General features: G+C 52.1%; 8 protein-coding genes and 1 non-coding gene across 29 annotated transcripts in view; 5 read left to right on the top strand and 4 right to left on the bottom strand.

The window, feature by feature from the left end:
* Positions 1-628, top strand: part of LOC105495634 (galectin 4) — an 11,077-nt gene extending 10,449 nt beyond the window's left edge. The window contains exons 9-10 of the mRNA XM_071086625.1: positions 145-310; positions 392-628. Coding sequence (XP_070942726.1) covers positions 145-310; positions 392-538 — 313 coding nt within the window. The 3' untranslated portion in view covers positions 539-628. The remainder of the gene's footprint in view (positions 1-144; positions 311-391) is intronic.
* A 2,826-nt stretch (positions 629-3,454) lies between these two features.
* On the top strand, positions 3,455-3,562 carry LOC139360561 (U6 spliceosomal RNA). Its single transcript, XR_011618040.1, has one exon. It is a non-coding gene; the product is annotated as a U6 spliceosomal RNA (small nuclear RNA).
* A 10,907-nt stretch (positions 3,563-14,469) lies between these two features.
* LOC105495396 (galectin 7B) lies at positions 14,470-16,552 on the bottom strand. The gene is made up of 4 exons (XM_011764867.3): positions 16,511-16,552; positions 16,043-16,131; positions 15,378-15,579; positions 14,470-14,700 (listed from the first exon to the last, which is right to left on the bottom strand). The coding sequence occupies exons 1-4, from the start codon at positions 16,514-16,516 to the stop codon at positions 14,587-14,589; spliced, it is 411 nt and encodes a 136-aa protein (XP_011763169.1). The 5' UTR covers positions 16,517-16,552; the 3' UTR covers positions 14,470-14,586.
* A 22,422-nt stretch (positions 16,553-38,974) lies between these two features.
* Positions 38,975-41,058, top strand: LOC105495397 (galectin 7). Its single transcript, XM_071086617.1, has 4 exons — positions 38,975-39,077; positions 39,457-39,545; positions 40,009-40,210; positions 40,890-41,058. Exons 1-4 carry the CDS (start codon positions 39,072-39,074, stop codon positions 41,001-41,003), a joined length of 411 nt encoding a protein of 136 aa, XP_070942718.1. The 5' UTR covers positions 38,975-39,071; the 3' UTR covers positions 41,004-41,058.
* Positions 41,059-41,341: 283 nt separating this feature from the next.
* LOC105495400 (calpain 12) lies at positions 41,342-74,107 on the top strand. 8 transcript variants are annotated; one of them, XM_071086612.1, is made up of 23 exons: positions 42,063-42,201; positions 52,816-52,937; positions 57,356-57,486; positions 61,842-61,911; positions 62,840-62,958; positions 63,767-63,900; positions 64,701-64,869; positions 66,278-66,352; positions 66,423-66,508; positions 66,579-66,653; positions 67,277-67,440; positions 67,528-67,760; positions 68,328-68,339; positions 68,534-68,742; positions 68,962-69,004; positions 69,076-69,135; positions 69,641-69,698; positions 70,120-70,190; positions 70,303-70,365; positions 71,038-71,116; positions 73,341-73,457; positions 73,541-73,599; positions 73,687-74,107. In XM_071086612.1, exons 4-23 carry the CDS (start codon positions 61,878-61,880, stop codon positions 73,711-73,713), a joined length of 1,887 nt encoding a protein of 628 aa, XP_070942713.1. In that variant the 5' UTR covers positions 42,063-42,201; positions 52,816-52,937; positions 57,356-57,486; positions 61,842-61,877; the 3' UTR covers positions 73,714-74,107. The 8 variants fall into 8 exon arrangements, with proteins under 8 accessions (XP_070942711.1, XP_070942713.1, XP_070942712.1 ...); XM_011764874.2 differs by lacking the exons at positions 42,063-42,201; positions 57,356-57,486 and adding exons at positions 48,506-48,803; positions 59,898-60,416; XM_071086611.1 differs by lacking the exon at positions 57,356-57,486.
* LOC105495398 (actinin alpha 4) lies at positions 73,999-161,215 on the bottom strand. Of its 6 annotated transcripts, XM_011764873.2 has the most exons (22): positions 160,988-161,214; positions 104,359-104,473; positions 103,957-104,076; positions 99,760-99,846; positions 98,647-98,734; positions 96,589-96,667; positions 95,307-95,388; positions 94,480-94,565; positions 90,279-90,371; positions 87,513-87,743; positions 86,756-86,903; positions 82,788-82,938; positions 80,767-80,875; positions 80,414-80,554; positions 80,152-80,334; positions 79,925-80,059; positions 78,556-78,735; positions 77,416-77,562; positions 76,477-76,557; positions 76,112-76,177; positions 75,362-75,520; positions 73,999-75,243 (listed from the first exon to the last, which is right to left on the bottom strand). In XM_011764873.2, the coding sequence occupies exons 1-22, from the start codon at positions 161,147-161,149 to the stop codon at positions 75,085-75,087; spliced, it is 2,802 nt and encodes a 933-aa protein (XP_011763175.1). In that variant the 5' UTR covers positions 161,150-161,214; the 3' UTR covers positions 73,999-75,084. The 6 variants fall into 6 exon arrangements, with proteins under 6 accessions (XP_011763175.1, XP_011763174.1, XP_011763173.1 ...); XM_011764872.3 differs by lacking the exons at positions 76,477-76,557; positions 94,480-94,565 and adding an exon at positions 93,453-93,538 and having other exon boundaries at positions 160,988-161,215; XM_011764871.2 differs by lacking the exon at positions 76,477-76,557.
* Positions 161,216-174,170: 12,955 nt separating this feature from the next.
* LOC105495401 (eukaryotic translation initiation factor 3 subunit K) lies at positions 174,171-191,496 on the bottom strand. Its single transcript, XM_011764875.2, has 8 exons — positions 191,340-191,496; positions 190,232-190,330; positions 187,337-187,457; positions 185,123-185,197; positions 179,712-179,778; positions 179,530-179,607; positions 176,633-176,758; positions 174,171-174,236 (listed from the first exon to the last, which is right to left on the bottom strand). The coding sequence occupies exons 1-8, from the start codon at positions 191,396-191,398 to the stop codon at positions 174,205-174,207; spliced, it is 657 nt and encodes a 218-aa protein (XP_011763177.1). The 5' UTR covers positions 191,399-191,496; the 3' UTR covers positions 174,171-174,204.
* Positions 191,497-192,472: 976 nt separating this feature from the next.
* On the top strand, positions 192,473-221,433 carry LOC105495635 (mitogen-activated protein kinase kinase kinase kinase 1). 3 transcript variants are annotated; one of them, XM_071086598.1, is made up of 31 exons: positions 192,475-192,882; positions 193,054-193,111; positions 193,232-193,322; positions 194,432-194,496; positions 196,272-196,327; positions 196,426-196,473; positions 196,613-196,655; positions 196,746-196,818; positions 198,557-198,688; positions 199,987-200,049; positions 200,160-200,241; positions 201,233-201,349; positions 201,582-201,660; positions 203,379-203,437; positions 203,515-203,558; positions 203,637-203,684; positions 204,417-204,459; positions 204,895-205,057; positions 205,134-205,216; positions 209,190-209,274; positions 210,423-210,499; positions 210,585-210,645; positions 212,621-212,729; positions 212,831-212,889; positions 213,088-213,191; positions 213,737-213,911; positions 214,237-214,299; positions 214,509-214,598; positions 214,683-214,753; positions 216,133-216,188; positions 221,256-221,433. In XM_071086598.1, exons 1-31 carry the CDS (start codon positions 192,784-192,786, stop codon positions 221,323-221,325), a joined length of 2,466 nt encoding a protein of 821 aa, XP_070942699.1. In that variant the 5' UTR covers positions 192,475-192,783; the 3' UTR covers positions 221,326-221,433. The 3 variants fall into 3 exon arrangements, with proteins under 3 accessions (XP_070942700.1, XP_070942699.1, XP_070942701.1); XM_071086600.1 differs by having other exon boundaries at positions 192,627-192,882; positions 204,895-204,931; XM_071086599.1 differs by lacking the exon at positions 214,509-214,598 and having other exon boundaries at positions 192,473-192,882.
* A 76-nt stretch (positions 221,434-221,509) lies between these two features.
* Positions 221,510-279,076, bottom strand: part of LOC105495636 (ryanodine receptor 1) — a 156,342-nt gene continuing 98,775 nt past the window's right edge. For 4 of the 7 annotated variants that reach the window (XM_071086594.1, XM_071086596.1, XM_071086591.1 and 1 more), the window contains 30 exons: positions 276,172-276,223; positions 275,977-276,042; positions 274,001-274,100; positions 273,601-273,680; positions 273,429-273,505; positions 272,752-272,825; positions 272,057-272,074; positions 270,870-270,950; positions 266,649-266,737; positions 266,422-266,550; positions 266,207-266,311; positions 263,214-263,295; positions 260,819-261,006; positions 245,928-246,269; positions 241,606-242,412; positions 240,448-240,518; positions 239,278-239,422; positions 236,480-236,566; positions 234,911-235,162; positions 233,918-234,048; positions 231,766-231,808; positions 231,009-231,139; positions 230,851-230,911; positions 228,922-229,068; positions 228,529-228,663; positions 224,044-224,200; positions 223,076-223,140; positions 222,887-222,987; positions 222,499-222,550; positions 221,510-221,747 (listed from right to left, as the gene is read on the bottom strand). In XM_071086594.1, coding sequence (XP_070942695.1) covers positions 221,652-221,747; positions 222,499-222,550; positions 222,887-222,987; positions 223,076-223,140; positions 224,044-224,200; positions 228,529-228,663; positions 228,922-229,068; positions 230,851-230,911; positions 231,009-231,139; positions 231,766-231,808; positions 233,918-234,048; positions 234,911-235,162; positions 236,480-236,566; positions 239,278-239,422; positions 240,448-240,518; positions 241,606-242,412; positions 245,928-246,269; positions 260,819-261,006; positions 263,214-263,295; positions 266,207-266,311; positions 266,422-266,550; positions 266,649-266,737; positions 270,870-270,950; positions 272,057-272,074; positions 272,752-272,825; positions 273,429-273,505; positions 273,601-273,680; positions 274,001-274,100; positions 275,977-276,042; positions 276,172-276,223 — 3,964 coding nt within the window. In that variant the 3' untranslated portion in view covers positions 221,510-221,651. Of the gene's footprint in view, positions 221,748-222,498; positions 222,551-222,886; positions 222,988-223,075; positions 223,141-224,043; positions 224,201-228,528; positions 228,664-228,921; positions 229,069-230,850; positions 230,912-231,008; positions 231,140-231,765; positions 231,809-233,917; positions 234,049-234,910; positions 235,163-236,479; positions 236,567-239,277; positions 239,423-240,447; positions 240,519-241,605; positions 242,413-245,927; positions 246,270-260,818; positions 261,007-263,213; positions 263,296-265,095; positions 265,796-266,206; positions 266,312-266,421; positions 266,551-266,648; positions 266,738-270,869; positions 270,951-272,056; positions 272,075-272,751; positions 272,826-273,428; positions 273,506-273,600; positions 273,681-274,000; positions 274,101-275,976; positions 276,043-276,171; positions 276,224-279,076 lie in introns of those variants that run through there. The other 3 variants (XM_071086593.1, XM_071086595.1, XM_071086597.1) reach the window with 2 other exon arrangements.

The following is a 279,076-nucleotide window of genomic DNA, read 5'->3' as shown; positions in this document are numbered from 1 at the left end:
TGGGAACCCCCAGCCCCCTCCTCCCTCCTCAGACCCAACAGTCTAGACCCTCTGTCCCTTCCTCCTTTAGGGACTCAGAGGTCCAGCCCACAGGCCCCTCCCCATTGGACTCCATCTGACTCCCTGCTCCCTCTCTGTCCCCAGCTTTGCCATCAACTTCAAGGTGGGCTCCACTGGGGACATAGCTTTGCACATTAATCCCCGCATGGGCGACGGTACCGTGGTCCGGAACAGCCTTCTGAAAGGCTCGTGGGGATCCGAGGAGAGGAAGATCACGCATAACCCATTTGGTCCCGGACAGTTCTTTGATGTGAGTCTGGGTTCTCTTTTCCCACTTCCTTCCAGGGCCTTGGTCCTGGCCCTGGCCTCACGCCCCCCACTCTCCCTGCAGCTGTCCATTCGCTGTGGCTTGGATCGCTTCAAGGTTTTCGCCAATGGCCAGCACCTCTTTGACTTCGCCCATCGCTTCTTGGCCTTTCAGAGGGTAGACACGGTGGAAATCCAGGGTGATGTTACCTTGTCCTATGTCCAGATCTAATCTATTCCTGGGGCCATAACTCATGGGAAAATAGAATGATCCCCTAGGACTCCTTTCTAAGCCCCTAATAAAATGTCTGAGGGTGTCTCATGAGTGTGTGTCTCCATCTGCTCCCCCACTACTCTTCCCTTCCTTCATTCAGTCATGCACTTCATCTATCCTTCATCCAGTCATCTGACCATCCATCCTCCCATCATCATAAACCTGATTATGCCCCAAGCACTGATTTAGGGCTCATTCATTTCTCACAGCAACCCCAAGAGGTAGAAACAATTATTATCATCCCTCTGTAACAGATGAGGAAACAAAGGAAAATGAAACAAATTGCCCAAATTACACAGTGCATAAATGGCAGAAGGAGGATTTAAATCCAGCTGGTCTGGCTCCCAAGGATCTGCACACTTAACCACTATACAGCCTCTCGTTCCATACATCCATGCATCCATCTCTCCATTCATGTATCCCAACATCTATTAATCTTTCCATGTATCCAACCAAAAGTCCATCCAACCATCCATCAATCAAACATCCAACATCTAGACCTCATCAATCCATCCATTGATCAGATGGTTCAACCATCTTTCATCCAACCTTTTATCCACCTACCCATCCACCCATCCATTTACCTCTGCACTCATCATCTCATGGTCAATCTCTCCAAACATCCAATCAACCATATGTTCACCCACTCATCCAAACATCCAACCATTCTTTCATTCGACACTTTATCCATCACCCATGCATCTAACCATCCATCATCCTCTCCATCCATCCAAACATCTAACCATCTACCAGTCCATCTGTCTATTCATTCAGCCATCCTTACATCTAACTTTCGTCCATCGATTCATTTCTTCATCCCTCTATTTGTCCATGTAATTCTCTGCTTTCATCACACTCATCCATTTGTCCTCCATATGCCCATTCATCCCTCCATTCAGCCATTCATCACTTTTCCATCTCTTTCTATCCAATTATCCATTCATCTCTTCATTGTCTATTTTTTTACCCTTTTCCAACTCAAGCTGGAAAGTTATCCACTCATCTATCTTTTCATCTCTCCATCTATCCACCCAACCATGCATTCATCAAATCACTCTTCTGCTGATTTCATCATTCATTGATTTCTTGTTTTGTTTTTATTTTTGTTTATTTTTTGAGACAGAGTTTTGCTCTTGTCGCCCAGGCTGGAGTGCAATGGTGCGGTCTCAGGTCACTGCAACCTCCACCTCCCTGGTTCAAGCAATTCTCCTGCTTCAGCCTCTCAAGTAGCTGGAATTACAGGCACCTGCCACCACACCCGGCTAATTTTTGTATTTTTAGTAGAGACAAGGTTTTGCCATATTGGCCAGGCTGGTCTTGAACTCCTGACCTCAGGTGGTGCACCCGCCTTGGCCTCCCAAAGTGCTGGGATTACAGGCATGAGCCACTGTGCCTGGCCCATTCATTGATTTTTTTTTTTTTTTTTTTAGAAGGCGTCTCGCGCTGTTTCCTAGGCTGGAGGCAGTAGTGTGATAGCTCACTGCAACCTCTGTCTCCTGAGTTCAAGCGATTCTTCTGCCTCAGCCTCCTGAGTAGCTGGGGCTACAGGCGTGTGCCACCATGCCCAACTAATGTTTGTATTTTTAGTAGAAACAGGGTTTCACCATGTTGGCCAGGATGGTCTCAATCTCTTGACCTCGTGATCTGCCCACTTCGGCCTCCCAAAGTATTGGGATTACAGGCGTGAGCCACTGCATCCAGCTGATTTCTTTACATTTTCATTCATCCCTCTATTCTTTATTCACTCTTGTGTTTACTTATTCACCATTCACTGACTCACCCACTTTCAAATTAGCTGGGTTGGCTTTCTGCTGTAATGGGTTAGCAAGCTTCAGGACAAACCACAAAGTGATGAATTAAACCCTCTATATTATTAATTGGATAAAATGCTGTAAAACCGGTTATAAGCATGACTCAAACTAAGTTTAAATGTTCGCATGTCTAAAGCAACTTTCTGGAGTGATGGATATGTTCCATACCTTAGGTCACACAGCTCTGTGCATTTGTTAGAACTCCTTGGCTCATATATTTTGTTTTGTTTTATTACATTTAAATTTATTTATTTTATTAAATTCTCTTTTTATTTTTGTTTTTATTGAGACAGGATCTCACTCTATTGTCCAGGCTGGAGTGCAGTGGTGTGATCACAGTTCATTGCAGGCTCAACCTCTGGGACTCAAGTGATCCTCCCACCGCAGCCTCCCAGGGTGGGCACCACCATGCCCAGCTAATTAAAAATATATATATTTGTAAAGACGGGGGTCTCCTTATGTTGCTCAGGCTGGTCTCGAATCCCTGGGCTCAAGCAATGCTCCTGCCCTAGCCGCCCAAAGTGTCGGGATTACAGGTGTGAGCCGCTGTGCCCAGCCAACTGTACATTTTAGATTTGTGCATTTCACCAATATAAACAAAGAATCTTTCCACAACGCTTACCACAAAGAAAGAATCATAAACAAATATTGTACTCTACCTAATGATATACTTGCTGAAATGTTTAGGGGTGACAAATACTGATGTTTACAATTTACTTCAAATGGATAAGCAAATAAAATGATGGCTGGGTGCAATGGCATGAGCCTGTAATCCTAGCACTTTAAGGGACGAGGTGGGAAGACTGCTTGAGCCCAGGAGTTCAAGACCAGCCTGGGCAACATGGCAAGACCCTGTCTCTACAAAAAATTTAAAAAGTAAGCCAGATGTGGTAGCAAATATCTGTAGGCCCAGCTGCTAGGGAGGCTGAGGCAGGAGGTTGGCTGGTACCCAGGAGTTCAACACGCCGTGAACCATAATCACGCCACTGCACTGTAGCCTGGACAACAGAGCAAAACTCTGTTTCTTAAAAAATACAAAATATTAAAATAAGATAAAGAAATAGTGCTCGCTTCAGCAGCACATGTATTAAAAATTGGAATGATACAGAGAAGATTAGCATGGCCCCTGTGCAAGGATGACACGCAAATTCATGAAGCATTCCATATTTTTTGGCTGGGCATGGTGACCACGCCTGTAATCCCAACACTTTGGGAGGCTGAGGCAGGAGAATCATGAGGTCAGGAGTTGTTTTTTTTTTTTTTTTTTTTTTTTTTTGAGATGGAGTCTTGCTGTCTCCCATCAGCTCACTGCAAACTCCGCCTCCTGGGTTCATGCCTTTCTCCTGCCTCAGCCTCCCAAGTGGCTGGGACTACAGGCACCTGCCAACACGCCTGGCTAATTTTTTGTATTTTTAGTAGAGACAGGGTTTCACCGTGTTAGCCAGGATGGTCTCGATCTCCTGACCTCGTGATCCGCCCGCCTCGGCCTCCCAAAGTGCTGGGATTACAGGTGTGAGCCACCACGCCCGGCCCAAGGTCAGGAGTTTTTTACATCAGCCTGGCCAACACGGTGAAACCCAGTCTCTACCAAAAATACAAAAAATTAGCTGGGCATAGTGGCGGGCGCCTGTAACCCCAGCTACTTGGAAGACTGGGGCAGGAGAATCACTTGAACCCGGGAGGCAGAGGTTGCAGTGAGCCGAGATCGCGCCACTGCACTCCAGCCTGGGCCACAGAGCGAGACTCCATCTCAAAAAATAATAATAAAAAAATAAAAAATAAAAAACAGACTTCCAGATGACCCATGTGTCAAAGAAAAACTCAAAAGGGAATTTAGGAAAGATTTTGAGATAAAAATAAAAAATAAAAACACAGGATCTAAGGATATACAAGATCCAGCTAACCATAGTATTTAGAGGGAAATTTATAGCTTCATGTATTAGAAAGGAAGAAAGGCCAGGCACGGTGGCTTGAGCACTTTGGGAGGTCAAGGCGGGGAGGATTGCTTGAGGCTAGGATTTCAAGGCTGCAGTAAGCCATGATTGCGTTACTGTACTCCAGCTCTCCAGCCTGGGTGACAGAGCAAGTTCCTGTCACTAAAAAAAAAAAAAAAAAAAGAAAAAAAATGAAAAGAAAGTCCTCAAATGGGCTGGGCGCAGTGGCTCATGCCTATAATGCCTGCACTTTGAGACGCTGGGGCAGGCGGATTGCCTGAGGTCAGGAGTTCAAGACCAGCCTGACCAACATGGTGAAACACCATCTCTACTAAAAATACAAAAATTAGCCAGATGTGATCGCTGGTGCCTGTAGTCCCAACTACTAGGGAGGCTAGACAGGATCGTCTCTTGAACACAAGAGGTAGAGGTCCCAGTGAGTCGAGATTATACCACTGCACTCCAGCCTGGGCGATGGAGCAAGACTCTATCTCAAAAAACAAACGAACAACAACAACAAAAAAAAAACAAAAGGAAGGAACTCAAATAAATAAGTGAAAATCAATGAAATAGAAAATATAAAAACAATTGGGAAATAAATATAACAAATTTGCCCATCAACAAGTGACTGGATAAGCGAACCATGGTCATACAATGGATTATGTAGAAGGCCAAGGTTCTTCACCCCCTAAAGGTTTGTTGAAGAATTATTGACATGAGGTTGGTTAACAGAAGAAAAGGCATATACATATATCTATATTTCTATACTCTCATATATAACGTGTATATGAGAGTCTTTAGAATGATGACCCAGAGATACAGAGGAAATCGTCTACTTCTATGTTTAGTTTAATAAAGTTTTGGGTTTTTTTTGTTTGTTTGTTTGTTTTGTTTTGTTTTTTTTTGAGACGGAGTCTCGCTCTGTCGCCCAGGCTGGAGTGCAGTGGCCAGATCTCAGCTCACTGCAAGCTCCGCCTCCCGGGTTCGGGCCATTCTCCTGTCTCAGCCTCCTGAGTAGCTGGGACTACAGGCGCCCGCCACCTCGCCCGGCTAGTTTTTTGTATTTTTTAGTAGAGACAGGGTTTCACCGTGTTAGCCAGGATGGTCTCGATCTCCTGACCTAGTGATCCACCCGTCTCGGCCTCCCAAAGTGCTGGGATTACAGGCTTGAGCCACCGCGCCCGGCCAATAAAGTTTTGTTGTTGTTGTTGTTGTTTTGAGACGGAGTCTCACTCCATCATCCAGACCAGAGTGCAGTGGCGCCATCTTGGCTCACTGCAACCACTGTCTCGCTGGTTCAAGTGATTCTCCTGCCTCAGCCTCCCGAGTAGCTGGGATTATAGGCGCCCGCCACAATGCCCAGCTAATTTTTGTATTTTCAGTAGAGACGGGGTTTCACCATGTTGCCCAGGCTGGTCTTGAACTCCTGACCTCAAGTAATCCACCCGCCTTGGCCTCCCAAAGTGCTGGGATTACAGGCATGAGCCCCCACACCTGGCCTAGCTTAATAAAGTATGGACAGCCCTACAGAAATATGACTGGAGGGGCCGGGCACGGTTGCTCACGCCTGTAATCCCAGGACTTTGGGAGGCCGAGGCAGGTGGATCATGAGGTCAGGAGATCGAGACCATCCTGGCCAACACGGTAAAACCCTGTCTTTACTAAAAATACCAAAAACTTAGCCGGGCAGGGTGGCGGGTGCCTGTAGTCCCATCTACTCGGGAGGCTGAGGCAGGAAAATGGCGTGAACCCGGAAGGCGGAGCTTGCAGTGAGCTGAGATCGCACCACTGCACTCCAGCCTGGGCGACAGAGCAAGACTCTTTCTCAAAAAAAAAAAAAAAGAAAAAAGAAAGATGACTGATGAAAAAGGGTATGATCTAATGTGAGTACACTGAGTGGGGAGAACCAACAAGGCCTTTCTGTCTAGGTTTTTTTGTTTGTTTGTTTGCTTTTGTTTTTTTGTTTTTGGCTCTTTGAGTGTGTATTTTTTTGGTGGAGGTACGGGGCAGGATCCTCTCTGGAATGGGAGTTTTATGACTCACAGTCAAGTAAGGTAGGTCAGATTATTATTATTATTTTGAGACATGGTCTCCCTTTGTCCCCCAGGTTGGAGTGCAGTGGCGTGATCACTGCTCCCTGCAGCCTCAACATCCCCCACTCAACGATCCTCCCATTTCAGCCTCCTAAGTAGCTGGGACTATAGATGTGCACCACCACACCCAGCTAATTTTTTTATTTTTTTATTTTTTTTTTTTGAGACAGAGTTTCGCTCTTGTTGCCCAGGCTGGAGTGCAACGGCGAAATCTCAGCTCACTGCAACCTCTGCCTCCCGGGTTCAAGCCATTCTCCTGCCTCAGCTTCCTGAGTAGCTGGGATTATAGGCATATGCTACCACACCCGGCTAATTTCCTGGATAATTTTGTATTTTCAGTAGAGACAGGGTTTCACTATGTTGGTCAGGCTGGTCTCAAACTCCTGACCTCAGGTGATCCGGCCGCCTCGGCCTCCCAAAGTGCTGGGATTACAGGCGTGAGCCACCACGCTGGCCTATGGTCAGCTTTTATACAGATAGGGTGGAAGAAAAGTTAAAGTAATATTTTTAGGTTTTATGGCTGGCTTTGGGCAAAAGGGTTTTGGTTTTTATGACCTGCCTTTGGGGAAGAGAAATTCTAGTTTTCATAGCTAGCCTTGGGGACAATGGGACTGAGCGACAGGAGGGCAGGAAAAGGTCCAAGGAAAACTTTTGCTACTGAAGCTGCTGCTGAGGCCTTCATTTTGGAGTATTATTTTCATTTTCTTTTTTTTTTTTTTTTTTTTTAGACGGAGTCTCGCTGTGTCTCCCAGGCTGGAATGCAGTGGCGTGATCTCGGCTCACTGCAAGCTCCGCCTCCCGGGTTCACGCCATTCTCCCGCCTCAGCCTCCCAAGTAGCTGAGACTACAGGCGCCCGCCACCACGCCCGGCTAGTTTTTTGTATTTTTAGTAGAGACGGGGTTTCACCATGTTAGCCAGGATAGTCTCCATCTCCTGACCTCGTGATCCACCCGCCTCGGCCTCCCAAAGTGCTGGGATTACAGGCTTGAGCCACCGCGCCCGGCCTATTTTCATTTTCTTTTCTTTTTTTCCTTTCTTTTTTTTTTTTTTTTTTTTTTGAGACGGAGTCTTGCTCTGTCACCCAGGCTGGAGTGCAGTGGCCGGATCTCAGCTCACTGCAAGCTCCGCCTCCCGGGTTCACGCCATTCTCCGGCCTCAGCCTCCCGAGTAGCTGGGACTACAGGCACCCGCCACTTCGCCCGGCTAGTTTTTTGTATTTTTTAGTAGAGACGGGGTTTCACCGTATTAGCCAGGATGGTCTCGATCTCCTGACCTCATGATCCGCCCGTCTCGGCCTCCCAAAGTGCTGGGATTACAGGCTTGAGCCACCGCGCCCGGCCTCTTTTTTTTTTTTTTGAGATGGAGTCTTACTCTGACCCCCAGGCTGGAATGCAGTGGTGCGATCTCGGCTGACTGTAACCTCTGCCTCCTGGATTCAAGCGATTCTCCTGCCTCAGCTTCCCAAGTGGGGACTAAGGCATGCGCCACTAGGCCCAGCTAATTTTTTGTATTTTTAGTAGATATGGGATTTCGCCATGTTGGCTGAGCTGGTCTTGACCTCCTGACCTCAGGTAATCCACCTGCCTTAGCCTCCCAAATTACCGGAATTACAGGCATGAGTCACCGTGCCCAGCCACCTGGCCCTCTTATTTATTTATTTATTTATTTATTTATTTATTTATTTATTTATTTTCTTTCTTTCTTTCTTTCTTTAAGAGACAGGTGCCAGGTGCAGTGTATCACGCCTGTAATCCCAGCACTTTGGGAGGCTAAGGCAGGCAGATCATAAGGTCAGGAGACTGAGACCATCCTGGCCAACATGGTGAAACCCCGTCTCTACTAAAAATACAAAAAATTAGCCAGGCATGGTGGCACACGCCTGTAATCCCAGCTACTCAGGTGGCTGAGGCAGGAGAATCGCTTGAACCCGGGAGACGGAGGTAGTGAGCCAAGATCCCGCCACTGCACTCCAGCCTGGGCAACAGATCGAGACTCCGTCTCAAAAAAAAAAAAAAAAAAAAAAAAAAAAAAACATGTGGTCTCACCTTGATGCCCAGGCTGCTGCTCTGGAACACCTGTCTTCAAAGGCTCCCGCCTCGGCCTCCCAAAGTGCTGGGATTATAAACATGAGCTACTGTGCTCAGCCCATTTGGGGGTACTGTTTTCTGAGGCCCAGAAGTTGCAACTCAGACAAAAAGAAATGCAAACACACAAATAAACCTCAAAAACATTACACTAAGCAACAGTTGTCAGATGTTTATTTAGAAAAAAAAAAAAAAAACGAGGCCGGGCGCGGTGGCTCAAGTCTGTAATCCCAGCACTTTGGGAGGCTGAGACGGGCAGATCACGAGGTCAGGAGATCGAGACCATTCTGGCTAACACGTTGAAACCCTGTCTCTACTAAAAAAATACAAAAAACTAGTCGGGCGAGGTGGCGGACGCCTATAGTCCCAGCTACTCGGGAGGCTGAGGCAGGAGAATGGCGTAAACCCGCGAGGCGGAGCTTGCAGTGAGCTGAGATCCGGCCACTGCACTCCAGCCTGGGTGACAGAGCGAGACTCCGTCTCAAAAAAAAAAAAAAAAAAGAGTAATGCACTTTTATGCCAAGTTTTATAGCAGGAAAAACTAATTTATGAAGCTGGAGAGCAGATCAGTGGCTGCCACCCAGGTGACAAGGGTGTGGTTGGGACAGGTATGGAAATGTCCTGTACCTTGACCGGATGACCACACAACCGGATGTATTCACGGAACTGTAACCTAAAAAGGAGGAATTTTATTGTGTGTAAATTACACCTCAATTAAGTTGATATTGAAAAACAAAACAGGCCAAAACAGGTGCGGTGGCTCACGCCTGTAATCCCAGCACTTTGGGAGGCCCAGGCAGGTGGATCACCTGAGGTCAGGAGACGGAGACCATCCTGGCTAACATGGTGAAACCCCATCTCTACTAAAAATACAAAAAATTAGCTGAGTATGGTGGTGGGTGCCTGTAATCCCAGCTACTTCGGAGGCTGAGGCAGGAGAATCGCTTGAACCCAGGAGGCGGAGCTTGCAGTGAGCTGAGATTGCGCCACTGCACTCCAGCCTGGGCGACAGAGGGAGACTCTGTCTCAAAAGAAAAAAAAAAAAAAAAAGAAGGAAAGAAAGAAGCACACTAATATATTTATTTTACTTTTCTTTTTTTGAGAGGAAGTCTTGCTCTGTCACAAGCTTGTGCCACCACAGCAGGTATATATTTTATAATCAGAAAGGAGATGACAAAAAAGAAAAAATGGCCAGGCGTAGGGGCTCACACCTATAACCTCATAACTTTGGGAGGCTAAGGCAGGCAGATCATTTGAGGTCAGGAGTTCGAGACCAGCCTGGCCAACATGGTGAAACCCCATCTCTACTAAAAATACAAAAATTAGCTGGGCATGGTGGCACATGCCTGTAATCCTAGCTACTCAGGAGGCTGAGGCACGAGAATCGCTTGAACCTGGGAGGTGGAGGTTGCAATGAGTCAAGATCATGCCACTGCACTCCAACCTGGGCAACAGAACAAGACTCTGTCTCAAGAAAAAAAAAAGGGATGACATAGGTCCCAGAACGTTCTGTGCAGCACTGTTTGGATGTATTGAATGATGTGAAACAGTCAGGCATCAAGGAGGGCTCAGGTGACATTCCTTGTTTGTTACTCCACACAATGGGGCACTCAGGCGCCAGGAGAATTAATGAAGCAAAACACAAATGTGGATAACCCCCCAAAAGGTTCAGTGGGTAGAGGGTGCTACCCTTTATGTGAGGAAGGAAAAAAAGTAAAACTACATGTGCATGTGTTTAAATGCACATAGATTTTTTTTTTTTTTTTTTTTTTTTTTTTTTTTTTTTGAGACGGAGTCTCACGCTGTTGCCCAGGCTGGAGTGCAGTGGCGCGATCTCGGCTCACTGCAAGCTCCGCCTCCCGGGTTCCCGCCATTCTCCTGCCTCAGCCTCCTGAGTAGCTGGGACTACAGGCGCCCGCCACCTCGCCCGGCTAGTTTTTTTTTTTTTTGTATTTTTAGTAGAGACGGGGTTTCACTGTGGTCTCGACTCCTGACCTTGTGATCCGCCCGCCTCGGCCTCCCAAAGTGCTGGGATTACAGGCTTGAGCCACCGCGCCCGGCCTGCACATAGATTTTTGAAACAATGCACAAGAAATGAAGATGGATAACAGCATTTTCATAAACATAACAGAAAGAAGGCCTTTTTTTTTTTTTTTTTTTTTTTTTAATTGAGACAGAGTCTCTGTCGCCCAGCTGGAGTGCAGTGGCCCAATCTTGGCTCACCACAACCTCCCCCTACAACCCGAGTTCCAGCGATTCTTGTACCTCAGCCTCCCGAGTAGCTGAGACTATAGACGCGTGCCACCACGCCTGGCTAATCGTTTTGTATTTTTAGTAGAGACAGGGTTTCGCCATGTTGGCCAGGCTGGTCTCAAACTCCTGACCTCAGGTGATCGGCCTGCCTCTCAGCCTCCCAAAAGGAAGCCTGTAGAAAATACACATGTGGGCCAAGCGCAGTGGCTCACACCTGTAATCCCAGCACTTTGGGAGGCCGAGGCGGGACTATCCCTTGAGGTCAGGAGTTTGAGATCAGCCTGGCCAACTTGGTGAAACTCCGTCTCTACTAAAAATACAAAAATTAGCCGGGCATGGTGGTGGGCACCTGTAATCCCAGCTACTAAGAGGGCTGAGGCAGGAGAATTGCCAGAACCCAGGAGGCAGAGGTTGCAGTCAGCTGATACCATGCCACTGCACTCCAGCCTGAGAGACAGCAACACTCCCTCTCAAAAAAAAAAAAAAAAAAAAAGGAAAATGCATATGTGGCTGGGTGTGGTCACTGAAGCCTGTAATCCCAGCACTTTGGGAGGCCAAGGCGGGCAGATCACTTGAGGTCAGGTGTTGAGACCAGCCTGATCAACCTGGTGAAACCCCGTCTCTACTAAAATACAAAAATTAGCCAGGCATGGTGGTGCACGCCTGTAATCCCAGCTACTCGGGAGGCTGAGGCAGCAGAATTGCTTGAACCCAGGAGATGGAGGTTGTAGTGAGCCAAGATCACGCCACTGCACTCCAGCCTGAGCAACACAGCGAGACTCTATCTCAAAAAAATGTAAAAAAATAAAAATAGGACCGGGCATGGTGGCTCATGCCTGTAATCCCAGCGCTTTGGGTGGCCGAGGCAGGCAGATCACCTGAGATCAGGAGTTTGAGACCAGCCTGGCCAACATAGTGAAACCCTGTCTCTACAAAAACACAAAAATTAGCTGGGCATGGTGGTGCACTCCAGCTACTCAGGAGGCTGAGGCAGGAGAATAGTTTGAACCTGGGAGGCGGAGTTTGCAGTGAGTCGAGATCATGCCATTGCACTCCAGCCTGGGCAACAGAGTGAGACTCCATCTCTAAATAAATAAACAAACAAATATATATTTACTTTGAAATAACAAATATACAGAAAGTTGTAACTACAGTACAAATCTCAATTTTTGATGAACAGGCCAGGTGTGGTGGCTCACGCCTGAAATCCCAGGACTTTGGGCAGGAGGACCCCCTGAGTCCAGGAATTCAAGACCAGCCTGGGCAACATAGCAAGACCCTGGCTCTACAAAAATCAAAAAAAAAAAAAAAAAATTAGCCTGGCACCATGGCACGTGCCTGTAGTCCCAGCTACTTGGGGGGCTGAGGTGGGAGGATGGCTTCAGCCTGGGAGGTTGAGGCTGCAGTAAGCCCTTATCCACAACTCCACTCAGCCTAGACAACAGAGCAAAACCCTGCCTCAACAAAAAAAATTTTTATTTAAAAATTTTTGGCCAGGCGCGGTGGCTCAAGCCTGTAATCCCAGCATTTTGGGAGGCCGAGATGGGCGAATCACGAGGTCAGGAGATCGAGACCATCCTGGCTAACCTGGTGAAACCTCATCTCTACTAAAAAATACGAAAAACTAGCCGGGAGACCTGGCGGGCGCCTGTAGTCCCAGCTACTCGGGAGGCTGAGGCAGGAGAATGGCGTAAACCCGGGAGGCAGAGCTTGCAGTGAGCTGAGATCCGGCCACTGCAGTGCAGCCTGGGCGACAGAGTGAGACTCTGTCTCAAAAAAAAAAAAAAATTTTTTTTGATGAACTGTTACCAATGGAGGGTGTCCAGGGGCTTGGTCTCGTGAATGAAGAACTGGACAAAATGGACAAACAAAGCAAGGAAATAATGAAGCAACAAAGGCAGAGATTTATTGAAAATAAAAATATACCCCACAGTGTGGGTGCACCGGGAACACAGGGGCTCAAGGGCTGGGTTACATAATTTTTTGGCGTTTAAATACCTTCTAGAGGTTTCCATTGGTTACTTGCTGTACGCCCCATGTAAATAGAGAGGATGTTTCCTGTCATAGCTGAAGTGTGAATCCGCCTTATGTTCCCTGCCTCCAGACCCTATTTTCCTGCCTCAGAACCATTTGAGAATAAGTCGCAAACATGGTGCACCACCAAATACCTAACTATATTTTCCATAAACAGGGACAGGTTCCCACATGTACACTGTCGGTCAACGGTGAAAAGCAGGACATTAACACGGCTGGATCGCTATCATCTAATCCGAAGACCCAACCACATTCACCACTTGTGCCAATCATGTGTGTTCATTTCACTGTATGTTTTGAAATGTATACCAGATGCATATATTATTTTTATGAAAAAAATGATATTTTAAAACCACTCGTCACAGCCAAATGAAATAAGAGAGACTCATTCAAGCAGGAGCCCCGGAGAACTACGAGAATCCGGCCTCTTCCAGGTCTCCTCGCCTGAGCGGGGCTCCCTCCTGACCGCCGCCCACTCACTCCAGGGCCAGTCACGGGAAGGGACCGCCCAGCTCGAAGGTCGCAGGGGCCTAAAACCCCAGGTCCTGAACGCGCCTGGGCCCTGCAGCGAACCTGGCGTCCCCACTCGACTCCAGAATCGGATTCAGGCCAGGCCAAGAACCACCCCAGCTTCCTGCGTCCGCCTCGGTCCAGGATGCAATGCCGAAGGCGGACGCCAGGGGGTCGGAGGCTCAAGGGCAGGGATCGAAGCCCAAGCCCTGGGGCGCCCACCAAGCTGTGGCTCGGGACTAAGGTTCCGGAACAGCCGGCCCTGAACACCCACGTGCAGCTTCCGATCTCAGCCCTGGCCTGCCTCCTCGGTCCCGGGCTGAGACCCGCGGCCGCTGCAGGGTGCCTCGGCGAGGGTGCGGGCTCAGGGCGCACAGTGCTCCCAGCATCTCCCACCCCAACCCCGCTATTAAGGGGAGCCCCAGCGACGCCCTGAACCCTGAAAGTCACACTGGGGTCGGGCTGCACTTGGCGTCCCCTTCCCCTCCCGTCACAGTGACCAGGGCTAGGGCCGGGGTCGGGGCCGTGGGGGAGAGTGGAGGGCGCGTGGGAATGGGGCTCGCTGCGCCACGGAAACCCCGCGCCGTCCTTCAAGTCCTCCCTGCTGCTCCGCGGAGCCGGGGCCGCTGCCATCGCGTCTGCCCCGAGGGTGCGCAGGCGGGTACCTGTCCCGAGTCGGAACAGGTCGACTCCCTACAGTGGGAGGCCGGAGACGCCCGTCGGGCTTCCCAGCCCCACCCGGCACGTCTCTGGGGGCGGGAGGCCAGGAGAGAAGAGGGTGGGAGAGATGAGCTGCAGGGGGATACGGGACCCAGGGATCCAGGGATATTAGAACACGCTTTCCACGCGTCGGACTGGGGCCCACAGGTGACCAGAAAGGTGGGACTCATTCGCCCCCTTTGCAGATGGACCCATATTGGCGCCCCTTAGATGTGCAGTGGGGACACCAGGACCTGTGATGAGCGTCTCCGCTTCCCGAACGCCAGCAGATCCGCCAGACCACATTTCGGCCTGGCTTGCTTTGCATAAATGCTGCGTCAGGACACGCCCCAGACCCACTCCTTCCCAGATAGCGACTCTCATGCCTTCGCAGACAGAAAGTGTCCTAAGCACAGGCAGGCTCAGAACCCGCCTCCGCATCGGATTCGCTGTGAGACTCCGAGCCAGTATCTTGGCCTCTCTGGGCCTCAGTTTGCTCATCTCAGTGAATGGGACACAGACACAGTCGCGCTGCGGGCTAACGCTTTATTTGCCACCCAAGGCCCCAGGCCCGCCTGGGCTTCTGCTCAGAAGATCTTCACGGAGTCCAGCTGCACGTCCCCGCCCACCTCCACCAGGCGCACGCGCGCCAGCGGCAGGCGGTGGCGGAAGTGGTGGTACTGGGCATCCCCAACCACGGCCTGCAGGGAGGGTCGGTGGTGAGGATTCCGGAGGCCCATGCTGGGTGGCCCTGGGGAAATCACTCATCCCCTCTGGACCTCAGTTTCCCCACTGGGAAAATGGGCCTATTGTTCATTCTAACTCTTGCGTGAGGATCAAACGAGTTTACTGGATGGCGCAGTAAAAAACGGCTTTTTTAGTCTTGGTAATGGATATTATTATATCCGCGACCATTACCCGCTATTAAAGCGCAGAGGAGGGAGGTGAATTCGCGTAAGGTCTGGGTGGCGGAGGATCTGCCGCCACCTCCACCCCCCAACCCTTTAGCTAGGATGACTTCCTGGGCGCTGTCTCCAAACCATTCTTCCCCATGCCTCAAACCCCGGACCTCAGGAAGGAATGAACTGGGAGTAGGGTCTGGAATGGCGAGTCAGGGCCACGCCTTCCCGCTAGGACGCCCACCCCTTGGACACTGGGCTGGTGCTCGCCTCCTCCTGACCCTGCTGTCTCTCTGACCCAAGTGGGAGTTATTTAGGCGAGAGAGTCGAACGACACCATTCTCTGCCTTGGCCACGTCTTCCCTACCCCCCTCACCCCGCCCCAACCTCCCTGCCTTCTACCAATAGCCTGGCTTTGCCCAACCCTCTGCTCCAGGGACCTAGGTCTTGGCGTCCACGCCCCTGTCTCAGAGACGCACCTTGAAGCCGTCGTCGGACGCGATGATGAGCACCTCGAAGGGCTGCCCGCGCTGGAAAGGAACGCCAGGCCCGCGCTCCTCGCGGCCCCAGGAGCCTTGCTCCTTGCTGTTGAAGACCACCTCTGACGTGTCCAGCCGGGGGTTGAAATGCAGGGCGGCATCGGAGTCCTGCTCCTCCCCGCACAGCAGGTTTATGTGGAACCTGGAAGTGGGGTTGGTGGCCGTCAGGGCTCAGAAACCACCCAGACCAAGAAACGTTGAAGGTGAGGAATACTGATGTCTACAATTCACTTTGAATAAATAAGTAAATGAAATGTTGGCTGGGTGCAGTGGCTCACCCTGTAATCCCAGCACTCTGGGAGGTGGAGAAGGGAGGATCACTTGGGCCCAGAAGTTAAAGACCAGCCTGGGCAACATAGCAAGACCTCATCTTACCAAAAAAAAAACCACAAACGAACCACCAAAAACTAAACCACCTAGACCAAAGTCTCGCCATTTGCATGGGGCAAATAAGTGAATACATCAGATTTGAGGTCAGAAATGGCCCCGGACTCGTAGCCTGGTGGATACAGATGGCCTAGGTCCCCTATTTCTAGATTGCAAAAATTGGGGGTCAGCTGAGCCTAGAGACCTGTACCCTTTACCCCTAGGGCCTGGGGTCTCACCTGCCGGCGTTGGGAGGAACCAAGCCACGAATTCTCAGCACCGTGCCAGGGCGGATGCCCTCGGGCAGCAAGGACTTGTGGGGAGCGTTCTGCAAGAGTGGAGTGCAGGGGCCACTGTGAGCCAGTGAGACTGAGGAGGGAGGCAGAAGGTGGGTCACCCCTCAGAGGAGTCGACCAGGACTGAGACTGGCAGAAATCAGTGGAAGAGAAAAGGGTGGCAGAGAGGCAGGAAAGAGACCAGAGACAGAGAAACAGATGGGGAGAGCGACCCAGAAAAACAGAAAAATCCTCAAAGAGGGAGCCAGAGGAAGCCACAAAGAGGTAGAGGGGACAATCAGGAAGGGCGGTCACCCAGAGGCCACAGCCCAGGCCCATCCGTGGCGCACCCACTGCCCACTTGCTCCTTTGAAAGAGGAGCCCCCAGCCCCCTCCCTACTCGGCCCCGCCCTGGGCCTCTGGAGCACTCACGGACATGGCTGGGACAGGGTCAGGCAGCCGTGGTGCTGGGGACTGCTGGGGACCTTAAATAAAAGCAGGGCGGGGCTGGCCCTGATGACTCACCCCACCTCTTCCCACCCACCACCCACACCTGGCACAGACCCTGGCCCTGGGGCAAGCCTGGCGAAGCGGGAGTGGCACCTCTTCTTGGGGGCCCTGATCCCCTCCATCACCCAGGGCCCAGGTGCACTGCCCCTCCTAGGAGGTGATAATAAGAGGGACCATTTAACAATAATAAACTCACAGCAGAGAAGGCTCCTCGTGCCACTGCCCCTCCAGCCCTGCCTTCCCATTGCCTGGCGCACGGAGAGCCTCTATTTCATTTCATGTAATTATTTGTTCTTTTCAAACCTGTCTGAAAGAAGTAATTTCTCTTATTTTAGACACAGACATATTAGGTCCTGGGAGGCCAATCTGGGTGGGAACTCCAGATCCTTCTCTCCAGCTAAGAACCTCCTGCCTGGACTGAGGATGTCGGCGCTGAAATCTAAGCTTCTGCCTCTGTAATGGAACAGCAGCCGCAGTAGGAGTGATAGTGACAGACGGGGAAGCTTCACGGGTTCACAGGGGGCCTGCCTGATCCCCTCAGTGCTGCACCCCTGGGTCCTGGAGTGTGCCCACTTCATGGAAGTCCTCAGTCAGGAGAGGTGAAAGGAGGGGATCCACTAGGACTATGCCTGTCATTTCCTAGGCCCCTGGGCTGCCCAGGATATGCAGGAAATCACTGATTGGGACCCCACCATTCCAATAGGAGGAACATGAGTCACTCCCATTGTACAGAGGAGGAGGCTGAGGCTGGGGTGGGAAGTGATTTGTCAAAGGCATGAGCCATGCAGGACCCGCTGCGCCGACCTCTGGCTCTCCTCACCTCTGCTTGTGCCTCTCCTGTGGGTTCTGTCTCTGGGACTGGCTGTCTCACTCTGTCCGTCTCTGCCTCTAACTCTGTCTACTGTGTATTCCTGTCCCACTTGTCTCCTTCAAGTCTCTCTTGTTCCTCCTTCCAAGACTGCTACCATCATGCCACCAAGTTTGCAGGTCAGGATGAGGCGGGTTTTGGGGTGGTGGGTGGCCTAGCACCCCATCACCATCTCGATCAAAAGCAGAGCAAGGTGGGGACCCTCTCGCCAGCCCCGAAACAGCCCCCTTGGGTCTAAGACTCTAGAAGAGAACTAAGGTTTGGGAATTGGCTTGGGGGAGGGGCGGGCAGGGCTGAAAGATGCTTCTGAAAGACAGGGATAGTGTGAGAGCTGAGCAGAAACCACTCCTAGCAGCCCAGCAGCCCTCCTGGACATTTTCCACTCCCCACTCTGGCTCCTGCCCCACCCAGCAGGCTGCTGAGAGGGCTGCGCACAGGCAGCCTGGCAGTGGAAAGTTTGGGTGGAGACACCAGACCCGGAACCATCCTCCACCCTCTGTGTCCCAGGCCCCCAGCCTCTCGCCCCTCCCTACACACTCCAAGGCACCAAGCCGGAGGATCAGTTCTCTGGCACATGAGCTCAGAGAGGGAGGCTGGCAGCTGCATTTTGGTGGGGGCTGCAAGCACCCCCATTTTTCAGAGGACAAAACTGAGGCTTGGACAGGGGCCACCTCTCAGCCAAGGAAGCGGCCAGGCCCTCAGCTCCAGAGGGGTCTTTGTGCCAAGGACATGTCATGGGCACGAAGAGAGAGGACAGTGGGGTGTCCGCTGATCACACCACCAGCCCAACTCAGTTAGTTCCCGAGAACGTTCCCCTGAATGGTGGATTCCGTCATTCTAACATTATTGACCATTCTAAAGAAGACACTCACGACTGGGCAACACAGCAAGACCTCATCACCACAAAAAATAAAAATAAAATAAAATAGCCCAGTGGGTTGGTGCACATCTGCCTGTAATTCCAGCTCCTTGGGAGACTGAGGCAGGAGAATCGCTTGAGCCCAGGAGGTCAGAGGCTGCAGGGAGCTATGGTCATACCACGGCTCTCCAGCCTGGGCAACAGAGTGAGACCTTAGTCCACAAAAAGAAAAGACACTCTTTACGTTACTTGATGCATCATTCTGTACCTCGCTATTGTTTCCCAAGAACATCTTTTTATTTATCTCTTCACTGTGGCTGGGTATGACTTCACACCCAACCAACCTGCAAGCCCCAACTTGTCTTAAGTGATTGGCCAAATGATTGTAGTCAATTTGTTATCAGTCTAAAAGGCTGTTTCCTTTCCTGTAACTGAGATATGCATCCTTGATGGGCTCTTATTCATTAGTGTTGGTTATCTTTCTCATCAGTTGTGAAACAATATTTTCTTTTTTTCTTTCTTTTTTTTTTTGAGATAGAGTCACCCAGGCTGGAGTGCAGTGGCACAATCTCGGCTTGCTGCAAACTCCACCTCCCGGGTTCAAGCAATTCTCCTGCCTCAGCCTCCCGAGTAGCTGGGATTACAGGCACCCACCACCACGCCTGGCTAATTATTGTATTTTTAGTAGAGACGGGGTTTCAGCATGTTGGTCAAGCTGGTCTTGAACTCCTGACCTCATGATCCGCCCTCCTCAGCCTCCCAAAGTGCTGGGAGTACAGGTGTGAGCCACTGCGCCTGGCCTGAAGTAGTGTTTTCATGAGCCTTTTTACTTTTTTTCTTTTTTTTTGAGACAGAGTCTCACTCTGTTGCCCAGGTGGGAGTGCAGTGGTTCGATCTTGGCTCACTGCAACCTCCACCTTCCAGGTTCAAGTGATTCTCCTGCCTCAGCCTCCCGAGTAGCTGGGATTACAGGTGCCTGCCTACCATGCCCAGCTGCTTTTTGTATTTTTAGTAGAGATGGGGTTTCACCATGTTGACCAGACTGGCCTTGAACTCCTGACCTCAGGTGATCCACCTGCCTCAGCCTCCCAAAGTGCTGGGATTATATGTGTAAGCCACCGCACCTGGCCGCCTTTTTTCAATTTTAAATAGTTAATGTAGGCCGGGTGTGGTGGTGCACACCTGTAGTCCCAGCTACTCGAGAGGCTGAGGCAGGAGAATCGCTTGAACCCAGGAGGCAGAAATTGCAGTGAGCCAAGATAGCACCATTGCACTCTAGCCTGGGCAACAAGAACAAGACTCTGTCTCAAAAAATATATACAATAATAATAAAAAATGTATGTATTTCTCAATAGCCTTTCTATGAAGGTATCCTTCCCATAAAATAAAAGATGCAGATACTATAGTTCACTGATTTTGAGAACTGTGGAGACCTATCTAACCACCTCCTCAATTAAGTTTCCTGGTGTCCAGGAGATAGTGGCCTCTTTTCTTGTTCCAGGAAGCCACCGGCCAGTGTCACTCCTGGCCATTTTTTTGTTTTGTTTTTTGAGATGGGGATCTCACTCTGTCACCCAGGCTGGAGTGCAGTGGTGCAGTCTCCGCTCACTGCAGCCTCAACCTTCTAAGCTTAAGCCTCCTGGGCTCAAGAAATCTTCCCACCTCAGCCTCCCGAGTAGCTGGGGCTATAGACACACGCCACCAAGCCTGGTTAATTGTGTGTTTTTTGCAGAGAGAGGGTTTTACCATGTTGCCTAGGCTGGTCTTGAACTCCTGGAGTCAAGCGATCTGCCTGCTTTAGCCTCCCAAACTGCTGGGATTACAGGCATGAGCCACTGGGCCTGACCACTCCTGAGCGCTGACTGGCCACCAAAGTTCATTTGTCTCAAATAAAGAAGAGGGAGTAGACTGATTTTTCTGACTTTATGCCTCTTTTAGGAAATAATTTAGATGAAAAGTAACTAATTGCACACTAGGTGGTTGTAGAGATTTAAAATTCAGCCAGACGCGGTGGCTCAAGCCTGTAATCCCAGCACTTTGGGAGGCCGAGACGGGCGGATCACGAGGTCAGGAGATCGAGACTATCCCGGCTAACACGGTGGCACCCTGTCTCTATTAAAAATACAAAAAACTAGCCGGGCGCGGTGGCGGGCGCCTGTAGTCCCAGCTACTCGGGAGGCTGAGGCAGGAGAATGGTGTAAACCCAGGAGGCGGAGCTTGCAGTGAGCTGAGATACGGCCACTGCACTCCAGCCTACGCAACACAGCGAGACTCCGTCTCAAAAAAAATAAAACAAAATAAAAATTCAGGCTCCACGAATGTCATTTTGTTGGTGACATTTTGGTTATTTTTTGTACACAGTGAAGGTAATTCAGGGACTGCTTTTTGTAAATCAACATTCCAATGATGAAAATGACACTTAGAATTCTCACTTTAGCTGAGCGCAGTGGCTCACACCTGTAATCCCAGCACTTTGGGAGGCCGAGGCGGGCGGATTACCTGAGGTCGGGAGTTCGAGAACAGCTTGGCCAACATGGTGAAACCCCGTCTCTACTAAAAATAGAAAAAATTAGCCGGGCATGGTGGCATGCACCTGTAATCCCAGCTACTCAGGAGGCTGAGGCAGAAGAATTGCTTGAACCTAGGAGGCGGAGGTTGCAGTGAGCCAAGAATGCGCCATTGCATTCCAGCCTGGGGGACAAGAGTGAGACTTCCTCTCAAAAAAAAAAAAGAAAGAAATCTCACTTTGTTCTTGGCCAGGCGCAGTGGCTCACATCTGTAATCCCAGCACTTTGGGAGGCCAAGACGGTGGATCACCTGAGGTCAGGAATTTGAGACCAGCCTGGCCAACATAGTGAAACCCTGTCTCTACTAAAAATATAAAAAAAAAAGAAAAAGAAAAAAAATTAGCTGGGTGTGGTGGCACACACCTGTGATCCCAGCTACTTGGGAGGCTGAAGCAGGAGAATCACTTGAACCCAGGAGACAGAGGTTGCGGTGAGCCGAGATCATACCACTGCACTTCAGCCTGGGCGACAGAGCAAGACTCCATCAAAAAACAAAACAAAACAAAACAAAAACAAAAACAAAAAACAACAGAAACTCACTTTATTCTTAAGCTTTTATGCCCATTGGAAATCCTACAACTCTATTTTTATAAATATAGTAAATATTAATAGAAGAATCCAATTGCTGCTAAGAAAACGTCTATTCTCTAGTGTTCAGTTCCATTTATAAACTTCGTTAATTAAACTCTCTTAAATATTTTAAACTGAATGCTTAATTTTAGAGGTTATTCATTTTTCAGTGTTTCAATTGCTCTATAAACTCGTCCAAGTAATTCTTGTAAGTTTCCTCGTGATTCCTGTACATTTCAATGCTTAAACAGTAAAATACATGCATAGCTTTTTCTCCTTCCTTCCTTTCCTTCCTTTGCTGAACAATTGGGCCCTAAAGCCATTATGTGGGGCTGAACAAGGTCCTGGTGGCCCTGAATGGGCTGATTGGGGCGGGATGTCCTTGGGGGAGGTGTTTGGGGGTCAGGGCTGAGCAGGATGAAGAGCGCTCGGCACAGGCTGCCCGTAAGTGCCCAGTGAGGGCCAGCAGGACACATGAGAGGGAGCCTGAGCTCCCGGCATGGGAAGAGGACACTACGTGGGGTGGGTGCTGACCGAGGGGCATTGGAGCCGGCCTGTGGGGGAGGTGCCGTGTGGGAGTCAGAGATGAGTACTGGGACTGCTTTCTTTTTCCAGGAGGCAGTTACAGATACAGAAAGGGAGAGGCAGGCACCAGCCCCGTGGAGCTGGACTGGAAGTGGAGGCATTAGCATGAGCTAATGGTTTGAGGATTGGGTTATTTGGTGGGGCAGGTTTGTACTATTTTTATTTTTATTTAATTTAACATGTTTTTTTTTTGTTTATTTAGAGTCCAGGCTGGAGTGCAGTGGTGTGATCTCCGCTCACTGCAACCTCTGCCTCCCGGGTTCAGGCCTCCTGGGTTCAAGCGATTCTCCTGCCTCAGCCTCCCCAGTAGCTGGGATTACAGGCACCTGCCACTACACCTGGCTAATTTTTGTATTTTTAGTAAAGACAGGTTTCACCATGTTGGCCAGGCTGGTCTCAAAGTGATCCATCGCCTCGGCCTGCCAAAGTGCTGGAATTACAGTTGTGAGCCACCACGCTGGCCTGGACTCTTTTTAAATATGATAAAAATATACATAACATAAAATGTACCACTTTCACCATTTTTTAAATTTGGAAACAGGGTCTTACTCTGTTGCCCAGTGCAGTGGCGTGATCATGGCCCCACTGCCATCTCACACTCCTAGGCTCCAGCGATTTTCCCGCCTCAGTCATCTGTGTAGCTGGAACTACAGGCACACCCCCACAAGGCCTGGCTAAGTTTTAGTGTTATTTTGTAGAGACGGGGTCTCACTATGTTGCCCAGGCTGGTCTCAAACTCCTGGCCTCAAGCAGTCATACTGCCTCAGCTTCTCAAAGTGCTAGGATTACAGATGTCAGCCACCTTGCCTAGACCTCTCTCATTTTTTCTCCCTTCCTCCCTCCCTCCCTCCCTCCCTTCCTTCCTTCCTTCCTTCCTTCCTTCCTTCCTTCCTTCCTTCCTTCCTTCCTTTCTCCCTCCCTCCCTCCCTCCTTTCCTCCCTCCCTCCCTCCCTTCCTTCCTCTTTCTCTTTCTTTTCCCTTCCCCTCCCTTCCCCTCCCTTCCCCTCCTCTCCCCTTCCCTCCCCTCCCCTCCCCTCCTCTCCCTTTCCCTCCCCTCCCTTTCCTTTCCTTTCTCTCTCTCTCTTTTTCCTTTTTGAGACAGGGGCTCACTGTCACCCAGGTTGGAGTGCAGTAGTTCGATCTTGGCTCACTGGAGGCTTCCCCTCCCAGGCTCAAGCAATCCTCTCACTTCAGCTTCCTGAGTAGCTGAGACCACAGGTGTGCACCAACATGCCCGGCTAATGTTTTGTATTTTTCAGAGACAGGGTCTCACTATGTTACCCTGGTCTTTAACTCCTGGGCTCAAGTAATCCTCCTGCCTTATCCTCCCAAAGTGTTGGGATTACAAGGCATGAGCCGCTGCACCCCGCCTCTTTTTAAAAAAAATATGATAAAATGGCCGGTGCGGTGGCTCACACCTGTAATCCCAGCACTTTGGGAGGCCGAGGCAGTCGGATCACAAGGTCAGGAGTTCGAGAGCAGCCTGACCAACATAGTGAAACCCCGTCTCTACCAAAAATACCAAAATCAGCCGAGTGTGATGGCCGGCACCTGTAACCCCACCTACTCAGGATGCTGAGGCAGGAGTATCGCTTGAACCCGGGAGGCAGAGGTTGCAGTGAGCTGAGATCGCACCATTGCACTCCAGCCTGGGCGACAGAGGGAGACTCTATCTCAAAAAAAAAAAAAAGAAAAAGATAAAATATATAGAGGCCGGGCACAGTGGCTCACGCCTGTAATCCCAGCATTTGGGAGGCCAAGGCGGGCGAATCACTTGAGGCCAGAAGTTCAAGCACGAGTTCATGCTTGAACTCAGGAGGCAGAGGTTGCAGTGAGCCATGATCGCACCACTGCACTCCAGGCTTGGTGACAGAGTGAGACTGTGTCTCAAATAAAATAAAATAGAATGTAAAATTTGCCATTTTCCTTAGTTTTAAATATACAGTTCTGTGGGATTAAATGCATTCACACTGTTGCACAACCATCACCACCATCCGGCTCCAGGCCTTATTCATCTTGCCCAGCTGAACCTCTGTGCCCATTAAACACCAACCCCTCATCCCCTCTCCCCAGTGCCTGGCAACCACTGTGCTCCTTTCTCTCTCTTTGAATTTGACTGCACTCCAGGTGTCATAGGAGGGAATCATACAGTAATCATACGGTATCTGTCCTTGCTATTATCTCTGTCTGAAAGAGATATAACTACAGATGTCAATATGTATACGTGCATCTGTGTGTGCATAGACACACATACGTGTTCCCAGATGCCCCCTCTGTGTGCTGGAGTGGCTGGGAGTAGAGACACCTGAATAGCAGTGAGCACGCTGTGCCCAGATTTGGTTCCTCAGGGCTATGCCTGTCTCTACTAAGGGACCCTGGTAGAAATGGCTGCTTCAAGGCTTGAACAGGGAAAGTACAAAATGTGCTGGAACGACTAGGATCAGAAAATGCGAAATTGTTCACAGTGTTGGGGCACATTGCAAAGATATAGGATCCAGCTTGAAGGACTCCCCCAGGTGAAATCTGTGACACGGAGAGCCATGGGTGGTGAAACAGTGAACAAAATAGGAAAGTGAGGCCAGGCACAGTGGCTCACACCTGCACTTTGGGAGGCCAAGGTGGATGGGTCACCTGAGGTCAGGAGTTCAAGACCAGCCTGACCAACATCACAAAACCCTGTCTGTACTAAAAATACAAAAAAATTAGCCAGGCGTGGTGGTGCGTACCAGTAGTCCCAGCTACTCAGGAGGCTGAGGCAAGAGAATAGCTTGAACCTGGGAGGCAGAGGTTGCAGTGAGCAGAGATCACCCCTCCAGCCTGGGCGACACAGAGAGACTCCATCTCAAAAAATTAAAAAAAAAAAAAAAATAAGGAAGGTGTGAGTCCATATCAGTGTGAACCAAGAGCTGACAGACATGATCAAAGTGTGATAAAGAATGAGGTATTTTGTTTCCAAGAATCTCCTCACCAAGTGCTTACTAATCACAAAGGACAAAAGGTTGGCAGGGTGTGGTGGCTCACTCCTGTAATCTCAGCACTTTGGGAGGCTGAGGCAGGTGGACTGCTTGAGCCCAGGAGTTGGAAATCGGCCTGGGCAATGTAACAAGACCCCGTCTCTACAAAAAATTAAAAATTAGCTGGGCGTGGTGGCATGTGCCTACGGTTCCAGCTATTTGGGAGGCTGAGGCAGGAGGATCACTTGATCCCAGGAGGTTGAGGCTGCAGTGAGCCATGACTGCACCACTGCACTCCAGCCTGGGTGACAGAGAGACCTGTGTAAAAAAAAAAAAAAAAAAAAAATTAATTAATTTTTTTAAAAAAGAAAGAAGGCCGGGCGCAGTGGCTCAAGCCTGTAATCCCAGCACTTTGGGAGGCCGAGACGGGTGGATCACGAGGTCAGGAGATCAAGACCATCCTGGCTAACACAGTGAAACCCCATCTCTACTAAAAAATACAAAAAACTAGCCAGGCGAGGTGGCGGGCGCCTGTAGTCCCAGCTACTCAGGAGGCTGAGGCAGGAGAATGGCGTAAACCCGGGAGGCAGAGCTTGCAGTGAGCTGAGATCTGGCCATTGCACTCCAGCCCGGGCGACAGAGCGAGACTCCGTCTCAAAAAAAAAAAAAAAGAAGCCGGGCGCGGTGGCTCAAGCCTGTAATCCCAGCACTTTGGGAGGCTGAGACGGGCGGATCACAAGGTCAGGAGATCGAGACCATCCTGGCTAACACGGTGAAACCCCGTCTCTACTAAAAAATACAAAAAGCTAGCCGGGCGAGGTGGTGGGCGCCTGTAGTCCCAGCTACTGGGGAGGCTGAGGCAGGAGAATGGCGTGAACCCGGGAGGCGGAGCTTGCAGTGAGCTGAGATCCGGCCACTGCACTCCAGCCCGGGTGACAGAGCGAGACTCCGTCTCAAAAAAAAAAAAAAAAAGAGAAAGAAAGAAAGAAAGAAAAGAAAAAAAAAGGTCAGAAAGTTAATTTTGGGCCAGGCGTGATGGGTCACACCTGTAATCCCAGCACTTTGGGAGGCCTAGGCGGGCGGATCATGAGGTCAGGAGTTCGAGACCAGTCTGGCCAACATGGTGAAACCCCGTCTTTACTAAAACTACAAAAATTAGCCACGCATGGTGGCGGGCGCCTGTAGTCCCAGCTACTCAGGAGGCCGAGGCAGGAGAATTGCTTGAACCCGGGAGGTGGAGGTTGCAGTGAGCTGAGATGGTGACATTACACTCCAGCCTGGGTGACAAAGTGACTCTGTCTCAAGAAAAAAAAAAAAAGTTAATATTATGGTGAAGCCCAGCAGGTACCACCTTAATCAAATGACCCATCTCAATGTCACCAGTAAGGAGACAAGGGGAAACCGCATGCCCCTTGATAGGATGTGCACAGCGCCACTTCTGCGGTTCTTCTGTGAAAATGGTTAACCTACAGATGAAGTTAATCTACAGCTAAGGAAACGTCACTGACCTGTAGCCTCCAAAAGTATCAAGCTCTTGAGAGACAAAGGATGCCACGGTATCTGTTCCAGACTGAGGGAATGGAGGGAAAGAGATGGGATGACTGAACTCACTGTGGGTTTCTGAAGTGGGTGCTCTGCTGCAAGGGACATTATTGGAATGCCTGGCAGAGCTCGAATGGGGTCTGAAGACCTGATGACGGCAGTGGGGACTCAGTGCTGATTTCCTGATATTGATGGGTGCTAGTCCTACTTGATAGAAAATACTTGGCTGGGCACAGTGACTCACGCCTGTAATCCCAGCACGTTGGGAGGCCAAGGCAAGCGTATCACAAGGTGAAGAGATGGAGACTATGCTGGCCAACATGGTGAAACCCTGTCTCTACTAAAAATACAAAATTAGCTGGGCATGGTGGCTCGCACCTTTAGTCCCAGCTACTCAGGAGGCTGGGGCAGGAGAATCTCTTGAACCCAGGAGGCAGAGGTTGCAGTGAGCTGAAATCGTGCCACTGCACTCCAGCCTGGTGACAGAGCAAGAATCCATCTCAAAAAAAAAAAAAAAGAAAAAAAAAAAAGCCAGGCATGGTGGCTCATGCCTGTAATCCCAGCACTTTGGGAGGCTGAGGTGGGTGGATCATGAGGTCAGGAGTTCGAGACCAGCCAGACTGGCCAACGTGGTGAAACCCTGTCTCTACTAAAAATACAAAAATTAGCTGGGTGTGGTGGTGCTTGCCTGTAATCCTAGCTACTTGGGAGGTTGGGGCAGGAGAATCACTTGGTCCCAGGAGGCAGAAGTTGCAGTGAGCCAAGATTGCAAAACTGTACTCCAGCCTGGGTGACAGAGCAAGACTCCGTCTCAAAAAAAAAAAGAAAAAGAAAAAGAAAAAAGAAAAAATACTCGTTAGAGTATTCAGAGCTCATGGGGCTTCATATTAGCAACTTACTAAAATAGTGCTGTATTTGCAACTAATTTGTATGTTTGCAATTTTTCAGAATTTTATTTTATTTATTTATTGTTTTATTGTGGTGCTTACTTTTTTTTTTTTTTTGAGACAGAGTCTTACTGTGTCACCCAGGCTGGAGTGCAGTGACACAGTCTCGGCTCACTGCAACCTCCACTTCCCAAGTGCAAGTGATTCTCCTGCCTCAGCTTCCCAAGTGACTGGGATTACAGGGGTGCACCACCATGCCCGGCTAATTTTTGTATTTTCAGTAGAGGTGGAGTTCCACCACATTGACCAGGCTGGTCTTGAATTTTTTTTTTTTTCCAGACGGAGTCTTTCTTTGTCACCCAGGCTGGAGCAAAATGGCGTGATTTTGGCTCACCACAACCTCCGTCTCCCAGGTTCAAGCGATTCTCCTGCCTCAGCCACTGATTACAGGCATGTGCCAGCTAAGATTACAGGCATGGGCCACCACACCCGGCTAATTTTGTATTTTTAGTAGAGATGGGGTTTCTCCATGTTGGTCAGGTTGGTCTCAAACTCCTGACTCCAGGTGATCCGCCCGCCTCGGCCTCCCAAAGTGCTGGGATTACAGGTGTGAGTGCTGCGCCCGGCATTCTTATAGCAGTTTTATACTCAAGCTGCTCGAGACTGTAGGAGGGAGAGGTAAAGTTTTCTTCCCCCTGCAATGTACATTGGAGTTGTTTCCACTGTTTGGCTGTTATGAATAAAGAATGCTTCTATGAACACTTCGTTTAAATATTTAGCGTGGGCCGGGAGCGGTGGCTCAAGCCTGTAATCCCAGCACTTTGGGAGGCTGAGACGGGCGGATCATGAGGTCAGGAGATCGAGACCATCCTGGCTAATACGGTGAAACCCCGTCTCTACCAAAAAATACAAAAAACTAGCCGGGCGAGGTGGCCGGCGCCTGTAGTCCCAGCTACTTGGGAGGCTGAGGCAGGAGAATGGCGTGAACCCGGTAGGCGGAGCTTGCAGTGAGCCGAGATCGCGCCACTGCACTCCAGCCTGGGCGACAGAGCGAGACTCTGTCTCAAAAAAAATAAATAAATAAAAATAAAAAATAAATAAATATTTAGCGTGAACATGTTTTTCTTTCCCTTGGGCATATACCTAGGAGTAGAATGCCTGGGTCCCAAGTGTAATTTATGTCACACTTTCCTCAGCAGTCAATAAAGGCTGGTAAATTTCGTCTGGCTGTCCTGTTGTTCTCTTTGAATTTGGAACAATCATCCACCCTTTTTGGTTTATGACACTGACTCTTCAAAACTCCCAACTATGTCCGGGTATGGTGGCTCATGTCTGTAATCCCAGAACTTTGGGAGGCTGAGGCAGGTGGATTACCTGAGGTCAGGCATTTGAGACCAGCCTGGCCAACATGGTGAAACCCTGTCTCTACTAAAAATACAAAAAATTAGCCAGGTGTGGAGACGCACACCCGTAATCTCAGCTACTCGGGAGGCTGAGGCGGGAGAATCACCTGAACATGGGAGAATTGCTTGAACCCGGGAGGCGGAGGTTGCAGTGAGCTGAGATTGCGCCATTGCACTCCAGCCTGGGTGACAGAGTGAGATCTTGTGTGAAAAAAAAAAAAGAAAAAAAAAAAAAAAGAAGTCATGGGACCCTCATTCAATTAAGATTCATAGTCCGTGGCAAGATAGAACCCCCTAGTGGGGAGCAGTGGCTCATGCCTCTAGTGCTATGAGAGGCTGAGGCAGGAGGATCATTTGAGACCAGGAGTTCAAGGCCAACCTGGGCAACATAGCAAGACCACATCTCTAGAAGAAATAAAAAGCTGGACATGGCCAGACATGGTGGCTCATGCCTGTAATGCCAGCATTTTGGAGGTGAGGTGGGTAGATCACCTGAGGTCAGAAGTTTGAGAACAGCCTGGCCAACATGGCAAAACCCTGTCTCTACTAAAAACACAAAAATTAGCCAGGCGTGGTGGTGCTCATCTGTAGTCCCAGCTACTCGGGAGGCTGAGGCAAGAGAATCGCTTGAACCTGGGAGGCGGAGGTTGCAGTGAGCCAAGATCCTGCGTTTCAGCCAGCCTGGGCGTCAGAAAGAGGCCTTGTCTTAAAAAAAAAAAAAAGGCCGGGCGCGGTGGCTCAAGCCTGTAATCCCAGCACTTTGGGAGGCCGAGGCGGGCGGATCACAAGGTCAGGAGATCGAGACCACAGTGAAACCCCGTCTCTACTAAAAATACAAAAAATTAACCGGGCGAGGTGGCGGGTGCCTGTAGTCCCAGCTACTCAGGAGGCTGAGGCAGGAGAATGGCGGGAACCCGGGAGGCGGAGCTTGCAGTGAGCCGAGATCGCGCCACTGCACTCCAGCCTGGGCAACAGCGTGAGACTCCGTCTCAAAAAAAAAAAAAAAAAAAAAGAAAAGAGAAGAAAAAAAAACCCCTATTTAAGAGAGATGGATTAATTCCTTCTGTTTCTGTCCATAGGCTCTTGATTTCTGCTTAGGACTTCTCCCAAAATGGAAGAAGCAAGAACACATTGTCATTCTGAAACATCTTTACTATTTTTCTAAGGCTGCAGCCTTGGCCAGCTCACAATCTGCCTTTCCAGGCACAGCAGGTGACAGGGTGAGCAGATATTTTGTTACCATGTAGCAAGAGGCACCGGCTTTCCACACTGCAATACAGGAGTCCTTTCTATCAGCCCCTGTATCTCCTCCAGCCACACCCTCATTCTAAGTTCTGCTGCCTGTATCACCCCACTTCTCCCATTGGCATGCTTGGGGTTGCTGGTTGCTGGCAACAGAAACCTCCTCAGCTAGTTTACAGAGATTACTGGAGCTATGATAGCTTACAGAATTATTATTATTAGTAGTAGTATTTTGAGACGGAGTTTTGCTCTTGTTGCCCAGGCTGGAGTGAAATGGCGCGATCTTGGCTCACCGCAACCTCTGCCTCCCGGGTTCAAGAGACTCTCCTGCCTCAGCCTCCCGAGTAGCTGGGATTACAGGCATGAGCCATCAAACCCGGTTAATTTTGTATTTTTTGTAGAGGGGGGGTTTCTTTATGTTGGTCAGGCTGGTCTTGAACCCCCAACCGCAGGTGATCCGCCCCCCTCGGCCTCCCGGAGTGCTGAGATTACAGGTGTGAGCCACCGTGCCCTACAATAGTTTACGGAATTTTCAGAGGAGTAGGGAATAAGCCTCCATGCTGCAAAGCTAGAGGGTTGATGCAGAGAGCATTCCCTGACCAGAGCTTCCTAGGCTGTTCCTAGGCTGTTCTAGATAAAAATAAATACCTCCATCACCTAACTAGCCAGAAGGACTCATATCCCTCCGGTATTACCTCATTTTCACCTTCTGTTTTTTTGTTTTTTTTTTTTGAGACGGAGTCTCGCTGTGTCTCCCAGGCTGGAGTGCAGTGGCGTGATCTCAGCTCACCGCAACCTCCGCCTCCCGGGTTCAAGCGATTCTCGCACCTCAGCCGCCCGAGTACCTGGGATCACAGGCATGTGTCACCACGCCTGGCTAATTTTGTATTTTTAGTAGAGATGGGGTTTCTCCATGTTGGTCAGGCTGGTCTCGAACTCCCGACCTCAGGTGATCGGCCCACCTCAGCCTCCCAAAGTGCTAGGATTACAGGCATGAGCCACTGCACCTGGCCCTCATTTTCACCTTCTAAGTTTTAGGGGGTGGAGTGTAGTGGCTCGTACCTGTAATCCCAGCACTTTGGGAAGCTGAATTGGTAAGACTGCTTGAGGCCAGGAGTTTGAGACCAGCCTGGGCAGCAGAGGAAGACCCTGTCTCTACAAAAAAAATTTTAAAATGAGCCAGTTGTTGGCCAGGCATGGTGGCTCACACCTGTAATCCCAGCACTTTGGGTAGCTGAGGCCGGTAGATCACTTGAGCCCAGGAGTTCAAGACCAGCCTGAGCAACATAGTGAAACTCCGTCTCTACAAAAAACAAACAAACAAAAGTAAAAAAAAAAAAAAAAAAAAAAAAAAAAAGTGCTGTGCACAGTGGCACGTGCCTATAATCCCAGCTACTCAGGAAGCTGAGGCAGGAGGATCATTTGAACCCAGGCTGTTGCAGTTGCAGTGAGGCGAGATCATACCACTGCACTCCAGCCTGGGTGACAGAGTGAGATCCTGTCTCAAAAAAAAGAGCCAGGCGTGGTGGCTCACGCCTGTAATCCCAGCACTTTGGGAGGCTGAGGCGGGCGGATCACTAGGTCAGGAGATCGAGACCATCCTGGCTAATACGGTGAAACCCCGTCTCTACTAAAAAATACAAAAAATTAGCCGGGCGTTGTGGCGGGCACCTGTGGTCCTAGCTAATCAGGAGGCTGAGGCAGGAGAATGATGTGAACCTGGGAGGTGGAGCTTATAGTGAGCCGAGATAGCGCCATTGCACTCCAGCCTGGGCGACAGAGCGAGACTCTGTCTCAAAAAAAAAAAAAAAAAGAAGAGAAGAGAAAAGAAAAGAAAAGAAAAGAAAAGATTAGCCAAGTGTGGTGGCACACAACCGTTGTCCTATCTACTACTCCAGAGACTGAGGAAAATTGCTTCAACCCAGGAGTTCTAGGCTGCAGTGAGCTATGATTGTGCCACTGCACTCCAGGCTGGGTGACAGGGCAAAATCACAGAGCGAGACCACATTTCTTTCTTCCTTCTTCCCTCCCTCCCTCCTTTCTTGCTTTCTTTCTTGCTTTCTTTTTCTTTTCTTTCTTTCTTTCTTTCTCTTTCTTTTCTTTCTTTCTTTCTCTTTCTTTTCTTTCTTTCTTTTCCTTTCTTTCTCTCTTTCTCTTTCTTTCTCTCCCCTTCCTCCCTCCCTCCCTTCCTCCCTCCCTCCCTTCCTTCTCTCTCTCTCTCTCTCTCTCTCTCTCTCTCTCTCTCTCTCTCTCTTTCTCTGTTTCTTTTGTGGACAGTCTTGCTCTGTCACCCAGCCTGGAGTGCAGTGGCACGAATTCAACTCACTGCAACCTCCACCTTCTGGATCAAGTGATTCTTGTGCCTCAGCCTACCCAGTAGCTGGGATTACAGGTGCGTGCCACCATGCCAGGTTAATTTTTTGTATTTTAGTAGAGATGGGGTTTTGCCATGTTGCCCAGGCTGGTGTCAAACTCCTGAGCTCAGGCAATCTGCCCACCTCGGCCTCCAAAGTGCTAGAATCACAGGCGTGAGCCACAGTGCCTGGCCACAAGACCACATCTTTAAAAAAAAAAAAGTTTTCCAGGGGTGCAAACTCAGCTTGGGGAAACCCAGTCCTATGTGAATCCAGCTACAAACAACTCTGGAAAATGTAGTTTTTAACTTCCTGATGCAAGAAAGCAGGCCAGGCCAGGTGCAGAGCTTCACACCTGTAATCCCAGGACTTTGGGAGGTCAAGGCAGGAGGATCCTTGAGTTCCGGAGTTTGAGACCAGCCTGGGTCACATAGTGAGACATCATCTCTACTAAAAAAAAAAAAAAAAAAATTATCTGGGGGTGGTGGCACATGCCTGTAGTTCCAGCCACTTTGGGGTCTGAGGCAGGAGGATCGCTTCAGTCCAGGAGGTGGAGGCTGCAGTGCATGATAATCATGCCTGGGCGACAGATTAAGGCCCCGTCCCCCCCCCAAAAAAAGGGTGGGCCAACTGGGGAGTGAATTAGACGCTGAGTAAGCCAATGTTCAGTGGTGGTTGTCAAATTACTTGGAAAGATACAGTTAGTTACATAGTGGGTAAATGTCTTTAACTGTGGGAACAATTAGAATTCACTAAAAAGATTTTTACATGTATCATTTTCATCACTGGAACATTAATATATAAAACCAAAGGAGTCCCTGAAGTATCTTCACTGTGTTTAAAAAATAACCAAAACCACAGGGCATAGTGGCTCACGCCTGTAATCCCAGTACTTTGGGAGGCCAGAGGTTGGAGGATCACTTGAGCCCAGGAGTTCCAGACCAGCCTGGGTAACATAGCCAGACGCTTGGCTAGGCACAGTGGCTTACATCTGTAATCCCAGCGCTTTTGAAGGCTGAGGTGGGTGGATCACTTGAGGTCAGGAGTTCGAGATCAGCCTGGCCAACATGGTGAAATCCCGTCTCTACTAAAAATACAAAAATTAGCCAGGCATGGTGTTGCATGCTTGTAATTCCAGCTACTAGGTAGACAAAGGCAGAATGGCGTGAACCCGGGAGGCAGAGGTTGCAAGTGAGCTGGGATCACATCACTGCACTCCAGCCTGGGTGACAAAGCGAGACTCAGTTTCAAAAAAGAAAAAAAAAAAAGAACCCATCAAGGATGGGTATCTGTTACCAGAAAGGAGTGAGGACTTCAGGCTGATAACAAAGTTAATGTGCAAACCCTTGGCCAATCAGCAAAGGCACGTTGGGACTTGCAGCATGTTGGCTACATGTGAAGTTACATCCAGCCACAGTGAAGCAATCACTAAAAAATCTCAAACAAAAAAAAAACAACAACAAAAACCACAATAGCCTGTAGTCCCAGCTACTCGGGAGGCTGAGGCAGGAGAATGGCGTAAACCCGGGAGGCGGAGCTTGCAGTGAGCTGAGATCCGGCCACTGCACTCCAGCCCAGGCGACAGAGCGAGACTCCATCTCAAAAAAAAAAAAAAAACACACAATAACCCAAGATATCACCAACAAAATAGCATTGACAAAACCCGGGGTTTTAAATCCTACAAACACTTAGTGTGCAATTAGTTACTTTTCACCTAAATTATATCCTGAAAGAGGCTTAAAGTCAGAAAAATCAGTCTGTCCCCACCCACTTTCTCATTTTCACAGCAAATGAATTTTTTTTTTTTTTTTTGAGACTGAGTCTTGCTCTGTCGCCCAGGCTCGAGTCCAGAGGGGCAATCTTAGCTCACTACAGCCTCTGCCTCCCAGGTTCAAGTGATTCTCTTGCCTCAGTCTCCTGAGTAGCTGGGAGGACAGGCACGCTCCAGGCTGTCGCATTGGCCAGGCTGGTCTCAAACTCCTGACCTCAGATGATCCGCCTGCTTTGGCCTCCCAAAGTTCTGGGATTACAAGTGTGAGCCACTGCGCCCGGCCTGACTCTTAAACAGGGTCTCACTCTGCTGCCCAGGCTGGAGTGCAGTGTTATGATCTTGGCCTACTGCAACTTTGACCTCCAGGGCTCAGGTGATCCTCCTGCCTTAGCCTCCCAAGTAGCTGGGACTACAGGCACATGCCACCACAATGGATCAGAGGAAACTTTGTGGCTACTAACTGCTCAGGAGTGACAGTGGCTTCCGGTGGCAGAAGGAGCAATGAGTGTTTCCAGGGGCACCAGGAAACTTGATCAGGGAGGTGGTGACACAGGTGACTATATGTGTCAAAACTCATTGAACTATTCCATTAAAATCTGAACCCTGAGCAGGGGCTCACACCTGTAATCCCAGCACTTTGGGAGGCCAAGGCAGGTGGATAATGTGAGTCCAGGAATTTGAGAACAGCCTGGGCAACATGGCGAAACCCCATCTGTACAAAATGATACAAAAAATTAGGCAGGTGTGGTGGCACACTCCTGAAGTCCCAGCTACTCAGGAGGATGAGGTGGGAGGATCACTTGAATCTGGGAGGCAGAGGCTGCCATAAGTTGAGATCATACCACTGCACTCCAGCCTGGGTGACAGAGTAAGATCCTGTCTCTAAACAACAACAACAACAACAACAACAACAAAATCTGAACCTTTTATTTAATGGGAAAAATACCTCAATGAAATAACAACTGGGAAATAAATACATTAGTTATTTAAAACTGAAAAAAGACGCACACAAATATTACCATGGCCAGGCCTGTAATCTCAACACTTTAGGAGACTAAGGTGGGAGGATCGCTTGAGCCCAGGAGTTTGAGACCAGTCTGGGCAATGTAGTGAGACTTCCTCTCTAGAGAAAAAAAAAACAAGCTCGGTGTGGTGGTGTGCACCTGGAGTCCAAGCTACTCCAGAGGCAGGAGGATTCCCAAACCTAGGAGACCAAGGCTGCAGTGAGCCATGATCACAGACAGACAGAGCAAGACCCTGTCTAAAAAAAAAAAAAAGTACTGCAAAAGCAATGAGAAAGATAACACAATTGAATAAGAACTCATCAAGGGCTGGGTGCAAGGGCTGTAATCCCAGCAATTTGGGAGGCTGAGGTGGGTGGATCATTTGAGGTCAAGAGTTCAAGACCAGCCTGGCCAACACGGTGAAACCCCATCTCTACTAAAAATACAAAAATCAGCCATGAGTGGTGGCACATGCTTGTAATCTCAGCTACTCGGGAGGCTGAGGCAGGAGAATCACTTGAACCTGGGAAGTGGAGGTTGCCGTGAGTCAAGATCGTGCTATTGCACTCCAGCCTGGCGACAGAGCAAGACTCTGTCTCAAAAAAGAAAGAAAGAAAGGGCTGGGCGCGGTGGCTCAAGCCTGTAATCCCAGCACTTTGGGAGGCCGAGACGGGCGGATCACGAGGTCAGGAGATCGAGACCATCCTGGTTAATACGGTGAAACCCCGTCTCTACTAAAAAGTACAAAAAACTAGCCGGGCGAGGTGGCGGGCGCCTGTAGTCCCGGCTACTCGGGAGGCTGAGGCAGGAGAATGGCGTGAACCCGGGAGGCGGAGCTTGCAGTGAGCTGAGATTTGGCCACTGCACTCCAGCCTGGGCGACAGAGTGAGACTCCGTCTCAAAAAAATAAAAATAAAAATAAAAAAACCATCAAGGATGCAATCAAGGATGCAGATCTGTTACCAGAAAGGAGTCAGGACTTCAGGCTGGTAACAGAGTGAATGCAAACACTTGGCCAGTCAGCAAAGGCACGTTGGGACTTGCAGCACGTTGGCCACATGTGAAGTTACATCCAGCCACAGTGAAACAATCACTGAAAAGCTGAGTTCCTGGGAAGCATGGTACACAGATGAGGCATCAGTAACGTGAGGAGCATCTTCTTTAGAATAATGGATAACGTTAGAATGATGGCGTCTGCCATTCAGGGGAACATTCTTGGGAACTAACTGAGCTGGGCTGGTGATGTGATCACCGGACACCCTGTTGTCCTCTCTGTTTGTGCCCATGATGTGTCCTTGGCACAGAGACCCCTCTGGAGCCCAGGGCCTGGCCGCTTCCTTGGCTGAGAAGCTGTCGCTGTCTAAGCCTTAGTTTTTTTTTTTTTTTTTTTTGAGACGGAGTCTCGCTCTGTCGCCCAGGCTGGAGTGCAGTGACGTGATCTCAGCTCACTGCAAGCTCCGCCTCCTGGGTTCACGCCTTTCTCCTGCCTCAGCCTCCCAAGTAGCTGGGACTACAGGCGCCCGCACCACGCCCGGCTAATTTTTTGTATTTTTAGAGACGGGGTTTCACCGTGTTAACCCAGGATGGTCTCGATCTCCTGACCTCGTGATCCGCCCACCTCGGCCTCCCAAAGTGCTGGGATTACAGGCATAAGCCACCGTGCCCGGCCCAGCCTTAGTTTTGTCCTCTGCAGAATGGGGGTGCTTGCAGACCCCACTGAAATGCAGCTGCCAGCCTTCCTCTCTGAGTTCATGTCCCTAGGAACTGGTCCCCCAGCTTGGTGCCTTGGAGTGTGTGGGGAGAGGCAAGAGGCTGGGAGCCTGGGACACAGAGGGTGGAGGATGGTTCTGGGTCTGGTGTCTCCACCCAAACTTTCCACTGCGAGCCTGCCTCCAGCCCTCTCAGCAGCCTGCTGGCTGGGGCAGGGGCCGGGGTGGGAGGTGGAAAAGGTCCAGGAGGGCTGCTGCATTGCTAGGGGTGGTTTATTTTTATTTTTATTTTTATTTTTATTTATTTATTTTTTTTTTTTTTTGAGACAGAGTGTCGCTCTGTCGCCCAGGCTGGAGTGCAGTGGCCAGATCTCAGCTCACTGCAAGCTCCGCCTCCCGGGTTCACGCCATTCTCCTGCCTCAGCCTCCCGAGTAGCTGGGATTACAGGCGCCTGCCACCTCACCCGGCTAGTTTTTTGTATTTTTTAGTAGAGACGGGGTTTCACCGTGTTAGCCAGGATGGTCTCGATCTCCTGACCTCGTGATCCGCCCGTCTCGGCCTCCCAAAGTGCTGGGATTACAGGCTTGAGCCACCGCGCCCGGCCTTATTTTTATTTTTTGAGACAAAGTCTAGCTCTGTTGCCCAGGCTGGAGTGCAGTGGTATGGTCTCGGCTCACTGCAACCTCTGCCTCCCCAGCTAGAGCAATTCTCCTGCCTCACCTTCCTGGGTAGCTGGGATTACAGGTGTCCGTCTACATGCCCGGCCAATTTTTTTGTTTTGTTTTGTTTTGTTTTTTTTGTAGAGAAGGGGTTTCACCATGTTGGCCAGGCTGGTCTTGAACTCCTGACCTCAAGTAATCCACCTATCTTGGCCTCCCAAAGTGCTAGGATTATAGGCGTGAGCCACTACGCCCAGCCAGGAGTGGTTTCTGTTCAGCTCCCACACCATCCCTGCCTTTTGGAAACAGATTTCAGTCTGGCCCTCCCACCCCCATCCACGCCTCCCCCAGTCTACTTCCCCAACCCTGGATTCTCTTCTAGAGTCTTGGGCCCAAGTAGGCTATATTGGGGCTGGTGGGAGAGTCCTCACTTTGCTCTGTTTTGGGTCTGGGTAGTGATGGGGTGCCAGGCCACGCACTACCCTAAAACCCGCCTCATCCTGACCTGCAAAATTGGTGGGAAGATGGTAACAGTCTTGGAAGGAGGCACAAGAGAGACTTGAAGGAGAGAAGTGGGACAGGAATACGTGGTAGACACAGTTACAGGCAGAGACGGACAGAGTGAGACAGCCAGCCCCAGAGACAGAACCCACAGGAGAGGCACAAGCAGAGGTGAGGAGAGGCAGAGGTCGGGGCAGCGGGTCCTGCGCGGCTTGTGGAAAATCACTTCCCCATCCCAGCCTCAGCCTCCTCCTCTGTACAATGGGGGCGACCCATGCTGCCTCCTGTTGGAATGATGGGGTCCCAATCAGTGATTTCCTGCATATCCTGGGCAGCCCAGGGACCTAGGAAATGACAAGCGTAGTCCTAGTAGATCCCCTCCTTTCACCCCTCCTGACTGAGGACTTCCCATGAACCGGGCACACTCTAGGACCCAGGGATGCAGCACTGAGCCACCCAGGCCGCCCCTCGACCCCGTGAAGTTGCCCTGTCTGGCACTATCGCTGTGGTTGTGGCCGCTGTTGCTTTAGAGACATAGAAGCAGGGATTTCAGCGCAGACATTTCCAGTCCAGGCAGGAGGTTCTTAGCTGGAGAGAAAGGTCTAGAGTTCCCGCCGGGCTCGGCTTCTCAGGACCCAACATGTCTGTGTATAAAATAAGCATGAGAGACTCTCCTGCGTGCCAGGCAGTGGGAAGGCAGGGCTGGAGGGGCGGTGGCACGAGGAGCCTTCTCTGCTGTGAGTTTATTATTGTTAAACGGTCCCTCTTATTATCAGCTCCTCGGAGAAGGGCAGTGCACCCGGGCCCTGGTTGATGGAGGGGATCAGGGCCCCCAAGAAGAGGTGCCACTCCCGCTTCGCCAGGCTTGCCCCAGGGCCAGGGTCTGTGCCAGGTGTGGGTGGTGGGTGGGAAGGGATGGGGTGAGTCATCAGGGCCAGCCCTGCCCTGCTTTTATTTAAGGTCCCCAGCAGTCCCCAGCACCACGGCTGCCTGACCCTGTCCCAGCCATGTCCGTGAGTGCTCCAGGGGCCCAGGGCGGGGCCGAGTAGGGAGGGGGCTGGGGGCTCCTCTTTCAAAGGAGCAAGTGGGCAGTGGGTGCGCCACGGATGGGCCTGGGCTGTGGCCTCTGGGTGACCGCCCTTCCTGATTGTCCCCTCTACCTCTTTGTGGCTTCCTCTGGCTCCCTCTTTGAGGATTTTTCTGTTTTTCTGGGTCGCTCTCCCCATCTGTTTCTCTGTCTCTGGTCTCTTTCCTGCCTCTCTGCCACCCTTTTCTCTTCCACTGATTTCTGCCAGTCTCAGTCCTGGTCGACTCCTCTGAGGGGTGACCCACCTTCTGCCTCCCTCCTCAGTCTCACTGGCTCACAGTGGCCCCTGCACTCCACTCTTGCAGAACGCTCCCCACAAGTCCTTGCTGCCCGAGGGCATCCGCCCTGGCACGGTGCTGAGAATTCGTGGCTTGGTTCCTCCCAACGCCGGCAGGTGAGACCCCAGGCCCTAGGGGTAAAGGGTACAGGTCTCTAGGCTCAGCTGACCCCCAATTTTTGCAATCTAGAAATAGGGGACCTAGGCCATCTGTATCCACCAGGCTACGAGTCCGGGGCCATTTCTGACCTCAAATCTGATGTATTCACTTATTTGCCCCATGCAAATGGCGAGACTTTGGTCTAGGTGGTTTAGTTTTTGGTTGTTCGTTTGTGGTTTTTTTTTTGGTAAGATGAGGTCTTGCTATGTTGCCCAGGCTGGTCTTTAACTTCTGGGCCCAAGTGATCCTCCCTTCTCCACCTCCCAGAGTGCTGGGATTACAGGGTGAGCCACTGCACCCAGCCAACATTTCATTTACTTATTTATTCAAAGTGAATTGTAGACATCAGTATTCCTCACCTTCAACGTTTCTTGGTCTGGGTGGTTTCTGAGCCCTGACGGCCACCAACCCCACTTCCAGGTTCCACATAAACCTGCTGTGCGGGGAGGAGCAGGACTCCGATGCCGCCCTGCATTTCAACCCCCGGCTGGACACGTCAGAGGTGGTCTTCAACAGCAAGGAGCAAGGCTCCTGGGGCCGCGAGGAGCGCGGGCCTGGCGTTCCTTTCCAGCGCGGGCAGCCCTTCGAGGTGCTCATCATCGCGTCCGACGACGGCTTCAAGGTGCGTCTCTGAGACAGGGGCGTGGACGCCAAGACCTAGGTCCCTGGAGCAGAGGGTTGGGCAAAGCCAGGCTATTGGTAGAAGGCAGGGAGGTTGGGGCGGGGTGAGGGGGGTAGGGAAGGCGTGGCCAAGGCAGAGAATGGTGTCGTTCGACTCTCTCGCCTAAATAACTCCCACTTGGGTCAGAGAGACAGCAGGGTCAGGAGGAGGCGAGCACCAGCCCAGTGTCCAAGGGGTGGGCGTCCTAGCGGGAAGGCGTGGCCCTGACTCGCCATTCCAGACCCTACTCCCAGTTCATTCCTTCCTGAGGTCCGGGGTTTGAGGCATGGGAAAGAATGGGTTGGAGACAGCGCCCAGGAAGTCATCCTAGCTAAAGGGTTGGGGGGTGGAGGTGGCGGCAGATCCTCCGCCACCCAGACCTTACGCGAATTCACCTCCCTCCTCTGCGCTTTAATAGCGGGTAATGCTCTCGGAAATAAGAATATCCATTACCAAGACTAAAAAAGCCGTTTTTTACTGCGCCACCCAGTAAACTCGTTTGATTCTCACGCAAGAGTTAGAATGAACAATAGCCCCATTTTCCCAGTCGGGAAACTGAGGCCCAGAGGGGATGAGTGATTTTCCCCAGGGCCACCCAGCATGGGCCTCCGGAATCCTCACCACCGACCCTCCCCTGCAGGCCGTGGTTGGGGACGCCCAGTACCACCACTTCCGCCACCGCCTGCCGCTGGCGCGCGTGCGCCTGGTGGAGGTGGGTGGGGACGTGCAGCTGGACTCCGTGAAGATCTTCTGAGCAGAAGCCCAGGCGGGCCCGGGGCCTTGGGTGAAAAATAAAGCGTTAGCCCGCAGCGCGACTGTGTCTGTGTCCCATTCACTGAGATGAGCAAACTGAGGCCCAGAGAAGTGTGAGCAGTGACTCGGAGTTACACAGCGAATCCGAGCCGGGGGCGGGCTTTGAACCTGACTCTGTTTAGGACACTTTCTGCGAAGGCATGAGGGTCGCGATCTGGGAAGGAGTGGATCTGGGGCGTGTGCTGACGCAGCATTTGTGCAAAGCAAGCCAGGCCGAAATGTGGTCGGGCGGATCTGCTGGCGTTTGGGGCGCGGAGAGGCTCACCGCAGTCCTGGTGCCCCCACTGCAGATCTAAGGGGCGCCAACATGGGTCCATCTGCAAAGGGGGCGAATGAGTCCCACCTTTCTGGTCATTCGTGGGCCCCAATCCTACGCGTGGAAAGCGTGTTATAATGTCCCTGGGTCCCGTATCCCCCTGCAGCTCATCTCTCTCACCCTCTTTTCTCCTGGCCTCCCGCCCGCAGAGACGTCCTGGGTGGGGCTGGGAAGCCCGACCTGCGTCTCACGGCTCCCGCTGTGAGTACCCGCCTGCGCACCCTCGGGACAGACGCGAAGGCAGCGGCCCTGGCTCTGCGGAGCAGCGGGGGAGGTCTCGAAGGGCAGCGCGGGGTTTCCGTGGCGCAGCGAGCCCCATTCCCGCGCGCCCTCCACTCTCCCCTACGGTCCCGACCCCGGCCCTAGTCCTGGTTACTGTGACAGACGGGGAAGCAGATGCCAAGTGCAGCCCTGGGCCCAGTTTGGCTTTCAGGGTTCAGGGCGTCGCTGGGGCTCCCCTTAATGGCGAGGAGGGGGAGAGGCTGGGCGCACTGTGCGCCCCGAGCCCGCACCCTCGGCGAAGCACCCTGCAGCGGCCGCGGGTCTCAGGTGCGGACAGTGAAGCCAGCCCAGGGCTGCAATCAGAAGCTGCACGTGGGTGCTCGGGGCCGGCTGTTCCGGAACCTTCATCCGGAGCCACGCCTTGATGAGCGCGCCGGGACTTGGGCCTCGTTCCCCGCCTTTGAGCCTCCGACTCCTTGGCGGTCGCCGCCGGCATTGCATCCTGGACCGAGGCGGACGCAGGAAGCTGGTGTGGTTCCTGGCCTGGCCTGAATCTGATTCTGGAGTCGGGTGGGGACGCCAGGTTCGCTGCAGGGCCCAGGTGCGTTCAGGACCCGGGGTTTTCTGCCCCTGCGACCCTCGGGCTGGGCGGTCCCTTCCCGCGTTCGGCCCTGGAGTGAGTGGGCGGCGGTCAGGAGGGAGCCCCGCTCAGGTGAGGAGACCTGGAAGAGGCCGGGTTCTCCTAGTCCTCCGGGGCTCCTGCATGAATGAGTTCGCTCTTATTTCATTTGGCTGTGACGAGTGGTTTCAAAATACTATTTTTTTTTCCGTAAAGATAACATATGCGTGTGGTACATATTTCAAAACATACAGTGAAATGAACATATTATTGGCACAAGTGGTGAATGTGGTTGGGTCTTCGGATTAGATGGTAGCGATCCAGCCGTGTTAATGTACCGATTTTCACCGTGCCCGACAGTGTACATGTGGGAACCTGTCCCTGTTTGTGGAAAACATAGTTAGATATTTGGAGGTGCACCATGTTTGCGACTTATTCTCAAATGGTTTGCCGAAAATGGAGATTTGGAGCTGGGCGCGATGCCTCAGGCCTGTAATCCCAGCATTTTGGAAGGCTGATGTCAGAGCCTCGCTTGAGGCCAGGTGTATGAGACCAGCCTTGATAATATAGCAACAGCCCGATCACTACAGAAAATTTAAATATATAACAAACGGAGATTTATACTTTTTTTGGTATGTTTGTCATTTATAAACGCGTATATATGTATATGCACATATATGTACACATACATCTATCCTCTTTACTGGCAGAATACTGCTGTTTCCCTGGTCTTCATTTCATGTGTATCTTTCAGAAAATCCCCTGTGGACCTCTGCTCATATGCACGGGTAGTTTCTTCCCCTCCTTGCATAAATGGTAGCACCCTCCACCCACTGTACCGTGTTCATGGCTTAGGAACGTGAGTCCCAGCAACATTCCCTGAGTTCCTTCTGTGTGGAGCCACTGCGCTAACCATTCCTTCAATCCCCCATACAACCTTCTGAAGGAGATCCTCTATGCATGGTTTCCCAATGAGGAATTTGATGGCAACGAAAGTTGAGTGACTTGGTTCAAGGTCGCACGCACATCAGGTAGATGGTGGACCCAAGTGAATGTGATTCCTCTCCTTAGGGTCTTAGCCTCTAGAAATTACATTTGGTTTGCTTTCATTTATTACTTTATACTTGTGTGTGTATCTCTCTCTCTTTTTTTTTTTTTTGAGATGGAGCCTTGCTCTGTCGCCCAGGCTGGAGTGCAGTGATACTATCTCCGCGCACTGCAAGCTCCGCCTCCCGGGTTCACGCCATTCTCCTGCCTCAGCCTCCTCAGTAGCTGGGAATATAGGCACCCACCACCGCACCTGGCTAATTTTTTGTATTTTTAGTAGAGATGGGGTTTCACCATGTTAGCCAGGATGGTCTCCATCTCTTGACTCCGTGATCCACCCGCCTTGGCCTCCCAAAGTGCTGGGATTACAGACGTGAGCCACTGCACCGGCCTTTTTTTGTTTGTTTGTTTTTGAGAGAGTCTTGCTGTATCACCCAGGCTAGAATGCAGGGGCGCAATCTTAGCTCACTGCAACCTCCACTTCCCGGGTTCAAGTGATTCTCCTGTCTCATCCTCCCGAGTCGTTGGGATTACATTTGTGTGCACCATGCCTGGCTAATTTTTGTATTTTTAGTAGAAACAGGGTTTCACCATGTTGGTCAGGCTGGTCTTGAACTCCTGACCTCAGGTGATCCACCCACCTCAGCCTCCCAAAGTGCAGGGATTACAGTTGTGAGCCACTGCAGCCAGCCACTTTTTATATATTTTTCTTTTTCTTTTTCTTTCTTTTTTCTTTTTTTTTTTTTTTGAGACGGAGTCTTGCTCTGTCACCCAGGCTGGAGTGCAGTGGCCAGATCTCAGCTCACTGCAAGCTCCGCCTCCCAGGTTCACGCCATTCTCCTGTCTCAGCCTCCTGAGTAGCTGGGACTACAGGCGCCCGCCACCTCGCCCGGCTAGTTTTTTGTATTTTTTTTTAGTAGAGACGGGGTTTCACCGTGTTAGCCAGGATGGTCTCGATCTCCTGACCTCGTGATCCACCCGTCTCGGCCTCCCAAAGTGCTGGGATTACAGGCTTGAGCCACCGTATATTTTTCAAAGACAACATCTTGCTCTATCACACCCAGGCTGGAGTGCAGTGGCATGATCCCAGCTCACTGAAGCCTCGACTTTCAAGGCTCAAGCAATCCTCCTGACTCAGCCTCCAAAGGAGCTGGGACTGCAGGCACGCACCACCATTCCTGGCTAATTTTTAAAACTTTTTTGTAGGGACAGGGTCACTCAACCTTTGGGGGCATCAAATTCCTCACTGGGAATTTTCCCAATTGGGAACTCAAGGAAGGGTTGGCACAGTGGCTACACACAGTAGGAACTCCTAGACTCAAGCAGTCCTCCTGCCTCAGCCTCCCAAAGTGCTAGGAACACAGGCGTGAGCCACCTCACCTAGCCTTGGTGGTGTTTTTTGTTTTTTTGTTTTGCTTTTTGTTGTTTTTTTGAGACAGAGTCTCGCTCTGTTGCCCAGGCTGGAGTTCAGTGGCACAGTCTCGGCTCACTGCAAGCTCTGCCTCCTGGGTTCACGCCATTCTCCTGCCTCAGTGTCCCAAGTAGCTGGAACTACAGGCGCCCGTCAACCTTGGTGTTTTTAATATCAACTTCATTAATATGTCATTTACACACAGTAAAATAATTCTTCCTTTTAAACTGTACAGTTTTAAAAGGGTGGCTCACGCCTATAAACCCAGCCCTTTGGAAGGCCGAGGCAAGTGGATCACCTGAGGTCAGGAGTTCGAGACCAGCCTGGTCAACATGGTGAAACCCTGTGTCTACTAAAAATACAAAAATTAGCTGGGCGTGGTGGCGCACACCTGTAATCCCAGCTACTACAGGACTGAGGCAGGAGGATCGCTTGAACCTGGGAGGCAGAGGTTGCAGTGACCCGAGATGGTGCCACTGCACTCCAGCCTGGGCAACAGAGCGAGACTCCATCTCAAAAAAATAAATACAAAAATTTTTAAAAAGTGTACATTTCTGTGAATTTAGACAAAGACATCCATTGTGTGGCCACCATGATCAAGGTACAGTCTAATTGTGAGATTTCCTCACCCCTCCCAGCCACACCCCTGGTGCCTGGGTGGTGACCACTCATCCGCTCTCAAGCTTCTTAAATTACTTTTTCCCTGCTCTAAAACTTGGTGGAGGCTGGGCGCGGTGGCCCTCACCTGTAATTCCAGTACTTTGGGAGGCTGAGGTGCGTGGATCACCTGAGGTCAGGAGTTCAAGACCAGCCTGGCCAACATGGTGAAAACCTGTCTCTACTGAAAATACAAAAATTATTTGGGCATGGTGGTGCATGCCTCTAGTCCCAGCTACTTGGGAGGCTGAGGCAGGAGACTCGCTTGAACTTGGGAGGCAGAGGTTGCAGGGAGTCGAGATCATGGCACTGCACTCCAGCCTGGGGGACAGAGCAAGACTCTGTCTCTAAATAAATAAATAAATAAGTAGATAAATTTGGGTAGAAAAGTATAGTACTCTTTTTGTAAAAGTCTGGCTACTTCTGCTTAGCATACATAATGTTTTAGGTTCATTCATGTGTTTTCTTCATGTAGTTCATTTCTTTGGGTTGTAATCCACTGTGTGAACCTGAGTTTGCTGATCTGTTCACGTGTTGATGGACACGTGAGTTGTTGCCAGTGTGGTTGATTATGAATAAAGATTGTATGAAAAGTCTTTGATGTTTTGGCCGGGTGCGGTGGCTCAAGCTTGTAATCCCAGCACTTTGGGAGGCCGAGACGGGCGGATCACGAGGTCAGGAGATCGAGACCATCCTAGCTAACACTGTGAAACCCCGTCTCCACTAAAAAATACAAAAAACTAGCCAGGCGAGGTGGGGGGGCGCCTGTAGTCCCAGCTACTCGGGAGGCTGAGGCAGGAGAATGGCGTGAACCCGGGAGGCGGAGCGTGCAGTGAGCCGAGATCTGGCCACTGCACTCCAGCCTGGGTGACAGAGCAAGACTCCGTCTCAAAAAAAAAAAAAAAACAGACAAGTCTTTGATGTTTTTATTTCTTTTGGATCAATACCCAGGAGTATACCTGTGTCATATAAGTGTACGTTTAAGTTTATTTATTTATTTATTATTATTATTTGAGCCAGGGTCTCTCTCTGTCACTGAGGCTGGAATGCAGTGGCACCACCATAGCTCACTGCAGCCTCCAACTGGGCTCAAGCAATCCTTCTGCCTCAGCCTCTAGCGTAGCTGGGACTATGGGTATGTTCCACTATGCCTAGCTAAGTTTAATTTAATTAACTAATTATTTTTTATTTATTTATTTTTTTGAGACGGAGTCTTGCTCTGTCACCAGGCTGGAGTACAGTGGCACGATCTCGGGTCACTGCAACAACCTCTGACTCCCTGGTTCAAGCGATTCTCCTGTCTCAGCCTCCTGAGTAGCTGGAATTACAGGTGCGCGCCACCACACCCGGCTAATTTTTGTATTTTTAGTAAAGACGGGGTTTCACCATGTTAGCCAAGATGGTCTCGATCTCCTGACCTAGTGATCCACCTGCCTCCGCCTCCCAAAGTGCTGGGATTATAGGCGTGAGCCACCGCGCCCAGCCTATGCCTGGCTAATTTTTGTGTTTTTAGTAGAGGCAGGGTTTCACCATATTGGCCAGGCTGGTCTTGAATTTCTGACCTCAGGTTATCCACCTGCCTCAGCCTCCCAAAGTGCTGGGATTACAGGCATGAGCTACCACGCCCAGCCTAATTTTTAAATTTTTTTTTTAGGGGCAGGGTCTCACTGTATTCTCCAGGTTGGTCTCAAACTCCTGGGCTCAAGCAGTCCTCCTACCTCAGCCTCTCAAGATGGTGTGATTACAGGCACGAGTCACTTTGCCCCGCCCAATATGCTTACCTTTATAAGAAACTTCAGGCCGGGCCGGTGGCTCACGCCTGTAATCCCAGCACTTTGGGAGGCCGAGATGGGCGGATCACAAGGTCAGGAGATTGAGACCATCCTGGCTAACACTGTGAAACCCCGTCTCTACTAAAAATACAAAAAATTAGCCGGGCATAGTGGCGGGCGCCTGTAGTCCTAGCTACTCGGGAGGCTGAGGCAGGAGAATGGCATGAACCCCGGAGGCGGAGCTTGCAGTGAGCCAAGATTGGGCCACCGCACTCCAGCCTGGGTGACTGAGCAAGACTGCGTCTCAAAAAAAAAAAAAAAAAAAAGAAAAACGTCTAATTGGGATGACATTCATTTTATCAGTTATTTTTTCTGTTATGTTGTGTGCTTTTGTGACCTGCTTAAATCTTTGCTTAAGAAAGCTTCATGAGAAACATTTATCACAAAGATTTCTTTTTATGTTTTATTGTGGAAAGTTTATAGTTTTAGCATTTAAGTTTAGTTTTTTAACTTTATTTATTTATTTATTTTGAGATGGAATTTCACTCTTGTCACCTAGGCTGGAGTGCAGTGGCACGATCTTGGCTCACTGCAACCTCCACCTCCCGGGTTCAAGCGATTCTCCTGCCTCAGCTCCCTAAGTATCTGGGACTACAGGCGCCCGCCACCACGCCCGGCTAATTTTTGTATTTTTAGTAGAGACAGGGTTTCACCACGTTGGCCAAGCTGTTCTTGAACTCCTGACCTCAGGTGATCCACCCACCTCGGCCTCCCAAAGTGCTGGGATTACAGGAGTGAGTCACGTCACCCGGCCTAACTTTAGTTAATTTTTGTCTCATTAGTTAATACATTGTTTCTAGTTAATTTTTAGTTATTTTTAGTTAATTTTTGTGTGTGGTACAAGTTAAGGATCAAGGTTCTTTTCTCACTCTATAGATGTCTAGTTATTTCACCCCATTTGTTGAAGTGACTTATCTTTTCTCCTCATTGATTTATATTGGCAGTTTTGTTAAAAATTAATTGACCATTTTTGTTGTTTTAAATCTGCAGTTAATCATTCTTCTGATTCCTTATTTTATGTATCTATCCTTATCTTGATAGCGTATTCCTGATTACTGTAGCTTTATAGTGGGTCTTTCTCTCTCTCTCTCTCTTTTTTTTTTTTAAGACGGAGTCTCTCTCTGTCACCCAGGCTGGAGTGCAGTGGCACGATCACGGCTCATGGCAACCTCTGCCTCCTGAGTTCAAGCAATTCTCCTGCCTCAGCCTCCCGAGTAGCTGGGATTACAGGTGCCCACCACCACGCCCTGCTACTTTTTGTATTTTTAGCAGAGATGGGGTTTCACCATGTTGGTCAGGCTGGTCTTGAGCTCCTGACCTCAGGTAATCTGCCCACCTCAGCCTCCCAAAGTGCTGGCATTACAGGCAAGAGCCACTGCGTCCGGCCTCTTTTTTCTTTTTTTGAGACAGGATCTCACTCTGTTTCCCAAGCTGGAGCGCAGTGGTGCAATCACAGCTCACTGCAGTCTCAGCCTCCTGGGCTCACCCTCCTAAGTAGCTGGGACTACAGGCACATGCCACCACGCCCAGCTAATGTCTGTACTTTTTGGAGAGACACGGTCTCACCACGTTGCCCAGGCTGGTCTGGAATTCCTGGGCTCAAGCCATCCACCCACCTTGGCCTCCCAAAGTGAATAGTGAGTCTTCTTCTTCTTCTCTTTTTTTTTTTTTTTTTTTTTTTGAGACGGAGTCTTGCTCAGTCGCCCAGGCTGGAGTGCATCTCGGCTCACTACAAGCTCCGCCTCCCGGGTTCATGCCATTCTCCTGCCTCAGCCTCCCAAGTAGCTGGGACTACAGGCACCTGCCACTACGCCCGGCTAATTTTTATATTTTTAGCAGAGACGGAGGTTCACTGTGTTTGCCAGGGTGGTCCCAATCTCGTGACCTCGGGATCTGCCCGTCTTGGCCTCTCGAAGTGCTGGGATTACAGGCGTGAGCCACCATGCCCGGCCCTTTTTTTTTTTTTTATTGAGACAGAGTCTCACTCTGTCGCCAAAGGCTAGAGTGCAGTGGCACGATCTTGGCTCACAGCAACCTCCACCTCTGGGTTCAAGAGATTCTCCTGCCTCAGCCTCCTGAGTAGCTGGGATTACAGGTATGTACCACCATGCCCAGCTAATTTTTATATTTTTAATAGAGATGGGGTTTCACCATGTTGGCCAGACTGGTCTCTAACTCCTGACCTCAGGTGATCCACCCACCTCGGCCTCCCAAAGTGCTGGGATTACAGGTGTGAGTCACTGCACACAGCCCAATTTTGTTGATCTTTTCTTTTCTTTTTTTGAGACAAGAGTCTCACTCTGTCACCCAGGCTGGAGTGCAGTGGCTCGATCTTGACTCACTGCAACCTCCACCTCCCGGGTTCAAGTAACTCTCCTGCCTCAGCCTCCCGAGTAGCTGGGACTACAGGCAGGTGCCACCACACCTGGCTAATTTTTGTATTTTCAGTAGAGATGGGGTTTTGCCACGTTGGCCGAGCTGGTCTCAAACTCCAGATCTCAGGTGGTCCACCTGCCTCAGTCTCCTAATATGCTGGGATTACAGGCGAGCCACCGTGCCCAGCCCAATCCTCTCTCTCTCTTTTTTTTTTTTTTTTTTTGAGATGGAGTCTTGCTCTGTTGCCCAGGCTAGAGTGCAGTAGCATGATCTCGGCTCACTGCAACCTCTGCCTCCCGGGTTCAAGTGATTCTGCTGCCTCAGCCTCCCGAGTAGCTGGGAATACAGGTGCCTGCCACCATGCCTGGCTAATTTGTATTTTTAGTAGAGACGGGGTTTCAGCCATATTGGCCAGGCTGGTCTTGAACTCCTGACCTTGTGATCTGCCCGTCTCAGCCTCCCAAAGTGTTGGGACTACAGGCATGTGCCACTGCGCCCGGCTTCTCCCTATCTCTTAAAAACAAAACAACAACAACAACAACAACAAAAAACAGAGGAGACTGAGGCAAAGCAAAGTTTTAAGTTTTTAAATAATAACAGTAATTATTATTATTATTATTATTATTATTATTATTATTAATTTCGAGAGAAGGTCTCACTCCGTTGCCCAGGCTGGAGTGCAGTGGTGCAGTCTCAGCTCACTGCAACCCCCGCTTCCCGTCCTCAAGCCATCCTCCCACTTGCGCCTCCAGAGTAGCTGGAACTACAGTCACACACCACCATGCCCAGCTAATTTTTGTATTTTTTCTAGAGACAGAGTTTCACCACATTGCCCAGGCTGATTTCAAACTCCTGCACTCTAGGGGTCTGCCTGGGTCGGCCTCCCAAAGTGCTGGCATTACAGGTGTAAGCCACCATGCCCAGTCAAGGGGAAGTTTTTAAAGGCAAAATGAGGAGGATTACATACATTGTTTTGAATCAATTATCCTTGGCTACAAGACTTGATAACAAAGGTGGCATCAGTTCAAGGTTGGACAGGCAGTCACTGAACAAAAGTGCTTTCTGTGTAACGTTGCTGCGGACTTTGTGCGAGGTTGTGGTTTTTGGAGAGTCTTTCGCAATCATTCCTATCAGGCATTTGTGCATGAGCAACCTCCTTTCATGACCTTCCCCGGTTCCTTTATTTATTTATTTATTTATTTTGAGACAGAGTTTCACTCTTGTTGTCCAGGCTGGAGTGCAATGGTGCGATCTCTGCAACCTCTGCCTCCTGGGTTCCAGTAATTCTCCTACCTCAGCCTCCTGAGTATCTGGGATTACAGGCGCCCACCATCAGTCCGGGCTAATTTTGTGTATTTTTAGTAGAGACAGGGTTTCACCATGTTGGCCAGGCTGGTCTCCAACACTGGACCTCAGGTGATCCACCCACCTCGGCCTCCCAAAGTGCTAGGATTACAGGCGTGAGCCACCACACCTGGCCCAGTCTCTGGTTTTCTATATGGTCATCCATATGGTCTTAAGTTCTAAGAAATGCATGGCTAAGCAATTTCATCAGGGTGTGAGCATCATAAAGTGACTTATGCAAACCTAGGTGATACAGCCCACCCCAGCCCTAGGCTGTATGAAGTAGCCTATAGCTCATAAGCTACAAGCATGCACAGCATTTAACTGTACTGAACACAGTGGGCAACTGTAACACAATGGTAAGTATTCATGTATATAAACATATCTGAACATTAAAGAGGTACAGTAAAACTAAGGTATAAAAGATGACAGATGGGCCAGGCACCCCAATTCATTCCTGTAATCCTAGCACTTTGGGAGGCTGAGGTGGGCGGATCACTTGAGGTCAGAAGTTCGAAACCAGCCTGGCCAACATGGTGAAACCGCGTCTCTGCTAAAAATACAAAGAAGTTTGGGCCAGGCACGGTGACTCACACATGGTGGCTCACAGGCATGATAGCGCCACCATGCCTGGCTAATTTTTGTATTTTTAATAGAGACGGGGTTTCCATGTTGGCCAGGCTGGTCTTGAACTGACCTCAGGTGATCCCGCTCACCTCAGCCTCCCAAGGTGCTGGGATTACAGGCGTGAGCCACTGCGCCTGGCATTTTTTATGTTTTTTTTGGGGGGGGATGCGATGTTAATCCCAGCACCTTGGGAGGCCGATGAGGACGGATCACGAGGTCAGGAGTTCGAGACCATCCTGGCTAGCATGGTGAAACCCCGTCTCTACTAAAAACACAAAATTTAGCCAGGCATGGTGTCGTGTGCCTGTAATGCCAGCTACTTGGGAGGCTGAGGCAGAAGAATCACTTGAACCTGGGAGGTGGGGGTTGCAGTGAGCCAAGATCATGCCACTGCACTCCAGCCTGGACAATAGATAGAGACTCTCTGAAAACAAAACAAAACAAAGCAAAAACAAAGAAGTTAGCCAGGTGTGGTGGTGGATGCCTGTAATCCCAGCTACTTGGGAGGCTGAGGCAGGAGGATCGCTTGAACCCGGGAGGTGGAGGTTGCCGTGAGCGGAGATCATGCCACTGTAGTCCAGCCTGGGTGACAGAGTGAGACTCCATCTCAGAAAATAAATAAATAAAAGATGACAAGTTGTACACCTATATGGGACACTTACCGTGAATGGAGCTTGCAGGACTGCACGTTGCTCCAGGTGTCAATGAGTGAGTGGTGAGTGAATGTGAAGGCTAGGACAGTACTGTATACTCCTGTAGACTTTATCTCTTAGGCTACCCTAAATTAAAAAAAAAAAAAAGGAATTGTGCTACAACATTGTGATGACTGCAGCATCACTAGGTGATAGGAGTTGTTCGGCTTCATTGTAATTTTATGGAGCATTGTCGCATGTGTGGTCCATCACTGACTGAAACGTCGTTATGCGGCACCTGACTGCGTATGTTACATAGTCAGGGATACAGGCCAGGTGTGGTGGCTCACGCCTGGAATCCCAGCATTTTGGGAGGCCGAGGTGGGATGACCGCTAGAGGCCAGGAGTTTGAGACCAGCCTGGGCAACATAGTGAGACCTTGTCTCTACAAGAAACAAAAACAAAATTGAAAATTATCCAGGTGTGGTGGTGCATACCTGTAGTCCCAGCTATTAGGGAAGGTGAGGCAGGGGGACTGCTTGAGACTGGGAGTCTGAGGTTACAATGGGTTATGATCATGCCACTGCACTCCAACCTGAGTGACAGAGCAAGAGCATGTCTCTAAAAAAATACAGTGCTGTATAACTTTTTTTTTTTTTTTTTTTTTTAGATGGAATCTTACTCTGCTACTCAGGCTGGAATGCAGTGGCACAATCTCGGCTCACTGCAACCTCTACTTCCTGGGTTCAAGTGATTCTCCTGCCTCAGCCTTCCAAGAAGCTGGAATTACAGGTACCTGCCACCATGCCGGGCTAATTTTTGTATTTTTAGTAGAGATAGGTTTCCATGTTGGCCAAGCTGGTCTTGAACTGACCTCAGGTGATCCCCCCGACCCCAGCCTCGCAAGGTGGTGGGATTACAGGTGTGAGCCACTGCGCGTGGCATTTTTTTTTGTTTGTTTTGTTTTGTTTTGTTTTGAGACAGAGTCTCGCTCTGGAGCTCAATAGCACGATCTCGGCTCACTGCAACCTCCACCTTTCAGGTTCAAGCCATTCTCTTGTCTCAGCCTCCTGAGTAGCTGGGACTAAAGACACGCACCATCACACCCAGCTAATTTTTTTGTTATTTATTTATTTATTTATTTATTTATTGAGATGGAGTCTTGCTCTGTCGCCCAGGTTAGAGTGCAGTGGCGTGATCTCGGCTCACTGCAACCTCCACCACCTGGGTTCAAGCCATTCTCCTGCCTCAGCCTCCTGAATACTTAGGACTACAGGCACCTGCCATCATGCCTGGTTAAGTTTTGTATTTTTGTAGAGACAGGGTTTTACCATGTTGACCATGCTGGTCTCAAATTCCTGACCTCAAGTGATCCTCCCGCCTCGGCCTCCCAAAGTGCTGGGTTACAGGCGTGAGCCACCATGCCTAGCTTTATAACCTTTACTTTAAACAATTTTATATATATGTGTGTGTGTGTGTGTGTGTGTGTGTGTGTGTGTTTACAATTTTATTTGTCTGTTTATTTCTTTTAAGACAGTCTTGTTCTGTCACACAGGCCAGAGTGCAGTGGCACAATCACAGCTCACTGTAGCTCCAACCTCCCAGGTTCCAGCAATCCTCCCACCTCAGCCTCCTGAACAGCTGGGACGGGACTATAGGTGTGCACCACCATGCCTGGCTAATTTTGGGGGTTTCACCATGTTGCCCAGGCTGGTCTTGAATTCCTGAGCTCAAGCAATCCACCTACCTTGGCCTGTCAAATTGCTGGGATTACAGGTTTGAGCCACCATCCCCGGCCTTATGTGTTTTTTTTTTTTTTTTTTTTTTTTTTTTTGAGATGGAGTCTCGCTCTGTCGCCCAGGCTGGAGTGTAGTGGCAGCAACCTCGGCTCACTGCAAGCTCCGCCTCCCGGGTTCACGCCATTCTCCTGCCTCAGCCTCCCAAGTAGCTGGGACTACAGGCGCCCGCCACCTCGCCCGGCTAATTTTTTGTATTTTTAGTAGAGACGGGGTTTCACCGTGTTAGCCAGGATGGTCTCGATCTCCTGACCTCGTGATTTGCCCGCCTCGGCCTCCCAAAGGGCTGTGATTACAGGCGTGACCCACCGCTCCTGGCCCCCAAGCCTTATATTTTAAAAGAAATTAAAAGAAGAAAAGAGGCCGGACGCGGTGGCTCAAGCCTGTAATCCCAGCACTTTGGGAGGCCGAGATGGGCGGATCACGAGGTCAGGAGATCGAGACCATCCTGGCTAACCCGGTGAAACCCTGTCTCTACTAAAAAATACAAAAAAACTAGCCGGGCGAGGTGGCGGGCGCCTGTAGTCCCAGCTACTCGGGAGGCTGAGGCGGGAGAATGGCGTAAACCCGGGAGGCGGAGCTTGCAGTGAGCTGAGATCGCGCCATTGCACTCCAGCCTGGGGGACAGAGCGAGACAAAAAAAAAAAAAAGAAGAAGAAGAAGAAAAGAAAAATGCATTTCTGGGGCTCTTCGTTTCTTCCTGTGGATTTGGGTTTCTGTCTGCTGCCATTTTCAGTGTGAGGGGTTTCCTTGAGTATTCCCTGTGTTTAGGTATATGCTAGCCAGGAATTCTCTTTCTTTTTGTTTATCTGGGAATGATTTTCTTTTGCCGTTTGTTCTGAAGTATAGTTTTGTTGAATATAGAATTATCGGTTGACAGTTTTATTTTTCTGTCAGTGTTTTGAGTAAATCATTCATCTGCCTTCTGGCCTCCACTGTTCCTAGGAGAATCTAGCCATTAGTTCTATTGTTCCCCGGTACATAATGAGCTGTTTTTCACTTGCTCCTTTAAAATTTTCCATTTTCCTGGCACGGTGGCTCATGCCTGTAATCTTGATACTTTAGGAGGCAGAGGTGGGTGGATCACCTGAGTTCAGGAGTTCAAGACAAGCCTGGCCAACATGGTGAAACCCCGTTTTTACTAAATATACAAAAATCAGCCAGGCAAGCCTGGCACAGTGGCTCACGCCTGTAATCCCAGCACTTTGGGAGGCCGAGGCAGGTGGATCACGAGGTTAGGAGATCAAGACTATCCTGGCTAACACAGTGAAATCCCGTCTCTACTAAAAATACAAAAAATTAGCCAGGCGAGGTGGCGGCCTGTAGTCCCAGCTACTCAGGACGCTGAGGCAGGAGAATGTCGTGAACCCGGGAGGCGGAGCTTGCAGTGAGCCAAAATTGCACCACTGCACTCCAGCCTGGGCCACAGAGCGAGACTCCATCTCAAAAAAAAAAGAAAAAAAAATTAGCCAGGCATGGTGGTGTGTGCCTGTGTGCCCACTCACTCAGGGGGCTGAGGTGGGAGGGTCTCTTGAGTCCAGGAGTTGGAGGCTGCAGTGAGCCGTGATCATGCCACTGCACTCCAGCCTGGGTGACAGAGTGAGACCTTGTCTCAAAAAAAAAAAAAAAAAAAAAAAATGCCCTTTTTGAATTGTTTTCAGCAGTTTGACTGTGATGAATCTAGGTATGGCTCTCTTTGTATTTATATTTCTTGGAGTTTGTTGAGCTTCTTGAATCCATAAATTAACGTTTACAACAAGTTTGATAAGTTTCCAGCCATTAATGCTTCAAAAATTTTTCTACTCCTTCCTCTCCTTTCCCCAGAGTCCTATTATACATATGTTTGTTTGCTTGATGTTATTCAGCTGGTCTCAGAGGCTCTTTTCTTTTTTCTTTTTTTTTTTTTTTGAGACAGAGTCTCGCTCTGTTGCCCAGGCTGGAGTGCAGTGGCGCGATCTCAGCTCACTGCAACCTCTGCCTCCAGAGTTCAAGCACTTCTCCTATGTCAGCCTCCCAAGTAGCTGGGACTACAGGTGTATGCCACCACGCCTGGCTAATTTTTGTATTTTTAGTAGAAATGGGGTTTCATCATGTTAGCCAGGCTGGTCTTGAACTCCTGATCCTGGGTGATCTGCCCACTTCGGCCTCCCAAAGAGCTGGGATTACAGGTGTGAGCCACCATGCTCGGCCTTTTATTTTTTAAATTGAGTCTTTGCAAATGTTTGATATATGCTTGAAAATCATGAGTGTATATAGATGTAATGAGTGTGCATATATATTAAATTCACCTTATTCTATTATTCAAAATATCAAATTTTAAAACACTTGATATTTGAAGAATAATGGCAGTTTTAAATTACCCATGACCACTACTGTGTCTGTGTATTTTTCCTTTTGTTTCTAATAGTGTAATAAATGATCACTTTTTTTTTTGAGATGGAGTGTCACTCTGTCACCCAGGCTGGAGGGCAGTGGCTCACTGCAACCTCTGCCTCCCAGGTTCAAGTGATTCTCCTGCCTCAGCCTCCTTAGTAGCAGGGATTACACACACGCCACCATGCCTGGCTCATTGTTTTTGTATTTTTAGTGGAGCTAGGTTTTACCATGTTGGCCAGGCTAGTTTTGAACTCCTGACCTGGAGTAATCCATCTGCCTGGGCCTCCCAAACTGCTTTGATTACAGGCATGAGCCATTGCTCCCCGTCTTTTATTTATTTATTTATTTATTTATTTAGAGACAGAATCTTGTCCTGTCACCCAGGCTGGAGTGCAGAGGCGCAATCTGGGCTCACTGCAACCTCCACCTCCCGGATTCAAGTGATTCTTGAGCCTCAGCCTCCCAAGTAGCTGAGATTACAGGCGTGCACTACTATGCCTGGCTAATTTTTGTATTTTTAATAGAGACAGGTTTTCACCATGTTGGCCAGGCTGGTCTCGAACTGCTGACCTCAAGTGATCCACCTGCCTCAGCCTCCCAAAGTGCTGGGATTGCAGGCATGAGCCACTGCACCCGTCCAGTCACTTTTCATTCTGGATCATATACTTTATCAATAGAAAATAACTCCTTTTGTCCAAATTAATGCTATATGCTTTAAATCCAGTTTTCTCTAGTATCAAATTTGCCCTGATTTTTGTGTATCTGCTTTTGACTGATACCTATTTCTCATCCTTTTATTTTAAGATTTTGTGTTGTTATCTCTGGAAAGTGTTTTGAAAGCTAAACAGAGTTGAATTTTGTCTGACTTACCCAAGTACGTTTCACACCTTTGCATAATGTTGTTATAACCGATAGGCTTGGTTTTATTTAGGTCATTGTGTGATACTTTCTGCTTTTATTTTCTATGATTCGCTGCATTTTCCTTTGCTTTTTGACCACTGCCAAATAGATCACATTTTCTTTTCTTTTCATTTTAAGCTACTTCAGTGGTTTGAAAGTTGTACATCCGACCAGGTGCAGTGGCTCAGGCCTATAATCCCAGCACTTTGGGAGGCCAAGATGGGAAGATTGCTTGAGCTCAGGGATTCAAGACCAGTCTTGGCAACAAAGTGAGACTCCATTTCACCAAAAAATCTAAAAATTAGCCGGGTATGGTGGCACAAGCCTGTGGTCCCAGCTACTCAGGAAGCTGAGGCAGGAGGATTGCTTGAGCCCGGGAGGTCAAGGCTGCAGTGAGCCAAGATTGTACCACCGCACTCCAGCCTGGGCAACAGAGTCAGACCCTGTCTCAGAAACAAAACAAAACAATACAAAAAAAGAAACAGCAAGACAGGGTGCGGTGACTCACGCCTATAGCTGAGGCAGGTGGATCACCCGAGGTCAGGAGTTTGAGACCAGCCTGACCAACATGGTGAAACCCTCTCTCTACTAAAAATACAAAAATTAGCCAGCTGTGGGGGTGTGCGCCTGTAATCCCAGCTACTCGGGAGGCTGAGGCAGGAGAATCACTTAAACCTGGGAGGCAGAGATTGTAGTGAGCCAAGATCTCGCCACTGCACTCCAGCCTGGGTGACAAAGGGAGGCTGTCCCAAAAAATCAACCAACCAACAAGCAAACGAAAGAAATAGCAGCCCAGCTCCAAGGAGACACGTGACCGTGGCCTCCCAAAGTGCCGGGATTACAGGCGTGAGCCACCACGCCCAGCCAGAAAGCCTGTTTTGTAACCCACTTTTGGTAGCCATGTACGTGGACGGCTTGGACAATATCTGTGGGTCCACTTGGAGGGAAGGAGGCCAGAAGGCTTGAGGGACATCTGAGCGGCATGGAGGTGACAAGGCTCTGGGGGGGCAGCAGACACCCTCAAGGAGGGTGCAAGGTCTGCTGGGAGCAGCACTGCTGAGGTTCTGGCATCTCCAAACCTGTTTCTTCCATTTCCTCCAATGGCTCCAGAGTCCTCTGGGGGAAATACTACTCCACCCAGACCCAGAGTGGCGTGGGCCAGGGCAGGGCACCATGGTCACCAGATGGCTCCCAGCACAGGAGAGGTGCAGAGCCCTCCAGGGTCAGCCTCCCTGGGCAAGCAGGCTGAGTCTACCTTGTCAGGGAGGGAGGCGGCGCATCCTGAGAGCTGAGGGGGCATGAACGGAGGGGAGCTCAGGGTCCCTCGGTGGATGATAGAGGAGCCACATGTGGGTTACAGGGACAGAGAGAAAGATGGAGAGGAAGAGAGAGGGAGGCAGACACAAGACACACTGACAGGTTCTGAGGGAGGAAGGGCTGGGGGCCTGGACTCCTGGGTCTGAGGGAGGTGGGGCTGGGGATCTGGACTCCTGGGTCTGAGGGAGGAGGGGCTGGGGATCTGGACTCCTGGGTCTGAGGGAGGAGGGGCTGCGGATCTGGACTCCTGGGTCTGAGGGAGGAGGGGCTGCGGATCTGGACTCCTGGGTCTGAGGGAGGAGGGGCTGCGGATCTGGACTCCTGGGTCTGAGGGAGGAGGGGCTGGGGATCTGGACTCCTGGGTCTGAGGGAGGAGGGGCTGCGGATCTGGACTCCTGGGTCTGAGGGAGGAGGGGCTGCGGATCTGGACTCCTGGGTCTGAGGGAGGAGGGGCTGCGGATCTGGACTCCTGGGTCTGAGGGAGGAGGGGCTGCGGATCTGGACTCCTGGGTCTGACAGGTACAGAGAGGAGCAGACACATGCTGAAAGAGACACAAAGATAGAGGGGCCAGGTGTGGTGGCTCACAACAGTAATCCCAACACTTTGGGAGACCAAATGGGGAGGATCACATGAGTCCTGGAGTTCAAGACCAGTCTGGGCAACAAAGTGAGATTCCCCACCCCATCTCTACCAAAAAAAAAAAAAAAAAAAAAAAAAGAGAAGAGGAGGAAGGGTGGAGACAGGGAAATACAGAGACACAGATATTGCCAGAAACAAAAAACAAGAAAGGGCTGGATGCAGTAGCTCATACCTTAATCCCAGCTCTCTGGGAGGCTGAAGCAGGAGGATCACTTGAGGCCAGGAGTTCAAGACCAGCCTGGGGAACATATGGGACCGTCCCCACCACCCTCCATCTCTACTTAAAAAATTTTTTAATTAACAAAACCTGACCGGGCACGGTGGCTCACACCTGTCATCCCAGCACTTTGGGAGGCCGAGGTGGGCGGATTGCTTGAGGCCAGAAGTTCAAGACCAGCCTGGCCAACATGGTGAAATCCCTTCTCTACCAAAAAATACAAAAAGTAGCCGAGCATGATGGCATGAGCTTGTAATCCCAGCTACTCGGGAGGCTGAGGCAGGAGAATCACTTGAACCTAGAAGGCAGAGGTTGCAGTGAGCTGAGATCGCGCACTCCAGACAGTGATGGAGAAGAAACGGGGAGAGAGAAACTGTCAGAGGGAGGGGGAGAGAGGCGGTCTGAGAGATAGACACTGAGGTAAACCCGCCTCCTTCCCCAGCCCCACAGGCATAAGTAGGCAGAAGCTCACCCCCACACTGACCTCCTTCTTGGTGCCCTCACAGCGGCAGCCGGTCCTCCCTCATCTCTGCCCGCCTTCTCTCCTGCTGCTGGCCAAGCTCATTAAGTTGCTACCTTGGCCACAACTGAAGGCCCCACGCCCTGGGGAGAAAACCACTGAAGAGGCGTCCCTGCTCCCCAGCACCCCAAACCATCAATTAATATTAACGAGCGAAGGCTCCTTGCTGCCTAAAGACCCCCACTGGGGCTCTAGTGGAGAAGAAGCCCCGCCCCCATGACTCAGGAGGTTAAAGGGCCTGGTGCCAGCTTCTGAGACCAGTGTCCAGATGGCGTGCAGCAGTGGGAGGGTCACCATCCAGCTCGTGGACGAGGAGGCTGGGGTCGGAGCTGGGGGCCTGCAGCTCTTTCGGGGCCAGAGCTATGAGGCAATCCGGGCAGCCTGTCTGGATTCGGGGATCCTGTTCCGTGACCCTTACTTCCCTGCTGGCCCTGATGCCCTTGGCTATGACCAGCTGGGGCCTGACTCGGAGAAGGCCAAAGATGTGAAATGGATGAGGCCCCATGTAAAGTGTGGCTGGGGTCTGGGGTCTGAGGGAGGAGGGCTGGAGGCCTGGACTCCTGGGTCTGAGGGAGGAGGGACTGAGGCCTGGGCTCCTGGGTCTGAGGGAGGAGGGACTGAGGCCTGGACTCCTGGGTCTGAGGGAGGAGGGACTGAGGCCTGGACTCCTGGGTCTGAGGGAGGAGGGACTGAGGCCTGGGCTCCGGGGTCTGAGGGAGGAGGGACTGAGGCCTGGGCTCCTGGGTCTGAGGGAGGAGGGACTGAGGCCTGGACTCCGGGGTCTGAGGGAGGAGGGACTGAGGCCTGGGCTCCGGGGTCTGAGGGAGGAGGGACTGAGGCCTGGGCTCCGGGGTCTGAGGGAGGAGGGCTGGGGACCTGGACTCCTGGGTCTGAGGGAGGAGGGGCTGGGGACCTGGACTCCTGGGTCTGAGGGAAGGGGCCTGGGGACCTGGACTCCTGGGTCTGAGGGAAGGGGCCTGGGGACCTGGACTCCTGGGTCTGAGGGAAGGGGCCTGGGGACCTGGACTCCTGGGTCTGAGGGAAGGGGGCTAGGGACCTGGACTCCTGGGTCTGAGGGAAGGGGGCTAGGGACCTGGACTCCTGGGTCTGAGGGAAGGGGGCTAGGGACCTGGACTCCTGGGTCTGAGGGAAGGGGGCTAGGGACCTGGACTCCTGGGTCTGAGGGAAGGGGGCTGGGGACCTGGACTCCTGGGTCTGAGGGAGGAGGGCTGGGGACCTGGACTCCTGGGTCTGAGGGAGGAGGGGCTGGGGACCTGGACTCCTGGGTCTGAGGGAAGGGGCCTGGGGACCTGGACTCCTGGGTCTGAGGGAAGGGGGCTAGGGACCTGGACTCCTGGGTCTGAGGGAAGGGGGCTGGGGACCTGGACTCCTGGGTCTGACGGAAGGGGGCTGGGGACCTGGACTCCTGGGTCTGAGGGAAGGGGGCTGGGGACCTGGACTCCTGGGTCTGAGGGAGGAGGGGCTGGGGACCTCAACTCTCGGGTCTGAGGGAGGAGCGTGCTGAGGCCTGGACTCCTGGGTCTGAGGGAGGAGGGGCTGGGGACCTCAACTCTCGGGTCTGAGGGAGGAGCGTGCTGAGGCCTGGACTCCTGGGTCTGAGGGAGGAGGGGCTGGGGACCTCAACTCTCAGGTCTGAGGGAGGAGGGGCTGGGCCTGGACTAATGGGTCTGAGGGAGGAGCATGCTGAGGATCTGGACTCCTGGGACTGAGGGAGGAGGGGGCTACCATGGGACTGGCTTAGCACAGCTTCTAGAGACCCAGGAAAGCCATGCTCCTGCCCACAGGCTTCCAGGCCTTTCATGGGCTTGGAGGCCCTCACTGCTCTGGAGCAGCAGAGGCGGCAGGGCCCCGGCACGTGACCTTCCCTTCCTTTCTCGGGCTGAGGCCTGGAATCCCCCACCACCCACAGGAGTTCTGTGCTGAGCCGAAGTTCATCTGTGAAGACATGAGCCGCACAGATGTGTGTCAGGGGAGCCTGGGTGAGACCCTGAACCCACCTTGAGTCCTCAGATCCAGCCAGTGTCAGCTGGGATCCTGACAGCTCCATCCCTTGGTCCCCCCACTCCCGGCCCCTGGATCCCTCCTCAGTCTCTTCTCTCCCTAAGCCTGCCTGCCTGCCTGCCTGCCTGCCTGCCTGCCTGCCTTCCTTCCTTCCCTCCCTCCCTCCCTCCCTCCCTCCCTCCTTCCTTTTCTCTTTCTTTTGTTCTTTTTCTTTCTGTCCCTCCCCTCCCCTCCCCTCCCCTACCCTCCCCTCCCCTCCCCTCCCCTCCCCTCCCCTTCATAGGGTCTCACTCAGTCATCCATTCTGGAATACAGTGGCACCATCATAGCTCACTGCAGCCTTGACCTCCTGGACTTGAGCAGTCTTCCTGCCTCAGCCTCCCAAGTAGCTGGGACTACAGGTGCATGCCATCATGCCCAGCTAATTTTTAAATTTTCTTTTTTTTTTTTTTTTTGTGACGGAGTCTCGCTCTGTAGCCCAGGCTGGAGTGCAGTGGCCGGATCTCAACTCACTGCAAGCTCCGTCTCCCGGGTTCACGCCATTCTCCTGCCTCAGCCTCCTGAGTAGCTGGGACTACAGGCGCCCGCCACCTCGCCCGGCTAGTTTTTTGTATTTTTTAGTAGAGACCGGGTTTCACCGTGTTAGCCAGGATGGTCTCGATCTCCTGACCTCGTGATCCGCCCGTCTCGGCCTCCCAAAGTGCTGGGATTACAGGCTTGAGCCACCGCGCCCGGCCTAAATTTTCTTATACTGGAGTCTTGCCATGTTGGCCAGGCTGGTCTTGAACTCCTAGGCTCAAGTGATCTTCCTGCCTCAGCCTCCCAAAGTGCTAGGATTACAGGCGTGAGCCACCGCGCCCGGCCTCCCTCCTTCCCTCCTCACCTAATCCTGGCCTCTCCTCTCAGGTAACTGCTGGTTCCTTGCGGCCGCCGCCTCCCTTACTCTGTATCCCCGGCTCCTGCGCCGGGTGGTCCCTCCTGGACAGGATTTCCAGCATGGCTACGCAGGTGTCTTCCACTTCCAGGTACAGCTCAGTTCCTCTGCCCATGCCTCAGTTTTCCCCGTGGTGACTTGGTGATATGGATTTCTTTTTCTTTTTTTTTCTGAGATGGAGTCTCGCTCTGTCACCCAGGTTGGAGCGCAGTGGCGCGATCTCGGCTCACTGCAACCTTCGCCCCCACCCCTGGGTTCAAGCAATTCTCTGCCTCAGCCTCCTGAGTAGCTGGGATTACAGGCACCCACCACCATGCCCAGATATTATTTTTTTTTTTTTGAGACGGAGTCTCGCTCTGTGGCCCAGACTGGAGTGCAGTGGCACAATCTCGGCTCACTGCAAGCTCCGCCTCCCGGGTTTACGCCATTCTCCTGCCTCAGCCTCCTGAGTAGCTGGGACTACAGGCGCCCGCCACTTCGCCCGGCTAATTTTTTGTATTTTTATTAGAGACGGGGTTTCACTGTGTTAGCCAGGATGGTCTCGATCTTCTGACCTCGTGATCCGCCTGTCTCGGCCTCCCAAAGTGCTGGGATTACAGGCGTGAGCCACCGCGCCCGGCCTTTTTTGTATTTTTAGTAGAGACGGGGTTTCACCATCTTAGCCAGGCTGGTCTCGAATTCCTGACCTCGTGATCCACCCACCTCGGCCTCCCAAAGTGCTGGGATTATAGGTGTGAGCCACCACACCCGGCCGGTGATATGGATTTCATAGTTAACACTGACTTGGGGCTGTAATTCCTCACTCTGGGACTGGCACAGCAGAGTCAGGGCCCAGAGGCAGGGTCCAGGCAGGGTTGCAGGCTGGAAGCCGAGTCCGGCCCTGCATCTTCTCCCGCCAGCTCTGGCAGTTTGGCCGCTGGGTGGACGTCGTGGTGGATGACAGGCTGCCTGTGCGCGAGGGGAAGCTGATGTTCGTGCACTCGGAACAGCGGAACGAGTTCTGGGCCCCACTCCTGGAGAAGGCCTATGCCAAGTAAGGACCCCAATTCCAACCAGCTGCAGCCCCAAGTCCCCACAGCAGGCACCAAGCCACAGGGGGCACCCAGAGCCCCCAGGCTCTGCAATCCTCCAGACACCCCACCAAGAATCCCAAACCAAGTGACAACCCCCAGAACCCTCAAATCACAACATCACCTGAGCAACTTCACATCTTTTTCTTTCTTTTTTTGAGACGGAGTCTCACTCACTCTGTCACCCAGGCTGGAGTGCTGTGGTGCGATATTGGCTCACTGCAACCTTCACCTCCCGGGTTCAAGCAATTCTCCTGCCTCAGCCTCCCAATTACAGGTGCCCACCACCACACCTGGCTAATTTTTGTATTTTTAGTAGAGACGGGGTTTCACCGTGTTGGCCAGGCTGGTCTCGAACTCCTGACCTCAGGTGATCCACTTGTCTCGGCTTCCCAAAGCGCTGGGATTACAGGCGTGAGCCACCATGCCCGGCCAAGAGTTTGAAATTGTTTTAGCTGGGTGTGGCGGTGTGCACCTGAGGTCCCACCTCCTCAGGATGTGCACCTGAGGGCCCACCTCCTCAGGAGGCTGAGGTGGGAGGAGGATCGCTTGAACCCAGGAGTCTGAGGCTACAGTGAGATGAGATCATGCCACTGCACTCCGGCCTGGGCCACAGGGTGAGACCCTGAAAAAAGTCTCAAAACTTCAGGAATTTCCCCTGGGGATTCTATACCCTGAGATAGAGGCGCCTGCAGATCCTAGGGCAGGGGTGCCTGAGATGCTCGTACTTGCCTCAACCCTCACCCCGGATCTGCTCCCACAGGCTCCACGGCTCTTACGAGGTGATGCGGGGCGGCCACATGAATGAGGCTTTTGTGGACTTCACAGGCGGCGTGGGTGAGGTGCTCTATCTGAGACAAAACAGCATGGGGCTCTTCTCTGCCCTGCGCCATGCCCTGGCCAAGGAGTCCCTTGTGGGCGCCACTGCCCTGGTAAGAGACCTGGACTCCCATGCGGAAGCCCCACCAGGACCAGAGCACAGTCAGGGGTGTGGTGGGGTGGGCAGAGTGCTTCCTTGGTTCTTCTCTTCTCTGCTTCTGTTACTGGCTTAGGGTCGCTCATAAATCTAACTAGTCAAAAATAAATTCATTTGCTCTCATGAATCAGGGGCTTCAGGCACAGCTGGATCCAGATGCTGAGGGTGTTGCAACTATGTTTGTTTATTTCCCGTTCTGTGTTAGTGTCACTCTCAGCCAGGCTCTCCCCTCATGGGCACAAAAGGGTCCCCCATAGCTGCAGGTATCTCCTACTACCCCAGGGGTTATTTAAAAAAAAAAAAAGAGTGCCTCTTTCTGAGAATTTCAGTAAAAGTCCCAGGATTGATTCTCGTGGGCTTAGCTTGGGTCATGTGTTCATCTGTGACCTCATGACACACTCATTCATTCATTGAGTTAGTCTAACTCCTTCACTCATTAATTTACGTAAATCCTCTACTGAGTTACTGCTTCTCTTTTTCTTTTGTGTCTGTCTCTCTCTTCTGTATCTTTCTTTGTCTCTATGTCTCTGTCTGTCTTCTCTTTCCATCTATTTTTTGTTTGTTTTGAGATGGAATCTTTCTGTGTCACCCAGGCTGGAGTGCAGTGGCACAATCTTGGCTCACTGCAACCTCCGCCTCCTGAGTTCAAGCAATTTTCCTGCTTCAGCCTCCCGAGTAGCTGGGACTACAGGTGCGTGCCACCATGCCCGGCTAATTTTTTGTAGTTTTAGTAGAGATGGGGTTTCATCATGTTAGCCGGGATGGTCTCAATCTCCTGACCTCGTGATCCACCCGCCTTGGCCTCCCAAAGTGCTGGGATTACAGGTGTGAGCCACCATTCCAGGCCCTCTTTCCATCTATTTTGTTTGTTTTTGTTTTTGGAGACAGGGTCTCATCTCACTCTGTCACCCACGTTGGAGTGCAGTAGTGTCATCATAGCTCACTATAGCCTTGACCTGTGGGCTCAAGGGATCCTCCTGCCTCAGCCTCCGGAATAGCTGGGACCATTGATGAGCACTACCATGCCTGTCGAATTTTTAAATTTTTTGTAGACTTGGGATCTTGCTATGTTGTCCAGGCTGGTCTTGGACTCCTGGCCTCAAGCAGTCCTTCCACCTCGACCTCCCTAAGTGCTGGGATTACAGGCGTGAGCCTGTACCTCTCCTTTTGTCTCATTTCCATCTCCCTTCCTCTCCTTTTCTCTGTTGCCTTCAGTCACTAACCCTGACATGGTCTCTGAGCTGTGTGCCATTCAGTTCAGTGCTCTGGTTGGCTCCTGCCTTGGTGGCAGGAGGTTGGGGGCAGGGAGGAGCAGCTGCCCTCCTGTCCCCCACCTCAGCCTCACCATCCCATCCCCTGCCCAGAGTGATCGGGGCGAGTACCGCACAGAAGAAGGCCTGGTGAAGGGACACGCGTATTCCGTCACGGGCACACACAAGGTGAGTGTCCCCCATGGGTGGGGTGGCAGGCCATGTCCAGGCATCATCCCCACTGACGATGCTGCCCCAGGTGTTCCTGGGCTTCACCAAGGTGCGGCTGCTGCGGCTGCGGAACCCATGGGGCCGCGTGGAGTGGACCGGGGCCTGGAGTGACAGGTGGGATGGGTCTGGGGTGGGTGTGGGGCTGGACCCCACCTGCCCGCCCCTCACACTGCAGTCTCTCCAGCTGCCCACGCTGGGACGCACTCCCCACCGAGTGCCGCGATGCCCTGCTGGTGAAAAAGGAGGATGGCGAGTTCTGGTCAGTTCATCAGGGTCCCAGCTGTGCCTCTGGGAGGGTCTCTGTGCCAGGGGGCTCAGGGAGGGGCAAGCCCCGATGGAAGGATGGGTCCTGATAAGGAGAAACTGTGTACATCAGTGGTAATTTTGGGGCCAGGTTCCATTTTGGGAAGTCAAGGAAGAATTGGTAGTAATATTAGAGTGCCACTGATTGGAGTGGGCTAAAAAAAGTAGTAATGTTAGGGGAATTTGAAGGCATAGTTATCTGTGGAGGGTATAGTACTCAGGGCAATGGAAGAAGGCTTGGTGATATTTGGGGCATTTCTTGAGATTTGGCAATGCTGAGGGGCTGAAGGATACTTGTTGGTAATTCGGAGTCTAAGGGTCTTGCTCTTTGGGGGTTGGTGGCAATTTAACAATATTTGGGGGCAGCTTGTGAATCATGGCGATTTGTGGGGTGTCTGAGGACTTGGAGGAATTTGGGGGAGCTAGAGGCCCAGCTCTTTGGGGGTCATTTCTGGAACTTGAAGGATATTTGGCAATATTTAAGAAATGTGGGAGGCTTTGGGATCTGGGAGTCATTTCCGGGATCTTGGGACCCCCTCGAGGTGGGGCCAGGCAAGGTCTGACTGGGCCACCGTGCAGGATGGAGCTGCGGGACTTCCTCCTCCACTTCGACACGGTGCAGATCTGCTCGCTGAGCCCGGAGGTGCTGGGCCCCAGCCCGGACGGGGGCGGCTGGCACGTCCACACCTTCCAAGGCCGCTGGGTGCGCGGCTTCAACTCCGGCGGGAGCCAGCCGAGTGCTGGTGAGGCCTGAGGGGGCCCTGAGAGGCTTGCCGGGGTGGGGGGCGCTGTGGCCGGCTGGGAAACCCCCTTTCTTCCTCCTCCCCTAGAAACCTTCTGGACCAATCCTCAGTTCCGTTTAACGCTGCTGGAACCCGACGAGGAGGAGGACGAGGATGAGGAAGGGCCCTGGGGGGGTTGGGGGGCTTCAGGGGCGTGGGGCCCAGCGCGGGGGGGCCGCACGCCCAAGTGCACCGTCCTTCTGTCCCTCACCCAGCGCAACCGACGGCGCCTGAGAGCCAAGGGCCTCACTTACCTCACCGTGGGCTTCCACGTGTTCCAGGTGAGGTCCTGGGTAGAGCTGAGGCTCGAGGGAACCCGGAGAGGGGCGGGGCCAAGGAGCAGGGGAGGCATGGAGGGGCGGGGCCAAGAAGAAGACGGGAGGTGTGGAGGGCGGGGCCAAGGGGGAGGAGGGGAGTGGTAGAGGGGTGGGGCTGAGGGGGATCGGGGAGGAGTGGAGGAGCGGGGCCGAGAAGGGACGGCGCGGGAGGAGAGCAGGGGGCGAGTAGGGCTGGGGGCCAGGTCTCAGAGGGGGAGAGGGAGCTAAGGGAATGAGAGAGAGGGGCTCAGGGACAGACTGAGGGGCGAGGTTTGGGACAGAGAGAGACTGGAGGGCCAGAGGGCCAGAGGGGACAAAGGGGACAGGCGCTGAGAGCGCAGATGGGGAAGGAAGGGTTGAGGAGGGGTCGGCGAGGGCCTGGGTCGGGGACTGCGGGGCAAAGGTTCAATAAGGGTCTAATAGGACGAAGAAGGAGGGAGAGGGCAGAGAGGTGAGGAAGGGCAGGGAGGGGACCCTGAGCGGCGGCCATCCCTCCCCTGCCCCGACGCCCCTTGCTCTTGCTTCTTTCAGATTCCAGAGGAGGTGAGTCTGGGATGGTGGGGTCAACCGGCCCTGGGGCTTGGTCAACCTGCGCTGCGGGTGGGGGGCAGAGCCGGGGTCCGGGGGCAGGGAAGGCGTGGACGGGGGTTGGGCAGGGTGGACGGGGCGGGCTGGAGGGTGCGGGGCTGAAGGGCCGGGGGTGAGCCTCGTCCGTGGTCACGCCGCCCCGTTCCCAGCTGCTGGGCCTCTGGGACTCCCCGCGCAGCCGCGCGCTCCTGCCCCGGCTGCTGCGCGCCGACCGCTCGCCCCTCAGCGCCCGCCGCGACGTGAGCCGCCGCTGCCGCCTGCGCCCGGGCCACTACCTGGTGGTGCCGAGCACCGCCCACGCCGGCGACGAGGCCGACTTCACTCTGCGTGTCTTCTCCGAGCGCCGCCACACGGCCGTGTGAGTCCCGGGCACCCAAATCCGACCCCATCCCTGCCTAGAGAGGCCCCGAGACCCCCGAAACCTGACCCGGCCCCAGGACCCCCCCGCCCCGCGAGGATGACCCCAGGGCCCCACGGCACGGTCCCCACCTAGATAGACCCCACGTGATTCCTCAGCTGAGACACAGCCCCAGCTGGGGCAAACAGCCCCTCCCCACCTCCCATCTGTAATTTGCAGGGAGATCGACGACGTGATCAGCGCAGACCTGCAGGCTCTCCAGGTGCGGGCTGTTCCGGGAGGGGCACGATGGGGCGGGGATCTTGGCCTGAACTAAACTTCCCGGTGCCGCAGGGCCCCTACCTGCCCCTGGAGCTGGATTTGGAGCAGCTGTTTAAGGAGCTGGCTGGAGAGGTGAGGAGGGGGATTGGGCTGAGGGAGCATCCCGCTGCAGCTTCCCTTTGGAGATCCCCCTTCCCCCGCCCTAGCATCTCGGGTGTCATTTTGCTTACTTTTCCCTCCCTCCGGGCTTAAATCTCATGACCTTTTCTTGAAATGCTCACAGCTCCTCCCTGCCTCAGGGCCTTGGGCTCAGTCCATACTGACCACCCTCTCCCAGGACCACCCTCTCCCTCCTGACACCTCGGGCCAGGCTCAGGCCTCATCTAAGGTGTCCAGCCATGGAAGCTCTCTCTGACCCTCCCCCAGGCCGGTCTGCTGCCCCCCACCAGCTCCCACAGCCCAGTGCTTCCCCCATCACAGCCATGGCCCTGTGGGGACAGGCCTGTCTCCCCCCACTCCTGGAGCTAGCTCTGAGGCTCTGTCAGCCCTTGCGTGTCCCTAGCCCAGCCAAGCACAGGGCCTGGCCCAGAGCAGCTGGATGAGTCAGTGGCCTCACAAGCCCTCTTTCCTGGACTAGGAGGAAGAGCTCAATGCCTCGCAGCTGCAGGCCTTACTAAGCATTGCCCTGGAGCCTGGTGAGTTGGCTGGGATGGGGGCAGGAGGAGGGGTCTTAGCTAGGGGTCCTGCAACCAGAGCCGGTGCCACCCTATGTCTGTGAACCCACGGTGCTGCTGGGAGTTGGGCTCAGGAAGCCAGGGCTCAGCCTGGCAGCATCTCCCTGCAAGGGATCCTGTGTGGGCCGGTGACCTGGGCCACAGCTGCTCGCAAGTTCCCCTTCTGCTGAGAGGCAAGGCTGCCTTGAGCACAGACTGGGCACCCCTGCCTGGATTGGAATCCCAGCTCTGCTAGTCACAGCAGTCAGTGGCTCCCTGTGCCTCGGCTTCTATAACATGGGACTGACAACATCGCCTGCTTGAGGGAGTTGCATCCACATGGCCCTCAGAGTGGCGGCCAGAATGCAGGAAAGTGCTGTGGTTTGATTTGCTCTTCCTGTAGCCAGGGTCCACACCCGCACCCCCAGAGAGATCGGGCTCAGGACCTGTGAGCAGCTGCTGCAGTGTTTCGGGGTACATGGGGGGGAAGTGCCTGGGTGAGGGAGGGAGTGGGGAAGGGGATGCTGGGGTCTCCTCCCCTTCTGGAGAGATTGACCTTAACCAGATGCCCCCACCCCCAACACAGCATGGGCAAAGCCTGGCCTTACACCACTTCCAGCGGCTCTGGGGCCACCTCCTGGAGTGGCAGGTGAGGTGGGAGACTGGGCCTCTTCCCAGAAAGACAGAAACCTTTACTAACAGAGACATAGGCACCCTGTGGGCTATCAGAGCCCCAGGGAATGAGGGGGGCTGGACTATGCTGACTTGGAGGGATCTGGCTGGGATATCCCTGCCCCCGCCCAGCCTCAGCTTGTCCTCTGGGGACATTGCTCTTATTCCCATTTTACAGATTGGGAAACAGAAGTCCAAAGTGGTTAGGCTGCTTTCTGGGGGTCCACACCAGAAGAAAGGGAGTTGGGAGGCCGGGCGCGGTGGCTCAAGCCTGTAATCCCAACACTTTGGGAGGCCAAGACGGGCGGATCACGAGGTCAGGAGATCGAGACCATCCTGGCTAACACGGTGAAACCCCATCTCTACTAAAAAAAAAAAAACAAAAAACTAGCCGGGCGAGGTGGCGGGCGCCTGTAGTCCCAGCTACTTGGGAGGCTGAGGCAGGAGAATGGTGTAAACCCGGGAGGCGGAGCTTGCAGTGAGCTGAGATCCGGCCACTGCACTCCAGCCTGGGCGACAGAGCGAGACTCCATCTCAAAAAAAAAAAAAAAAGAGTTAGGATGGGCACCAGGCTGTCTTGCCTGGCGGGCCCCATTTGCGGCCTTCTTCAAGGCCTGGGGGGTAGCCCTGACTCATCCCTCCTGCCTAGGCCATATTCCACAAGTTCGATGAGGATGCCTCTGGAACCATGAACTCCTTCGAGCTGAGGCTGGCACTGAATGCGGCAGGTGTGGACAGGGCCCTGGGGTGGTCGTGGGGACAGGACCTGTTCTCTCCCATCCCATCGTCTCCAAGTCCCCCCGCTCAGCTGTGGCCATCTGCACCGTGGCCATCCACAAGCCCACACCTTAGCTTGTTGCCAGTCCCTGCCAGGGGTTGGGTGACCCTGAAAGAGGCCAAATAAGGAAGGGAGGGCAAGGGGTGTTTGTGGGGGGTGGGGAGGACATGAAAGGGGGATGTGCGTGGTAGGGTGCTAGGGGAGAGAGAGGCTCCTCCAGGAAGGGGAAGATTAGGAGCTGATGTCTGAGAGGCTCTGGCCCCCAGGGCAGCATGGTAGAATGTTCTGGATTCTGGTGCCACGAGGTTGGAATCCTCACACTACTGACTCCAGGAGGGACTGTGGGCACTTGACTCCATCTCTTCGAGCCTCTATTTTCCTCTCTGAAATGGCCAGGGCCTGGTGTGGTGGCTCACACCTATGGTCCCAGCTACTCAGGAGGCTGAGGCTTGAGGATGGCTTGAGCCCGGGAGGCTGGGGCTGCCGTGAGCCCTGATTGTGCCTGGGCAACAGAGCAAGACCCTGACTCTCAAAAAAAAAAAAAAAAAAAAAAAAAAAGCCAGTACCCAGGGTGGTGAAAAGTCATCCATGGACTGCGGGGTATAGTACTTAATGATCAGAGAACGCAGCTTTCATTACAAAAAGCCGGAGCACCCCAGAGAGCCAGCCAATGGCCTCTGCTATGAGGCTGAGTTCCTCCTGATGAGCTGGAACAAGCCCAGCACAACATCCTAACCAAGAAACAAAGTCAGAGAGAAAGGCTTTCCATGGGCTCCAAGGCAGATGAGACAGTGCAGGGACTGTCACCCTCATGTGGAGGGGATTTGGAGAGTGGGCTGGGGTCAGAACTTGGAATTCCCAGATCCCCAACCCCACTCCCAGGCCTGTCTGCCACCACACCAGTCTCTACTAAAAATACAAAATTAGCCGGGTGTGGTGGTGCGTGCCTGTAATCCCAGCTACTTGGGAGGCTGAGACAGGAGAATCGCTTGAACCCGGGAGGCGGAGGTTGCCATAAGCCAAGATCATGCCATTGTACTCTAGCCTGGGCAACAGAGCAAGACTCTGTTTAAAAAAAAAAAAAAAAAAAAGCCCAAGTCAAAAGGGGGAGAGATGGGGTCAGAGACAGCCAAGGATTGGGAGACGTCGGGCAGAGAGGGAGAGGCTGGGCCCGAGATAGACAGGAACGGAGGTGAGGGAGCAAGGACTCACAGCAGGTGGCAGGTGGCAGGCTGTGCTCACGCATCTGGCACCACTGAGTGCCGGTTACATGCCCAGAGTTATTCCAGTAAGAAGGAAACTGATAAAGTACCTTGAGAAGTTCTCAAACGGGAACTCCTGCAGGCAGCTGAGGGGCTCCAGCCCCTTCTCGGGTCCTTCCACCCCATCTGGCTGGGTTTTCTCATAGCCCTGGGCACAGCAGCCTCCACCCCTATGCCCGAGGGCAGATGAAGGCCAGAGGGAGAGTGACCTGGGGCAGGTCATCTGACCTCCTGCTTCCTGCTAAACAGCAGTGGGCACAGCATGGAGTGGTGCTTACTTGGTAGATATTTGTGAAGAGAATGAACACACAGAATGGGGGTGAAGATGGGCTTTGGAAGCAGCAGAAGCCCACGAAATGGTCCTTGGAACTGGGTTTGGCCACGTGGGAGACAAAGGAGAAGGTCGTGAGGCACGACCTTGCATCTCAGAAGGGGTCAAGAACCCATTGTTTTGGGTTTTGGAAAGCTTCCAGTGAGACGCCACAGCAGACACGGTTTCTCAGCTTTAGAAATCGCCTCTGAGGTGGACCGTAAAGAAACCGACTCCATGGGGGATTGACGATATTTTTTGCGGCACAGAAATATCCTCCAGTGCCCACTGGCAAGGAGAAAGCCCCACAGGATTTAAGGAGTAACAGTACCCACACGTCGAGTCACGCACCAGACGCTGTCCGAGCGCTCTTGTCTTCACATACCCTATGGGGTCGGGGCTGTCTCAGTCCCCGTTTGGTGGATGAGGAAACAGGCCCAGATAATTGAAGGGCCCAGCCTGTGCTTGCCCTGCTGGGATGGGGCAGAGTTGGGGTGTGACACCCTGTGGCATCCGCATCCTCCGCGAGGAGGTGGGGTGGGGATGCAATGCTGCGGTGGGTTCCCTGTGGGCCGCTGGGCTCAGAATCAGCCTCCCTCTAGGCTTCCACCTGAACAACCAGCTGACCCAGGCCCTCACCAGCCGCTACCGGGATAGCCGTCTGCATGTGGACTTCGAGCGGTTTGTGTCCTGTGTGGCCCAGCTCACCTGCATCTTCTGTGAGTACCACCCCTGGCATGGTGGAGCATGGGGGAAGGGGTATGGTGACTAGTGGGCACTCACCCTGCTCCTCTCTGCACAGGCCACTGCAGCCAGCACCTGGATGGGGGCGAAGGGGTCATCTGCCTGACCCACAGACAGGTGAGCCGGGTGAGAGGGACAGGGCGGCTCAGGCTCCATCCTGGGAGCTCCCTGCCTCAAGCCCACTGTCTTCCTTCTCTTGCTTAGTGGATGGAGGCGGCCACCTTCTCCTAGGATCTCAGGACGGGTGCACCTGCTGCTTGGGGCAGGGTTGCTGGCAAGACCACCTCCCTAGCCCCTGCCTGGCACGGGTGCTGCTCTCTGGCATCCACCGCTCACGGCCGGGTGACCACTCTGGCCTGTGTGCTGCTCACTCAGAAACAAGGACAGTGACAGCCCCTCTTGAGGAGATGACACGAGCTAGTCCACGTTGACAGCTTAGGACGGTACTAGCTCTGCCCTGGCTCTCCTAGGAGTGGAGGACAGACACGAGAGAGAAAAAAGATGACACTGCAGGAATCCTTCTTAAAAATATTACATGTTTTATTATCCTGTCCCCAAAGGGTGGTTTATCCAGAAACCGAGAAAAAAAATCAATCAGAATAAACTCAAAAAAAAAAAAAAAAAAGGGTAGGGGGAGCAAAACCATCAACCACCAGGCAGCCAGGCCAGCAGCCCACCTCCACCTCTGGAGGGTCCCCAGAGACCCCCGCCCGACGCAGAGCCGGAGGAGCGTCAGCGAGGGCCCGGAAGAGAATCGGCTATGTCTTCATGACGAGAGCAGGAGAGACGGCAGAGATATGTTGCTAAGTGAATATATATTTATATAATAAATCCGTAAGTTAATAAAGTAAATAGTAATCCTCTGAAAGTTTTTAATTCTTTTTTATAGTTTTTTTGTGTTTTTTGTGATTTTTTTTTGGTTTTTGTTTTGTGGTTTTTTTTTTTTTTTTTTGGTCCTTAGAAAATCTGAGACACGTGAGGCCAAAGCAAGGCCGGAGCTGGTGGGATGGGGTGGGGTTCAGGGGGGCCCGGTCTGCCAACTCAGCTGCGAAAGTGGGGTGCTGGTTGGGGCCCCCATCTCCTGGCAATGGCAAGTGACTCTGGAGCAGGGAGGGAGGGGCTGGGTGGGTCCCCAGCCGTCGGGTGGCGGTGGCGCCCTCTGCTGGCCCCTCGCAGGGCCCAGGAGGTTCCTGGACAAGGCACATGGGGCTTTGGCCTGGATGGGGGAGGCCTTGAAGGGACCTCAGGGCAAAAGGAAGAGACCTGGGTGTGGTGGGGCATCCCCAGGGCATGGAAGGGACTGGTTTTGCTGTGGGAATCCACTGGCCCCTCCACGATGGTTAAAAAAACAACACATCATACATATTTACCAGACCAGAAGCACTGGCCCCAAGTCTCCCCAGTCCCAACCTGGTCGGGGGAACCTCCTGGCCAGCCCAGAGAGAGAGGAGAGAGCCTGCCCCAGCCCCTCCCTGCCCGCCCACCCACCCGGAGGACTGCGGAGAGCTTTGCATAGATACAGAGTGGAGGAAGGGACTGTGGGGCTGCCCCGGCCCCTCCCGGAGGCCGTGGCGGGTGTTGGGTCCGGGTGTCTCCGGGGCCTCACAGGTCGCTCTCGCCATACAGGGCTGTGGAGAAGGACTTGTAGTCGAGGGCGCCGGGCACAGCGTCGGGGCCCTGGTATGGTGCCATGCGGGCAATGCAGTACTCAGCCTGGTCGGGGGGCAGCTCTCTCCGCAGCTCCTCAGCTGTGATGAAGTTCTGGGGCCAGCAGGGTGGGACTCTGAGCCATCCCCACCCACACGCTGCCCCCTCAGCCCCTCCCACTGCAGGGACCCCTCTCGTCAGCCCCCATGAGCCTCATAGGGGTCTCGCTCACCTTGTCCCCTGCCAGGACCTTGAAGGAGGCGATGACCTGGTCGGCCGTGTCGGTGTCGGTGGTCTCCCGAGACATGAAGTCGATGAAGGCTTGGAAGGTCACAAGGCCGCTGTGGTTGGGGTCAACCAGGCTCATGATGCGGTTGAACTCGGCCTCACCCTGCAAGGAGGGGGCGGGGTGGGGGACACGCAACATTGAGTGGGGTAGGGGCAGCCAGGCCCACACTGGTGGGGTCTCCAGGGAAACAGCTGAGAGCAGGGCCCAACCCGCATGTGCGTCCGCCCTGTTCCCCACCTGCTCCACTGGCTTTGGCCCCGAGCAGAGCCTGCCACTGCTCCGGCTGCCCCAGAGCCCCAAGCCCTCAGTGCCCCAGGCTGGGGAGCAGGGCCTCTCTGCACCCTCCCCTCCTGTGGTCTCCGACAGCAGGGAACTGGGGTTTACTGCCCTCAGCCCAGACTCACGAGTTAGCTCTGGAGGGTGGGGAAGAAAGAGAGAGAGAAAGAGAAAGAAAAGGGAGAGAGAGAGTGGGAGAGCTGTCCCCTCTCTCTGGAGACTTCTAAGGAAGAAGGGGGGCTGGGAAGTCATCGGAGGGACCCCTCCCCGGCAGGTGCAGCAGAGGAAGAGGCAGGCACGGCTGCGCTGCTCGGGCGGAGGAGTGTCCCCGAGGACGAGGAAGCTCTGGAGGCGGTGAGGGGGAGAGGTAGGGGAGGAGGAGGAGGAGCGGGCGGCTGGGGAGACAGAGCTGCATACCAGGCTGTATCCTGTGGAGATAAGCAGAGCCCTGAAGTCATCGGAGTCCATGCTGCCTGTCTGCTTCTGCTCCGAGGACGCAGGCATAGCAGAGGAGGCCGGGCCCAGAGTAGGCAAGAGGGACCGCCCCATGTGCACAGCGGGCAGACAGGACAGTGGCGGGGAGCAGGGAGACAGCGGCCCCAAGAGACCAGGTAAGAGGGAAGGTGTCCAGGGAGATGCGGGCAGGGAGGCAAGAGAGCCGTGAGATGGCACACAGGATGGCAGGGGTGGGATGGCAAGGGGAGAAAGAGAGAAGGAGAGAGAGAGAGAGAGAGAGAGAGAGCAGTTAATGCCACAGTCCACTGGGGCCCAGGGTGCGGTACCTGCCGGTCGTTCTCCACGTCGTAGCCCAGGCTGATGAGGCAGGCCTTGAACTCCTCGGGCCCCAGCGCCCCGCCATGGTCCTGCCGGGGCCATCCGAAGGCAGGTGTGCGGGAGGGGTGGCGGGCGTGGAGACCAGGATGAGGGATCGGGGTCACATGCAGAGGGCAGGGGGAAGGGACACGTAGGGAAGGGAAACAGAGTTAGAGGTGACGTGGACAAGGAGATGGCCAGGGACGCATGGGGCGGGGGGCGGCGCGGGCCCCTTTCATCCTGCCCCCAACCTTGGAAGCTCAAAGGCAGGCAGAGGCCTCCTATACCTCTCTGCCCACAGCAGGGGTGGCAGCTGGATGCTACAGAATTGAGGACAAATCCCAGGACTGGAGGGGCTGTCCTCCAGGAGGATAGGAGGTAGAGGGGCCCTCCTTGCCTTTGGGATTTGGAGTGAGACAGAAGGGACTGCACCCTGTCCTGGGGACACCAGGTGCAGAGCTGAGGCTGCACACTCCTCAGTCTGTCAGCCTGGCAGGGTGGGCTGGGGATGGCAGCAAACTGGCGCTCAGAGCCCCTCTAATGAGGCTGCCAGACCAAATCTGAATTCTAAAAGCACCGTGCAGGGTGTCTGTGTCCAGGTTCACAGACCGGGTTGCAAAGCCTGGGTGTGCTGAGACTTCATCTTCCCCAGGGGTGGTGAGGATGCCACCCCAGAGGGCAGGACTTGGGACATCTGGCCCCCTGCCTGTGTGTGTGAAGTGGCCCGGGCTGGGGTCTCGGTGCCACACGGCCACACCCTGACAGTGGCAGGGCCCTGCTGGCCCTGAGAGTGGCGACCGATGCTCAGCAACTGTGATGGGAAAGGACGGACAGATGCAGAGACGAGGGGGTGGGCTGGGACGGCAACGGCGGGAAGGGAGAGGCCGAGGCGGCGGCAGGCTGCTCACCTTGTCGAAGTGGTTGAAGGATGCCCGGAACTCCTGCATCTGCTCCTGGCTGATGCCCTTGGCGTCGCGGGTGAGGATCTGGTTCTCCACCTCGTTGATGGTGCGGGCAATGGTGGTGAGCAGCTGCTCCCAGCCCACGCGAATGTGCTGCGGGAAGACGGGTGTGACTGTGGGCTGGGCGCTGTGAACTGTCCTCACTGTGGTGGGATGTCCTCGGGAGCCTGCCCTGGGGAAAGCCCTTGCTCTCCTGTACACCTCCCGGAGGACATGGGCCGTGGTGCCTCCCTGCTGCCTCTGCCACGAGGCTTATGTCTCCACAGTAAGTGTGTTTCCCAGCTACAGGGGCAGCAGAAGGGCAAGCACCCATGACTCTTGTGCTGGGATCCCTGTGGAGACTGTTTGGACACAGTCTGGTCAATGTCTCACCACTGGCTCTCAGGGGAAAAAAATAAGCCAACTCTGGTTTGAGGCATCTGTGGACCTGTATGGGGTGAATCAAGAGTGTCCAATCTTTTGGCTTCTCAAGCTACCAATATGACAGCGACCAGCTTGCAACGTTCCTGGCGTGTTAGCCAGTGGCAGGCTCTGACCCTGAGCAAGGCTGATACTGCTGAGGCCACAGGGCAAATGGTGCCCTCCGTGGGCCCCTGGACCAGCTTGTCCTGTGAGGGGCATTGTCATGGTGATGAGAGCAGTGCTAGGGAAAGTGTAATTTTTTAAAAATGTCTGAACATTTTGATTTAGTCTTTTGAATCTTTTTTCATTTTTGAGACAGAGTCTGGCTCTGTCACCCAGACAAGTGTGGCGGCACGACCTCGGCTCACCTCAACCTCTGCCTCCCTGGCTCAAGCAATCTGCCCACCTCAACCTCCTGGGAAGCTGGGACTACAGGCATGCACCACCATCTAATAGTTTCATTCTTTGTAGAGACAGGGTCTTGCTATGTTGCCCAGGCTGGTCTTGAACTCCTGGGCTTAAGCCATCCTCCCACCTTGGCCTCCCAAAGTGCTGGTCTCTTCAATAATTTTTAAACAGAGTGAAAAACACAGCAGACAGCTATCTTCTCACTGGCCCGAGCCATTTCCAGTGAGGAAGCCGGCCGTGCTGGTGGAAAGGCCAGCAGGCGGGGCGGCCGCGCACCTCCATGGTGTAGTTGGTGTGCTTGTTGTCGAAGATGAGGGCCTCCTGGATGAGCTGGTGCTGCTGCTCCAGCAGGTCCAGGTTGGGCTTGTAGTCCACGATGCTGCGTTCATACTGCTTCAGGTGGCTCAGCTGGTCCTCCAGGGTCCCGTTCATCTCAATGGAGATGCGCCCGATCTCCTATGGGGGTGCAGGCAGTGGGGTGAGGCTGGTGGGCCTGCCACCACTGACCACCTGGAGAAGCCCACTCGTGCCGTTGGCCTGCATCTCCCCCGGGGCCCTTCTGGCCTGGGGCTTTGGCCTGTGGGTCCCCGGGAAGGAAGGCCCACTGCTCACGACTGTCCCCTCCGGTCCTGCCCTCTCGTGTTAAAGCAGCTATGCCTATGACAGAGAGGCTTTCTCTGCCAAGCACTCCCCGTGCCCAACTTCATTTTACCCTTGACCTCTTTGTGAGGCCAGGGCTGTGGCAAGCCCTGACTGCAGAGGTAGAAACCGAGGCTCACGGAGGACAGCTCAGTGCAGTTAGAGGCAGAGTTGGGATCTGAACCCTGGCCTGGCCGCAGCTCCTGACCTTGGGCACTCCATTTCTCGGCACCCACAAGTCCACATGCTGCGTGGATGGCATGAACCTCAGGGCTGGCCTGCCTGGCACCCAGACCCCCTCTCAGACTTGCTGGGTTTAAATGAGGTCACCTGCTGCCAGCCTGGTTGCCTAGCACGCAGTGAGTGCTCAGTGAGTGGTGGCCAGAGCTGCTATCAGAATGACAGCACTCATGTGGCTGGTTAGTCGGTGCAAAAAGCATTTGTTGAAAGAATAAAGTAACTGTTTTCATCCCCATTTTAGAGCTGGGAGGACAGGATCAGAGGTTCAATAGTGCCTGAGTCTCACAATCATCAGGCCAGGGCATTCGGGGATCAAACCCACCTCCAGTCGACTCCTTAGCCAAGTTCCTCTCTGGAGGGCACTGCCACTTTCGTTTTTGAGACAGGGTCTCGCTGTCAGGCTGAAGTGCAGTGGCATGATCATAGCTCACAGCAGCCTTGACCTTCTTGGGCTGCGCACCACCACGCCCAGCTAATTTTTGTATTTTTTGTAGAGTTGGGGGTCTCACTATGTTGCCCAGGCTGGTCTCGAACACCTGGGCTCAAGCAATCCGCCCGCCTCAGCTTCCCCAGGTGCTAGGATTCCAGGCTCAAGCTCTGTGGACTCTCCTAACCCCGCAGGGTGATCATGGCCCCTGGGTGGTGACAGTTGGGACCTGCTCTGTGAGGTGCCTCAGTCTGCAGGCCCTGGGCTGGCCGGGGAGCCCCTCACTGCGGGAGCTCCCTTGGAACCTTCTCAGCTCTGCGGGGCTCAGCCGTGCCTCACCTCCATCTTGGTCTGGATCCAGGGGCCCACGACGTTGGCCTGGCTGGCAAACTGGCGGCGCAGGTGCTCATTGGACTGCTGCTTGCTCTGCTCCTCCAGGAGGGCGTGGTCCCGTTTTGGCACCAGCTGCTGCACCTGACAGAGGGGACGGGGCGCAGGAGTGGTCAGAAAGGTGGCCCCCAGTCCCGCCATCCTGCCCCCAGCCCCTCCCGACGGCCCCGGCCCACCTTCTCCCACTTGGAGTTGATGATCTGCGGGGTGACAGTGGTGTAGGGGTTGCTGCCTGACAGCTTGATGTGGTTGCTCTCAGCAATCCTCTGGGCCTCCTTGTGGATGGCCAGGATGGCCTCGCGCTCCCTGTCGGCGTCCGGCAAGGTGGACTTGAACTGGTCATGGGCTGAGATCAGGCCCTGGGGGAGGAGCTGGAGTGAGGGGGCGGCCCAGCCCCGCAGAGGTTCTTGGGAAGATGGGGGGCTGAGGGGCGCGGACCTCAATCTCCTCGATGGTGTGGACGATGAACATGTCCTGGAGGTCCTCCATGGCGCTCTCCATCCAGTTGTTGAAGGGGGCCGCGCGCTTGGCATACTCCAGGTGCAGCTGGTCGATGGCCTCCAGCTGCTTCTCTGTTTTCTGGTGTATGGGAGGGAAGGGGGCAGGAACAGAGGGAAGGCAAGTCAATATGTGAGCAGGAGGGCGGGGAGGGGCCTGGAGGGCCCTGAGGTGTCAGAGAACATCCTCTCTGTGGGAGTTGTGGGGAGCTCACGGGTCTGGACACTACTACACCACCAGCCCCAGGGAAGCAGGGGCACAGAGCTCCATGGGTGATGTCACCCCCTCCTCACCTCCAGGGCTTCCCTGCGACTGTGGGTCAGAGAGCCGAGGGCGTCCCACTGGTCGCAGATCTTCTGGCACCGGGTGTTGACATTGTGGGAGTCGTAGTAATCCAGCTCGCTGCGGGCCAGGCAGAGAGCAATGAGGCCCGGCAGGGACAACTGGTGGGTGGCTTGGACCCATCTACCCCCAGGATTCCCAGGCCGGAGTGTCAGGGCAGTCAACATTCCAGGATATCAACAACCAATCACTAATCAATCACCGCTTGGTTCTGGCCCGGGGTACCCCCAGGGTAGAAGGGAAGGGGTGATAACAGGGCTGGTTAACAGGTAATTACCAGGCCTGAGCAGGGAAGGGGCTGCCTCCTGCTCACCCATCCCTGACTCATTCTGCCACTATCAGCTAAGAGTGTGGCCCTTCAACCAGGCCTTGGGGCCTGAGGAGGGGTAGGGGGCAGGGAACGACTCTGGGTAGGAACAGGACATGGGGACCAGGTAAGCCAGCCACAGACAGCGGACAGGGGCTGAGGCCATGCTCCACAGTAGGGCTGGAGGCCTGGGCGCCATTCCCATCTCAACCACTCCATTGCTGTGTGATCGTGGGCAGACCTATTGGCCTCTCCGTGCCTTGGTTCCCTCAGTGACACAGTTGCTGTGGGGATTAAATGAGCTGGTACACATAAAGCCCTGAGAGCTCAATGAGTTTTTGCTGTCACCATTAATCAGCGCTCAGCAGGGCTGCCCATCCGGCTCCTCCTGGACGGTCCACAGGCCTCTGTACTTCCCCCGCAGCAGAACAGACAGGACCCAGACAGCCCTCCCTTCTGTTCCTCCAGGGCTACCGTCCAGAAAGCTACTTCAGGGACCGCCTATTCCTGAGCAGAGTAATGGGTTTCACATGGCATTGCCCAGGGCCTGAGAAGGGGGCAGGCCTAGGGTTTATTTCAAGTCTGTTTCCTACGAGGTTCTAGGGGCTCCCCCATCACTGAGGAAGCTGCCTGTGTCCCACCCCCACACCCCTGAGGGTGCTGCATCTGTGGCCTTGCTCTCCTTGGCCTGGATGTGGTGGTGGCAGGACCCCTGAGGTGCCCCAACTGTGCCAAAGCAGCAGCTGTGGTTTCCAGTGCTGTGACAGCCCCATGGGACTCCTGCCTCTGGCTGAGCCAATGGGGAACCCTCAAAGCACCCGGGCAGTGGGGAGTAGTGAGTCAGGAAGGAAACCAGCTCTGCCCAGCATGGGGCTCACTGGGCATCAGGGCCGGGCCTTGGACTCATAGGAAAAAGCAGACATTTGGGGGTGACTGTGGTGGGGTGGGGGTGTCAGTGGAAAGAGCAGTTATAGCCAAGGATCCTATTTTTGAGCAGACAGCTATTTTGGGAGCCCTGCTGCCCCTTGAGGGCCTGTGGATTTTCCATGAAGTAATGGCCTGGGCCTCCGCTGTCTGGGCCCGCCCTGCTGCCGGCCGCCGCGCTGGTGGAATAAGGCCCCATTCACCAGCGCGAGCCTCAGCGTACTAATTGTGTACACAAGTTTATCTGACTGGGTGGGGAGGAGAAGGAGCCCGGCTGCCTGGAAGCTCTTACAATAAGTGTATTCTGAGCAAGAAAGGGAAGGGGCCGGGCAGAACAATAGGCTCACTGTGCAGCCCGGCTCCCTCAGGGAGCTGCGGCCGGGAGCAACCGAGGCCGGGGCCCATCCCATCAGGGGGCCAGGGCCTACCTGGGGTGGCCAGCAGGAGAGGTGGCACCCCCAGGGACCCCTAAAGCCTGAAGAATCAAGACAAGGGGCCAGACACCTCCCTCCTGCTAGAGAATCCAGATCCTTCAGGTGTCCCATCTGGGGCTGAGACAGGATGTGCAAAAGGCCTCATCCTGTGAGGCCCTTCCCTGGCTTCTGGAAGGAGGTGAAGTTGGGGCACTGGGGACCCTATTCCAGGCCTTGAGGCAGGCTGGGCCTCGGCGTGCTGCCACCACCGGTCTGGGCAGGCTGTGGTGGTAGCCAGGTGATGGGAGTGTCCTGAGCCCGCACGTACTTGAGCTCCTGGGCAATGGCGGCGATCTGCTCCACGCGGTCCTGGTGCGCAGCCAGGTCGCTCTCGAAGGCCTCGTGCTTGCGAATGAGGGCTTTGATGTCTGACAGGGTGGCCGTCTCGTAGTCCCGGTGCTTCAGCATGGCTTCCTTCCCTGGTGGGGGCAGAGAGGCACTTAAGACCACAGCACGGCGGCTCTGGGGCAGGAGTCTGGAGTAGCTGTCCAAGCAGAGGGAGGGAAAGGGAGACCGTGGACCCTACATCCTTCCACGCCATTGACGGTGGCATGGAAACTTCCAGAACCTTTTTCTGCACCCTCTAGGGATCTTTAAGCCCAACTGTAACCTGGATGGACCTGGATGGACACTTCAGGGTTGGTGAGCCTGAGAGAGAGATTCCATTTCAACCTGTGTGTCCTAAACTTAGCATCTTTTATTAGTAGGAAACCATACAAATTGGGCCGTGGTAGCACAGCTTGAAAAGGTAGCACCTGTTTCTGGAGGGCTTTGATCCAGAGAAGCACCCGGAGTCAAAGCCCATGTCCCAGCAGGCTTGGGGAAGAGGAAGCATTGGAACCAGCTTCTTCTAGGAGCCTGAGCCTGCACTCGCACAGGTGGCGGTTCTCTCCCACATCTAAGTGCCCCACGCTGTCCTAAAGTGTCCTGTGTGCAGTGGGGCGGGCCTACCGTCAGGCCCTTTAAAGGAAAGGAGGAACACTGTTATTAGTCCCGGATCCTGGCTAATTACACATCCTAGAACCAAAGCTCAAGCAGCCCTGCAAGCAAGTGAAGGTCTTTAGGGAACTGCAGGGAAAATGCCAGCCTGGGACGGTGGCTGCACCCCAGCTCCTACAGGGGCCCTGCCTCAGGGACACCAACTTGGGCTTCCCTGGAGTGGTAGCAGAGATCCCCTCAGCTCTATCCCAGCGCACCTGAAAGTTGCCCGCCCAGTGCAGCCACCAGGGCCTCTCTGGGCCTGTGCCTTCATCTGTAAAATGGGGCCAGCCCCAGCACCTATGTGGCATGGAACTATTCTCAAATTCCAGTGAGGTGGTGTTCAAGCACAGCAGGCATGAAGCCAGTACCAGCGTCACCTCAGCCTCTCCCGGTCTCATCTGTCAGGCACCTACCAGCCTCCCCCTGGGATGGGCCCTGGCGCTGATGGGCAAGAGGTGGGCGGCCTGAGAGATTCTGGCTCCACCGGCCCTGCTGCACAGCCCTGGGGCAGGAGGCTCAGCCACAAGGCAGCCTTGCAATTCCCTTCTCCAATTGCTTTCTCCCAGGGGCGGGAACGGGAAACAGCAGGTGACATCTCCCTCTGCCTCAGCAGAGTCCCGGCAAGGGTGCACCGAGAGGATGTGGGCAGCAGGCCATGGCCACGGCTACCTGGGATCCAGGCCAAGGGACAGCCGGAGTGGGGAAAAGGGGTCACTGGGGGCTGGTCGTATTCCCAGGAAATCAAGTCCCTTGGAGAAGCATCCACGACGACCCTCCGCTGTGGGCTGTGGGGGATGGTGAGGGGCGTGGAGCAAAGGTGGTCCACCTACCCCAGGGCGGAAGAGGCCGCTATGACCAGACCCTGGGGTGTGGAGGGCCTGCCCGTCCTGTTTCACATAACTGCTGCTTGAGAGGACAGAGGCTCTGAGTCTTGGGAATTAGCAGTCCAGCCTGCCTGGGGGTTCTGGCGGACGCCATGGGCAGACCCGGGTGGATGCCCAGCCAGGCAGGGGTGGGGCAGGGATGTGTGGAGGCCACTGAACCAGCTGGGCCCTGGCCGGGAGACAGACTGGCTTCTAAACATCAGGTGAAGGCTGCCCCAGAGCCCTTCTCCCAGGGGTGGAACGCCAGTGGGGCCACTCCACCCCGCCCCTCAGCCGCAGGAAACCATCTGCAGGGCCTCACGGAGCCCTGTAGAGGGACTGAAGAGCTGAAGGGTGGGCAGAAAGACCCCCAGAAGGTTCAGCCACAGGGCAATGCCCAGGCCTCCATGGATAAGGACGGCTGGAGCCACCTGAGCTGTCTGTTGAATGAACGAGTGAATCCAGGAATGGATGGAGGCCACCAACCCACACAAGATGGCATCAGTGCCAACATGCTCTCCTCACACTGGTGCCTTTCTGCCAGGCAAGAGGGAAGTGCGGCATTTGGCCTGGCCAGGCCCTTCATTCCTCCTCACCATCCACTCTCATCTGCATTCTTTTCTGGCAGCAAAGGGGCCGGGCTGCTCTGGGGCTGGCAGCTGTTGCGGGCATGGCGAGCTGAGCTCCTGTGAGAAGGACACGAGCTGGGCCGTGACCAGGGCTGCGGGCCATGCGGAGCTGCATACTCGCATGCGGCCAGGGTGGGAAGGGGTGAGAAACTGCACTGAGGAACGCAAGGAAGGGCTCAGCTGGGCGGAGTGGCGGCCGGAGGGCCCAGGAGACAGCACTGGGAAGGAGGTGGCCAGAACGGGAGAGGAGTCCTATGGATGGCTCTTGTGGCTCTTCCAGGCACTGGCAGCTTTCTGAAGGCTTCCAGACCCCTGGGATCTGGAATCTCAACCTTGGCGTGACCCAAAGGAAGGCCAGGGACGTGATGGAATCCCACATCCGGAGCCAAGGGCCAGGGAGCTGCAGGGCTGCTGAGAACAGAAAGTGCAGCTGTGCTCCTGCAGGGGGAGCCAGGCCTGGGAAGGAGGCTCTGGGAAGGGATGGGAGGTGGGAGGAGCGAGCAGGTGGGCCATGCTGAAGGGTGGGCCGAAGGCAGTGGGTGTGGGTGAACACTGTCGGCTGTCCAGTCCCCCAGCAGGCCCAGGAGGCAGGCCCTTGCCTAGCCCAAGGGACGTGCCAGTGAACACAGGCTCCCCAGCCTGCCGTCCACACTCTCAGAGGTGTGGGACAGGGGAGCCGACTCTGAACACAGGGTGCGGGGGATGGAAGAGGCCTGCCCCACACGCTCGCCCTGGATAGAGAAGACATGCAGAGGTGACAAAGGGGCAGAGGTGACAAAGGGATGGGTAAAAGGCCACTTCCCTGAAGTGCTGGAGGGGGCTTGGCTGTGTTCCTGGATGACTGACAGGGGCCCACCTGTAAGTAATCTCTGAGGCAAGGGCAGACTGGGCAACAAAGAGGACCTGGCCCCTGAATGGTCCCTGCCTCCTGGGGCTGGAGGAACCCACAAAGCAGCATTTCTTTTTTTTTTTTTTGAGACGGAGTCTCGCTCTGTCGCCCAGGTTGGAGTGCAGTGGCCGGATCTCAGCTCACTGCAAGCTCCGCCTCCCAGGTTTACGCCATTCTCCTGCCTCAGCCTCCTGAGTAGCTGGGACTACAGGAGCCTGCCACCTCGCCGGGCTAGTTTTTTGTATTTTTTAGTAGAGACGAGGTTTCACCGTGTTAGCCAGGATGGTCTCGATCTCCTGACCTCGTGATCCGCCCGTCTCGGCCTCCCAAAGTGCTGGGATTACAGGCTTGAGCCACCGTGCCCGGCCCAAAGCAGCATTTCTTTCCTTTTTTTTTTTTTTTTTTTTTTTTGAGACAAGGTCTTGCTCTGTCACCAGGCTGGAGTGCAGTGGTACGATCAAGGCTCACTGTAGCCTTGACCTCCCTGGCTCAATCGATCCCCTCCCACCTCAGCCTCCTAAGTAGCTGGGACCACAGGTGTGCACCACCGTGCCTGACTAATTTTGTTATTTAAATTTTTTTTTTTTATAGGCAGGGTCTTGCTATGTTGCCCAGGCTGGTCTCAAACTCCTGGGCTCAAGTGATCCTCCTGCCTTGGCCTGATAAAGTGTTGGGATTACAGGTGTGAGCCACTGCACCTGGCTCTAAAGCAACATTTCTGACACACACACATGCTCCCAAGCAGCAAGAAAGGAGACCTGAGAAACACACCCAACGCGGCAGGGGGCTGTGTGTGCACCCTCACGTGTGCCTGAGAGACAGGAGGGGAGCGCAGGAGCGGGGCTGGGCAGAGTGGGGCAGGGCTGGGCCATACCGTCAGTCCAGGCCTCGTGGATGGAGGCCTTCTGCCGGAACTTCTCTGCCAGGTGGTCGAGCCGCTCCAGCCTGCGGATCTCATTCAGCAACCACTCCTCATAGCCCTTCTCAGCCTGCTCCAAGTGCTGCCAGCCGTTGTTGATGTCCTGGGGCGGGGCGGGAGCAGGCAGGGCTATCAAAAGGAAGCAGGGGCACCCAGGGGGATGTCTCCAAGGGATGCTGATGGGAAGTTGGCAGAGCTTGGCTGGGGTCATGTCTGTGCCATACTTTGCTGTTATATCTAGATGCCTACACAGGGCCCCTCAGCACTTGGCAGGTACAATCAATTCTGGATTAACAAAATGAATGTGTGAACGGGTGAGTGCATGAATGAATGGATATCATAGATGGGGAAGTGGTAACCGTCCAGGGCGCACTGCCCCTCTGTTGATGAAGGGCCTCAAGCACATGGCGGTCCTGCCATCATAGCAGACCGGGACTCCAAATTCACACCACTCCACACCCACACAACCCGTGGCATGGATTTGGGGTGGGTATAAAACCCTGGGTGTAATATACCCAGTGAGGGCCAAAGGGGAGCACAGTGCCAAGTGAAATGCACCCCTCCCTGAGCCCTGCATCCGAAAGGCCGTGCCATGTCCCACAGGACATCAACAACTTAGGAAAGACTATGCTGGCCAAACGGTGAGCCCACAGGCAGGTCTAGGGCTGCCTCTGCCCCTCACAGCTGCTCCCCTGTGAATCCTGGCACTCACCGAGACCATCTTGCCCTCAGAGGGCATGAAGGCAGGCCGGTTGCTGAGGCGCAGCTTGGTCTGCAGCGTGTTGAAGTTGATCTCCAGCTGGCACTTCTCCTGCACCTTGGGTGGCTTGTGTACGCGCCGGTAGTCGCGGAAGTCCTCTAGCTTCTGCTGCATCTCCTGGATAGTCTTTTGGGGCACACGGTCCTCCAGCCAGGGGATGGTGCGCCGGATCCACTCCAGGAGCTGTGGGCCCACAGAAGCCAGAGTGGCCTTTGTCGGGGGCCCTCAGAGTGCTGACGGGCTGTCCCCCAGCTTATGGGCACATGGGATCTGGATCTTTGAGGGCCCCACCTTAGGGGCTTGCCCCTGCTCCCCAGCCCAACTTCTCCACAATTCCTGCTGGAACCCCCGACCCAGAACTCTGGGAGTGTAGCCCCCTCCCTATCCCTGCATCACTGTACTCTTCTCTTGTTACTTCCTGTTCCTGCCTGTGCTTTTCTTTTTAAGGACAGGTTCGTGCTTTGTCATCCAGGCTGGAGTGAAGTGGCACGATCATAGCTCACTGCAGCTTCAACCTCCCGGGCTCAAGCCATCCTTCCATCTCAGTCTCCCAAGTAGTTGGGACTACAGGTGCCTACCTCCGAGCCTGGCTGATTTTTATTTTAAGTTTTTATAGAGAAGGGGGTCTCAGTATACTGCCGAGGCTGGTTTTGAACTTGTAACTTCAAGCAATCCCACTTTAGCCTCCCAAAGTGGTGGGATGACAGGGGTGAGCCACCATGCCTGGCCCATGCCTTTGCTCTCAGTCTTTTCCCTCAGGTCTAAAAGGGGAGACCTCCACTCCCATGCCCCCGCCAAAAAGGTCCCCTTCCATGCTGTCACATGCCCCACTGCCGCTGTCTTCACTGAGCTCCACGCTGAGAGCCTCACTGCTTCCGGGCTCACTACGTGCCTCAAGGACAAGGCCGACAAGCCCATCTGGCTCAGTCTGGCTAGGCCAGTGCGTGCACTGGGCCTGGGACATAAATTAGAAAATAAAATTGAAAATGAAACAAATATATACTTTTAGGAGCTACTCAGATTTTTGATGGAGTGAGGAAGGGTAACAAAAAATTGGACATTCTAAAACAATTCTAGGCCGGGCATGCTGGTTCACACCTGTAATCCCAGCACTTTGGGAGGCTGAGGCGAGTGGATCACCTGAGGTCAGGAGTTCGAGATCAGCCTGACCAACATGGTGAAACCCCATCTCTACTAAAAAAATACAAAAATTAGTTGGGCATGGTGGCATGCGCCTGTAATCCCAGCTACTTGGGAGGCTGAGGCAGGAGAATTGCTTGAACCTGGGAGGTGGAGTTTGCAGTGGGCCAAGATCGTGCCATTTGCACTCCAGCCTGGGCAACAAGAGTGAAACTCCATCTCAAAAAAATAATAAAACAATTCTAGAAGAATAAAATCAGTTATCTGCCAGCACGGACAAGCTGGAGAAGTGGTTCCCAAATGCCAACTTCTGGCAAAGTGAGAAATTCAAGGACAGAAATACCCCTGTGTGGATACATTGTGAGGCGTGCTGCCAGCTGCCCTTTCTTGGCAACGGCTGGGGTTCTAAGAATAACCTTTTTACCTTATCTTGGTGTTAGAAGTGCTGGTGGTAACAGATGGTAATGTTTCTTTTTAAAACATCCGTAACTTGGCAAAATAAAAAGCTGGCCATCTTAGATTGGACATCAAATAGTTTTTCAAATTTTCCTGGTCTATGAGATAGGAAAATCTAGGAACCACTGGTTCTAGATGAGCAGTCAAACCACTGCTCTTTGGGAAATTTTATTTTATTTTATTTTATTTTTATTTTGATGGAGTCTTGCTCTGTCACCAGGCTGGAGTGCAGTGGCGCAATCTCAGCTCACTGCAACCTCTGCCTCCCAGGCTCAAGCGATCCTCCTGCCTCAGCCTCCCGAGTAGCTGGGACTACAGGTGTGTGCCACAACACCCGGCTAGTTTTTGTATTTTCAGTAGAGACGGGGTTTCACCATGTTGGCCAGGCTGGTTTTGAACTCCTGACCTCAAGTGATCCGCCTGCCTTGGCTTCCTAAAGTGCTGGGATTACAGGCGTGAGCCACTGCGCCCAGCCTTTTATTTTTTAAATATGGAGATTTCAAAAATGAAGAGCCTCCAGAAGAGATATACTAACCACCCTTGTTTCCAACTGAAGCATTGAGTTTGGGCTCTAGAGAAGGGCTGCCTGGGCTTGAAGCCCAGCTCTCTGTCCCACCAGTCATGTAACAGCAGGCACGTGCCTGACCCTCCCTGGGCCTCAGTTTCCTCACTTGGAAAGGAAGATAATCTGAGTTCCTGTCTTGCTGGGCTGCTTGTGAAGTGCCTGCACAGGGCCTGCTATCCTGCTGGTTCCCAGGCCCCTCTCCATCCTTCTGAATCGCTCTCTCCAGGGCCAGGGCACGGGAAGAGGGGCTTTCACAAAGCTCCCCGGGTGATTCTAAAGCACTGAGGTGCCCAGGAAACACTGTCCCTGAGCATCTCTGTAGGAACCCAAGCTCGGAGCCCAGGGACTGAATGGCAAGGTGGCTGCCAGTCTGACCCTTAGCCTTGTGGAAGCAAATGGAGAGGTCACACACTGGCTGGCTAAATGCCATGGTCTGTGACCGCGCAGACTTTTCTAGGTCATCTCGCTGCCACACCTGCTTTCCCACTGCAAGAGTCGCTGTGACCTCTGGCTGAGGGTAACGAGGTGGCCCTGACTTTCACTGGGGGGACACTCACGTCGCTGGCCAACTTCTCGTAGTCCTCCATCAGGTGCTCGTTCTCTTGGTTGACAGCCAGCACCTTGCAGATCCGATTGGCGGCAGTTTCAGCCTGGAGGGGAGCGCACAGTCAGGGCTGCCTGGGGGCTGGCCACCCTCCCTCCTGACGGGCATGTCCCTTGAAAGCAGCTGGTCCAAGGCCCACAGAACTCCTCACAGAGGGGAAGGAGAGGAAGCACAGTTCCCGTGAGATGGTGCCCTGTCCCAACAGGCCTTGTTGGCATCCTCACTGCTAACTGCAAAATGCCCCTGGGTCCAGAGAGCCCAGACCTGGGAGGCACCGAGGAAGGTCGGGGAGCCCTCCCACTGCTGCTCGCAAACCCTCTAGTGCCCCACACAGAGGAGAGTGAGGCTGGATGGGTTGGCTGTGCTGGACCTAAGACCGTGGAGGAGTCTCTCCCGGTGGGAAGGTGAATGGATGGGAAGCCAAAAGCTGGAGAGCTGGGGGCAGCAGAGCAGAGGCGCCCGGGCCCCGGAGGAGCCTGGTGGTCCATGCACAGGAGCACACTCAGGCCTGTCCTCTCTCCTGCCTTGGAGGCAGGGTTAACAGGAGCTCCAGGGGGCAAAAGTCACCATCCATGGGGCAGAAAAGCACTGGGGCTTTGGAGGGTGAGAGTGGTGGACATAGTCCCTGGGCCTGAACTACAGGAGAGCATCCTGCCCTGTCCTGCTGTGGGGCAGTGAACAGTGTAGAGGAGGCGGGGGGTGCACACAGGGAGAGGAAAGACCAGGTACCTTTCAGGAAGCACAGAAAGGGTCCAAGAGGAGGAGTTGAAACGGCAACAGAACAGGAACAGAAAGAATGAGGAGGGTCTACAGAGTGATGGGGAAGGAAAATGGAGAGGCTTGGCCAATGGCTCAGAGCCAGCGCTGCAGGCAGCGATGCCCAGCCTCTCCCCTCCACGCACGGCACCTGGAGACAGGCGGGGAGGCGGCAGCTGGGGCTCATGTGAGTGCACACACACACACACGTGCACACCCCGCGCCATGCTGCGGGACACACACCCAGGGCCCCAGGCGGTGCTCCTCAGAAATGAGGTCCAGGAGGTTCCTCGGCCAAGGAACATGGGCCCCAGACCAGTGTAGAAAACACAGCCAGGGCTGCAGCTTGTGGGGGTCACAGAGGTCAGTCCCTGACTCCTAACTGGGCAGCGAAAACTGGCACCCGAAACTCAAGTCCACTCTGTGAGCACGGGGCTGCCACAGGGCAGGGGAATCATGTTTCACTGCTGAGTTCCCACATCCAGCTTAGGGCTCGGTGCACTGCTGGTGCTCAGGGTTGCTGAATGAGTGAGTGAATAAAGGAACGAGGTGGGAACGCTTCGGTGACTGGAAATAAACGATCAGGACAGAATGGGCACACCAGCGCTAGGCCTGGGGTTCACTCTGCATTTACGAAACACGAACCCTAGAGAGCACTCTTGCAAGAGCTCGGACTGGGTCTCTGGTTAAACCACGTGGCTGTCCTGAGGAGCACACAGGGACCCAGCACTTTCCTTCCCAACCGGCCAGCACCCTGCAGCCAGGCCTCCGCTACCCCCTCAGGAGAAGGGCCGGTGACAAGCCTCCAGGCCTAGCACCTCAGCACCCATCCATGCTGTCCTGGGCTCGCATGCCAGTCCCTGCTCCCCCAAATCTCTCAGCGCCTCCACACTGGAGTTCAGCCTTAAGCACAGAGGAGCAGTGTGGGTAGAAGGAAAAGCAATCTGACGAGGCCATGTGGTGGGCAGGGGGCTGGCTCAGGGCCCGTAGGGGTGAGTCCAACGGCAAACATGCTGTTAGTTGGGATCTATGGTGACGAATCGTCCACTGCTGCTGGTCCCTGCCCATCTTCCTGCCGGGGTGTGGGTCGGGGTCCTCCCTCCACCCTCTTGGCCCGTGCCCTCTGGCAGAACACTCCAAACACAAGCTCCAATCGCCTGCTGAGGAGGTGAAGAGGCCTTTCTGGCCTGAGGTTGGGAAGAACCACACTCCCCACCACTGTGACTCCCCCGGCTGCTTACAAGGCACCTGCCGTGCCAGACACTGTGCTAAGCCCTTTGCCTGCTTGTTTCACGCCCAGAGCAATCCTGTGAGACTGAACTACAGCAATGCCCATCTCACAGATAGGGTAGCTGAGGTCAAGTGACCTACCCAAGGTCACAGTACCAAGAGGTGGCAGAGTGGGGCCAAGCCAGACTGACGGTGGGTAATGGACTTGCTAGATTGGGGGTTCGAAGCAGGGGGTCTACAGAAGGTACAGCCCATGCCTTCTAGCTTTAGGAACAGCTGTTTCCCTAAAATTTAACTCCTCCTCTCTCAAATGGGGCTAACTGCGCCTAGCCCTCCTAGGGGTGTGCACAGGGGCCCTCTGGAAGCCTGTGCATGTGAATGGCTTGGAGAGCGCCTAGTATGCAGTACATGCTCAGTAAACAAGAAGCAATTCCACCTCCTCCTTTGCACCTGTGCCAACTACTGACACCAAAGCAGGCATCGGGAGTGTTGCCTGAAGTACTTCACAGACCACAAGGCAAGCGGGGGGAGCAGTGCTTGGGCCTCTGCGTGAACGTTGAGGGCCCAGCAGGAGCCACGGGGCAGCATGAGGTCAGCCGGGCGCATGAGGGCGGCTGCTGGCACGCACCCTCCGCGGGCTCTGTCTGGCCTCTGGAAGGCCGAGACCGTGAGTGCAGGTTGGGCTGCACACGCTGAGCCTTTCCTGGCAAGAAGGAGCTGCAGAACTGGGGTAAAGCCCAGTGCTCCCCACGAAAGGGCCCGGCAGGGGCAGGCAGGTGGTACAGATGATGGACAGGGCAAGTGGGAACGCTGGGCGGTCAAATCCCAGCTCTGCCATTGACTGATGTAGGGCTTCAGTTTCTCCGCCTGAGAGCCTGGGATGCCACTACCCACCTCCCAGGGTGGGCTGTGTTCAGAGAAGGTCTGTGGCTCCTCAGCACAGGCCCAGCACCAGCCAGGCGGGAAACCTGCCCCAGGGGACCCTTCCGAGTCAGAGCCCAGCAGGGTCAGTCTGTGTGGTGTGGTGTGGTGGCCCGCAGCCTGGCCAGGGCTCCAACCACAGATGGCCGGCGGTGACGCAAGGGCGGTGGTGAAGGCAGGTCTGCAGCCCCAGCAGCGAGGTGTGCCCGGCCCAGCTCACCTTCTGAGCCCCCGAGAAAGCGTGGTAGAAGCAGGACACGTAAGTCATGATGGCCTTCTCATCTGGCCTCAGAGTACCCACAATATCTGCACAGAGAGAGAGAGAAAGAGAGAGAGAGGCAGGAGAGAGTGAAAGATGCAGGGAGGGCGGCCGGGCCGGCCCGAGGCTCATGCGGGAGGAAGAGCGCTTGCTCTGGACTGGAAGCCAGCCCCAGGCCTGCGTGGACATGCCTTGCGGGGTTTTGTGGAGTCCAAATGGGGTGCATTCCTTTTCTAACCAGGCCTGGGCTGGAGACAGACTAGCCGTGAGCCCTATAAAGGCAGCTTTGTTTTGGGCTGGAGGAGTCAGTTGCTAAATGATCTGTCTGAAAATGTGAGTGAGCACCTACCACCACGGAGTAAGACCCTTAGGGTCTCCCGTGGCCCTAAGTAAAACAAGAATTCCTTATCCCACACCACAGGGGTCTTGTGGGGCCTGGCCCATCACTGCTTGTCACTGCTTGTCACTCACTCCTCTCTAGCTGGTCCTTGAAAAAGCCAAGCTTCTTCCTGTCTCAGTGCCTTCACCATGCTTCACCTTCTGCCTGGAACACCCGTGCCCCAGGCTGCATCTAGCAGCTCCTGCTGCAAGTACCTGCTCACGACACCCCTCCATGTTGACAGTGCCAGCTGCAGGTCACCCCAGTCATCTCTGTCCCCCCATCGAGCCCCATGTTCTCTATTCCACTCCTGTGACAGGCCAGGTGTGTCTCTCTCACTAGCATGGAAGTACCCTGAGAGCAGGGACCTTGCCTGACCCAGTCACCAGGGTATCCTCAATGCCTGGAAAAGCCTGGCACAGACGAGGTACCCGACAGGTGTGTGAGCTAAGGCTGAGGGGGCAGCAACACCAGGGAGCAGGGGGTGGCTTCCAGTCAGAGAGAGGCCACTGCTGTCTGCAAGAGAAATGAGGTGAGCACGGGAGGCGAGAGGCAGCGGCGGCATTGCGCGGTGGCGGCGAGGAGGGCCTGCCTGGCCCTGCCCGGTACCTTCTGCGCTCCCGAAAAGGCATGGTAGAAGCTGGACACATAGGTCATTATGGCCTTCTCGTCGGGGCGGGCCGTGTTCACGATGTCTGCAAGTGAACGACAAGGGTTAAACTGCCTGAGGCAGGCGGGCGGGGTGGAGGCCTCACTCACTGGGAGCCACGGCCTTAGGGGAGAGGGACCCGCAGAGTGACTGTGACTTGGGTGGGCTCAGCCACACCCTCAGCCCCGCCCTCTTCCATGGCTCTGGAAAGGACAAGCCTGTGGGAAGCGGATTAAAATGAGGCCACTTTTGTTCTCTGAGAATGGCCTCAAGGAGCAGCAGGACAGTCAACTCCAAGGGCCACCAGAGGCCAGAGACACAGGTCCCTGCTAGGGCAGTGCATGGCTGGGAAACGGAGCAAAGCCGGAAAGGAAAAAACAAAACACTCCACTTTGGCAGGCTCCATACTCCATGCCTGCTGCAGGTAGGGAGGGAGAGGCCAGGCTTGCTCGCAGGAAGCCTCGAGCGCCCCTCCTCAGCCACCTTGCCCCTCCCGGGCCCTGTGGAGATGCAGTCTCAGGAGAGCTGATCCTTCAGCTCCCCCTTCCCATACCCTTCTCCATCCCTGAAGGAATCTGGCCAGCCCAGGATGTCCTCGCTTCGTCTCCCAGGGCAACACGGCTGTCCCGAGTTCACTCGGAATCATTCAGCCCTTCTCGCTGGCTCTGCCAGCTCCCCGAGGTGACCCAAAGCTCTGACGTGCCCACAGGCCCTTGCCCGAGGCCAGCCCTGGACAGATGAGGCCATCAGGAAGCACAGCGCTGGCTGAACACAAGAGATGACTCACCCTCTGCATCCAGCATCTTGGGGATGTCGAGGTATTTCTCAGCCACTTCGAAGGCATTGTTCAGGTTGGTAACAGGGTCGTCCTGGAAGGAGGCAAGTGGGGACAGCAACAAGAACTCCATCAGGGCAGGGTGCGGGAGTAGGAGGCAGGCAGGGCTGGCCCAGAGGGAGAGACCCGGGAAGGCTAGGGCTGCGGGTTTCTTCAGGCAGTTCTCGGCCATGTGTGGGGTGTGAGCGGGAGGGCACCGACTGGATAAATTCAATTCCTACTCACAGGAGTGCTTCGTGAAATCTTTGGGGGACAAACCATGGGCTTTTTCTCCAGAAAAATGCAGGTGTACCCTTTTCATACAATTTCCAGCCACCCACAGACTCTAGATTAAGCCCCCTGCCCTAAACCCTGGTTTTCATGTTGACTGGAAGATGTGGGCCAGACCCGAGAGAGCACTGGGGACTGGGTAAGGAGAGCAAACCGAGAGCTCCCAGGTCCCAACCACCCTGAAGTGTCCCCCAGCCCCCTCAAGGGCTCCCCACTGCTTACAGGACTAAAGCCCACTGCACCCCAAGTCTCCCTGGCCGGGACCTAGCGCTCTTGCTCGCTGTGGCTGGAATGGGCTGGGTGCCGTCTGGTGCCTCCCCTAGGAAGCCCTCCTCTGGCTCTAAGCTGCCTCTTCTTCTGGGGCCCTTCCGGGCTCCTGCTGGCTCGGGGTGCACTAGCCTCCTCCGCAGCACTGCTCTGACCTCATGCCCTGCCACCCCATTCAGCCTGAGCACATGTGCATTGCCTGGTGTGGTGCTTTGCTTTGGACACAATTTTTGTCCTGCCTTCCCCCATGAGGCTGGCAGCTTCTGGTGGGCAAGGCCTGGGTTCATACAGGCTTTGTATAGGCAAATGAGAGCAGGACCCTGTATGGGCAACATGGGCTAGTGATGGTTTGGAATTCCTTGCCCTCTGCCCCTTTGGGCAGAGGAGGTTCTAGAATCCAGAAGGTTGAGGAAGGGGAGTTATAAAGCATGGCTGGCCAGGCCCTTAAATAACCCCGGGTTGGTTGCAGTGTCATAGAGGGAGAGTGGACAGTCCCCGAGGGGAATAAGGGAGGTGAGAGTCAGCCACCAAGCCAGAGGTCACGGGAAGCCTGCACAAGGCTCTCCCAGGCCACCCATCTGCATGCAGAACCGGGATCTGGAGGCTGGCGATGGATGGACATGGGGATGGTGACCCAGAGTTAGGGGGTCAGACAGGGCGCGTCTGTGGGCCATCAAGGGGAGCTCGAGACACCCACCTTCCTCAGCTTGTCATACTCAATCAGCTCTGGTCTGTGCCGGTGGATCAGGGCATTGAAGGCAAGACCGTCCTTCCAGCTGAGGAAGGAAAGGCAAAGGTTATAGGAAGGCCCGCTCACTGTCACAGAGTGCCGTATGGCCCTGCGCACCCACAGCAATGACTAATTCTCATTCACTGAGGTCTGGCCTGTGCCAGGCACTGCATGGAGACGGTGTGGCAGAGAGGCTGCGAGCATGACCTCTGGGGCCAGGCAGTCTGAGATCAAATCCTGACTCTTCTGCCTACTGACAGCGTGATCTCGGGTAAGCCAGGCTATCTCGGTGTCCACATCTGTACGATGGGGACAGTGACATACCTGCTACGTAGGGCTGCTGTGCGGACTAAATGAGTAAATGCTTGGATCAGTGCCTGACTCATGACAACTGCTTTATAACTGCTAGCACCTTCCATGGGAGGCCGCCCTGAACCGGACAGACCACTTCAGGGGAGGTGGCCACTGCAGGAGGCTGGTGCCTGTGCTGTGTGGCCTCCACACCCTGGTGGACCTGACTTACAGGAAGGCCAGTCCGTGGGCTGGCTAAATGCCAGGATTTCGCTTGGCACGCAGGTCTCTGGAGGAGAGGGACCTCCCCAAGGCCACAAGTTGGTCAGTTACAAGCTAGATGGGTCACATTCTCCTCCCTGAGACCCTTTAAGGGTTGGTTCCCTCTGAGGTCAAGCTCGATGTCACCTCCTCAGAAAGGCCACCCAGGGAGCTTTCTTCCTCTGACTTCCCTGTCTGGGTGCAGCACTTCTCACTGAAGTTATGCTGCGGGATTACTGGCCACTGTGTTCAGAGCTGGTCCCGCGCTGTGGCGTAAACTTCCCACAAATGGGGACTCTGTTTGGGTGCCACTGTATCTCCACTAGTGGCATGCAGTGGGCATGCTAGATACTTACTAGTTGAAGAAAATGAATGGAAGCTATAGGAAGATTCAGTCAGTTAGTGGCAGGGAAAAAAAGGAGACACGCAGAGAAGAGTGACCAAGGGAGGGACCACATGCTATCAGGGTGAGCACGATAGGAAAAGCCCTCTGCACCCAGCGAGGGGCCCTGAGAGCCTGAAGCCGCTGCATATCCCACGAGGCCCTGCTCTTCATTCCTGTGCGGGCCATCCAGGAGACTCAGAGGGTGGAGCCACAGGGCAAACTGGATTTCACCTCAGGGCCGCCCCCAGAGCCAGTGTTCCCAAACACTGGGCAGGCCCGCCTCTTGCCACCCCCTGGACCGCATGCGGCACTGCCCATGCCCGCCTCAGCTATGGCAATGGTGGACATGTCTCATCTCCCACCCACTTTGAGGGAAGCAGGTTCATGGCGGAGCTGAGGCTTGTTCATCTTAGCAGCCACAGAGCACATTTTTCCCCAACACAAAATTCAATAGCAACTCTAAAAACAATTCACTCTTGAGCTGTCAAAATAAAGAGGCCAGGAGTAGGCAGTGGCTCACATCTGTAATCCCAGAACTTTGGGAGGCCGGGGTAGGAGGACTGCTTGAGCTCAGGAGTTCAAGTCCAGCCTGGGCAACACAGGGAGACCCCGTTCCTACTAAAAATGAAAATAAAAAAATTAGCCAAGTGTGGCTGCGTGCACCTGCAGTCCCAGCTACTTGGGAGGCTGAGACAGGAAGACCACTTGAGCCCAGGCCAAGGCAGCAGGCACGAGCGACTGCACCACTGCACTCCAGCCTGGGCGACAGCACAAGACCCTGTCTCAAAAATGAAGAGCTTTATTGTTGCTTCTGAGAGTCACCTTGCCTGGGGACGAAGAAGGTTCTATTAGGCCAGCGAGAGGGCTGACCTTATGGCCTTCAGCCAGGATGGCTGGGAAACTGCCTCCTCTTCCTCAGAGAGGACCAGGTGACCTTCCCATGGGCTTGTAGGGCCCATGGCCAGGGAGGGGCTGACTGAGAGCTGGCATCTCACAGACCATGACAAAAACACAGGAAACAAAGTAGGTGGAAGGAAGGATCTCAGGTTCCTAGAGGAAGGGAGAGGATGAGCAGGACTGGTGCTCACCTAATGTGGAAGTTCTGCACGTTGACGTTCTTATACGGGGCTGTCTTTCTCTGGCACCAGAGAAGAAGCCCTTCCTTGGCCGAGGTCTCTGCAAAACACACAAAGACAGTGAGCACTGGCTCAAAAATAAACCCTCAGAACTCAGCCCAAGTTGGATGGGACTTTCAGCCTCAGGACTAGGGGTCAAACAAAACCCAAGGGGAGAGGACATCAGTCCTAACAACAGCAGCAGTGATAGCAGTGAGACGGCTACTCCCATTCCGGATGCAGACGGATGCTGCCAGGCCCAACTGCCAGGACACACAGCCCTGCTTAATCCTCATGGCCCCAAGGAGAGTTGCTTGACCAGGGCTGCCCCAGGAGGTGGTGGTGTCAGGGCCTGAATCTGTGCCGTGTGCCTGGCCACCAAGCCCATGCCTTTCACCACCAGAACACACTGCAGACAAGCCCTTGACACCGGCCTTGGCCTCTTTTGAACAAGGTGAAAAGTCAGCTGTGGAGAAGCCTAGGGGGCCCTTCTGTTCCCCGTGGATAGCTCAGCTGTCCTCACAGACTGGGAGCCCTTCAACGGCAGGAAGCACATCTCTCCGGGTCATCACTGCGACCCGGCACCTGGGAGCTCCTGCACGCTGGCCCAGGTGGCTCTGCCCATCCTGTGTGCACACAGGTGCTTGAAGGGAAGCAAAATCGTCCATTCCTGGACGGCATGAGATCATAACGGGTCCATGGGGACCAAGTTTCAAGGACGGGGATGTTGAGCAAACACAGAACCAGGCCCAGGCCCAACTCTCTCACTAGTCTGTTCTGGGACTTGGGTTCCTGGACTGTAAAATGGGCCCAGCTATCCTTGCCCATCTCATGAGGGTGGCATGAGGGTCCACTGAGATGAGGCTGCAAGAGCAAAGGCACTCAGAGGGCACTGGAGCCAAGAGGTGGGCGGCTGGGAGGAGCCCCCCTTCACCTGCCACCCACTGACTACTCCTGCGAAGGTCAGGCCCTGTGAGCGACCCCAACGAAGCAGGAAGAGGCTTGAAGCATGAAGACCACACTTCAGCTCTCCTCTAACCTGCCCTGACTCAGGTGGGAAGCGGGTGCAGTACAGGTGGCTCTCACCTTCCACGGAGATGTCCTGGATGGCGAACCTAAGGATGATGGTCCAGATCATTCCCAGGGTCATCTTAGCGTTGCCGTCCACAATCTCTGCACACAGGGAAGGGGGCAGAGGACAGAAAGTCGTTAAAACCAAAGTGAGGCTCCTCTGCCCAATCTGAAGGTGACCTTCCAGCCCCATCTAGAGAAAGGCTCCAAACCACCCCCGGCTGCATCTCCCAGGCCCGTCCTCCTCCCTCTCTCAGGAGAAAATGCATGGAACAATCTCTGGGCAGCGCTGTTCCAGAGCCTCCTGCTACTGAGTGCCTGCAGGCTTCTGGCCACAAAGGTCCCTGGCCCCGCAGCCAGCTCCTTCTCCTGACCCAACTCAAAAAACCACTCCTCCAAGAGGCCAGTCTCAGGTGTGTGTGGCCTCTGTTCACACCTCTCTCAACTCTCCGTGCTCTGTACATTTCTGCCTTCATCTGCATACCTCCTGACTACAGGGGAGCACCGCAGGCCCACGCTCTCAGGGCAAAGGTAGTCTTTTTCATCTCTCAGTCAGCAAATGTACACTACATTATTATTTATTGCAAATCTGTCCACTTCCTTCCAATCCCACTGCCAACACTCTCTTCCAAGCCACTCTCATCTCCAGAGTTCAATGAGGCTACTTCCTATGTACCCTTCCCGCCCATAATCCACATCGACACAGCAGCCAGCACGGTCGGTTTTCTTCTTTTGAGACAGGGTCTGGCTGGCTGGCTGGAGTGCAATGGTGTAGTCACAGCTCACTGCAGCCTTGACTGCCTGGGCTCAAGCAATCCTCTTGCCTCAGTCTCCCGAGTAGCTGGGACCACAGACGCACGCCACACCTGGTTAGTTTTTAAACTTTTTGTAGAGGCTGGGTCTTGCCGTTACTCAAGCTGGTCTCAAACTCCTGCTCAAGTGATCTTCCCGCCTTGGCTTCCCAAAGTGCTGGGACTGCAAGTGTAAGCCTCCATGCCTGGCCCACAGGGAAAAGGCTTGCCCTGAAGGCCCAGGCCCTGCCATCCTCCCAGATTTCTCTACCTGCATCCTCTGGGCAAGCCAGGCTCTTTCTTGCTTTGAGATGTTCACACCTTCTGTCCACCCACAAAGCACGCCCCTAGCCTGCAACCCTCAACTGGCTGGTCCTTCTCATCGTGCAAGCTTCTGCTTGTGCCACCTCTCACTGTGGCTTCCCTGACTGCCCGTCCCAAGGAGCTCCCCCACCCGCCACCCAGTTCCTCCCTCCCTGGCCCCTGTGCTGCCCCCAAGCCATCACTATGTGAAATCACATGTTGGACAGGCTGTTTACTTGTTCACCATCTGCCAGCCCTCATGAGGGCGAGGCTGCTCTGACCACCACTGGATCCAGTGCCTGGAAGGCCGGTGAGGAACAAGCACAACTGCTGTGTTGTCAGGAAGGGGAGAGCACAGGCCCGAGGCCAGGTGGCCAGGCTGTACGCTTTCTGAACTAACCTAAAAACAAACATTTGCGGCCAGGTGTGGTGGCTCACACCTGTAACCCCAGCAATTTGGGAGGCTGAGGTGGGTGTGGATCACCAGAGGTCAGGAGTTTGAGACCAGCCTGGCCAAGATGGTGAAACCCTGTCTCTACCAAAAATACAAAAATTAGCCTGGCATGGTGGCAGGTGCCTGTAATTGCAGCTACTCTCCTGAGGCAGGAGAATTGCTTGAGCCCAGGAGGTTGCAGTGAGCCAAGATTCCACCATTGCACTCCAGCCTAGAAGACAAGAGTGAGACTCCATCTCAAAAAAAACAAAAAACAAAAAAAAAAACTTGCTGTAACTTCTCAAAAGAAGGGCTTGGACCACACCTTCCTCAGCCTCAGCAACTAAAGAGAAAAACTTTCTCTGCAAGGCCCAGGGCAGCTGTGTGTCTGAGGCTGGATGAGAGAAGGCAGTGCCTCATCCCGGAGTCCACCAGTCAGGTGTGCCTAGGGCAGTCCTCCCCACTTGTCAACATGCCAGATGCAAGGAGCACGGCAAAGGGGCTTCCAAAGAAGACAGAGGGGCTCCACTGCTGCAACTACTCTTGGGAAGGGCTGGGCACAGGGGTGAGTTGCAGAACTAACTGCAGAGCTGGAGGCACAGGACACCACGGGAGACCCTGCTCACTGACCTCTGAGCAGAACACTCCAGGGCAGGCTTGCTTGGAAGCAGGTGGAGAGGTCACAGAGAAGATGGGGCCCACCTTCCCCCGGGGATACACCCAGAGGAAGGGGGTGTCCATGAGCCACAGCTTTTGGGTTTTCGGAGGAGGAAATATGCTCATTCTGCTGCCCAGAGACAGGGGAGGGACCCAGTGTCCACCCTGTCCTAGGGTTCAGAGCCCCAGACCCAGAAACGGAGCAGCGCCACCTGCCCCTTAGTGGAGCGAGGCAGCTCGAGCCTCAGGAAATCTATGCTGTGCACCTCCCGAGGGCTGGGCCTGCAGAGCTGGGCAAGGCCGCAGCTCCCCAGCCCAGCGGGCACCGGTGCAGCTGGTCACGGAGGGCTTATGGAGTTCTGGTGAGGAGAGGATGGCGTTTCTCATGACACATCCACCAGCTGCTTCTCTGACCTGCAGCTGTGCCTCTGGTCCCTCTCATCACCCCTACGGGAAGCCAATAATCCCGTGAATGCCCGATCATGTGGAAGGACAGGGGGACAGCATGGGGTGGGGTTCTCAGGTGCCTTGAGCCCCAGGAACGCCTCCATTAGGCTTTGTTCCGAGGCCCCACAGTCGCAGGGACTAGGAGTGAACCAATTTGGGCATGAACAGAGAACTTTTTTTTTTTTTTTTTTTTTTGAGATGGGAGTCTCGCTCTGTCGCCCAGGCTGGAGTGAAGTGGCACGATCTTGGCTCACTGCAAGCTCCGCCTCCCCGGTTCACGCCATTCTCCTGCCTCAGCCTCCTGAGTAGCTGGGACTACAGGCGCCCGCCACCGCGCCTGGCTATTTTTTGTATTTTTTAATAGAGACGGGGTTTCACCGTGGTCTCAATCTCCTGACCTTGTGATCCGCCCGCCTCGGCCTCCCAAAGTGCTGGGATTACAGGCGTGAGCCACCGCGCCCGGCCCAGAGAACATTTTTAGACCAAGTTTTTCTCCAAATGAAAACTGATGACTGCCATGGGTCTCTCCTCTAACCCCTCCTGTATTTACAGACTAGCATTTGAGCAAAATAAATGCAGCTGTGAGAAGCAGAAGGCTGGAACAGAGCCCGGAGGAAAGATCCATGCAAGGACAGAAAATCTCAGGGCCTGACTGAATTTTTGGGTTGTGATTTTTTTAAACAAACACCAACCACCTCGACTGTGGCATGCAAGGCTTGGCACCCCTCCTCGCAGAGGTCCTGGGCCAGGGCAGAGCCTTGGAACTCAGTACACACATTCTGGCCCGGAGCCTTGGCCAAACTCTCAGAGCCCTGTCATTAACGGCAATTAGTTTACTTTGTTTTTCTAGAAGCTGGGACAACATGGATGTCAGGGTGAAGAATCCTTACTCTGACTAATGAGCGGAACTGTGAGCCCACGCTGCTGGGGAGCTTCTGAGCTCCATCAGACCTCGCCTGTCTCTAAAAGCGCCTGGGAGCTCAACCCAGGGGCCCCTGCTGAGAGCCTGCTGCTCTAGTGAGGCTACAGTCCTGGTTATCTACATGGGGCCCAGGAGGATCCTGGGGAGGTCAGAGGTGAAACTCTCCAAGCCTGTGCACACAGGGCAAAGTCTGGGCACTGACCTTTGGCCATGCACTCCCTGTCCCGATGCCTGACACGGGGCCTCCAGTCCCCTTCTCTGATATTGGGAAGGGCATAATGAGAAAAGTGTTCCTGGTACAGAGAGAGGCTGTGGCACGTGTTTGTTACTGTCTGCTGAGCCTGGCACAAGGAGAACCAGTGAGGGCGACCTGAGTGCAAGTCAAAACCGTTCCACCCCCTACAGAAGCTGCCGCCCCCATGGTTGGGTGGGTTGCACTTCCTAGATTTGGACTGTGTCCACCGGATTTTTCCAAGGGGCTGGGGGAGCTTGTGGGCCCAGCATCGTATCAAGAGCAGTTGTTGGGATCACTGCTGAATATGTACTGAGTGCCCCAAGCACCCTACGACCAACAAAATTTCTCTTCAGAATGCAGATGTGCCTCAGAGCCTGAAGGTCAGAAATTGAGCAGGACCCTCACTGCTCCATCTCCAGCTCACCTTCTGCCCCGATGGAGACCAGCTTGACGCCTTTGCTGGCAATAAAGTCCAGTGCTTTGTTCACGTTGTTGATTTTGTGCACTCTCATTTTCCCCCGCTCCGGCTTAGGTAACCGCTCCCCTGAGAAATGCACAAAGAGAAAAGAAGAGGGGGCGAGACAGAGAGAGAGAAAGGGAGATAGGGAGAGAAGCTTTAGAGTCTCCTCTGTTCACCAAAACCAGGTTCCCCTGCTGGACCACCAGGCCACTCCGGCCCCACCCACCCGGCCGCCGTGCAGCTGCTAAGGGGTGCCCTCTCCTCCCCAGGAGCAATGAGGCAGCTGGGTGGGCAGCGTCTCTGGGGACTGCTGTGGCCGAGCACCTGTGCCAGGGCTGGGCCGCACTGTGTGGCTGGGAGCCTCACCTGATATGACCTCCAGGAGCAACATGAGCTTCAGCCCGTCTCGGAAGTCCTCGTCGATGTTCTCGATCTGCGTGCCTGCCTTCCGCAGGTGGGAGTTGCACCACGCCGTGAAGGTCTGAGGAGGCAGAACAAAGGGTAGTGCACAGAGTCAGCCTGGCTGTCGGGCTCTTTCCACACACCTGCCGGGCTGCAGCCCTGACCTCAGGAGAACCGCAGCTGCCACGGAGCACTCACCCACACACACCGCACATGCCCGATACACACATTGTTTCTGATCCTCACAGTGACCGCGGGAGGCAGATGTGAGGAAACTGAGGCTTCAGGTGATTAATGACCCACCACGAGACCATCCAGGTGGTAAGTGGCAGAGCTTGGATTTGAACCCAAGTCTGTCAATTTTGGCAACATGTGCTTTTTCCACACCCCCAAGCTGCCTCAAGGAAGACCAGTACAAACATCAGACTGGTGCCTCAGCCCACCACCGGCTCACTTGGTCACATAAACATGCCTGAGCACCAGGCTCGGTAGTGTGGAATCAACAGGTCAGGCTCCTGCCCTCACAGGGCTTGTTTTCTTGATGAAGGCCAGCCCTTCATCTGCCAGCCAGACCCACGTGCCCCAGCTGGACCCTGGCTTCCTTGACCGGCGGCTGCTCTTCTCAGGCAGGAGCTCAGGCTGCCGCGTTCCAATCATGTGCACAGATACAACCCAGAACAGAAAAGTGGCAGGAAAAGAAAAGCTCCCATAAACGCAGGATTTCCTCAAGTCTCTCTTCGAGCTTGGGCAGCCCAGCAGCAAGCCCTCCCAGGAAAGGCCAGGAACACAGACCCTCTGAGCCCTGGGCATATGCCTACACGCCTGTGTCGTCTGGCTTTCTGTGAGCAAGATGCCGCCGCCCCTCTCTCTCCTGGAGAACATGCCATGCCCCATCCCTCCTATTCTTTTGTTGTTGTTGAGATGGAGTCTCACTCTGTCACCCAGGCTGGAGTGCAGTGGCGCAATCTTGGCTCACTGCAACCTCCACCTCCCGGGTTCGAGCGATTCTCATGCCTCAGCCTCCTGAGTAGCTGGGACTACAAGCGTATGCCAACACGCCCAGTTAAATTTTGTATTTTTAGTAGAGATGGGGTTTTACCATGTTGGCCAGGCTGGTCTTGAACTCCTGGCCTCAAGTGATCCACCCGCCTCAGTCTCCCAAAGTGCTGGGATTACAGGCATGAACCACCGCACCCGGTTCCTATTTTTTTTTTTTTTTTTTTTTTTTTTTGAGACGGAGTCTCGCTCTGTCACCCAGGCTGGAGTGCAGTGGCCGGATCTCAGCTCACTGCAAGCTCCGCCTCCCGGGTTCACGCCATTCTCCGGCCTCAGCCTCCCGAGTAGCTGGGACTACAGGCGCCCGCCACCTCGCCCGGCTAGTTTTTTTTGTATTTAATAGAGACGGGGTTTCACCGTGTTAGCCAGGATGGTCTCGATCTCCTGACCTCGTGATCCGCCCGTCTCGGCCTCCCAAAGTGCTGGGATTACAGGCTTGAGCCACCGCGCCCGGCCCCCGGTTCCTATTTTTAAGACTCAGTGCAGCTTAGAGGCTGGAAGGCAAGTGGGAGGCAGGCCCCCCTCACCAGGATTAGGCAGCCGCATCTAAGGAAAATGTTTCGGAGGACCAACTGGAAGGGAAGGAGGGTACTAAACAAGAAGTCTAAGTCCCTGGCCCTAACAGACCAACGATGCTGACAGGGCATAGGTACACCCAAGCACGGGGCATGCAGCCTCCTGGTGGTGCCCAGCTACTCAGCCCCCTGCAAGCTGGGGCATGCTCATAGACATTAGAGCCACAGAAGATCTCAGATCAGTTAACGTCAACACGCCCAGGCGCCTTCAGGGAAACCAGCCTACGCACCCTCCCGCAACAGGGCCTGGGAAAAACCCCAAGTGTCTGCTTCTTATAGGAACCCCTGTACCCCACCCTCTCCATCTGCAGGGGCCAGTGTAGAAGTGGGCAGACAGCCAGGGACACACAAGAGCACATTCCACGCCCCGGGTGCAGGCGGAGGCCATGCAGAGCACAAGGGGCTTCCACGGAGGCTCTGGCCAAGCACCATGTGTTTTGACAACTGTCGCCAGCCCTGCTCATTCAGGGAGACCCGACATAAAGCCCCTCGCAGACAAAGCAGCTGCCTAATTAATATGCCGTACCACAGTGTGGACCCAGCATGGGGCTTCCTTCCAAATCTGAACGGGGGCAAGCGCAGACAGCTAGACCACCCCTGCCCCACCTCTCGCCATGGAGAATTCCTCTACCTGGGAGACAGAGACCCCCTCCTGGTGGCACGACGCTGTTCCTCCACTAAAGATACCTCTGCTCCGCCATGTAGCCAGCCCTGGACACCCCTCAAAAGTCAGGCCAAATGCTGTGCCTGGACGGTACCTGCACCATGGCCTCCCTGACCCGGGTCTGCCTCGGACGGCCTCCTCCCTGCATATCGCATCATGCCCTTGCTCTCTGGTCTCTAACAGTTCTTGTCTCCCACCCTCCCATGGCTATGAGCTCCTTGAGGGGAGGGGCCCCAAAGTAGGTTCTCATTACGGAGCATACTAACTCACCTTCCCAGCCTCCCCCACACAACGCTGAATTCAGAGAGCCAGGGCAGGAACCCTGCTTACACCACTCATGCGGACATGCCACCCAACCTTCCTAACTTCCATTTCCTCCTCTGCAACGTGGGGATGAAGATCCCACCTAGGCCACGAGCAGTGTGAGGACTCAAGGTGGCCATGCCTGTAGCGTGCATGGCAGTGCTCAGGAAGTGGCAGCTCTCTGGATGGTCCTGTGCCTCCCAGGGTCTCCTCCCTCCCTGCCCTGGTCTCAGGAGTCCTGCCCACCCCTTCCACAGCGTGCCTGCTCTGTCCCCGGCCCGCCCTCAGCACCACGCAGCCCTTGGCATCTCTCCCGTAGCATCCCCCGGTCACTTTTAGTCTTATTGGATGTTCCATGCACATGAGCTCTCTTTCCTACCATGTGTGAGCTCCAGGGGGTGGGAAGTATGGCGCCTGCGCCTTTACAGCCCCAGAGCACTGCCAGCCTTGATGGCGGGCAGCAAGCAGGTGTGGAGCCCAGCAGCCCTGCGGAGCAGAGGGCAGCAGCAAATGGGCTGGGAAGGAAATGGCCATGGATGGTAGGCCTCTACTCTCACGTGTGCCTGAGAGCAGGCGCTGCTGGGCAGCAAAGTAGCCAAGACACATCCCACAGCCTGAGGACGCAAGAGGGCTGTTCCCCGAGGTCAAGGCCCCGTGCTCTGGTGTTGCCAGGCCCAGACCTAGGCACCTGGGCTGCAGGGAGGGCCGGGCACGTGTGCAAACAGCACCCCTCACAGCCTCAGCCTGTGTAGGCTGCTCCTGCAGGCTCTGCAGGGGCACAGACCTGGGTTTGGGTTTGAATGCCAGCCCCCTTGGCTTACTCATTCCATGTTTCCAACCAAGTGACTTTACCTACTTAAGTCTGTTTCCTTCCCTGTAAGATGGATTTATCAGAATCTACCTCCTGCAGTGTGCTCTAAGAATCAAACAGGGAAAATACATTTAAAGCATCTGACAGGCTCCTTGGCATAAATTAAGAGCCAGATGAATCACACACATGTGTGTGCATGTACACACACGCACAAGCACGCGCTGAGATCCAGTCTCTTCTCTGCAAAGGCCCTCAGACCACCCACTGGTATGTAGGGAAAATGGGATGGCAGGAGACCCTCTGTGGATGGCCCCACCCCACCCTGTGGAGGCTGTGAACAAACCTCGCCGCTTGGGTTCTGGCCACCTGTCCTCAGAGGGGCTGCTGCACTACCCGCCCTCCATACATACACCCACCTGTGCTCATCTTCTCGGGGTAGCAAACAAGAGCTCTGGCTTGGGCGTCACACAGGTGTGGATTCACATCTTGCCTCTGCCACTGAGGCCTCAGGCAAGCGATAAGCCTCAGTTTCCTCACTGATAAAAACCGAGAGGTTAAGATAGAGATTAAACACAAGGATGCCATGTCAATCACTCAGTGATGTGTTAAACAAGTGTCAAAGGAAGGTCCGCTCTGAAATCAATGGTAACTCTTCCGTGTGCTCTGTCTTCCTGACTGACGCAGGCAAAGCCCCAAGCACAGGTGCTCACTCGCCTGGCCTGGATGATACAGAACAGAACTCCCGCTCAGATCCGGAACTGACACAGCCTTGGTGAACCCCACTGATGTGCTCCTATCCTCACCCCATGTCTTGCTTTGCCCTGTTTTGTCCTCCTGGAAGATGAGGGGCATCTATTGACGTCAGAGGTTCACAAAGCCCTCAGCTCTGGTGAGGAGAGAGCCTGCACTCACAAGGCCACCCCTAGGAACAGGTCGACCACGACGACCACTTCTCCATGCAGAGAGACTGGTGAGTAGGAGCTGGAGTTCGAATGGGACATTAAAAATTCATCGCTTTTTCTACTTGGTTACAAAAATAACACACTGCTTCCATCCTTCCTCTCCCTACCCGGTTTAGACTATGCTGCGTGGGGTGGATGGTGTGGAGAGGTGGTTTCTATAGATGGAGGCCCTATGCGCCCACGATGCCGCCCTCCACCATGCAGAATTCTCAGAATGTGGGCAGCCGACTTCATGATGCCCCAGGCCGCCATGGGTCCGCACCTATTCATTCCCTGGACAAGCATGTGCTGGGTGTCAGCAGAGGGCCAGGCCCTGTGCCGAATCCATAACAGTGAGCAAAAGTGGACACTCTCATGAGGCTCCAGGTCTGATCTCATTAATCAAGCAATCAGTTCACTCCAGAAATAACGCCCTTAGGAAAAGTGGTAATAACAACAGGAATAACCGCAGCAGACACTTCCACAGAGTCTACTAGGGGCAGGGACGGCTCCAGGCACTTGGTCACTTACTAATTCTCTCACCCTCGTAATCATCTCTGGAGGGAGGTGCTAGTACTACCTCCATTTTACAGATGAGGAAAAGGAGGGCCTGAGAGGTAAAGTGGCTTGCTCCCATCAGTCATGCACTAGAAAGTTACAGAGCTGGGTTTAAAGCCAGGGGCTGGGCTCCTGGGGCCATGGGGTGTTCTGCCTAGTTTGTGTCCCCCTCCCCGTGATGGGAGCTGAAGAATGCGGTCAGCAGGGTGGCGGGGGGGGGGGGCCGGCGGGCATCAAGCGAGTGGCGAGGCAGACACAGAAAGGTGTCCCTGAAGAGGTCATTCTCAAACTCTGAGCTGAAGGATGAGGAGTTAATAAGACAAAAATGAGGGAGACCTTCCAGGTACTGGGAAGAGCACGAGCCAAAGCCCTCCTGCAGAAGGGACAGAGCCCGCTCCGAGAAGGAAGGGAGTAAAGGAGTGAGGCTGGCACACTGGCCTCACAAGGCCATTAAGCGGTCATGCTGTCCCTGCCATGTGGGGAAAGAGCCGAAGGGGACAAGGGTCAACGTGTGATGGCCAGGAATAAAGCAGGGTGAAGAGCCCCTGAGAGAAACTCCCTCCCTTGGCAGGAAGAGGAAGGCAGAGGTGCCCTGCTGGCATGCCGAGGGAGAAATGCAAACTCAAGGTTTCTATTTCATTTGGGAGGAACCACCTTTGTGGGAGGAGGGAAAGGCAAAAAGCACTGAGCTCTCCTGGGCTTCATCATCGCGGTCATCTTCCAGGGGCAGCAGCGACTCTGACCATCCAGAACGTGGCATTGGCCATGCCCTCAGGACCGCACCTAAGAGGCATGCACCTGCCTCACAAATACTGACTTCGAGCCCTATTATGTACTGGACACGTGAGAAAGCAAAACAGTTATCATTTATATTCTGGCCAGCCAAGCGTGGTGGCACACACCTATAATCCCAGCACTTCAGGAGGCCGAGACAGGAGGATTGCTTTAGCCCAGGAGTTTGAGACCAGCCTAGGCAACATGGCAAAACCCCATCTCTACAAAACTACAAAAATTAGCCAGGTATGGTACTGCGTGACTGTAGTCCCAGCTACTCGAGAGGCTGAGGTGGGAAGACGGCTTGAGCCTGGGAGGCAGGGGTTGCAGTGAGCTGAGATCATGTCAGTGCACTCCAGCCTGGGTGACAGAGCCAGACCCTGTCTCAACCCATCCCCCACCAAAATTACATTCAGCACTGGGATGCGGGGGGGCATGACATATTAAAGGTAATTATGCTATAACGGCTAATTGCTAGTTCTTACTATTTACACATTAGCAATTCTTTAAAACCTCCAACCCCATGATCACAGGAGATATTATCTCCATTTGATGAGGAAACTGAGGCAGGGAGAGGTTCAGTGACTTGCTTAATGTTACACAGACACAGATGATACATACAAACACAGGGTGGGCATTCATTCCACGATGTCTGAGTAGAATGGGAGGCGCTGGTCAGTGAGGGAGAGACAGCAGAGTCAGGTCAAGAAGCCCCCAGCCAGGGCCAGGCGCGGTGGCTCGCACCTGTAATCCCAACACTTTGGGAGGCTGAGGCGGGCAGATAACTTGAGATCAGGAATTTGAGACCAGCCTGGCCAACATGGTGAAACCTCATCCTACTAAAAATACAAAAATTAGCCAGACGTGGTGGCGGGCTCCTGTAATCCCAGCTACTCGGGAAGCTGAGACCGGAGAATCGCTTGAACCTGGGAGGTGGAGGTTGCAGTGAGCAGAGATCGCGCCACTGCACTCCAGCCTAGGAGACAGACTAAGACTCCGTTTCAAAAAAAAAAGAAGGCCCCACCCAGCCCAGCCCAGCCTTGGTCCCTGAGCTAGAGGTGAACTCAGAGAGCAAGGCAGGCAGAGAGGCAGGCAGGCAGGGAGGCAGGGAGGCAGGGAGGCAGGGAGGCAGGTAGGGAGGCAGGCACAGCGACGCCCGGGCATCTCGCCTGCTTCTCAAAAGGTGGCCCCGCTGCTCCCAGCCTGTCCCTGGCCCTCCTGTGAAGGGAGCCTGCATCCAGCCCTTGACCTATCTAGGGAGGAAGGAAGGATGTGGACTCATCTGTCTTTGAGAACACATGTGAACCAAACCACAGAGAGGAGGCTTCAGAGCTCGCCCCTGCAGGCGGGCAGCCTATTAAAGAGGCTTCTCTGGTTGCTAAAATAGTACAGGGTGTGACTAGGGGGAAGGGGGGTGGAAGAACACAGAAAGGCAAGCTTGTCAGTTGAGTTGGGCTCCACGGTCACCCCTCTGTGTGCCAAGGCCCATGGTGACCCGGCTAAGGCGGGCTTCAGGGAGCCCCAAGAGCAGTTTCTGCTTTGTCACTGTGGGCTGCAGGAGGGAGATGGAGACCCAGCATCTCTGGTCATAAAGTCCTTCCTGCGTCACAGGGACCCCTCCCAGTCGCCAGGATGTGGGGCGGTAGGTGAATGAATGATGGATATTGTTCAGGAGGTGACCTAAGCACCCAGGAATGTGGCAGCAGTGGGCTTTAATGAGCCATTCATCAATGAATCCCTCCCTCAACCCGAAGAGGCAAAGCCCTCTCTACTCTGGGGCACTGACTAAGAAACAAACATTCAGCAGACACAGGGCAACCGAGTGGTTCCAGTGGGCAGGGCGATGGTGAACTGGAGGTTAGAAAGGGCCCTGGTGGGATGAGGCTGACCCAGCTGAACAAACTCGCCTTCTCTTTTCTTCCTGCCTTCCTGTTACAAAACATGTTCTCAGAACTGAAGGGGGTGGAGGGAAATGGCTATTGGAAGCTGGAATTCCACTAAGCCCAGAATAAAGAGAGTCTCTTGCAAAGTCGCTTTGAGCCTAGAAACAGGCTCGAGAGATCCCTCGGGAGGGGCGAGCAAGCCGGCTCTGCACTGTGTAGCACAGGATCCAGACCGGATTGCAGGCTTCCCTCTCCCCACCCACCAGGCTGATGCTCACATGTGGATTCCACGGACCCTGAACTTGACAAGATTTTAGAATAAACCATTTGCTGCCTCACACCACAACCCTCTTCTGCCGTGTACACTGCCCACCCGCCTAGCAGGATATCACAGGCCGACAGGCTGACCTAGGAGGACCAGGCTGCATGCATTTTCCCTAGGCTCGGAGTTGACTGCAACTGGCCACAGCCAGCCCCACCCCCAGGTACCTGGAGGCCAGACGGAGCTCCCTAGCACCCTGGGAGTTTTCAAACCTTGGCTCTGAAATACCGTGTAGGGTTTGTCGTTCCGCTGGGGCATCAGTTGCTTTGAGGGGGAGGGCGCCGTCCCACCTCCTGAACTCCCACCTTGCCTGCTGTGGCCTCTGACGCTGCCCATGGTTCCTGCTTCCACGGGTCCTTGGGAAGGGTGTCCGGGGCTTGGACACAGGGGAGGGACAGCTATTTATTCCTGGGTAGGCACCCAGCCTTCTTATCACCCATCTGGCAGGCTATTGCCAGACCTCAGGCAAGGCCTAGCCCCACTGGGGCATCTTTTCAGTTCCTGAAAGCAGAAACGGCTCCCTGGCCCACGGGCTTCATCACCAACTATAAAGGCGCTTTCAGGGCCAGACGGCTAAGCCTTCTGGAATCTGGGTTACCAGCTGCACAGGCAGAGGTGCTCGCCCTGGCAAGGGGGCCTGTGGAGCCTCTGGCCTGTCTATGAGAGTGCACACCTGAGCACTTTTTGAAGATCCACTGCCACCAGATTCTGAAGGAGATAAAAGCCAGGGAACAGGCTGAAAGAACAGAAAACGAGCAGGTCACGATAACATGGCCACAAATTAGATGGGTGCAGCAACTAATGCATGGGACGCAGACAGCCCCACCTGCCCAGGCGATCAGGGCTGGTGCTGCCGCAGTTCAGCGACACACGCAGTTCAGCTGCCCGTCCAGGACCCAACCCCGGCCGGGGGCAAAGCAAGTGCACTGTGTATGCCTGTTACATGACGACATAACCTAATTTGAAAGCAATTACAGTGAAATATGGAATGCGTCTTATGTCCTGGCCTGAAGTTGCCTTATTCGGAGTTTTCTCAGCCTACATGAAAAAGCTCTGACTTCGCAGTTGGAGGAGAGGTATAAATACCGCTGAGCGGGGTAGCAAGCATTCCAAAGGTCCTGCGTGTCTACCCAGAAACCAGCTCTTTGCACCCGGCCCCCTCCCCGCATCCAGTGTTCCAGTCTTGGCCAATCCCCTTTGAGGGGCCAGAAAGCGTGTGTGTTGCTGCTGCAAAGGACGGATTTTGTTTGTTTTTGTTTTTGTTTTTGAGACAGAGTCTCGCTCTGTCACCAGATTGGAGTGCAGTGGCGTGATCTCGGCTCACTGCAGCCTCCACCTCCTGGGTTCAAGGGATTCTCCTGCCTCAGCTTCCCGAGTAGCTGGGATTACAGGCACCCACCATCACACCCGGCTAATTTTTATATTTTCAGTAGAGATGGGTTTCCGCCATGTTGGCCAGGCTGGTCTCGAACTCCTGATCTCAGGTGATCCATCCACCTCGGCCTCCCAAAGTGCTGGGATTACGGGCATGAGCCACTGCGCCAGGCCAAAGGATGGATTTGGGAGTGCTGTCTCCTCGTGAGAAATACTGGTCTAAGACTTTCCTCTAGCTCTTTATAGGGTTGGTTTTGTCTCATCACTCAGAACTTGCCTCAAATGCCAGCATCCCAGGAGGCCTTTCCACACTCTGCTGTCTTCCCTAGGCTATCACTCCACTCTGCGTTGTTGTTGTTTTGGTTTTTTGTGTTTTTTTGTTTTTGTTTTTGAGACAGAGTTTCACTCTTGGTGCCCAGTCTGGAGTGCAATAGCATGATCTCGGCTCAACGCAACCTCTGCCTCCCGAGTTCACGCTATTCTCCGGCCTCAGTCTCCCGAGTAGCTGGGATTACAGGCCTGGCTAATTTTGTATTTTTAGTAGAGACAGAGTTTCTCCATGTTGGTCAGGCTGGTCTCGAACTCCCAACCTCAGGTGATCCGCACACCTCGGCCTCCCACAGTGCTGGGATTACAGGCGTGAGCCAACGCACCCGGCCTCACACTGCATTGTTTTACTCACTGCACCTACTACCATCGGAAACTGTTCTTTATTCATAGCCACTCTCCCCCTCAAGTGCAGCATAAGCTCCCCAGAGGAGGGTTCTGTTTGCTGTGGGAACCCACTGCCTGGAGTGGTGCCTTTCACATAGTAGGTACTCAATAAATCTAGGAGTGAGTAGAATCAGGTTGTGGCATTACTTTCTTTCCCTCTCTTTCATGTACTCTTTAAATATGTACATAGCTTGGAGAATCAATTTTTAAAAATTGAAATGTAACTCACATAATATACCAAAAAATTCACCCTTTTACGTAAAATTCAGGGAGTTTTACTATATTCACGAGACTGTGCAACAACCACCACTATTTAATTCCAGAACAACGCTAGGCATGGTGGCTCACGCCTGTAATCCCAGCACTTTGGGAGGCCAAGGCGGGCGGATCAAGAGGTCAGGAGTTCAAGACCAGCCTGGCTGTTACCGGTGGGTCTTTGTTCTTAGAGCTCCCAAGATGGTGGTGGCTGCTCCCAAGATGGCAGCAAGACTTTTATTCTCTGACCTGATGTTCTTGTCCTCACGATTCCAAGGAACTGAACCTTGAGCCACGTGGTGAGTGTTATAGCTCTATTAGAAGCCGTGGGACACGGAACAGAACCATGGAACCCAGCGACTAGTGTTTAGCTCAATTAGTCGCGCAGGAACAATGGCAAGCCTCTAGCCTGAATGGGAGCGGCAATGGGTGCCTCGCTGGATCAGAAACGCAGCACCCTGCCAGATCTGGAGGTAGGTCTGTGATGGCGGCGAACAGCAGGGGAGGACGGTGAGCGAAAGCTCAGCTTGAGCTGGAACAAATGTGGACCAAAAGAATGTGTGGTTGCAAGATTTAATAGAGTGAAAACAGAGCTCCCATACAGCGGGAGGGGACCCAAAGGGGGTTGCCCACTCCCGGCTCAAATGCCTGGGGTTTACATCCCAATCATTGTCCCTCTTCCTGTGCTCTCAGATGATAGATGATTTGACTATTTCTTTACCTCCTGGTTTTAGCCTAATTGGTATTTTAGTGAGCCCTTTTTACTACCTGATTGGTCAGGTGTGAGCTGAGTTACAAGCCCCGTGTTTACAGGTGGGTGAGGTACCTTCCCCAGCTAGGCTTAGGAATTCTTTGTTGGCCTGGGAAATCCAGCTAGTCCTGTCTCTCATGGCCAACATGGTGAAACCTCGTCTCTAACTAATAATACAAAAAGTAGCTGGGCGTGGTGGCACACACCTGTAGTTCCAGCTACTCGGGAGACTGAGGCAGGAGAATCACTTGAACCCAGGAGGCGAAGGTTGCAATGAGTCGAGACTGCACCACTGCACTCCAGCCTGGGCAACAGAGCGAGACTCCGTCTCAAAGAAAAAGAAAACAAAAATTAAAAATTAACTGGGTATGGTGACTCTTGCCTGTAGTCCCAGCTACTCAGAAGGCTGAGGTGTGAGGAACACTTAGGCCTGGGAATTCGAGGCCACAGTGAGCTATGACAGCGCCACTTGCACTCTAGCCTGGGCAACAGTGAGACCTCACCTCAAAACAAAAAACCAAAAACACAAGGAACATGTCTACCACCGCAAAACTCCCCAACCCCACTTCCCTCCTACTTAGCCCCCAGCTCCTGACAACCACTAACCTACTTTCTTTCTCTTGCAATTTGCCTATTTTGGGCATTTCATACAAGTGGAACCATATGGTATATGATCTTTGAGTTTGGCTTCTCCTTAGCATGTTTTCAAGATTCAGCCATGTTGTAGCACGTATCAGTACTTCATTCCTGCCTAAATAACATTCCATTGTATGGATATACCACAGTTTATCATTCATTGGATGATGGGCCTCTGGGTTGCTTCTTTTGCATATTAGCGCCACCATGAATATTCACATGTGTAAGTTTTATGTGGACATGTTTTCTTTTTTTTTTTTCTTTTTTTTTTTTTTGAGACGGAGTCTCGCTCTGTCGCCCAGGCTGGAGTGCAGTGGCGCGATCTCGGCTCACTGCAAGCTCCGCCTCCCGGGTTCACGCCATTCTCCTGCCTCAGCCTTCCGAGTAGCTGGGACTACAGGTGCCCACAACCGCACCCGGCTAATTTTTTGTATTTTTAGTAGAGACGGGGTTTCACCGTGGTCTCGATCTCCTGACCTTGTGATCCGCCCGCCTCGGCCTCCCAAAGTGCTGGGATTACAGGCGTGAGCCACCGCGCCCGGCCGTGGACATGTTTTCAATTGCCTTGGGCATATACCTATGAGTAAAATTGCTGAGTCATATGATAACTCTTATATTTAAAAAATTTGAGGAACTTGGCTGGGCCTGGTGGCTCATGCCTGTAATCCCAACACTTGGGAGGCTGAGACAAAACCAGCCTGGGTGACATGGTGAAACCCCGTCTCTACTAAAAATACAAAACATCTGGGCCGGGTGCGGTGGCTCAAGCCTGTAATCCCAGCACTTTGGGAGGCCGAGACGGGCGGATCACGAGGTCAGGAGATCGAGACCATCCTGGCTGACACGGTGAAACCCCGTCTCTACTAAAAAAAAAAAATACAAAAAACTAGCCGGGCGAGGTGGCGGGCGCCTGTAGTCCCAGCTACTCAGGAGGCTGAGGCAGGAGAATGGCGTGAACCCGGGAGGCAGAGCTTGCAGTGAGCCGAGATCTGGCCACTGCACTCCAGCCTGGGCGGCAGAGCGAGACTCCGTCTCAAAAAAAAAAAAAAAAAAAAAAAAAAAACCAAAAAAAACACATCTGTTTAAAATTTGAGGAACTGCCAGACTGTTTTCCCAAGAAGCTGCACCACGTTATACTTCAACCAACAATGTGAGGGTTCTGATTTCTCCCATCCTAGTCAATACTTACTATCTGACTTTCTGATTATAGCCATCATGGTGGGCGTGCAGTGGTATCTCATTGTGGTTTTTTGGTTTTTTGTTTTAGGGTTGGGGTCTCGCTCTGTTGCCCAGGCTGGAGTACAGTGGTGTCATCATAGCTCACTGCAGCCTTGAACTCCTGGGCTCAAGCAATCTGCCTACCTCAGCTTCCCAGGAGTATGCTACTATATCTGGCCAATTTCTTATTTTTATTATTATTATTTTGAGACAGGCTCTTACTCTGTTGCCCAGGCTGGAGTGTAATGGCATGATCTCGGCTCACTGTAACCTCTTCCTCCCAGGTTCAAGCGATTCTCCCACCTCAGCCTCCCCACTAGCTGGGACAACAGGCACCTGCCACCATGTCCGGCTAATTTTTGTGGGGTTTTTTTTTTTTTTTTTTTTTTTGGTAGAGACAGGGTTTCACCATGTTTGCCAGGCTGGTCTCAAACTCCTGACCTCAGGTGATCCGCTCGCCTCAGCCTCCCAAAGTACTGGGATTACAGGCATGAGCCACCGTGCTGGGCCTAATTTTTTATTTTATCTGTAGAGACAGGGTCTCACTATGTTGCCTAGGCTGGTCTCCAATTCCTGGCCTCAAGCCATCCTTCCACTTCTACCTCCAAAAATGCTGGAATTATGGGCATGAGCCACCAGGCCCAACCACGTTATGGTTTTGATTTGCCCTCATTAGTGATGACATTGAACACCTTTTCACGTGCTTATTGACCATTTATAGATCTTCTTTGGAGAAGTGTCTACTTGAATCCTTTGCCCATTTTTAACTGGCTTGTCTTTTTAATGTTAAAGAGTCCTTTATACATTCTAGACAGTAGACCTTTATCAGATATACAATTTGTAAATATTCTGTGGGTTGTCCTTTTACTTTAATAGTGTCCTTTGAAGCAAAAAGTTTCCAGTTTTGAAACAGTTTAATTTATCTATTTTTCTTCAGTTATGTTTCTGCTGTCATATCTAATAACCGTTGCCTAACCCAAGGTCCTGAGATTTACACTTGTGTTTTCTTCTAAGAGTTTTACAGTTTTAGCTCTCACATTTAAGTATCTGATCCATTTGGAGTTAATTTTTGTATATGGTGTGAGATAAAGGTCCAACTTCATTCTTTGCAGACGGGTATCTATTAATAGTTGTTCCTGCACTATTTGTTGAAAACACTATTCTTTCCCCCATTGAATTGTCTTGTACCCTTGTTCAAAATCCATTGACAATAGATGTATGGGACCTCGGAGCTTTTTAAAAATACCTGAATTTCGCCACAGGCAAAATGAGACAGATTCCCCTCAAGGTGGGCCCTGGGCAATGACATTTGACAAAGTCTACCTAGTGAGTCTAACATGAAGTGAGGGCTGAGAGCCACCAATCTAATCCAACCCCCTTGTTCCATATATGAAAGATCTGAGGTCTCAGTAGAACCAGCAGGGCTGGGTGCAGGGACTCACGCCTGCAATCCCAGCACTTTGGGGGGCCGAGGCAGGCGGATCATTTGAGGTCAGGAGCTCAAGACCAGCCTGGCCAACATGGTGAAACCCCGTCTCTACTAATAACACAAAAAAATTATGGCCGGGCGCGGTGGCTCAAGCCTGTAATCCCAGCACTTTGGGAGGCCGAGACGGGCGGATCACGAGGTCGGGAGATCGAGACCATCCTGGCTAACACCGTGAAACCCCGTCTCTACTAAAAATACAAAAAACTAGCCGGGCGAGGTGGCGGGCGCCTGTAGTCCCAGCTACTCCGGAGGCTGAGGCAGGAGAATGGCCTAAACCCGGGAGGCGGAGCTTGCAGTGAGCTGAGATCCGGCCACTGCACTCCAGCCCGGGCTACAGAGCAAGACCCCGTCTCAAAAAAAAAAATTAGCCAGACGTGGTGGCGCACGCCTGTAACCCCAGCTACTCAGGAGGCTGAGGCAAGAGAATGGCTTGAGCCTGGGAGGCGGAGGCTGCAGTGAGATTGTGCCACTGTACTCCAGCCTGGGCAACAGAGTGAGACTCCGTCTCAAAAAAAAAAAAAAAAAAAAAAAAAAGAGACTCTGCCCCTAGATTTGCTAAACTGGAATGGACCCTTGGGGCTAAAAGAAACCCCATGGGAAAGGGGGATAGGCAGCCCGGGGTAGGAGCTGCCCCCGTCTCAGCCTGCCTCTTTTCTCAGACTTCCGGAGCCATCCCACACACGGGAAACCAACCAACCAACCCAAACCACTCAGATTATACGTCAAAGAACTGGGTTCTCCCCAAGGGGAAGAGCCTGTGTTCCCCACGCAGAGTCCACTTGCACAGGAAGATATAGGTCTAACCCAAGGCAGGTGGGGCCCACAGAGCAGAGGGGGAGGCAGTGCTCAGCCCTCCAGGCAAAGCTTCTCACCAGGAGGAGGAGATGGTGAGGCCTACCTTGAAATAACTACCTTTAACAGCCGGGCGCGGTGGCTCAAGCCTGTAATCCCAGCACTTTGGGAGGCTGAGACGGGCGGATCACAAGGTCAGGAGATCGAGACCATCCTGGCTAACACGGTGAAACCCCGTCTCTACTAAAAAATACAAAAAGCTAGCCAGGCGAGGTGGCGGGCGCCTGTAGTCCCAGCTACTCGGGAGGCTGAGGCAGGAGAGTAGTCCCAGCTACTCGGGAGGCTGAGGCAGGAGAATGGCGTGAACCCGGGAGGCGGAGCTTGCAGTGAGCTGAGATCCGGCCACTGCACTCCAGCCCGGGTGACAGAGCGAGACTCCGTCTCAAAAAAAAAAAAAAAAAAAAAAAAAAAAAAAAAACTACCTTTAACAGAGGAAACTTCCACTCCCAAAAGACAGTTTTAAAATTAGGGCAGCAGCAGAGGCTGGGGACTTGCCCTCCGCCTCCTCTGGCCCCATCTGGCATTTTGCTATGAAATGATCAGGCACATGGGGCCCTTCACCTGGAGAACAGGGAGTGTGAGCTACAAACACCCCATTTACTTTCAATGCTTACAGCTGAGCTCAGGTTTCGGGGTGGGGGTGGTGGACTAAAGATCGTCTGGTTAAACTTTGATCTTTCAAAAAGATAGCCAAGTGAGCCAGTTCGGCCTTGGCCTTGAGAGGGTGAGGCCTGGAATCCTGGCGAGTGCCTGAGGGGCCCGATCTTTAGATTTAATGCTTTAGTCTGGACAAATCCACCCAGGGATTTGTTCATCCAGACAGGAGGCCTTTGGCATTCGGGAAGAAAAGGTCAGACAGGGCACTGATGGGATTGTTATTTAGGCAAGTGCTACACATCCGTCCTGAGCTAGCGGGACCCCAAGAATTCCCCAGCAGATCTTGCCAGGTGCAGGAAGTGCCACAGGAAAGAAAAGGGGTGTCTGGAAGCAGGGCAAACACTCCCGTTTCTCCCTCTGTTCATCTCTCCAGCAGGTGGCTTGTTTTTCTGCTGGTATTCAAACTGGGCCCTGCTGGTGGAAGGGTGAATATGCCAGGCCCCAGAGTAATCTTTAACCGTGGTAAGGGTTTTGTCTTTGACAAGTGAAACTCCTACTTGGTGATCCTTTTCCTTTTTCCTGTTTTGAGAGGCTCTGATTCAACAGTCCACCCGGCCAAGTCAGGGCCATTCTCCTATTCCAGCGAAAGCAGAGAGGGGTGTCTCGGGGTGGGCATCCCGGCTAGGGTGGAGCCGGCTTGGTCTGGAAATCTGTGATCTTGACCATGTACAGCCCCACAGACCTGGGCTTGTTTCATGCATACTCAGTCCCTAGGGTAAGAAGATCCCTTTCAGAAGCAGGGTGAATTTGGAGCACTGAGAGGATTCGGGGTCTTTATCTGCATAATTGAGTCCCCTCGCTCCTGAGTGGAATGGCACTGGCAGGAGCCGAACCACGGAGGCATTGGGTGCTCACCAGCCTGCCTGCCCTTTGCCGAGGCCACAGGGCACCTCTCCAGGCCTGCACCTCACAGAGGCTCCGTGAGCACTGGATGAGGGGGTGAATGAACCCCTGAGTCCATCTGGGAGATGACTCCAACCAGAAATTCCAGGCTTGGAGTTTGAAGTTTGCCAGAAGGCAACTGCTGGTGTTAAGAGTTATCTAAACTTGCCCTTAGCCTCCTGTGAGTTGGTGTTGGCTCCCAGGCACTAGCATGGTGTGGGATACACAATTTGGGTGGGTTGGCCGGGCACAGTGGCTCATGCCTGTAATCCCAGCACTTTGGGAGGCCGGGGCAGGTGGATCACAAGGTCAGGAGTTCGAGACTATCCTGGCCAACATGGTGAAACCCCGTCTCTACTAAAAATGCAAAAATTAGCTGGGCACAGTGGCGTGCACCTGTAATCCCAGCTACTTGGGAGTCTGAGGCAGGAGAATTGCCTGAACCCGGGAGGCAAAGGTTGCAGTGAGCCGAGATCACACCACTGCCCTCCACCCTGGCTACAGAATGAGACTCTGTTTCAAAAAAAAAAAAAAAATCAATTTGGGTGGGTTAAGAAATCACTCTGGATTTGGGGTCTCTTTTTTTTTTTTTTTCCTTGACAATATTCAGTCCATCTCAGATTCCTGGGATGCATGAGACAGACAACACTAACAGTGTCTTGGGAGGATTTAAAGAAAGAAAAACCTGACCAGACCACAGAGAAGGTCTACAGAAAAGAAAGAAAGACCAAAATAGGATTCTATAGCCAAAGAGTAATTATAGGATTGGGAGGAACCAGTAGAGACTGAAACCTCTGACTCATAATTGCTCCATTAAAAATGGTGAAACATCTGCCCTGGCCGAGGAACAGGGCTACACTCTCACCCTGGCTCGCCCCACCTACAAGCCTTCCTGGGGCTGGCATGAAGGGGTGGCTGTCTCCAGGAGCGGGTGTGACGTCAAAGGACAAAGGGGCCCCTGCTGCTCTCACGGGTAGATCTGATTCCTGGCCCCAGAACAAGGGAGGAGTGGTTTGTCCTGCAGGGGGTGGGGGACCAGGGTGGGGCAGCACCAGGAAGGTGTGGGTTCAGTTTTCCAGGAAAGGCCCAGGTGGTCCTGAGTGCGCTCACTACACTGTGGGAAGAGGACCGAGGAGAACTCTGGGTCCCATGTCAACCTGCCCCATGAAAGCTACTAAGGGGCTGAGCCTGAACCAACGACAGCAAGAGGGATTTTTATGATTGGGTAGGGCATAAGGCCTACCCTACTATAATTACACAAATGACTCACATTTACTGAGCACTTAGTGTGTACCAGGGTTTGTTGCACATGCTCTAATTTTACAGATAAGGATCCGAATGCTGGGGGATATACCCACAGCCACACAGCTGTTAAGCAGAAGAGCTGGGACCCCGCGACCCCCAAACTAACCTCAAGCCTCACCAAGGCTGCTTTCCACTTCTTCTGTTTGCTCTGTGAGGCCCTGTGTGAGTTACTTCACATGGTTCCTCTCATTTGATCTACTCTAAGGAAGACACAAAACCAAGGGCAGTCCCAGGAGGCCCTCGGCAGATTCCAGCAGCCACAGTGCTGCAGGCCCCGCGCTGAGCCACTGGGTGAGTCATGGGGGAGGGCAGGCGAGTCAGGTGACCGGGTGAGAATCAGAGCTATGCTGAGGTGGCCTGGTTACCTTGACATTCCTGTGATTCTGCCAAGGTAAAAAGTAACCCAAAGAGTTTGCCTTATATGGGCATGATGACAGATTTCAACAAGACAGCGTGTTAACTGACCCTGTATCAAATCGGTTCCCGGACTGCACAGACAACGCCCGATAAAGCTGCTCTGGAAGTATAGGAAATAACAATTTATGAAGGGCTATCACCGGTGACTCACAAAGGTGTAGCCCAACTGCCATTGTGTATCTTTTAGAGAAGGGGGGGAAAAGGTTGGTGGCCTGTGGGCCAAACGGCTCTCTCATTCTCCCTCCCACCAGTGGCCTAGGAGGCCTGGCTAGACCTCTCCCTCTGTTCACCGGGCCTGGCTCAAGGAGGGCTGGAGGAAATCAATTTCAAGCTGGGGCTGAAGAGCAAGTCCTGTCTGGGTTAGAGTCCTCACCACCTGCTTTCTCCCGGGGTGGGTTGGCGGGGGAGGGTGTCGAGAAAGAGGAGAGGCAGGGACTGCACCGGGAGGGAGGCAGAGGCTTTCAAGCCAGCATGGAACAAAATTATTAGGTCTGAGGGCACTGCACTGCATGAGAATCAAAGAAACGGACTGGGCCTCACAGGATTCCAGAGTCATCCCAGCCACTCCAAACTGCTGGCACCAGACAGCCCCTCCCAGGCACTCCCCAGTCCCCCCCACAAGGGAGAAACTCACTGCTCTGAGCCTCTCCCAAACTTCATTCATTCTCATTTTCAAATGTATTGGGCGTCTATCAGGAGCCATACACTATCCTGAGCACTGGGATTAAACAGACATCCCTGCCCTCATGCAACTTACAATCTAGTGGAAGAGCCAATACAGACAAAAACAAGCTAAGGAGACAGGGATGGGTACCATAATACCGAGTACTGTGACTGGGGAGAGGAGTGAGCAGTGAGGGGAGGGAATCAAGCTCAGGTCAGGGAAGGCCTCTCAGTGGAGGTGACATTTGAGCCTGAATAAGTAGAAAGAGCCAACCAGGGGGAGATCATTCCCAGGGAAGGCGCTGGGTGGGAACTCAGGCCTGGTGGGTGTGGCTGGAGCAGAAGGAGCCTGTAGAGGGTAGGAGCCTGAGGAGCTTCAGCTGGCAGTGTGGGTTTCATCCTAAGAACAGGAAGCCTTTGGAGGGCCTCATGGGGGACGAGCACAGCCAGATTTTGCGGGGAGAACACCACCCCAATCCTGGTGGCCGTGTGGACTGCAAGGTGGTGGCTTGGACAAGGGTTCCAGCAGTAAGGCTGGAGAGAACTTGAAGGACCTGGGGTAGATTCTGAAGGCAGAGCTAACAGGACTTCTTGACCTTCATCAATGCCTCCCCTCTACAGGGTCAGGCACGGTGGCTCACACCTGTAATCTCAACACTTTGGGAGGTCAAGGCGAGAGGACTGCTTGAGGCCAAGAGTTCAATCCAGCCTGGGCAACATAGTGAGACCCTGTTTCAATTTGGGAAAAAACAAACAAAAAAAAAGAGAGAGAGGGCATGGTAGCTCAGGCCTGTAATCCCAGCACTTTGGGAGGCTAAGGCAGGCGGATCACTCGAGGCCAGAAGTTTGAGACCAGCCTGGCCAACATGCAAGATCCCATCTTTATTAAAAATAATAAAATTTAAAAATAAAAAAGCAGGCCGGGCGCGGTGGCTCAAGCCTGTAATCCCAGCACTTTGGGAGGCCGAGGCGGGCGGATCACGAGGTCAGCAGATCGAGACCACAGTGAAACCCCGTCTCTACTAAAAATACAAAAAATTAGCCGGGCGCGGTGGCGGGCGCCTGTAGTCCCAGCTACTCAGGAGGCTGAGGCAGGAGAATGGCGGGAACCCGGGAGGCGGAGCTTGCAGTGAGCCGAGATCGCGCCACTGCACTCCAGCCTGGGCAACAGCGTGAGACTCCGTCTCAAAAAAATAAATAAATAAATAAAATAAAAATAAAAATGAAAAATAAAAAAGCAGTTGCTTTGTTGGAAAATATCTTCTTTGCTTTAAATCTTAAATCCTCCAGGCCAGGAGCAGTGGCTCACGCCTGTAATCCCAACACTTTGGGAGGCTGAGGTGGGCGGATCACTTGAGGCCAGGAGTTCGATACCAGCCTGGTCAACATGGCGAAACCCCGTCTCTACTAAAAATACAAAAATTAGCCAGGTGTGGTGGTGGGCCCCTGTGGTCCCAGGTACTCAGGAGGCTGAAGCACAAGAATCCCTTGAACCCGGGAGGCGGAGGCTGCAGTAAGCCGAGATGGCGCTACTGCACTCCAGCCTGAACAACAGAGGAAGACTCCATCTCACCAAAAAAAAAAAAAAAAAAAGATTGAAAGTTGAAACCTGCCTTCAGGTAGCATCCCATCTATCAGGAGAAATGAGATTCAGGACAAGGAGAGAGAACCACAACCAGGGGTCTGGGGGAGACCCTGACAGTGCTGCCCTAGAGGAATGCACAGCTCGGTCAGAGAGGGACAATGGGGAGCCAGTAGGAGGAGGGAGATGTGATCTGAGGACAGCAGAAGTCAGGTGACACCTGATCTGGGCCTTGAAAGGAGAGCGAGATTGCGATCAGTGGTGACCTGGAGAGAAGGTCGTTCTGCAGAGTGGGAACACCAAGGGCAGGAAAGACAAAAGTACCACAGACGTTTGGGGATCCCAGGAGAAGTGGCAGGGATGGTGTAAGCTGGGGACAGAAGGTGGAAAGACTAAAGAGCTCAGAACCTGCTCTCTGGGAAGTGAGGGGTGGAGATCTCCCAGAGTGACCTGACTAGATACCAGTCTCAGAAAGATGGGGTCTAGGGAGCCACAATCCAAACCAGGAGACTGAAGAAGGCCAGTAAGGAGGCTGCTGAGGGAGACACGAGCACAGATGATGACGAGAGCCAACGTCGGAGCATTTCCTGTGCATCAGATACCATCTTCACAGAGTGGTTAAGTCATCTGTCCAAAGTCACACAGTTCAGGCAGCCAGCAGCAGCTCTGCGAGTTCAGAATCTGCGTTTTTTTTTTTTTTTTTTTTTAAAGAGATGGAGTCTCACTCTGTTGCCCAGGCTGGAAGGTAGTGGCGCGATCTCAGTTCACTGCAACCTCCGCCTCCCGGGTTCAAATGATTCTCCTGCCTCCGCCTCCTGAGTAGCTGGGATTGATTACAGGCACGTACCACCACATCCAGCTAAGTTTTGTAATTTTAGTAGAGACAGGGTTTCACCATGTTGGCCAGGCTGGTCTCAAACTCCTGACCTCAAATGATCCACCCGCCTTGCCTCCTCCCAAAGTGCTGGGATTACAGGCGCGAGCCACCTTGCTGGCCAAGACTCTGCACTTTTAAACCCTCATGATGTGGTCCTGAGGAAGGACAATGGTAGGAATAAAGAGAAGCAGGAAGGTAAGGATTCTAAGAGATATTCAAGAGAAAGAAATCAAACTTGGTGTCTGTTACAGGATGAGAAGTCAAAAGCTGACTCCAAGGTTTCTGACACGGATGGCTGATGAATAGGCAATACCAAGCCCAGGAAGTGGGACTAGAGAATGAGTTTGGTCTCAGACATGCCGAGACTGAAGTACATACTGTACAACCAGTGGGCATCAGGCAACGTCAGTCTAAAGTTCAGCAAAGGGATCATTTGTTCACGCGGGCATTCATTCAGTCACTCATTCAAATACTTCCTAAGGCCGGGCGCAGTGGCTCACACCTGTCTGTAATCCCAGCACTTTGGGAGCCCGAGGCAGTCAGATCACTTGCAGTCAGGACTTTGAGACCAGCCTGGCCAACATGGTGAAATCCCATCTCTACTAAAAACACAAAAATTACCCAGACTTGCTTGAACCCAAGAGGCGGAGGTTGCAGTGAGCCAAGATTGTGCCACTGCACTCTAGCCTGGGCGACTGAGTGAGACTCTGTCTTTAAAAAACAAAAACAAAACAAAACTTCCTGAGCTCCAGTTATGGACAGGCGTGGTGCTGGGGATACAGGGACAAATGACACAAGGTTGCTCCATCAAAGACCTCAACGTCTGATAGGGGAGAGAGATGCATCAGTAAATAACTGCGACAGAGTGTGGTGAGTGAGCCAGGACTACAGGCATGGGCATCATCCCCACAGATGGGGCACTTAGGGCCGAGGGGAGAAGGTAAGTTCCTTCAGGGAAAAAGGGCGTTGTGAAATGCCCATGTGTAAGCAGTGGACAGAGGGAGAGAATTTAGCCATAGGAGATGAGCAGGAAGAGTCAGAGAAACAGACTGTGATGTCAAGGAAGCCAAAGGAAGAGGTTTTTGTTTTTTTCTTAAGACATGGTCAGAAGCATTAAATATAACAGTATGTGGTTATGTTTAAAAATACATACACTGGCCAGGTGCAGTGGTTCACGCTTGTAATCCCAGCATTTTGGGAGGCCAAGGTGGCAGAATCGCTTGAGGCCAGGAGTTTTGAGACCAGCCTGGGCAACAAAGCAAGACTCTGTCTCTACAAAAAAATTTTAAGAAAATAAGCCGGGTGTGGACGCATGAGCCTATGGTCCCAGCTACTTGGAAGGCTGAGGTGGGGGCATCACTTGAGTCCGGGAGTTCGGAGGCTGCAGTGAGCTATGATCTCGCCACGGTACTCCAGCCTAGGCGACAGAGCGAGACCCTGTCTCTAAAAAATAACACACACACACACATCTATTTGAGCACATCTGGGTGATGTCTGGGGGAGTGTGCTGGGAGACACTGATGAAACAAGTCTGGCAAAATGCTGATTATCACTGATGTAGGTGACAGGCACGAGAGTCCCACCAATGTTGCATACAGTCTGTGTGTGTGGGTTAAGTATCATGTACTGCAGAGGCTGAGAGGAGTGAGGTGGGGACCAGCACCTGTATCCCCAGCTCCTGACCGGAGGTGCATGGTACACTACGGTAAGTGATGCTGCGCAGATGCCCTCGGGGATGGAAACCAGGCAGTCTCTGGAGACAGAGAAGACTCAGTGGACTTGTGGGCTGAAAAGTATTCGGGAAATGAGAACATGGAATCCGCAAGGGAAGGCTTACACATAACGTGCGCCCAGGCCAATAGCCAAGCACGTGTCTTTTTCCCAGGATGTAACCCAGCCTGGGGGACATACAGCACCATTCCATTTTCCTACAGCAGAAAGACTTGATTGCTCCAAGGTAAAAGCTGAACTTTCCCACTCCCAGACTCCAGTTTCAAATTCCCATTAAGTTCCCTGTGTTTTCCTTCTCATTATCCTGCAAAGGCCGCTGGGCAAAGCAAAGCTGGTTCCCTTTTCAAAGGCATATCAGGGCACACCCCACTACCATCAGATAAACAGTCCACCTCTTTCTGGCTTTTCTCCTCTCCTGCGGAACAAGGTTGCATTTAAAAGGAGAAACAGTCCCGGGTTTTGTCTCCGAACAGAGCAAAGGTCCCAGGGGCAAGGACTTGGGGGAACACAGAGTGGCTGATTCCGCGGGATTGGTCACCACTGACAGCGAAGAAGGTGTGGAGGGACGCAGGAGACAAAGCCCAAGCCCAAGCCAGACAGCAGAGAGAAAAAGGGTGGCTGTGTCGCCCTGGGTCCCATGGCCCAGAGAGAGCCAGGGAGCTATCAGATTCTGCTCAACCACACCACATATCCTCTATCTTTCTCTAGATTTTCCATGGTACTGACTTCTCTGCCAATGCCCCATAAATAACAATGGCCACCAAAGACAGCCCGGACTACCCTTCCTTCTCTGGTATTGCAGGTCTCGAGGCTCAGCGCAATAAATGGAGACGGGTGGGCTGTCCCAGAACACGGCACCATGGTAAGACCAGCCGCAGGAAGGTGGCCAGCCAGCCAGACCACAGGGCTGTGTTCTTAGGCGTTCAGCTATCCCTAGAAACAAAACACTTGACTGTCGCTTTCACAATGTAAGTTAATTTTACCTGCAGGTAGCAATTTCTCTATAAAAAGGAAGTCTCAGTGGCTCACGCCTGTAATCCCAGCACTTTGGGAGGCCGAGGCGGGCGGATCACAAGGTCAGGAGATCGAGACCACGGTGAAACCCCGTCTCTACTAAAAATACAAAAAATTAGCCGGGCGCGGTTGTGGGCGCCTGTAGTCCCAGCTACTCGGGAGGCTGAGGCAGGAGAATGGCGGGAACCCGGGAGGCGGAGCTTGCAGTGAGCCGAGATCGCGCCACTGCACTCCAGCCTGGGCGACAGAGCGAGACTCCGTCTCAAAAAAAAAAAAAAAAAAAAAAAAAAAAAAGGAAGTCTCAGTCTCAAAAAGGAAAAAAACAAAAGGTCTACAGTGTTTTAGCCACACACATCATTTTTAAGGGCAGGGGCCTTCTCTTTGTCTTGCTCACCTCTGTGTCCCTGCTGCCCGGACACAGGTCAATCCTAGCTCAGTAAACATGAGCACAAAATAGGATGAACGATCCTGTACTAACGATGATTTTCCCACCTCTCCAGGGGACAGTGATGTCTTCCTCTTCTGCCCACCTGAAAAGCATCCTGTTTGGCCCGGCGTGGTGGCTCACACCTGTAATCCCAGCACTTCAGGAGGCTGAGGCAGGCAGATGACTTGAGGCCAGGAGTTTGACACCAGCCTGGCCAACATGGTGAAACCTTGTCTCTACCAAAAATACAAAAATTAGCCGGGTGTGGTGGTGCGCACCTGTAGTCCCAGCTACTTGGGAGGCTGAGGCAGGAGAATCACTTCAACTTGGAAGGTAGGGGTTGCACCCACCGCACTCCAGCCTGGGCGACAGAGCGAGACTCCGTCTCAAAAACAAAAAAGAAAAAGAAAACAAAAAAGAAGGCCGGGCGCGGTGGCTCAAGCCTGTAATCCCAGCACTTTGGGAGGCCGAGACGGGCGGATCACGAGGTCAGGAGATCGAGACCATCCTGGCTAATACGGTGAAATCCCGTCTCTACTAAAAAATACAAAAAACTAGCCGGGCGAAGTGGCAGGTGCCTGTAGTCCCAGCTACTCGGGAGGCTGAGGCAGGAGAATGGCGTGAACCCGAGAGGAGGAGCTTGCAGTGAGCTGAGATCCGGCCACTGCACTCCAGCCTGGGTGACAGAGCAAGACTCCGTCTCAAAAAAAAAAAAAAAAAAAAAAAAGAAAACAAAAAAGAAAAGCATCGCATCCTGTTTGTGTTTCATATCTTGCAGGGACTGATGCAGAACTCAGGACAGCTGGCTGAACACTGGGCCTAGAAGTGTCCCAGGTGAGGACTTCTTAGGACCTTCCAGAGCACACAGCTTAGTGTAGGGCCAGCTTTTAGATGGGATGTAATGAGCCTGGGAGGGGTGAGTCGAGCCTGGACGGTCATGATACCCTCGTCCTCAGAGGACCGACCCTGGATGATCCCTCTACTCCTAAAGCCAAGCAGAAAGACAGAATGGATCTGCCACTCATCCATCTAGTCACTTGTTTGAGTGTCTCCACAAGTGATGTCTCCCTCTTCTGCCCAATTGAAAAGCATCCTGTTTGTGTTGTGGCAGATCCATTCTGTCTGCTTGGCTATCTATTCATTCAATACATATTTCTTTAGTGCACACTTACATTTGCCTTGACAATGTCCCACATGGTAGGGACACAGCGGTGAACAAAATAGATCCTCTCTCTGCTCTCGTGACCCTCAACAGGGAGAGCCAAGGATGGCTGGAGGTAAAAGGAGAAGTAGAGGTGATGGACATGCTCCTAACCTAGGCTGGAGGCGTCAGGTGCGACGGCCCTACAAATAGTGAAGCATAAACTGCCATCTGAAGAATGAGGAGGAGGTAGGTGGGGATCTGAGGGGAAAGGGGCAGAGGCAAGGGCCCTGTGTGAAGGCCCTCAGGAGGCAGGAATGAGCATGGAGCAGAGAGGCAGCTGGCATGTGCCTGGAGCACAGAGAGGAGAAAACAGATCCTGCAGGGCCTGGGGGACTTGCAGGTTTGATCCTGAGGGCAAGGGATACGGATCAAGATGTCAAGCAGGATGCGGTTTGGCCCCTATGCGGAGAATAGACTGGAGTGGGTGGGGGGATGCAGGGAAACCCGCCAGGAGCTGTTGCTCCAACTTGGCATCAGCACCTGGGCCACTCTAGTTCTCCACTGGTGCCCCAGGAGCTAGAGCACCTGGTCATGCTCTTGCAAAGGAAGACAATGAGGCTGCTTCAGGAGAAGCGGTGGGACCTCAGGGCTTCCTGAGATGAAAAGCTCCTACTCAGGCCTTTCCGGGCCTGTCTGTGGTAGAGAGCAAGAAAGGCAGCCTGTTTACCTTCCACATCTGGCCCCAGAGGCCCTGCCCGGATGGAAGGTTTCCCAGAGGGAAGGACACATGCGGCGTTCTGCAGGATGCAAAAGACCTCCGTGAGCCTCCTCCCATGCACCGCGGGGCCCCCTGGCCTCCCTCAGCCACGTCTCCAGTCCACTCGCAGGACATTGCTCTACAACACACTCGTCTCTACTGGCTCATGTTCCTTGTCCAGCAATACCAAGAGTCAGCCCCTAAAGCACAAAGGCTCCATCCACCACTCTGTGTCTGAGATAATCGGGGATGAGTAAGAGATTGCTGCTTCTTTCCAGGAATCTTACTTCCAGGACCCCTTAAATGCTCAGTGCTTACTTATCTAGCAGTTGGCTTTCTGGAACTCAGGATAAATCTTCAAAGAACAGCTGGCTTCAAATGCAGACACCATAAGACATCTCTATTGCCTTAGTTCTTTGGCTGAAGTTTCCTAGTTGAATAAAGATTCCCAGATGCCTCATCCCTCAAGTAACAACTCCTATATGGGACTCTAGATCCCACAGAACAAGACCCTACAAAGGCTCCATCCCGCTGCATCCTGACAGCCCTGTGGTAGTCACATTATTGGCCCCATTTTGTAGAATAGAAAATGGAGACTTCCTCACCCAAGGTCCTACAGTAAGTAGCAGGGCCAGGCTGAGAATCTGAGCCCACGGCTTCACAGCCTGTGTTCGGGAGAAGCCAAGTCTACAGCCTTCCAACACAGGGGAGGGCTGCGGGCAGCCTCTCAACACACTGGGGCCCTCTGCTTGGCCTGGCTGTGTATGGCAGGAGCCCCAGGAACCCCGTACCCAGGCCTTGTGCTCTATGAGGCCTCTCGGTTGGGTAAGGAGAAGCTGGGCCCACTCAGCTGACCTTTCATCAGGAAACCTTGTGGTACAGGCTGAAACCTCTGCTCAGCACCTCACCAGCCAAAGTGCACAAGATAGCAACACGGACTTGAGCCTGACAGGTGGAGGCCCCCACAGCCAGCGATCAAGAACACGGCTCAAGATGTTCACAAAGATCCTCCCTCTTGAAAGAAATTTCTGGGCTTATTAAAAAGCAACAAAGTCACCACGGGCAGTGACTCACGCCTGTAATCCTAACACTTTGGGAGACCAAGGCAGGAGGATCACTTGAGCCCAGGAGTTCAAGACCAGTCTGGGCAACATGGTGAGACCTCGTCTCTACAAAAAAAATCAAAAAATAAGGCAGGAGGATCACGTGAGCCCAGAAGGTCAAGGCTGCAATGAGCCATGATTGCACCACTGCGATCCCACTTGGGTGACAGAGTAAGACCCTGCCTCAAAAATGCAATGAAACCAAGAAGGCAACACCCAAGCCATGTCGGCCGTACTCTCCCATACGCTTTCCAGGCCAGGATTAATTCTTCGGCGGGTTTCAGACCTTCGATTTCAAAAATATCTAGTTTGTGCTTGTCTACAAAGGAATGTGCCTGGGCACCTCCCACCAGCAACACAGAAAACAACTCCTACTGCTATCACCTGTTCTTTGAGATCAAGCCATATATAGGCAGCCCAGAGGTTTGGCCACAGAGCTAATTCAACTCTCCAACCCCACACAGCTGTTTAGACAGACAGCTTCCCTCAGATACGTCATTCAGCCACATGCTTGTCTCCAATCTCAGATGCCTGGGTGAAGGTGAAACACCCAAGGACTCGTACAACTCTGGGCTACTGAATCAGCGATATCACGAGTTCTCTGCTTTCGCCATACCCTATCCTCCAAGACCTGAATGGTAGGCACTCTGATGTCACCATATGCCTGAATTCCAAGAGGCACTGTGAGCCCTGAGTCTTAATACCAGGGACACGAAGTCAGAGGGAAAAAGAATCGATACTCAGCCCTAATGTGAGAGAAACAACCTAAAAAGGGAAGAGTCTGGTTGGATTCTTGGTTCTGTCCTTTACTGACAGAGGGGCCTGGGGCAAGTCACGTCACCTCTCTGAACTTTAGTTCCCTCATCTGTAAGGTAGGGATAAAAATGCTGGGACTGATGTAAAGTGAAGCTGAAGAAAGAGATGGAATGGTGCTATCTGCTTTAATGGGTTGTGTTGGGGATCTGTCCCAGCATCAAAACAGATATGCTCCACAGCATTCCACTTGGCTGGGAGCCCCCTGAGGGCAGGGAAGTTATTTTTTCACTGTTGTACGCCCAGTACCTAAAACAGTGACTAGTATGCAATAAATATTTGTAGAATCAAAGCTCTCATTGCAGCTAGAATAAAATCCAAGATCCTTGCTACCGGCACATTCTGGCTGCTGTCACCCCTCTGACCTCAACTCACACTGCTCTCCCCACTGTCTTGGTCTCATTTTATTTCTCTCTTCCCACAACCCTGGGTCTTCCTGCCTAGAACAGTGTTCCCTTCTCTGAGGTTGGCTCCAACTCTCCCTCCAGGTCTCACTCCACTGTCACCATCTCAGAAAGTCTCCCCTGACAGCTCCCACCCAATCAATTACAAGTCCCCCACTGTCCCCTCTCAAAGGACTCTGGTCTTTTCTTTCATAAAAATAACCACACCGGGCGTGGTGGTTCACGCCTGTAATCCCAACACTTTGGCCGGGCCGAAGCAGGTGGATCACAAGGTCAGGAGTTCAAGACCACCCTGGCCAAGATGGTGAAATCCCGTCTCTACTAAAAATACAAAAATTAGCCGGGCATGGTGGCAGGCACCTGTTAATCCCAGCTACTCAGGAGGCTGAGGCAGAGAACGGCTTGAACCTGGGATGCGGAGGCTGCAGTGAGCTGAGATCATGCTAGTACACTCCAGTCTGGGCGACAGAGACTCCATCTCAAAAAAAAAAAATAAAAAAATTATATATATATATATATATGTATTATATATATATATATGAGTGTGTATGTGTGTATAAAAAATAAAATCACGCCGGGCGCGGTGGCTCAAGCCTGTAATCCCAGCACTTTGGGAGGCCGAGACGGGTGGATCACGAGGTCAGGAGATCAAGACCATCCTGGCTAACACGGTGAAACCCTGTCTCTACTAAAAAATACAAAAAACTAGCCGGGCGCGGTGGCGGGCGCCTGTAGTCCCAGCTACTCGGGAGGCTGAGGCAGGAGAATGGCGTGAACCCGGGAGGCGGCGCTTGCAGTGAGCTGAGATCCGGCCACTGCACTCCAGCCTGGGCGACAGAGCGAGACTCCGTCTCAAAAAAAAAAAAAAAAAAAAAAATCACAATTTGGAACACTCTATGTATGTCTTGGGTTTTCACTGTTGTTATTTTTTAATGCCTGTTGTCCCCGACTAGGCTGTAAGCTCCATGAGGACGTGAAGAAGGACTATTCTGTTCACATCTCATTACCCAGCACCTTGTTTACGGCACATAGTGGGTATAAATAAATGCTTAATAAATGATAAATAGGCCGGGCGCGGTGGCTCAGGCCTGTAATCCTAGCACTTTGGGAGGCTGAGGCGGAGGGATCACCTGAGGTCAGGGGCTTGAGACCAGACTGGCCAACACTGACAAAAGTAGAGACGGGTCTCTACTAAAAATACAAAAACCGGCCAGGCATGGTGGTGCATGCATGTAATCTCAGCTATTTGGGAAGCTGAGGCAGGAGAATCGCTTGAACCCAGAAGGCAGAGGTTGCAGTGAGTCAAGATTGTGCCACTGCACTCCAGCCTTGGCGACAGAGTGAGATTGTCTCAAAAAAAAAAAAAAAAAAAAAAAAAGAGTGGATGGCTAACCCCATCATCTCCATCAATCACGCTGAGATCAATCACTTAAAAATGGTTACAGGGGCTGGGCGCGGTGGCTCACACCTGTGATTCCAACACTTTGGGAAGCCGAGGCAGGTGGATCACTTGAGGTCAGGAGTTTGAGACCAGCCTGACCAATATGGAGAAACCTCGTCTCTACTAAAAATACAAAAAATACAAAAATACAAAATTAGCCGGGCATGGTGGCCAGGCATGGTGGCGCATGCCTGTTATCCCAGCTACTCGGGAGGCTGAGGCAGGAGAATTGCTTGAACCCGGGAGGTAGAGGTTGCGGTGAGCTGAGATCGCGCCATTGCACTCCAACCTGGGCAACAAGAGCGAAACTATGTCTCAAAAAACAAACAAACAAACAAAGAACATAGATCAAATAATGGAACCTTGGCAGGGCGTGGTAGCTCACGCCTGTAATCCCAACACTTTGGGAGGCTGAGGCGAGTGGATTACTTGAGGTCAGGAGTTTGAGACCAGCCTGGCCAACATGGAGAAACCCCGTCTCTACTAAAAATACAAAAATTAGCCAGGCGTAGTGGTGTGCATCTGTGGTCCCAGCTACTCGGGAGGCTGAGGCAGGAGAATCGCTTGAACCTGGGAGGTGGGGGTTGCAGTGAGCTGATATCACGCTACTGCACTCCAGCCTAGGTAATAGATCAAGACTGTCTCAAAAAAAGAAAAGAACCACATGTAAGAAATTCTGCTGTGTGGCCCATACGTCTGGCAGGAAAGCTCACTGTGAGAACTCCCGCCACTTTGGTCCCTACCCTAGAGTACCTTAGGTAGCACACCCAGGGAGAGCGAGAAACTCTCTCATCCTAATTGCTGTAGTATAGTAGAATAACACGACAGGCCAGCAGGACGATGAAGTCTACGCTGCCCAGCTCTTTTTCTGCATGGAAAGTTCTCTTTCCCTCACAGAATTTCCATCCATGGAGAGCAGTGATCTATGCAAAGCATTACAACCATTTTTCTTCCAGCTATTTCTAGGCACACAAATAACATCTAAGGACTCACGGCCAGCCTGAGAAAACAATTGAGCCAGGAAATACTCAAACCAGCGCAGAGGCAACAGAGCCTAAAAAAGTTAAAAGCAGAGGGCGATGGCTTCATGGCGAGCTTCCTGGCTTTACCCAGACAGCCTGCCTGCTCCAAATGCGAAGTTTGATAAGGACTGTGGGACTAGTAATGCAATCAACAGGGACTCAATTACAGTTTAGGAAAAAATGGACTGAATTTTTCAGGGATAAGTATCCAAATTTGTTTTCAAGTCAACAAATTCATTGCACATCTACTATATCCCATTTTCCTGAAATCCATCAACTCTCCTAGCAACAGGAAACACTGTATTCAGGCCTTTCCATTTACAAAGATGTCGGGCTGGATCTCTGTCACAAAACCTGGACTGCCAATATCTTCCAGAAGTCAAAATTAAGGGATCAATCCTAAAGAAACTATTTCTGTCCATCTGCCACTTGGGTACAAATTCTGAACTGGCAGTTCATTTATTAACAGAAAGCTGGCATTGTTCACCAGGTTATTGTGTGTGCAGAATGGCTGCCTCTGTAGAAAAGTGTTGCTTTGGTCTACCCAAAACAAACAAAAAAACTTTCCACTATTTTGGTTCACAGAAACCTGAAGCCTAAAAATATGCAATATGGTGGGAGGAATTTTGAGGAGTCAACTCTTAATTATCTATGGTGATGGGAAAGGGGGAAGAGTCCGGAGGCTGGAAAACCACAGCTAAGGCAAACCCTTTTTACTACCATCCACTTCAACCACCTTTTATCAGAGCTGTCACTAAGGGGCAAAATACAATTTTCTTGCTCCTAGGGAGAGGATTAAGCAGTAGCAATTCAGACAAGAGGAAAGGGGAGACTAGAGGAGAGGCAGAGATAGGGTCAAGGTCAGGGGTCACAAATGGGTAGCTCTTGACACCCAATAGGCCCTATTTTGTATGGCCTGCAGGTTTTTTGTTTTTGTTTTTGTTTTTAGATGGAGTCTCGCTCTGTTGCCAGGCTGGAGTGCAATGGCACCATCTCAGCTCACTGCAACCTCCGATGCCCTGGTTCAAGGGATTCTCCTGCCTCAGCCTCCCAATGAGCTGGGATTACAGGTGTGAGCCACCGCACCCGGCCAGGTTTTTGTTTTAAGTTGAATGAAGTGCCCCATAAAACTCTCCATTTCCAGCTTCGTGAAGTCCCAGGCCCCCATTCCCACCTGGCCACCATCAGCTGGAGCTCTGTAGTGGCCGCCCCAGTCCCCACCCAGACTACTTCCTTCCATTTTGTCACCTCACCTACCATGTAATAATCCAGGACCACAGTCCCTCAGCCCCAGAAGAGAACCAGGTGCACACTTACATCCATTCTCCTCACGATGGTCCAAATGACCGGATCACCTGCTTTGAGCAACAAGATACACACCGGCCTGTCCTTGCTGTTCCTGAAAGAGGGCTCCAGGTGGAGCTGCCCTGGCTTGGCTTCCAGCCTCCTTTGACCTCTACCCCACCATGCTCCTGTGCTCCCACAGATGGCCTGAAATCCCAGGTGGAAGAGGAGGGTGTTGTGTGATCCTCAACTCCCTTGAGTGGAAACACCGAGTTTCCTAGATGGACCTAGGAGATGCTCTTTCCAGCCACCCTATCTGAACGGTGGGGCTGGGAGTCTGGGGGCTGGGATGGGGCAAATGGAGGAGAAAGGGGTGGCTAGGAAAATGTTAGAAACACCAGATACACTGGCTCTGGGGGCCCCTGAGGAACGACCCCCTTCAGCTGCCAACACTTTCCAATTGGCGCTAAGAGTGAACAGCTATTTCCACTAAAGATCAGAAAAGGACTGAAGTTTCCATACATTGAAGACTCAGCCTTGAGATTCTTGGCTAGGCTGCAATTGCCTCTCCCTCCTTCCCCCAACGCTTGGAGCTAGTGAGCCAGACTTCTGAGTGACACATTCCAAAGTGTCCCCAAAGAACAAAATCCCAGGGCTGCAACCATGAGGGTATCAGCTCCGGCACTGTTACCAGCCTGTTAAAATGTGGTACAAACCTTACCAACTTCCGGAGGCCACGCTGGGCTCCACTTCCTGGCAGTTACCACAAAAATGTGGCACCGAATGCAGCTACTAAAACAAGCAGCAGCTCAGGCAAGCCAAGGGCCACCATCTTCCTAGGTGATGCCTAGGGATGGCTTCTGCCACCCACACCACAGTGATCTCCTCCCCAGCTACCTGTGCTCTAAGTAAAAACAGCATGCTTGCAGCTTCAAAACTAGTCCCCTATCCAGTCCCATCTACTCCAAACTAGACTGGGTCACCTATGCCTTTCCCATGTAGAAATTCTAGAGATGCCATTGACAGGGGACACCTCCAAACTCTAGTTTCCTTGGCCAGGAGATGCATCCTTCTTGCCTCGATCTGTCATTCCTTTCCAGCAACATGTCCCAAGCCAGGAACTAAGAAAAAGCTGGATTTTGGCTGGGCGTGGTGACTCAGGCCTGTAATGCCAGCACTTTAGGAGGCCAAGGCAGTGGATTGCCTAAGGTCAGGAATTCGAGACCAATCTGGCCAACATGGTGAAACCTCGTCTCTACTAAAAATACAACGCTTGTAATCCCAGCTACTTGGGAGGCTGAGGCAGGAGAATCGCTTGAATCCGGGAGATGGAGGTTGCAGTGAGCCAAGTGCGTACTACAGTACTTCGGCCGTGAGAGACTGTCTCAAAAAAACAAAAGAAAAAGAAAAAGAAAAAGCTGGATCCCAAGGTGACTCCTCAGCCCTGGGGAGCCTATGAAACCACACGCCAAGAACCAAACACACGACTCACCTGGAGGTCGACTTATAAGGGAGGCAGCTCTGAACATCTGAGCTCCCAGACATACAGAGCACATTGGAAAGACCCTTTCCAGACCCACAAAGGCGAAGTCAATGGGTCTACTTCAGTGAGTCAGTGAGCAGTAAAACAAGACCACATTCACATCTGCGTATCGCCCTAACACTCTGTTCACTTCCATCATGCAATTCATTTCCATCTTTTCTTTTTTTTTTTTTGGTGGCGGGGACGGGGTCTTGCTCTGTCACCCAGGCTGGAGTGCAGTGGCGCAATCTCGGCTCACTGCAAACTCTGCCTCCCGGGTTCATGCCATTCTCCCGCCTCAGTCTCCCGAGTAGCTGGGACTACAGGTGCCCGCCAAAATGCCCAGCTAATTTTTTGTATTTTTAGTAGAGATGGGGTTTCACCGTGTTAGCCAGGATGGTCTCAATTTCCTGACCTCGTGATCTGCCCGCCTCGGCCTGCCAAAGTGCTGGGATTACAGGTGTGAGCCACCACGCCCAGCCAATTTTTTTTTTTTTTTTGGGACAGTCTCACTCTGTTGCCAGGCTGGAGTGTAGCGGCACAATCTTGGCTCACTGCAACCTCTGCCTCTCAGGTTCAAGCAATACCCCTGCCTCAGCCTCCCGAGTAGCTGGGACTATAGGCGCGCACCACCACGTCCAGCTAATGTTTTGTATTTTAGTAGAGACGGGGTTTCACCATGTTGGTCAGGATGGTCTCAAACTCCTGACCTCGTGATTTGCACGCCTTGGCCTCCCAAAGTGCTGAGATTATAGGCGTGAGCCACCATGCCCGGCCCTTCATTGTCTGTCTTTGCTATAAGGACAGGGCTGGGTTGGTTTTCTTCCTTGTTGTATTTCCAAGAGTAACATGGTATCTGGGTAAATGTCAAGTGGATTGAAAAGAAAGAATATTAACAAATCACAGGATCCAGGATCACAGGAAACTTACATGGCTCTCCTGTTTAATCTTCAAACTTCCTTCTAAAGCTGTTAGGATGTTAGGAGGGGCACAGGAAGGGGGGCACTCTAACTGTATCCTGATCCTGCATTAGCATTTCAGAGGCCGTTGGTTCCATCAAGAAACTGGACTGTGCAAAGCATGAAATGAGACACCGCATTACAACCTCATCTGAGTAATCGCCCAGAGTTTATTTGTAATTCTGAGGAACAGGCACCTCCAGAGACATAACTCCTTCCTTAACCAGGCCTGGCCCTTCTGACTGCCTTCTGCCGTATAAATAGGAAGCCAGCTTGCATATTTTGCGTTAATGTCTTCACGCAGGGCTGCTTTGAGTTTATTTTTGTTGCTTTCATTTTAAGACTGTGTTTATGCCTCTCAGACTTCCAGCCAGAGAAAAAATGACAAGATACAAAGCTTGTCCTTTTTTCAGGGACGCTCCAGACGGTTCCTGGAGGCACATGGAAGATTAGCGACTTAGAGATGCCAAGTCACTGGCATTGGGTAGTTCTCCAAATTTTTTTTTTTTTTTTTTGGTGGAAGAAACAGATACATCAGACTAGCCCAGCATCTCAGTTTCCACACTTCATAACGACAGGGCACCGTGCACCTAGTGTCTAACCACGCTGCCTTTGGGCCACAAATTCCATACTGTAACAGCCAATTACCCAAAACACTAAATAGGGAATGGCTCAAAAAAGGCTGTCTCTGAAAAAGCAGCAGCATTTTGAGGAGCAAAAATAGTAAGAGAGGATTTTTTAAACTTAGAAAAACGAGGAAAGTTGAACCCAGCTAAGAATATTTCTGAGACCCCCCGCCTTGCGATTTTTCTCCCTCTAGGCTTTTCCGTTGACTTGCCTCTTTGGAGACTGCTAAACACACACACACACACACACACACTCACACTCATTTTTTAATCCCACCAACTCTCCTCGCCCCAAGACCAGAGGCTTGGCGGTGACAGCTTCGAACAATGACATCACCCTAGGTTTGCCTCCTTGGCAGGGTCACCAACACTGTTTGCAGTGAATTTCCTGTAAAGGCTCTTTAAGGCAGGAAACTAGTCCTGTGCCTTGAGTCCTCCCCCTGTTCTGAGCCATCCTGTCAGGTCAAAACAAAGGCTTTTTGTGTTGTTGTTTTTTTTCCCCTTTTAGGAAAACAAGATTTCCCTGCACTTTTAATGAGCACCTTAATTACAAGCTAAAGAATTAGATATATTTACGGATGACCTCATGCTCGCTGATAATTAGCAATTTGAAAGACCTGGCACATCCCTAGACCCAGTTCTTTCTCCTTCACCCCCTCCCCCAAGCATTCAGGTTAATTACTAAGCTTGACCTTCCAAAACAAAGTGGATTGGGTCCAGTCAGTCCCTACCTCCCCCAGGGCTCCCCAGCACTGAGGGGCTTGTTCCTCCCTCCCACTAAGTCAAGAATGGAAACTGCTTTAGAGAGGGTTGATTAGCCTGGGACAATGATCTAGGAGGGGTGACAAATTTCTGGGGGCCCCACTCTAAGTGTTGACAAGTTTTAATTAACGCCCAGGCTAATTTAACCCTGGCACAGTCAAGGGGAAGAAAACTGCTCATCTCAGAGGCAAGAAGTGTTTGGGCCGGGCGCGGTGGCTCAAGCCTGTAATCCCAGCACTTTGGGAGGCCGAGACGGGCGGATCACGAGGTCAGGAGATCGAGACCATCCTGGCTAACACGGTGAAACCCCGTCTCTATTAAGAAATACAAAAAAAACTAGCCAGGCGAGGTGGCGGGCGCCTGTAGTCCCAGCTACTTGGGAGGCTGAGGCCGGAGAATGGCGTGAACCCTGGAGGCGGAGCTTGCAGTGAGCTGAGATCCGGCCACTGCACTCCAGCCTGGGTGACAGAGCAAGACTCCGTCTCAAAAAAAAAAAAAAAAAAAGAAGTGTTTGAATTTGCACAGTCCCAGCCGTGATGGCGGGGAGGTGTCTCCGAGCAGGCTCCCATCGCGGACCTGTGTGTTTGTACTTCGTGTTCTCCTGGCACGTGGATCCCACAACTGGAGACGCAGCTGACTCAGGCAGTTACTTTCCATACATTTTTTTGTGCTAGAAGGGTGTCAACAGCCTGATCTGGAAAGCGCAAACCAGGTGGCCCTCCCTCAGGATCCTGCCCCAGGCCAACAATGGGCAGCTCCTGAACAAGGCTGCACCGCCCCACCCCCAGACCCCGTCGCTTGTCACTCCGTTGTAACATTTTCCAAATTTGCTTCGGGCCTGCGCCGTTAGGGGAGAGGCTGGGAGGCGGACATTCTCCTCATTCTTTTGCCTTATTAGGTTGTGGATTTGATTGCTTTTGGGGGGGATAGGGGCGAAGTTGAAGAATGGCATCAGGAAGTGACCCCAGGAAAGGGGGGGCGCGGGAGGAAGGAGGAAAGGGGAAGGAGCAGCAACCGTGAGAAGCACTGTGGGGAAGAGGCCTGGAAGGGGCAGGGCTCCTTCAAACCCTTTAGAAAGTCCCACGTTCCAGGTCAGCAGCTGGGCACAGGCTCCTGTACACCTCTTGGCCCCATCTGACAGTATTTCTGGGCAGTTATATTTAGGGTTATCAGTGGGAAGCCCTTCCTGCTTCTACATCACACACCAACTGAAGACAGAGCGGCCTGACTCCAGGCTGTGGGATGTTTCTAACTTGAGTTAAGAGTTTGCTTTGGGGGGAAGGGGACCCAGGGAAAGAAGGGGACCCAGGGAAAGAGACCCCCGGCTGATAGCAAACTTAGTAACAAGTTAAATTACTCATGAGAGAACCTTCCGGGTACTGCCTATGGCACATCCCAACACAAAATTGTTCAGGGCCTGTAACTCTGAAACAAGAAGCCACCTCCCAGACAATGAGGCCCAGATGGATGCAGGGGCTGGGGAGAGGGCTGTGTTAAGTCACTTGCTCAAGTGCCCACTGCCACTTGTTGGAGGGCGCTTCTTTGAAGTTGCTGGCTGGGCTCGAGTTGGCGCTTCCTGGGGAGCACTGGAGGAAAGGGGTGTGTTTTGGTTTCCACTGAGTTTCGTATTTCAGCAGGCCCCTTTGAGGAGGAGACTCAAGTAGCAGACCCCACCTGTATGCAGGACCATGTGCCATTGAAATCATTTTGAGAAGCTGCATTTATTGAGCACTTACAGTGTACCAGGCACCAGAGTGCTTCCTACGCACTATCATGTCTAATCCTCAGAATCCTGAGGGTAGGATGATGCCCCTTTTCAAAGGACGCTGCCGAGGCTTAACCCCTGCCACCTGCCCAGGGTCGCATGGCCAGCCCTTGGTGGAGGAGTTGGGTGTGGAGCCCAGGTCGGCCTCCCTCCATGCTCTGGCCCAGCCTTCCTCCCATTGACACCCTTCACTACCTCCTGGTTCTGGGGAGTCGGGGATGTCAAAGGCACTCTCCCACAGGAGCTTCAGTGCTCTCAACACCCCCTCCCGGGGTGCAGCTAGCTAGCTGCTTGGGCCCAGGGACAGCCTGTGGCACTGCGAATCCCAGTGATATCTGAGCCGCCTCCTATCTAGGTGGGTAGGCTGGGTCCTATCAGCTAACCACTAGCTGAGCAGGTGGCTCCTCCCAGCCCCTGGAACCATGCAGGAAACTCTGATCCTGAACTTCCCCAGAAAAAAACTCTCCCAAAGTGAAGCAATACATGCCCCAACTATAAGTAATGAGCTCCAGATTCTCTTCTTAAAACACGTCCACCTCCTTATCACCTATGCCTTTCAAAAAAGAGGAAGGCAGCATCTCACACGTACTGCTGGGCAGGGCCTCCCCGGAAGTCCTAACCAGGTGGAAAAAGAAATAGGAACCGGCTGTGCTAATACCCCCCCCCCCACCCTCTCGTTCATGGCACTGCAGTGCTCCCGTGCCCAGGCTGCAGGGAGGGGCTCAATCTAGCAACAGTTGCCACCCTCACCATCTCCACTGAATCCTTCTATGGCAAACCTACTGATCTCAGGCAGTCTAATCCTTCAGGATGGAGGCTGAGTTCTCCGGTTGATTTCTGCCCCTACTTTACCTGCACGAGCTGAGCTATATTACAGCTGTCATGCGTTATCTGAAGTGGGGAGACACACATCCAAAACCACACAAAGAGGCGAGTGCCGCTACCCTAACCTTAGCCCACAGTGGGACCAGAATGCAACTCGGTTTGTCGGTGTGGGGAAGGCAATATCAAGGGCACTGTGGTATTTAAGTCAAACATTTGGCTATGAGCATCTGAATGAGTTTAAAAAAAAAAAAAAACACTGGAGTATTTCCTGGGATGGGAACGCTAAGTTCCACAAGCCAGCACTAAGGCAGTTATTTAAAGAAAAGAATAGCACCTGGAAGCATAGCTTGGCAGGCAGGAATAAACTGAAGGCAGCACACTCCTAGGCCACCCGCGTTGCAGAGCAACAGAGGAGCTGTGGCAACCCAGCCCCGCCAGCCGACTGGCAGCCGATTCCACTTCTCAATACAGGGGCTGCCATTCCGGCTGTGCGTGGTCATCTGGGCGGCGGCGTGCAGCAACACACGCACTGAGGGGCTGAGACACAGGGCTTGGGGAGACCCTTGGACATGAGAAGGGAGTCTCTCTCCATTCTTTTTGTCGAAACCTGTGCTAATTCTGAAAAGGCCATCAGCTGGCTGAAAACATATGCCTCAGAAGGCACCCCCTCCCACCTGGGGGGAAGAGTCCGGCCCACCCACAATATCTGTGACAGTGACAGGACGCATGAATGGATACGGATCCAGAACCCCAGGTCTTGCTATTCATAGGTTCTAAGACATGGCCAAGATGAGCGTGGTACCTCATCCTTCAAACCAGCAGCTCCCCGAAGATGATGCTTATGGGGACAGGAACTGGTAGGGCTACTCGAAAGAGGCAGCTAAGAAATGTTCGATTGCACACGGGACCCCCTAATACTTGCCCCCGGCAACCTGCCCGTAGCGGGGGCAAAGGCCCGCCCCTCCTGCACACTCACCTCCTTTATGAAAGTTTCCATGACTGACCCCACCTGCCCTGATTCACCCCTTTCCTCTCCCAGGACACAGCTACAGTGCTGTGGGCTTGTCCGTGTGCCGCTTAGTGTCCTTCTGAGGTCTCATGTGGCCTTGCTCTCTCCCCAGCTACACCGTGAGCTCCTTGAGAGCACGGGCCGGGTCTCCGGTTTCTCTCATACCCCTAAAGGCTCGGCACAGAGCTCTGCTCTGCAGAGGGGCCCAGCGAGGGCTGCTGTCTGGCCCTGGCGGTCATATTTCTACCTGAGTGCTGGACTCTGGGGCCCAAGAAGCTCCAACTCAAGTTACACAAGAAGCTGGTTGGCTATAAAATGTGGCCAGCAGGCGGGGTGGCTCACGCCTGTAATCCCAGCACTTTGGGAGGCCGAGGCAGGTGGATCACCTGAGGTCAGGAGTTCGCGACAAGCCTCGCCAACATGATGAAATCCTGTCTCTACTAAAAATACAAGAAAATAGCTGGGCATGGTGGCGGGCGCCTGTAATCCCAGCTACTTGGGAGGCTGAAGCAGGAGAATCGCTTGAATTCAGGAGGCGGAGGTTGCAGTGAGCCAAGATTGTGACACTGCACTCTACTCCTGGACAAAAGGGAAACTCTGTCTTTAAAAAAAAAAAAAAAAATGCAGACCCACTTTGCTCAACAGCCCCTAATCCTGTTACCCAAGTGGTGACTGCTGGAGCCTTTCAAAAGACCTTCCATGTCTTTACAGTGTGATAGAGGCAGCTTCCCCTCCAAGACAGTCTTTCCTATACTGCAGCAGCTTGGAGCAGGTTCAGCTCAGCATAAATGCATAAGCCACCCACCATGGAAACTTACAGCTGTGTCCCAAACGTGGGGTAGGACTCAATCTAATCCGACACATTTTCCATGTGCCATGTACCTCTTCCCGCCCTGAATTGATTTTATAATGGGGAAGTTTTGTTTTTGTATTTAAGGGGATAAGAATAAACATACACACACACTTATCTCCCCTCCTATACAGCTACTTAAAAGATTTAACAAGTTCACATGGGTATGCTGCCAGGAGAATGGAAACCTCACCATCTTCTTTCCAGCTGAAGCAGCTGGGCTGGCTGCACCATCACAGGTCACCATACTCATTTACTCCCTCATACTCTACCCACAGGGGTGATTTTTGCTGTCGAATCGTCAGTGGTAAAGCGGAGAGAATCCCAGCCCACGTTCACTCTAGACAACCCATGAAGGTAACTTCTTGCCGGGTGCTCTGTGTACAGAGGCAGCAGTGTCTATCAATAGCCCCGAGCTCTCTGTTGCTGCTCCTCCCTCCTTGAGTAAAGGCCACATAACTCGTTTGACAAGCTCTGCCTTCAAATGGGGAGTTGTGGGTGCGATGAAACCTAGTGAAACCTAGCATTCCTGGACTGGTTTCCAGTGAGGTACAGAAAGCTGAGCACCTCAGACTGAATCAGCCTGCATGCCTGTCTCTTTCTCTGAACTAGAACCACCCTCACTCCACCTGACCAAAAGGAAACAGGAGGAAACACTAAGTGAAAGAGGCATTTATAGAGAAGGAAAGGACCTAGGAGAAAAGCCAGTTTAAAAATCAGGCTGCCATCTTCTACAATATTTATTGTAGGAAAAAAAATCAGGCTTCCTGGCTTCCATCTTCAAAGAAGGAGACTCAACATTTTACAAAAGATGCTTTGTAAAGCAAGTGGCATCCCACCAGGTAGAAATGGCCTCTTCATGGGACCAAAGGGGGCTGGAACTTGTTTGTGTTGTAAAAGTTAAGCTCCCTAAGAGAGCCACACTACAAAGCCATTATGAGTACACACAGTGCCATAAAACTCCAGATTCAAAATTACCAACGCTTTAATCAAATCCAGGTGCCCACTGCCGAAATCATCACAGAGATAACTGCAGCTTTTGTTTGGCTTCATGTTCTGCCATCTTGGAGTTTCCACTTTAGAAGTCAGTTCTGGTTTGGCCTGTCCAGGAGGCCTGGGAGGAAAGGGTGGGAGTGCCAGAGTCCTGGAAGCATGAGGTTCCTGACCTACTGGCATCTAAGAGGGACTGAGTTTGCAGGCGCAAGTTGAATGTAGACTCATCAGCACTTCTGACAACACAGCTCTAAGCAATCTGGCTGTGCTCATCTCTTTCACAGGCCCTGCTCTGACCACTCGGGTCTTTCTGCTCCTCGGGCGCCCCCTCGCCTGGTTTCCTCTGTTGGAAGCACATTTCTCTGGTGCTCTCTTGGTTCCCTCTTTCTCATCTGTTAAGGAACAGCTGAAATGCCACCTCTTCGAGACATTCGTCTCCATCTAAAATACCTGCGCTGCACACTCCTCCCCTCACCACCCTCTCGAAAAGCCATTCCCAATAACTAGACTTCAATGTAGTGTAGAAATAACAGCATAAACTTGAAAGCCTCAACTTCTACATTCAAATCCTGGCACAGTCACATGGGCAAGTGGCTTAAAGGCCCATGGATCCATTTCTGTATGTAAGGGTAGCAACACCCGCCTCACAAGATTATACAAGTCAGTCCATGGGAAGCACTTAGAATAGTGTCTAGGACAAGGTAAAATGCTAGCTGTTATTTAATTTATAGCACGCAATCCTATCTGAAGTTACCTTGTTCATTATTTATATGCATGCTGTCTCCCCCACCAGCCTGTGATAAATCAAGAACATATAGAAATAAGGCTGGGGGCAGTGGCCCATGCCTGTAATCCCAGCATTTTGGGAGGCAGAGGTGGACGGCTCACTTGAGGTCAGGAGTTCGAGACCAGCCTGGCCAACATGGCAAAACCCCATCTCTATTAAAAATACAAAAATTAGCTGGACATGATGGCCATGCCTGTAGTACCAGGTACTTGGAAGGCTGAGGCAGGAAAATAATGGCTTGAACCTGGGAGACAGAGGCTGCAGTGAGCCGAGATCGTGCCACTACATTCTAGCCTGGACAACAGAACAAGACTCCAACTCAAAAAAAAAAAAAAAAAAATCATATAGAAATAAGATGGAGGAAGTTTTGCATTTGGTCTTCTGATTTCCTTGGTGGCCACAACCAATCCCAAATCAGGGGGCACGCTCCCCAAAAGCCCTCACTGCCCACACTCTGACATAATTGAACCCACAGAGTCTGAGCTGCTGCTCATAAGTCTCATGTTTAAACTATGCTTGGAATGTCTGATAGGAACATGCATTTATTTTTAGGCAAGAAAGCTGTCTCCTAAGCTAACCCTGTGGCCTGAGAGCAGGCCGTATTTGGCAAGAACTTCTCTGTGCTGGTTTATTAAAGAGGCCCAAAACTTTCTCAGCCCTGAGGTAGCTGCTAAGAGAACTCGGTGCGCTGTGAGTCTTCTATTTCTATAGTCAAAGTTTGTTTCCTGTGAATCTCTGAGGTGTTTCTATAAGGCTGGTAGGAGTCAAGTGTCACCCCTTACCTTCCACAGCTTTCAGCCACAATCTATTACCCAATCATCCCTCAATTGGCTCACAGCTCTCAATGGAGTCGATTCTATCCCATGGCTTGTGCCTCATCAGTGTTAATAAAAGTTACAAAGGGGCTGGGCACGGTGGCTCACGCCTGTAATCCCAGCACTTTGGGAGGCCTAGGTGAGCATCATGAGATCAAGAGTTTGAGACCAGCCTGGCCAACATGGTGAAACCCCATCTCTACTAAAAAATACAAAAACTAGCTGGGCGTGGTGGTGCATGCCTGTAGTCCCAGCCACTCGGGCGCCTAAGGCAGGAGAATCACTTGAACCCAGGATGCGGAGGTTGCAATGAGCCAAGATCGCACCACTGCACTCCAGCCTGGGTGACAGAGTGAGCCTCTGTCTCAAAAAAAAAAAAAAAAAAAAAAAAGGTACAAATGGAAAGGCAAAATTAGTTCAAAAAATGGCCAAGAAGGCCTTCCCCTAACTGTTCTAGGTATTTCATCTCACCCCACCACAAGACAGTGTCGGGTGACTACAGCAAACATCCTTGAAAAAGACAACTAGAGACAGCCCTTTCTGATTTACACAGACCAGTCCTACCACAGTCTTGGCAGTGTAGCTCAAATGATCCCAAAAAAAAAAAAAAAAAGTAACTGCTTCACAATCCTGGTGATGTTTACCATCTGGATACCTTCCAGGACTTGAAAATCTGAATCATGACTGGTTCGCAGACAGCCTGTAAGAAGAGTCGATTCATATGATTGCCCTTGAACCGGCCTGGCAAGTTGGCTCTTCCAGACATTTTGAATTTTGAAACTGACTGCATTTCATAGGCCAGAACTGGAAGATCACAGAAGTCTTCAAATCTCTGACCCTTCCAAATGCAAGTCACACCAGTAACAGCCAAAGAAGCACTTTGTGAAAGCATTTAATATTTTCATCCAATAAACAGTTTAAGGCAAGGTATTTTCTTGAAGAAAAGCAGGGAGTGACAGGGAGAAAAGGATTTGCTGTTAGATTTGGAGTAGGGAGGATGTGGATTTTTAAAAAAAGTTACTTGTGCTTGGGATTTGTGGGAAACTTTAGAGTTCTTTTTAATTTATCAGTGTTTGTGGAAGTAGGCAAAAGATACAGGCATATTTTGCCCTACTATTAAGAAGTCACATAGCTGAGATTCCAACTCTAAACTCCTAGAGAAAAAAGCACTCTTCTAGGCTGCAAAGCCAGCAGCGGCTTTCATGGAGTGCTCTCCTTTTTCTTCTCCCTCTCTCATGCACAAATGCACACTCCTCATCAATAAAATCAACTGGCCCAACTCCTGCCCTGAGGACAGAGGCCCTTCATCCCCTACCTGGCAAGGCTGCTGTGCATGTAGGTATTTTCCTGTGATACCAAGTGGAAGGATCTTTTTTTCTGCCCAGGGGCCTAACACTCCACCATTAGCACTGCCTCTGGTATGAGGGCACTCCCCAAAACAGTAAGTAAGCAACTCAGTTTCCATGGTGATAGCAACTAAATACCTTTTACTCACACCCAGATAGAGAGTGATCATAGAATAGTAATTTGTTAACGGAGGCCTTGATGACACTGACTGAGGTCAGCTTCCAGCACTGCCCTTGGCCTTGGTAAAAGAAGGCCTGTCATTTTGCTAAGGCAGGCTATAGACCCACAGTCGTCTTATTGTGACGTCCCCCTCAGGCAACTTCCCAGCATGCCCAGATGCTGAATCACCTGCAAGCTTTGCAAGCTTCCTTCCATAATGCCTCTCCTAACCTCAAACTGGCCTTCACCACCAAAATGAAGTGTGTATTTAAAAAAGGAAAAGAAAGAAAGAAAAAAGAAATGCATCTATTTCACTTCCTGCAGTCCCCTCAATCTGGATGACTGTAATTAAGACATTCTTAGAACTGGAATCAGTCATTACTACTCAGGAGGTAAGACATTAAAACTCTTTATCTTGGGTTTTTTGCAGATTGAAAGCCTGGGCAACATAGTAAAACCCAGTCTCTACGAAAAATTTAAAAATTAGTTTGGGCGTGGTGGCTCATGCCTGTAACCCCAGCACTTTGTGGGGCCAAGGTGGGTGGATTGCTTAAGGTCAGGAGCTCGAGACCAGCCTTGGCCAACATGGTGAAACCCTGTCTCTACTAAAAATACAAAAATTAGCTGGGCGTCGTGGCGCATGCCTGTAGTCCCAGCTACTCGGGAAGCTGAGGCAGGAGAATCACTTGAACCTGGGAGGCAGAGGTTGCAGTGAGCTGAGATCGTGCCACTGCACTCTAGCCTGGGTGACAGAGCGAGACTCCATCTCAAAAAAAAAAAAAAAAATTAAAATTAGCTGGCCATGGTGGTGCACACGTAATCCCAGCTACTAGGGAGGCTGAGGCTGAAAGATCCCTCAAGCCCAGGAGTTCAAGGCTGCAGTGAGCTATGATCAGGCCACTGCACTCCAGCCTGGGTGACAGTGAGACCTTGTCTCTAAAATTTCAAAACAAAACAAAAACCAAATGTGTTCCCTTTAGACATGGAGAACATAAAGTGGAGTATACTGCCTGCCTTCTGTGCTTCCTCTGATCCACCTAGACTGTGGCTTCCACCCACTCTCAAAAGGCATCAGGGAGGGGAAAAGATGAAAAGAAAAACCCACTAGAAAGCTGGTGACAGACATCACTCAGCCCCACACCTTTTGGGGGAGGAACTTTAAAAAACATAAAACAAACCACAAAGTCTTCTTTATTCCTGCCTGAAGCTGAAGACACAAATGCTATTGTATTGCTGGTGTTCTATACACCATTCAATCACTGCAACACCATCCACGATATTTCCCAAGATGACTTCATTGTGTTCTGCAGGGTACTAACTGCCGCTTCCAACTACTTCTGCCCCATGTGGATAGTTCCACTGGAAGACAAAGAATCTGTTCTGCTCTGATATTAGGAAGAAAAACATTTAAATAAGCCTTGTTAACGCAGCAGGAGGGCACTGCTTTCCTTTCAGGATGGAGGGTTCCAATCCTCTGATGGGGTGGCAGTGTGCTTTCTTCGTGGGAGGGGCCCAACTCTTAAGAAGAAAACTGAAGCCTTAAGAAGAAAAAGTTGGCTGGGCGCAGTGGCTCACACCTGTAATCCCAAGACTTTGGGAGCTGAGACCAGAATGGGCAACATAGCAAAACCCCATCTCTACAAAAATACAAAAATGAGTCAGGCATGGTGGCATGCGCCTCTAGTCCCAGTTACTTGGGAGACTAAGGTGGGAGGATGGCTTAAGCCCCAGAGGTCAAAGCTGCAGTGAGCCAAGACTGTCCCACTGCACTCCAGCCTCGGTAAAAAGAGTGACACCCTGTCTCAAAAAAAAAAGAACGAAAGACAGAAAAAGAAAAAAGTTGTGTGAGGAGCAAATGACAAACCCACATTTCTTATAGTTAGCCCTCTGTATCCATGGGCTCTGTATCTATGAATTCAACCAACCATGGATCGAAAATACTGGAAGAAAAAAATGAACGGTTGCATATGCACTGAACACGTACGTATTTTTCTTGTCATTATTCCCTAAACAGTACGGTGTAACAACCATTTACGTAGCATTTAGCATTAGGTTATAAGTAATCTAGAGATGATTTAAAGTATTCAGGAGGATGTGCATAGTTAAAATGCAAATAACACATTGTTTTATCTTACATAAGGAACTTGAGCATCTGTGGATTTTGGTATATAAGGGGGTTCCTGGAACCAATCCCCCACAGATACTGAGAAATGACTATATTTTCAATGTGTCCTGGTTTCTTACAAAACCCCCAAAGCACTAACACTTGAAACTGAAGATGAATCAAGCATCATCCAATCATGAGCCATATGTTCCAGTCTAGTGTGGTGGGATGACACACAGAGCCAAGAGGGGCTGCGTGTTCCTGGACAAGGTGCTGCCCTGCCCTCCTCGACCAGATGAGATCAAGTTTTTTTTTTAAAGTGTGACATGCACACATGGAAAACTTTAAGGATTATCTACACCTTACCCTAAACCTTGAATCACATTAAGAAAGGTATTTCCTTTGATTCTCTTATAAACCTGATGACTTCAAAGAGAACGTCTCTGCTTGGTGCTGGCGGGTCTTTAACACCTCACCAACACTTGCCAATCCCTTTCTTTTTTTTTTTTTTTGTTGAGACGGAGTCTCGCTCTGTCGCCCGGGCTGGAGTGCAGTGGCCGGATCTCAGCTCACTGCAAGCTCCGCCTCCCGGGTTTATGCCATTCTCCTGCCTCAGCCTCCCGTGTAGCTGGGACTACAGGCGCCCGCCACCTCGCCCGGCTAATTTTTTGTATTTTTAGTAGAGACGGGGTTTCACCGTGTTAGCCAGGATGGTCTCGATCTCCTGACCTCGTGATCCGCCCGTCTCGGCCTCCCAAAGTGCTAGGATTACAGGCTTGAGCCACCGCGCCCGGCCCCAATCCCTTTTTTTTTTTTTTTTTTTTTTTTTTTGAGACGGAGTCTGGCTCTGTTGCCCAGGCTGGAGTGCAGTGGCGCGATCTCGGCTCACTGCAAGCTCCGCCTCCCGGGTTTACGCCATTCTCCTGCCTCAGCCTCCCGAGTAGCTGGGACTACAGGCGCCCGCCACCTCGCCCGGCTAGTTTTTTCTATTTTTTAGTAGAGACGGGGTTTCACCGTGTTAGCCAGGATGGTCTCGATCTCCTGACCTCGTGATCCGCCCGTCTCGGCCTCCCAAAGTGCTGGGATTACAGGCTTGAGCCACCGCGCCCGGCCTAATCCCTTTCTAACAAAGCGAGCAGGCCTCAGGCCTGGGGCCTTTAGTAACCACCTGGAAACAACACTGTTTTGTTTTCAATGTGTTTATTTTTGCAGTTTCCTTCTATTATATTTATGGCCAGGGAAGCTGGGTTTTCCAGTTGCCATACTCTTGTCAGTCTTCCTTTTAAAACTTAAAATGCAAACTGATTCAAAGGAAATTATTATGTGTCTAAGGGCCGGGCGCGGTGGCTCAAGCCTGTAATCCCAGCACTTTGGGAGGCCGAGACGGGCGGATCACGAGGTCAGGAGATCGAGACCATCCTGGCTAACACAGTGAAACCCCGTCTCTACTAAAAATACAAAAAAAAAAAACTTAGCCGGGCGAGGTGGCGGGCGCCTGTAGTCCCAGCTACTCGGGAGGCTGAGGCAGGAGAATGGCGTGAACCCGGGAGGCGGAGCTTGCAGTGAGCTGAGATCCGGCCACTGCACTCCAGCCTGGGTGACAGAGCGAGACTCCGTCTCAAAAAAAAAAAAAAAAAAAATTATTATGTGTCTATAAAAGTGGTTACGGAAAATCACAAATGGCTGCAGTTTAGGAAGGAAGGGGATAAGCACAGGGGGACTACTCTGGCTGGGGAGCCACAGGACGGTCCCTCACTCCTGGGAGGGGGGAGAGAATGGAACTCATCCCAGGAAGGCAGGAGCCAGCACAACAACAGGTGGCAAACAGCAAATCCCACGTAAACTCACTCCACTTGCCTTCAGATAACACTTGCATAAATCACAACCAAGAAAAAGGCCACTGACCTCTTCCAGAGTAAACGCTGTTCAAACTGAAGGGAAGGCAAGCAAGTTACACCAATCAGCTTCTAAGACTTTCCATGGACATTCCAAGTTAATGCCTCTGTTGTTTATGGAGAATGGGGAGGGGAGGGACGTGAAAAAACACAACCAAAAAAGGCACAACACCAAGACAAATGTCTCGGGGATTTTTATAATCGCAGGGAGACCGCTACTTGAATAAAACTTCCCAAGCACTGATGTAAGGATGCTCTTGCCAGTTAAATATATGCAAAGATTTCACTCCTTTTCTTTTTCCTTTTTTTTTTTGAGACGGAGTCTCACTATGTCGTCCAGGCTGGAGTGTAGTGGCGCGATCTCAGCTCACTGCAATCTCCGCCTTCCAGGTTTAAGTGATTATCCTGCTTCAGCCTCCCGAGTAGCTGGGATTACAGGGGTGCACCGCCATGCCAGGCTAATTTTGTATTTTAGTAGAGATGGGGTTTCACCATGTTGGCCAGGCTGGTCTTGAACGCCTGACTTCATGTGATCCACCCACCTCGACCTCTCAAAGTGCTGGGATTACAGGTGTGAGCCACCGCGCCCGGACAATTTCACTTTCTGGAGGAGGCAGGATCCTTCTCTGGGTCAGGTGGTTAATTTCTCCCCTTCATAAGATCCTTCTTTAAACAGAGGCTGGAATTTAAAATGATTCTGTTTCTCTTTGATTCATTGAAAGTTACACTCCTTGATACCTGGGATACTGAGTAAAATTCATAGACCTTCTTGAAGAAAAGTTAAGTGATACTTGTGCCACTTTCAGATACTTTATAACAAATTCTGGAGCCTACCCTGCCAACACTATAAAACTAAGTTTCCTTGTAACTTGCTTTGATGTTTCCAAATTTAAACCCATCCTAAAGAAGACTAATGAGCTCTCAAACTACCCAGTGATAGAAAGACTTCTTTCAAATCTCCACGGATGACAGTATTTGTATCTGCTCAAGTAGAAGCTTCCGTCTCTCTTGTAACAGGTCAGTGCTTCAGTTACCACTGCCATTGAATTACCCACTTGCTATCGCTTGCCTCTTATTTCCATGAAAAAAGAAAAGGAGGAAAAATCTGTTTAAGTTTTACCTTGTTTAAAGGTAACACGAGTGCTTTTGTTATTCTGTAAACTAAATACATAAATGAAGGCAAAGGAAGGAAACAGAGGGAAGGGAACAAAATGTGAATGATGAGAACACGGAGTTCACTAAATGAAGGAATAAAGATAAAGCCGGGAGAAACACTGCTCTAGGATATACTAAGGCCAGGGAAGAGATAAACATGTTGATATTTCAGCTATTCAGAAAACCTGAATGAGCAAGTGATACTAGAGCAAACAGCTGTTCGCTAATTATATTTGCCCTTCCCTTCTGCCCTTCAAAAAAGTAAAAGCAGCAGCAGGGAAATCATTCTTTTTTAAAAGAACAACCCTAAGATCTGGTTAAAGGCTTGTACAATTCCCAGCACAACATAAATCAGTGTAGCAAAAGCTGAAAGTATTCATCTCAACAGTTTCAAATTCCTTGGGTCTTCCCAAATCAATTCTTTTTTGGCTCTATTCTATTTGCTAAATAGCACTGGCAGATAACTTGTGCTACACACTCAGTTCACTCTGAAAAAGGGCGCTGTCTGGCCAAAGTCTGCCATGACTGAAACATATGCTGAAACGGCAGAACTCCCCACCCCAGAGGCTTAGACTTAAACTTGTCCCTGCTCCCCTCTGTCATCTGATTAAAAGGACGTTTTGAGAGTACAAGACCCCTTTTTTTTTTTTTTTGGTTTTTTTTTTGAGATGGAGGCTTGCTCTGTCACCCAGGCTAGAGTGCAGTAGTGCGATCTCGGCTCACTGCAACCTCTGCCTCCCGGGTTCAAGCGATTCTCCTGCCTCAGCCTCCTGAGTAGCTAGGATTACAGGCGTCTGCCACCATGCCCAGTTAATTTTTGTATTTCTGGTAGAGACGGGGTTTCACCATGCTGGCCAGGCTGGTCTTGAACTCCTGACCTCAGGTGATCTGCCCATGCCCACCTCAGCCTCCCAAAGTGCTGGGATTACAGGCGTGAGCCACGGTGCCTGGCCATAAGACTCCATTTTAACTGACCTCCCTGACTGTGTCAGAGCTTAATAGCACCAGCACTACTTGGATATTTACACACCACCCTGCCTCCTCCAACACTTCCCCCACAAGGCAGCCCACTTGGGGCCAAGCAGTCAGCTGCCATTAAATGGAAGCTTTTAGCACCAGTTCCAACTGGAGGGTGACTCAGCTCCCTGCCGCCAAAGTAGCCTCCCTGTTGGTCTCAGAAGCCGGATACAGCAAGGGTGTTTCAAAAGGCAGAGGGCAATCCTGGGCCCACACCCTGAACTGCCTAGGATTAGGTGAGTGGCAGGCACCACTCCAGTGCACCAGACAGATCTCAACTCTTAGTCAGGTGAGTGTGAGTGACCCTGCAGTCCCAGGCCATCTTCCCATACCCCACCTTTTCTTCAGTCATTAGAAGAGTCAAGTTCTAAAATACATTCTGGAGAGGATGAGGCGAGAGAACAGAGTGCTAGCAGCTGAGTGGCTTCCCCTACCCCTCTTACAAGAGGACAAACAGAGTATACTTGCCTCTCACACATATTTACACAGTCTTTTTTCTAGATAACAGTGAGTTTAAGTTTGGTTCCTTTTTTTTTTTTGTAAGTGTGTTATTCAATTTTGAAAACTGTTAGTCTTAGCCAGATCCTAAGAGGCAAGCAATTAGAGTAATGGAACAAAATAACAGGTGGCTACTTTGGGGCCTCCATTATCAGCCTTTAAAAAGAAAAAAAATGCGGCCGGGCGCGGTGGCTCAAGCCTGTAATCCCAGCACTTTGGGAGGCCGAGACGGGCGGATCACGAGGTCAGGAGATCGAGACCATCCTGGCTAACACGGTGAAACCCCGTCTCTACTAAAAAATACAAAAAACTAGCCGGGCGAGGTGGCGGGCGCCTGTAGTCCCGGCTACTCGGGAGGCTGAGGCAGGAGAATGGCGTAAAAACCCGGGAGGCAGAGCTTGCAGTGAGCTGAGATCCGGCCACTGCACTCCAGCCTGGGCGACACAGCGAGACTCCGTCTCAAAAAAAAAAAAAAAAAAGAAAAAGAAAAAAAAGAAAAAAAATATCTACTTTAAGGCCGGGCACGGTGGCTCAAGACTAATACCAGCACTTTGGGAGGCCGAGATGGGCGGATCACGAGGTCAGGAGATCGAGACCATCCTGGCTAACACGGTGAAACCCCATCTCTACTAAAAAATACAAAAAACTAGCCAGACGAGATGGCGGGCGCCTGTAGTCCCAGCTACTCAGGAGGCTGAGGCAGGAGAATGGTGTAAACCCGGGAGGCGGAGCTTGCAGTGAGCTGAGATCTGGCCACTGCACTCCAGCCTGGGCGACAGAGAGAGACTCCGTCTCAAAAAAAAAAAAAGAAAAAGAAAAACAAGACAGGGCGCAGTGGCTCACACCTGTAATCCCAGCACTTTGGGAGGCCAAGGCAGGCGGATCACTTGAGGTCAGAAGTTAGAGACCAGCCTGGCCAACATGGTGAAACTCTGTCTCTACTAAAAATACAAAAATTATCCAGGCATGGTGGCACACGCCTGTAGTCCCAGCTACTTGGGAGGCTGAGGCAGGAAAATTGCTTGAACCTGGAAGGCAGAGGTTGCAGTGAGCCAAGATCACACACCATTGCACTCCAGCCTGAGTAACAGAGTGAGAGGCTCTGTCTCAAAAAAAAAAAAAAAAAAAAAAACCTTTCAAATAATTAACTCATACCTAATACAGTCCTCTGAGCAACAAGAGCAAAACTCAGTCTCCAAAAAAAAAAAAAAAAAAAGCCAAAGGTCAAGGTTGAAACACTGAGGCCCCTGAAATAGTGATGTTTCAATGAATACGGAAACTCAGCAAGTGAGGCATTTCTTCTTGCTGTAATGAGATTTGGCATAACCTTCAAGAGATCTTACCCTTCCAGGACAACAGAGGGTGATGAGGTTACCCAGGCCACTTTTAGAAACTGGGAGAGGGAACTGTGGCCCAGAACCGTAATTGCTCAAGAATTTGCTCAAAGACCAGAACAACGCTTCTCCACCCTGCCAGGAGCACGTTCACGGCCCTCTCGTGTAAAAACTGTTGCGTGACCTACTTATGGGTTACGGGGTCCCTAGAAGTCAGAGCAAAGGGCTTCCAAGCAGAAATGAGACACACGTCCCCTCTGATTTGGGCCAACTCTTGCTTAATTCCTAGAAGAATTCTATTCTACCCACTTTGAGGGCCTACAGCTGTTCTGGATACATATTTTTTTGGAGTATGCATGTACAGAACTCCCAGGACTGTCACTCCTCCTGTGCCCAGTGGTTCAGCCTTGGAGAGGCAAGAAGGGCAATCTGTCATTCACTAAAGCAACACTGCAACGTAGAAAAAACCCAGCCAGTCCAGGTGCGGTGGCTCATGCCTGCAATCCCAGCTACTTGGGAGACTTAGGCAGGAGAATCGCTTGAATCCGGGAGGCAGAGGTTGCGGTGAGCCAAGATCATGCCTGGGCAACAAGAGCAAACCTCCGTCTCCAAAAAAAAAAAAAACAAAAAAACACCCAGCCAGCCTGGGAGCGCGGGATGTTTCTTAGTAGGAAGGTGGAGAGCCACACAGATTGGGGTACTCCTTTCCATTACTCCTTGCCCCATTTCAGAAAGGATCCCTACCCCATAACGGGAAAGGGCACAGAGGTGAAGCAGTAGTTTCCCCCACAGAGCAGCTAAGGGTAAATATTTGCTGGAGGAGGTGTAAAGCAGGAGTTACTAGAATCGGGCCCTGGTTGAGACACAAAAGCAGATGGTATTAGGGGACGCTGTGAGCCACCCTCTTCCCTCAACCCTGCCCGGCCCCGGAGGAAGGAAGCTGGGAGGTAAGAGAATGACACATGGCAGCAAGACTTGGAGGTTCCGGGGAGTCCTGGTTTCCGTTCAGGGCCTGAATGGTGCCCCAGCCTCACCCTGTGAGCAAGGGACACTATATGAACAAAGCCCACACCCTAACTCTTGGGAGGGAGTGGAACCGGCTCGCAAAAGGAGTCACTTGGGGAGTGGCAGGAGACAGGAAGGGAGAGAAAAGGAAGGTCTCCCACCCCTATCACCTGAGAAAAAAGGGTGAGGGGTTCATTTTCTCCAGCACCTTCAGCTGCAGAAGACAAAGCCTAGACGTTCTCAAAACCACCACTGTAGACCCTGCTCCCTCCCAACTTTCCAGGTCTCTTGGCAACTCTTAACCTTTTCCAACCTGGCACTGCCTCGGGCAATAAATTATTGTTGAGACTCCAGAACAGATCTCGCCTTCCCCTCAAAAAGCGAATTTATGCCAACTATCACAACATGTCCACTCTGCGATAGGTGGGGCCACGGATAAGGACACCACTCCCACCAAGCCACTGACACCCCCCCTCAGTTACTACGGATGAGGAAATTCAAGCAACGCTGGTAATGGATCCAAGGTTATGCCTGGCCCCACCTCAGGCTGCCTTGGAACAGTTGCTCTTTCCACCCTTCCCACCCTTTCCCCTCCAGCCTGGGCTAGGCTGCCTGTGCCGAGCTCCTGGCCACCAACTCACGCCCTCGAGAAGCTTCCAGTCACTCCCCACTCTGCCAGCTCATCACTCAAAACCCTGTAGTCTGTTCCTGAAAAATCTCCACCAAACCCACTCTCCCAAACCTTCAGAGCCCTGTCCAAAGTCCCACCTCTACACACATCCCTCTTTATTAACAGAATCACCGCAGGGACCCCTCGGACCCCTTCGCATTTTGCAGATAACAAAACTGCATGGAGAGTTCAAGGGTCTTGTCCAAGGCCACAGAGCTAATCAGTAACAAATCTGGAAAGAAAATCCAGATCTCCAGATCCCACGAAATGCTTCCAACTTCAAGTACCTCCCACCCATTTCACACACAAAACTTCTGAACAACCCCTTCCCCACACACACCCACTCACCACGCTCCTTCCTTTAGCTCTTTCTGCACACTCAGAGCTCCCCCCTCAACCACACTGGATTACTCCCACACACACAGACACTGACACCTCACTTGGGGATCCCATTCCACTTCTGATCACCTTTTCACTGCTCTGGGGCCCTCCCGAGTTGCTCTCCCCCCACCCCAAAAACAGTGCCACCTGAAAACAGTCTCTGCTTCAGGATCCCTTCACCTGCCTGCGTTCTCTTCCGAAAAAGACACAATTCTTCCTGGACACTCTCACCGCTTCCTCCCCAAACTCCTTATTCTCCCTGCACGACACACACACGCTCTCCAGTCCCGGGACTGCACCTCCAGGAGCCAGCGCCCCTTCCCCACATTCCTTTCTCAGTCTATCCATTACGCACTCCCTTTCGAATGAGACTTTCATTTTCCTAAACGAACCTCCCTCCCCATTATCCACCATTCCAGCTCACACTCCCTCCCACCGATCTCACCTTCTCCCTCTACACTTCCTCACTCTCTCCAACGCTTTAGCTTTTCAGCTTCCCATCAATTCTTCAGAAACCCCTCCTCAAATTATCCCCAAACACTCTCCGTATACCCCCCACTTCGGCTTCTCCATCCCTCATCAATTCCTCTTATTCCTCCTATCTCTCAATCTTCTCTTCCCTTTGGAACAGGGCACCCCAAATAAATCTCACCCCCTTCAAAAACGTCTCATTCACGGGCCCCTTAACTTCTTCCTTCCGCACCCCACCCTCCTCAGACCCTGTCCTGGCACCTCTACCTTCCTCATACCCTAAGCCCATGTCTTTTCATGCCCAATTCTACCCTTGGCCCCTCTGTTTTCACCTTCCCAGCCTCCCTAGTCCTCCCACCCGTTTTCAGACCCCACAATCTCCATTCCATCCTCACACTTGATTCTTCATCCCCTTTAGAACTCCCCCAACCTGAGGCTCCCCCAATTCCAATCTCCTTCAGATCTTTCTGCTCTCCAAAATAACCAACCCCTCCACACTCGAGCTCCTCCTCACACTTCCCAGACCCAGAAATTCCCTTCCAAGCCTCCCGTGATTCTCCTCCCAGCACCTCCAACCCATGCTCGGACCCTTCAAGCCCGCCTCGGATCCCAGTTCCATTTCAGCCTGCCCAGTCATCTCCTCGGTTTCCCCTAATGGCACGCCCAGACCCTCCAAATCCTTCATCGGGCTTCCCGATTCCTTTTTTTTTTTTTACTCCCATATTCCCCACCCGGACGCCAATTCTCTTTTCAGATTCCCAATTCCTTCCTCGAGCTCGGCTATTCCTTCTCAGGACTCCAATTCTCTTCCCGGACCCGCCTATTCCTTCTCGGGACTCCCCCGTTGCCATCACAGACGCTCCAGTTACCTTTCAGGACCTCCTACCCCTCCCCAGGCCCCCTCGGAAAAGCCCCTCCAGCCCGTCTGGCCCGCGGGCCGCGCACCTTGCGCTGCTGCTTCTCCCAGGCCGGGTCCAGCAGCAGGTCCCGGTCCCAGTCGTCCTCCTGGGCCATGTAGTCGCCCATGCTGCCCCCGCCGCCAGCGCCATTGCCCGCGCTGCTGGGGCCGTACTGGTACGACTGGTTCGCCGCGTGGTAGTCCACCATTCCGCCGCCTCTCGCTCGCCCACCAGCCTGTCCGCTCCCGCCTCAGCTCCCGCCCCTCTGCCCGAGCCGCCGCAGCTGCCGCCGCTTCAGCCGCTTCAGCCCGCCCTCCGCCCGCGCCTGCGCACTGCCCGCCGCGCCTGCGCACAGCGCCGAGGTTGCCGCCCTCCCGCGCGCGCCCGCCTGCCAAACCTGAAAAGGCACCAAGGCCGCGCTTGGGAGCTTGGCGCCTGCGCAGAGTCCCCCTTCCTCGCCACCCGACTCAGCCCGGGTGCGAGCCACGCCCCCTCTCCTGCGAGAACGCGCGCGTCGTTCGCGTGTGGGCGGGGCCAGAGTCTTGAATGATTCATAAAGGCAGGCCCCGCCATCGGGCCTGAACTAGCTCAGGCTTGGAATGTACTGCACCGGGTTCCCATTCAGGGACACAAATTCAACAAATATTTATCGAACACCCACTTGTACCAGACTATGTTTTACGCAGGCACTAAAAACAGAAAAAAATCCCGACCTTCATAAAACTACCTTCTAGTGAAGGGAGCCACATGCACACAAATCTATTTTTATTTTTAGTGCAGTGGCGCGATCTCGGCTTACTGCAACCTCCGCCCCCCAGGTTCAAGCAATTCTCCTGCCTCAGCCTCCCGAGTAGCTGGGAACACAGGCATGCTCCACCACGCCCGGCTAATTTTTGTATTTTTTTGGTAGAGACAGGGTTTCACCATGTTGGCCAGACTGGTCTTGAAGTCTTGAGCTCAAGCGATCCTCCGGCCTCAGCCTCCCAAAGCTCTGGAATTACAGGCGTGAGTCACCGTGCACAGCCAACACACAATTTTTTTTTTTTTTTTTTTTTTTTTTGAGACAGAGTTTTGCTCTTGTTGCCCAGGCTGGAGTGCAATGGTGCGATCTTGGCTCACTGCAACCTCCACCTCCCACGTTCAAGCGATTTTCCTGCCTCAGCCTCTGGAGTAGCTGGGATTACAGGCGTGTGCCACCACACCTGGCTAATTTTTTTTTTTTTTTTTTTTTTTTTGAGACGAAGTCTCGCTCTGTCACCCAGGCTGGAGTGCAGTGGCCGGATCTCAGCTCACTGCAAGCTCCGTCTCCCGGGTTCACGCCATTCTCCTGCCTCAGCCTCCCGAGTAGCTGGGACTACAGGCGCCCGCCACCTCGCCCGGCTAGTTTTTTGTATTTTTTAGTGGAGACGGGGTTTCACCATGTTAGCCCATGTTGGGATGGTCTCGATCTCCTGACCTCGTGATCCGCCCGTCTCGGCCTCCCAAAGTGCTGGGATTACAGGCTTGAGCCACCGCGCCCGGCCACACGCGGCTAATTTTGTATTTGTAGTCGAGACGGGATTTCTCCATGTAGGTCAGGCTGGTCTTGAACTCCCGACCTCAGGTGATCCCCCCTGCTTCGGCCTCCCAAAGTGCTGGGATTACAGGTGTGAGCCACTGCGCCTGGCCTCAACACACAAAATTTTAAAAAATATGTAAACAGGCCAGGAACAGTGGCTCACACCTGTAATCCCAGTACTTTGAGAGGCTGAGGTGGGAGGATGGCTTGAGCCCGAGTTCAAGGCCAGCCTGGGCAACATAGCAAGAACATGTCTCTACAAGAAATTTAAAAATTCATTGGGCATGGTTGTGTGCACCTGTAGTCCCAGCTACTCAGGAGGCTGAAGAAGGGAGATCACTTGAGCCCAGGAGTTCCAGTCTGCAGTGAGCTGTGATCACACCAATGCCAGAAGTGAAATCCTGTCTCAAAAATATACATAAAAGTAAAAAATAGGCCAGGCGCGGTGGCTCATGCCTGTGAGCCCAGCACTTTGGGAGGCCGAGGTGGGCAGATCACGAGGTCAGGAGATCGAGACCATCCTGGCTAACACGGTGAAACCCCCATCTCCACTAAAAATACAAAAAAAAAATTAGCCGGGCGTCGTGGCGGGCACCTGTAGTCCCAGCTTCTCGGGAGGTTGAGGCAGGAGAATGGCGTGAACCCGGGAGGCGGCGGAGCTTGCAGTGAGTGGAGATCGTGCCACTGCACTCCAGCCTGGGCAACAGAGTAAGACTCCATCTCAAAAAAAAAAAAAGTAAAAATAGGTAGTATTGTAAATTCCAAGGTGATGAGAATTTGAGGAAAAAATCAAGCATCGGCTGGAATGCAAATAAAGTACTCAGGTAGGCTTCATGGAGAAGGCAGACATTTGAACAAAGGTGCGAGCCACTGCATCAGGTAGCATCTTAAATTTAAATATTCAGCTAGGCATTGGTGGCTTACTCATGTAATCCCAGCACTTTGGGGAGTCAAGGCTGGAAGAGTGCTCGAGCCCAGGAGTTAGAGGCCAGACCGGGAAACATAACAAGATCCCATATCTACAAAAAAATATTTACGTTAAAAATAAATGGGCCGGGCGCGGTGGCTCACGCCTGTAATCCCAGCACTTTGGGAGGCCGAGGCGGGCGGATCACAAGGTCAGGAGATCGAGACCATCCTGGCTAACACAGTGAAACCCCGTCTCTACTAAAAATACAAAAACTTAGCCGGGCGCGGTGGCAGGCGCCTGTAGTCCCAGCTACTCGGGAGGCTGAGGCAGGAGAATGGCGTGAACCCGGGAGGCGGAGCTTGCAGTGAGCTGAGATCCGGCCACTGTACTCCAGCCTGGGTGACAGAGCGAGACTCCGTCTCAAAAAAAAAAAAATAAAATAAAAAATAAATGGCTGGGGGCTGGGCGCAGTGGCTCAAGCCTGTAATCCCAGCACTTTGGGAGGCTGAGACGAGCGGATCACGAGGTCAGGAGATCGAGACCATCCTGGCTAACAAGGTGAAACCCCGTCTCCACTAAAAAATACAAAAAACTAGCTGGGCAAGGTGGCGGGCGCCTGTAGTCCCAGCTACAGGGGAGGCTGAGGCAGGAGAATGGCGTAAACCCGGGAGGCGGAGCTTGCAGTGAGCCGAGATCGTGCCACTGCACTCCAGCCTGGGCGACAGAGCGAGACTCTGTCTCAAAAAAAAAAAAAAAAAAAAAAAAAAAAAAAATAATAATAATAATAATAAAACTAAAAATAAAAAAATTAAAAAATAAATGGCTGGGCACAGTAGCTCATGCCTGTAATCCCAGCACGTTGGGAGGCTGAGGCAGGCAGATCACAAGGTCAGGAGTTAGAGACCAGCCTGGCCAATATGGTGAAACCCTATCTCTATTAAAAATACAAAAATTAGCCGGTCGTGGTGGTGTGCATCTGTTATCCCAGCTACCCAGGAGGCTGAGGTAGGGGAATGGCTGGAACTTGAGAGGCAGAGGCTGCAGTGAGCTGAGATCGCACCGCTGTACTCCAGCCTGGGTGACGGAACAAGACTCTGTCTAAAAAAAATTAAAATAAAAATTTAAAAATAGATATCCGGCCAGGCGTGGTGGCTCACACCTGTAATCTCAGCACTTTGGGAGGCCAAAGTGGGAGGATCACCTGAGCTCAGGAGTTCCATACCAGCCGGGCCAACAACCCTGTCTCTACTAAAAATACAAAATTAGCCAGGCTTAGTGGCACATGCCTGTAATCCCAGCTACTGGGGAGGCTGAGGCAGGAGAATCGCTTGAACCTGGGAGGCGGAGTTTGCAGTGAGCCGAGATCGCACCATTGCACTCCAGCCTGGGCAACAACAGTGAAACTCCGTCTCAAATAATACTAATAAAAAATATCCAAAACAGAGTTCCTGATCTTCCCCCCAAGCATGGTCATCCCATTCCACAGTCATCCCTCTTCAATTCGTGCACCTCCAGCCTTGCAGGTGCTGAGGCTACGGTCCCTGCGGTCATCCTTAACGCCTCTTTTTCTTCACAACCCCATCCAGTTCTTCAGGAAATTCTGTCATTCCATCTTGAAAGAATACACAGAACCCACCCACTTCCCCCTGCCCCACTGCACCACCCAGGTTCTTTCTACCCTCGCCTCGCCTTCCCTCCGGCCATTGCAGCAGTTCCCAAACTGTCTCCTAGCTCCCCCTCCCACCCCCTTCTCTTTCCCAGGAGAAGCTGGAGGGAGCCTGTGAATGAATGACTGAGTCAGATCACTGAGTCAGTTCCTCTCTCCTCTATTCAAACCCTCCTGTGGCTCCATGCTCAGGCTAACAGTCAAAGTCAAGGAAAGGAAGAAAGGCTGCAGAGGAGTCTGCCCTGCCCTGCCTTGCCCTACCCAGTCCAGCCCAGTGTTTTTTTCTGGGTTTTTTGTTTGTTTGTTTGTTTGTTTTTGGAGGTGGAGTCTCGCCCTGTTACCCAGACCAGAGTGTAGTGGCACTATCTCGGCTCACTGCAATCTCCACCTCCTGGGTTCGAGCGATTCTCCTGTGTCAGCCTCCAGAGTAGCTGGGATTACAGGCATACACCACCATGCCTGACTAATTTTTGTATTTTTAGTAGAGAGGGGTTTTGCCATGTTGGCCAGGCTGGTCTTGAACTCCTGAGCTCAGGTGATCTGCCTGCCTTGGCCTCCCAAAGTGCAGGGATTACAGGCATGAGCCACTCTACCTGGCCAGCCCAGGGTTTCAGTTTTTTGGTTTTGGAGACGGGGTCTCAATATTTTGTCTAAGTTGAGCTCAGACTCTTGATTCTCCTGCCTCAGCCTTCTGAGTAGCTGCGACTGTGAACATGTACCATCACATCCAGCTCAGCCAAGTTTTGTTGATATTGTTGTTGGTGCTGCTAGTGGTGGTGGTGGTGGTGGTGTTTGACACAGCAACTTGCTATGTCACCCAGGCTGGAGTACAGTGACATGGTTCCAGTTCACTGCAGCCTCAAATTCCTGGGCCCAAGTGATCCTCCTGCTTTAGCCTCCCAAGTAGCTGGGACTGCAGGTGCACCCCACCACGCCTGGCTAACTTATTTATTTATTTATTTTTTGAGACGGACTCTCGCTCTGTTGCCCAGGCTGGAGTGCAGTGACACAATCTCGGCTCACCGCAAGCCCCACTTCCTGAGTTCATGCCATTCTCCTGCCTCAGCCTCCCAAGTAGCTGGGACTACAGGCATTGGCTACCATTCCCAGCTAATTTTTTGTATTTTTAGTAGAAACGGGTTTCACTGCGTTAGCCAGGATGATCTTGATCTCCTGACCTCATGATCCACCCATCTCAGCCTCTCAAAGTGTTGGGATTACAGGTGTGGTCACCATGCCCGGTCCACGCCTGGCTACTTTCTAAATTTTTTGTAGAGACAAGTGGTGGGGGCGAGGGGAGTAGAGGGCGGGGTCTCGCTAGGTTGCTCAGGCTAGCCTCAAACTCCTGGCCTCAAGTGATCCTCCTACCTCAGGGAATGCTGGGATTACATGCTGGGATTACAAATGTGAACTACCCAAGCCCTGCCTCAACCTAGTTTTTGAAAGAGTTTAGAGTCAGCTGGCACGGTGGCCACACCTGTAATCCCGGTACTTTGGGAGGCTGAGGCAGGCAGATCACTTGACACCAGAAGTTTGAGACGAGCCTGGGCAACATAATGAAATCCCATCACTACTAAAAATACAAAAATTGGCCAGGCATGGAGGTGCATGCCTATAATCCCAACTACTCAGGTGGCTGAGGCAGGAGAATTGCTTGAACCCAGGAGGTGGAGGTTACAATGAGCTGAGATCATGGCACTGCACTCCAGCCTGGGTGACAGAGCGAGACTGCCTCAAAAAAAAAAAAAAAAAAAAGGCTTAGAGTACCCCCGCCTTGCTGGCCTCCTTGCTGTCCCTCAAGCACACCAGGCGCCAAACTCAACCTCTGATGAGGCCTTTGTGCTTGTGAGGTAGAGTCACCACTCCCCAGAAACACTTTCCGCAGACACTGAGTCCCCAGGGCTCACAGCCCCATCTCCTGCAGGTCTCAGGGAAATACGGCATCCTCAGTGAGACCTTCCCGGACCACCTTATTTAAAATATCCCGTTGGGCGTGGATGTTCGAGGCCAGCCTAGCCAACATGGTAAAACCCCGTCTCTACAAAAAATACAAAAAATTAGCCAAGTGTGGTGGTGCATGCCAGCGTTCCCAGCTACCTGGAGGGCCGAGGCAGGAGGATCACTTGAGTCCAGGAGGTCGAGGTAGCAGTGAGTTGAGATCGCACCACTGCACTCTAGCCTGGGTGACAAAGTGAGACCCTATCTCAAAAATAAAATAAAATAAAATAAAATATTGCTGGACGCGTTGGCTCACATCTGTAATCCCAACACTTTGGGAGGCCGAGGCGGACGGATCACGAGGTCAGGAGATCGAGACCATCCTGGCTAACACGATGAAACCCTATTTCTACTAAAAATACAAAAAATTAGTCAGGTGTGGTGGCGGGCGCCTGTAGTCCCAGTTATTTGGGAGGCTGAGGCAGGAAAATCTCTTGAACTCAGGGGGCAGAGGGTGCGGTGAGCTGAGATCGCACCACTGTACTCCACCCTGGGCAACAGAGGGAGACTCTGTCTCACAAAAAAAAAAAAAAAAAAAGGCCGGGCGCGGTGGCTCAAGCCTGTAATCCCAGCACTTTGGGAGGCCGAGACGGGCGGATCACGAGGTCAGGAGATCGAGACCATCCTGGCTAAAACGGTGAAACCCCGTCTCTACTAAAAAATACAAAAAAAAAAAAAAAAACTAGCCGGGTGAGGCGGCGGGCGCCTGTAGTCCCAGCTACTCGGGAGGCTGAGGCAGGAGAATGGCCTGAACCCGGGAGGCGGAGCTTGCAGTGAGCTGAGATCCGGCCACTGTACTCCAGCCTGGGCAACAGAGCAAGACTCCGTCTCAAAAAAAAAAAAAAAAAAAAAAAAAAAAAAAAACCCGCACCTTCCCTGCTTACCTTTTGTCCGTAGCACTAATTGCCATTTAACATACTGTCTGATCTGTTTATGTCCAGTGTGTCTTGGTCTCCCCATGAGTAACAGCCCATGAAGGGGGCAATCTGTTTTTGGTCACCATTGTATTCCTAGTCTCTGAAGCAGTGTCTGGTACAGAGTAGACACTTAATAAATCCTAGGTGAATGAATGAATGGGCTTAAAACCCTGGTGAGAAGTGTGAGTTTTATTCTAAATACACTGGAAGTTAAGGTAGGATTTGAAGCAGGGGAGGGCTGTGATCTGACTTGGGTGGGAATAAGAAGACGTGGTTTCTTGTCACGCCTGTAATCCCAGAACTCTGAGAAGCTGAGGTGGGAGAATCACAGGAGCTGAAGAGTTTGAGACCAGCCTGGCCAGCAGAGCGAAATTCCGTCTGTACTGAAAATACAAAACACTGGCTGGGTGTGGTGGCATAATCCCAGCTACTTGGGAGGCTGAGGCATGAGAATCGCTTGAACCTGGGAGGCAGAGGTTGCAGTGATCCAAGATCGCACCACTGCACTCCAACCTGGGCAACAGAGCATGACTCTGTCTAAAAAACAAACAAACAAACAAAAAGCCACCATGGTTTATGGTTTCTCCAGCTATAGGAGCTGCAAGGATCCTTCTCTGCTTCTCTGCCTCTACCAAAGGCACACGAAACGATCCAGTGACAGCAGAGGAAGAGGGCAAAGCTCAGGCAGCAGCCCGATTTCGTAGGAGATGCCAGGACCTGACCAAAGACTCCCAGGCGTGTTGGCTGTTTCCAGAGCTGGGCTGGAGTGGGTGGGGCCGGGCAGGGCGGCCCCCTCAAGACCCTTATGCTTGGTCTGGCCCGGGGGGAAGAAGTCTTCAGGGGATGGACCATCGGTCCCTCTCGGCAGCTCCTGGTGGACTCTGAGAAACTGTCCAGACCAAGTGCTCCCAGATGGAGGCGACAGCCCCAGCCATTGAAGTTTAAATTAAAGCTTCCCTTTAATTGTCAGCCTTAGCCGGGCGCGGTGGCTCACGCCTGTAATCCCAGCACTTTGGGAGGCCGAGGCGGGCGGATCACAAGGTCAGGAGATCGAGACCACGGTGAAACCCCGTCTCTACTAAAAATACAAAAAATTAGCCGGGCGCGGTTGTGGGCGCCTGTAGTCCCAGCTACTCGGGAGGCTGAGGCAGGAGAATGGCGTGAACCCGGGAGGCGGAGCTTGCAGTGAGCTGAGATTGCGCCACTGCACTCCAGCCTGGGCAACAGAGCGAGACTCCGTCTCAAAAAAAAAAAAAAAAAAAAAAAAAAAAAAAAAATTGTCAGCCTTGAGGCTACTTCCTGGCAGCTATCTGTGGGCAGTGTAGTAATAATAGCTGATGTGTCTATTGATGTTCAAGGGACCAGGAGGGGCTCTGAGAGAAGGGCATGCCAGTGGACCCTACAGGCGTTTTTAGGTTTACCATTTCTGCACCGTCACTCCTTGGAACCGTGAGACCTCAGTCAGAATGTATTAAATGCTGTATCCCATTGTTAACACTACTTGGGGGAAGGCGATTAGAGAGGGTGTGTCCTCACAGGGTGGGGACATGAACAAATACTGCAGTGTCTAGAGATGTCTCAGGAAGCAGCTGGAGCAGCAGCACTGAACCCCAAATGAGCATGATAGGCACCCACCAGGATGGAATTTGGAGACAGAATCAATTTGAGTTTATTTTCTATTTACTTATTTATTTATTTAGAGATAGAGTCTTGTTCTGTCACCCAGGCTGGAGTGCAGTGGCACAATCTTGGGTCACTGCAACCTCCGCTTTCAGGGTTCAAGCGATTCTCCCACCTCAAGTCTCCTGAGTAGCTGGAATTACAGGCACATGCCACCACGCCTGACTATTTTTTGTTGTTGTTGTTGTTTTTTAAGACAGTTTCGCTGTTGTTGCACTGGCTGGAGTGTAATGGTGCGATCTCTGCTCACCGCAACCTCCACCCCCTAGGCTCAAGTGATTCTCCTGCCTCAGCCTCCCGAGTAGCTGGGATTACAGGCATGCGCCACCATGCCTGGCTAATTTTGTATTTTTAGTAGAGACGGGGGTTTCTCCATGTTGGTCAGGCTGGTCTCGAACTTCTGACCTCAGGTGATCCGTCTACTGCGGCCTCCCAAAGTGCTGAGATGACATGCATGAGCCACTGCGCCCGGCTATTTTTTATTTATTTATTTATTTAATTTATTATTCTTATTTTTGAGATGGAGTCTCACTGTTGCCCAGGCTGGAGTGCAGTGGCATGATCTTGGCTCACTGCAACCTCTGCCTCCCGGGTTCAAGCGATTCTCCTGCCTCACTCCCACAAGTAGCTGGGACTACAGGCATGCGCCACCACACCCGGTTAATTTTGTATTTTCAGTAGAGTCGGGGTTTCACCATGTTGGTAAGGCTGGTCTCAAACTCCTGACCCCAGGTGATCTGCCTGTCTTGGCCTCCCAAAGTGCTGGGATTATAGGCATGAGCCACTGAGCCAGGCCTCCCAGTCCTTCTTTTTATCCCAGTGAACTGCAGAAGCAACCTTTTGTTCAGTCCCCAGGATTTGGGCACTTCCTGGCTACTGGGACCTGTTGAGGTCTGGGCCCCAGGGCAAGGGGTGTCTGCTCCCACTGGCTGCCCAAGGCAGGGCCTTCTGAGGAATGCTGGGTGTGAGTGCAGACAGGGAGGTCGGGCCAGCTGGCAGCTTGGGTACCACAGCTGCCCTCTCCACAGCAATGCTTCTGCACACCAGCATCCAGGATGAATCACCAAGGGGCAGCTGCCAGTCTACTCTAAGCAGTGAACATCTATTGGGGCATTTCTTTTCCTTTTTTGGAGACGGGGTCTTGCTCTCACCTGGGCTGGTGTGCGGTGGTGCAATCATAGCTCATTACAGCCTCAAACTCCTGGGTAGCTGGGACTACAGGCACATACCACTGTGCCTGGCTAATTTTTACTTATTTATTTTTTTGCTTTTTTTTTTTGAGATGGAGTTCTGCTCTTGTTGCCCAAGCTGGAGTGCAATGGCGTGATCTCGGCTCACTGCACCCTCCGGCTCCTGGGTTCAAGTGATTCTCCCGCCTCAGCCTCCCCAGTAACTGGGATTATAGGTGTGCGCCTCCACGTCTGGCTAGTTTTTTGTATTTTTAGTAGAAACGGAGTTTCACTATGTTAGCCAGGCTAGTCTCAAACTCCTGACCTCAGGTGATCTGCCTGCCTCGGCCTCCCAAAGTGCTGGGATTACAGGCACGAGCCACCATGCCCAGCTACTTATTTTTAAGACAGGGTCTCACTCTGTTACCCAGGCTGAAGTGCAGTGATGCCATCTTGGCTCACTGCAACCTCTAACTCCCAGGCTCAAGTGATCCTCCCACCTTAGTCTCTAGAGTAGCTGGGATTACAGGTGTGTGCCACCATGGCCGACTAATTTTTTTGTAGTTTACATGGGGTTTCACCATGTTGTCCAGGTTCGCCTGGAACTCCTGAGGTCAAGCCATCCATCTGCCTTGGCCTCCCAAAGTGTTGGGATTACAGGCGTGAGCCACGGTGCCTGACCAGCCCCAGTTAATTTTTTTTTTTTTTTTTTTTTTGAGACGGAGTCTCGCTCTGTCGCCCAGGCTGGAGTGCAGTGGCGCGATCTCGGCTCACTGCAAACTCCGCCTCCCGGGTTCACGCCATTCTCCTGCCTCAGCCTCCCGAGTAGCTGGGACTACAGGCGCCCACAACCGCGCCCGGCTAATTTTTTGTATTTTTAGTAGAGACGGGGTTTCACCGTGGTCTCGATCTCCTGACCTTGTGATCCGCCCGCCTCGGCCTCCCAAAGTGCTGGGATTACAGGCGTGAGCCACCGCGCCCGGCCAGCCCCAGTTAATTTTAAAACTTTTCTAGGAACAGGGTCTCGCTTTGTTGCCCTGGTCTCGAACTCCTGGGTTTCAGCAATCCTCCTGCTGCACTCCTCCCACTGTTGTAATTATATGGATGGACTGCCTTGCCCAACCTGAGCTAATTTTTACTTTTGCATAGAGGGGATTTCCAGCCATCCTCCTCCCTTAGCCTCTCAAAGTGCTGGAATTACAGGCATAAACCAGCCTCTACATGGTCTTAATTCCTGCATTCCCCCAACCCCCCGCCCCTCCAGGCAATATGCTCAGAGGGGAAAAGCACTGCCTAAGGGCCACTGCGAGTGCCCCAAATTCCTCAGGAGATGGGAATGAACATGCGAGGTGAGTCAGGTCTCCTTCAGGTAACACTAACCAGGGGAGTGGGCTGGGACTTGGGAAGAATGGTGTGGCTGGAGCTGTCTACCTATGACACCTTGAGAGGAAAAAATATATATACTAATTTTCTCATGAAGTCTCTCCTTACGGAATAGTACTGAGGACTAGCTTGCAACCTTGGTGACAAACACTTCTGAGCCTGGAATTAACAATGGCTTATATTTTCCTTTTTGAGACAGGGTCTGTCACCCAGGCTGGAGTGCAGTGGTGTGATCACAGCTCAATGCAGCCTTGACCTCCTGGGCTCAGGGGATTTGCCGATCTCAGCCTCCTAAATAGCTGGGACTATAGGCATGCGCCACCATGCCCAGCTATTTCAAATAAACTTTTTGGTCAGGCACGGTGGCTCATGTGTGTATTCCTAGTACTTTGGGAGGCCGAAGCAGGCGGATTGCCTGAGCCCAGGAGTTCGAGACCAGCCTGGGTAACATGATGAAACCCCATCTCTACTAGAACACGAAAAAATTAGTTGGGCATGGCGTTGTGTGCCTGTAGTCCTAGTTACTTGGGAGGCTGAGGCAGAATTGCTTGAACCTGGGAGACGGACGTTGCGGTGAGCCGAGACTACAGTGAACTGAGATCGTGCCACTATACTCCAGCCTGGGCAACACAGTGAGCCTCCATCTCAAGAAAAAAAAAAAAAAAAAAAATTTTTTTTTAGAGACAGAGTCTCTTTGTTCCCCAGGGTGGTCTCAAACTCCAGGGCTCAAGCAATCCTCCTGCTTTGGCCTCCCGAAGTGTTGGGATTACAGGCATGAACCACTGCACCCGGCCTGTGGCTCACATTTTCTAAGAGCAACGACAGGCCCCGATCTCAGGCCTTTACTGGCAAGGGCTGGAGGAACCCTCACAGGTTTCAGAAGGGTGCATTATTCTTCCCCTTCTGCAGAAGAAGAAACTGAGAATTAGAAGGCGCAGTCCCGGCTGGGCACGGTGGCTCACACCCGTAATCCCAGCACTTTGGGAGGCCCAGGTGGGCGGATCACAAGCTCAGATCAAGACCACCCTGGCTAACACGATGAAACCCCATTTCTACTAAAAATATAAAAAATTGGCCAAGCATGGTGGCGGGTGCCTGTAGTCCCAGCTACTCGGAAGGCTGAGGCAGGAGAATGGCGGGAACCCGGAAGGCAGAGATTGCAGTGAGCTGAGATCGCGCCACAGCACTCCAGTCTGGGCGACAGAGCAAGACTCCGTCTCAAAAAAAAAGAGAGAGCCGAGCGCGGTGGCTCAAGCCTGTAATCCCAGCACTTTGGGAGGCCGAGACGGGCGGATCACAAGGTCAGGAGATCGAGATCATCCTGGCTAACCCAGTGAAACCCCGTCTCTACTAAAAAATACAAAAAATTAGCCGGGCGTGGTGGTGGGCGCCTGTAGTCCCAGCTACTCAGGAGGCTGAGGCAGGAGAATGGCGTGAACCCGGGAGGCAGAGCTTGCAGTGAGCCGAGATCGCGCCACTGCACTCCAGCCTGGGCGACAAAGCGAGACTCCATCTCAAGAAAAAAAAAAAAAAAGAGAGAGGCGCAGTGCCTTGACCAAGGTCACAAAGCAACAGAGCCACCATCAAGACAGAGGGAACCTTCACCTACACTCCTCCCAGAGGTGCTCAGCCTCCACCACAGGGCTGGGCTGCTACATACCATTCATACTCCCTCCTCCTTGCTGAGTCAATGCTGCCCTCCCCGCCCAAGACCTAAAGACCTAAAAGGCAATGCTGCCCTCCCCGCCCAAGACCTAAAAGGTCAGGAAGGTAGGGTGGGGCAAGGGAGGAAAGCTGGGGGAAAAAGGAGGCGGAAACCCCACCATGGGGGTGTGGTGTGGTGGGGTGTTGTGGTGGTGGAGGGGGGCCCACTCAGAGCAGAGGCCTGCTCCTGGGCTCCCTCTGGTGGGCAAGGGGCAGAGCAGGAAGCCAGGGAGGAGACAGTAGGGCTGAGTCAACACATCTTTATTAAACACCTGCAGTTACTGGGAGGAGGCCATGATGCTGGACACACCTGTAGGGAAGGAGAGACCAGAGTGAAAGTGAGAAGGGCAGGAGACAAATCTCCAGCTACCTGCTACAGCACCCACAGTTCTTTAGGGGGAGATCACAAACTCCTTCCAGGCCCCGGTTACCATCACAAAAGCAGCTTGGTGCAGTATTTTAAAAACATGGACTCTGGAGCAAGGAGGGCTAGGTTCGAATCCCTGCGCTGCCAATTAACAGCTGGGTCACTTGGACAAGTTACTGAACATCTCTGAGCATCACCTTCCTATCTTTAAGAAGCACCTACCCTATAGGATTGTAGGACCAAACGAGGTGCTGAGAACAAAGTGCCAAGAAAGAGTTGTTTGTAATTACCTACATGATAATAATATTTACTATGTACTATTTGCAGGATACTCAAGTTTTTTTTTTGAGACAAGAGTCTCATTCTGTTGCCCAGGGTGGAGTGCGGTGGAGCGATCTTGGCTCATTGCAACCTCCACCTTCTGGGTTCAAGCGATTCTCCTGCCTCAGTCTCCCAAGTATTTTGAACCTATCCTGTTGGACCCAGGACACAGAGCAATGGAGCCAGGACTGAGACAGAGGGAATCCTCCCGTCTACTCCCCCAGCAGGGCTGGGCTCCTACATCCCTAAGATTCACACCTTCCTCCTCCTCTTCCTTGTTGACTCAGCAATGCCCTCTCCACCCGTGACCTAAAAGGTCAGGAAGGTGGGGTGGGGTGACAGAAGCCAAAGGGGAGAAAAAAGGAGGCCCTTTCCTCACTACAGAATCTTTTGCTGGAGTTCTCACCGAGAACCCTGACACAGCAGTCACGTGGCATTTAGAGGTGAGATACCACGGGCCGTAAGTGCACAGATGGCTGCCTGCTCAATGCTGTTCCCCAGTTAAGTACAAAATTAGCTGGTTTGTGTTAAGAAGCCATGTTGTACCAAACACATCTTTAAAACACCTGATTCACACTCAAGAGGGTGGGGGAGACCTGGGATGAAGGGAGCGGCCCGCCCATGCCTTTCTCCCTGGCTCCAGGATATCTGCTCGGTGCCACGATGAGTGACAGTGAAGCAGCCCCCGCTGCCGGAGTAGCCACTGCACTTTTTTTTTTTTTTTTTTTTTTTTTTTTGAGACGGAGTCTTGCTCTGTTGCCCAGGCTGGACTGCAGTGGCCGGATCTCAGCTCACTGCAAGCTCCGCCTCCCGGGTTTACGCCATTCTCCTGCCTCAGCCTCCCGAGCAGCTGGGACTACAGGCGCCCGCCACCTCGCCCGGCTAGATTTTTGTATTTTTTAGTAGAGACGGGGTTTCACCGTGTTAGCCAGGATGGTCTCAATCTCCTGACCTCGTGATCCGCCCGTCTCGGCCTCCCAAAGTGCTGGGATTACAGGCTTGAGCCACCGCGCCCGGCCTCCACTGCACTCTTTTTAGTTGAGCAAGTAGTTGAGCCTCTGCTAGTTACATGTGTGTAGACGATGGTCATAATGAATATTTAACGAACGGTGTGACTGGTTCTTTGCTAAGTGTTATACAAGCATTCACACTTATGATTCCATGAGGTAGGTATAATACTATTTATGTAATTTAGTAACTGAGGATCAAACAATGTAAATGTAAGGACCTACACAGTGTTTATCATAGTTACTGTTGCAGTCGTCCCCATTTTTTTTTTTTTTTTTTTGAGATGGAGTCTCGCTCTGTCGCCCAGGCTGGAGTGCAGTGGCCGGATCTCGGCTCACTGCAAGCTCCGCCTCCCGGATTTACGCCATTCTCCCATCTCAGCCTCCTGAGCAGCTGGGACTACAGGCGCCCGCCACCTTGCCTGGCTAGTTTTTTTGTATTTTTTTAGTAGAGACGGGGTTTCACCGTGTTAGTCAGGATGGTCTCGATCTCCTGACCTCGTGATCCGCCCATCTCGGCCTCCCAAAGTGCTGGGATTACAGGCTTGAGCCACTGCGCCCGGCCGTCCTCATTTTTTAGATGAGAAAACTGAGGCACAAAGATGTGAAATCACCCAAAGTAGAGAATCAAGATTCCTACTGTTCACCGGACTTCAAGTCTGCACATGAGGCCTGGGTACCCCAAGGATAAAAGAGGGCCAACCAGACCGGCCTCAGGGATGAGTAATGGTGCAGAGACCCCCTGCGAGGCCCCGCTGGGCCCCAGGAAGTCTTGCTGAGTGCTATGAGGCAGGACACAGGGCCTAGAAGTTTCAGGGAAGATCACCCAGCTCCCCACTATTGCTCCCTGGGCAGGAGCCCCGAGACACAAGGTGAATGGAATCTGGCAGGTGCAGACTTCCCAGCCCAGAACATGAGCAGATGTACCCAGGTCCTCTGGGCCCCTGCCTCGGCCTCCCTTGAGAGGCACCCCCTTAGCCCCAAGGCCTGAGGCCGTGGGCCACCACTCACTGTCAAAGTCAATCTTCTCCACAATGTTTTTGGGTTTAATGCTCTCTTCTTGGCTACAGATGAAGATCTGCCCCGACTCGTCAGCACTCCAGCCGTATTTGCTCATCCACACCTTTAGCTGGCTGTCTGCAGGTGACAGGGGCAGTGAGAGGCTTCGGTCACCCTGATCCCACAGTTTCAGGGGACTGGGAGGCAACAGAGTCATAGCTCAGGAAGCCAGGGCAGCCCCCCTTGCCCACTGGCATCTCCTGGACAGCAGCAGCTGGTCTCCTTGCTGCTGCCCCTGCCCTTCCACAGGTCATTCTCTGAACGGCCGCCAGAGGGAGCCTTTGAGCTCTCTCAGCCTCACGTGGGGCTTCTGCCTTAATTTCTTTTATTTTCTATTCCTCTCTTTTCTCTCCCTGGGCAAATCTTGGTTCCTAACAAAAGCAGCGTATTTATTAACTTTTCCCACAACCTATATGAAATGGTTGCAAAATTATGACATGACCATTACCACAAACTATATATATATATATATATATATTTTTTTTTTTGAGACAGAGTTTCTCTCTTGTTGCCCAGGCTGGAGGGCAATGGCGCGATCTCAATTCACTGCAACCTCCGCCTCCTGGGTTCAAGCAGTTCTCCTGCCTCAGCCTCCCGAGTAGCTAGGATTACAGGCATGTGCCACCACACCTGGCTAATTTTGTATTTTTAGTAGAGACCGGGTTTCTCCATGTTGGTCAGGCTGGTCTTGAACTCCTGACCTCAGGTGATCTGCCCACCTCAGCCTCCCAAAGTGCTAGGATTACAGGTGTGAGCCACCATGCCGGGCCACAATACACTTTTTTTGCCCTTAGAAAATATGGCCACGGCCGGGTACGGTGGCTCACACCAGTAATCCCAGCACTTTGGGAGGCTGAGGTGGGAGGATCACTTGAGCCCAGGAGTTTGAGATTAGCCTGGGCAACAAAGTAAGACCCCCATCTCTAAAAGGAGAAGGGAAAGAAAAAAAAAATCTGCCTGTAAGAATGTATGGCCAGAATAGTGTTCAGTTACCTGAAATAATTTTGTGTGACTATTATCATTTTGATACAGGTTCATATAATTCTCTTTATATTCAATTCTAAGGCATGTTCACATCCTTTAATTTCCTTTCACTGTTAAATATGTAAAACATCTACCTGATATAAGGCACTTAGTACAATGCATGACATAAAATGTCCAATAAAAGTTAGCCTCCACTTGGCCAGGCGTTGTGGCTCATGCCTGTAATCCCAGCACTTTGGGAGGCCAAGGCGGGCAGATCACTTGAGTTCATGAGTTCAAGACCAGCCTGTCCAACATGGTGAAACCCCAGCAGGAGAACTGTTTGAAACTGGGAGGAGGAGGTTGCAGTGAGCTGAGATTATGCCACTGCACTCCAGCCTGGGTGACAGGGCCAGGCTCTGTTTCAAAAAAAAAAAAAAAAAAAAAAGTTAGCTTTTACTTGACTGGATGCAGCGGCTCACGCCTGTAATCCCAGCACTTTGGGAGGCCAAAGTGGGTGGATCACTTGAGGTCAGGAGTTCAAGACCAGCCTGGCCAACATGGTGAAACTCCATCTCTACTAAAAGTGCCCAGACTGGAGTGCAGTGGTATGATCTTGGCTCACTGCAACCTCTGCTCCCGGGTTCAAGCGATTCTCCTGCCTCAGCCTCCCGAAGAGCTGGGATTACAGGCACATGCCAACACGCCCAACTAATTTTTGTATTTTTAGTAGACGGGGTTTTACCATGTTGGCCAGGCTGGTCTTGATCTCCTCACCTCACATGATCTACTTGCCTCACTGGTATAAGCCATCGCATGTGGCCTTCCTTAGTTTCTTTTCTTTTTTTTTTTATAGACGGAGTTTCAATCTTATCAACCAAGCTGGAGTACAATAGTGCGATCTCAGCTCACTGCAACCTCTGCCTCCTGGGTTGAAGCGATTCAACCCTGCCTCAGCCTCCCAAGTAGCTGGGATTACAGGTGGACGCCACTACACCCAGCAAATTTTTGTATTTTTAGTAGAGAGGGGGTTTTACCATGTTGGGCAGGCTGGTCTCGAACTCCTGACCACAGATGATCCACCCACCTCAGCCTCCCAAAGTGCTGGATTACAGGCGTGAGCCATTGCACCTGGCCTTCCTTAGTTTTTTGACTTCCTTTTCTACGTTTCTTTTCGCAAAAATAAGCAAATATGTTATTTTTCCTTTTTTTTTGTTTTTGGAGGGATCTTTAAAAAATATCCATCTGATCAGAGCCTTCCCCTGCTCAGAGCCCTCCGGTGGCTCCTTCTCACTCAGGGGAAAGGACAAGGTCCTCCCGAGGCCCCACATGACCTGGAGATGCCCCTCCAACCTCCACCTCTCTACTTTCGCCCATGCTCACTCTGCTCTGGCCATATACACTCTGGCTACCCCGCCCATGAACATTACAAGTCAGGGCCGTGCTCCACAATCCTCCTCTGCTCTACCTCAGCCCACGGGCCTCACTCCACGGAGGGAAGGGCTCAGATGCCGCTGGTCTGTGAGCTGTCTTGCTTTCCTTCACGACATGAATTGCCACTGGACACCTACACGTTGCCACGTGCTTTGCTGCCTCCATGAGAATGAATTGGAGCCATCCCACTTTGTTTACTGCTGCATGCCCAGTTTAGCACACTGCCTGATACACGGTAGGCACTCAATTAATGCAGAAGAAATGAGCAAATGGTATAGGATCTCCCTCAAGGTAGGGACTGTCTTATACCAGGTTCTTATTTCCTCCCTGGGTTGGGCCTTCCGTGCTGACCTGATGAGACCTGCACAGGCCTGTTGGAGGAGCTGACTGAGGTCCACTGCCCTGGCCACCCCCAACCTCCCAGATGTGCACCAGGACCCAGAAGGCATTACCCGACAGATCCCCGAGCATCTCGGCCAGCAGCCAGCGGTCGATGTGCTGGTAAGTGATACCCACAACATGGCAGATAACTGTGGAGGTCAGAGACAAAACTGGTAAGGAGCTGCTCCCCCGGACCTGGCTGCCACTCCCTACCCCTTCCCCTTGGGGAGCCCAGCCTCAGAGAGGGACTCACACTTTCGGACAGAGTCTTCAAAGCCAGTTATACCTTCCAAGAGGTCCATGTTTTCATCCAGGGCTTGCTGTGATGGGAATTGATGTTCACAATGTTTATCCTTTTAAATTATTTGCCTTTATTTTTATTTATTTATAGGGTTGGGGTCTCACTATGTTGCCCAGGCTGGTCTTGAATTTCTGGGCTCAAGTGATCTTCCTGCCTCAGCCTCCCAAAGTGCTGGGATTTTGTTGCTGCGGTTGTTACAGAGACAAGGTGTCACTATATTGCCCAGGCTGATCTCTCAAACTCCTGGGCTCAAGTGATCTGCCCACGTTGGTCTCCCAAAGCGTTGGGATTACAGGCGTGAGCCACCACTCCCAGCCTACACTGGTAATCTTACGTATCAACAACGTTCATATCAGTAATTTTAACAAGAATAGCAGCTACCAGGCCATGTGTGGTGGCTCAGGCCTATAATCCCAGCACTCTGGGAAGCTGAAGTGGGTGGATCACTTGAGGTCAGGAGTTCAAGGACAGCCTGGCCAACATGGTGAAACCCCGCCTCTACTAAAAATATAGAAATTAGCCAGATGCAGTGGTTTATGCCTGTAGTCCCAGCACTTTGGGAGGCTGAGGCGGGCGGATCACCTGAGGTCAGGAGTTTGAGACCAGCCTGACCAACATGGAGAAACCCTGACTCTACTAAAATTACAAAATTAGCAGGGCTTGGTGGCACATTTCTGTAATCCCAACTACTCGGGAGGCTGAGGCAGGAGAATCTGCTTGAACCCAGGAGGTGGAGGTTGTGGTGAGTTGAGATCACACCACTGCATTCCAGCCTGGGCGACAGAGGGAGACTCCCTCTCAAAAACAAACAAATAAACAAACAAACAAACAAAAACCCAGAAATTAGGCTGGGCGCGGTGGCTCACACTTGTAATCCCAGCACTTTGGGAGGCTGAGACAGGCGATCATGAGGTCAGGAGACTGAGACCATCCCAGCTAACATGGTGAAACCCCGTCTCTACTAAAAATACAAAAAATTAGCTGCAGACCCAGCTACTCGGGAGGCTGAGGCAGAAGAATCACTTGAACAGGCAGAGGTTGCAGTGAGCTGGGACTGTGCCATGAACTCCAGCCTGGGAGACAGAGCAAGACTCCGTCTCAAAAAAACATATATATATAAAAATATAAATAAATAAGCCGGGTGTAGTGGTGGGTGCCTGTAATCTGTAATCCCAGCCACTAGGGAGGATGAGACAGGAGAATCACTTGAACCTGGGAGGCAGAGGTTGCAGTGAACCAAGATCATATCACTGCACTCTAGCCTGGGCGACACAGCCATACTCCATCTCAGGGAAAAAAAAAAAAAAAAATAGCAGCTACCATTTGAGCACTGATCCCACATGCTAGCCATTCATCTGAGTGCAGCCCTGTGATGTAAGTTACATCCATTTTACAGATGAAGAGACCGGGCCGCTAAGTGATTTACCCAAAATCCTAGAGGTGAGGCTTGAACCTGGCAGGCAGAAACCAGGGCCCTGAGAAAGAGGACAGACATGTATTGGCTAAGTGTATGCAGCCACCTCCCCTTGCTTCTGTCCCACTCAGAGAAAAGGCCAATTTTCCTACCATAGCCCATGAGGCCACACAGAATCTGCCTGTCACCTCTGTGCCCTCACCCCTGCCCACTCGCTCCTCACTCACCCTGCTCCAGCCACAGGGGCTTCCCTGATGCTCCCCAAACCCACCAGGCACCTGCCCATCTCAGGGCCTGTGTGTGGAATTCTCCTCCTCCATGGCCATGGCTACCACCCTCACCTCCTTCAGGTTTCTGCTCAAAGGTCAGCTCTGTGGTACATGTTCCCTCCAACAGAAGGGAGGGAATCAATCCCCCACGTGGATGCTAGGAAGGTGCAGCCAGTGAGGTGGGCAGAAATCCAGATTTGTGGCCGGGCGTCATGGCTCAACCTGTAATCCCAGCACTTTGGGAGGCTGAAGCAGGAGGATCACTTGAGGCCAGAAGTTCAAGACAGCCTGGTCAACATGGCGAAACCCCACTTCTACTAAAAATACAAAAACTGGGCCTATAGTCCCAGCTACTCAGGAGGCTGAAGTGGGAGGATCACTTGATCACTGGAGCCTGGGAGGTCGAAGCTGCAGTGAGCTGTGTTTGCATCACCGCACCGCGGCCTGGGCGACAGAGTGAGACCCTGTCTCGAAAAACAAAACAAAACAAAACAAAACAAACAAACAAAAAAAACCCTGTCTGTTACATGGAATAGGTCTACGATCTCCAACACATCTCATTTGCTAGTTTGCTAGTGAGAACAGTCGTTTGTAGAACTAGTAAACTCTATTATTTTAAGCATTTGATCATTTTCTTTGTGGGATTAACTGAAGCTAATCAATAATTTCTTACTTGAATAAAAAATAAAATGTTTAAGAATTAAAAACAAAAAAGTATGCAGTCAGCCGCACATAAAATGTCAGGGTCTGGGATGGGAGCAGGTGCAATTTCTGCAGTGGCTGCTTCTATTTTCTCCTGAGACAAGAAGCCAGATCATAAGTTGAGGTGAGAAGAAAGGGAGACAGATAAAGCATGAGCAAACATCCAGGAGTTGGGGAAGGAAGCAAGACCACCGCTGCAGCTGGGGACAGGGGAAGCACATGTGTTTTTTTTGTTTGTTTTGAGATGGAGTTTTGCTCTTGTTGCTCAGACTGGAGGACAATGGCATGATCTCGGCTTACCGCAACCTCCGCCTCCCAAGTTCAAGCAATTCTCCTGCCTCAGCCTCTCGAGTAGCTGGGATTACAGGTATGCGCCACCACGCCCGGCCAACTTTGTATTCTTAGTAGAGATGGGGTTTCTCCATGTTGGTCAGGCTGTGAGCTCCTGACCTCAGGCAATCCGGTCACCCTGGCCTCCCAAAGTGCTGGGATTACAGGCGTGAGCCACCACGCCCGGCCAGCACATGCAATTTAAGAGAAGGAAGCGAAACAGAGAAGAATGCAGAGACAGAGGGTTGGAGCTAATGGTCAGGCCCAAGAATGCGGGGATGGAGAACCTGTGGGGGTGAGCTGAGAAGCTGGGAGGAATAGGCGAGAATGGAGACACTGGAAACTCACAGGGGGAGGAGGGGAGCCATTATTGGTGAGGGCAGTGGCTCCCAACATTGGCCAGATGTCCAAATCACCCAGGGTAACTTTTTAAAATCCCAAGGCCTAGGCTACACTGAACCAATTACATCAGACTCTGTGAGGGCAGGACCCATGTATCAGTATCAATTTTTAAAAATGCCTCAGAGGGCTGGGCGCGGTGGCTGACACCTGTAGTCCCAGCACTTTGGGAGGCTGAGGCAGGCAGATCACTTGAGGTCAGGAGTTTGAGACCAGCCTAGCCACCATGGTGAAACCCCATCTCTACTAAAAATACAAAAATTAGCCAGGCGTGGTGGCCCATGCCTGTAGTCCCAGCTACCTGGGAGGCTGAGACAGGAAAATCGCTTGAACCCAGGAGGTGGAGGTTGCAGTGAGTTGAGATTGCGCCACTGCACTTCGGCCTGCTCGCACAGCGAGACACTGTCTCAAACAAAACCAAAAAAAAAAAAAAAAAAAAGAAAGAAAATAATTGCCTCAGAGGTCCAATGTGCAGAGAACTGGCCCAGGGTATGATTGGAAGAGAAGGACTGAGGTCAAATGCAGTACAAGATAGCTGGCCAAGACAGCAAGGGACCCAGAGGTCTGGGTGGTCAAAGGATCCTCTGTGTTACTTTCTAAGCATCTAATAATTAGGGCAAGAGTGGTAGACAAGGCCAGTGAGAAGGAGCTGAATTCTGGGTTTTTTTTTTTTTTTTTAGAGGGAGTCTTGCCCAGGCTGGAGTGCAATGGCGTGATCTCAGCTCACCGCAACCTCTGCCTCCTGGGTTCAAGCGATTATCTTGCCTCAGCCTCCCAAGGAGCTAGGATTACAGGCATGCGCCACCTCACCAGGCTAATTTTGTATTTTTAGTTGAGGCAGTGTTTCTCCATGTTGGTCAGGCTGGTCTCGAACTCCCGACCTCAAGTGATCCACCTGCCTCAGCTTCTCAAAGTGCTGGGATTACAGGTGTGAGCCACCGCGCCCGGCCAGGAGCCGAATTCTTCAAGAAACAAAGAGCCGTCACCAGAGGGACTGATACTGGGCAGGAAGTGATGACACACGCACTTCAAGACTGGGGGTTTCTGGCCTGGCGCGGTGGTTCACGCCTGTAATCCCAGCACTTTGGGAGGCTGAGGCAGGCAGATCACCTGAGGCCGGGAGTTCAAGAGCAGCCTGGACAACATGGCAAAACCCCGTCTCTACTAAAAATACAAAAATTAGCCAGTGTGATGGCATGTGCCTGTAACCGCAGCCACTTGGGAGGCTGAGGCAAGAGAATCAGTTGAACTCGGGGCGGGGGTGGCGGTTGCAGTGAGCCGAGATTGCTGCACTGCACTCCAGCCTGGGCAACAGAGTGAGATTCTGTCTCAAAAAAATAAAATAAAATAAAAAATACATATAAAAATTAGCTGGGCGTGATGGCGCGTGCCTGTAGTGCCAGCTACTCAGGAGGCAGGAGAATCACTTGAACCCAGGAGGCAGAGGTTGCAGTGAGCCAAGATCGTGCCACTGTACTCCAGCCTAGGCAACAGCGTGAGACTCCATCTCAAAAAACAAACAAACAAACAAACAAACAAAAAACAACAAAAAAGACTGAGGGTATCAGAAGAGATAGGAACCAGGAGGTGAACTAGCCTCCCACTCAGGAGGCTGCAGAAGTGGGGGGCCAGGTTCCAGTTAGAGCAAGAAGGGCAGAGTGTGTCAGACAGGCAGAAGAAATGGAAAGAAACGGAGAATTTATCTTTCTTGAGACACGGTCCTGCTCTGTTGCCCAGGCTGGGGTACAGTGGTATGATCATGGCTCACTTGCAGGCTCAAGCGATCCTCCCACCTTAGCCTCCTGGGTGGCTGGGAGTACAAGCACCTGCCACCACACCCAATTAATTTTCAATTTTGTAGAGATGAGGTCTCACTATGTTGCTCAGGCTGGTCTGGAACTCCTGGCCTCAAGCAATCCTCCTACCTCGGCCTCCACAAAATACTGGAATCACAGGGGTGAGTCACTACACCCAGCCATTGGAGGACTTCTTCTGATTAACGGTATGTAGTAGAGGCCCCAGTGGAAAGACGGGAGAGAGGGGAAAGGGTCAGCCTCAGCCTGTGGGCAAGGGGAGGACCTGTGAGTACCTGCCCCATGAGAGGATGATGATTCCTCAAAAACACACATGTGGAGCACTGGGCCCACTGCCAAAGCAGGAAGCCAGGCTCTGTGCACCATTGTTACTTTTAGCATTCAGCTCCACATGGCGCTGCCATCTCCCCTGTCCCTGGACCCCACGGAAGTTACCCAGAAGGCCTGGAAGTGGCAGGTCTCCAGCAGGTCCCCAAGGTACAAAATCTGTCGGATTGGCCTTTCTTCTTGCTGGTAGGAGGAAGCGTTAAGGAAAACTGGCTTTGGAGCTAAGGTTGGGCCACAGGTCACCCCTCCCCACCTACCTTCTTCTGGCTGCTTTCTTCCAAAGGTTCAGCTCAGAAAAAGAGCTGGAAAAGGAAGCCAGCTTATTTCTCCCGCAGGTGTATGCAGGAGAAAGGATGTTGGCTGCAGGACTGTTTGTAATGGCAAAAGGAAAGAAATGATGTGCCAGTCCTGGTGGCTCACACCTGTAATCCTGGCACTTTGGGAGGCCAAGGCAGGTGGATCACCTGAGGTCAGGAGTTCGAGACCAGCCTGGCCAACATGGTGAAACCCCATCTCTACTAAACATACAAAAAATCAGCCGAGTGTGGTGGCACGTGCCTGTAGTCCCAGCTACTTGGGGGGCTGAGGCAGGAGAATCACTTGAACCTGGGAGGAGGAGGCTGCAGTGAGCCGAGATTGTGACACTGCACTCCAGCCTGGGTGACAGAGCGAGACTCTGTCTCAGAAAAAAAAAAAGAAAGAAAGAAAATATTAACTGGCCGGGTGCAGTGGCTAAAGCCTGTAATCCCAGCACTTTGGGAGGCCAAGATGGGCGGATCACGAGGTCAGGAGATCGAGACCATCCTGGCGAACACGGTGAAACCCTTTCTCTACTAAAAAATAGAAAAAACCAGCCGGGCGAGGTGGTGGGCGCCTGTAGTCCCAGCTACTCAGGAGGCTGAGGCAGGAGAATGGCGTAAACCTGGGAGGTGGAGCTTGCAGTGAGCTGAGATCCAGCCACTGCACTCCTGCCTGGGTGATAGAGCGAGACTCCGTCTCGGAAAATAAAAAAAAAAAAGAAAAGAAAATATTAACAACAAAAAAATCTACTATTACTACTAATAAAATAAAACCTAAAGGCTGGGCACGGTGGCTTACACCTGTAATCCCAGCACTTTGGGAGGTTGAGGTGGGCAGATCACCTGAGGTCAGGAGTTTGAGAGCAGCCTGGCCAACATAGCAAAACCCGTCTCTACTAAAAATACAAAAATTATCCGGGCATGGTGGCATGCACCTGTCTTCCCAGCTGCTCGGGAGGCTGAGGCAGGAGAATAGCTTGAACCTGGGAGGTGGAGGTTGCAGTAAGCCGAGATCATGCCACTGCCCTCCAGCCTGGGTGACAGAGCAAGGTTCCGTCTCAAACAAACAAACACACACAAAAAAACCACCTAAAATCATTCCTATGTCAAGCTTCCTCTACTATTTCTGAAAGACAGCACCGAGCTTTGCTTCCTTTAGCCCATGAATGTCCTCTCTGCCTGGATCACCTTTGCCTACCCCTTCACCTACCTCCTTATGTTTTAGATGTTCCCTCCTCCAGGAGGCCCTGGTTTAAACATTTTCTAGTTAAAAATACAAAAGAGTGAACAGTAGCAAAATAGGTCTTCCCTCGTCTCACAGCCATCCTTCCTAGGAGGTTAACAGTCATTTGCAATTCTTGGGTACTTTTCCACCTTTCCAGACATTGTTCTATAGAAATGTAAATACAGATGGCTGTGTTCATGTCCACATATTCCCCCACCCAAATGGTCAGGTGCCTGCTATAGCTCTTTTTTTTTTTTTTTGAGACACTGTGTCACCCAGGGTGGAGTGCAGCAGCACGATCTTGGCTCACTGCAACCTCCACCTCCCGGGTTCAAGTGATCCTCCTGCCTCAGTCTCCCAAGTAGCTGGGACTATAGGTGTGTGCCACCGTGCCCGGCTAAGTTTTTGTATTTTTAGTAGAAATGGGGTTTCGCCATGTTGGCCAGGCTGGTCTCGAACTCCTGACCTCAGGTGATCCACCCACCGTAATCTCTCAAAGTGCTGGGATTAGAGGTGTGAGTCACTGTGTCCGGCTGCTGTGGCTCTTCTAACCCAACCCTGACCACTCCAGTCTATCACTGTCTGCCTCCTCACTGGACTGTGACAACTTCGTGAAGACAGGGCCCAGGCCTGTCTCAGTCACACAGTGTCCCAGCACGGTCCAGCACCCTGCCATGCTGGGCCAGAGCAGGCACTTGGTGTTTGTGGATGCACCCACAGACCATCTCCCCCGGAATTCATGCACTTTGACTCTGGCCCCTTCCCACACAGGCCCTGGCCCCAGTGCTGGAAGGATACATGTGCCTGGTCGATCATGCACTTGCATAGGGTGAAATCTGTGTGCGGCAGGTTGGTGAGGGCCTTCAGCAGGATCTGGGCGGTGACCGTGGTCTGAAAGAAGGCTGGGTTGAACTGGTACCTAAGAAAGAGAACAAGAGACATGGCCACATGTGGCACCTCCAAAGTCCCCAACCCTCTCCAGGTGCCAGGCAGGCTGTCCACTGCTTTATTCTGGAGTTTGGGAATTGGACACGCCTGGGTTCCAATCCCAATCCCAATGCTTCCTGGCTGTATAACCTTCACCTCCCTGAGCCTACTTTCCTCCTCTGTGAACAGAGACAGTTAATGCTCACAACCACCCAGTGGGGCAGACACTGCTAAGTGATTCACAAACAAATGAGAACAGCAGCAGCGGTCTGGAGTAGTGGCTAAGGAACCAGAGCCAGACTGCCTTGGTTTAAACTTCCCGCTGAGTGACCCTGGACTGCTTATTTATGACATGAGGAGCAGACAAGAGAGAGATTAAGAGGCACTGAAAGGCTAAAGAGCAGAGAAAGGAAACTGAGGGGCTGTCAGTTTCCTCCCTTGCAAAAGAGGACAACAGAAGGTGGGGGGTGGGGGTGGGTGGCTCAAGCCTGTAATCCCAGTACTTTGGGAGGCCGAGATGAGCGGATCACCTGAGGTCAGGAGTTCAAGACTAGCCTGGCCAACATGACAAAGCCCTGTCTCTACTAAAAATACAAAAATTAGCTGGGCATAGTGGCGCATACCTCTAGTCACAGCTACTTAGGAGGCTGAGGCAGGAGGATTGCATGAACCTGGGAGACAAAGGATGCAGTGAGCTGAGATCATGAGATCACATCAAGGCACTCCAGCCTGGGCAACAAGGTGAGACTCTGTCTCAAAAAAGAAAAGAAAAGAAAAGAAAAAGGAAAAAAAGAAAGCAAGCAAGAAAGCACCCAAGTAAAATTAACTGGGCATGGTGGTGCCTGTAGTCCCAGCTATTCAGGAGGCTGAGGCGGGAGAATCGCTTGAGTCCAGAAGGCTGAGGCTGCAGTGAGCCATGACTGTGCCACTGAACTACAGCCTGGGCAACAGAAGATCCTGTCTCAAAAAAAAAAAAAAAAAAAAAAAAAAAAGTGGAGGTAGGAAGAACCCACACGTCCATCAAGAGCCAGAAGAGATCATTAGGACAGTCACACAAGTGACACACTGAAGAGGTATACATCCATGAAAACAAACTGGAGCCACATCAAACAAACAAACAAACACACAAAACTGGATGGATCTCACAAACCCAGTGATGAGTAGCAAATGGCAGATGCAGAAGAGTTTGTGCTGTATCTACTCCATCTATATCAAGTTCAAAGCAGGGAAACCTGAGCTGAGCTGATTCAAATGGATGCATGTATGGTAAACCATCACATAAAGCCAGGCCATGAGAATACGGGGGAGCAGGGGAGTTGGCTGACACAGAGCATATGGGGCAAAAGGCCTGTGGCGCTAGCAACACTTTTGCAACATAAATGGCAATTATGTAGGCTTTCATTTATAATGATTTGTTAAACTACATGTTTGCTTAATGTATTTGCCTGTACATGTGTTCTGTAATTATTCTTTATTTTTGAGACAGGGTCTCACTCTGTTGCCCAGGCTGGAGTACAGTGGCATGATCTTGGCTCACTGCAACCTCTGCCTCCCAGGTTCAAGCAATTCTCCTGCCTCAACCTCCCGAGTAGCTGGGACTACAGCTGTGTGCCACTGTGCCCAGCTGATTTTTTGTAGAGACAGGGCTGTGCCATGTCACCCAGATCGGTAATTCTTATTTAATTTATTTTTTTTGAGAAAACGAAGGGTCTCACTCTGTCCCCCAGGCTGGAGTGCAGTGGCACGATCATGGCTCACTGCACCCTCGATCCCCCAGGCTTAAGCAATCCTCCCACTTCAGCCTCTCAAGTAGCTGGAACTACAGCCACACACCACTACATTAACTAAAACAATGGTTTTTTTTTGAGACGGAGTCTTGCTGTGTAGCTCAGGCTGGAATGCAGGGGTGTGATCTAGGCTCACTGCAACCCTTCTGGGTTCATGCCATTCTCCCGCCTCAGCATCCCAAGTAGCTGGGACTACAGGCGCCCCGCCACCACGCCCAGCTAATCTTTTTTATTTTTTTTTCATAGAGATGGGGTTTCACCGTGTTAGCCAGGATGGTCTTGATCTCCTGGCCTCGTGATTCATTTACCTCAGCCTCCCAAAGTACAGGTGTAAGCCACCATGCCCGGCCAATTTTTAAATTTTTTTATAGAGTTGGGTCTTGCTATGTTGCCATGGCTGGTCTCGAACTCTTTGGTTCAAGTGAGTATCTCGCCTCAGCCTCCCAAAGTGCTGGGATTAGCGGCATGAGCCCCTGCAGCCACCCTAATTGATTTTTTATTATTAATTTTTTTTTGAGATGGAGTTTTGCTCTTGTTGCCCAGGCTGGAGTGCAATGGTGCGACCTTGGCTCACCGCAACCGCAATCTCTGCATCCCAGGTTCAAGCGATTCTCCTGCCTCAGCCCCCCAAGTAGCTGGGATTACACGCATGTGCCACCACGCCCGGCTAATTTTGTATTTTTCAGCAGAGTTGGGGTTTCTCTCTGTTGGCCAGGCTGGTCTCAAACTCCCTGCCTCAGGTGATCCACTCACCTCATCCTCCCAAAGTGCTGGGATTACAGGTGTGAGTGACTGCGCTCGGCAATTGATTTTTCAAAAACCATCCCTCCTCCTGTCCCAACTTCCTTGGCTTCCTAGTCTTGCACACCAAGAGATGCTGCATCATGCAGGATACCACCAGCCACCCCCTTGCCCGTACTGGGAGTGGCACCCTGCTAGCTGCTGAAATGGGAGTGTAGACAGACAGCCAGACACTTACAGCTTCAGGACAGCCAGGTTGGCTTCCAGATCATAGGCATTTTCCTTGGCCTGCGTCTCCACATAGCGCTCCAGGGTGGCCAGGTTCTCAGGATTGTACCTAAAGGAGAATCAAGATAGGTGAGCAGACAGGAGACAGAAGCTGAGGCCAGTCACTTTACAGTTGCAGGGGCAACTGTAACCTGCTCCTCCCACCCTTCCCCTCTAAATCTGGCACTGGCCACTTGCTCTATCCAGGTAGTGAATTATGTCCAGTATAATCTCTAATAAAACTTATTCATATCCCAGACCTCTCACCTAAGCTCTATACTCCATTGGAGCCCTGGGTCTTGCCTAGGATACCTCCCCAACCTCTGAGCCAGTCAGTCACTGCAGCTTGTGCATCTGGCCTCCTGAACATCTCTGTTACTCACCCCTTCCTCCCCTGCTCAGGCCTCCACCCTGATCCAGCCCCATCCTCTCCTGCCTACCTGGATGCCTACTTCCCCCATGTCCGTCTGAACACTCTAGCCTTTGCTTCCCCCATTTCGGTTCTAACCTCTCCCAGATATCACTGTCTGATGTCAGGTTTGTCTCCCTCATGGAATGGGAACTCAGACCGTGAAGGCATGATCTGCCGCTGTCTGATTCGCCTGTGGTTCCCAGCATTGCCTAGCACTGACACTTTATTTCAATAAACATGTGAATGAATGACGTAAGGAGCAGAGAAGGGAGAGATTCAGAGGCACTCAAAGGAGGCAGGGCAGAGAAGGAAACCTTAAGGCAATTCACGAAGAGACTGAGCGGTACCAAGATTCTTTCGCTTCTAGGCCTTTGCAGGGCTGTTTCTTTCTTTCTTTCTTTTAAAGAGGGTATGACTGTTGCCCAGGCTGGTCTCTAACTCCTGGGCTCAGGCGACCCGCCTGCCTCGGCCTCCCAAAGTGCTGAGATCACAGGCGTGAGTCACCGCCCCCAGCTCAGTGGCGTTTCTTTAAGCATCTCCTCCCCCAGGAGGATAGAGAAACCCCACCCCGCGGCAAGCCCAGGACCCTGACCACCCCCTGCTGCCTCCTGAAAACCCTCCCCTCCGCCCCGCATGGCCAGAGCGCTCCCTCCGACCGGGCTCAGACCTGTCGATACCCTTGAGCAACTTGCCCACGTTAGCTCTCATCTGTTCAAACATCGCCATGACTTCTGTCGCTTTCCACAACCAGGGCTGGAGACTAACACCGGCCCGGCACGGCGTCCGCGAGGACGGGAAAAGGAAGAGGTGGTGGAAACGGAAACGACGTCATTGTTGTCGCTCCAGCTCCCTGGGGGCGGTGAAGGGACAGGCTCTCGCAGCAGCCGCCACGCTTTCCGGCTGCCACGTGACTTCTTCCTCGCAGGGGCAATTAGCGCGTGCGCATTCGCTCCACTCAAGCTGGACGGACAGCGTGAGAAAAAGCTTACTGTATCCCAGTGCGCAGGCGCCTCTCGGCGAGGGGCGGGGCTAAGCTTTTCCCGGGCCTCACAGACCCAGTTCCAGTGCCGGGGGCGCGGGAGCGTGCGCGCGCGAACTCATTGGGAAGCAGTCGGAGCTCTGGCGGCGTGCGCGCGCGTTGTATTGCGCGCGGCCATAAGTCCCCGGAGCTGTGCGGGAATGCACGCAGCAGCCCTCCGTTTAGGCATTGGCCAAGTCCCGAGGGAGATGTTCTCTGAGGTCCCTCTCGCCTCAGGCCTGGGCGCATGGTGCAGGATCCTGAGCGCCCAGGATCCAGTTTCAAGTCTCGGCCCTTGGTCCCCAGCTCCAGGAAGAGGGTCCCACAAAGCTATTGTGCTCTGCCGGGCAGGGGCTGGGGTGAGGGCTCCTGGACTTCGCCGGATCGCGCCCGGTCTCCATTAGGTTCCGGTCTTGGAGCTGAGGGCGAGGGTCCCATCTGTACTGCCATCAATTATATATCATGTATAGGTTTTGTACACTGCAAGCGTAGAAAATGAAGTTATGTGCCATGTATGTGGAGGTATATGCGCTGGGTACCTCCACGTGTGTACTGTGCACACAGGTATCTAGGTAGATGCACATCTACACGTCTACATGCCCGCGCAGTGCAGAGGAGGTAACCCAAGTGCATGTATGTGACAGGTGAACAGGCATGTACACTGCGTAGTCATCCTTGTGCAGACTTGCCGCCTTCGGGTTGTGGCCAAACCTTCAAGCACCCAGTAGAGGTTTAGACACTACCTAGGAGACGGGGGCGGGGGTTCTAAGGCACCCCCCTCCAATCCAGTTACCATTAAGATCATTTGCATCACATTTACATCCAGCCCTGGGCCTTGGAGGTTGAGGATGGTCCCTTGGGTCCCAAGACAAGCTGCCCCTCAGAGGCTCTCAGCGCCCAGGGGACAGGGGGTGGAGCCCTTTGCACAGCCCTGCAGTGCAGCTGGGGCAGGAAGCGAGAGTGGGGAGGAGGGAGGCCACAGCCCGCGGAGGCAAGGCGGGTGCAGGGCTTCTGGGGACAGAGGGAGGTGCCAGAACTTGAGCCCTGAGGCCCTGCTGGCCCCTGGGCGCAGGCCCAGCTCCGGCCCCCAGGGATGGACCTCGTGGATCCGGACATTTTCAATAGAGACCCCCGGGACCACTACGACCTGCTGCAGCGACTGGGTGGCGGCACATATGGGGAAGTCTTTAAGGTGAGAAAGCCCCTCTGTCCCCAACACCCTCAAACTAGTGGCCTTTAAGGCAAGGCCTCGGTAGGGAGGAGGCTGCAAGAGGGGGTCCCAGTCCTTGACCTTGACTCAGGGATGCTGAGGAGGGACGCTGGCAAATGGAGCCTGCCTGACTGCCGACTTCCCCTTTGCAAGGCTCGAGACAAGGCGACAGGGGACCTGGTGGCACTGAAGATGGTGAAGATGGAGCCTGGTGAGGAGGGAACCCGGAGCTCCTTCCCCACATCCCCACCTTCGCCTCCTGGGACACTGGGATCACCTCCCTCGTAGCTCTCTCCATGCGAGCTGCCTTTCTCTCCCACCCTCCTCACAGATGATGATGTCTCCACCCTTCAGAAGGAAATCCTCATATTGAAAACTTGCCGGCACGCCAACATCGTGGCCTACCATGGGAGTTATCTCTGGTGATGAACCTCAGACCCACCCTGGCACCCAGCCCAGCCCCTAACCCAGAGCCTCCATTTCTTGATGGGGGTACCCTCATTTCTTTTTTTTTTTTTTTTTTTTTTTCATTTTTTTTCTTTTTTTTTGAGATGGAGTCTTGTTCTGTTGCCAGACTGGAGCGCAGTGGCATGATCTCGGCTCACTGCAACCTCTGCCTCCCGTGTTCAAGCAATTCTCTGCCTCAGACCCCCGAGTAGCTGGAATTACAGGCGTCCACCACCCCACTCGGCTAATTTTTATATTTTTAGTAGAGATGGGGTTTCACCATCTTGGCCAGGCTGGTCTTGAACTCCTGACCTCGTGATCCATTGGCCTTGGCCTCCCAAAGTGCTGGGATTACAGGTGTGAGCCACCGTGCCTGGCCTTGGCACCCTGAGTTCTAACCTTGAACTTCCATTTCTCACCATAACCCGGCCTCCCATCCTGGACCCCCATTTTTGACTGGGCTAACCCTACCCTGATCCTCACTCCTAAGTCCCACTTTTCTGACCAGAGCAGCCTCTAATCTAATCTCCAATCCAGAATTCCCGTTTCTGATCAAGAGTACCCCAAACTGATCCCTTCGTAGTAACGGAATTGGAAATCAACTCCCTAGAAACGAAGCTCTCATCATTCTGCCCTCTGGCTCCCCCAGTTCCACTCTCTGTTCCTTTAATATAAACTTCTAAATTCCCTGATCCCCAAATTAATATTCCAGATGTCCCAATACTGACCTCTGCTCCCCGGAACAGATGCCCTGGACCCCTCTGTCCCCTCCAAATCTCCACAACCCGTGAGATCTCTGCCCTACCTCCTAGGTTGGCGTGGGACGGCAGAGGGGTCCCGCCCAAAGGTCTAGGTTTGAGTTGACTTGCCCCGGAACTCACATTTCCTCTCTGAGCCTTAACTTCCTTGTCTGTGAAACGGGAATGAAACTACCTCACTCTGGTAGACAAGGAGAGATGGAGTGATGAGAGCTGTTACATTAAAGTTCTTACTGATCTAGAACAAGACAGAAGCAAACCAGGGACTTTCCTGCAAATAATAATGTATTACTGCTATTATTATTCTTACCCTTGAAACACTGCAGGTTGCAGAAACTCTGGATCTGCATGGAATTCTGTGGGGCTGGTTCTCTCCAGGACATCTACCAAGGTTAGAGAAAGCACAAGGGGACCCAGGCAACCCTCCCACCCCCACCCCCCAACCCCGACTCGAATTCACCTCTTCCGTCTGTGTGTGTGTATCTCACAGGAACTGTCTTTCTGGGCCATATTTCAAACTCCTGGGCTGAGCTGATCCTCTTGCCTTCAGCTGCTGAAGTGCTGAGATTACAGGCTTGAGCCACCGTGCCTGGCTTTTTAAAATTTAATTTAATTTAATTATTTTAAAAAATATAACTGCTGGGCCTGGTGTGGTGGCTCACGCCTGTAATCCCCGCACTTTGAGAGGCTGAGATAGGTGGATCACCTGAGGTCAGGAGTTCAAGACCAGCTTGGCCAACATGGTGAAACCCCGCCGCTACTGAAAATATAAAAAATTAGCCAGGCGTGGTGGCAGATGCCTGTAATCCTAGCTACTTGGGAGGCTGAGGCAGGAGAATCACTTGAATCTGGAAGGCAGAAAATCTCTGATTCCTTCCAACCCTAGACCTCAAATGTTAGAAAAGGAAGGACTTCATTGAGAAGTCCTCAGGGAAACTGAGGTCCACAGAAAGGAAGTGAATCCCACAGCTGGTCTGTAAGACCTAATGTCTGACGGCCTCTTTCTGTCTCTCTATCTTTCCGCCTGTGTGTTGTTCTTCCCTTGTCATCCTCTGGGTCTCTCTCTAAATTTGTCTCCCCACATTTTGGCCTCTGACCTCTGTCTTTGTCTCATTTTTTTTGGTTTTTTCAATCCTGTTCCTTCTGTATGTCTCATGTGTGATCTGCCCCCGTTTCTCTGTCTCTCTCTGTCTCTGTCTCTCTCTCTCTGTGCCTTTCCTTATTTTGCAAAGTCATATCACGCCCCTGCTCAGAGCCCTCCTACAGCTTCCATTTCTCTCGGAGGAGGAGCCCAGACTCCTCATCAGGGTCCACCCCAGGCTGGCCGACCTCACCTCCTCCCACTTTCCTCCTCCCCCTCCACTCTACCCCACCGCCTTTGCTGCTTTCCAGACCCACCAGGAACTGTCCCACCTGGGACCCTGCACTTGCTGTGGCTAGTCCCACTCAGAGTGGGAGCCCTCACGTCTTCACCTGCCGTCACCTTCAGAGAGCAGCCGTGACTGACCACCTCTGTGAAATGTCATAGCCCCCCTCCTACGTGCCCCTTTCTTGCTGTATGTTTCTTCCTATTGTCTTTCAGCGTCTGAGGAACTACATCATATTCTACTTATCTTGCTTACTTTCTTCCTTTCTTTATTTTTTCTTTTTCTTTTTCTTTCTTTCTTTTCTTTCTTTTTTTTTTTTTTTTTGAGACAGAGCCTCCTTCTATTGCCCAGGCTGGAGTGCAGTGGTACGATCTCGGCTCATTGCAACCTCCACCTCCTGGGTTCAAGCGATTCTCCTGCCTCAGCCTCCTGAGTACTTGGGATTACAGGCATGCACCACTATGCCTGGCTAATTTTTGTATTTTTAGTAGAGATAGGGTTTCGCCATGTTGCCCAGGCTGGTCCTGGACTCCTGACCTCAAGTGATCCACCCGCCTTGGCCTCCCAAAGTGCTGGGGTTATAGGCATGAGCCACTGCGCCAGCCCTATTGGCCTCTTTTATTTGCATCGCTGCCTCTTTCTGTTGCTGACTACCCCACCATCTCCCCCTCCCACTGGTCCCATCCTGTTTCCCCTCTCCCTATGGCACCCTCTTAGCTGGTGTGGGGGGGCAGGACTCCCCAGCCCAGGTTCCCTGGCTCCCATCCAACGCCTGGCCTGGCCGGGGTGACCTTTGCAGTGACAGGCTCCCTGTCAGAGCTCCAGATTAGCTATGTCTGCCGGGAAGTGCTCCAGGTAAGGAGAGGCCTGGGTATTCTGGGGAGAGGAGAGGAGGGGAGCCCCCACTCCAGCCCCCAGACACTCACAGTCCCCTTGTCCACCCTTCTCCCCAGGGACTGGCCTATCTGCACTCACAGAAGAAGATACACCGAGACATCAAGGTGGTCTGGGGTTACAGGGATGCTGTTGGGGGGTGGGGCCCAGGAGATGGGCGTGGCATTTCGGGGACTCAGGGATCAGGGTAGTTTGAGCTGTGGGGAAAGAGTCTCCGCAGCCTCCCATACCCCCTCTCATTCCCAGGGAGCTAACATCCTCATCAATGATGCTGGGGAGGTCAGATTGGGTGAGTAAGGCTGGGGGTTGAGCAGGGGGGCTGACTGGGGGGCTGGAGGCACAGTGGACCCCAGATCACTATGTCTCCCTCTGCTTCCAGCTGACTTTGGCATCTCGGCCCAGATCGGGGCAACGCTGGCCAGACGCCTCTCTTTCATTGGGACACCCTACTGGTGAGGGGTGCCCAGCGGGCAGCTAGGGGTGGAGTGGGGCTCAGTGGTTTTTCCCACCGTGGTTCCCCGGGATCCTCCTTCCTGGCTTCGTTTCCCTGTCTCTTCCTTTCTCCATGGAAGATTCTTTCATTCTCTCTGGGTGTCTCTTGAGTTTTCCACTTTTCTCTCTCGTTTTGTGCCCTTTTCTGCCCGTTGCTCTAGGTGCTTGTGTTGGTTTTTATCTTGATTTATCTGTCCCTCCATATCCATTTCTGTTTCTTTCCTCTAGCTCAGTTTGTAGCGCTCTCTGTCTCTTTGTTTCTGTCTCTCACTCTCTTCTCTGCCTCTCTGTCTTTTCATTTTGTTTTGTTTTTAGAGACAGGTTCACTGTGCCTCCAGCCCCACTGTGGCCCAGGCTGGATTGCAGTGGCACAATCATGGCTCACTGCAGCCTAGAACTCCTGGGCTCAGGAGATCCTCCCACCTCAGCCTCCCAAGTAGCTGGGACCACAGGTGTACACCATGACACCTGGCTAATTTTTTTTTTTTTTTTTTTTGAGACGGAGTCTGGCTCTGTTGCCCAGGCTGGAGTGCAGTGGCCGGATCTCAGCTCACTGCAAGCCCCGCCTCCCGGGTTCACGCCATTCTCCTGCCTCAGCCTCCCGAGTAGCTGGGAGTACAGGCGCCCGCCACCTCGCCCAGCTAATTTTTTTTTTGTATTTTAGTAGAGACGGGGTTTCACCGTGTTAGCCAGGATGGTCTCGATCTCCTGAACTCGTGATTTGCCCGTCTCGGCCTCCCAAAGTGCTGGGATTACAGGCTTGAGCCACTGTGCCCGGCCTTTTTTTTTTTTTTTTTTTTTGAGACGGAGTCTCGCTCTGTCGCCCAGGCTGGAGTGCAGTGGCGCGATCTCGGCTCACTGCAAGCTCCGCCTCCCGGGTTCACGCCATTCTCCTGCCTCAGCCTCCCGAGTAGCTGGGACTACAGGCGCCCACAACCGCGCCCGGCTAATTTTTTGTATTTTTAGTAGAGACGGGGTTTCACCGTGGTCTCGATCTCCTGACCTTGTGATCCGCCCGCCTCGGCTTCCCAAAGTGCTGGGATTACAGGCGTGAGCCACCGTGCCCGGCCACCTGGCTAATTTTTTAAAAATTTGTGTAGAGATGGTGTTTTTTTTTTTTTTTTTTTTTTTTTCTTGAGATGGAGTTTTGCTCTGTTGCCCAGGCCAGAGTGCTGTGGCACAGTCTCGGCTCACTGCAACCTCCACCTCCCGGGTTCAAGCAATTCTCCTGCCTCAGCCTCCAAGTAACTGGGATTACAGACGCCTGCCACCACACCCAGCTAATTTTTGTACTTTTAGTAGAGATGGGCTTTCGCCATGTTGGCCAGGCTGATCTCAAACTCCTCACCTCAGGTGATCTGCCTGCCTTGACCTCCCAAAGTGCTGGAATTACAGGCAAGAGCCACCATGCTCAGCCGAGATGGGGTCTTGATAAGTTGCCCAGGCTGGTCTCAAACTCCTGGGCCTAAATCATCTGCCTTGCTTAGCCTCCCAAAATGCTGGGATTACAGGTGTGAGCCATCGCACCCAGTCTGCATCTCCGTCTTCGTCTGCCTGTGTCTGTCTTTCCTCCTGTCCCTCTCTCTCTCCGTCTGACTCTGTGTGCTGCATCTCCCCTCAACTCCTTCTCCTTCTCTGCCCCTCCTTCCCTTCCTGTCCCCATGCCACCTCTGGCTCTCTGTGTGTGTCTCCCCCCAGGATGGCTCCAGAAGTGGCAGCCGTGGCCCTGAAGGGAGGATACAATGAGCTGTGTGACATTTGGTCCCTGGGTATCACGGCCATCGAACTGGCCGAGCTACAGCCACCGCTCTTCGACGTGCACCCTCTCAGGTAGGCAGGTGTGGGGTCCCCAGGCCCAGAGATCCTGTCCAGCCCTGGCCCAAAGCCCACCCTCAGCTTCTGCCTTCCATCCCAGGAACCTCCAGTTCAGGGATCGCCACTTGAGCCTACCTTGGCACATGCTGCAGCTCTATTTTTTAAATTTAATTTAACATTATTTTTTATTTTTTATTTTTTAAGACTGAGTCTTGCTCTGTCACCCAGGCTGGAGTGCAGTGGCGCAATCTCAGCTCACTGCAACTTCCATCTCCCGGGTTCAAGCTATTTTCCTGCCTCAGCCTCCCAAGTAGCTGGGACTACAGGTGTGCACCACCACGCCTGGCTAATTTTTGTATTTTTAGTAGAGATGGGTTTTCACCATGTTGGCGAGGGTAGTCTCAAACTCCTGACCTCAGATGATCTGCCCACCTCAGCTTCCCGAGGTGCTGGGGTTACAGGCGTGAGCCGCTGCACCCAGCCTATCTTTTATTTTAATTTTTATATATTTATTTATTTTTGAGATGTAGTCCCACTCTTGTCACCCAGGCTGGAGTGCAGTGGCACGATCTCAGCTCACTGCAACCTCTGCCTCCCAGGTTCAAGTGATTCTCCCGCCTCAACCTCCCAAGTAGCTGGGATTACAGGCAAGTGCCATCAAACCTGGCTAATTTTTGTATTTTTTGGTAGAGATGGGGTTTCACCATGTTGACCAGGCTGGTCTCGAACTCCTGACCTCAGGTGATCCACTTGCCTTGGCCTCCAAAAATGCTGGGATTACAGGTGTGAGCCACCACGCCCATTTTAAAAATTAATTAATTAATTATTATTATTTTTAGAGACAGGATCTTGCTCTGTCACCCAGGCTGGAGTGCAGTGGCACCATCGTAGTTCACTTCAGCCTTGAATGCCAGGGCTCAAATGATCCTCCTGCCTTAGCCTCTCACATAGCTGGTCCTACAGGCCCACATTGCCATATCCAGCTATTAAAAATATTTTTTTTTTTTTTGGTTTCACTATGTTGCCCCAGCTGGTCTCCAACTCCTGGGCTCAAGCTGTCCTCCCGCCTTGGCCTCCCCAAGTGTTGGGATTACGGGCATGAGCCACTGCACCTGGCCTTGCCGTAGCTCTACCACGCCATAAGCGGCTTCCCTTAGGAGAGGTATCCTGGTGCACTGTAAAACCCGAACCTCACTTCCATGCTGTTTCTCACTTTGCCCTCTGCTGACCGTAATGCTACTAGGAACCCCTCAAGCCATGAGGTCTGGCCCCCTTGAAGGTCTGAACTCCATATCCTTTCCCTACTATTCTAGAGTTCTCTTCCTCATGACCAAGAGTGGCTACCAGCCTCCCCGAATGAAGGAAAAAGGCAAATGGTACGAGAGAGTGACAGGAGGGAGGGTGAGCGAGGGCGGGGCTGGGGCTGGGTGGCCTGATGGGAGGGTCTCTGGTCCCCTCACCCAGAACCTGGCTTCTTCTTCCCAAGGTCTGCTGCCTTCCACAACTTCATCAAAGTCACCCTGACTAAGAGCCCCAAGAAACGACCCAGCGCCACCAAGATGCTCAGTGTAACCCTCCCTTCCCCAAGACCCTCAGCCCAGAATTCCCCGGGGCCTTCCACAACTCCCGAGGACATGGATAACTTCGTTCCACGGAGTCCCTGTGGCCTTCCGAAGTCCCTAATGCCTCAGAATTTCCCAGGACCACCGTCCACCACTAGAGACCCTCTGGGCTATACCCTAAACCTTTCCCAAATCCCCTGAGTTGCCAGAACTCACAAATTCCCAAAGGACTCAAGACTTGTTCCTGAGTGTCCTCTTGAATCCCCAGGGAACCACAGTCTCTTCCAAGACAACTGTGGAATTCTCCCAGCCCTGCTCTGAGAAATGTAAATTCTAATTCCTAAAAATTTCTTAGACTCCCCAGGCTGGCTGGGCACGGTGGCTCATGCCTGTAATCCCAGCACTTTGGGAGGCTGAGGCAGGTGGATCACTTGAAGTCAGGAGTTTGAGACCAGCCTGGCCAACATGGTGAAACCCCGTCTCTACTAAAAACACAAAAATTAGCCGAGTGTAGTGGCACGCGCCTGTAATCGCAGCTGCTTGGGAGGCTGAGGTGGGAGAATCACTTAAACCCAGGAGGCGGAGGCTACAGTGAGCCAGGATTGCGCCACTGCACTCTAGCCTGAGTGACAGGGAGAGACCCTGTCTCAAAAAAAAAAAAAAAATTAGCTGGGCATGGTGGCATGAGCCTGTAATCACAGCCACTTGGGAGGCTGAGGCAGGAGAATCAATTAAGCCCAGCAGGTGGAGGTTGCAGCGAGCCTAGAGTGTGCCACTGTCTGGGTGACAGAGTGAGACTCTGTCTTAAAAAAAAAAGAATACCCCAGACCTCTGACAGTTCCCTGGATTTCCCCGCCCTCTCCATCCACTGGCACCTTCTCCCCAGCTAGATTCCTTTAGTCCAGTCCCCAAGGCCCTGTACCAGCCCTCTCTGTCCATACCAGCCCTCTCTATCCACTCCAGCCCTCTGGATATGGACACCTCTTCCCTCCCCCAGCATCAACTGGTATCCCAGCCTGGGCTGAATCGAGGCCTGATCCTAGATCTTCTTGACAAACTGAAGAATCCTGGGAAAGGACCCTCCATTGGGGACATTGAGGATGAGGAGCCCGAGGTGAGCGCCTTGGCTGACAAGAGCACTGGGGACCGCTTGGTCTTTCTCAGGCTGTGCCTGCTGCCGGCAGTGCCTTCCCGCTGCCTCTCTTAGGGGGAGAACAGGCAGGGAGGATGGGGAGCTTGGTACAAGGCTGTGTGCCCAGAGGGTTACAGGAAAGCAGATGGACCCCGGGCAGGGTAGGGGGCTGCTTGGGGGTCCTGAGCCCTGACGTGGCTGCCCCTCTGCCCAGCTACCCCCTGCTATCCCTCGGCGGATCAGATCCACCCACCGCTCCAGCTCTCTGGGGATCCCAGATGCAGACTGCTGTCGTGAGTAGAGAATCCTTATCTCTGGGGACACCTGACCCTATAATAGACCTAAGAGACCCCCTTCCTTACCATCAGGCCACCAGAGACCCTCAGTATCATCTGATCCTATAAGAGACCCCAGACAATCTCATCAGCACCTGACCTACAAAATGACCGTAGAGGCTGGGCGCGGTCGCTCACGCCTGTAATCCCAGCACTTTGGGAGGCCAAGGTGGGGGGGATCATCTGAGGTCAGGATGTTGAGACCAGCCTGGGTAACAGGGTGAAACCCCGTCTCTGCTAAAAATACAAAAATTAGCCGGATGTGGTAGTGCGTGCCTGTAGTCCCAGCTACTCAGGAGGCTGAGGCAGGAGAATTGCTTGAATCTGTGAGGTAGAGGTTGCAGTGAGCCAAGATTGTGCCACTGCACTCTAGCCTGGGCGACAAGAGCGAGACCGTCTCAAAAAAAAAAAAAAAAAAAAGTAAGATGACCATAGAGTCCCCAGGGAGACCTCAGAAATCTCATCAGAACCTCAATACCCAAACGGATCCCAAAAACCTCTGTAACTATATTGAGCCCCCAGCTTCCTGATCCCAAAGCTTATTTATTTGTTTATTTATTTATTTATTTTTTTGAGACGGCATCTTACTCTGTCACCCAGGCTGGAGTGCAGTGGTGCGATCTCGCCTCACTGCAAGCTCCGCCTCCCAGGTTCATGCCATTCTCCTGCCTCAGCCTCCCGAGTAGCTGGGACTTTTTGTATTTTTAGTAGAGACGGGGTTTCACCATGTTAACCAGGATGATCTCGATCTCCTGACCTCATGATCCACCCGCCTCAGCCTCCCAAAGTGCTGGGATTACAGGCGTGAGCTACCACGCCCGGCTATTTGGTTTTTTTTTTTGTGACAGGATCTTGCTCTGTCCCCCAGGCTGGAGTGCAGTGGCGTGATCACAGCTCACTTCAGCCTCAAACTTCTTGGGCTCAAGGAATCCTCCCACCTCAGCCTCCTGAGTAGCTGGGACTACAGGCTTATTCACCACATGTGGCTAACTTTTTTTGTTGTTGTTATTGTTGCCCTGGCTGTTTGTTGTTGTTGTTGTTGCCCTGCCACTCTGTTGCCCAGGCTGGAGTGCTGGAGTGTAATGGTGCGATCTTGGCTTATCGAAACCTCTGCCTCCTGGGTTCAAGCGATTCTCCTGCCTCAGCCTCCCGAGTAATTAGGATTACAGATGCGCACTACCATGCCCGGCTAATTTTCGTATTTTTTTTTTTTTAGTAGAGACGGGGCTTCACCCTATTGACCAGGCTGGTCTTGAACTCCTGACCTCAGGTGATCTGCCTGCCTCAGCCTCCCAAAGTGCTGGCATTACAGGCGTGAGCCACCGTGCCCAGCCACTTGGCTAATTTTTAATCATTTTTTGTAGAGATGGGTTCTCGCCAAGTTGTCCAGGCAGGTCTCAAACTCTGGGTTCCAGTGATCTACCCACCTCACCTTCTGAAGTACTGGGATTATAGGCATGAGCCACTGTACCCGGTCTTGATCCCAAACTTGACCCCCAAATGAGGTCCCTGTAAACCAAGACCCCTTTCCCTAAGGGACAGTTCCCTGAGATCCTTTGCAGTCCCTAAGATCCTGACTGCAACCCCCCTGCCAATTCTACTCTTTCTGTTCTTAAGCCCATCTCACTACCCCTTGCCCCCATCTCACAGTGGGTTATCTTCCCCACACATCCTAGGGCGGCACATGGAGTTCAGGAAGCTCCGAGGAATGGAGACCAGACCCCCAGCCAACACCGTGAGATGCTGCCCCCAACTCCCCACCACACCACCTGCTTCCCTGAGGCCACTGCTGACCCTTTTCCTACCCCACAGGCTCGCCTACAACCCCCCCGAGACCTCAGGAGCAGCAGCCCCAGGTCAGGGACCCCAGGGAGGATGGGGAGGGGGCTGGAATGTGGGCAAGGCCCCCAAGACTCATACCCATCACCCTTCAGGGAGCAACAGTCAGAGTCTTCCGACGATGACTATGACGACGTGGACATGTAAGTGAGGCCCTGCCTGCAGCTCCACAGGCCCCACCTCAGCCTCCACCTTCCTACAAGCCCCTGATGTGACCTTTCCTCCACTCCTGACCCCGCTGCACCCCTGCCTGTCTTCTAGCCCCGAGCCCTGAGCCCTGACTAGACCCTTGATGCAGCCCCTCTGCCCAGCTACCTAGACCTTATTCCCTAACCACCTCCCTTAACCCTTCACCTCCAACCCCTGACCCCCAACCTGATCCCAGTTCCAGCTCCAGCTCCCACTTTCCTTCCACCTTTTTTTTTTTTTTTTGAGACAGAGTCTCACTCCGTGGCCCAGGCTGGAGTGCAGTGACGCAGTCTCAGCTCACTGCAACCTCGGCACCCCGGGTTCAAGCGATTCTCCTGCCTCAGCCTCCTGAGTAGCTGGGTTCACAGGTGTACCTACCACGCCTGGCTAATTTTTAATTTTTTTGTAGAGACAAAGTCTTACTATGCTGCCCAGGCTGGTCTTGAGCTCCTGGGCTCAAGCCATCCTCCTGCCCTGGCCTCCCAAAGCACTGCGATTACAGGCATGAGCTACCATGTCAGGCCTGGTTATTAATCCTTTAATCCTCAGCTCCAGCCAGAACCAGTCATCCCTTAATCCTCCTGACCTCAGACCCCAGTCCCAGGCCTCCAGCCCAGAACCATGCCGTCTTCCCTGGGTCCTTGTTCCCCAGGCCCCCAACTATTTAGCCCATCTTTGTGTTTCAGCCCCACCCCTGCAGAGGACACACCTCCTCCACTTCCCCCCAAGGTAAGGCCCTGGGCCAGAGCTGGGAGGATGGGGCCCCAGGGCCACTGGGTGCCAGGAGGCCAGGTCCTTAGATGCTGGGATACTGGGATCTCCAGGGCAGGGAATCGGGGAGACCAGGATGGTGGCTACATTGGGATCTGGAAGTGGTATCCCTCAACCTCAGGGGGGGATTCAAAATATTTAGCCTCTTGGACACTGGTCAGTAGCTGGTCCTAGGAAGCCTGCTGTATCCAACATTAACCCATCAGTTTCTGAAGTGTGTTGATGTCCAGGCTGGGGGTGTCCGGGGAAGGCTGGAGGGGGCGCAAGATGTTGTGGGGGAGGGTCAGAGCCGTGGCTGTTAGTTCTGGTGGAGGCAGGGACTGGAGTTGCAAAAGGGTGCCCTCTCTGAGATCATCTGATGTATTTCCCCACGCTCTGTTCCTGTCTCCAAAGCCCAAGTTCCGTTCTCCATCAGACGAGGGTCCTGGGGGTATGGGGGATGATGGGCGGCTGAGCCCGGGGGTGCTGGTCCGGTGTGCCAGTGGGCCCCCACCACACAACCCCCGTCCTGGGCCTCCCCCATCCACCAGCAGCCCCCATCTCACCGCCCATTCAGGTAAAGGGACAGGCTAGGGTGGAGGGTGGGAGGAGTGGGGGGTCTTGGGGGCTGATTTTCCCCTAACCCCTCTCAGAACCCTCACTCTGGAACCCACCCTCCCGGGAGCTCGACAAGCCCCCACTCCTGCCCCCCAAGAAGGAAAAGATGAAGAGAAAGGTGAGGTTCAGCTCTGCTGAGGACTTGCACCTCTGGACGGGGCTGGGGATGCCTGGTGAGGTGGGGAGGGGGTGGCAGGACGGACAGTAACAACAGGTGACATTTGTTGAGCACTTCTCTGTGCCTACACTGATCTCCTGTCATTACATGGCATAAAGCTTTACAGAGTGAAGAAGATATCACAGAGACATTATCCCCCATTTCACAGATGGGGAAATTGAGGCACAGAGAGGGTAAGTGGCTTACCCAAGGTCATATAAATACCTCTGAGGAGGCTGAGGCAGGATCGTTGTTTCTGCTTTTTTTTTTTTTAAGACAGAGTTTCTGGCCGGGCGCGGTGGCTCACGCCTGTAATCCCTGCACTTTGGGAGGCCGAGATGGGCGGATCACGAGGTCAGGAGATCGAGACCATCCTGGCTAACACGGTGAAACCCCGTCTCTACTAAAATACAAAAAAAAAAAAAAAAAAAAATTAGCCGGGCGCGGTGGCGGGCGCCTGTAGTCCCAGCTACTCGGGAGGCTGAGGCAGGAGAATGGCGCGAACCCGGGAGGCGGAGCTTGCAGTGAGCCGAGATGGTGCCACTGCACTCCAGCCTGGGCGACAGAGTGAAGACTCCGCCTCAAAAAAAAAAAAAAAAAAAAAAAAAGACAGAGTTTCACTTGTTGCCCAGGCTAGAGTGCAGTGGCAGGATCTCAGCTCACTACAACCTCCGCCACCCTGGTTCAAGTGATTCTCCTGCCTCAGCCTCTGGATTAGCTAAGATTACAGGCATGCGCCACCATGTCCAGTTAATTTTGTATTTTTAGTAGAGGCAGGGTTTCACCATGTTGGTCAGGCTGGTCTTGAACTCCTGACCTCAGGTGATCCACCTGCCTTGGCCTCCCAAAGTGCTGGGATTACAGGCATGAGCCACCGCGCCCAGCCTGCCTTTTTTTTTTTTTTTTTTTTTTTTTGAGACAGTGTCTTGCTCAGTCGCCCAGGCTGGAGTGTGATGGTGCGATCTCAGCTCACTGCAAGCTCCGCCTCCCGGGTTCACGCCATTCTTCTGTCTCAGCCTCCTGAGTAGCTGGGACTACAGGCGCCCGCCACCACGCCTGGCTAATTTTTTTGTAGTTAGTAGAGATGGGGTTTCACCGTGTTAGCCAGGATGGTCTCGATCTCCTGACCTTGTGATCCGCTGGCCTTGGCCTCCCACAGTGCTGGGATTATGGGCGTGAGCCACTGTGCCTGGCCTAAGTTTTTTTTTTTTTTTTTGAGACAGAGTCTGGCTCTGTCGCCCAGGCTGGAGTGCAGTGGCCGGATCTCAGCTCTCTGCAAGCTCCGCCTCCCGAGCTTACACCATTCTCCTACCTCAGCCTCCGGAGTAGCTGGGACTACAGGCGCCCGCCACCTCGCCTGGCTAGTTTTTTGTATTTTTTTTTTAGTAGAGACGGGGTTTCAACGTGTTAGCCAGGATGGTCTCGATCTCCTGACTTTATGATCCGCCCATCTCGGCCTCCCAAAGTGCTGGGATTACAGGCTTGAGCCACCGCGCCCGGCAAGTTTTTTTTTTTAACGGAGTCTCCTACTGTCACCCGGGCTGGAGTGCAATGGCGTGATCTCAGCTCACTGCAACCTCCGCTTCCCGAATTCACGCGATTCTCCTGCCTCAGCCTCTGGAGTAGCTGGGACTACAGGTGCATACCACCTGAGGTAATTTTTTTTTTTTTTTTTTTTTTTTTTTTTTTTTTTTGAGACAGAGTCTCGCTTTGTCACCCAGGCTGGAGTGCAGTGGCATGATCTCACCTCACTGCAACCCCCACTTCCTGGGTTCAAGTGATTCTCCTGCCTTAGCCTTCTGAGTAGTTGGGATTACAGGTGTGTGCCACTACACCCGGCTAATTTTTGTATTTTTAGTAAAGATGGGGTTTCTTCATGTTGGTCAGGCTGGTCTCGAACTCCCAACCTCAGGTGATCCGCTTGCCTCAGCCTCCCAAAGTGCTGGGATTACAGGCATGAGCCACCGCACCCGGCTACTAAAAATGTAAAAAATTAGCTGGGCATGGTGGCACACACCTATGGTCCCAGCTACTTGGGAGGCTGAGGTAGGAGGATTGCTTGAGCCCAAAAGTTAGAGTCTTTTGACGAGATCCATCAAAACCTCCATGAGTCACCACCACATATGCAGTTATCCGAAGAGCCAAGATCTCAAAAAATTTTACCTCTCATAAATGGAGATGTACAAAAAGAACATCTCTTTATTCAGAAAGTTTCAGTGTTTTTACGTACACGCATAATGCCTACACACATAGTCAGTGTTGTGATAATGTACCTTTGTGGGATCAAATTTGCCAAAAAATGCATAAAATGAATTAGAACTATCTAGTCTTTTTTTTTTTTTTTTTTTTTGAGATAGGATCTCGCTCTGTCGCCCGGGCTGCTAGAGTTTAGTGGTGCAATCATGGCTCACTGCAGCCTTGACCTCGGAGACTCAAGCAATCCTCACACCTCAGCCTCCCTAGTAGCTGGAACTATGCACTTGGCTAATTTTTTTTTTTTTTTCTGAGATGGAGTCTTGCTCTGTTGCCCAGGCTGGAGGGTAGTGGTGCTATCTTGGCTCACTGCAACCTCTGCCTCCCCAGTCTAAGCTATTGTCCTGCCTCAGCCTCCCAAGTAGCTGGGACTACAGGTGCCTACAACTACGCCCAACTAATTTTTGTATCTTTTGTAGAGATGGAGTTTTGCCACGTTGGCCAGGCTGGTCTCAAACTCCTAACCTCAAGTTGTCTGCCAGCCTTGGCCTCCCAAAGTGCTGGCATTACAGGCATAAGCCACCACGCCTGGCCCAGCTTGGCTAATTTTTTAAAAAATGTTTTATAGAGGCAGGGTCTCACTATGTTGCCTAGGCTGGTCCTGAACTCCTAGGCTTAAGTGATCCTCCCGCCTCGGCCTCCCAAACTGGTGGGATTACAGGCATAAGCCACCTTCCCTGGCCAGTTACCGGCTAAGAGTATGTATAATTTATCTTCTAGTACTGAAAATGATTAAAAGATGAAATACATAGCATAGTGAATTATATATATATGTGTGTGTGTGTGTGTGTGTGTGTGTGTATGTATATATATATATATATATATACTGGCCAGTATATATATATATATATACTGGCCAGGCACAGTGGCTCATGCCTGTAATCCCAGCACTTTGGGAGACCGAGGCAGGTGGATCTCCTGAGGTCGGGAGTTCAAGACCAGCCTGGCTAACATGGCGAAACCCTGTCTCTACTAAAATACAAAAATTAGCCAGGCGTGGTGTTGTGCACCAGTAATCCCAGCTACTCAGGAAGCTGAGGCAGAAGAATTGCTTGAGCCTGGGAGGCGGAGGTTGCAGTGAGCTGAGATTGCACCACTGCACTTCAGCCTGGGCAACAGAGTGAGACTCCATCTCCAAAAACAAAACTGATAGCTGGGAGTGGTGGCTCACGCCTGTAATCCCAGCACTTTGGGAGGCTGAGGCAGGTGAATCACATGAGGCCAGGAGTTCAAGACCAGCCTGGGCAACATGGCGAAACCCCATCTCTACTAAAAATACAAAAATTAGCTGGGTGTGATGGCACACACCTGTGGCCCAGCTACTCAGAAGGCTTAGGCATGAGAACTTGGGAAGCAGAGATTGTAGTGAGCTGAGATCATGTCATTGCATTCCAGCCTGGGCAACAGAGCGAGAATCCATCTTAAAAAAAAAAAATGCTGATGATGTAGGATAGTAGAGGAAAAAGTAAAAAAAGAAATATATAACAAAAAAATAACAAACTGAAAAGAAAACTCAATATATGAAGAAGTATATTACGGGGTAGATTATGGGAAATTGCACCAAGGTAAGAGGCAGGATTTGAACCTTGGCACTCTTGCTCCAGAGTCTTAACCACTGCCCCTTCCTGTTCCCTGCTCTCTTTGCCGGATCTGCTGCTTGGCCCCGCGGCGACCTGCCCAGGGATGTGCCCTTCTCGTAAAGTTGTTCAATGGCTGCCCCCTCCGGATCCACAGCACAGCCGCCTGGACACATCCCTCCACCAAGGGTGGGCATTCTGGAGGGTCAAGGAGATCCTGCAGGGAATGGGGGAGCAGAAGTAGGGATGGGGAGGAGCCTAAGGAAGGCACAAAGGCAGGGACAGGGAGGAACTTAATGGGGTTGGGGTGTGGCCAGGCGGAAACAGGGGCGGAGCTTGTCCTTTCAGTCAGGATTTGGTGATCAAAGATGCATGGAGGGCAGCCAGGTGGGGTGGCTCACGCCGGTAGTCCCAGCACTTTGGGAGGCTGAGGTGGGTAAATCACTTGAGGTCAGGAGTTCAAGACCAGCCTGGCCAACATGGTGAAACCTCGTCTCTACTAAAAATACAAAAATTAGCCAGGCGTAGTGGCACGTGCCTATAATTCCAGTTACGAGGCTGAGGCAGGAGAATTGCTTGAATCTAAGGGGTGGAGGTTGCAGTGAGCCGAGATCATGCCACTGCACTCTAGCCTGGGCAACAGTCTCAACAACAACAACAACAAAAAAAAAAAAAAAAAAAAAAAAAAAGGGGAGAGAGGGATGAGTTGGAGAGTGAAACTAGGAATATTGGAATTCAGAGGCCAGGAGTGTCAGAATATAACAAAAAGGTTAGAGTTTGGGGCACAGGAGAGATGGACAGCTGGAGGTTAATGATAGGGAGACTGGGAGCAGCATTTTGGGGTGAGGAATTTTAGAGATTAGGATGCAGCCAGAAAGGGACAGAATCTAGAGATCAAAGAGATGAAGACAAGGTCAGTGTTAAAGGAACAGGTCACACTGGACAGAAAAAGTCCTATTTGGGGGTGTCTGAGTTTGAAGGTCAATGTTAAGATAGGATTGGCATTAGGGTATCAGAACTGGGGAGGAAGAGGGGAGGCAATCAGAGGACTATTTTGGGGGGCAGGTCTAAGGTTGGGGTCAGTTAGGTTCAGAAGACAGTGGGGCAGAGATGAAAAAACCACCAGAATATGGGTAGTCAAAAGGAGGGAGAATGAGACTGGCTTGAGGGACCGTCTGCTCTGGGTTTGTTTGGGGAAACAGAGGCTGGGAGTATTGGTTTGGATAAAGAATAGAGGGTCAGAGCTGGGGCCACAGTGTCAGTGTTTGAGGCCAGGTGGGGATCTGGGAGGTCCCCGAGGATGAAGTCGGTCCCAGGGTCCTTGTCTGTGCCTCCAGACCAGCACCTGCTCCTGGGCGCAGAGGAAGGTATCTTCATCCTGAACCGGAATGACCAGGAGGCCACGCTGGAGATGGTGAGGAACCATACCGGGCAAGGGCAAGGGCTGGAGTCGGGGGTTGCTGGGGTATCACCAGAGCCATCTCTCCCGTTCCCCGCAGCTCTTTCCTAGCCGGACTACGTGGGTGTACTCCATCAACAACGTTCTCATGTCTCTCTCAGGTCTGGCTGTGGGCAGCAGGTGGGATGGGGGCGGAGGTTAAGGGGTCAAGGGTTGGGGGGCTGGGAAGTAGATGGGGAAAGCTAAAAAAAAAACTTCGACTCCTTGGTCACAAAGTCCTAGGTTCAAATCCCAGCCACTTTTTCACCGTGCTCCCCAAGCCTCAGTTTCTCCATTTGGAAAATGGGGTTCACAATAGTCCTCACCTCTCGAGTCAATTTTGAGGTAGTTTCTACAATAAATTAGTCTTTTTTTTTTTTCTTTTTTTGAGACAGTCTCGCTCTATTGCTCAGGCTGGAGTGCAGTGGCTCACTGCAACCTCCGCCTCCCGGGTTCAAGTGATTCTCATGCCTCAGCCTCCTGAGTAGCTGGAATTACAGGTGTGCGCCACCACACCTGGCTAATTTTTGTATTTTTAGTAGAGACAGGGTTTTACCCTGTTGGCCAGGCTGGTCTCAAACTCCTGACCTCAGGTGATCCGCTTGCTTTGGCCTCCCAAAGCGCTGGGATTATAAGCGTGAGCCATTGCACCTGGCCTAAATTAGTCCTTTTTTTTTTTTTTTGAGATGGAATCTCACTCTGTTGCCCAGACTGGAGTGCAGTGGCGCAGTCTCGGCTCACTGCAACTTCTGTTTCCCATGTTCAAGCGATTCTCCTGCCTCAGCCTCCCGAGTAGCTGGGATTGCAGGCACCTGCCACCACGCCCGGCTAATTTTTTGTATTTTTAGTAGAGACGGGGGTTTCACCATGTTGGCCAGGCTGGTCTCGAACTCCTGACCTGGTGATCCACTTACCTCTGCCCCCCAAAGTACTGGGATTATAGGTGTAAGACACCGTGCCTGGCCCTAAGTTAGTCTTTAAATGGCTTTCACGTTCAGATGACAATCAGAACTTATTCCGTACTTTACTAAGATAGAGTGAGCAAGTTATAGATTTAAAAATCCGGACCAGGTGCAGTGGCTTATGCCTGTGATCCCAGCACTTTGAGAGGCCAAGGCAGTAGTATTGCTTGAGCCCAGGAGTTCTAGATCAGCCTGGGCAACATAGTGAGACCTCGTCTCTACTAAAAATTAAAAATATTAGCTGGGTGTGGTGGCACACACCTATGGTTCCAGCTACTCGGAAGGCTGAGGTGGGAGGATCACTTGATCCCAGAAGTTAGAGGCTGCAGTGAGTCATGATCATGCCACTGCACTCCAGCCTGGCAGACAGAATGAGACCCTGTGTCTCAAACATAACAATAAATAGGCCGGGTGCGGTGGTTCACACCTTTAATCCCAACACTTTGGGAGGCTGAGGCGTGTGGATCGCCTGAGGTCAGTAGTTGGAGACCAGACTGGTCAACATGGTGAAACCCCGTCTCTACTAAAAATACATAAATTATCCGGGCTTGGTGGCATACACTTCTACTCCCAGCTACTTGGGAGGCTGAGGAATGAGAATTGGTTGAACCTAGAAGGCAGAGGTTGCAGTGATCCAAGATTGTACCACTGCACTCCAGCCTGGGTGACAGAGTGAGACTGTCTAAAATAATAATAAAAATAAATGAAATAATGTCTAGTTTTGGGGGAAACACCAAGCCAAATAGGATTCATGAGTTAGTGAAAGCCACATCTGTAATGACAAACTAGAAGATTTTCTAGATGTGTTTATTCTAAAACTTTGTAATATGTGTAACTTCATCTGGCTGGTTGTGTGTCCAGAGTTTCTGATGTGGCTACAAATACCACGAGAGTAGGGAACATATTTATTATGCTCATCACTGTTCACCAGAGCCAAGCACAGCAGGCCTGGCCTACAATGAGCCTTTAATCTATGTGGAGTGAGAAATGAATGAACGAATGAATAGTACTTGAGACTTGCAGGCTTGGGAGTCTCAGACAAAGGGATGGGGCTGAGGGAAGGGATGGAGGAAAGGAAGTGGTAGATGGGATCCTATAACTGCCTGCTTCCCCCCCCCATACACACACCCTGCAGGAAAGACCCCCCACCTGTATTCTCATAGCATCCTGGGCCTGCTGGAAAGGAAGGAGACCAGAGCAGGAAACCCCATCGCTCACATTAGCCCCCACCGCCTACTGGCAAGGTACCAGCTCCCAATGAATGGCACCACAGCGCCTTATAATTTCCCCCATGTCCCCCTGCCTCCTGCTGTCCTGCCCCTCTTCACGCCTACCTGTTCTCCAGGAAGAACATGGTTTCCACCAAGATCCAGGACACCAAAGGCTGCCGGGCGTGCTGTGTGGGTGAGAGAGAGCTTCACGGGTGTGCAGAGAGTGGGCGGGGCCGGGCCAGAGGAGGGGCTTGAGCTGCATCCACCTGAGGTTACAGAGTTAAGGCAATGTGTCCAGAACCCAGAAGATGGGTGGTAGTGTGGGCCTTGTGGGAGGGCGGCGAGGAGGGTAGAGGGCATTGATTTTGACTCATCCTTGCCCACGCCACAGCGGAGGGTGCGAGCTCTGGGGGCCCGTTCCTGTGCGGGGCATTGGAGACGTCCGTTGTCCTGCTTCAGTGGTACCAGCCCATGAACAAATTCCTGCTTGTCCGGGTAAGGGGCTTGGGAGGGTGCTGGGAACTCTGAGGCGTGGATGGCTAAGGCCTTGCACCCTTTGCGCTTCTATCAAGAGCTCCGTGAAGCCCCACCTCCGTCGAGGCCCCACCCCAATCCTCCGAGGTCCCGCCCACCTGCGGTCTGCGCTGGAGCCTCGCCCTTCTGAGGCCATCCTGATCCTTAAGCGCCGCCCCTCACACCTGGGCCTAATTATTCCTTAGGCTCAATGCTGCCACTCCCTGGGTCTCCTAGTACAGCCCATTTAGAGCCTGTCCCTTTGAGTCTCTAAGCAGGTTTTGCTATCTTTGGGGCCCTGCCCCTCTGCCGCCAAGGTGGCATGCCCGCACGTGGAAGCCACACCCACTCGGAGGCCACTCCCCCCGTTTTATGGAGGCACCAGGCCTTACCCCCTGACATTTCTAGTCGGCATCTCCCAAGACTTAGGGCTCTGGTTCGGAAGTCCCAGGCGGGCTCCAAGCCACGCCCCCTGAGGCCCCGCCCTGGACCACCCCCTAGCCCGCCCCTCCCTGTGCGGCCCGCAGCAGGTGCTGTTCCCACTGCCGACGCCTCTGTCCGTGTTCGCGCTGCTGACCGGGCCAGGCTCTGAGCTGCCCGCTGTGTGCATCGGCGTGAGCCCCGGGCGGCCGGGGAAGTCGGTGCTCTTCCACACGGTGCGCTTTGGCGCGCTCTCCTGCTGGCTGGGCGAGATGAGCACCGGTGAGTGGGTCGGAGTCTTGCTGAGGGCGGGGCTGCTGGGGGCGGGGCTTATCAGGTTCGGAGGGGCGGGGATGGAGGCGGGGCTTCGCTTAGCCTGACGCACTACCGGCCTGAGAAAGGGCTGGAAGGGCGGGAAAGGGAGAATGGCAGGTTTTAGTTAATTGGGGAGACTGATGATGGGGTGGGGCCGGGATGGTGGGCGAGGTTTAGCCCACTTGCTGGGGAACTGAGGCAGTGGCTAAAGCAGAGGTACTGGCCTTCTGGAGGTGGTGTGGGGAAAGGGGAATGGGGTGGGGTCAATCCTTAACCCATCCCCCCCAAACAGAGCATAAGGGACCAGTGCAGGTGACCCAGGTAGAGGAGGATATGGTGATGGTGTTGATGGACGGTAAGAACCCTCCTCCCTCCCCTTCCTCCCCACCCCTCCAGCTGCGGTCCCTAGATCTCTGCCTCCGAACTTGTGCTTCTCAGAATCCCCTGAGCCCCTATCGGCCTTGCCCCTGTCCTACATAGCTTTCACACTGAATTTATGGACTGGTCCCTTAGTAACCCTCTAAACCTTGCTCACAGTTCTTAAAACTGTCTATCTCCTTCCAGGCTCTTTGAAACTGGTGACCCCGGAGGGGTCCCCAGTTCGGGGACTTCGCACACCTGAGATCCCCATGACCGAAGCGGTGGAGGCCGTGGGTCTGTGCAGGGACGGGAGAGCCCAGGATCAGGGGTGGAGACTCAGGTGATCCCCAAGGGTAACGGGCATTGCTTTCTCCCCAGCTATGGTTGGAGGTCAGCTTCAGGCCTTCTGGAAGCATGGAGTGCAGGTGTGGGCTCTAGGCTCGGATCAGGTAAGCCCCTCCATCCAAACTCCACATCGCTGTCCCCCGGCCTCCATCATCACATCATCACGTTCATCAGATGGGCTCCGAAAACTCCTGAGTCAGAGTGTGAAGTCCTGGAGGGGAAGCATCTTCCAATTTCAGTTCAGACAGATCCCCTTCTTTGCCCGAGGATTTATTTTTTATTTTATTTTTATTTTTATTTATTTTTTTAAGACGGAGTTTTGCTCTTGTTGCCCAGGCTGGAGTGCAATGGCGCGATCCCAGCTCACTGCAACCTCCTCCTCCCGGGTTCAAGCAATTCTCCTGCCTCGGCCTCCCAAGTAGCTGGGATTACAGGCATGCACCACCACAGCTGTCTAATTTTTGTATTTTCAGTAGAGACGGGGTTTCACCACATTCATCAGGCTGGATGGTCTTGAACTCTTGACCTGGGGTAATTCGTTCGCCTTGGCCTCCCAAAGTGCTGGAATTACAGTCGTGAGCCACCACACCCGATCTTTTGTATATACACACACACACACACACACACACACACACACAATTTATTGATTTTTGGAGATGGATTCTCACTCTGTCACCCAGGCTGGAGTGTAGTGGCGTGATCTCAGCTCACTGCAGCCTCCGCCTCCCAGGTTCAAGGAATTCTCCTGCCTCAGCCTCCCTAGTAGCTGGGACTACAGGTGCATGCCGCCATGCCAGGCTAATTTTTTTTTTTTGAGACGGAGTCTCGCTCTGTCGCCCAGGCTGGAGTGCAGTGGTGCGATCTCGGCTCACTGCAAGCTCCGCCTCCTGGGTTTACACCATTCTCCTACTTCAGCCTCCCGAGTAGCTGGGACTACAGGCGCCCGCCACCTTACCTGGCTAGTTTTTTTTTTTTTGTATTTTTTAGTAGAGTCGGGATTTCACCGTGTTAGCCAGGATGGTCTCGATCTCCTGACCTCGTGATCCTCCCGTCTCGGCCTCCCAAAGTGCTGGGATTACAGGCGTGAGCCACTACTACTGGCCATTTTTATATATTTTTTGAGGCAGAGTCTCGCTCTGTCACCCACGGAGGAGTGCAGTGGCAGGATCCGAGCTCACTGCAGCCTCTGCCTCCTGGGTCCAAGTGATTCTCCTGCCTCAGTCTGCTGAGTAGCTGGGATTACAGGTACACTCCATCACGCCCAGGTCATTTTTGTATTTTTAGTAGAGACGGGGTTTTGTCATGTTGGCCAGGCTGGTCTCGAACTCCTGACCTCAGGTGATCCACCCACTTCGGCCTCCCAAATTGCTGGGATTACAGGTGTGAGCCACTACACCCAGCTCCTTGCTTTCTTTAAGGGAGCCATGTTTGTAGTGACAGTGGAAATATCTTCCAGGCACTGAGACACACTTTTTTTCCCTAGCTGCTACAGGAGCTGAGAGACCCTACCCTCACTTTCCGTCTGCTTGGCTCCCCCAGGTATGTTGTGGGGTGGGGTGCAGAAGGACCTGGGAGGGGGCTTCTGATGTGAAGAGAGCATTCTGAGGTGTCCCCACAAGGTATCTCTAGCCTGGACAGTGTCTCACCTGGTCACCCTGCTTCCAGGCCTGCCCCCTAGAGTCTATTCCCTGCACTGCAGCCACGGGGGCATTTTCTTTCTTTTTGTTTTGTTTCTCACTGTACTCAAAGGCTAGAGTGCAGTGGCACGATCACGGCTCACTACAGCCTTGACCTCCCAGGCTCAAATGATCCCCCTCACCTCAGCCTCCGGAGTATCTGGAACTACAGGCATGTGCCACCATGCCCAGCAATTCTTTTATTTATTTATTTATTTTTTATTGAGATGGAGTTTTGCTTTTGTTGCCCAGGCTGGAGAGTAATGGCATGATCTTGGTTCACTGAAACCTCCGCCTCCCAGGTTCAAGCGATTCTCCTGCCTCAGCCTCCCAAGTAGCTGGGATTACAGGCATGTGCTACCACACCCAGCTAATACTGTATTTTTTAGTAGAGGTGGCATTTCACCATGTTGACCAGGCTGGTCTTGAACTCCTGACCTCAGGTGATCCACCTGCCTCGGCCTCCCAAAGTGCTTGGATTATAGGCATGAGCCACTGCACCCGGGCAATTTTTTTATTTTTTGATTTTAATTCTTTTCTTTATAAAACATTTTATTTATTTATTTTTGATACAGAGTCTCGCTCTGTTGCCCAGGCTGGAGTGCAGTGGCACAATCTCAGTTCACTGCAACCTCTGCCTCCCAGGTTCAAATGATTCTCATGCTTCAGCCTCCCAAGTAGCTGGGTTTACAGGTGTGCACTAGCACGTTTGGCTATTTTTTGTATTTTTAGTAGAGACGGAGTTTTGCCTTGTGAGCCAGGCTGGTCTCACACTACTGACCTCAGGTGATCCAGCTGCCTTGGCCTCCCAAAGTGCTGGGATTACAGAAGTGAACCATTGCACCTGGCCCTAATTTTACTTCATTTTTGAGACAAGATCTCATTCTGTTGCCCAGGCTGAAGTGGTGGTACACACACAGCTCACTGCAGTCTTGACCTTCTGAGCTCAAGCAGTCCTCCCACCTCAGCCTCCTGAGTAGCTAGGACCACAGGCATACACCACCACAACCGGCTAATGTTTTGATTTTTTATAGAGACGGGGTCTTACCATGTTGCCCAGTCTGCCCTTGAACTCCTGGCCCCAAGCAATCTTCCTACCTTGGCCTCCCAAAATGTTAGGATTACTCGCATGAGCCACCATACCTGGCGTTTTTTTTTTTTTTTTTTTTAAGACAGAATCTTGCTCTGTTGCCCAGGCTGGAATGCAGTGGCGTGATTTCAGCTCACCACAACCTCTACCCACCAGGTTCACGCAATTCTCCTGCCTCAGCCTCCCGAGTAGCTGGGATTACAGGCACGTGCCACCATGCCCGGCTAATTTTTGTATTTTCAGTAGAGACAGGCTTTTGCCATGTTGTCCAGGCTGCTCTTGAACTCCTGACCTCAGGCAATCTGCCCATCTCAGCCTCCCAAAATGCTGGGACTACAGGCATGAGCCACCATGCCCGGCCCTGGCTACATTTTTTTTTTTTTTTTGAGACGGAGTCTTGCTCTGTAGCCCGGGCTGGAGTGCAGTGGCCGGATCTCAGCTCACTGCAAGCTCCGCCTCCCGGGTTTACGCCATTCTCCTGCCTCAGCCTCCGGAGTAGCTGGGACTACAGGTGCCCGCCACCTCGCCCGGCTAGTTTTTTTTTTTTGTATTTTTAGTAGAGACGGGGTTTCACGGTGTTAGCCAGGATGGTCTCGATCTCCTGACCTCGTGATCCGCCCGTCTCGGCCTCCCAAAGTGCTGGGATTACAGGCTTGAGCCACCGCGCCCGGCCTACATTTTTATTTTAGATTTTTATCTTATTAAAAATTTTTAGGCCGGGCGCGGTGGCTCAAGCCTGTAATCCCAGCACTTTGGGAGGCCGAGATGGGCGGATCACAAGGTCAGGAGATCGAGACCATCCTGGCTAACACAGTGAAACCCCATCTCTACTAAAAAAATACAAAAAACTAGCCAGGCAAGGTGGTGGGTGCCTGTAGCCCCAGCTACTCGGGAGGCTGAGGCAGGAGAATGGCGTGAACCCGGGAGGCGGAGCTTGCAGTGAGTGGAGATCCAGCCACTGCACTCCAGCCTGGGCGACAGAGCGAGACTCCGTCTCAAAAAAAAAAAAAAAAAATTTAACTATTAAAAATAACTATTTTAACTGTTTATTTTGACATAATTTTAAACTCACACTCCCAGAGAAGTTGCAAAAATAAAACAAAAAAATTCCCTTTTATCCAGATTAACCATATGTTAATCTTTTCTTTTTGGGATGGAGTGGCCCAGGCTGGAGTGCAGTGGCGTGATCTCGACTCACTGCAACCTCCGCCTCCTGGGTTCAGGCAATTCTCCTGTCTCAGCCTCCTGAGTAGCTAGGACTATAGTTGCATGCCACCACGCCCAGCTAATTTTTTTGTATTTTCAGTAGGGACAGGCTTTCATCATGGTGGTCAGGCTGGTCTTGTACTCCTGACCTCAGGTGATCCACCCACCTCGGCCTCCCAAAGTGCTGGGATTACAGGTCTGAGCCACTGCACCTGGCCAGATATTAATCTTTTTGACCGCATTTGCCTTATTATTCTCTCTCTCTCTCTTTTTTTTTCTTTTTTTGAGACAGACTTTCGCTCTTGTTGCCCAGGCTGGAGTGCAATAGCACGATCTCAGCTCACCACAACCTCCCCCTCCCGGGTTCAAGCGCTCCTCCTGCCTCAGCCTCCCGAGTAGCTGGGATTACAGGCATGCGCCACCATGTCTGGCTACTTTTGTATTTTTAGTAGAGACGGGGTTTCACCATGTTGGTCAGGCTGGTCTCGAACTCCTGACCTGGTGATCCGTCCACCTCAGCCTCCCAAAGTGCTGGGATTACAGGTGTGAGCCACCGCGCCCGGCCTGAGCTTGACCTTTTTCAAGAGTAAAGGAAAGTTGTTTTCTAGAATGTTCCTTGACTGTGTTTGAGGTTTCCAGGTTCTGCATTTTGGCCAGGAATACCGCAGAAAGACGTCTTTCTCAGGCATCATTTCAGGAAGTACATGATGCTAGTTTGTCCCGTTACTGGTGATACTAATTTTGATCATTTGGTTAAGCCAGTTCTCTCCAGTGTGAAGTTGCTTTTTTTTCCTTTTTTTTTTTTTTTTTTGAGACGGAGTCTTGCTCTGTCACCCAGGCTGGAGTGCAGTGGCCGATCTCAGCTCACTGCAAGCTCCGCCTCCCGGGTTCACGCCATTCTCCGGCCTCAGCCTCCCGAGTAGCTGGGACTACAGCCGCCCGCCACCTTGCCCGGCTAGTTTTTTTGTATTTTTTAGTAGAGACGGGGTTTCACCGTGTTAGCCAGGATGGTCTCAATCTCCTGACCTCGTGATCCTCCCGTCTCGGCCTCCCAAAGTGCTGGGATTACAGGCTTGAGCCACCGCGCCCGGCCCCTTTTTCTTTCTTTTTTTTTTTTAAAGATAGGGTCTCTCTGTCACCCAGGCTGGAGTGCAGTGACGCGATCATGGCTCACTGCAGCCTCGACCTCCTGGGCTCAATCAATCCTCCCACCTCAACCTCCCGGACAGCTAGGATGACAGGCGCTTACCACACTACACCTGGCTTATTTTTGTATTTTTTTGTAGAGACAGGGTTTCGCCATATTACTCAGCCTGGTCTGGAATCCTGGACTCAAGTGATTCACCTGCATAGGCTTCCCAAAGTGCTGGGCTTATAGGCTTGGGCCACCACACCCAGCCTCTGTTTTTCTTTGTAATAAGAAGTATCTTTTGGGGGAGATTCATTGAGACTATGTAAATAGTCTGTAAATATGTTGTTTCTCATCAGATTTTCACCCACTAGTTTTATTGTTTTTTGTTTGTTTTTTGTTGTCGTTTTGAGATCCCCTTGGATCTCAAACATCAGAGTGCAGTGGCACGATCTCACCTCTGCAACCTCTTCCTCCCAGGTTCAAGCAATTCTCCTGCCTCAGCCTCCTGAGTAGCTGGGATTATAGGCGTGCATCATCACACCCGGCTAATTTTTGTATTTTCAGTAGTGGTGGGGTTTCGCCATGTTGGCCAGGCTGGTCTTGAACTCCTGGCCTCATGTGATCATCACGCTCGGCCTCCAAAAGTGCTGGGATTACAGGTGTGAGCCAACGCACCTGGCCTGCCCACTAGTTTTAGAATCAATTGATTTTTTCTCTGAATCTATTATTGTTAGGTGGTTACTAACAATAAATGGTGATTTTCTGATTCTGTTTCCTTCTGCGTGTGTTAGTTGGCATTCTACTCTAAAGAAGAGCTGTGTCTTCTCCATCCCTTCTTTCTTTATACCAGCATGGTCTCAGGGATTTTCATTCTGTGGGTTATAGTCTATCACTACCAAGCATGAGCCACCGTGCCCGGCCTTGTCATTATTTATGTTGAGGCACAAAGAGTCTCAAATTTAGCCAGTGGGAACCACCTTAAGGAGCCCCTGTGTCCTTTTGACATGCCAGAAGGGTCATTTTAAAATCCAGATCTGATTGTGTCACTCTCTCCCTGGTTAAAATCCTCTCGTGGCCTCAAGATAAAGACTCAATCCTAGCCACAGCCCACAAGGCCATGACATCTTCAACCAAGTCCCAGCCTTTCTCCCACCTCAAATCCTTTGCACAGGCTGTTCTCCCCGGCCAGAACACTCTTCCTTGCCCTTTCACCAAGTTCCCTCCTAATCCTCCTTCAGGCTGCACCATCCATTCTCTGGGGAGTCTGGGCTGACCTCCTGGGTTAGGTTTCCCTGCCAGGCATGCCATGCTTTTTTCAAGTAATTCACTGATTCACGTTGATCTCCTCCTCTAGAGCTTTCCAAGGGCAGGGACCATGTCTGCCCGTTCACTGCTATAGTTCCGCATGGGGCTGGCACAGTCTCTGTTAACTACTTTGTGAATGAATGAATCAATGAACGTATGAATGAATAAATGAACTGACTTCTCTCTTCCTTCCACAGGCCTGTAGTGGTGGAGACACGCCCAGTGGATGATCCTACTGCTCCCAGCAACCTCTACATCCAGGAATGAGTCCCTAGGGGGGTGTTAGGAACTAGTCCTTGCACCCCCCTCCCCCACAGACGCACTAGTGGTCATGGCATGTCCTCTTCTCCCAATAAACGTGACTTCAGCCTCTGCTGTCATCTTGTTTTTCTTGGGGGAAACAATTTCTGGATGCCCACTCCTCCAAAATTTCAACAGCCCAACACAATGATGCTGGGGGGCGTAGCGCAGATTTATTTTCCAGTACTAGGTCACCTCTCCCCCAGCTGCCTTAGGGGGAGGAGCTTGGGGACTAAGGGACTTGCTGTGAGAATAAGGCACTTGAGGTGGGGGTGGAGAGCCAGCTGGGGGTCTCAGCTAAGCTGGTCCTCATACTGCTTGCGGAAACAATCGCCAGCCGGGAAGAAATCCCAACATCTCTCTTGGTACATCTTCCAGACATAAGACTCCTAGGATTGGGGATAGAAGGAGTTCATTGGTCACATCTTCAAACCCTTGAGACATATATATATATATACTTTTAGACAGGGTGTTGCTCTGTTGCCCAGGCTGGAGTGCAGTGGTAGCAATCGCAGCTCATTGCAGCCTCCTGGCTCAAGCAATTCTCTGCCTCAGTCTACAGAGTAGCTGGGACTACAGGTGCACACCACCACCCCTGGCTAATTTTTTAATAGAGACTGGGTCTCTCTCGCCATGTTGCCTAGGCTGTCTTGAACTTCTGGCCTCAAGCAATTCTCCCGCTGTGGCCTCCTGAAGTGCTAGGATTGCAGGCGTGAGCCAGGATGCCCAGCCCAAACCCATTTTTTTGAGACGGAGTATCACTCTGTTGCCTAGGCTGGAGTGCAGTGGCATGATCTTGGCTCACTGCAACTTCCGCCTCCTGGGTTCAAGCAATTCTCCCACCTCAACTTCCCAAGTAGCTGGGATTACAGGCGTGCGCCACCACGTCCTGCTGATTTTCGTATTTTTAGTAGAGACGGAATTTCACCATGTTGGCCAGGCTGGTCTCGAACTCCTGACCTCAAGTAATCCACCCGTCTTGGCCTCCCAAAGTGTTGGGATTACAGGCGTGAGCCACCGCGACCAGCCCCAGCCTTAATCCTTGATATTGATGGGAGCTTTTTACTGCCACCTACTGACTGGCCTTATGTTAAAGGACTCCATGTCCTGCCCACTGTCCTCCCATTAACACCCCCTTACCTGACCTGTGTGTTCTGTCTCATCCTTGTTTATCAAATACATCAGGAAAAACCTGAGGGTGAGAGGACCACAGGAGACAAGTCTGAACCACCCTTACCTTATTTTATTTTTTTATTTATAGTAGAGAGAAAGTCTTGCTATGTTGCCCAAGCTGGTCTCGAACTCCTGGCCTCAAGTTACCCTCCTCACTTGGCCTCCCAAAGTGCAGGGCTTACAGGTGTGAACCAGCGCCCGGGGCCCCACCCTTACCTTCTGATTGGCTGGCAGGGAATCTGCCCACATGGACACCACACCCCCTTTCCTAACTGGCCAAAGCTAAGGACCCCGCCCCTAGCTATTGGCAGCCATGCCCCCCACCCTCCTGATTGGCCAGTGTGTCCGTGCTCACATGTAATTGGCCAGGTTGTGCTCCTCCAGCGTGTGAGTCTCGAAGCCATGCGGTGTCGTATCAAAGTAGTCGCTGCCGATTCCGCAGATGAAGCACTTGGTCTGTGAGTGGCAAGAGACATCAGAGTGGAGGCCCACTTGACCCCCTGAATCCCGTAATCCCTCTGGGTTACCCCCAGACATGACCCACCTCCATATCCTCCTTCACTTGCTCTTGTTGGTCTCGGAGCTCACCAAAAGCGTCGATGATCAGACCTGGGGTGGCAGGACACGAGTCAGAGCCCAACCTCTGACCTTGTTCAGACTCCTCCCTCTCCAGCTAGGTGCCTCCAGGGCTTGCCCTCCATCCCCCATCTCCCTAATCTCACCCCTAATCTCACTTCCTAAGAAGATAATATTAGGCCTTTATTGGCCGGGTACGGTGGCTCATGCCTGCAATCCCAGTACTTTAGGAGGCTGAAGCGGGAGGATCATGTGAGGTCAGGAGTTCAAGAGCAGCCTGGCCAACGTGGTAAAACTCCATCGCTACTAATAATACGAAAAAAAAAAAAAAATTAGCTGGGCGTGTTGGCACGTGCCTGCAGTCCCAGCTACTCGGGAGGCTGAGGCAGAAGAATCGCTTGAACTTGGGAGGTAGAGGTTGCAGTGAGCCAATATCGCACCACTGAACTCCAGCCTGGGCAACAGAGTGAGACTCCCTCTCAAAAAAAAAAAAATATATATATATATATAGATATAGATATGTGTGTGTGTATATATGGATATTTATATATACACATACATGCATACATATATGTAATATACGTATATATAATATATGTATATATAATATATATAATATACGTATATATAATATATATAATATACATATATGTATAACATAAATATCTCAGGCCTTTATTGAGCACTGATATGAGCCAGACACTGAGCGCCTATGCATTGACTTAATCCTGATCACAACCTATGAGGTCAGTACCACTGACGCCCTTGTTTTGCAGATGGAGAAACTGAGGCCCCAAGAGGCGACTTGCCCAGGGTCTCACAGTAGCGAGAGGTAGAGATGGGGCATGAATCCAGGCCGACTGGATCCTGGGCCTGCATTCTTAACCACGGAGCTAGCCTCCCTCCGGGCCCTGAGCGCCCACTCCCAGCACTGACCCTGGATGATGGCCAACAGGATGACGATGACGAAGAAGAAGAAGGTGATGTCGAAGACCACCCTGTAGAGCTCGTATTCGTCACCCGCGGGGTCCTCGATCTCGTCCCCAATGCCTCCGCCAGCCCGGACACCCACGTACATGTGAAACAGGTAACACTGAGGGAAGGGAGCACATTGGTCACTCATTCATTCAACACTCACTGAGTACCAGCCAGCGCCCCGGGATAGGCAGGGCTGAAGGTACGGTAACGACTGAGACAGCCCTGGGCCCTGCCCTCAGAGGCCTCAGAGATACAGCATCAGACAGGGACCAACAGCCAGAAATGGTTAGGGCTGTGACAGGAAGGGCATGGGCAGGGGGGTGAGGGCCGGGTTGGGTGCGGATCACAGGCAGAGGGGTCAGGGCCAGGACGAGGGGCACAGGCAGAGGGGTCAGGGCCAGGACGAGGGGCACAGGCAGAGGGGTCAGGGCCAGGACGAGGGGCACAGGCAGAGGGGTCAGGGCCGGGATAGGGGGCCACAGGCAGAGGGGTCAGGGCCAGGATGTTGGGGGGGCACAGGCAGAGGGGTCAGGGCCAGGGTCGGGGGGCACAGGCAGAGTCCCACGGGGAGCATGGGCAGAGGGGTGAGGGCTGGGTTGGGTGGGGAGCACAGGCAGAAGTCAGGGCCAGGGTTGGGGGGCACAGGCAGAGGGGTGAGGGCCGGGTTGGGTGCGGAGCACAGGCAGAGGGGTCAGGGCTGGGATGTGGGGACACAGGCAGAGGAGTGACGGCCGGGATGGGAGGGCACAGGCAGAGGGTCGGGGCTGGGGTGGGGAGGCACAGTGTGACCAGGGATGAGCTGGGGGAAGCACTGGAAGCTTTAACAGCCCACTGGAGGCATCTCATCCAGCCTAAGTGATCAGGCGAGGCTTCCTGGAAGAGGAGGCAGGTGTGAGCTGAAACCTAAAGGAGGCGTTAGGTGGAGGGGTGGTGGGAGAGAGTGTTCCCGGCAGAGAAAGCCACACGCTGCAACACCATCAGTGAGGAAAGAATACAGCTTGCTGCTCTGAGGAACTGAAAATGGTTGGGTGAGGCTGGAAAATAGAGCTCCTGTGCAGGAGAGCAGGGAGAGAGATGAGGCAGGGCCTGGACACGTGGCTCTGTAGGCCCCCGCCCAGCCCGTGGTCAGGGGCTTCCTGTAGGACGCAGCATTTAAGTGGAAAGGTGAGGTATCAAGTGAATGGGGTGTGTGTGTGTATGTCGGCCTGGGCTAGGGGACAGAGAGAACATCAGGTGCAAAGGGCTTCAGTCAGGAGGAAACACGCAGTCCTAGGGGAACTGAAAGAGGACCAGGCGGCCAGAAAGCAAAAAGCAAGAGGGTTTGTGGTTAGACCCAGGCCGGGCCAGATCTTCCCAGGCTTTGTAAGCCGTGGCGGGGTGATTCGATTTTATCCGCAGTGGATGGGGAGCCGCAAGAAGGGTCTGAATGGAGGTGGTGAGGGAGCATGGTCCACCTGGCATTTGGGAACAACTTTACACTTGGTTTTTTTTTTGTTGTTTTTTTGAGACAGAGTCTTGCTCTGTTGCCCAGGCTGGAGTGCAGTGGTGCAATCTTGGCTCACTGCGACCTCTACCTCCGAGTTCAAGAGATTCTCCTGCCTCAGCCTCCTGAGTAGTTGGGATTACAGGTACGTGCCATCCCAGCCAGCTAATTTTTGTACTTTTTTTTTTTTTTTGAGATGGAGTTTTGCTCTTGTTGCCCAGGCTGGAGTGCAATGGTGCAATCTCGGCTCACCACAACCTCCGCCTCCAGGGTTCAAGAGATTCTCCTGCCTCAGCCTCCCAAGTAGCTGGGATTACAGGCGCACACCACCACATCCCACTAATTTTTGTATTTTTAGTGGAGACGGGGTTTCACTATGTTGGCCAGACTGGTCTCAAACTCTTGACCTCAGATGATCCACCTGCCTTGGCCTCCCAAAGTGCTGGGATTAAAAGCGTGAGCCACAGCACCCGACATACACTTGTTCTTTTTGTGTTCCCAGGATGTGAGAGAACACAGTCATCCTAGAGTAAAAGCTAAGATAAGTGACTATAATGAAAACAAGGCTGTAGGCAGTGAGGCCGTGTCTGGAAGGGCCTCAGATGTCAGGTTGAGGAGCTGGACTTTGTCCTGAGAGCAGGAAGGAACCCAGGGAGCCAGATTACAGGACATCTTTGGAGATAAACCTGGGAAATGATTCTTTTAATTGTGGCCTATGTCTCTAGTAAGTTCATATCAATTGGGGCTATGATCACCATTATTAGAATAGAAGAGAAAAAATAAATATGCATTGAACGCTGGGTATACCTTGGGTGAAACTTTTTTTTAAACTTGAGACAGAGTCTCACTGTGGTACCCAGGCTGGAGTGCAGTGGCATAATCATAGCTCACTGCAACCTCGAACTCCTAAGCTCAAGTGATCCTCTTGCTTCAGCCTCCCAAAGTGTTGAGATTACAGATGTGAGTCACTGCGTCTGGCCTGGATGAAACTTTTAATTGTGGATAATGATGATAGAAGCTAACATCTATATAATCCTGAGGATGTGCCAGGCACTAGTCCAAGTCTTTTTGTTTGTTTGTTTTTTTGTTTTGTTTTTTTGAGACAGAGTTTCACTCTTGTTGCCCAGGCTGGAGTGCAGTGGTGCGATCTCGGCTCACTGCAACCTCCACCTCCCGGGTTCAAGCGATTCTCCTGTCTCAGCCTCCCGAGTAGCTGGGATTACAGGCATGCGCCACCATGCCCGGCTAATTTTGTATTTTTTGTCTTTTTTTTTTTTTTCCTTTTTGTGGAGAACGGGGTCTCGCTATATTACCCAGGCAGGTCTCGAACTCCTGGGCTCAAGCTATCCTCCCGCCTCTGCCTCCCTGAGAGCTGGGATTACAGGCATGAGCCACCGCGCCCGGCCTAATTTTGTATTTTTAGTAGAGACGGGGTTTCTCCATGTTGGTCAGGCTGGTCTCGAACTCCGGACCTCAGGTGATCCGCCCGCCTCAGCCTCCCAAAGTGCTGGGATTACAGGCATGAGCCACCGTGCAAGGCACTAGTCTAAGTCTTTTAAGTCTTCGATAGCCAGGGAGCACCTATTAGTCCTACTATTACACACTCATTTTACAAGTGAAGCCCCCAGGGCATAGGGAGGAGGTTGAGTAGCCTGTCCAAAAATCACATGGCTCATAAGTGGCAGGGGCAAGCTCCCTGAGTACCTTTCCAATAATAATCCGTTTGAAAAGCTCAAATAAGGCTGGGGGTGGTGGTTCAGGCCTGTAATCCCAGCACTTTGGGAGGCCGAGGTGGGTGGATCATTTGAGGTCAGGAGTTCAAGACTAGCCTGGCCAACATAGTGAGATCTCCCAGTTCTACTAAAAATACAAAAATCAGCTGGGTGTGGTAGTGTTTGCCTGTAATCCCAGCTACTCAGGAGGCTGAAGCAGGAGAATCACTTGTTTGGTTTTCTTTTTTTTTTTTTTTTTTTTTTGAGACGGAGTCTCGCTCTGTTGCCCAGGCTGGAGTATAGTGGCCGGATCTCAGCTCACTGCAAGCTCCGCCTCCCGGGTTCACGCCACAGGAGAATCACTTGAACCTGAGAGACAGAGGTTGTAGTAAGCTGAGATCATGTCACTGCACTCCAGCCTGGGACTTCGTCTCAGAAAAAAAAAAAACAAAAAACCTCAGCTCAAATAATATTGAAACAATGGCCAACAGATGTGGAGCACTCATTTGCCTGGCACTGTTCAAAGTACCTGACATGGCCGGGCGCGGTGGCTCACGCCTGTAATTCCAGCACTTTGGGAGGCGAAGGTGGGCGGATCACAAGGGCACAGGCAGAGATGGAGACCATCCTGGTCAACATGGTGAAACCCTGTCTCTACTAAAAATACAAAAATTACCTGGGCACGGTGGCACATGCCTGTAGTCCCAGCTACTTGGGAGGCTAAGGCAGGAGAATCACTTGAACCCGGGAGGTGGAGGTTGCAGTGAGCCGAGATTGTGCCACTGCACTCCAGCCTGGGCAACAGAGCGAGACTCCGACTGAAAAAAACAAAAACCAAAACCAAAAAAAACAAAATGTGCCTGGCATGCATCAGCTTGCCAAACTGTAGGTACTATTTTCATTTTTTAGAGGCAAGGTGTCCCTCTGTCTACCAGGATGGAGTGTAGTGGCCCATTCGTAGCTCACTGAAGCCTCAAACTGCTGGGCTCAAGTGATCCTCCTGCCTTAGCCTCCAGGTACACAACACAACACCCAGCTAATATTTAACATTTTTTATAGAGACGGGATTTTTGCCTTGTTGCCCAGGCTGGTTTCCAACTTCTGGACTCAAGTGATCCTCCCGCTTCCGCCTCCCAACACGCTGGGATTGCAGACTGGAGGTACCACGCCCGGCCTGGAGGTACCATTATTAACCCCTTCAACAGATGGGAGAAGGAAGGGTCCCAGAGCGCTGGGGGAGGGGCTCACCGTCATCATGTCGTCACATTTCATGTCAGGCTCATCCTCATCCTCGCTCTTGTTGTAGAACTTGCGGAAGAAGTTGAAGGCCACTACGGTGTACAGGTAGACGACCACCGCCAGAAGGCCCACGGTCATTACCAGCTGGGGGCAGGACGGGGCCGGGGCAGGACGGGGCCAGGTCAGCTCCGCCCTGGGCTTGCCCTCCCCTGGCCACACCCATTCCAGGTCCTGGCCCCAGTTCAGTCCCCGTGGCTCTACCTTGCTGCCCCACACACCCTTGGCTTGGCCCCGCCTGGCCTTGCCCCTCCTCAGCCCAGCTGCCCGGCCCTCACCCCTCCACCACCCACTGCCACGCTGGTCCCTGCTGGCCCACGCCCCACAGCCAGGTCCTCCCCACACCTGTTTCCCATTGTGGGTGACGGAGGAGAGGATGGTGCGCAGCGTCTTGACCCCCATGGCGATGTCCAGGAGATGGGCAGCGAAGAAGAAGTTGTTGTAGTGCCCCAAGAGGGACATCACCATATACCAGCCCAGGTACAGGAAGGACTGTGGGCGCACAGGGCCAGGTGTCAGGGGGAAGGCAGGGACACATGAGGAGCACTCTGGAGGGTAGGGGCCACTCGGGAGAGTCAGCTATGCCCTGGGGGTCGGGTGCCAGCCCTGGCTGGGGAGTACATGGAGGATGGGGCATTCTGGGTGAGAAGGCATCCTGCGGGGAGATGAGAGCCCCCTGCAGAAGGAAATAATCTGGGAATCCAAGGGCACACTGAGGAAGCCAAAGGATGTTCTGGGCCGGGTGTGGTGGCTCATGCCTGTAATCCCAGCGCTTTGGGGGGCTGAGGCAGGAGGATCACTTGAGGTCAGGAGTTCAAGACCAGTCCAGGCAACATAGTGAAACTCCCTCATTTCTTCCTTTTTTTTTTTTTTTTTTTTTTTTGAGATGGAGTTTCACTCTTGTCACCCAGGCTGAAGTGCAATGGCGCAATCCCAGCTCACCGCAATCTCCACCTCCAGGGTCCAAGTGAAGGAGGCTAAGCCTACCTTAGCCTTGCTTAGCCTCCCAAGTAGCTGAGACCATAGGTGTGGGTAACCACACCCAGCTAATTTTTTTTTTTTTTTTGAGATGGAGTGTTAGTCTGTTGCCCAGGCTGGAGTGCAGTGGTGCAATCTCGGCTCACTGCAACCTCCGCCTCCCGGGTTCAAGCGATTCTCCTGCCTTAGCCTCTGAAGTAGCTGGGACCACAGGCGTGGGTCACCACACCCAGCTAATTTTTGTATTTTTAGTAGAGCTGGGGTTTCACCATGATGGCCAAGCTGGTCTCTAACTCCTGGCCTCAATTTATCCACCCACCTCGGCCTCCCAACCCAAAGTGCTGGGATTACAGGCCTGAGCCACCGCACTTGGCCATTCTCTGCTTTTTGTTAGAGACAGGGTCTCACTCTGTTATCCAGGCTGAAGTGCAGTGGTGAACACGCAGCTCACTGAAACTTCTGCCTCCTGGGCTCAAGCCATCCTCCCACTGCAGCCTGTTGAGTAGCTGGGACTGCAGGTGTGTGCCACCACACCTGGCTAATGTTTGTATTTTTTGTAGAGACAGGGTTTCACCGTCTCTACAAAAGTTGCCCAAGCTGGTCTTAAATGTTTGAGCTCAAGCAATCCTCTGCCTTTGCCTCCCAAAGAGCTGGGATTACAGGTGTGAGCCACTGTGCCTGGCTGCCTGGCTAATTTTTTTTTTTTTTTTTTGAGACGGATTCTCATTCTGTCACCCAGGCTGGAGTGCAGTGGTGCGATCTTAGCTCACTGCAGCCTCCACCTCCTGAATTCAAGCCATTCTCCTGCCTCAGCCTCCCGAGTAGCTGGGATTACAAGCACCTGCCACCATGCCCGGTGCCAGGTTTCTCTTGAACTCCTGACCTCAAGTGATCTGCCTGCCTCGGCCTCCGCAAGTGCTGGGACTACAAGTGTGAGCCACCACGCCCAGCCCCAGCTAATTTTTAAATTTTTTGTAGAGAGAGGATCTCACTATATTGTCCAGGCTGGTCTCAAACTCTGGACTCCAGTGAGCCACCAGCCTTGGCCTCTCAAAGCGTTGGGAGTACAGGCGTGAGCCACCACACCCAATCCCAGCTATTTAAAAAAAAAATAGTAATAATAAAAAAACGATGTCTGGGGGGATAAGGAGCCTCGTGTGGGTAAGAAGGTACCCTAGGGTCACAGCCACTCAGCGTCCCAGGAGTCATTCTCTGGTCAGGAATCCCCCAAGCTGGGAACCCTCCTAATGCCCCACCCCTGCAGAGTCCCTCCCCAATCTGCGGGCCCCTGCTCACGTTGTCTGTGAAGATGACCCCGAACTTCCAGATCTGGTACTTGACATCGATGGACATGAGCCTGTGGGGGCAGGGGTCGGAGGAGATATGCTTGAGTGTCAGACCCCAGTCACCTCCCCTGCATGCCCCAGGCCTGTGCAGGGGCGTCCTGGGCTCACCAGGTCAGCAGCCCTGGTGGCGGGTCGGGCTTGCGCTCATTGTGGGCGGTGATCTCTAGTGTGGCCAGGTCCATGCCCAGTAGCTCAGCAATCCGCTCCCGCCCGTAGATGTCCCCATGTTTGTCCAGGACCTGCACAAGAGAGCGTCAAGCTGTGTAGACACAGCTGGAGTGTGGTGTGTGTCGTGGCCTGCAAGGGGGTTCTGGGGACACTCCAAACTCTGAACGAGAAATGAGAGGTGCATTGTTTTGTTTTGTTTTGTGTTGAGACAGAGTCTCCCTCTGATGCCCAGGCTGGAGTACAGTGGCACCATCTCTGCTCACCACAACCTCTGCCTCCCACGTTCAAGTGATTCTCCTGCCTCAGCCTCCTGAGTAGCTGGGATTACAGGCGCCCGCCGCCACACCAGCTAATTTTTTATATTTTAAGTAGAGACGGGGTCTCACCATGTTGGCCAGGCTGGTCTTGATCTCCTAACCTCAAGTGATCCGCCCACCTTGGCCTCCCAAAGTGCTGGGATTACAGGTGTGAGCCACCGTGCCCAGCCTTGATGCTCTGCTCTTTCCATGTGCCCATTCAAGAAAGGGAAGTGTGCTTACTATACCCATCTCCCCATGGGGAAACTGAGGTGTTACTCAGAGAGGCAAAAAAACCTCTTGCCCAAGGTCACACACCAAGCAAGTGCTCGGCAAGCCTGTGACGACCTGGTGGCAGGCAGGGACCTAATCCAGGACCCAGTGCATCCATGTCCTCTCACCTTGCGCTTGACAAACTTGTCCCAGTAGTTGCTGGGGAAAGACCTGCCGAGAGAGAGAGAGAGCGCGCGTGAGTGTGAGATGTTAGGGCCAGAGGGATCGGAGCTGTCAGTCACATTGGGGGGTGGGTTGAAATTCCACTGTTTTTTTTTTTTTTTCTCTGTCTCACTCTGTCGCCCAGGCTGGAGTACAGTGGTGTGTTATCGGCTCACTGCAACCTTTGCCTCCCAGGTTCAAGCGATTCTCCTGCCTCAGCCTCCTGAGTAGCTGGGATTACAGGTGTGTGGCACCATGCCCGGCTAATTTTTGTATTTTTAGTAGAGATTGGGTTTTGCCATGTTGGTCAGGCTGGTCTCGAACTTCTGACCTCAGGTGATCCCCCCCCCCACCCGCCTTGGCCTCCCAAAGTGCTGGGATTACAGGCGTGAGCCACCGTGCCTGGCTCCACTGCTTTTCTTGTAGGAACCTTGAGCAGTGGGGACCCCCCCTGCCATCTTTGCTGGACCCCAGATGAGGTAGAGAATTTGCATTCAGAGCCAGATGTGCAAAAAAGACCTCAGAATGGCACTCTGATAAAGAGGCTCTGGCGTGGTGATGGGCGGGAAGGAGTCCAAACCAGCAGCCCGACCCAGCACCAACTCCAGTGGAACTGCCTCCTTCCTCATACTGGTTGATTTCATTTAATTTCATGATTCTGGCCCTTTATTGACCAGTTTTCCAAGTGACAAATTGATGCCCTAACATCCTCAAGTATGGCTACCGAGTTTTGTTGTTTGAAAGGGTGGAGTGACAATTGATTATGAGTTCACAGATTTACAATTATTTGAAGTGCTTCGATTCATTGCACTTCTAATTCCTATTCTTTTTTTTCCCCCAGACATAGGGTCTTGCTCTGTCACTCAGGCTGAAGGACAGTGGCATAATCATAGCTCACTGCATCCTGGAACTCCTGGGCTCAAGCGATCCTCCTGCCTCAGCCTCCCAAGTAGCTAAGACTACAGGCATGCACTAGCCAGGCTAGCATGTCTGCTTTTTAGTTTGTTTTTTTTTTCTAAAGATAGAGGTCTCCCTATGTTGCCCAGGCTGGTCTTGAACTCCTGGGCACAAGGGATCCTCCCGCTTCAGCCTCACAAAGTGCTGAGATTACAGGCGTGAGCCACCGAGTGCGGCCCCTAAGGCCCCTAATGATTTCTTTCTTTCTTTTTTTTTTTTAGATGGAGTCTCGCTCTGTTGCCTAGGCTGGAGTGCAGAGGCACAATCTCGGCTCACTGAAACATCTACCTCCCAGGTTTAAGTGATTCTCATGCCTCAGCCTCCTCAGTAGCTAAGACTACAGGTGCCCACAACCATGCCTGGCTAATTTTTGTATTTTTAGTAGAGACTACTTTTTGTATTTTTAGTAGAGATGGGGTTTCACCATGTTGGCCAGGCTGGTCTCGAACTCCTGACCTCAAGTGATCTGCCCACCTTGGCCTCCCAAGTGTTGGGATTACAGGTGTGAGCCACCGCGCCCGGCCACATCTTTATTTTGCACTCATTGCGCCTGAGTAAGAATCACACTGGGAGACAGGGTTTAAAACATGGGTTCCTGGGCTCACACCCCAGAGTCACTGAAGAGGAACTTCCCGGCCTCAAGTCTAGGAATCTCCGTGTGCCACCCTCACCCACACAGATGCTGTGATGCACGGGAAATGTGCCTCTTTTATGGAAAGGAAGAGTAAGGCTTGGGGAGAATGAGGCAGGGCCTGCAGGGACTGAAATCCTAGGTTTTTTTTTTTTTGTCGGGGGCATGGGGGACGGAATTTCGCTCTTGTTGCCCAGGCTGGAGTGCAATGGTGCGATCTGCATCCTCCACTTCCCAGATTCAAGTGATTCTCCTGATTCATCCCCAGTAGCTGGGATTACAGGTGCCCGCCACCACGCCCAGCTAATTTTTGTACTTTTAGTAGAGACGAGGTTTCACCATGTTGGCCAGGCTGGTCTCGAACTCCTGACCTCATGATCCGCCCACCTCGGCCTCCCAAAGTGCTGGGATTACAGGCGTGAGCCACCGTGCCTGGCCTGAAACCTTAGTTTTTTTGGGTCCTATCCTGGACTGGGTGGAAACCCAGGTTCCCTCCTGCTGCCACCCTGAGGTGGGGGCTGGGTCCTTACGGTGTGTTGAGCACCAGTCGGTCCCACTGCCCCTTTACGTCATCGTCCTCGGGCTGCTCTGTGATGTATAGGCCGTCAAACTCCAGCTTCCGGGCCAGCTCCTTCTCCCGCTTAAAGATTACCAGGGGCACCTGGATAGTGGGAGGAGGCCAAGGGTGGGTGTCAGGCACCTTGGCTGGACCACAGTCTCAGCAGAAGCCATGAGATCTTGCTGGAGTCTGTGTGCGACCCCACATCAGAAGTGCTTTCCCAGTGATAAGGGTAGAAATGAGGAGGTCCAGGCAGAGGGCTCAGGACTGGGATGTGGGGGACATGGGCAGAGGGGTCAGGGCGGGGATGGGGGAGGCGCAGGCAGAGGTGTCATGACTGGAATGTGGGTACAAAGATAGATGGATCAGGGCCGGGATGGGGGGCATAGATAGAGGGATCAGGGCTGGAATTGGGGGGCACAGGCAGAGGGGATAGGGCTGGCAGTGGGGAGGCACAGGCAGGGGTGTCAGGGCTGGGATATAGGGGCATAGAGGGGTCAGGGCCACAATGGGGGTGGGGCACAGGCAGAGGGATCGGTCCAGGATGTGAGAACAGGGGAGCTGTGGGAGTCCAGGAGTGGTGCCTGATGCCACCTAGGGCTTCCCATGGAGGGAGGTCTGAACTCAGAACTGAAGGATGAATAAAACAGAGGCAGGTGCAAGGAGGTGGAAGCGGGGCAAAGCTTTGCAGGCAGAGGGAACAGCATGTATGAAAGTTTTAAGCCCAAAGAACTCCAATAGTAAAGTTCATCCAATAGTAAAGTATCAAGACCGTTCCCAATTTGAATGTCATCCTTGCTGGAGACCCCAATCCTGTACCCAGTTCCCCAGCCCTCGCCCCAACCCTGGGCCCCCTCTGTCCCAGCCACTGTGAGGGTCCCCAGCCCCAGCCAGTACTCCAGCACCGCCCCCACCCCTACCCAGCCAATAAGCCCTTGCCCCAGAACCATGGCCATGGGCCCACCTTGAGACAGTTATAGCCAATGATGCAGAGAAAGGCCACCAGTGTATGCAGGAGGCTCAGACACCGCAGGGCGGGCTCCATGTAGCCTGTGCTCTCCTCCAGGAAGTAGTACACCATGTTCTCATCCTCATCGCCCTCTGCCTCCTCTCCGGCCCCCAAGCCCCAGCCAGAGCCGCCACCAGAGCCTGCACCTGACACGTCCCCAGCAGCTGAGCCTTCCATGTCGTCTTCCCCTGGTGGAGAGTCTGAGACCTGAAATGGGGACAGAGATCCATCTGTGGGTCTGCCACATGCAGAGCCCACTCACAAAATTGAGCCTCCATTCCTGAGATTGCACTGGGGCCATACCAGATACAGTCTTGGTGTGGCTGTCAATCAAGATCAAGGGGTGGGACCAGGGCCCTAGCTAGCAAATCAGTCTCTGACCTGGGAATTAGCCTGTCGAACTGAGTGGCACAGAACTGAAGACAGAGTTGGTTCATCTTCATAGTGGAGCTCTAAAGAGACTGCCCACTAATATTAACACTAACACGAAAATTAGCAGCAGTTAAACATTTACACAGTGCTTTTTATATGCCAGGTACTGTTGCTCTAAGTGCCTTACACATACTCATCTTCTTCTTTTTGGTGGGGTGGACGGAGTTTCACTCTTGTCACGCAGCCTGGGTGCAGTGGTGCAATCTTGGCTCACTGCAACCTTTGCCTCCCGGGTTCAAGGGATTCTACTGTCTCAGCCTCCTGCATAGCTTGGATTACAGGTGCCCACCACCATGCCCAGCTAATGTTTTTGTATTTTTAGTAGAGACGGGGTTTCACCATATGGCCAGGCTGGTCTTGAATTCCTGACTTAGGTGATCCACCTACTTTGGCCTCCCAAAGTCCTGGGATTACAGGCGTGAGCCACTGTGCCTGGTGCCTTATCCTCTTTCAATTCCCACAGCACTAAGAGGTATTCCATTTTACAGATGAGAGGGTTGAGGCTCAGGGACGGTAAGCACCTTGCCTAACATCATGCACCAGTGGGCGGTGGAGCAGGACTGGGTCCCACAGAAGCCATGCTTCGATCTCTCTAGTCTACCTTACTGTCCTGTTATCTAGACCCCTGGCAAGACCCCAAGGGTCCCTTTGTCTTTCAGGAGGCCTGGTTCTTAGCCCTTTCCTTTCATTCTGTGAGCAGACTGTTTCTTCCTCCCCGCAAACTTCTGTTTAGCTTACGTGAAAGCAAAGATGCTTAACGGAATCAGTAGGTGTTGCCGAGATCTGAGGGCCTGCAGCCAGGCACACAGGACTGGCATGTGGCCGAGCTGAGCAGAGAACTCAGCTCCTGCTCCTGTTCTAACTCCCACAGGCACTCAGGTTTCTGTCCCAGATGGATCCAGGTATCCCCTACTCACCCCCATGGAGGGGGGGGTCCCAGGATCCAGGTGTCCAGCCTGAACCCTCCTAAGGACCCTGAGCCCAGTGCCTTGTCCCTTCACTGGAGGAACCCTGAAATTATGATGGGGGCTGAGCCTCCCATCCCACAGCATGGATAAGGGCCTGACCCTCCCAGCCCTTCGGGACCAGCACCTTATAAAACAGCAAGATGAAGTTGATGGCAAATGCCAAGAAGAGGGCAAGGAACCGCAGGGTGTAAAAGTTCCGGGACAGGTAGTTCTGGAGAGAAGACAAAAAGAGAGAAAGCACTCACAGATCAGCCTCTTCCCTGGAGAATTCATCCCATCATTTACCCACAGTCAAAGCACCTGGGCTCTCAATATCTGTTCCTACAACCTATTAATTAATTGATTATTATTATCATTATTATTATTATTATTATTTTTTTTGAGACGGAGTCTTGCTCTGTCACCCAGACTGGAGTGCAGTGGCCGGATCTCGGCTCACTGCAAGCTCCGCCTCCCGGGTTCCCGCCATTCTCCTGCCTCAGCCTCCCGAGTAGCTGGGACTACAGGCACCCGCCACCGCGCCTGGCTAGTTTTTTGTATTTTTTAGTAGAGACGGGGTTTCACCATGTTAGCCAGGATGGTCTTGATCTCCTGACCTCGTGATCCGCCCGTCTCGGCCTCCCAAAGTGCTGGGACTACAGGCTTGAGCCACCGCGCCCGGCCTATTATTATCATTATTATTATTATTTTTGAGACGGAGTCTTACTCTGTCACCCAGGCTGGAGAGCAGTGCCGCCATCTTGGCTCACTGCAACCTCTGCCTACTGGGTTCAAATTCTCATCTCAGCCTCCTGAGTAGCTGGGAATACAGGCGTGCACCACCACACTCAGTTAATTTTTATATTTTCAGTAGAGATGGGATTTCGCCATGCTGGCCACGCTGGTCTCAAACTCCTGACCTCAGGTGATCCACCCACCTCGGCCTCCCAAAGTGCTGGATTATAGGTGTGAGCCACTGCACCTGGCCTCAACCTCCTATTTATTGAGTGCTTGCTTATACCAACATCTGGGCTAAGAGCTTTATTTGCAAGAACCTGTTTAATGCTCAGCACAGCACTGTGAAGTGGGTACTACCGTTATGCGCACTTTACAGATGAGGAAACTGAGGCTCAGGGAAGTGGAGTCTTGCTCAAGGTAACATAGCCAATGAGTGGCATAGCTGGGATTTGAACCCAGGCAGTCAGGCTCCAGAGTCCAATCTCCAAGCCATTTGGCATGCTGCTCCCTGAGTGAGGTCACCCTGTCTGCTTTACAGAAGATGAAAGGGAACTTTTTTTTTTTTTTTTTTTTTGAGTCAAGGTCTTGCTCTGTTACCCAGGTTGGAGTGCAGTGATGCAATCATAGCTCACTGCTGCCTCAACCTCTTGTGCTCAAGTGATGCTCCTGCCTCAGCCTCCTGAATACCCAGGACTACAGGCATGTGTTAACTCGCCCAGCTAATTAAAGAAACAATTTTGGCTACTCTGGGTGCACTGCCTATAGGGTAGCCCTGCTCTGCAAGGAGCAGTAATTAAAAAAAAAAAAAAAATTAAAAAAATTCCGCTGGGCGCGGTGGCTCACACTTGTAATCCCAGCACTTTGGGAGGCTGAGGCGGGCAGATCACGATGTCAGGAGATCGAAACCATCCTGGCTAACATGGTGAAATCCCATCTCTACTAAAAATACAAAAAATTGGCCGGGTGTGATGGTGGGCGCCTGTAGTCCCAGACTTGGGAGGCTGAGGTGGGAGAATGGCGTGAACCCAGGAGGCAGAGCTTGCAGTGAGCTGAGATCGCGCCACTGCACTCCAGCCTGGGCAACAGAGAAAAAAAAAAAAAAAAAAAAGAAAGAAAAATTATTTCATAGAGACAGGGATCTCCCTTTATTGCCCTGGCTTGTCTCAAACTCCTGGGCTCAAGCGATCCTCCTACCTTGGCCTTCCAAAGTACTGGAATTACAGGCATGAGCCCCCTCATGTGGCCGGGAACATCTTCCATCTCTCCCTCTTTCTCTCCACCTTTCCCTCCATCCCTTATTATTCCCACAAATTCTCATGAACCACCTTCGTTCCACATGATTCCCTCACCGCCCTCCCCTGCAACTTTTGTTTTGAGACAGAGTCTCGCTCTGTCGCCCAGGCTGGAGTGCAGTGGCGCGATCTCGGCTCACTGAAACTTCTGCCTCTTGGGTTCATGCGATTCTCATGCCTCAGCCTCCTGAGTACCTGGAATTGCAGGCATACACCACTATGTCCGGATAATTTTTTTTTTTTTTTTGTATTTTTAGTAGACATGGGGTTTCACCATGTTGGCCAGGCTGGCCTTGAACTTCTGACCTCAGGCGACCCGCCTGCCTCGGCCTTCCAAGGTGCTGGGATTATAGGCGTGAGCCACCGTGTCCAGCCTCCCTTACCCCCTCCTATCAGGCCAGGCCTGGAAAGGAGACAGGATGGAGGGAACCCTGGGACCTGCCTCCCAACACCCACCCTTCTTCCTGGCCTGGATGAGATGAACGCTTTCCCAGGAACTGGGAGAGAGCTCAGACCTCCACAGCAGCACTGGGAGTAATGGAGGGACTAAGACTCTAAAGGCTGACAGCCAAGAACAGGCCACGGTGGGAAGGCCAGAGCGGTGGCCTCATTGAATGTAGCTCTGGATAGAGGATGGAGGTGGAAGTGTGGGTGGGTGACCATGATGAACAGAGGTGTGGAGGTTGGAATAAGGATTGTGAGCAGGGAGGGGACAAGGAACCAAGTGAGGGCCATCTGAAAATGCTACCCTGTCCTCAGGTCTGGGGATGCCTCTGCCCTCTCCCCAGCTAGCGTTCTTCTTGGAGATGAGCTTGAACAGGTGAACACAAGAACAGGGTGAGCAGGAGAGGTGGGCACCAGAGGTGGGGTTCCCGGGGAGAAGAAGGTTCAAGTGACCTGGCTGGATCCTCACCAGGAACTTCACCCTCTGCACCTCCAGTTCTCCCCAGAATTCACCCCCAGCTTCTTCCTTCTTTGGAGGGGGTGAGGGAGGTGCTTGCTTCTTGGGGGGCTCTGGTGGGGGTTCGGGAACTTCTTCTTTCTCCCCATTCTCGGCACTGCAAGGCAGGACAGAGAGAGGTCAGGAGGTGCCAGGGCAGGCAATGCATGAGTTCATTCATTCAAAAGCATTCGTCGGGGGCCCACCCCATGCCTGGCCCAGATTTGGATGGTGCTGGGTACATGGGATGATGAGATAATCAGGACTTGCCCTTATGAGGCTCCAGTCCAATGTGGGAGACAGGCAGTGACAGTGACACCAGGCAGTGACAGCCCAGAGTGGTCAGGGCTGGGATGCCGGAAGCTCAGGGGGTTGTGGGAATCTGGAGGAGACACTTCCTCAGCTTAGGAGGGGGTCAGGTGTCCTGGAGAATTGGAAAGGATGAGAGAGACTCAGAGGAGGCATGGGGGCCTGTGTTCCATGCAGAGGGAAGGCACATGTGATGACCTGGCGGTTAGATGGGAGTTTTTATTTTTCTGGTTTTTTTTGTTTTTGTTTTTTTTGAGACAGGGTCTTGCTCTGTCACCCAGGCTGGAGTGCAGTGGTGATCTTCCCACCTCAGTCTCTCCACATACCACCATGCTTGGCTAATTTAAATTTTTTTTTTTTTTTGAGACGGAGTCTCGCTCTGTTGCCCAGGCTGGAGTGCAGTGGCGCAATCTTGGCTCACTGCAAGCTCCGCCTCCCGGTTCATGCCATTCTCCTGCCTCAGCCTCCTAAGTAGCTGGGACTACAGGTGTCCACCACCACGCCCGGCTCATTTTTTTGTATTTTAGTAGAGACGGGGTTTCACCGTGTTAGCCAGGATGGTCTCGATCCCCTGACCTCGTGATCCACCTGCCTCAGCCTCCCAAGTGCTGGGATTACAGGCGTGAGCCAGCGCGCCCGGCCAATTTTAATTTTTTTTTATAGTGCTCAAGCTGGAGCATTTATTTCTTGATTCTTTTTCTCAGAGCCTCTCTTCCGTGCCTGAGTCTGGGCTGGGTGACACCGAGGACACAGGGTGGCCAGGACAGCCCCGGGGCCTGATCTCTGGAGGCTCCTAGTCTAGGAGGGAGGCAGTGATAGGGGCTGGCCACTCACTCTGCTTTCTCCGGCTCCAGTTCTGGTTCCGGCTCCGGCTCTGGCGGGAGCTCCTCCTCCACTCCATCCACCTAGGGGCGGGGCAAGCATCAGGGCTGAGTCCCCACCCCAAGCGCTTCTCAGGGCTGCTTGCCTGTTCCTCTCATCTCCTTTCTTATTTCCCCTGGGTAATCTAAGTTTTACACTTCTCCCCACCAGAAAGAGGCAGATTATGACTCCCATTTTACAGAGGGGAAACTGAGGCTCATCGAGGTGAAGACCTTTGCCCAAAGCACTGCGCAGGGTCGGGCTGACTCCATGTGCAGCTCTGCTTGTCTCCCACTGCTTCCCACCACCTTGACCTCTGCGCCCCACCATGGCATTCCCAGCACCAAGTGCCTGAGGATGTTTGGGGTTCCTTCCTCCATGGGGTACTTCATTCCCACACCAGTATCTCCGAGGGTCTTTTCCTAGTGGCCCTGACCCTGTCTGGAAACTTTTTTTAGTCTTGGTCTTTCTTTTCCTTTTCTTTTTTTTGGAAACGGAGTCTCGCTCTGTCGCCTAGGCTGGAGTGCAGTGGCACCATCTTGGCTCACTGCAACCTCCGCCTCCCGGGTTCAAACGATTCTCCTGCCTCAGCCCCCCCTAGTAGCTGGGATTACAGGCGCACACCACCACGCCCGGCTAATTTTTGTATTTTTAGTAGAGACAGGGTTCCACCACGGTGGCCAGGATGATCTCAAACTCCTGACCTCTGGTGATCCGCCCGCCTCGGCCTCCCAAAGTGCTGGGATCACAGATGTGAGCCACCGCGCCCGGCTTAGTTTTGGTCTTTCTTGCCTTCTAATTTGGTCTCTGGGTTTCTTACTCTTTCTGGCTCTCCAGGTGTCATTTTCTGTACCTCTCCTGGGCCCTGCACTCTCTCCCCCCCGGCCCTTTCTCCAGGTCTCCATCTCTAAGTCTCTCTGTGCGTCTGTGTATCCCTCTGTCTCTGAGCGTCTCTCTTGCCCGGCGCCCGCTCAGTCCCCGTGTGCGTCCTCCGTGGGTGCGTGCGCCCTGCGTGTGCCTATCCCTCTGGCCAGTTCTCTCTTCTCGGTGTGTTTATACCCAGTCGGGCTCTCTTCCTCCCTTCAATGCCTCATCTTTCCAAAACCCCAAAGCCCCCGCCTGCTCTCTCACCCCCAGCTTCCTCTTGAGAATGGGAGAGCCCTCGGGCGTGGGCGGTTCCGCAGGCGTCGTGTCCCCCATGTCCCCAAGACCGCCAGCCCCTTCGGGCCGGAAGGGGCCCCCATCCGTCACGGCCACCGCCCCGTCGGCACCGCCCGGCCCGGCCTCGTCCACCGCCTCCTCCTCGTCTCCAGCGCCCTCCGCGGCGTCCCCTCCGCCTTCGCTGGCACCCTCGCCGTCTGCGTCTCCGCCGGGCCCGGCCGGCTGCTCGCCGTGCACCTCGTCGCTGGTGGGGTCGGGCATGCCCGCCAGGAGCTCGGTCACGGTCACCTTCTTGGCGCCCTCCACCAGGCCGCCGCCGAACAGCGAGCCCCAGAGCAGGCCCAGCGCGCCCGCCGCCGCCCCCGCGCCAGCGGCCCCCGCGCGCGTCACGGCTGCCCAGAGCAGCGCCGCCACCGCGGTGGCCGCCTCGCGGGCCGTGAGCCGCCGCAGCCGCCGCACGCGCCGCCGCAGGCTGCGGTAGCTGAGGCCGCGCAGGGCCCGGCCCATGGCCGCCGCCACCCGCGCTGTCGCCCCTGCCGCCGCCGTGGCCGCCGTGCCCTCGGGGCCCGCCGCGCTCTCCTCCGCGCCCTCCACGCCCGCCTCCGCCGCGCCCTCGTCCTCGTCGGTCTCCGGCTCGCCCTCGGGCTCCGAGATCTGCGCGGCGATCTGCATCTCGAAGATGGTGTCCTCGCAGAAACTCACGAAGAGCTCCATCTTCTCGGCCTCGCCGCCCTCGTTCACCACGTCGAAGATGAACTGGCGCTTGGACTCCTTCACCTGAAGCGCGGGGCGGCGGACAGCATAGGGGCACTGTCAGCGGGGGCTCGGACAGCAGCAGTGGCAGCTACAAGGGGTCACCGCTGCAGGCGCTATTCTAAATGCACTGTTATTTTGTTTTGTTTTTGAGACAGGGTCAGGTCGGGCGCGGTGGCTCCGCCTGTAATCACAGCAATTTGGGAAACCGGGCAGATCACTTGAGGTCAGGAGTTCGAGACCAGCCTGGCCAACATGGTGAAACCCCCGTCTCCACTAAAAATGCAAAAATTAGCCGCTGTGGTGGCGCACCCCTGTAATCCCAGCTACTCGGGAGGCTGAGGTAGGAGAATTACTCGAACCCGTGAGGCAGAGGTTGCAGTGAGCCCAGATCTCGCCACTATACTCTAGCCTGGGCGACAGAGCAAGACTCCGTCTCAAAAAAAAAAAAAAAAAAAAAAAAGACAGGATCTAGCTCTGTCTCCCAGGCTGGAATGAAGTGATGCTATCTCGGCTCACTGCAACCTTCGCCCCCAGGGTTCAAGCGATCCCCATGCCTAGGCCTCTTGAGTAGCTAGGATTACAGGCACCCGACACCATGCCGGGCTGTTTTTGAATTTTCAGTGGAGACAGGGTTTTGCCATGTTGGCCAGGCTGGTGTCGAACTCCTGGCCTCAAGTGATCTGCATGCCTCAGCTTCCCAAAGTGCTGGGATTACAGGCATGAGCCACCATGACTGGCCTGCTAATTTCTAAAAAAAATTTTTTTTGCAGAGACAGGGTCTGGCTGTGTTGGTCAGGCTGGTGTCGAAGTCCTGGCCTCAAGCACTCCTCTGGCCTTGGCCTCCCAAAGTGCTGGGAATACAGGCAGGCGCCACAGCACCCGGCCATGTTGTTGTCTTGGTTATCAATAGCAAACCTATAGAGAGCGCTTTATAGAGGGCACTCATTGCAGGTACTCCTGTAAATGCTTCCGTAAGGCCAGGCCCCAGACAAGCAGTTTCCATAAAACTCATTTAATCCTCACAAACAAGCCTAGGGCTAGCGGGTTTTCTTCCCATTTTACAGATGAGGACAGGGAGGCTCAGAAAGGTACATGCCCAGGTGACACAGATGAGGTGGCACGTATAGGATTTGAAATCCCAGTGAGCTGGCTCCAGGATGGATGTATTTAGCTTCCTTGAGAGGAGGAGCATAGTGCTCGAAGGCAAAGGCAGCCAGCCTGCCTGGGTTCAAATCCTGATTCTGCCACTGAGTAGCTGGGTGATTCTGAATTAACTCTCTGGACCTCCGTTTTCCCTCTGTAAAATGGGCATAATAGGACCTACATTGTAGGGTTGGTGTGAGGGCTAAATGAGTTAGTAGATGCTGCATGATTAGAACAGCTCCTGGTGCCTGATAAATGCCATATAACGGGCAGGCCATGGTGGCTCACGCCTGTAATGCCAGCACTTTGGGAGGCCAAGGTAAGCGGATCACCTGAGGTCAGGAGTTCAAGACCAGCCTGGCCAACAAGGCAAAATCCCGACTCTACTGAAAATATAAAAATTAGCTGGGTGTGGTGGCACATGGCTGTAATCTCAGTTACTCGGGACGCTGAGACAGGAGAACTACTTGAACCCAGGAGGTGGAGGTTGCAGTGAGCCGAGATCGTGCCATTGCAATCCAGCCTGGGCGACAAGAGCAAAACTCCATCTCAAACAACAACGATGACAACACCACCATACAGTGTTCCCTATTATACTGCCACACAGGTGCTCCGCGGCCACATGGGCATACGTGGATGCCTGAGGAGCAGGGGAAAGTGGAATGGGAAGGGGTGAGCAGAAGGGAGCGGATGTTTGGAGAAACAGCACTAAGGGAAAGAGTGTTGGTGTGGGAAGCACGCAGTGGCAGAGGAAGAGGGAGGGCAGAGCTCCCCCAGCACGTGCAAGGAGTGAGTGGGAAGGGCCATGGTGAACAGGGGCTTCCTGCAGAGGCAGGAATGTGCAGACATCCTGGGTGCCAGGATGCTGCAACCACGTGTGTGCCAGATGGGGGTGTGTATGCAGCGGGTCCCAAGAGGCATAGATGAGTGTGCAAGATCTCAAGGGTTCCTGCGGAGTATGTGAGGAGACACCAGGGGCCAGGGAGGGCTCAGGTGCAAGGAGGGCGTGGCGGCATGGGAGGATGCCAGAAGTGTGCAACCATGAGAGGCTCAGTGTGCACAGTGGGCGTGGGCACATGGGGCAGGTGTGCAAGGGCCTGGGACTCTATGGGGGGACAGGAGGAGTATGAGTGAGTGTGAGAGGGGTCTGCAGTTATGCAGTGTGCGTGAGGCAGGCATGAATGTGCGAAGGGGAGCCAAGGGTTTGTGTACTGGCTCCCAGAACATGAGGACAGGGCTCTGTGTGGGACATGAGCCCACGTGCATGAGCTAGTGTCCCCTGAGGAGACATATGAAGGGCCCAGTTGTGAAGGAGGTGATGGGTGCGCAAGCCTCCCGGGCTATGAGTGTGAGACAAGGAGGGGTGTGCACGTACCTGGGGGCATCTGAGGAACAACAAGCAAATGTGTGTGCAAAAGAATGTGGTGAGGGTGTGTCAGGGCCATGTGGGGAGTGTGAGGGAATGCGGAGGGGAACCATATGTCAGCCAGGTGTGCCAACTGTGCTGGGGACATGCTGGGACCACATGAGTGTACCCTCGGGGCAAGTGAGTGTGTGAGGGGTGTTCAAGCATTTGTGGGCTGGGCATAGGAGGAGCTGAGATAGGGTCCGTCAGGTTAGAGAGTGGGTCTGGGGGCTCTTGTGGGTGAGCCTGAGACTGTGGCCCAAGTGTGTGTGGGTAAGCATGGTTGTGCCGGGGCTACAGTGAGGGCAAGTGGGCAGTGAACGAATGAGGCATGCCAGGGTTCTGGGAGGGCTCACTGGCATCCTCAGGGTGTGTGTGCAAGAGGTGTGCACCCACCTGTGGGCCCAGAATAAGGGGGGGTACACATCGTGTGCTAGGACTTCAGAATGCATCTGGGGGCACACGTGATGACTGGTGAAGGGTGGGTCAGCATGCCAGGGCACCCCAGAGCCCCCAAGGCGAGCGTGTACAAGCGTAAGCATGAGCGGGCCAGGACCAAGAGACGGCACACCGGAGCTGCTGGGAAGGTGAGCAAGGGGTGTATCGCCATGCGGGTTCAAGGAGGTGACAGTGTGGGCAGGGCTGCATCAGGGCTATAAGGGCCTGCCAGAGCTCCCAGGGTGTGCGTGTAGGGGAAAAGCATGGCGTGTGAGCAGCCACAGTCAGGACACACTGACCCTGCTTCATGCCCAAGGGCTGTGCATCCTTGTGTGGTCCAGGTGCGCAAGAAATGGCCAGGGGCGAGCCAGGGATGTGCAAGGGCACAGCAGGGCAAAATGTGTACAAAAGGGTGGGCGTGGGCTTGCCAGAGTAGGGCAGATATGCGAGGCACGGCACGGCCCCCTGTGGGGTCCAAGCGTGCCGGAAGTGAGCACCCACATGCCCGAAGCCCCAGGAGGCGAGCATGCACGCGCGCGTGTCCCCCGACCTGGGGCATCTCCCACTGGGCGCGGTTGGTCTCCGAGATCTCGAAGTAGATGCGCTCGATGCGGCGCGAGGCGCCCATGATCTCGATGCGGCCCAGGTAGGGGCGGAAGTACTCGAGGATGCTCTCGGCCAGCTCCAGGAAGTTGTGCAGGCGCGGGTCATGCGGCACATGCTCCGACAGGTTGGTCAGCAGCACCGCCACGTTGAAGCCGATGTCGCGAGCTGGCTCCTGGAAGCGGTTGGCGAACTCCTCGCAGTTGATCATCTCGTTCTCATCCGCTTCGGAGCACGAAAGCAGGAACTGGATTTCTGGACCGCTGAACTGCTTCTGGCTGTCCATGGCCTGGGGGCGGGCAGGGAGGTCAGTGGGGTGGCCTAGAGAGCCTCAATTCTCTCTCTTTTTTTAGACAAGGTATCGCTGTATCGCCCAGGCTGGAGTGCAGTGGCACAATCACGGCTCACCACAGCCTCAACACATCGCTCTTGCCCCCATCCCAACCCCTGGGCTCAACTGCCCAGCCTCCAGAGTAGCTGGGACTATAGGCACACACCACTACACCTGGCTAATTTTAACTTTTTAAATTTTTTTTTTTTTTTTAGAGATAGGGTCTCCCTATGTTGCCAAGGCTGGTCTCAAACTCCTGGGCTCAAGGGATCCTCCCACTTCAGCTGAAACCTGTTTTTTTGTTTGTTTGTTTGTTTTTTTGAGACAGAGTTTCACTCCTGTCGCCCAGGCTGGAGTGCAGTGGCATGATCTCGGCTCACTGCAACCTCTACCTCCCAGGTTCAAGTGCCTCAGCGTCCTGAGTAGCTGGGATTACAGGCTCCTGCCACCACATCTGGCTAATTTTTTGTATTTTTAGTGAGATGGGGTTTCATCATGTTGGCCAGGCTGGTCTCGAACTCCGGTCCTGTCCTCAGGTGATCCACCCGCCTCCGCCTCCCAAAGTGCAGGGGTGACAGGTGTGAGCCAGCCATAACACTGTTTATCTGTTATCCTCCTGATGGAAATGTAGGTTGCTTCCAGATTTGTTTTGTTTTGTTTTGTTTTCTCCTGAGACTGGGTCTGGCTCTGTCACCCAGGCTGGGGTGGTGTAGTGGCACAATCTCAGCTCATTGCAGCCTCCACCTCCCAGGGTCAAATGAGTCGTGTGCTTCAGCCTCCTGAGTAGCTAGGACTACATGTGCATGCCACTGTACCTGTTGAATTTTTTTTTTTTTTTTTTGAGACAGAGTCTGGCTCTGCCGCCCAGGCTAGAGTGCAATGGCCAGATCTCAGCTCACTGCAAGCTCCGCCTCCCGGGTTCATGCCATTCTCCTGCCTCAGCCTCCCGAGTAGCTGGAACTACAGGCGCCCGCCACCTCGCCCGGCTAATGTTTTGTATTTTTAGTAGAGACGGGGTTTCACCGTGTTAGCCAGGATGGTCTCGATCTCCTGACCTCGTGATCCACCCGTCTCGGCCTCCCAAAGTGCTGGGATTACAGGCTTGAGCCACCGCGCCCGGCCTGTACCTGGTGAATTTTTGTATTTTTTTGTAGACGGGGTTTTGCCATGTTGCCTAGGCTTGTCCCAAACTCCTGAACTCAGGTGATGTGCCCTCCTCTGCATCACAAAGTGTTGGGATTACAAGCATAAATCACCAAGTTCACCCACAGATTTTTTTTTACAGACAACATTTTTCTTGAACATTCTTGTGCTGATTGCCCATGCATTTTTGCAAGAGGTTCTCTAGAGCAGCGTAAAATGTTCTTGACTGCACTCAATGTAAGAATACATTTTACAATGTGACTCAAAAAAAAAAAAAAAAAAAAAGGTTTCGTGACACAATTCTGACCTTTGCTGTGGAGCACACTCTGCAATGTTCTATTTTATTTCTAAAGAGGCTGGTCACGAGTTATGCGTTGCTAAATTAATTTCATTACCTACAGATGGGTTGCAATATGCAGTGTGAGAAATGTTGCTCTGGGGTATGAACAGAAGCAAAATTTTCTGGCTCTCAAAAGTGCTTTGTAAAAACCCCAGAACTTTGCAAAATGCTTTCTAAATGAGTAACACGCTTTGCAAATCATGAAGGGCTCTAGAAACCACAGAGCATGGAGACATAATCACACCGGAACCCCTCACCTACTGCCCTCACTTCGTCTGCCTGCCTCCCCCTCTATCATGAGCAATGTGACACTATCTGTCTCAAAAACCCACCCTGGCCAGGCGTGGTGGCTCATGCCTGTAATCCCAGGACTTTGGGAGGCCAAGGCGGGTGGATCACCTGAGGTCGGGAGTTCAAGACCAGCCTGGACAACATGGTGAAATCCCGTCTCTACTAAAAATACAAAAATTAGCTAGGCATGGTGGTGCGTGCCTATAATCCCAGCTACTTGGGAGGCTGAGGCAGGAGAATGGCTTGAACCTGTGAGGCGGAGGTTGCAGTGAGCCGAGATTGTGCCACTGCACCTAGCCTGGGCAATAAGAGCGAGACCCTGTGCAAAAAAAAAAAAAAAACACCTCTCCACAGGGTCCTGGGACACTATCACCTCCATTCACTCCTAGACTCTGCTCTTGTGATTTGCTGGTCTGTCTTTGTCATCATTCATTGCCCATCCCTTTATTTTATTTTATTTTATTAATTAATTAATTAATTTATTATTATTATTATTATTAGAGACAGAGTCTTGCTGTGTCTTGCCCAGGCTGGAGTGCGGTGGCACGATCTTGGCTCACTGCAGCCTCCACCTCCTGGGTTCAAGTGATTCTCCTGTCTCAGCCTACTGAGTAGCTGGGACTACAGGCATGTGCCACCGCACTGGCTAATTCTGTATTTTTAGTAGAGACAGGGTTTTGCCATGTTGGTCAGGCTGACCTCGAACTCCTGACCTCAGATGATCTGCCCGCCTGGGCCTCTCAAAATGCTGGGGTTCCAGGCGTGAGCCACCACACCTGGCCTATTTTAAAAAAAACATTATTTTTACTTTTATTTTTTGAGACAGAGTCTTGCTCTGTCACCCAGGCTGGACTGCAGTGGTGTGATGTTGGTTCACTGCAACCTCTGCCTCCAGGGTTCAGCGATTCTCCTGCCTCAGTCTTCTGAGTAGCTGAGATTATAGGCATGTGCCACCACGCTCAGCTAATTTTTGTATTTTTAGTAGAGATGAGGTTTCGCCATGTTGGTCAGGCTGGTCTTGAACTCCTGATCTCAAGTGATCCGCCTGCCTTGGCCTCCCAAAGTGTTGGGATTCCAGGAGTGAACCAGGCCTTTTTATCTTTCATTTTTGTGGGTACATAGTCGTTGTATATATTTATGGGGTAGGTGAACTATTTTGATACAGGCACGCAATACGTACTCACATCAGGGTTGATGGGGTATCCGTTCCCTCCAGCATTTATCATTTCTTTGTGTTACAGTCTACTTATAGTCTTTTAGTTGTTTTATTTTATTATTAATTTTTTGAGACAAAGTCTATCTCTACTACCTAGGCCAGAGTGTAATGGAGTGATCATGGCTTGCCATAGCCTCGACCTCCTGGGCTCAAGTGATCCTCCCATCTTAGCCTTCCAAGTTGGAACCACAGGCATGCCCAGATAATTTTTTAAACAGTTTTTTGTAGAGACAAGGTCTCATTATGTTTGAACTCCTGGGCTCAAGCGATCCTCCCACCTCAGCCTCCCAAAGTGCCGAGATTACAGGCATAAGTCATCGTGCCTGGCTAGTATTTTACTTTATATTTTATTTTATTTTTGAGAGAGTCTCACTCTGTTGCCCAGGCTGGAGTGCAGTGGCATGATCTCGGCTCACTGCAACCTCCGCCTCCTGGGTTCAAGCAATTCTCTTGCCTCAGCCTCCCGAGTAGCTGGGATTACAGGCATGCACCACCATGCCTAGCTAATTTGTGTATTTTTATTTTTACTTTTTTGAGACAGAATTTCGCTCTTGTCACCCAGGCTGGAGTGCAATGGCACGATCTTGGCTCACAGCAACCTCCTCCTCCTGGGTTCAAGTGATTCTCTTGCCTCAGCCTCCCAAGTAGCTAGGACTTCAGGCACAGGCCACGATGCCTGGATAATTTTTGCATTTTTTGTAGGGACAGGGTTTTGCCATGTTGCCCAGGCTGCTCTCTGTCCCTCTTGTTCCCATCTTTCAGCCTTTCCATTTACTGTCCCCTTTGCCTGGGACACCACAGCCTCCCTGATTCATATGGTACCTTTCAACTCTCAGCTTCGCTGTCCCCTCCTGCAGAAGGCCTTCCTCCACTAGCCGGTTTACGGGGCTTACCACACTCTGCTCACTCCCACGCCCTTCAGACCACAGATTATAACCTACAATTACTTTGTGTATTTCATTATTTGCATCTGCCCCTTCCCACTGGACTATCGGCCCCCACAGTGGGCTCTCTGTTTTGTTCACTGCTGTACCTTCAGGACTAGGGCAGTGCCTGACACACAGTAGGCACTCATACTCATTTGTCAAATGAAAGAAGCATCACGAAAACTAAGAGGCCGGGAGCAGTGGGTCATGCCTATAATCCCAGCACTTTGGGAGGCTGCGGCAGGTGGATCACTTGAGGTCAGGAGTTCAAGACCAGCCTGGCAAACGTGATGAAACCCCATCTCTAGTAAAAATACAAAAATTAGTCAGGGTGATGGTGGGTGCTGGTAATCCCAGCTCTTTGGGAGGCTGAGGCAGGATAATTGCTTGAACCTGGGAGGCGGAGGTCGCAGTGAGCCAAGAGCATGCCTGGGTGACAGAACAAGACTCTGTCTAAAAAAAAAAAGGAAATGAGACTATTGCCATTTTGCAATCTCTAATGAATGAATATGTCTGAGCGTTGAGCAGAAACAGCTGCTGGTATCTGGAAAGGAGGTGCTTCCTGGTGGAGGTACACAGCAGCCCCACATAGGAAGGTTCTGGCCAAAAAACTCCTTACACCCAAATCTGAATCTGCTCGAACTTCAGCTGAGTCCCACTTTGGAGGAAACCCAGGGGACAGAGGAACACAAGAAATGATACCACAAGGACGCATCGGTCAGGTTCAGACTATGGGAAACTCTACAACTAGGACAGCACTATCCATTGATAGACTTAGTGTGAAAAAAGAGTGAAAAATGTCAAGCTAATCATTTTTTAGATTGATTATGGCCAGGCACGGTGGCTCTTGCCTGTAATCCCAGCACCTTGGGTAGCTGAGGAGGGTGGATTGCTTGAGCACAGGAGTTTGAGACCAGCTTGGGCAACATGGCGAGACCTCGTCTCTATAAATAAATAAACAGGATTGATTCCATGTTGAAATGATATCTTGAATGTATTAGATTATGTGTAGTGTTTCATCTTACTTTTTTTTTTTAACAGGGTCTTGCTCTGTTGCCCAGGTTGAAGTGCAGTGCCATGAACACGGCTCACTGCAGCATTAACCTCTGAGGTTCAAGGGATCCTCCTGCCTCAGCCTCCCCAGTAACTTTGACTGCAGATATGCACTACTACACCTGGTTATTTTTTAAAATTTTTATAGAGACAGGGTTTTGCTATGTTACCCAGGCTGGCTCAAACTCCTGACCTCAAGTGATCCTCCCGCCTTGGCCTCCCAAAGTGCTGGGATTATAGGCGTGAGCCACCATGCCTGGTCCTCTTTTTACTTTTTAAAAAACATGGCTATTATAAAATTTAAAATTATGATGACTCACACCTGTAATCCCAGCGCTTTGGGAGGCTGAGGTGGGCAGATCACTTTACGCCAGGAGTTCGAGACTATCCTGGCCAACATGGCGAAACCTTGTCTCTACTAAAAACACAAAAATTAGCCAGGTGTGGTGGCGCATGCCTGTAATCTCAGCTACTCAGGAGGCTGAGGCAGGAGAATCACTTGAACCTGACAAGTGGAGGTTGAAGTGAGCTGAGATTGCCCCACTGCACTCCAGCCTGGACAATAGAGCGAGATCCTGTCTCAAAAAAAAAAAATTTAAAAATATGTGTATTGTTCATATTGTATTTCTGTTGGACAGTAAAAATCTGCAGGACTAACAGCCTGGATCTCCAGGAGATAAACTGCAAGGAAAAAGAAAAGATGATAGCAGGGAAGCAAGAGAGGAAAGATGATTTTAAAAAGTATCAGCCAATTGCAATGGGTGGCCCCTGTTTGGATTCTGATTCAAAGAAGCTGCAAAAAATCCTGAGGCTGGGCACAGTGGCTCAAGCCTGTAATCCCAGCACTTTGGGAGGCCGAGACGGGTGGATCACAAGATCAGGAGATCGAGACCATCCTGGCTAACCCAGTGAAACCCCGTCTCTACTAAAAAATACAAAAAAAAAAAAAAACTAGCCGGGCGAGGTGGTGGGCACCTGTGGTCCCAGCTACTCGGGAGGCTGAGGCAGGAGAATGGCATAAACCCGGGAGGCGGAGCTTGCAGTGAGCTGAGATCCGGCCACTGCACTCCAGCCTGGGCGACAGAGCGAGACTCTGTCTCAAAAAAAAAAAAAAAAAATCCTGATAGTTATATGAAAGTTATGAGATTTAGAAATTTGCACACTGACTAGATACTTGATGATTTAAAGACTGTGACTATTTTTTTATTTTTGGTTAGGAGTGATAATGACGTTGTGGTTTGTCAAATAAAAGGAATGTCTTTTAAGGCCACACACACATACACGCACACATGCATTTTGTTTGTTTGTTTGTTTGAGGCAGAGTCTCTCTCTGTTGCCCAGGCTGAAGTGGGGTGCAGTGGTGTGTTCAGGACTCACTACAACCTCAACTTCTCGGTCCTCCCACCTCAGCCTCCCAAGTAGCTAGGACTATAGGCATTTGCCACCACACTCGGCTAATTTTTTGTATTTTTAGTGGAGACAGGGTTTCGCCATGTTGCCCAGGCTCTTCTCGAACACCTGGGCTCAAGCAATCCACCCTCTTGGACCTCCCAAAGTGCTGGGATTACAGGCGTGAGCCACCGTGTCTGGCCAAGACCATATATATTTTAAGATACCATTTATATGCAGTGTTCAGAATAGGCAAATCTATACAGGCAGAAAGATGAGTGGTTACCGGGACCTGGGTGGGGGAAATGGGAAATGACTGCTAACGGGTATAGGGTTCCTTTTCAAAGGATGATTAAAATCTTTTAAAATTAGATTGCAGTGATGGCTTTACAATTCTGTGAACACACTATAAACCACTGAACCGTACCTTTTAAATGGGTGGATTTTATGGTATGTACATTCTATTTCAATAAAGACATTTTAAAAAGGAAGACATTTCCTATATTTGCAGATGGGAAAACAGTAAAGATAACCTCAAGACTGTTTACTGACCAGGAATAAATCAGTAACCACTGAGCCCGGCCACAGTGCTACATTTTTTTTTTTTTTTTTTTGAGACGGAGTCTCGCTGTGTCTCCCAGGCTGGAGTGCAGTGGCGCGATCTCAGCTCACTGCAAGCTCCGCCCCCTTGGTTCACGCCATTCTCCCGCCTCAGCCTCCCAAGTAGCTGGGACTACAGGCGCCCGCTACCACGCCCGGCTAATTTTTTGTATTTTTAGTAGAGACGGGGTTTCACCGTGTTAGCCAGGATAGTCTCGATCTCCTGACCTCGTGATCCACCCGCCTCGGCCTCCCAAAGTGCTGGGATTACAGGCTTGAGCCACCGCGCCCGGCCAATGCTACATTTTTTTAATGCAGATTTTCATATGAATGGAAATGCAGAAAAAGCATCTGAACTTTGGGAGGCCAAGGCGGGTGGATCACCTGAGGCCAGGATTTCGAGACCAGCCTGGCCAACATGGTGAAACCCCATCTCTAGTAAAAATAAAAAAAAAAAATAGCTGGGTGTGGTGGCACACGCCTGTAATCCCAGCTACTTGGGAGGCTTAGGTATGAGAATCGCTTCAACCCGTGAGGCAGAGGTTACAATAAGCTGAGATCACACCACTGCACTCTACTTTGGGCAACAGAGCAAGACTCTGTCTCAAAAAAAAAAAAAAAATTAAAAAATTAAAACTATACTGCAATACCGTTTTTCACCTATCAGATTGGCAAAAATCCAAAGATTTGACAGTGCGGTCTGGTGGCGAGGCTGTGGGGAGACAGGCACACTCATGTGTTATTAATGAGAAAGAAAAATGGAGAGCAATGTCTGTCCAAATGACAAATGCATTTACCCTTTTAGCCAGCTATCCCACTTCTGGAAGTTTATCCTCTGGGATGAACCACACGTGATTTACAGAATGTTGTATAACAAGAGTAATTGTTTTTGTTTGTTTGTTTGTTTTTTGAGATGGACTTTCACTTTTGTTGTCCAGGATGGAGTGCAATGGCGCAATCTCAGCTCACTGCAACCTCTACCTCCCAGGTTCAAGTGATTCTCCTGCCTCAGCCTCCCAAGCAGCTCAGATTACAGGTGCATGCCACCATGACCAGCTCATTTTTTGTATTTTTAGTAGAGATAGGGTTTCACTGTGTTGGCCAGGCTGGTTTCAAACTCCTGACCTCAGGTGATCCATCTGCCTCAGCCTCTCAAAGTGTAACAAGAGTAATTGTTAGAGCCAGCATTGCTCTAGGCCCAAATACAGCCTTCCTCAGCACATTTCCCTCCATCTGCTAGAACTCTGCAGTAATACATGTACAAATGTACAATGCCTGTGGTATAAATGACACTCTTGTTGCAGTGCACAATGTGTGCAACTATCCATGACAGCCCTGACCGCAACATGGGTTGTATAGCAACACATAGGAAATAAAGCCAGTGTCCATCAACAAGGAATAGCAAATAAACCATAATATACATACAGCGTGGAATATTGGACACCTGTAAAAAAGAATGAGGAAGCTTCCTGTATCTCCAGAATATGTGGTTAAATAATACAGACCAGTGATATTATACCTATTATGTACAAAATGAGAAAAACAAGAATATCTGTTTGTATTTTCATTTAAAACATGATGGAAGGGGCTGGGCGCGGTGGCTCAAGCCTGTAATCCCAGCACTTTGGGAGGCCGAGACGGGCGGATCATGAGGTCAGGAGATCGAGACCATCCTGGCTAACATGGTGAAACCTCGTCTCTACTAAAAAATACAAAAACTAGCTGGGCGAGGTGGCGGGCGCCTGTAGTCCCAGCTACTCGGGAGGCTGAGGCAGGAGAATGGCATAAACCTGGGAGGCGGAGCTTGCAGTGAGCTGAGATCCGGCCACTGCACTCCAGCCTGGGCAACAGAGCGAGACTCCGTCTCAAACAAACAAAAAAAAAAAAAAAAAAAAATGATGGAAGGATGCAAAAGAAACTAATGAAAGGGCTTACCCTGGTAGATATGGGGAAGAATGGATTGGAAAAGAGTAGGAGTGAGACTTCTTACTTCACGCCTTGCTATATTTTGATATATATATATATATATTTTTTTTTTTTTTTTTTTTTTTTTTTTGAGACGGAGTCTCGCTGTGTCGCCCAGGCTGGAGTACAGTGGCCGGATCTCAGCTCACCGCAAGCCCCACCTCCTGGGTTTACGCCATTCTCCTGCCTCAGCCTCCCGAGTAGCTGGGACTACAGGCGCCCGCCACCTCGCCCAGCTAGTTTTTTGTATTTTTTAGTAGAGACGGGGTTTCACCGTGTTAGCCAGGATGGTCTCGATCTCCTGACCTCGTGATCCGCCCGTCTCGGCCTCCCAAAGTGCTGGGATTACAGGCTTGAGCCACCGCGCCCGGCCCGATATATATTTTTTGAGACAAAGTCTTGTGCTCTGTTGCCCAGGCTGGAGTGCAGTGGCACAATCATGGCACACTGCAGCCTTGACCTTCTGGCATCAAAGGATCCTCCCAGCTCAGTCGGCCTCCAGAGGAGCTGGGACTACAGGTGCACACCTCCACATCCAACTAATTTTTTGAATTTTTTTTTTTTTTTTTTTTTTAGCAATGGGGTCTTGCTATATTGTTCAGGCTGGTCTCAAACTTCTGGCCTCAAGCAATTCTCCTGTCTTGGCCTCCTAAAGTGCTGAAATTACCAGTGTGAGCCACAGCATCTGGCTATATTTTGATTTTTTTTTTTTTTTTTTTTGAGATGTAATCACACTCTGCCGCCCAGGCTGGAATGCAGTGGCACGATCTCAGCTCACTGCAATCTCTGCCTCCCAGGCTCCAGGGATTCTCCTGCCTTAGCCTCCTGAGTAGCTGGGATTACAGGCACCTGCCACCATGCTTGGCTAATTTCTGTATTTTTAGTAGAGATGACGGGGGTTCGCCATGTTGCCCAGGCTGGTCTTGAACTCCTAACCTCAAGTGATCTGCCTGCCTCGGCCTCCCAAAATGTTGAGATTACAGGTGTGAGCCACTGTGCCCAGCCTATATTTTGATTTTTAAAATCGTATTATATATTCAAAAAATAAAATGAATACACTTTTCCCAGTTGCAGATTGTAACTCTGTGTAACAGATGTTGAGCTGTAAAATGTCAGCTACCTGACACTAAACCCTGTGATCTGTGCAGCCCCAGTCAAGAGAGATCATTACTCATTTTCAATTATGAATCATGTGTATTTTAGCTCCTGCAAGTGCTTTTGGCTTCTCTTGTAGTCACCCCAGACTCTTAAACCTGCCAGGCTCAAGAGTAGGGCTGAGACTCCCAGCCAGGGCCCAGCTCCCAGGAAGTGCTCACTGACTATCGATTAGACCAGATTAACAGATGAATCTGGAGGCAGTGTACTCTGGAGCCAGACCACCTGAGGTCTAACCCCAGCCTTGCCACTTATTAGCTGGGTGACCTTAAGCATGTCTGTTTATCTCCCTGTGCCTCAGTTTCCACATCCATAAAATGGGAATAAAAAGCAGTCCTGGTGGCCGGGCACGGTGGCTCACTCCTGTAATCCCAGCACTTTGGGAGGCCGAGGCAGGTGGATCACGAGGTCAAGAGATCGAGACCACCTTGGCCAACATGGAAACCCCGTCTCTACTAAAAATACAAAAATTAGTTGGGCGTGGCGGCAGGCGCCTGTGGTCTAGCAACTCAAGAGGCTGAGGCAGGAGAATCGCTTCAACCTGGGAGGCGGAGTTTGCAGTGAGCCGAGATCGCACCATTGCACTCCAGCCTGGCAACAGAGTGAGACTCCATCTCAAAAAAAAAAAAAAGGCAGTCCTGCTGGGCACGGTAGCTTATGCTGGTAATTCCAGCACTTTGGAAGCCCGAGGTAGGCTGATTGCTTCAGTCCTGAAGTTCAAGACCAGCTAGGGCAACATGTGAAACCCCATCTCTAAAATAAATAAATAAATAAATAAATAAATAAATAAATAACAAAAAAAATTATCTGGGTGTGGTGGTGCACACCTGGAGTCCCAGTTACTTGGGAGGCTAAGGTAGGAGGATCACCTGAGCCTGGGAGGCCGAGGCTACAGTGAGTTGTGATCATGCCACTGCACTCCAGCCTGACTGACAGAGCTAGACCCTGTCTCAAAGAAGCAAAACAAAACAAAAAAGCAGTCCTTACCATGTAGGGTTGCCGTAAGGACTAAATGAGCGAATTCACTGATACGCAGGGCACAGAGTGAGAATATGGTAACTATGAGCTCTTCATGAAGGTGGAGGGCTCAGGCACAGCGACGGGTAAGAGGCTACGAGGGGTTGTCTGGGAGGCAGAGTCCCAGGGATGTGAAGCTCAGGTTCAGGGAAGCAGGCATTGCCCCTCAGGGTTGGGGAGGGAAAGGAAAAGGCCGGCTGTGACAAAGGCTGCCAAGACCACAAGCCAGAGGGGAGAGTCAGAGGTAAAGAGGTCCCTGATGATCTTGGTCAGAGGAGTTTCAGGAGCCTGACAGGGACGGAAGCCGGCAAGCCCCGATTCAGGGAAGGAGTAGGAGGTGAGAACGGAGGATCAAGGGCAGATGACTCTGCCAAGGCGTGGCCGAGAAGCAGAGACACACGGAGGCTCTTGGGGAACACTGGAAGGCACGGGCACTTTGATTTTAACTCAGGGAACCCTGAGCTTACCTAAGTGCAGATGGCCAGTCACAGTTGCAACCCATAGAAGAAGAAGCCATGGGCCAGGTGCAGTGGCTCATGCCTGTAATCCCAGCACTTTGGGAGGCTGAGGCGGGTGGATCACTTGAGGTTGGGAGTTTGAAACCAGCCTGACCATCACTTGAGGTCGGGAGTTCGAGATCAGCCTGACCAATGTGGTGAAACCCCGTCTCCACTAAAAATACAAAATTAGCCAGGCGTGGTGGTGGGTGCCTGTAATCCCAGCGACTTGGGAGGCTGAGACAGGAAAATCGCTTGAACCTGGGAGATGGAAGTTGCGATGAGCTGAGATCACACCATTGCACTCCAGCCTGGGCAACAAGAGCAAAACTCCATCTCAAACAAAACAAAACAAAACAAAACAAAAACCCATGAATCCACACTGATGTAAATGAATGGATGAATGAGCAAATGAAATGGACAAGAAGGAAACACTCTTTCTTACAGTAAAATGGTGCCGAATAATGGTAAAGCATACGGTGAAATGAGAAAACCACCATTTGTCAGCTACCAGAGGAATAACTGTTTCAGGCAAGAATCATCAATGGATGCTGACCCTGCAGTGAGCAGAATATTTACATAGAATATTACACAGAATATTTACATAGCCTCAAAGTATGTCCTCACAAGACACTTATTGATTCCAAAGGGAATAATAATAACTTCATTGTGGAGTCCCTGGTAAACACCGAGTTAACCAAGCCGTCCAAGTTAACAACAGTAATGGGAAGAGACATTGGCCAGGTGCAGTGACTCACACCTGTAATCCCAGCACTTTAAGTGGTCTCATGAGGCAGGAGGATGGCCTGAGCCCAGGGGGTCAAGGCTGCAGTGAGCTAGAATTGTTTGACTGCACTCCAGCCTGGGCAATAGAGCAAGACTCTGACTCTAAAAACAAACAAGTAAATAAAGAGTAATGGGATGAAAGCACATGTGCCTCCTAATACATTACACTGAGGACACATCACTTCTCTGATATTCCTGCAAAAGATGCATAACCCGCCGGGCGCGGTGGCTCACGCCTGTAATCCCAGCACTTTGGGAGGCCGAGGCGGGCGGATCACAAGGTCAGGAGATCGAGACCACGGTGAAACCCCATCTCTACTAAAAATACAAAAAAATTAGCCGGGCGCGGTGGCGGGCGCCTGTAGTCCCAGCTACTCAGGAGGCTGAGGCAGGAGAATGGCGTGAACCCAGGAGGCGGAGGTTGCACTGAGCTGAGATCGCACCACTGCACTCCAGCCTGGGCGACAAGAGCAAAACTCCGTCTCAGGAAAAAAAAAAAAAAAAAAAAACGGAAATCATGATGGAATAAATAGAAAACATTTGGGCAACATGGGTTAAGGGTATTCAGCAATTCTATGTGCTGTTCTTGCAACTTCTCTATAAACCTGAAGTTATTTCAAAATAAAAAGTTAACAAAATGGTAACAGCAAAGATCTGGGAGTAGTCATAGTAGCTAACCTCTCTTGAGCACTCACCATATTCCAGGTACTGCCCACACTGCCCATCCTCACAATAGTTAATAGTTGTTTTATTTTTATTTTTATAGATACAGGGTTTCACTATGCTGCCCAGGCTGATCTCAAACTCTCGGGCTCAAGCAATCCTCGCACCTTGGCCTCCCAAATTGCTGGGATTATACGCGTGAACCACTGCACTCTGCCAACAGTTAGTGGTTAATGTCATTATCCTATACCCATTTTACAGAGGAGGAAACTGAGGCTCAGAGAAGAGAGTGACTTGCCCAGGGCTGTGTTAAGAAAAGATGGAGAGTTAGGATGGGAGAGGTGGTTAGAGGAGGATGAGTGGGTTCCTGAATAAGTATGTTCCAGCACTTCCTTCCTAGCAGCCTCATTATTTAGACTTGGAATGGTCTAGTTAGTGACTGCCTCCCCCAATATACTATAAACCCATGAAAGCATGGACTGTGTCTATCTTGGTCATTGATGGGTTGATAGAGTCACCACAGGCCCCACACAGAGAAGAAAGCCAGTGAATGTTTATCAATGGAATAACTGATGCCTATTCACAATAAGATAATGTTATGACTATTAATAAAGATAACAGTAATAATGCTTCTCATTTGTGTTAATGCATTTGATCCTCAAAATAACCCAAGGGGCTGAGTGAGTTGGCTCATGCCTATAATCCCAGCACTTTGGGAGGCTGAGGTAGGACAATTGTTGGAGCCCAAGAGTTCAAGAGGAGCCTGGGCAATGTAGTGAGACCACATCATCTCTACAAAAAATAAACTTAAAAATCAGCCAGGCGTGATATCACACACCTGTAGTCCCAACTGCTCAGGAGGCTGCGGCAGGAGTATTGCTTCAGCCCAGGAGGTCAGGGCTGCACAGAGCTATGATCACGCCACTGCACTCCAGCCTGGGCAACAGAGAAAGACCCTGTCTCTAAAATAAAATAAAACAGAATACAGGCGGGTGCGGTGGCTCACGCCTGTAATCCCAGTACTTTGGGAGACTGAGGCGGGGGGATCACGAGGTCAGGAGATCGAGACCATCCTGGCTAACACGGTGAAACCCCATCTCCACTAAAAATACAAAAAATTAGCCGGGCGTCGTGGTGGCGGCGCCTGTAGTCCCAGCTACTCGGGAGGCTGAGGCAGGAGAATGGCGAGAACCCGGGAGGCGGAGCTTGCAGTGAGCCGAGATGGCACCACTGAACTCCAGCCTGGGCGACTGAGCGAGACTCTGTCCAAAACAAAACAAAACAAAACAAAACAGAACAGAACAGAACAGAACAGCTATAACCCAAGGACTATTTTATCCTCATTTTACAAATAAGGAAAATGAGGCTTGCAGAGATCTCTTGTCTGAGGCAGGCAGCCAGAAGGGCATGGCTGGCCCTTGGCAACCCCATCCAAGTCCTGGGCCCACACGATGTGCCGCACCCACCTTCTGGAAGTCCTTCTTGGAGATGAGGCCACGGGGATCCGTTACGTAGTCCTGGAAGGCTTCAGAGCCCACAATGTCCTTGAGTTTCAGGAACATGTCGAAGAACTTGAGGATCATCTCCACATTGGACGAGGATTCCACGAGCATGTCCACCATCTGCCGGGCGATCGTGCCGTTTACCACGTTCCCTGCAGGCAGCCCCAGGTCAGTGTGGCCGGCGGACACTCCCTTCCGGGACCCCACGAGGCTTGCCTCTCTTTCCAGCCCAGGAGCCACCACGCTGCTGGAGTGTCCCTGGCCAGCTGCAGCCTCCCCTCCACGGGTCCCTTCCTGACCCGCATCAGCCTCCTGTGCCAACCTGGCTGATCCTGCCTTTGCCCACCTCCCCCAGTAAAGATAATGATGTCAGGTTGGGCGCGGTGGCTCACGCCTGTAATCCCCGCACTCTGGGGGATCGAGGTGGGTGGATCACTTGAGGCCAGGAGTTTGAGACCTGCCTGGCCAACATAGTGAAACCCTGTCTCTACTAAAAATACAAAATTAGCTGGGCATGGTGGCATGTGCTTGTAATTCCAGCTACTTGGGAGGCTGAGACAAGAATTGCTTGAACCTGGGAGGCGGAGGTTGCAGAGCTGAGATCGTGCCACTGCACTCCAGCCTGGGTGATGGAGTGAGACTCTGTCTCAAAAAAAAAAAAAAAGATAACGATGACGTATGCTAAAGGTAGGTGCCAAATGCTACCCTGGCACAATCACACAAAAAGGGAAGTGAGTGACTCTCTGTTTTTACAGAGGAGGAAACTGAGACATAGAGAAACTCATACACTTGAAATTACATAGCCAGTAAAGCGAGGAGAATGGATTTGAACCCAGAGCTGCATGACCCTCTGAGGGCTTACACAGCTAAAGCTTCCATGAGTCCACACAGTCAGGCGGGTCCACAGAAGACTGAGGCCAGCCAATGGTAAGCAGCAAGGAGAGGTGGAGATTGGCAAACTGAGATCCCACACTCCCTCTAAAGGCAGCAGCTGAAGCTTGGCTCCAGTTTATTTTTGTATTTTTAAAATTTTAATGTAGGCTGGGCGCAGTGGCTCATGCCTGTAATCCCCGCACTTTGGGAGGCTGAGGCAGGTGGATCACGGGGTCAGGAGTTCGAGACCAGCCTGACCAACATGGTAAAACCCTGTCTCTACTAAAAATACAAAAATTAGCCAGACATGGTGGCGTGTGCCTGTAATCCCAGCTACTCAGGAGGCTGAGGCAGGAGAAAAAAAATTTTTTTAAATGTAATTTCACATTTATATAAAAGCTGCAAGAATAGTGTAAGGGATCCTCATATATCCACATTAATCAATTGTTTATCTTTTGCCACATTTGGTTTTTGGGTTTTGTTTTTTTGAGACAGGGTCTTGCTCTGTCACCCAGGCTGGAGTGCAGTGGTGCGATCACAGCTCACTGCAGCCTGGACCTCCCAGGCTCTGGTGATCCTCCCACCTCAGCCTCCCAAGTAGCTGGGTCTACAGGCACACACCACCACACTAGGCTAATTTTTGTATTTTTTGTAGAGACAGGGTCTCACCACGTTGCCCAGGCTGGTCTTAAACTGCTGGGCTCAAGCGACCCTTGTGCTGGGATTACAGGCACGTGCCGCACCCTGCATCGCATTTGTTTTGTAATTCTCTTTCTCTCCATATATTTTGTTTCTGAACAATTTGAGAATAAGTTGCAGACATCAGGTCCTTTTACTCTTAAACATTTCGGTGTCTATGTCCAAGACAAGGACATTGTTTAATATAATCACTATGCTATCATGAACATCTAGAGATCTAACATTGATATAATTAAGTTATTTCATCTAATCCAGCTAATTTTTGCCATGTGAGAATGTGGACCTAGGGTCACTGAAGCTTACAGTTTTTCAAGAAAAGCTGGAAATCTTGATGTTTAAAGGGAACCTTCTGATTTTTTTTTTTTTTTTTTGAATCGGAGTTTCACTTTTGTCGCCCAGGCTGTAGTGCAATGGCTCACTGCAAGCTCCGCCTCCCAGGTTCAAGCGATTCTCCTGCCTCAGCCTCCTGAGTAGCTGGGATTACAGGCACACGCCACCACACAGGGCTAATTTTTGTATTTTTAGTAGAGACAGGTTTTCACCATGTTGGCCCGGCTGGTCTCAAACTCCTGACTTCCGGTGATCCACCCGCCCAGGCCTCCTAAAGTGCTGGGATTATGGGCGTGAGGCGCCGCATCTGGCCTATTATGGCTTCTTCACCAACCCGTGGATCCTGACGTGATGTCAGATGGGGTTGAGAGTTAGGGTCTCCTGGGTCTCTGAGGGCCATTCTCAGGCTTCTCTGAACCTCTTTACTGTCCCCTCACCCTCACTCCTGGGTGTTTACCTTCTAGTAGCGACAGCAACATCACCACCATGTCCTTCTGCAGATCCAGCAGCTCCTTCAGCAGCTCGATCTGGCTTGAGTCCTGGAGACCCCACACCCCAGCTCAGTGAGGGCTGGTCTCTGCAGACACCTCCCCCACCTCTGTTGCTTCTCCCCTCCACACCTACCCAGCTGGATCTAAACCCGTTTTCTCCCCTCTTACCTCCGAGGGGACCCGAGTCCAGACATGTTCCTCGGAAGCAGGGGAAGGGGCAGAGAGACAAGATTGTGGGGGTGGGGTTGGAACTTGGGGGAAGGGCCCAATAGGTGATGGGTAGTGGGAAGGCTGGCAGACAAGGAGGACTGGGAGGCTTGCGGGGCAGACATTTGGGGCAGACAGAGACAGAGACAGACAGAGACAAACACTGGGGACAGAGACCCAAGTGTAGGAAGGGATGTGAGCCCAGCACTGTGTCTGGCCTATGGTGGGCTTGACAGATGTATGTTGAATATAATGTGTGATGGCAAGAGTGGGACTCTGGGTTCAGGAGGAAGGCTGCGGAGACAGCCACGTGCTTTCTGGTTAGCTGTCTGTGGGGAACATGGGGCCACGGTGTAGGGCCCATAGAAACCTCCAACACAAAGTTTTGCCTCATGGCCCCTACTTATGTTAGGTTGAGTCACATAAAAGTGCCAATATGTGATCACTTTTGACTCACAAAGTGGTAATTTCTTTTTGAGACAGAGTGTTGCTCTTGTTACCCAAGCTGGAGTGCAATGGCACAATCTCGGCTCACTGCAACCTCCACCTCCCAGGTTCAAGCAATTCCCCTGCCTCAGCCTCCCAAGTAGCTGGGATTACAGGCGTGCACCACCACACCCGGCTAATATTTTATTTTTAACAGAGGCAGGATTTCTCCGTGTTGGTGAGGCTGGTCTCGAACTCCTGACCTCAGGTGATCCACCCACCTCGGCCTCCCAGAGTGCTGGGATTACAGGCATGAGCCACCGTGCCAGGTCCAAAGTGATAATTTCATATGGTTCCACCAAATAAAATGGAGAGGGGAGTGGACGATACCAGATAAATGAGAGGTAAGGGTCCTTTGCTCCCATGCTAGTTCTACGAGTTGTTGATTCCAATCCTAATATATTTCCACAGTTCCAAAGCTCTGCATTCTGGGTCTAAGGTCCTGACACTCCTAATCTCAAGACCCTACAGTGGGTGGGCGCCTGTGCTTTGTGCCTACCCTCTCCTCTCTTAACAATCAGTCCCTCTCCTCTCTTAACAATCCCTCAATTTTTGCCTGAGGTGTCCCCCATCCCATAGTCAGAGCATATGGGACTGACCCTAACCTCCTGGTTTTATGGGTGGGTATATGACCAGGCCTGGCCAATCAGAGCTTTCTTTCCCAAGGCTATGGTGATTGGTTCAGGGATGGACATGTGACCCAATAGGCCAGTCAGAGAGAATCTCAGGGGTTTTTTTTTCTTGGAGCACTCAGGAAGGAGATCTCTTCCCTCTGGGGCTGTTAAGAGTAGGGTGGATAGGAGCCTAAGGCACCATTTTCTCCAGCCCAGGGAGACAGCCTGCTTCCAAATGCAGTCAAAGAGGGGACAGTTCTGCTGACATCACTCTAAGCCCTGGATCTGTGATATGAACTGATAAATTCCTTATTTTTCTTTTTATTTTTCTTTTTCTTTTTTTTTTTTTGAGACGGAGTCTCGCTCTGTCACCCAGGCTGGAGTACAGTGGCCGGATCTCAGCTCACTGCAAGCTCCGCCTCCCGGGTTCACGCCATTCTCCTGCCTCAGCCTCCCGAGTAGCTGGGACTACAGGCGCCTGCCACCTCGCCCGGCTAAGTTTTTGTATTTTTAGTAGAGACGGGGTTTCACTGTGTTACCCAGGATGGTCTTGATCTCCTGACCTCGTGATCCGCCCGTCTCGGCCTCCCAAAGTGCTGGGATTACAGGCTTGAGCCACCGTGCCCGGCCTTATTTTTATTTTTCTTAAGCCACCACTTTGCATTGGATTTCTAGCTTTTGCAACCTAGACTAGATGGTGGCGGATGAATTAGTCCTGCAGGATTTGGAATTCTACACGATGATACCAACATTCTCTAGAATTTTAGGATGATACCAACAGCACAACTTCAGCTGCTGTGACACGGAGGAATTGCATACTAAGTTTAACTCCTTTTCAAAAGTCAGATGACAACCAGTTAGGGTTTCTGCCAGCCCCTGGGGCACCTTTGGGCAAATTAGAAAAAAAGGCGCCCCCAAAACACTTCCTGTGGGGAAGTTATAATATGCTGGATACTGTACTGCCATCTGCTGGAAAACTAAAGTACTGTAAAAATACACCATGATGTGTAGGATGTGGATGCCCTCAGAGGTCGTGCCTTTGTGCAGTGCACAACCTGCGGAACGGTATATGGCAGCCTTGAATACGGTTACCAGACAGAGGCAGAGCAAATGGATTAAGTGTTCATGAGACATTGGCAAGGCTGCAAAGGGGTGAGGGAAAGAGGAACACAAGGATTATGGAGACGGGAGATGGTGCTCAACAGGGACCTTACATCATGAATGCCTGATATAGGTGTCATCTGCCGCAAGCAAGATAAAGAAGCAAAACACTTCCTCAGCCCCAGGTTCGAATCTAGAAGCCAGCCCCATCCTAGCCCAAGGACTGTCTACATCTGAGATGACCTCATCGGAGAGAAAAACAGCAACCAATCATAGAGGAGCTCTGGCCATTGGGGCGGTGCCAACACGTCCGATCAATGGAAGCGTGGATGGAAAACCAGCTGATTGGTAGGGCGGGAGGGGCACAGGAGGAGGCGGGGTCATGCAGAGAGCCAATCCAGAAAGAGGATGGATTTGGCCACTGAGAGGGAACCAGTCTGGAACATGCCGGGAGAACGTGGGTGACAAACTGAGCAATGGGGAAAGACTTGGAAATGGACCACTTGGGGGACGCCTAGAAGCAGGTGGATGGAGACCACAGGGGCTCGAACCTGAGCGAGCTTCATCATCATGTGGGCGAACACGTGCAGGAATCCCACCACTGCGTCCCAAAGGCGGCTGTGCGCCAGGCTCTGCTGGTTCCCGGTGCAGGGGCCCTGGGAGGCAGAGGGCCGTGTGAGCAGGAAAGGAATCCCCGAGAAGGGATCAGGGATCGCGATGCGGGACCCCCTCCCTTCCCACTTCCGCCCCAGGGGGAGCGCCCTACCTGGATGTACTCAGTGAGGCTGTTGAACACCTGCTTAGCCACCGACATGGCTTTGGAGAAGTTCCTCTTGCCCTGCTCTTCAATGACATCCTTGCCTGAGTAGTACCAGTAGAAGTCGCTGATGGATTCCTGAGGAGGGGGCGGGCAGGGTGTGAGGGGGTGCTGGGGCCGACCATGGCCCTGCAGCCCCCGACCCAAGTCACATATGAGCCGTCTCACGTCCTCACCTGCAGCCGCAGGAGGTAGTCCACCGTGCAGATGATGATGTTAATAGTGGTCGTGTTCCCTGTCTGTGTCCGTAGGTAGTTCTGGAAATCTGGGGAGATGAAAAGTCATTTATCCAGCACCTCCCATGTGCTAGGGGAGATGAACAGTGGGTCATTTATTCATTTATGCAATACTCATGTGTTGAGTGCCTGTTGTATGCCAGAAGGCATATCATTATCAATTTATTTAATAACTGTGAAGTATTTACTATGTGTCAGAGAAAGAAGGATGATCATTTATTCATTTATCTAAAAATACTGGCCAGGTGGCTCATGCCTGTAATCCCAGCACTATGGGAGGTTGAGGTGGGAGGGATGCTTGAGGCCAGGAGTTCGAGACCAGCCCCCCCAGGTCTCAACAAAAAATTTAAAAATTGGCCGGACATAGTGGCTCACACCTATAGCTCCAGCTACCCGGGAAGCTGAGGTGGGACGATCACTTGAACCCAGGAAGTCAAGGCTGCAGTGAGCTGTGATCATGCCACAGTACTCCAACCTGGGCAACGGAGGGAGACCTTGTCAAAAAACAAAAAAAAATTCCCCCACAATGCCAGGGACTGTTTTCTTTTACTACTGTATCCCCAGAGCCTAGAATACTGCATGACACATAGTAAGAATGCAACAAATTTGTTGTAGCAAAGAATATGTGACAATCTTAATCTTGTGAGCATGTATTATACACTCAATAAAACATGTTGAATAAATGAACAAGTGACCAATCCTTATGTTCCCTGGCCTTTAGGAGGTGCTCAATAAATATTTGTTGGATAAATGCATGAATATCCCCAGCACATAGCAGGAATTTGATAAAAATTGTTTGGAAACTAATGAGGGACTGAATCTCTATTTCTCCCTGCTACATAGTTGGTGCTCAAAATACGTATTTGTTGGAAAAAACTGAATGAATAAATGACCCACCACCACATTTGACACATAGTAGGCCCTCAATAATTTATTTTATTTTATTTTTTGTATTTATTTTTTGAGACGGAGTTTCACTCTTGTTGCCTGAGCTGGAGTGCAGTGGCGTGATCTAGGCTCACTGAAACCTCTGCCTCCTGGGTTCAAGCAATTCTTCTGCCTCAGCCTCCCGAGTAGCAGGGGTTACAGGCATGCGCCACCACGCTCGGTTAACTTTTTTGTATTTTTAGTTGAGATAGTGTTTCACCATACTGGCAAAGCTGGTCTCCAACTCCTGACCTTGTGATCCACCTGCCTTGGCCTCCCAAAGTGCTGGGATTACAGGCGTGAGCCACCACACCCAGTCAAGGAAATCCTTATTACATTGAGACCTGATAATATATGTTCAATCTGAAATTATATTCACCTATTCCCAAAACAGAAGTTTCGCATTGCTTTACTCTGTGCCATGCATTCTGTTCTTTTCTGTCCTGTACCGCTCTAGTTAACTACAAAAGAAGAAATGTGTGGTTCTCATCCTCTCAACCTTGGCTGCACATCAGAACAACCAGGAGGCTTTTAAAAATCCCAGGGCTCAGGCCCAACCCCAGATCAATTAAATTAGAATCTCTAGAGGCAAAATCTAGGCTTCAGTCTCTTTTAAAGCTCCCCAGGCATGCCAGTGTACAATTACGATGAGAACCTCTGCATGAAACTGATTCATGAACGTCTGTCTGATGGGGTGGTTCCCACTATTTAAAAAACATCGTTCTATGGCAGCAAACTGTTAAAGCTGAGTGACGAGTAGTTGGAGGTTTATTATACTGTAGTATATGATTGGAGGTTTATTATACCGTAGGATATGATTGGAGGTTTATTATACTGTAGTATATGTTTTTTTTTTTGTTTTTTGTTTTTGTTTTTGTAGAGACAGGGTCTCCCTATGTTGCCCAGGCTGGTCTTGAACTCCTGGGTTCAGGTGATCCTCCTGCCTCAGCCTCCTAAAGTGCTGGGATTACAGGCATAAGCCACAGTGCCCAGCCATGTCCTTTTAAACGTTCATAGCAACATCATGTTGCACAGGAAGGTTTTCACAGCCCCTGAAAGTATTTTCGCCCCCAGTTTTTCTTTCCTCCTAACTTTTTTAGAGTCAGTTCACAATTGCTCTATCACATTGGCTCGACAGAAGGCCCATTTTGCCTAGTTTCATGATATAGACAAAGCCTCCTCAAATATTCAAAATTTTGTAAGCAAAGGTACAGGTTTTCCCATCAACCCTGCTTTCTAACTCCTTTATTTGTCTTAATTTAAATTGTTAAATTAAACTGTGTCAATTTAAATTGGACTATATGCAAAAATAAAAGATACACAGCTCCTGTTAAAAAAAATTCTGCCGACTGAAAACACCTGTTATAGACGTGCAAATAAATGAAAGACAAACTTTTGTCTGCTTTGAATAGCACTGACTCCTCAAGACATGCAAGGGGTCTGAGATTTGAAAGTTATTTCAAGCATCTGTTTGACTGGGCCACGAATTTAGGCAGAGGACTGCGTTGCAAATTTGTTGGGAGACAGCAATTCCTCTCATAACAACATTCTAATTTTCAAAACTTCACATTCCCGAGGAATAAAATGTATTTTAAACCCAAAGACTGATTCCATATTAGTTAAAATTAAAGAATGAAAATCTTAGTCCCAGCTGGGTGTGGTGGCTCACACCTGTAATCCCAGCATTTTAGGAGGCCAAGGCAGGAGGATCGCTTGAATCCAGGAGTTCGAGATCCCCTGAGCAACATAGTGAGATCTCGTCTCTAAAAAATAAAAGACTTAGCCAGCCATGGTGATGCATGCCTGTAGTCCCGGATACTCAGGAGGCTGAGGGGTAGATCACTTGAGCCCGGGAGGCAGAGGTTGTAGTGAGCTGTGATCACACCACTGCACTCCAGTCTGGGCGACAGAGTGAGACTCTGAAAAAAAAAAAAAAAAAAAAAAAAAGGAGAAAGAAAATCTTAGTCCCATGGCACAAAGGTATTTAATAAACCTTGAAAAACTGGTTGTGGACACAAGAGTTTTTGAAAATTCAAGACAAAGGGATCATGCTTTATCCTTTGTTGAAAGAAAAAGAATGAAGATTAAAGATATTTAGAAATCAGTTACCTTACAAAGCACTAACCAAGTAGGTGAAGGTTCTATGGTTCTATGGAAGTTAGATTACTAATTGCTCCAATTCTTGTCATGAAAGTTAATTTCCGGGTAGTCTGTGGTTTCCTAATCATCTGCTAAAGGTTATAACCACAATCTTGAGACTGTACATGTTTGTTATAGGAAATGGCATTGGGTAGAATGTTTTCTGTGCAGAATTTTGACTCTTCTGTAAAGTTGTAAACTAGGTTTGCGGCGTGAGACTGTATTTCTCATCACTGATGTTGTGTAATTAATTTGCTGTCATCTTCAATCTTGTTAAATTGGCTGAACCACAACAAAACGGAACTCTTGCTTAAGATAGGAAAGAATCTGTCGGCCTTCATACAGATCTTTCCTCTGCAAAGATTTTATAAGCAAAATAAACAAACGATTCTAATAGATTTATTTTTAAATGCCAGGCAGTTTTTTCCTTTAGGTCTTTTCTGGACTTAAAGTACAGAAATCCACCACGTGTATTGAACTTTGGCAGCCACTGCAGACTGCCTGTGGGAAAATAGCGTGTGACAAATTGTCCATTTGAGCAAATTGATTTTTGGCCAAATTGGTTTTTGGCAGTTTGCTTTTGGGGAATTGGACTGGCCAGAGGAGATGAAGCGGAAGCAAAGTGGCTAGATTCCAGAAATTCCAGAGTTTTTTTTTTTTTTTAAGAGGGAGTTTCGCTCTGTTGCCCAGGCCAGAGTGCAATGGTGTAATCTCGGCTCACTGCAACCTCCGTCTCATGGGTTCAAGCGATTCTCCTGCCTCAGCCTCCTGAGTAGGTAGGATTACAAGCACGTGCCACCACACCTGCTATTTTTTTTTTTTTCTATTTTTAGTAGAGACGGGGTTTCACCATGTTGGCCAGGCTGGTCTCGAACTCCTGACCTCACCCGCCTTTGCCTCCCAAAGTGCTGGGATTACAGGTCTGAGTCACTGCGCCCGGCCTCCAGAGAGATTTTGAAGCTAGGTGGATCGACACTGGCTGGAGAGTGGCTATCATTGATAGCGGGAGGAGGGGATTGGACACTAACTCAGGTAACCCTTCTGTACCCGCCCCAAACCTCGGCTTCCCCTCCACCCCACACCCCTCCTCCTCACCATTATTGTGCCCCTCACAGAGCAATTGTAGGAATCGGAACAGGTCTTGTGTGAATTCATCATCCGCCATGACCTTCTCTCCTGGGTGGAAAGGAGGGGACAGGGCCCAGGAGGGGTCAGATGCGCCAAGACACAGCGCACACATGCACAAGGCCCACGCACACTGCACACGCATGCACAAAGCATGGGGGTGCTGGGAGGAGTAGCCGCCACTCCAAAGACACTGTGAGGGCCATGGGCATCCATGACGCCAGGTGGTCTTGACCTCAGAGCGCATGACATCAGCAGATGGAGACCCGAGGGGCCCTGAGTCATGAAGCTGAGGCCTCAAGTGTCTTTCTACATCAGTGCCCTCTGATGTCACCACTTGTGTTACATTGGGGAGTGTCTGCTGACCTAGCAGACATTCAGGCAGCTGGTGATTCCCTCAGCCCCCCTTCAGGCCGTGGAGGTTAATGGATTATGGGGGTTTGGGTCACCTTCACACAAACGCTCTGGGCAGGGGAAGATTGGGCTGGGATAAGGGATGGAGATTGAAAGCCAGCCAATTGGCCCAGATGCCTTGAAAGCAGCCAATCCAGGAGTAGCAGAAGGGAGGCGTGTAAACAAGGGCCAATCAGAATGGGCATCTGAAAGAAGCAAATCATGGTGGGCAGTAGGGGAGGAGGCTAGACCGCAAATGGGCCAACCAGAGCAGGCGCAGATGAGGCAGGCGCTGAGGGGGCAGGCGCACACCAATCAGAGTGGATGCCGGAGGCAACCAATTCGGTTGGTGGGTGGGAAACGCTGACCGACCAATCTGAGGTCGGGGCGCAAAGAGCAGAGTAGGTGGGAGTGGGGATCACTCCACACCGGGACTGCGAATCTGGGTCTGGAAGACCAACAATATCCAGCTGGAAAGAGATCTTTGCCGTGTTTTCTAGCTTCTGTTTTACACATGGGGAGAGTGAAGCTTAGGGAAGGTAAGAGGCTTGTTCACAGGCCCATGTATTCTCAGTGGCTGGTCTGGGGCCTGAATCATGCTCCCCAGACTCCTGATCTCCAGGTTTTGCACTGGCAGGGCGCACCTGCCGAAGTCCCTCCCTCCCCTCCACGTCCCAGATCCTCAGCCCCCAGGTGGAGGGGCGGACGGGGTTAGGAGGGGTGGGTGGCAGCAGCACAGCACAGGGGTGGGCTGGGGGAATTACCGTTCTGGCGATTGATGACTGGGGCAGCCAACAGGATGGGAGGAGGAAGCAGGAGAAAAGAGAGAAAAAGAGAGAGGGAGACAGAGGCCGCAAACACACACAATGACAGTCAGGGACAAAGACACAGAAAGACACACACAGAGAGAGGAACAACCCACAGAGAGAAAGGCAGAGTGATAAGGCGACAGAAGGAAGTAGATTAGCAAGGAAGGGGATAGGAAATGAGGGTAAAAGCAGAGGGAATGAAAGAAGAGGATGGAGAGGGAGAGAGAGAGATGAAGACGTAGAGGTGGAAAGGCCGGAGCGAGGATCAGGGTAGAAAGGTTAGACACGTCACAACACGGCAAAGAGGAGACGTGATTAACCCGGATTAGGGACATTAATAAGAGAACAGCAACCAGGGCGTGACATTTGGGGCACGTGGAGGGTGGGGTCCTTGTGGTGATGGGTGAGAACACAAGACAGAATGACTTCTGGTCGGCGGGGGAAGGTGGGTGGTGGACATGGGTAGGGAGACCCCGGGGGGATGGAGAGGGTGGGACTGGGGGACCACAGCAGAGGGAGGGACCCAAGGGAGCCCTTGGGAACCAGTGTCTTTGAGGAAGGGAGCTTTGGGCAATGGTGGGTGGGGGTGGGTGGCGGGAATCCCAAAAGAAGATGTCCCAGGGAGAGGGAAGCCCAAGGGAGGGCCTCACCAGTGCCATCCTCGTTCACCATGCCCAGCCCCTCGGCCTTGTTCTGTCTCTCAAAGGCATTGAGATCCAGTACGCTGAGGAAAAGAAAGGAAAAACGGGGGTGGATGTGATGAAGCCTCTGCCCTCCTCTCTTCCAGGGCCTGGCAGCTCCCAACCATGGTAGGCTGGAGAGCCACAGTATATCATGTATGCGCTGAAATCAAGAGGAAGCAGAAATGAAGAGTTGGCAGAAGCTAGGACATAAGGTAGGGCCAGGATGAACCATGTGCAAGCTGAAATAACGAAGAACCAGAAACCACCCATTTAGCAAAAGCTGCAGAGGGTAGGAAAAGTCAGCCAGCAGCAAGAGACGAATAAAGGCAGACAACAGTAGAGGCATATTAAGAGGGGTCATCAGAGAGCTCCTAAATCTCCCTGTCAAGTTCCCCTTGAGTTCTCAAGTTTTTGGTTCCACTGTCTGGAATCCATAATGCAACTCATTCTTCAAGCCTATGACATTTTGCCTTCCTTATTGTTCTACATTAATTCTTATAATAAATTCCCTGTTATTTGAGCGATTCTGAGTGAGTCTCTTTCCCTGGACTGAAAGAGCAGAATCTGAACCGGAAATGGTACCGGGAGTGGGGTGGCAGTGGTACCAAACAGAGCTTAACAAGAAGAGGTCCACTCGAACCTACCTGCATGTTTGCATCAGTGCCTGGATACTCTGGAAGAAGCCAACTTCCTTCTTGTCCTTAAGATAATCCAGCATTTTCTGCAGAGGGGGAGGCAGGGGAGGAGGAACTGGGAGTCACACAAGAACCTCCCACCCCTCTTTGCCTTCCTCTGAAGTCCCTTTGCCTCTGTTACCTGCTGGACCTCAGCATTGCCTCCATTGAGGATGGAGATGCCCAGCTTCAGGGTGGAGGACACCATGGCACCTGTCTCTCCTGGAGGGAATGGGAGACAAAAGATGGCCCACCCAGTTGGAAGGCAGTGTGTTCCAGCCAACAGAAAACAGCCATCCCAAGGGATGTGAGAAAGGGGATGTAAGAGTGTGCCAAGGTGTGCATGCAGGGGTGATCGTGACTGAAGGATGAGTGAGAAATTGCAAGGCAGGTATGCAAGGGGAAGCTGCAAGGGCTGGGGTGTGCGTGCAAACCACAGGCATGGAGGGGTGGCAAATGGGTCCGCAGGAAATGGGTGAGCCGGGAAGAGTGAGGATAGGATGAGTGCACTCGGAAGAGCCCAATGAACATGTGAGGGGCACCTTTGCAGGCACTGATCATCTGCAGCACCATCTCAGCTGCCCCCCGGGTGTGCAGCCGTGCTTGCTGGTATAGGAGCCGCTGCTTCTCCATCTCTTTCTCCTGGGCAGGGAGGCAGACCCATGGGGGCAAGTCCAGGCTTTCCAGCCTAGCCTTTCCCCCTCACATTCTCACTTCTGCCCTCCCTGTTCCAGCCACATCCACAACTCACTCCTTCAACCATGAGCTCCTTCCATCCCCTGGGGCTCACACCCTTGATACAGCTCCTGTACCTAGCAGGGGGCTAGGCATAGGGCAAAATCTACATAAATCAGAGCTGGGCATGCAGCAGTCTTAACCTGGGTCCATGGGCCTCCAGGCCATCTGTGAACTTGGATGATGGAAAGTTACATTTTTATGTTTTCCATCCTTTAACAGAAATGTAGCATTTCCTTCTTTTATGGATGAAACCATAAATCACAGCAATATTAGCAAAATTTGTGGTTTTGTCACCAATAAAAATCACAGATGTGGCCAGGCGCAGTGGCTCACGTCTGTAATCCCAGCACTTTGGGAGGCTGGGGCGGGGAGATCACAAGGTCAGGAGGTCAAGACCATCCTGGCTAACAGGGTGAAAACCTGCCTCTACTAAAAATACAAAAAATTAGCCGGGCGTGGTGGCGGGCGCCTTTAGTCCCAGCTACTCGGGAGGCTGAGGCAGGAGAATCGCTTGAACCAGGGAGGCGGAGCTTGCAGTGAGCCGAGATCGCGCCACTGCACTCCAGCCTGGGCGATAGAGCAAGCCTCTGTCTCCAAAAAAAAATAAATAAATAAAATAAATCACAGATGTTTCCATACCACATTATTATTAATGTATATTCCATATCACATTATTACTGCAGAATTAGAACCATTTCCTATTGAAATTCTGCTCTTTTGGTCCAGGAAGAGAGATTCACAATGGCTCAAAGATGTCTTTAAATATCACTTATGTTCATCAGTACTTCTCAATTATAGTAGCTGCTGGATCCATTGCTAGATCTTTTTTTTTTTTTTTGAGATGGAGTCTCACTCTGTCACCCAGGCTGGAGTGCAATGGCGTGATCTCGGCTCACTGCAACCTCCACCTCGTGGATTCAAGCTATTCTCCTACCTCAGCCTCCTGAGTAGCTGGGATTACAGGCACGTGCCACCATGTCCAGCTAAGTTTTGTATTTTTAGTAAAGACGGGGTTTCACCATGTTGGCCAGGCTGGTCTTGAACTCCTGGACTCAGGTGATCCACCCGCCTTGGCCTCCCAAAGTACTGGGATTACAGGTGTGAGCCACCGCGCCCCGCCTTAGATCTTATTTGATAGATTAACAATGTACAAGTACTACTGGATCACAAATTCATTTTTAAAATATTTTGATAGCTACTCAATACTTGTTTCCTCTGCTATGAATTCATTTTATACATTTAAAAACATGATCCTGAGAAAGTCTTCACCAGGTGCCAGAAGGGACTCTGGCACAGAAACAGTTAAGAAAACTATGACGTAAATGCTTGCTGACTGTCTCAATGAATGAATGAATCAGTGAATTGCACGTTTCCTAGCTCTTTCTTGCTGCCTGGCCTTGGCATATACTATCCTCCCTACGTGGAACATTTTTCTCTTTTTCTTCAACTGGCAGGCTCCTTTTATCCTTCTGCTCCGAAGTCCCCTCCTCCGAGAAGCCCTCCCTGATACCTTTTCCTGCAGGCTGGGTCAGGCACCTTGCTTGGGCTGCTGTATCCCCGCAAGGTTCCCCCATAATCATCCCAGCCCTCACCCCTCTGCCTGAGCTTCCCCCATGACCATGGTGCACACCCTGTGGTGTTAGTTTGGCTGGTGTTATCTGTCTCCCCAGTGGACTGACTTGGTCACTGTTGTGTCCCCAGAGCTTTGCTGAATGAATGGGAGATGACTGCAGTCAGGGTCCCCCATCCCTTCCCTCCAGGACCTCCTGAGCCCACCTACCTCAAAGGAGACCTCAACCTCCTCTTCACCTTCGCCGTTCTCCCCTCCCTCCTCCAGGTGGCAGCTCTGGGAAGGGGGCATCAGTTAAGGGATGAACAAAGCAGACCCCTCCATCCCGCCCCAGCCCTTTTTGTGGACAAGCACTGCAGGTGGGGAGAGGGAAACATGCCCCAGATGAGGTGGGTGGGGCCTCACCTTTGCCATGATATCAGCATAGGCCATGTACAGGTAATCCTCGTCCAGTTTGCTGGGGAAGTAAGCAGGGGAGTGGTCAGGACCTGGTGGAGAGGACCCCCATCTCATAAGAGCTTCTGGGCTGGGCACGGTGGCTCATGACTGTAATCCCAACACTCTGGGAGGCTGAGGCGGGCAGATCACTTGAGGTCAGGAGTTTGAAATGAACCTAGCCAACATGGTGAAACCCCATCTCTACTAAAAGTACAAAAAAATTAGCTGGGCGTGATGGTGTTTGCCTATAATCCCAGCTACTCCGGAGGCTGAGGCAGGAGAATTGCTTGTACCCAGGAGGCAGATGTTGCAGTGAGCTGACATTGTGCCACTACACTCCAGTCTGGGTGACAGAGCAAGACTCCATATCCAAAAAAAAAGAGCTTCTGGTTTCCTTTGGAGTGCCAACCCTCCCCATACTCAGGCTGTGTGGCTCAGGTGGCTGGAGTGGCCATTGCCAGGGTGGCTTATGACAGATGCATGGCCGATGAGGACTTTTATCTGTGTGGCCACGATGACAGGTAAGAAATGGTCATGTTGTCCATGCTGTCCAGTAAAATCCATTCTGGGAGTTGTTGCTTTGTTTGTTTATTTTGTTTTTGAGGCAGGGTCTTGCTCTGTTGGCCAGGCTGGAGTGCAGTGGTACAATCAAGGCTTACTGCAGCCTTGACCTCCCAGGCTCAAGTGATCCTCCCACCTCAGCCTCCTGAGTAACTGGGACTATAGGCACATACCACCACACCTGGCTAATTTTTCTATTTTTTGTAGAGATGGGGTCTTGCTATGTTGCCCAAGCTGGTCTCGAACTCCTGGCCTCCCAAAGTACTGGGATTAAGGGCATGAGCCACCACACCTGGCCCATTCAGTGAGGTTTGCTGGAGCTAATGGCGGAGGCACTACCTTTCCACTGGGGATGCTAAAATGGAGTGATGGAAGGCTGGAGCTCCCAGGGCCCTCTTGCCATGTGTCAGCCCAATAACAAGTATGGCCAATCCCTTTCTGCTTGGGTCTCCTGTACAATGGCCAACACCTGCTGAGTGTTTACACTAACACCATGTCAGTGCCTGTTCTAGGTGCCTTGTATATATTGACAAACTGACCCTCACAGTCATTCAGTTGGGTGGGTATGTTACTAGCCCTATTTTATAGGTGGGGGAACTAAGATACAAAGACCCTTCTTGGCTGGGGTCACACAGCTTGCACTGGGACTCAACCTGGATGGCCAAACTCCAGAGACATTGCTCTCCCACAGGATGCAAAATAGGACACTCAAATTCTTCATCACCTTGCAGCCCAAGATGGCCTCCTGTCAGAATTTCTGGCCAATGAGATCTGTGTGGAAGCCCACCAGAGAGATAAAGAGACCAAAGATCTCTTGGATAAAGAGACCAAAGAAGTCTGGGCACGGTGGCTCATGCCTGTAATCCTAGCACTTTGGGAGGCTGAGGTGGGCGGATCACCTGAGGTCAGGAGTTTGAGACCAGCCTGGACAACAGGGTGAAATCTCGTCTCTACTAAAAATACAAAAAAAAAAAAAAAAAGAAAAGAAGAAAGAAAAATAGCTGGGCACGGTGGCATGCACCTGTAATCCCAGCTACTCTGAAGGCTGAGGCAGAAGAATCGCTTGAACCCGGAAGATGGAGGTTGTCGTGAGCCAAGATCATGCCACTGCACTCCAGCCTGGGCAACAAGAGCAAAACTCCGTCTCAAAAAAAAAAAAAAAAAAAAAAGAGAGAGACCAAAGATCTTGCTAAGGGTGAAGAGTGGGGAGCCTTTCTCCTTCTTTCTGCCTGGCATGTGGCCGTGATGCCTGGAAGTGCAGCATCTACCCAGGACTACAGACAAAAGCTCAGAAAGGCAGAGCAGAAAGCTAGAAAAACCCTGGGCCCCTGTCAGTGTCCCTGTGCCACTGCCCAGTCCTGAAGTCTTTAGCTCTTGACTTCACGTTATATAAGAAAAATAAACCCCTGCCAGGCGTGGTGGCTCACGCCTGTAACCCCAACACTTTGGGAGGCTGAGTGGGGAGGATTGCTTGAGCTCAGGAGTTTGAGACCAGCCTGGGCAACATAGTGAGACCACCATCTCTACCAAAAAAAAAAATAGCCAGGCATGGAGGCACATGCCTGTAGTCCCAGCTACCAGCAGGCTGAGGCAGGAGGATCTCTTGAGCCCGGGGTGATGTGGAGTGGGGGGGTCTGAGCTGCAGTGAGCTATGATATGACTCTGCATTCCAGCCTGGGCAAGAGAGCAAGACTGTCTCAAAAAATAAGCCAGGTGCAGTGGCTCACACCTGTAGTCCCAGCACTTTGGGAGGCCGAGGCGGGAGGATCACTTGAGGTCAGGAGTTTGAGACAAGCATGGCCAACATGGTGGGAACCCATCTCTACTAAAAATACAAAAATTAGCTGGGTGTGGCAGTGGGCGCCTGTAATCCCACTTGCTTGAACCTGGGAGGCGGAGGTTGCAGTGAGCTGAGATTGTGCCACTGCACTCCAGGCTGGGTGACAGAGTGAGACTCCATCTCAATAAATAAATAAATAAATAAATAAATAAATAAATAAATAAATGAAAACAAAATGAAAAATAAATCCCTGTGCCTTCATTCCTTTATCCACACAAAGGAGCTGCAATAATCCGTCTCACAGTGTGGCGGTTAAGTGAGAGGATATAGATGTCACCGCTTAGCTTGGTGCCTGACACATAATAAGCATTTGATGAATGGCTGCCTGCTACTGTCAGCAGTAGCAGCAGCAGCTGCGCCATCTGCATCACAATTATTTATTACTAAGCCTGTCATTAGCCCACATGAAGCCTTTGAGGGAATTAGAGAAAACTCCCCCACTACTTCTGTCTGTTGGAAATTTGTCCTACA

The sequence above is a fragment of the Macaca nemestrina genome, chromosome 20 (assembly GCF_043159975.1).
Source record: "Macaca nemestrina isolate mMacNem1 chromosome 20, mMacNem.hap1, whole genome shotgun sequence".
NCBI classification, from domain to species: Eukaryota; Metazoa; Chordata; class Mammalia; order Primates; family Cercopithecidae; genus Macaca; species Macaca nemestrina.
The sequence above is the reverse complement of the archived record's forward strand: the minus strand, read 5'-3'. Positions and strand labels throughout refer to the sequence as shown.

Bases quoted from the DNA above. Each gene is read 5' to 3' on its own strand.
- LOC105495396 (XM_011764867.3), bottom strand. The intron at 15,580-16,042 runs GTGAGACCCCAG...CCCCACTTCCAG, and splicing joins GTTCCTCCCAACGCCGGCAG to GTTCCACATAAACCTGCTGT. The intron at 14,701-15,377 runs GTGCGTCTCTGA...CCCTCCCTGCAG, and splicing joins CGTCCGACGACGGCTTCAAG to GCCGTGGTTGGGGATGCCCA.
- LOC105495397 (XM_071086617.1), top strand. The intron at 39,546-40,008 runs GTGAGACCCCAG...CCCCACTTCCAG, and splicing joins GTTCCTCCCAACGCCGGCAG to GTTCCACATAAACCTGCTGT. The intron at 40,211-40,889 runs GTGCGTCTCTGA...CCTCCCCTGCAG, and splicing joins CGTCCGACGACGGCTTCAAG to GCCGTGGTTGGGGACGCCCA.
- LOC105495400 (XM_011764874.2), top strand. From the start codon at position 60,180: ATGGCGTGCAGCAGTGGGAGGGTCACCATCCAGCTCGTGGACGAGGAG. The intron at 68,743-68,961 runs GTGAGTCCCGGG...TGTAATTTGCAG, and splicing joins GAGCGCCGCCACACGGCCGT to GGAGATCGACGACGTGATCA. The intron at 70,191-70,302 runs GTACATGGGGGG...CCCCCAACACAG, and splicing joins AGCTGCTGCAGTGTTTCGGG to CATGGGCAAAGCCTGGCCTT.
- LOC105495398 (XM_011764873.2), bottom strand. From the start codon at position 161,149: ATGGTGGACTACCACGCGGCGAACCAGTCGTACCAGTACGGCCCCAGC. The intron at 78,736-79,924 runs GTGAGGCACGGC...GCACCCCCATAG, and splicing joins GGATCCAGACCAAGATGGAG to GAGATCGGGCGCATCTCCAT. The intron at 75,521-76,111 runs GTATGCAGCTCT...CCCTCCTTGCAG, and splicing joins TCTCCACAGGATACAGCCTG to GGTGAGGCCGAGTTCAACCG.
- LOC105495401 (XM_011764875.2), bottom strand. From the start codon at position 191,398: ATGGCGATGTTTGAACAGATGAGAGCTAACGTGGGCAAGTTGCTCAAG. The intron at 190,331-191,339 runs GTCTGAGCCCGG...ATTCTCCTTTAG, and splicing joins TTGCTCAAGGGTATCGACAG to GTACAATCCTGAGAACCTGG. The intron at 179,608-179,711 runs GTGAGTCCCTCT...TGACCTCCACAG, and splicing joins TGAAGACTCTGTCCGAAAGT to TTATCTGCCATGTTGTGGGT.
- LOC105495635 (XM_071086598.1), top strand. From the start codon at position 192,784: ATGGACCTCGTGGATCCGGACATTTTCAATAGAGACCCCCGGGACCAC. The intron at 204,460-204,894 runs GTAAGGCCCTGG...CTGTCTCCAAAG, and splicing joins CTCCTCCACTTCCCCCCAAG to CCCAAGTTCCGTTCTCCATC. The intron at 212,730-212,830 runs GTACCAGCTCCC...CCTGTTCTCCAG, and splicing joins CCCCACCGCCTACTGGCAAG to GAAGAACATGGTTTCCACCA.